The following is a 234,533-nucleotide window of genomic DNA, read 5'->3' on the forward strand; positions in this document are numbered from 1 at the left end:
TCTTTGTTACCAAGAATATGCTACCAATGCTAGATTTAGATCATGTTGCTACTACGGGATCCAAGATTTTAAAAAAAAGTTAACATTAAAAACCAATGCGTATTACTACTGGTAAGGTAGTCCTATACTCGGCACTAAATGGTCTCAATCATTAAAAGCTTAGCTTTAAATGATAAATATACATTCTAGCAATACATATACAAAAGAAAATATATATGTTTACATACTAGTTTGTTTGTTATCACCTCTCAGACGGGTGTACCCCCTTGCGAAAATTATTGACAATTATGAATTTTGCCAGACGTCCGTTTTTCCTAAAAATAATTACCAATTTTGGGAAAATTAGAACTGAACATACAAAATAGAGTATAAATATTTATTTAAGCCATATCCCATCAATAATTTTGCGCAAATTTTGTAAGTAAGTCCGCTTTATGGACCTGATGTATCAAAATAGAATACAAAAAATGCATTGCTAGTACGCATTTGGGATTTTTTACTATTTTATGGATTTAAACTTAAATTCATGGTGTTTATTCTAAAGATTGACATCTTAGAAAAAAAGATTTGGTAAAATAAATTATATGTTGACGGATTACTTCTCACGCTATAAGCTCTAAACAAAGTAGACCCTGACGAAAAAATCCGTAAAAATCACATTTTGCTACGGTTTTCTGCCTAAATTTGTCAACAATGTTAGATATCATTTAAACATTAATTAATTGACGATTGATTAAATTCGAAATAGCTTCTGTCTCTAAATTTAAACTGGTTTTAGTAAAATAAAAAAGAGAAAATCGGGGGGGGGGGGGTCAAAACAAAGAAGATATAAGCATACCTGAGATCCTGGTTAATCAGAAACTTTGTTTTTCATTTTACTTTAACAGAATCGAGTTTCTCAACATTAATCATTTCTATCTCTCATAGAATACATATATTACCGTTCTTATTGCTTATTATTGCCATTGTTTACAACAGCGATGTAAAGCAAAATCAATACCGGGTATCAAAAAGGCTTTGTAAAAGTCGAACCAACATTGTAAAATCCGTGTTATGACGTAGTGCGATACTCGGACTACTTTAAATTGGAATAAATTGAATGATTCAATGATACAGTATTCCACTGTGTTTCAATGTCATTGATCTAACTGTTCTAAAAATAAAATTTTGTAAAATATATATATATATATACACGAGGGATTGTACATGCTTAAAAGTTCCACTAATTAATTTGGAAAAGATTTTTTTCTGATAAATACAAAATAATAGAAATAAATTATGTGAGCATTTTCCTCCAAAACAATCACGTTTAATTTTGAGGCGGTATGAAAATAACATTACAGATACATGAGTGTCACCAATTTACGTCCAATATGTATAAGGATAAAGCGAGATAACTCCTAAATGCACACGAACACAAATCAGTTTTAATGTATGTATCATTTGAGCACATTGTAGTTTTTGAGTGAAGTAATTCGTGTCTATTTTCATAATTATGTAACAATGATATAAGGAATAAGGAATCATTCTTTGAGTATTATGAGGTGATAATTTCGGTCGGGGCGTGGTCAAATCAAATAAAGCCCGAAGGGCTTTATGATAGATTTGACCACGCTCCGACCGAAATTATCACCTCATAATATTCAAAGAATGATTCCTTATTACTTATATTTATATTATTTCTAATGTGCACGATTAAAGATCTAATAATTATAACATTTTTACCGTTGTTTTAATTCGTATAATTATGCAAACCCCACTGGCGCCCCAGGAATACGTCATTTGACACTTGCATCACACGTGTATTGTACATGAAAACTCACAGACATGTATTGAAGAGTCAAATTTGCAAATTTATTAAGTCGATACAACAAAATATCAAATCAAATATCATTTGATTTTTTAAAAAAATGTGTGTAGTTGCAAAATAGTAAATAACTAGAGTGTTTATTTCGTGATAGCGGAAGGTACTTTCCTCCTGCGCGGTAAGGCGGTCGATCTACACCTCTGTCGAGATTGTACTTGATGGTAATGGAACAGTTCTCAAAGCGGGAGTTATTCAAAACTCCAGATTTAATGCTCGAGTCGGACATGGTGGAACAATTAAGTTCATTTTTGACAGGTAAGTTGGAATTTTCAGAATTATAGGGAACGATTTGAAGATTCTGTGATTGTTGGCCGGAAATTACACATGAATCTTCAGATGGATCATTTATTTTGACACTTGCGGTGGTTATTGTAGATAAAGTTGCACTCGCACTTTTTTGGGGGGTAGAAGACAGTTCACGATTATAGCTACGTATGGAAGCTTCGTTGCGATGCCCGGAGAAGTACATGATGTGTCTTGCTTCAAATCCAGCGTCGTTCATGGCCTGAAATGCTGTCGCTCTTAGACAGTGAGCTGTGTAACGTTTGCACCCGGCGGCCTTGCAAATATCCGGAAGGAAATTAACATATGATCGCTTTTTCATGGGATCGGCTGTGTACCATATGTTGCAATCTTTCGAGTAAGAAATGGCATCTTTAACGCATTTATTGAAAAGATGAGACGCATTTCGGTCCGTTTTAGACAAGAAGAACTTCAACATCTTCACAGGACAAGTTTCGTTTCCAGTTTCATACATTCTTTTGTCGTTCAGTGCTTCAAGTTTGTGAATGCCACCTTGATAGTTTTTTTGTTTTGTTTCATGCTTCAAACAAGCATATATGGAGCCTTCTTCGTCAACTTTGAAATCGAAGGAATCTACCCGAAGCTGATGATGGAATTCAAGACCACGAGACACAAAATGTATCGCGATGATGTACCACATTGCAAGTCGCAGATTGACTGGAGAAGAATATGCACTCTCCAGGTAAGCAGAAATTTTCTGTAAATCTGATTTGTGAATGATCTCCTTATGAGTTGTAGGGCGAGAAGTTCCAGTGACCATTCTATGCTTCATGAGACCGGTCAAACTTTTATTTGCAGTTTTGAATGCTTTATCGTTTACAATGTCTATATTTCGACCGATGTCGGATAAATGCCTGTTTATGGCGGCTCTGATTGCTTTCATGGTATTTTTATGATATTCGGAGGTATGCTCCTTTTTCGGGTTTTGGGGTTTTGCTTCACAGTAAAAGCGACTGAGTTTTTTCGCCAGATCCTCCTCGCAAATCTCAGCCAGATCTAGAGGGACTCCAAACGTTTCAATATGCCAATCTGTAATAGAAAACGCACAATGATATCCATGTTTTGACAGTTATTTGAGAAAAAACTGTAACTGCATAATATGGGCTGTTTTTGTTTGCGTTTAATTGCTGCTTACTAATATTCACTTTTTAAAAAAAAAGAAGCGTACCTGTAAGAATCTTTAAACCCCATTTGGTGCTTTGTTTTGTAGCCTTTGATTGTGTGAGTTCCTGAAATCCTTTAATTTCGTCGTCGGAAAGCTTGGCAAAACGAGTACTTGTTGGCGTTTCTGGGGCTGGCAACCCGGGATCATCGGATTTTTTCAAATCGGCAAATGCCTGTTCGGTTAATGTTATATCGAAGTCCGAAACGACCATTTCGGATAGAAAATTGTCAAAATCAGAATCAAAACCTTCTAATTTTAATTCTGGCAGGAGGGCTTCATAATTATCCCCACAAAATACTTCAAAATCGCCATATTTTACCGCATCTGATATATCGTCGTTGATGGTGGCTGCATTCGATCGAAATAAAAAATGAAGTGATCAGCAGACGATCATTATAAGAAATCTATTCATCAGCAGACGAGCCGTTTATATAAAATATTTAAATTGCATATTAAGATATTTTTCTATAAATTTTATTTTAAATGGTAACCTTTACATGCTCATTTTAATTTTCATTCATTTTGTGTGCGAAAAGAAAACATTTCAAAACCAGTACTTTTTTTATTTAGCACATGCAATGTATTACTACGCGCGCCGTGCAGCCAATACCGTTTTTCGGTTTTGCTATAAGACACGCCCATTTTGTGTCACTCATATTTTTTGATGTTATTCGGTTTTAGGGTTCAAAATTGATTTGTAATGTTATCACAGACAAAGACAGTTGAAAATGTAAATATATATATTTAAGGTCAAGATCTTAGACCACACTGTAAAAATCGTGTTTAGATGATGAACACTTTTCTTAACACATTTGTTAAACAGTTTTTTACGTGTTCTAATCTTAACATGTTGTCTCCTTCAACATGTTATTAAAAGTGTTTAGAGCCTAAACATGTCAAAAGTCCACGTGTTTTAGGACTTTAACACTTAAACCCTTTTTTCGTGGTACAGTTTTAAACATGTTTAGATTCTAAACTCGAAACAGGTAAGCTTGAATCTCGAAATATTTACTTATGCCTCAAATATTTGTCCAAGAAGATCTTGAGAATTTCAGTAAATATCACCCATGTTCATCATTACGTATATATGTCATAATGGTAGTATTAGAAACACATAAGAAATCAATAATAATAATATTGTCATTAATCTAATTTATTAATCAAATGAATCTACAAATATGCACAGATTTACCTTCTAAAAAATATAGTGTTATTCTAATACTAAAGAAGTACCTCAATATTAACATCATGTCTTTGATAAGAAAATTATGCTAAAATTCCCCGTTTCACCATTCACAATTTAAAAAATATATAAAATTTAAAAATATTGTCAAGTGTCTTTATATTAAGACAATCACTATAATGCTATAAGAAGCCGAAAAGTTGGTATTTCTTGAGATCTGATAAATCCCATGCCTAGTACAATTAATTAATCGTAACAGCCCATCTCTGAGTATTCCCACATTTGTATCCCTCTTTTGGCCTGCTCTAACAATATACATATGCTGAGTGGTTGAGAACTGCAACTAATCTTGGAGGTCTTTATCCTTTGTTTTTTAAAATTTAACCTTTTAACTCTCTTGCCTATAAAAAAAGGGGTTGCGTCAAATCATTTAAATCAAACATTTAAAAATTAAAAAACAGAAAAATGATCAGTTCTGTCATCTAAAAATTATTTGTTTACTACCGATTCTGGCTCTATTTTATACTTTGCATTATGAAATCAAGGGTAGTTGCTTGGTACCATTCTTCTACCAAACATTCTTGTTTGTCGATCTCCTCCGACGAAATGCCGTCCATTTCTATCTTTCTAGGCCAGTACCACCGTGTTACCTCCATATATCAAGCTTTTAGTTGGAACGTAATTCAAAAGAAACAGCTCAATATCACTTTTTATTGTCATATAAGTCCATAATAAGCTAGATAGAAAAATACCTTTTTTTATATGAATTCCTTAATTTGTTTATTCTCAAATGCAACTTTAAATGTAAGTAACTGATCAATATTTATTATCTTATTGAAAATGGACAGTGTATCGGTAAGATAGAATATTTTTGTCATAAAGATGACCGAGTTTGTTTACATAAATACAATAACATGGCTTAAAACATATACATTTTATATTAAGGAGGAATACTGCTCTGATTTGCTTCATGTTGATGCTGCACATTCATTTTCTTTACAACTTATATCTGTAAACAGGATTTAATTAATGAGAGAGTACCGCTCTTATATAGAGAGTCTGTTAACAATATTGTCCTCCATAATCTCCGTATGATCAAAATATAAATTGTACATTATTAAATTATCCTGAAGAAATAAAGTTTCCCCTTGCATTTCATTTTATATATACAAAATAAAACAAAACAAGAATTACATTTCAAAAAAGAAATAAAAATTACCAAGAGAAAATTCCTTGTTCATGTTTCCAACATGGCTGGTCACTCACTGACCAATTCCTTTGTTTTCAGAAAGTGGCGCGAATTACGTAAACAGTTGATAACTGAGTGAAAGCGTTTAAATTACATATTAAACATGTTTAGCACAGAAACTCAAGTTTCTTTGTTACCTCCATACTAACCCATCTCAACATGTTTACATCTTAAGGACGTTGGATCCTGTGATCAAAAGTCTCCAAGTTTTTTTCTAAAGTATTTTTTAAATATCTACACACATATTTAAACCAAAATTCAAAACAAAATGTTGGGGTCTATATGCTCCTTTCGGTGCTACGGTGTATTTAATATGACCTTTCTGCACCGAGAATGCAAATTGCACATAAATCGCTTTTCCCTCTATAATTTTTATTGAAATGCACCATGGTATCAATTACAAATTTACATTATTTAGAATTAATAAAATTAAAATTATCATAATGAAAAAGTTTGCAATCTTTTCACCTTATTGATATTTTGACCTTTTTGCACTGAAAAAATACTATTTTTATTCATAAACGATTCAACATGCAATTAAATAATTTAAAAGTCTCAAACTTTTTCTCAAATTATGACAGACTTGTCAAAAGAAACTTAAATGTTCAGAAATTTAAAAAAAAAGTATGGGTCTATGATGTAAATTTTGAGATATGGCATGAAATAAGCTAATTTTAGGGGGAATTGGGGTTGATTCTGTCTTTACTTTTATTAAATATCACTTAAACATGCCAATATATGTCGATAGAAATATTGAAATATTGTTGAAATATGTTCTTTGAAACAAAACGAAGATATCCCAATGCATAAACTATCTGAAAATTTGGTCTGCACGGAAAATAAGAAAGCTAAAATTACGGTACTCTAAAACAACTGAGTTATGAAAAATGTTCATTTTCTTCTTAAAAACCTTCCGCCACAAAATATAGTCCCTTTCTACACTCTCTAAATATGGAATTTTTTCTTCACTATTTTATTCAATAGAGTTTTTTTTGGCATTGTAAAAAAGGAATTTACAAGTAGAATTCATATATGACACAGAATTTCCAGACTAGAGGTGACACAAAATGGCTATCCAAAATCAGAGGATCGAACCTCTTTAAACATATAACGTTAAGACTCGTTTTGTTTCATTAGCGTTCAGCATGTAAACGATTTCTTGAACATGTTTAACCTAAACTATATAATGTGGTTTTTATTAAAATCTATACATCATTTTTACAGTGTAGTAAATGATTCCAGGGTGTCTTTTTGGTGCTAGAACCATTATGACGTCATAATTGATTTGAAGAATCTTTTTCCCGTACTTTACGGCCTTAAACAGGTTGGGCACACTTACCGCATTGAGGAATGATTACGCTAAACGGGAACTATTCCCCGTTTCAGTAATAAAAAAAACTCTCGCAAATGCGAGAATTTTTCGATGTATGCCAAATAAATAAAAAATCCCACTTATGTAAAAATAAGCGCAAGAGAAATGCAATGTGGTGCAAAAGTACTTTATACAACTGACCTTCGTGGCCTAAAACTTTAGTCCTTTACAGCTGCAAATAAATAAAAGACGATTTTGAACTCGTGAAACTCGTGAGTATTCTTGCATTGATTGTACATTTTCCATTGATAGTTTGCTTTTACTGCCTAAAATCCCCAAAATTTCAGAGTTTTGTGTTCAAATGGGTTGACAAAACTTGACCATGCAAGAAAAACTTTAAAATGAATGCAGAAATTGTTGTTTATTTTGGATTAAATATTTTGACCATGAAAACTACGGAAGCTTGTACCAGCAATGCTTTTAACACATATCGTAAACAACAATTTAAAAGAAAATGATATACATGTAAATCTATGTTTATTTAGAAGAAACTTTAACCCAAAACCAAGCAATGATCAAAAGAAATTATTGTTCCATATTTTCTTAAAAAATGAAAAAAAAACATTGAACGAATAATTCTATGTACGACTTAACATGTGTACAGAATAACCACATTATTATCCAAAGAGGCTACCGTAAGAAATTTGCTGAATAGATTGTGTTTATTACTGGATTTCACTGAAACGCAGCTGTGAATTTGAAAATTTGAAGCATACACATAGTAAGGGGGTCCTTGTTGAAAATAAAATGTAAAAATATTCTTGCACTTATTGATCAGTTTAAAGAAAACAAGACATGATTGAAAAAAGTTTTTTTATTACTGAAACGGGGGATACATGTAGTTCCCGTTTAGTGTAATCATTCCTCAGTAGGGTAACTGTGCCAAACCTGCTAAAGGATAAACAAATGATTGACATGCTATGTTAAATCATTGGAAAAGTCTACTAATATTCAATTTGACATCATTTTAAAGACTAGGTCAAGAGCTTGTTTAAGGATGACATTTACTCAGAATGAAAAAAAACCTACTGATGATAATGAAAAACCATCTATTGTATGTTATAGACCTTTGATTGTATTGTTATTTTTCACTTTCAAAAAAGTAGGTCAATGACCTACTTTTTGAGTTAATGGCCATTTAGTATTTTTTGAAAAATCAAGAAAAAAAAACCCATAAAAATTTACACTACGATTGAGATTTTCTTAATTGTAATAATATTACTTATAATAAAACACTTTAAAAAATAAAATGCAGTTTATAAATGGTAGTGACACTAAATGGGTACAAACCATTAAGATTTCAGCGACAATTTTCAAAAATATTTCAATCCGAATTTCCTCTATTTGTTTTTAATTTTCTACCCATTTTGATCCAATTTTTAAAAAAATTGAATGATGATAATATAAAAACATTTATAGAATTGAACTACTTATATTAACCTTATTCTGTTGGCATAGCATTTATATGAGGTCAATGATCAAAATTTTGAGAATTGGTGTCTTTTATCATTTTAAGCATTTTTCAATTTGTTTTAGAAAGCGTGTTACAACCATAATTAAATTATTTAAAAATGATTTAATTCTGGTTGTAATGCGCTTTCTTATTGGCTAAACAAATATTCTATATCGTATAAATAATGTTGCCTACGTCATAGTAAGACTAACGTCAAAAACATATCAATACGCCTGACGTACGTTACGTTTGAATTCTGTACAATTTTACGTCAGTTGAAGGTCAAATGACCGTTTTAATCTACATGCAATGAAGAGTAAAAAAAATAAAATATAAGCTATGAATTCAATATTTATAAGTTTTATACGATATAAAATGGTTTGAAACAGTTTACGCTTTTTTATAAACCGCTCTGCGGTTTATTAAGCGTAAACTGACCTAAATAAATATTGAATGCATTCCTTAAACAAACAAAAGGCGGGTTTTTTTTAATTTAAGGGTATTTAGGGGAAAAAATTAAAAACGTCAGAAAAATATTAAAAGAGTTAAGAAAAATTATCTAACTGTAGATAAATGACTGTCCATTGCAAGATGAAGACACCTTCATATGACTTGGCAGCATTATAACATCATGTCTTTGCCATCGTAAAACAGTTTTGACGTTCTCATATATGACCACAACAACTAAGGTCATGATGTTCAATAGTAATGTAAAATCAGTAATCAATAAAGGAAGCCCCGGGAAAACCGCACAAGAGTGTTCATAAATCGATGCTTGTGGTCCATATTTAAGATTAGATAGCCAAATGTAGTATCTCACAAAATAACCCAGAGAGATGGCACCCTGGAAGTCATATCTGTGGAAGTTGATATAATGGAGATGGATCTGCCATGTGTTTGGAAAAGACAAGCACGACATTACCAGAGAAAGCATCCTCTGGACGGCCGATAGCAAAAGAAAAAGAGACTTGGCAAAACAACATTGAGAAAAACAGCAGATAGTGAGCGCAACATTAAAGATAAATGTATCGTGAAAGACAGTGTTGGCAGAAGCTAAAGTTAGGGATGAATAGTAGGATTATGTGGGTACCTTATGTGCCATCTGGCATGTGTAAATAAATTGTTTGTTTTTTTATATTTCTTTACATTTTTACTGGATTTTCTATTTTCAGTATAATTCGTTATCATGCACATTTAATATACCAAACAGAAACAAAACATAAAATTAGACTGATCTGGAGACATGGCATATTTGCTGTTTAAAAAAAATATGTTTACACTAATTATGATAATATATGTCAGAAATACTAAATAAAGCATTAATTGAAACTTAAAATCTTACTGGAACAAAAAATGCTGGCGACATTAATTGCAATTTGTGTGTAATAATGTATTATCTTGGAACATGTTAGCAAAACAGTGAGCCTTTGAGAAACTCCACTTTGTTAAGAAATATTCAATTAACAAAGTGTTTTGCTGTAACCTAGACCTTTGTTTACGTTCAGTCACTTAAAAATCCTGCCAGATGAATGTAGTGACTTGAAATGTGTGCATTCTACGTATCTTTCAAAACGTATATCATCGTTTGCACTTTTTCTCATAATTTAAATTTTGTAAACATTGTCGGGTGGCTTGAACCTGCCTTACTCAATCACATCATGTCGGCTGGATGCGCGTGACCCCTTTTAGAATTTGCTGATCATGTCATTTTTAAAAACAAGAGTTCTATAAAAAGAGATATGAGATGTTTGAATTTTTAAGCAAACAATTTAGGGGTTTTTCTATGGAATATACGAGGGATTTTCTACAAATGGCGTGAATTGATGGAAATACATGTACTTAAATTCTATTCACTTAACTTTGGTCAGACAATTATGATTTGATCATTGATACTTTGTCAATCAGTTGTCTGGCCACAGTAAAGAGAGTAAAAGAAGAAAAAGGTACAGTTTCTATCAATATTTGCGTGAAAATATACATCTTGAACACGTGTATATATTTAGTACCAGGTTATACACTTTTATCCTGTTATAAAAATGAATAATGACTCCAATATTTTGTCACATTTCTTTAATGTAGTCAAAATGATAAAAAAAAAATGGCACATTTTCTCATTTTTTTCAAGAAGAAAATGTTTCCGCAGCCGTACGCGTCGCCCACAACGATATTAATGTATAAAGTCATAATGTAAATTTCATCGTGAGCGACGGCTACGGATATATTTTTCTGTTCAAAAAGCTACTGCATGAAGATTTGGTGTCTTTTGCTCCGTTTTGAGAAAATTACGGGAAAAAGCACTGTTTATGACGTCACAATTACCCTTGTAAAAGTTTAATCAGGTTACGATTTAAAGATTCTTAGTTTTTAGGTATTTTTGTGCAAAGAAATGTAACATTTCATTTTCTTATGAAGATTTTAAAAATCAGTCGATAACAGGGCAAAATATGACTGAAGTGTACCTAATCCCAACGCGTGTTAAATATATTTAATACAGAGAGAATTGAAGGACATTCGAGATATTTTTAAAAACAACGAAAAGAGAAATAAAATGTTTAAAGTGATGGTGAGTGGGGGTTGTAGACAAGGATTCAGATTAAGTTGATCAGACAAAGACACAATGTTTTGGCTAAATAATCACTTAGTGATTTCGTACTTCCCTTTGCTTTTATATCACGGCGAACAATTTGTTTTTATATATCACGACACACAACGATTTTCTCTGATTTTAGCATCCAGGGACCATGTAAGTAGCAGTGGAGTATGTGATGGTTTGGTTAAATATGGTAATACTCGATCATTGATTTGCTAGTCAAAATCTATTGAGAAGTACACAATATTTTATTCATGCAACTGTACAGACTGTATAAGAATGACATAATGTTGCTGCTACAGAATCTCTGCATAAGGTCCTTCACCATTATTGTTCTTTATACTGATGAACACACAATTTGATTCTGTTTAAAATATATCACACAACATAAACACTAACACAGTTTTCAATAAATAGTTGTATATTGTTAAAAAAGGGCTCAAACAGTTGGCAAATGAGTAGCCAAATTTGGAAATGTTTCTGACAAGTTGTTCACTGCAATGCAAGACTTTCAGATACAGGAAAGTTTTATCTGTTGTTAAGCTAACGAAGGTAAAGTTGTCAGAGCCAAAAATTATGTGCATGTATACTGTAGGAAGTCAGACAGACTGAATATACTGAGGTTGTGGTGTGAAAGTCCTTGACTACAAAGATGAGACATGCTGTTCATCAAAACAGTGCTCCTCTTGTAAACAAAACAAGCAAACTTTATAGTATATTCCACTCTTCATATGCATAGGCGTCGGAACCGGGGGGGGGGGGGGGGATAGGGGGGAATTAGCCCCCCACTTTTTTTGACAAAGTTAGACCTAACCATTAGGCAAATAGCATCATAGAGGGTTCAGCCCCCCCCCCCCCCCCCCATTTTTTCTCGCAGCAAAGATAATTGTCCTAAATTTACCTTGAAAGAATGAGAAGTTGGAGTCATATGCATGCTAGCCCCCCTCCCCCCCCCCCCAACCGATTAGGAATTCGATGATTTCGGGGGGGGGGGGGGAATTTGGTGGATAATAATTTTTGTTTGGAAGTATAGGTATACCCCCCCCCCCCCCCCACGGATTTGGATTTTTATGATTTTGGGAGGTTTTTTTCTCAATATTTCTGAGGATTAGTCTAGCCCCCCCCCCCCCACTTTCAATTTGCTTCCGACGCCAGTGATATGTAATATATGTTAGAGTTTTTGTGCTCTAATGAGAGCCAAGAGGCTTTAGACACGCTACGGGTTCCTTTTTGTCTTTTTGTTATTTCAGGGTAAAAAGAAGAAATTGCAAAAACCCACCATGCTGTCATCAAATAGGTTTAAGGTATCATCATAGATTAAAGAAGTATCAGCATTAAATAAATATTGCATAATAAGCCAGTTGAAGTGTTCTTTGAAGTGATCTACATACTTTTATTTGTACCTGTATAAATTCTCTTTTAAAGCCACTTGATCATAATATCTACTCGTGTTTTTTCAAATGCTATAAATAGCACACAAAAATCCCCAGCAATGGACGACTCTAACAGGACAGAACAAAAGTAAGTTAAACTTTGTTACAGAATACTTATGAGAATTAAAATTATAGTGTTTTACTACGATAATAATACATGTATAAAATCGTTAAAAAATACATTTTATTTTCGTAGAATGACAATTCAAAATATGTCTGAGTCAGTGTACGTGGGGATGTGTCTCAAGATTGGAACCCCACATCAGGTGGCCTCCAGGAGAGATATAATGGACATTACGGATATGTTTGATAACAACAAAACGTTTATCGCTTTTAAATTACCCATAGCGATGCTGAGTGGGAGTCAAAGAGAAGGATTTAGATTGAGTGGATCAGACAGAGATATGATGTATTGGCCTAATGACCACCGAGTGATCTGGGACTTCTCTCAAATACAGTTTTACAACACACAAGAAAACGCATTGATACTCTGCGACAGTTCTGAGAGTCCACCAGGATTTACTTTACTTTGGTTACCATTAGAAACAGCTGAGCGTATAGTGATGTCAGCGTGTGTAAGGATAAATGGAATGCTCTACATATCAAGTTCTAAATACAGGGATGCCATGTTTTCTTTCAGTAAACCTGGTTCAACAATACGTGGACCATGTAGCAGAGGAACAATTGATGTTGCATTTGAATACGATATTGCCCATTGCTTTGTCAGTGATTTCTGGCCTCCTTCTGCCTCCTCATGGAAAGACAGATGCCACTCATGGCCCCCACCTCATGCTGTCAACGATATCGTCAGAAATGGGTGTCACTTTGTAGCGATAGGACACAAACTAGGAAATCACACAGACAACGAATGGAGAATATCTTTCTCTCGAGCAGAATACAAACTTGTATGTTCAATGAATCACACACAATTCTTAACATATGGATTACTGAAATTGTTCTTAAAGGAAATCATTAACAATGGATTGAGAGATGAAGATACACTACTGTGCTCGTATTACATGAAAACGGCTGTTTTCTGGGCGATTCAACAAAATACACTATCTCGCTGGTGTCCACAAAATCTCCTGACAGGTTTCTGGGTCTGCTTTAAACTTCTTCTTAAATGGATTTACAAGGGAGTGTGTCCTAATTTTTTTATTCCAGACAACAACATGTTTCTCAACAAAATCTATGGAGAAGCACAAAAAACATTATTTACACGGATGTATAGGTTGTATGAGAAGGGCCTAGCACTGCTGTTACACAGTCCCACCATCAGGTCCTCCATCATTAATGTTCTGTGTAATCCCAGACTCACAATTTGTACTGATGAAAACCTTCTTATTTCTGAGGTTAAATTTTATAAAACTGTTTATATTGAGATGTGTAAGAGTAATCCAATGGCCACACCTAACCTCCAGATATGCAAAATATATCTACAGACGATAGAACTGTTAATAAGTTTACCGCTGACACAGTATAACATTATCACCTTACAGACACATACAGTCACCATCTTCAAGCTTACTGCATTTATATTACACAATATGTACACTAAAGCAGGGTTTAACAAACAGTTGTATATTACAAACAAAATATCCTGTCACATGCTGAATTTAGCTGCTAAGTTTGGATTCGTTTCTGACATGTTATACATTACAATGTATTATTACAAGACATTCCGGTACAGTGATGCTTTATCTGTTATAGATATAACAAAAGTCAAGTTTGCGCAGCAATGTCTGATTAATGGAAGTTATGTAAACCGAGAGAGGTATACCGTAGCTGTAGGGGGACAGTCCTTGTCTAAAAAGATGAAAAAGGCTGTGGCAGGGGATATCACACTTGACAATGAAATCGTTTATATCAATGAATTAATGCCAGAACAACAGTATAGTAAACAAAACAATAAGCCTTCCTTGTATATTCAGCCACTCCTAATGATGTTTATGCTAGAGTGTTTGTGCTCTAGACATGTCGACACAATGAGAGCACAGAGAGCTCTTAATGATCTACAGGTTCTAGTCCACCATGATCAGGGACAGTTAATACAAATACCCGTATGTCTTAGAGATATCTCGTGGGAGATCCTGGGGATCTGTCAACAGATCACAGGGAACCTCCAGGCTGCCCTGCACTCATACAAACAGTCACTCAGACAATATCCTTTTCACAAAATACAAACTGCTACAAGACAGAGAATACATGGTCTAAACTTACCAAACTAAGTAATTCATGAAACTCCATGCAGTATGGCAAAGGAATTTACAGTTCATTATATTTGGTTTAAGTTTCAAGCTGAAGTATAATTAATATATGTAAACTATAATCTAAGCTATAATCAGTTTGAGCATGTATATCCGTGATCATCAGTCCATCGGACAATGTCAATCAAATATATAAACCGCTTCTACACAGAGAATACAGGATCTGCATTTACCAATTTTATATATAGTAATTCATAAAAAGGTATAGCCATTGTTATTATATACATGTATTCTATTTATTTATTTGATGTGTTTAAGTTGTTTATAATATTAATTATGTGAAATTTTGCAATAATTGTAGAATTATATGTTCATGCTGATTATTAAATATTTTATTTCAACACAACACCCCTTTTGTTCCTTATTTCTCACATTCCTTTTATGAATCTTGTATACATTTGTACACGTTTACTTGATATGTTACACTCGTTTCAAAAATAATTTTTTACATAATGATTGATACTGATAAATTCAATTTTCATTTACGAATATGATATCCACTTAATGTTAGAAAATTGTAATTTGGTCCACATACAGATCCCATAGCTTTATTTTGGCCCTTGATAATATGATTTAAAATCTTAAAGCTAGTAGTTGTTGAGTCAATTCAGTATAAAGCTCTGGGAAATAATTTACTTTGACAATTTATATATCTGTATGTGGACCAAATTACTTCTCCTTAACCCAGAAATCTACAACGGGCGTTAGATGATAAGGTGATTGCAGGTCTAACGTGCAGTGTACCCTGCCATGAGTGTTCAGTTTCTTTTCATCCAAACGATCTTTGAACATGATTATTCTTTTCTTTTTACTAGGACAATTACTTACTTGACTTAAGCCTTTCTCACTCCCTTGTGGAGCATAGGCCACAGACAATTCTTCTCCACTTCTCTCTGTCCTTTGCTAGTTGGTGGATGGTGTTCCAGTTGTGTCCTTTCTCGGCCCTTTCTTTTTCAAGGACTCTTCTCCACGTTAGTCTTGGCCTTCCCCTTTTCCTCTTCCCTTGTGGTGTCCATTGGAGGGCTTGACAGGTGATATTAGATCTGCCTTTCCTTAGGACAATTACATGTAGATCCAAATAAACTGTACCCTGCATTCACATTGTTACCTCTCTCTCTCGGAGGTTGTGGCGCAATTCAGCTCAGTTAAATTAAAACTTCGATCTTTATAAATATATCCACTTAAATATTTATATAAGTTTCAAATTGTTGCACCTTTACCTCCAAAGATTCCATCCGTACATGTATGTTACTTTCGAAATTAAGACCCCTTCCCTTGTCCAATAGAGGTCCCTCCCTGGCAGTACCAGGAGTTAATGTAACCACAGCATAATCTAACGCACCGACAGGTTTACGAGATCGATCGTCAGGCCACATATATATTTTCAAGGAAGCTTTTGCCGGTACATGGTCTCGCACAAGGAAACTTATTAAAATATGTTGATGATATAGGGAGTTGTTACTTTAGAAAAGAAAAATTTCAGAACGTGCTGTTTAATTTGACTTTTTCTGATATTACTACCTATTAAAGTGATAAATCCATAGCTTTATACTTGCCAAAAAAAATCTCTATCTGAAAAGACAAGAATAAAGAAGAAACATAGTGCTTAAGAAATACATGTGTTTAAGAACAGGAACGAACCCGCACCCCCCCCCCCCACACTCCCTCCCCCCCCCCCCCCCACACACACACACACGCGTGCGCGCGCGCGCGCGCGGTAAAGACCCCCTGCCAAACTAAAGATAAAGATTGTTTGGAATGCCAAAAAAAGATTTTTGCCAAAAATGAAGAACCTCTTTGTTTGATGTTTTTTCTTTTCTTTTTTTTTATTGCGTCGTACAATGTTTACGTGTATGTTAGTTCGTTCGATTTTTTTTTCCAAAAAAGGAAATAAACATTTCCTCTTTTTATTGAGATTTTTTATCAGTAGACTCTAATTGATTAAAGAAAGTGGACTTCTAAAAAAAAAAAATTCCCCTGCCTTCTCTCTTGGGTCTGAAAACCCCAAGGCGCCCATTTCAAGCAAACAATTTTCTTAGGTATTGCCCCAGGTCCTTTTTTTATATATCACCATTTATACCAAAAATTAGAACAAATATCTATACTACTATATTAAATAATAGACTCAAATTTTTTTTAGCTTTAATACCGAGAAATCGGAAGAGTACTGTTTTTTGTTTAATGTATTTTAAACATTATTGGTACTTGAAGATTACTAATTTGTTTTTATTTTTTCTCAATCAAGCTTCGTTAATTAATAATCAACGAAAATTCCTCAAAAAATTCCTGAAATCATATGAATTTTTTGGATTTTACAATCTTGCGCATGAGCATTAGGTCTCACAACACTATATTTCAAAACATGGCTGAGGCAAAATAATTTTCGAATTCCCCTTCGTTTTTAGGGGTTTTCCGCCAGCGACAGGGGCTGTACTAAATCAACGTGTAAAAAGCCTGATTTTCCCACCTTTGTAAAAATACGAGGTCACTTGAATTGTTTCGGCAGGGGGGTGAAAGGGCTCGGACATGATTTTCAAGCACATGTGTATAACTTTGATGTAAACAAACTCTCGTGCCTTTGTGGAGGGCTGTGTGTTTTTTGCAACTAGATTGGTTAGGAACAATTGTTTTAAAAGTTGTAAAAAGGGATTTTCCCAGAAGTTTGTTTTAAACTCGCTACCCGTGTCTAAAATTGCGTAATTTTGGTAAGAATATATTGTAAAAAATTAATAGCGGTGTGCAACCTTACATTCTTCTTCTTCCGGTATAGTTCAGACCACCATCTGGTGTAATTTCACGCTAAATCACGGGAGGCTCTTTATTTTATGTTTCCACAATATCACATTTGCATGGATAAACTTGGAAACGATAAAACAAATGCGTGTTAATTTTCATTACAAAAAATTTTGTTCATCCAGGAAAATACGGGAGATAACTCTAACACAGTGCATTTACTATAAAAAAAAAATCCCGAGAGTTTCGAATGTCAACATAGTGTTTAAAAAAAACGTTGTTGAAATATGTTGAATTCTGCAATTACATAATAAACTTCTCGAAGAAAGGTATTTACAGCTTCAAAATGGTATGTTGTGAACAATTTGACTGTTTTTTCAATGCAACTTTATTAATTTTCTCCAAAATCGTTTTGGAGTGATTCTGCAATTTTCTGCTTCATTGCGGGTATATTGGTATGGAACGCCAAATTAACATATATTCAAATATTTGTACCTAGCTTCAAATAATTGTACCTATCTTCAATTAATTGTACCTATCTTCAAATCATTTGAAGATAGGTACAATTGAATTAAAGATAGGTACAATTGAATTGAAGATAGGTGTAAATAATTACTACCTATCTCTAAATAATTATACCTATCTCTAAATAATTATACCTAGGTACAAATGAATTATACCTAGGTACAAATGAATTATACCTAGGTACAAATGAATTATACCTATCTTCAATTCAATTAAAGATAGGTTCAATTGAATTATACCTATCTCTAATTCATTTGAAGATAGGTAAAATTCATTTAAAGATAGGTACAATTGATTTGAAGATAGGTTCAATTCAGACATATCTACAAAGGATTTGAAGATAGGTACAATTCAATTATACCTAGGTTCAATTCGTGTTGTGTGTTGTTGAAAATAATGAACGCTCCCTTGAAGACATTTCAACATGGAGGGAAACGAGGGAAGCACCAACAACGAAGAAGAAAGAAGAAATATATATATGTGTGTGCAATATATTTGCAAAAGGCATCATTTACTTATCAAAATATACATGTATATCAATAAGAAAGCCAAAAACATGTATACCCGAATACCCAAAAAGTGACGGAGTTAGGGTAGTGACGTAGTTAGGGTTCTTTACATATACCTAAATAAAAAACTGGCTTTATTTTTTTCCATAATTTTATCAAAGAATGTATAATTCAGTTGATAATCACTCTATTTATTAAAGCGGTAACAATTATTATGAGTTTTTGTTTGTTTTAAGGCTCAATCTTTCGAAAAGTTGACAAAATCATATATATTGCCTATTTTATCATCCCGATCCCGATCTTATTTCTAAGTCACCTTTCTTCAATCTTTTTTTTTTTTTATTTTTATTATTTATATATATATAAAGGTGTTAAGGAGTAATGTCACCTCTGATTTTTCTTTTATAGATCTTTAGGACATCCATTTTTTATTACTATCTCGTGTATCGAATAAACTTTATTCATAAGTTGTGACGTAACGGAAATGACGTACTGTACAGTATTCATTATTGCCAATAATTTAGTAATTGAAGATAGGTTCAATTCAAATGTACCTATCTTTAATTCAATTGTACCTATCTTCAATTCATTGCATTTGTACCTATCTTCAAATCAATTGTACCTATCTTCAAATGAATTAAAGATAGGTATAATTGAATTGTACCTATCTCTAATTCAATTTGAAGATAGGTACAATTGAATTGAAGATAGGTACAATTGAATTGAAGATAGGTACAATTGAATTGAAGATAGGTACAATTGAATTGAAGATAGGTACAATTATTTGAAAATAGGTACAAATATTTGAATATATGTTAATTTGGCGTTCCATATATTGGGGCATTTTAACAGTGGTGAAAGCCTTTCCCGAGACACGGTTAGATTATTCCAACTCAGCAGAGTGTAGTGAAATTAATAGCATTATTGTAGGCTTGAAGTTTGGTTATGCAAATGTCCACAATATACGGTGTTTCGATGTATCTAATTTGTAAATGCCCGATATCATATGCAATGTCAACTCGTGCACGGTATGGAGATAATGATGTTTCATATGATGAAAATGTTAAATTGTTCAAGCTTGTACATGAATACATTAAAAAATCCAGAAGATTTGTGTAAAGAAAATAATGTAATTAACACATATACTGAAAATGTAAACAAAATTATGCATATACCTATATTTATATATATATGCTGTAACCTTATTGACAAAACTTGATAATTCTGTTCTACTTTTGTTATAACCGGTTTTGTCAATTTTATCTTTTTTTTCCCCTCTTTTTTTCTTTTGTTCACTTTGCTACACAAAAAAATCATGTATTCTTAATTGTATCATTTAACTCCACAATTCTTGTATTTTATACATATGACTACCTTGTACCTAGTGGAGAAGGCTTAAATAGGCTTTGCCTGCTGCCCAATCCTATTATGTAAATATTATTTTGCATAATAAAATATGTTCAAATCAAAAAAAACTCGTGCACGCACGGGTTAAAGTATAGTTTTATTAAAAATCAAGCACTCACATGTTTTATATTTGGGTACATGTATGACTTTTATAAAAAAAAAAAAAAATTGTTTTCAGTAATTTTCGGTCCTGACACTGCATGGAGTCTTCGGCTTCGGCAAATTAAAAAAAGTCATACAACATAACATACATGTATAACAATTACTTAACTTTTGTCTAAATAAAAAAAGAGATCCGAACATCCCCTTGGCTACTGTGTGTTTCTGTTTTTCTTTTTGATAATACCATATTACATACGGTATAGACAGAGACAAAAAATATTATTTATGTGATGTCTCTGGTATAGATGAACAATATTTCTCTAGTCTATATTCTTTAAATATGTTAAATTGAATTAATACATGATTTACTCGAATGATTCTCAACGTACTAAAAATATTCATCACCTTGATTCATTCACAAATGTAGGCAGTGGTTGAACCAGGGACGTATTTACTAACGTTAGTATATACATGTACGTCACTGGTTAAAGGTTAAACATAAGCATGGATTGATTGTACTACCCGGAATCAAACTCGTGAGACGGGTTTTAAATTTACACAGCATAAATTGTTTCCTGTTTAATCGAAACCGGTTTTGAAATTTGACCATGTTGTTTTCAAGTTGTGTCTAGGCTTATTGTGATACTTGTGCAGAAAAAATACCTGTAAGTATTCTCATATGTGTATACTTAATAAAACAACGTCTGTTTATTTTCTTGACAGTCGCGACATTGACTTTAAATTGTTAAAGTCGAAGGGTCAAGTTTTGACAAGTTTTCAGTAAATAAGTAGTGTTAACTTGATCACAGGTCTGGCTGCACTCTGGCATAATTTTTCTCTTGTAATGGACCATTTATCGAAGGCAAGGGAAATAATTGCTGTTGATGGGGGCAATAATTCAATGTTGTTATTGTTTAAATAGTCAGTAAACAATGGTAAACATGGTAAATAAGTATTAATTTAACAAGACACAGTGATCAGACTTTGAATTTTTAATGTTGCGACTTGAATAACACTAGGTGTGTTCTAAGATCAAAGACGAGGTAAATAGAATGCTGCCAGTGAATAAATGTCAATGACTATTCACCATGCAGTGGCAAATAGCACATAAACTTTTTTATGGTTGGCTAAAATTTAATTTTAACTTGTTGTTATTCTACTAGAAAAAATACGCAGACTGAGGTAAACACACGATTTTCATATACATAGTCATATAATTATATATATATATATATATACGTACTAAAATGACATACCCCTGGTCATGTTTTTTTTAATATCAATTCTAACAATTTTGAATACGGGAAGTTTGAATTTTTAAAAAAGAAGGGGATGGAAGAGAGAGTTAAATGACATTGAATATATCCAAAATAAGTTCATAGGTTATAGTTATTTTTTTTTTTAATTTACATTGTTTTCATGTTCAATATCTCATGTTCAATCTTAAATTTTGTTTTTTAAGTAGATAATTAAAATCCAGTGATGTAATTTTAAAAAAAAGTCTTGCCTGCATATTTCCCTGGGGAAATCGGAACCACCTGCCTACAACAATGGAGACCCGCTCAATATACTCTGCCATCATTGTGGTGACTGTGGCAGTTTGCTACTACAAGGCCCTTGATTGTGGCTTTGTTTTTGATGACATGTCAGCCATTGTCGAAAACAAAGACCTTCGACCCAGGACTCCAGTGGCGAATCTGTTCTGGAATGATTTCTGGGGAACTCCTATGAAAATGGTTTGTTCCAAAGATCTTTTGATTTTTTGTGTTTCATGTTTACATAGAAAGTGATTCTGTATAGTCCAACTCGAGGCTCTTAGGGATACCTTTGGGGAAACTTAATTCAAACTAATATGTAGCTTAATTCTTTAGGAATGCCTATTAACTTAATTTGTTGGATTTTGATCCTTGAGTTTTAAGGATATATACCAGTAATTAAAGTTTACATCTAAGCTAAACCTGTATAGTTTACAAAATATCTTTGTTTACTTTACCCTGTTGTGTCATATTTTTTATGTGTTCTGAGCAGGTCATTACATAGGGGCTCCCTATCTAAGTTAGTACATGTATATAATATAGTTTTGTAAACTTTGCTTGAACAGGAGAAGAGTCACAAGTCATACCGCCCTCTCTGTGTTCTGACGTTCCGCATGAACTACGCAATCAGTGAACTGGAACCGATGTCCTACCATCTGGTGAATGTTGTTCTACATGCCATCGTCTGTCTGTTGTTCATGAAGTAAGTTTTCTTGACAACGATTTCAACGCCAAGTCATATGTTTTGGTAACTTCCTAAATTAAAGCTTGCCTTTATTTATGCATTTTCACCCATGTTCATTAATTTTAAAGAAATGAATGCTAACAAGTTCAGACTGTCTATTGAAAGAATTATGTGTACTGTTTTATGCTTACTTTTACTATTTTTCTTTTTTTATTTGCAAAATTAAAATAGTATTATGTTGAGATCTTGAAATTTGAAATGATTTAGATTACATGTATATACATATATACCATGGCAATAGCTACACATGATACAGTCATGTAGTGAAAAATTGTGGTGATTTAAAGTACCATATTGCTTTACCATGTTTACCATGATGGTGTTTTGTCTATTCTCAAATTATAGAAATCAATGATGTAGAAATATCTGATGCCCTGCTGTTTGTTTTACAGAGTATGTAATATGTTTCTGAAGGAGTTGACCAGTTTTTTAGCAGCATTACTATTTGCCGTCCATCCTATACACACCGAAGCCGTGAGTTTTTATATTTTCAATCGTTTTATTGAATCAGTCTGAAATATTTTTAATTTCTTTGTCAAGTCTTTAGAGAAAAAAAATGATATTGTAAACTTTTCAAGTATAATGTTCACAGTTGTTAAAATACCGGTAATATGATTTTTTAAATATTTTAAGTTTCTGCATCAATGTCTATCGCCATGTAATTCCAATGTAAAGAAAACTGTCAAAAAATGTCTTCATACTTCAATAGACATTCAAATTTATCATGTTAATGTATGCACAGTAGATGTATTTGTCAGAATATTTTAAGAAATGACAACAATTACATCTATGAAATCACAATTTGTCACTGAGAACAGGAAAGTCATGAATTGTAATTTTTCGTACTGTATGTCTTAATCGATTGTAATTAAACTTTGTATGCAGGTAACAGGTGTGGTTGGGAGAGCGGAGGCCTTGTCTTCCATTTTCTTTTTGGCAGCACTGATCACTTACTCCAAGTGCACCTCATACCATGGCAAAATCCGTAAGTTAACATGTTTAGTTGCCCAACCAGTCAATAAGATATGATCTATGATTATTCGTGAAGGATAATCATTATCATATTTGTATTAGCATATGCCACATAATTTATAATCAGGTCCTTTAAAAACAAGACTACTGAAAGGGGTATCCTGATATTTTTTTATATCAAGATATACAAGTATCGAAAGGTCGCGTGTCAAATGCATGTAAAGTGTTATGTTTCTTAGGGTCTCACTAGCGAGAATTCAAAGGTGAAGGTGACATTTAGCAAAAAATTCCAACTACTGTACACATATTTATTTTTCCTGAATTTTGGTGTCCTGCAGTGATTTAATCATGTTAATGAATGGGGTCTGAAATAAATGGTACATGTACATTTTGCACATCACCAGTACATGTCACATGCATGCACCCTTCATATGACTTAAAGGATTTTAGTTTTATGCATTTTTTCTGTCAACATGGTCAATTCAAGCATTATATTTAGTTCTGAATCATATCATGTACAAGTTAAAGACACTAATCAAATTTTGGGGTTTTTTTTAGCAGTAACTTCGAATACTTCTTTATTTTGACAGAGTGGCCTCCATTGATAGGAACTGTTGTTATGGTTACCATAGCAATGCTGTGTAAAGAGCAAGGAATAACAGTGATAGGAGTGTGCTGTGTGTATGAGGTCTTTATTGCTCAAAGGGTGAGTATATGATGACAGTCACTGTGCATTGAACATGTTTTTTCCAAGATAGGGGTCGATGGATGGTTTTTGTTGCCAAGGGAGGGAAGGGAGGAGTGGGTTAAGGCATATTGTTTGGTTCATTTCTATGTTTAACTTAATAGTAAACCTGACCTAGCCCCTTCCTCACCATTGTGCATGAGCTATAAGATGACTTTATCATGTTGATTATTGTTATGTATTAAGCAGTGTCTACAAGTTAGTGCATTTATTAAGTATTTTTCTTGCATATTATCAGGAGATAAAGCAAATTGTTATACTTTCATGTTAAATACTGAAATATGATTGGTTTAGACGCAGTTCATAATTTGTTCTATTACCCTCAGCGTTAGCAACGCACTTAGCAACGGGTAACATTACGAATTGTTACATGCACGAAAATCATGCGTGTACGGTTTGCCTGAGAATTCACGTTATTCCTATCTAAAAGCAGTGATGTTGTCTTTAAAATTAAGACATTCAGTATAACAAAATAGATAGTGCCTGTTTTGGAGGATAACAGTTGAAATTGACACCCCTTCGCGTCGGTTGACAATGGTTTTCTCGGGGTGTCAATTTCAACTGTTACCCTCCCAAACAGGCACTATTTATATACTATTATGTGTCATTCTAGGCATCATTCTTAAAAAGATTGCGTACAAGAAAGTGTACCTTGCCATCTGATTGAATAATCCACTTTAGATCTGCACATTTACTATTAATTGGTGACTACAATAGCATTATTAAAGGCCTCTCGTATTAGAGTATATAGTCTCTTTGTCATTTCAGGCATCATTCCAAGAGCTCTTGTCCATCCTGCTGAGTTTTTTAAGAGGGAAGCCACACATACCGCCCTGGTTGAAGAACTCCATTGTACGTGCCATATTTCTAGTGGGAACCACTGTCTTCTTGTTGATGGCCAGAATAAAAGTGATGGGGGCCCAACTTCCTGTGTTCACAAGGTGTGTGATTCATATAGAAGGTCATTTACTGTAAACCAATTTTTATTCTCTGCGATTTCATTTTTCTGAAATACCAGTTACTTCTTCAAGACAACTCCTTTTTTGTGTTCAAAATATAGATTTTGTGGAAAAAAAATACAAGCTTAAGTTAAAAAACATTTGATGACTGGACTGTGCCAAGAAATATTGATCACGAGAAAGCTCTTGCAAAAAATTTTGCATGCCAATAAAAGTTGGTTTACAGTAAATATATTAATCAAAGTACTGAAAGTACTTGAATTCACTACTCATTTAAACTGACCATGTTGATTTTTTTTTTTTAGAAAAAACTTGATCTAGAAGATTTGAAGAAAACAAAATATGTACATTAGGTGTTATTTCAAGAAATAATAAAATTGCTTTCATTCTTTAATTTATTAATGAAATAAATTCTAGATATTAAATACAGATTTCTTGTCATTTCATTGGATGATTTCAATCAAATATTAAAATTATTTTAAAATTACTTTTTCATTTGTTACATGTACTTCCATTACGCATGTTATATACACGAATGTGAGAGATTTTTTTCTTTATATAGATATGATAACCCTGCTTCTATGGAAAACACACCTGCCAGGCAGCTGACCTACAATTATCTGCTGCCAATCAATGCTTGGCTCCTCCTCTTTCCCTCAGGGCTGTGTTGTGATTGGACAATGGGAACAATCCCAGTCATCAGCTCAGTACTGGATCCAAGGAATCTTATTACCGTTGGATTCTATGCCGTTTTAGGAAAATTCATTCATTTCATGCTGCAACAACAAGATAAAAGAAACAGGGTTATAATCATGGTAATTATATGATATTTAATAAATTCATTTATTATGTCCTATTGATTTTGTGTGAAATTGATCATGATTTGCTTGATTTTTAGCTCACCTGAGCTGAAGGCTCAAGTGAGCTTTTCTGATCACCTTTTGTCCGTCGTCCATCTGTCCGTCTGTCTATAAACTTTTCACATTTTAAACTTTTTCTCAAAAACTACTTGGCCAATTTCAACCAAATTTGGCACAAAGCATCCCTATAGAAAGATGATTATAAAGTGCAGAAATGATAGACCGATCTTTATGTAAAACGTACGGAGAAAACCTCGAACCTGTTGAAAAAGAGGGGTGCATTTTAAAAAATCTTCTCAAGAACTACTGAGTCAAATTCAAAGTAATCTAACATAAATAATCTTTATGGAAAGGAAAAAAAAAATTGCAATAATTCTGATACATATTGTTTATTCAGAGCCCTTCTCTGCCTTTGTCGGATCTTTAACTTTCATTTTCTGTGTGAATTTTCTCCACATGGTATGTTTTTCTATACAGAGCCTGTCTCTGATGATCCTGCCCTTTGTCCCAGCCTCTAACCTGTTCTTCCCCGTCGGGTTTGTGGTGGCTGAGAGGATCCTGTACACCCCTAGCATGGGTTTCTCCATGTTGGTGGCCCTGGGATTCCAGATCTTACTGGACAACAAGCAGTAAGTGTACAGTGCTGAGTGGCATTATTAGATTACATTAGATTATTAACATATTCAAAATGTTCAAGGTTTTATATGCTGGAGAGCCTTGTATGACTACTGTATACAGGGTTATTTTTGCCCCGGGCAATATTTGCCCTTCTACCATTGTGAATAGTTTCGCTACATCTTGAATTCGCTCAGACGCAGTTGTATTTATAGAGAGATAATTTGGGACATTGAACTTTTCCAAGTCTTAAATTTGCCCACTGGCAACGAGGGCAAAAGGGGCGAAAATAAAATGGGGACAAATATTTCCCTTTATGTATACAGTATTTTCATTAAAAGAAAGAGGAGGTGGCATATTTTTTTATGCGACTTTTGATTACCCAATTGCAGTTGACATAAGATTTGTCGTTTAGAGTTTACTGCTGATGCATTAACAATGTTCTGTGTAGAATATAAAAAAGTTTAAACATGAAGCAACAGATGATGCATCATAACTCAGCTGTACAATATATTTTATGTGTTAAAGCAGCCAAGCATAGGATAGAGCTATGCAGACATGGATTGAGACATTGGGTTGCTCAAGACCATTAATGAAATTGACCATGGGTTAGGATCAACATAATAATCTCATGGCTCTCTAGCCAATGGTTAAAATTATGTAGGAGAGTGTAGAGGGTGAAAGTTTAGTACATAAATAAGGCCAAAGTTTAGTACATAAATAAGGCCAAAGTTTAGTACATAAATAAGGCCAAAGTTTAGTACATAAATAAGGCCAAAGTTTAGTACATAAATAAGGCCAACAGTTCTGTGTGGATGACAACAAATCATTCTGGCAGATTATTTATTCAATAATTAAATCTGTCAGTGTTGACAGTTACTGGTTCTTTTTTCTAAAATACATATAATTATGTACTTGCTTTTTAGCTTTTATTTGCTATAGTCTGTGCCAGATTACTCTTAGAACAAGGAAATCGATGACTGTTTCCTTGCATTCATTTTACAGTCTGAAGAAAAACACCACACAGTAAAAAAAATTTGGTTTGTGAAACACCTTTGATAATATATGCTTATTATATAGTCTATTAAAGTCCATGTCTTTCATTATTTTCTGAATTTACTTGAATTTGAAAATGGTCTCTTCTTTTTATATAAACATTATTTTATTATGTAAAAACATATTAGGATTGAGTAACAGGCAATCTGCCTATTCAAGCTCTTTCCCAAGAAGATACAAGATAACATATAATGGAAACATAGAACAATTAATTATGAAAAACACATAATTTTGAGTACCAATTTTAAGGAGACAGATTGAGGATTACTTACAATGATAAGAACATACTTAGTCTACATTATATACATAATCATGGGCTCTTAAATTATGCTTACTTCCTGTTGCTAAGGTTTTCTTTTTTGAGATATGACTTTTTGAAACCCAATGTAGACTTCGCAGAACATTAATGAATTTCATGTTCATAAGGAAAGGAAAAACCAATTGTTCCATTTAGTTTATAATTGTATGGAGCCTTCAATGTTTCCTGTCAAACTCAGCAACCAAAAATAACTGTCCAATCATGCTTATATTGTAAACAGGGTTTTTTTTCCACCCATGTTATTTTTGCAAACAACTTCCCCCTGTTTTGAATTTGCCCTAACAAAGTTGTGTTCAAGAGAGATTATTTGAGACATTAGAAATCGCCCAGTCTTAAATTTGCCCGCTGACAGTGAGGGCAAAAACGGCAAATAAATATTACCCTATATACAGTAACCACTGGATGAGATACCTCTTCGGACCACAGCTGCAGTTTATAGAAGAATTTACAACAAAGTCATGAATATTTTCAGTCTCATGAAAAATATCTTTTAATTAATGAATAAAATTTAAACAAAACCAGTATTTTCATCTTTAATTTTGATCTCTATAATAATATTATACTTTTTCAGTCATAGAATTTAAATATTGTCAATGATAAGCACTAGCTGTGTGATTTATTAATTTGGTTGTTCACTCACTTACACCTAATCACCATTTATTCTAACTTGTCTCATTCACAATAAAAATCAAAAAAATTGTATGTGTTCTCCTTGACTCTTTTGTATTGAAGGAATCTCACCAATCGCATGAACACTCTCGAGAATCTTTACAAATTTTAAAGTTCTTTTGAAAAAAATGCAGCCCTGCTGTATAACTTTGGTCAATAGTTAACCACTGATTAATAGACAAGTAATCATGCAGTCTGTTTTCTTGAAACAAGCGACAAACAGACCATACACAGTGTCAAAGAAAAATGCAAAGTAGATTTATAAATATATCTAAAGTAGCAAAACAATTAAATCAATCATTTTTTTTTTCATTTAAAAGGATATATATAACTAAATTGCATGAATTTATATTTATATATAAATATTATGTTTCAGCCCTTTAACTGCTATACAATTTTACCAAAAATATAATGTGTATGTTTTCTTTTGGTCTGATATTTTTTCTGCAAAAAGTGTTCTGCAAAAAATAGAGAATAGGCAATTTAAAAAGATAAATTTGTATGGAAATTGGCATTTGTATATAGTTTTGATGACATTGCGGAATTCGATTGTCTACCAACCTTTATTTTCCGATCCTTTTACTCTAAATCGAGGCCATGACCTTTGAGCCCTCTTAACAACTGGATAAGGGATTTACCCACGGTTAATGGTTGTATGCAGTGTTTTGAGCAACCCAGTTAAGATAAATTAGATTGAGTTTCACAGGAAACAGAAATGAGGAATTTTTACTTTCATACTGCTACTAAACTGAAAATGAAATGAAATTTTCTTCATTACAGGAACTTGAAGCCGTTACTATGGGGCATGCTGAGCCTACTTCTTCTTACTCATAGTGTCAAAACTTTTGTCCGCAATGGCAACTGGTAAGGGTATAAAGCACTTCAAAGTCATTCCAGTGATCAAATATTGTAGAGTTGTTTTTTTTAAAATTTATTTGCTATTATTGATAAAAACAAATATAAACATGTAAAAACTATGTTTTAGTATGCATTGCTATGTTTGGTTTTAATTAATATATGGTTTAAATGCTCAAATAATTTAAAAACTGGCAAATTTTGTTATTGTTTTCAAAAACCTTGGTTGTATTTATCATTAAAGGATATGGAAAATTTCAATTTTTCAAAAAAAGACACTTGTAAATATATTTCACAAATAATGCATGTCTCTCCTGCAGGTCTCTCTGATAGTCTTGTTTTACATTTTTTGCCGTCTTTTTCAGGGAATCAGAGTACAGCATTTTCAGATCAGCATTAAAAGTAAATACCAAAAATGCCAAACTGTTCAACAACGTCGGCCACGCGCTGGAGAAGTACGAAAAGTATGCAGAGGCCTTGGAATACTTCGAGAAAGCTGTCAGGTTAGTGTACTTGTAATCACAGGCAAACATTGTTAAGATCTATCAACACAGTAAAACACCCGGATATAGCGAACAGGCTTGTAATGAATTGATGCTCACAGCAAAGTGATTTTAATTCCCTGTGACTTTATTTTGTGTTGTAAACTTTATGGATATAACGAATTACGCTTACACCGAAGCAGAATCGCTCATCCGTGGCATTTTGTTAGAAGCATGTTTTATTGTACCCCATATATCAATACTGACAATCATGATAATAAATGTATCGACATTTTATATATTCATTTGGTTAAGAAATAAAATCCATTAACAAACACTCATCAAGAATTTAAAATTTCAGTAATATTTTGATCCTTTTAAAATCTGTATGATTCTTATAAAGAAAAATGTATTGAATGAATTATTCATTTTAAATGAATAACTTTGCAGTGTACAGCATGATGACATAGGGGCCCACATCAATGTCGGCCGGACATACAACAACCTAAACATGTCAAAGGAGGCGGAGGCAGCCTACAGGAGAGCCCTCAGTTACTTCCCTCAAGTCCAGCCAGGTAATGAGTGTAAACAAGCCCTTGGTTACTTCCCTCAAGTCAAGCCAGGTAATGTTTGTACAGAACCTCAGTTACTTCCCTCAAGTCCAGCCAGGTAATGTGTGTACAAAACCTTTGTTACTTACCTCAAGTCAAGACAGGTAATTTGTGTTAAAGAAGACGGCATTTCCTCAATTAATGTGTTTTTACCCCCTTCCTAAGGCTTGGGAATTGAAGATGCTCAAGTCATTGGATAAATATCATAAACTTATAGTAACCATTACAAATAATGAAAGGTCCCTCAATTGGGAGTTTGTTCGATTTTCTTAGTATTTTGACCTTCATATTGTTTTCAGGCAAGAGCTACCAGGCCCGTATAGCTCCGAATCACCTGAACGTTTACCTGAACCTGGCGTCACTGGTCAGCAAGGACCCCAGTCGACTGATGGAGGCAGATAAAGTAGGTCACCACTCTATTGATTAAGAGATAATCCTAGTAATTTACCTACATAGTTATTTAATGACTAATCTAAAATTTTATTTTTTTCTTCAGGGTTCTTTGTTGCTTAATTTTTAGGTGTCATCTAGTAAACAATAATTCAATCATAAAAAAAAATATTGAATATAAATTTCATTGTCAAATAAAAAAAATAGCAAAACTCACAAAAATGTACCTATTTTGGATTAAAATGCTAGCATTTGTAGAGAAAAACAAGTTATATGGATGTAACAGTTTATATTAACAAACAAAAACAACAAAAAAACTGTGGGTTTCTTCTCCTTGTAAGAGTAATGTTTTAGAGTTTTACCTTGAAAATGATCCCTTAAAAAAAGGACCTTTGATCTTGATTATATTGATTATAATTATTCTCACAAAGTGGTGTATACATGGATTCATTTGAACTGTTGGAGATATTAATGTTGCAAAATATTTTCTTTGCTCCATATTTTTGTTCAAACATTATTAATTTGGATCACTAGCATTGTTCACTCATTTTAATTCTTATTCTGATTTTAGTACCTAAAGACAGCTGTCAGCATGAGGCCAGACTATGTACAGGGCTACATCAACAGAGGAGACATACTGGTCAAACAAGGACAGTAAGTGTCTAATCAAACAGGGGCAGTAAGTGTCTAATCAAACAGGGGCAGAAAGTGTCTAATCAAACAGGGGCAGTAAGTGTCTAATCAAACAAGGGTGGTGTCTAAATATAAGTGTCTATAGTCAACTTAAGTAGTGAGTGTATATAGTCAACAGGAACAATATATATCTGTAGTCAAGTTTGGGCAGTAAGTGTCTTGAGTAAAATACAGAATTTAAGTCAATCAGGGAAAATAAGAGTCTAGAGTGAAACAGGGATAGTAAATATATGAAGTTAAGGAAAAGTGAGCCTCTGAAGTCACAGAGACAGCTTGTGTCTATACCGGTATATCCTCAAAATCAGTGTCTGAAGAAATTATGATATCCCTAATAATAACAATAACTTTTCAAGAGAGTGCTTTAATTTTTACAGGAAAGAAGAAGCATTAAAAGTCTATAAGACGGCTCTACAGTACGAACCAGATAATGCTGATGTCCTGTACAATGTAAGTAGGATTGAATGAACCAGATAATGCTGATGTCCTGTACAATGTAAGTAGGATTGAATGAACCAGATAATGCTGATGTCCTGTACAATGTAAGTAGAATTGAATGAACCAGATAATGCTGATGTCCTGTACAATGTAAGTAGAATTGAATGAACCAGATAATGCTGATGTCCTGTACAATGTAAGTAGGATTGAATGAACCAGATAATGCTGATGTCCTGTACAATGTAAGTAGAATTGAATGAACCAGATAATGCTGATGTCCTGTACAATGTAAGTAGGATTGAATGAACCAGGTAATGCTGATGTCCTGTACAATGTAAGTAGGATTGAATGAACCAGATAATGCTGATGTCCTGTACAATGTAAGTAGAATTGAATGCACCAGATTATACTTATATTTGGTGTAATGTCTATTGAATTGGATTTTTCTCTAAATGATACATGTGTAGATGAGACATCCATGATTTCTAAAGATTGAGATTTATGATTTCTAAAGATTGAGATTCATGTCAATGAAAACAATCTGATCATTAATTATTTAAATCAAACATCAATGATTGCAGCTGGTTTTTCAGTCTGTCACTTCTTTTATCAGATAGGGGTAGTGTTGTTAGAACTAGGGAGACCAGAGGAGGCCAGGAAAAGCTTTGAAGCAGCTCTGAATAGTGAACCTGACCATTCAGTAAGGCCAACAAAAATTAATTTTTAGTTTCCAGACAAAATAATTTTAAATGCAGTGCAAAATATAGATATATTATTTTTGTTTTCTTGGGAAGATTTGCCAAGGGGAATAACCCAATTTTCATATCTGAACTGAAATTTTCAAAAAGTGAACTACATGTATTACTCTTTTTAGTTTGACAATAAAATGAATCAGTGAGGCAGCATTTGACCTTGTGCAGCAGTGCCTAAAAAACCAAAATTAATTTTATTTAATTTATTTTTTTGGAGGGGGGACACAAAGCCTCACTAAAAATTGAATACAAAAATTTAAACTTTGCATTGTTTATGAAAAAAATCACACTTTTATACAAATTTGAAAATTGTAAGATTCAAAGTACAATGTCATTTATTTGAATAATTGAGCTCTGTTTATGATTAAGAGTTGACCATTTTCTTGTTTTCCAGCAATCCCTGTACAATTCAGCCATTATGATTCAAGAGTCAGGGGAACAGAAGATGTGGCCAGAGGGTATAAGGAGGTAAGGGGGATCCCAGGAACAATGAGTCCTCAAACCAGTGTTGATAACAACAAATATTGAAAATAAATCATTATGTATGGTTATAGCATAGACCAGGTTGATGGACAATGTATGCAGAAATTTCATTTGTAAATTCAAGTGAAGATGCATCATGGAACTAATGTTTAGAACATGAATTTAACTGCATTTAAATTCCATAACTGAAGAAAATAGTCCCTTTGGAATTTGCATGTTCTCCTTCTAACAGAAAGTGAGAGAAGAGGTTTTGTAAAACTGTTGATATTCGCCAAGTACCGTATATCCAGATTTTTTCACTTGTCAAAACATTTGTGAAAATATTACAGGATATAATTTTTGTGTATTCAATAATTTAGAGATCATGGAAAAAGCGATAGATCATCACAATTTGTACAACAATGAAGGTGAGGCAGATACTTTCAAATGTTATGTTTTTGTTTTCAGACTGAAGAAGCTGATCAAGCGGGAGCCAGGAGATGCCAAGTATTACTTCACCCTGGGGATGTTACATATGGACATGCAGGACTATAAGGAGGCTGAGAAGGACTTCAAAAACTGTATCAAGGTCAGTGACCTCTAAAGTGGGTCAAGTTTAATGACCCCAAAACTGGGTCAAGTTCAGTGCTTTTATGAACTTTGTCGTGGTCAGTTTTCACAAAAATTGAATCAAAGTCAAATATTAAAAAAAGAGTTTGATTATGGTCTTTGACCTCAAAATCTGGGTCAAGCTCATTGACCTCAAAATTTGTAGGAAGGTTATTAATCTCAATAGCTAATATGAAGGTTAATATCTTCGCTAACTAGTATCACATTTGTATGTATATTGATAACCACAGTGACTGTAGAAGCAGAAATATTTGTTTAGGATTTAAGTAATATGTTATTTTCGTTGGCAGTATGAATCACAGAAATTAAATCCATGACAGATTTTTAACCCACTGGAAGTATAAATGAATACAAAAAGATTACGATTTAACAAAATTAAATGCAAACTAAATTTTATTTGGTTTAAAAACAATGAAATTTTGACCTTCTACAGTAGTTCAGCAAACTTGGAAAAAAAAGATTGAAAACTGAACAGAGGCTGATAAAACTGATATATTTGGTAAATTCCACCTCTCTGACTGAATCACATGCTGTGGAATCATTTTTATTTGTGGGGGTCAAATTTCATAGCAAAAATTCTCCTGCTTCATGGGGACGTGATCTCGTTGGTAGGAATTTTTTTTTTGTAAATAAATGTTAAACATGCTTGCATATGCGTTGAATTTCGGGTTATACCCACAAAAGCCACAAACATTGTTCTCCCACGAACAATCAATGATGATTCCACAGTAAATGAACTACCAACTACTTGAAGATCATATTGATAAGATGGGCTCACTTGTAATTTTTACAGAGTGGCAACATGCATGCTATATGTGTGTATTCCAACAGTTTTCTTGAATTAGATTTGAGGATTGCATCTACTAAATATACTTAATATCATTGTGACAGTCTTTAATGTTCCATAGCTTTAAGATGAAGAAAATGTATATAATATGTAAACATGGAACTTTTTTTTAAAAAAATTTCATTTAACTTCTTTCCTTCCAGTTTGATCCTCTGTTTAGAAGTGCCCTCTTTAACCTTGCCCTGATGTTGAACAACAACCTGAACAGACCCATGGACGCCCTTCCCTATCTGGAAACTCTCATCCAGGTAATCATTGATTTTTTATTTATGAATCATTATACATGAAATGCACCACTTGAAGAATACATGAAACATCAGACTTTTGCTTGTGTTAGCTTTTAGATAGTGCAGACACGCCTAATTCAGCATTTGCTAGAAAAGATTCAAATCTTAGTACTAAATAATCTAGAATGAGGAAATTAAGTTTAGTTTTAATTGGTTTTTTATGCTTTCCCTTTTCTTAGGCATTTTATTTTTAATGATATGTTTTTCTGTATTCATTCAACCAATTTTTTCTCTAAAACATATAGTAAATATTGACAAAGTTTAACAGTAATACTTCTTTATACATTAAATTTTGCTAATGTAATTGATGCAATCAAAAACAGTCTATTTTTCTGTTATTTTTATGTAGAAAAAGTACTTCAAGGTATTCATCATGTAATTTTCAATGTATAGTACCATGCAATCAGACCCAACCTAACAGAAAGTAAACTCCAACTAAACCCAGGGTTTACTTTCGTGGTTTCCTCCGTGTTTACTAGAATGGACCCAGAGTAAACACACAGAGAGTAAATGCCGATCATAAGTAGACCCCTGAAAGCAGATTTTGAATATACAAGGGGTGGGAATGACGGGCAGTAATATGGTAAGATGAAAGACGGGTCTGCTTTACACTTATTAAGTGTTAAAAGTGGACCCCAAAAGCAAACCCATAGTAAACCCAAAGTAAACCCTGAATGGACACAAAGTTTTTTAAATAGCAGACCCCAAGTAAACCCTGAAAGTAAGCCCGGGGTTCAGTCGGGGTCTGCTCTGGTGTTAGGTTGAGTCTAATTGGTACTGTACATGTATATAGACTTGAGAGTTTATGAAGTAACAAGATATTCTGCTCATGTTAATAATGCTGTAAGACTGGTATCTCACAAACACAGTGAAACCTGATACAGCTGTGATAGTGTCAGGCAAGTCAGAAAACTAAATTACATTGCTTATGGATGGATGATCCTTAAATATTTGAAGTCCTGCAGAGTCACTTTGTTGGTACTCATAAAGCTCATTAATAAGAACTTTCCCAATACCAAAAGACATTTCTGATATTTTTACGGAAGAAGCCATTTCATAATTTTATGTTAAAAAAGACACAAATGTTATTAAATACATGCATTGCCTGAAATGTTGATTCTCATGAAAAGCTTTATGGTTCAAACAAAATGCTTATAAACAGTTTGCAGAAAATATTTTTCCTGAAACATATAAATACAGGTTTCACTGTTATTTTAAACCAATCAGTGGCTTAGAATTGACTTCTCTTTTTAGTTCCTCTTTATTGCAGACTTAATCATGTTGGATAATATAGCTTTTAAACAAAACATCATCATTCAGTGATGCAGTGTAGTGTGTGCTTGTATTGAGTGCCTAGACTTCTGAACTGTAATGTTATGAAAATAGCTGACTTTGCTGTTATTGTACTGTATATTGCTTTTGCTTTCTAATCATGGATTCATTCTACTTTATTATCATACTTTATCTTAAGTTAATGTCATTAACAGAAGTTTTCTTTTATGAGTAAGAAAACAAAATGAAAATATATTAAATACAGGGGAACCACTTCAGTTCAGATTTCTGTTTTCTAAGAAATATTCTTTTTTTTATCTATGGAAGTCCAATGCTTAAAGTTAAAATATGATATTTTTTTTTTATATAACAGATAAAGATTAAGTAATTCATAATCAGAGAACATTACTATCTTAATTTTTCTTTGTAGAACTATCCTGAGCACACGAAGGCTCTACTCCTAATGGGGGACATAAACGTGAACGTCCTGAAAAAGCTCGACGACGCGGAAAAGAACTTTGCTCGCGTGGTGGAGCTGGAACCAGACAACGTGCAGGCACACCACAATCTGTGCGTGGTTCATGTGGAGCGCGGTGACCTGATCCGTGCAGAGAAATGTCTCACCAAGGTCGGTGATAGTCCACAGTGTCCAAATTTTGACTAAAAATGTCAGTAATATTTTAACAGTTCAAAATACACAGGCCTGTTTTTAACAATATAGATTTTATCATTGTAGGTCCACCAGATGGCCCCCACAGAAAAGTACATCATTAACCATCTGAACATCGTCAGAACCAAGCTCAACCAGCTGATTAAGAAGAGACAGGAGGAGATGAAGATTCAGAAAGAGGGTCAACCACCAAAAGGCAGATAATCCAAGAAGAAATCTTCAAATATGCTCTGAAAAGCATAAAAAAGAAAGATGAATGCTTAGAGATTAGGTGAGAAGGAGGACCAAGGGCAGATAAGCCATTATTAAAAAATCATCATTTTTTAAAATCTTCTTAGAGACAGGCTTAATGAACTGATTAAGGAGTTATGAAGTGAAAGCAAGAATGAGGTCAACAAGGGGCAGATAAGCCATAGAGAAAGTACATGGCTGAGAAGTCTAGAGAATGTAGTGAAAGAAATACATAGAGATGGCTTGTAGAGACTGGTGATTGTTTCATGGCATTTGGTGAATAATGCTTCCAATTTAATTAGGAATATTTTGTTTTCAAGATAGAGGCTTACAGCTGAACATTATTTGATGCCAAGATGCAAAAAAAGTTCGTTATTAAACTTTTCAATATCCAATCAAAATGTATTAGGTGCTGAGGAAAAGATGTTTTGTTGACATTTTTGAAGATTAGCATTAGTACAACTTGTACATCCATGAATATTGATTATTATTTCGTTTTTTATTTTGTTTATACATGTCCCAAATGATGGCTGGTTTGTGCTCGAGTACATTTGCATAGGAAAGTATATTTCATGTTTTGAAATAACAATTTTTTTTCAAATTCAAGAAAATGAGTTTAATTTATATCATAATAGTTCATGTTTATGTATATACAGGAAGATATACAATTTTTGTTTTTGAGTCTTTGCAGAGAGATTAGATAGTTTATTTTATTATTATACATTATACATGTATTCTTTTTTTTTCTTCTTTTTTTTTCATTCAGAGTCGGTGATGCAGAGTGCTAAAAGTTTAATTTCTCTTTTATGGGTGAAAGAGGTTTGGTATTATTTTAAGGGGTTCCATCATAGCTACTCTTGTGTTTTTCATTGATGTAAATTGATGCATTTTAGAAGAGGTTAAAAATTTCAAGGATGATAAATACATGTAAATGGCACTCAAATTGACAGTTTTTTCAGAAGTAAACTAAGTTGTGTCCCTTTGATGAAAGTCATTCTATAAGTAAAAAAAAAAAGTTCAAAAGGGGAAAAAAATGAAAATCTGCTTCTTGATTTTATAAAGCATTTGGGTAATGTTGAGAAAAATTGAAGTGCAGAACATTACCTAAACAAAAAAAAAATAAAAAAATCTTATGATTCTTTTTTCTCTCAAAAGATTTTGGTAAAAAGGACATTACATTTAGAAAATTTAGATTATTCTCATTGATAATGTTAGCATGAAGATTATAATTAGAAAAAATGTTGATTAAGCATCTAGTGTATAGATTAGCATAGCAAGAATGCTTCAAAGCTGGTTGCGTTGGATGCTTGTAGATTATTTATAGATTTTCAGGCAGGTATATAGACATGATATTTCTAGTTAATGCTCAGAAAACCTTTTTGTTTCCTCATCTTTACATTAATCTAATTTCATATCATAATAATCATGAATAGTGTTTTGTTTCCAGTACTCATTTGAATGGTTGTGAGAGAATTTGAGATTTGTTTAGTGCTTCTTTGTTTTGGGTTATTTTTTGTTTATTTATTTTTGGGGCTTAAAGTTTTATTACTATATTATGTAACCCTTTAAGGCAATTTTTTTTTATCTAATTTCATTTATATATATTTTCAAAAATGTTACAGAATGTTGGGAGAGGTTTAATGGGACGTTATGTGCTAAATCTTTTAGATATATATTATATTGAAGAATGATTACAGGTTACTTGCCTGTGAAGTAGTCTTGGAGAGAGAGAGAGAGAGAGAGAGAGAGAGAGAGAGAGAGAGAGAGAGAGAGAGAGAAAGAGATGTTTTGAATGATATGATTAGTGTACATGTAACAATTTTGTAAGTGTATTTAAAAGATGATTAAAAATTTGTAAGTAATACCTCCCAAAAATGATCAGAAGAATGATTCAAGGAGAAAATGCCAGCCATTAATATTATGTATTCATGAACTGATGTTCTAGTTTCAATTTATATCCATTTCGTATTTATCTAGAATTGAAATGATCATTATTTTGGCCCTGTTTTATGAGTTTTGACCATTCAGTCAGGTACATGTATTTACAATTGATTTTTATGACATGTAATTACATTTGTACATGCACATCATAAGATTTTCATTTTTTACAAAATGTTAATGTTAATGAAGTGAGCAGTTATTTTTCTTTTATTACATGTGCATGTGCATGTTATACAATTTCAACTATGTGTTATTACACATACACAGGTTGTATGCTTTTACTTTTGTTGAAGGTTGTGAACCATAGCTTTCATTACTGAATAATTCTGTAGAAATTTACAGAATGAAGCTGCTCAATTTATTTTAGAGAAAAAGATATTGCATCTATTAGACTACACGTGTATTAGGATCATTGCATATTATGTAAATGTAACATCATTTTTTTTGTATTAATGATGGAAGTTTTATCAAGACCATGTGCATGTAAAATTTACACCTTACTGGGATAAATATAGGTATGCAGTGATTGTTGGATAGTGAAAGCTAGATTATAATAAAAATTATTTTGTTGACAGCCTGTTTTGTTATTTGTTTCATCTACAATATGTTAGTTTGGGTAGGCTATACACACCAAAAATTACTTAATAATATAATTGATATTTAAACAATAAACAGATTTGTTGGCGATTCATACGGGATATGAAGGTAGTGACATTGCAGAAAAATACATAAACTGCCTTAGCGGGTTTTATATTTTTAATTTAATTATCTGCAGGGATTGCTTTCGTCATAATCATCAAAGCAAGCATTTTATTGCATCAGTACCTTAGATAAATAGTCATTAATAACCAAGTCGTCTTGTATGGGAATTTGAGTCTGACGTCATCGATATCTTGATAATTTCGTGCAGGCCGTGATTTTTGTTAGGTTGCCGAAGGTTTCAACCAATCGATAAATTGGTAAGAACTGGATCGTGTAGATTTCTCCCCTGTCAGTATCTAGTCTTTAGCGCTGTGAATTACATTCGGAAATACTAGTAGTTTTCTAAGAGGTGTCGACAATGCCTTTGAATTAACACACGCAGAATCCAAACTTTTTTTTCAATTATACATAATTTAGATTTGATATAAGAATATATTTATGGTAATATATATTAACCGTAATGAAGCGCAGATTTTTAAATGAATTTATAGAGCTATTCAAATGATTGAGTATGGTGGTAAAACGAAGTACCACGGATGATTAATTCATTTTGATTTGTTATTAAGGTGTTTTGTTATGTTTAATAAGTTATAATGTGTTTTACATGTTAGATAAGGGAAAAAATAAGTGACGCCGCTATAACCATGAATCCGTTGATTTGTAAGCGCATTTTCTTTTAAACAGTGTTTCATAGTAGCTCATCAAAATGTTTCACTTGTTCTGTAGGTTTTGCCTAATGAAATACAGGTATAGTAAGATTAAATGGTTAAGATTAAACGCCATTATTCTTAACCCCACCCCCACCCCCCCTTTCTTAAGATATATTCACACACGTTCAAGTATCTGTGACGTATCGACAACAAGTGTTTCATGAAATATGAGTTTTTTCCCTTTTTAAATAAAGTTCTCTCTCTCTCTCTCTCTCTCTCTCTCTCTCTCTCACACACACACACACACACACACACAGATTTCTCGACCTTGAACGTCTCGCATGTCATCTGACGGAAAGGCAATATTTGATAAAAGGTGCGGATAGTGAATTATAACCTGTATAAAGACATCTTTTGAAAATTAGAAAAATGAAGAGGTCTTATCAGCAAGGCCGGACATCACTATTTATGTCTAAACTTTGTATCGGTTTTCGTGTATCCTTTATCACAATAAACGGAAGCCACCTGCAAATCTTGGGAGATAATAACAGTAGACAAAAAGCTAGTGGTCAGACCATTTTTGCAATGTACAGTCTTCAAGAAAACTTTATACGAACATGAGGAGGCCCGCATTTCTTACATTGTATTCGATTTTCGCTCTCGGATATTGCCAGTTCGACTTTTCGAACCCCTACTCGGCAGAGCAATGTGCGTCGAAACTCGCTTGTTCGATGAATTACAGTAAAGTGTTTGACGCCAAGATAAGTGAACTGACATATCACCATAATCTCGATTTGTATAAACTTCGCAGCTTCTTCGTCGAAAAAATCACGCCCCTTGAACGCGAAACAGAAATACTGAGGACGAATACGTCCACCATGTTGCAAGGATTTGGGCGGGAAATTTCGAACGTTTACGCGACCCTGAGTCACGACAGAGAATTCATCAACAATCTGACGCGTGAAATGTATGATCTCGGTAAGTCTCATCACAGCGAGATTGCAATCCGGATGGACGACGTTCATCGTCTGGTGGATGAGCTCCGAGGAGTTCAAAATAACTTGGCTCTTTTGCAATTCCAAGTTAACGAACTTAAAGGAGTCAACGTTACAGGGACGACTCCTCAAATAACTAAACCTGGACAGAGTTGCGCAAGTAAGATAAATTCGTTCTATGGTAAAAAATGTAAATGGATTTTATACATTGTATATAGAGAGAAAAGCTCAATTATGTTGTTTTGTTTGTTTGCGGAATGATTTATGATATGATCCTCCAAATAACATTAACCATTATAGTCCCAAAGTTAAGAAATGGAACACGCTTTTAACTGTAATGCATTTGTAATTTCCCCTTAAACAATGCTGAAAAAAAGAACAACAAAACAAATGGCGCAAAATATTTTAAAATTTTAGCTGACAATGCCACTCTGGAAGAGTTGAGCGAGCTAAAAAAGAACAACACATTCTTGGAGAGGGTGTACAGTTTTGCCGCCAATTCCGTGAAGCGGCTGACGTCAGACGTGGCTGAGCGGGACAGACAGATTTTGGCTCTACAACAAAAGATCAGGAATCTTCAGAATCAGCCCGGGGTGCCTCTGGCCTCAAGGTGATTTTACTGCATTTTCATTTTTATTGCAGATGATACACGTGTTACCAAATTAATGTTTTTGTTTGAATTTACTGGTTGGCGGTAAGTACAGAATTTATGACAACATGAAAACTTCGTCATATTCTAACTTTTCTATTTATGCTCTCCCCGGTAATTTCAAATACACTGTAATAAAAAAAAATGACAACGCTATGTTAAATGTTCGGAGAACGGTAAAGGCTAAACTCTTCCGAAATTTAAAGAAGGAGCATATTTCCTATTTTTCGTAGTGTATGATTCGACAAGGACTCGAACTTCACCAATTATAAATCGTCATAGCGGTCTACAAATATGATATTTTTTTTTTTACTTTTATCGACGTTTTCCTTCAATTAGCAGCACCTGTGATTTACCTCTCGGACTCGGAAACTCCAGCGTGATTCCCGACTCGGCTATTTCTGCTAGCGAGACGCACGTGAATTACGTTCCCGCCGGCGCGCGCATCAACAGCCAAGCTGGATGGTACACTAATGACAAATCTAGGTCACAGGACTGGATTCAGGTAGACCTAGGTGGGAAGAAACACGTCACTAAGGTGGCGACTCAGGTAAGAATCGTCCATGGCGGTAAGTTGCGTCTAAACGCCACAGAGAGTTTCATGAAGTACATAATATACATGTTGATTATTCGTATGGTACTTTTTATAAGGAATAAGGAATCATTCTTTGAGTATTATGAGATGATAATTTTGGTCGGGGCGTGATCAAATCCAATAAAGCCCGAAGGGCTTTATGATAGATTTGATCACGCCCCGACCGAAATTATCACCTCATAATATTCAAAGAATGATTCCTTATTACTTATATTTATATAATTTTTAGCCATCGTACGATTAAATACTTAAATAAAAAATAAGCAAACCCCGCTGGCGCCTCATTTTGGCGTCATTTGTATTATGGGTTATATAGTACAAAATCGATACGTAGTGTTATCACAGGCAAAGACGCTGGAAAATGTAAATATAAGTGTTTATTGTATCTTGATTAAAGAGTCTATTGTGAGAACAATTTTTTTCGAAAATGACTTTGTATAAATAAAATTGTTTTATTGAAAAGGGGGCACCGTGTTGTGACGTATGGGTGACTAACTATACCATACAGTTTTCTCAGGACGGCGTACAGTGGACGGACTATCAAGAGCAATGTCAGAAAAAGGTAAAACTGGGAAGGATTTGTTATTATGAGGCACTGACAATGTAACAATCAAGCTCACTATAAGAACGAATTGAGTCAATATGCTTTCATTTCAAAAAAATTATATTTCTTCTCTTCAGTATTTCAGCGGCAACACTGACCAAAACACTATTAAACTGCAAATTCTTCAACCACCCATCGTTGCTCGATTCGTTAGAATAAACGTGGTTGACTTCAACCGGAAGTCCAGTAACGCTAACAACTACGTGGGCATGCGCTTTGAACTTTATGGATGTTCTGTCAGGTTTTAATGTTTTCGTCAATAAAATTGTTCAAACAAATACAATAACAAATTTTTTAGTATTTAATTGGTTTATATATAATTATTAGATGTAATTTGTTACGAATGAAAAACGTTTAGAAATGGCAAACCATAAACACCGTATCCCATATGTTTTGCCATTTTTGCAAGTCCTTCAGTTTCTATGTGTCTTTGGAACAATTTTTCCGGGAAATAAAGACCGTTTCGGTGACATTCTGCTTTTATCATTAAACTACATCCTCCCACGCCATCAATCGAAACTACTCGTTTCCCCTCTCCTTGTAAATGCGGTAAATATACCCTCAGCGAGGCTCCATAGCCCTCTACAACCAGTTGTTGCTGAGGAAGTTTCCGTTGTCTTTGCAAAGAATCCGCCGTTTCCCGCCAAGAATTTTTATCGTAAATTCGCAGACGACCACTGTTTTCTCTAAACAGACACGAGGCCGTTACAACGTCCTTGTTTACATATATCATCTGTTGTATCAAGTCTGGAGGAACGCTGCGTAAATCGGAATCCATCCACAGGACGTAATCCTCGTCTCCCAAGGCAGACTCGAGCAACAAATTTCGGGCTCTTGCTAAATGGCTCCTTCTTTGAAATTGATTGGCGTAAGAATGTTCTTTCATCCAGCTGTTTGTTTCTAGTCCTCCGGTGAAGTTAAAATGGAGGACGTCCGCCCTGCGCAGACCAATGGATTTAAATACATCTACTGCATTCTGTGCTTTTAAAAACGTCCCATCGTTGCTACCATCCTCCCCCAATACAACCGAGAGTCTATTTTTAGGATAATTCAACGTTCTGATAAGATTCACGTAGTTTTCTATATCTCTCTCGCTGTTGTGTATGGGTGTCAGAATTAACACCGAGAAGTCCTCACAAAATGTCTTGTTAAGTCTCGTGAAGAATTCAGCAATCTCAGGAGACACTGGTTCGGTTGTGTCATTTTTCAGGGAATGTTTTGGCACGGGAGATAACTTATATTTTGAAGCATTGAAAACTGTCCCTGTTTCATTATATTGACACATCATCGTTAATTTGCTTCCAATCACATCAGTACTTTGATTCCCTTGGCGTTTTATCATGGTCCAGTAAATTTTGATAATAGAAAATAGAAATATGAGGAACACTACTGACTTCAAGAGTCGTTTGTGGCTAACCATCGTAAAACAATCTACAAAAAGTCCATTTAAAATAAAGTTCGATAAGCGTACCGTATTTATGTTTTTATATTTAAATTAATTGAATAAAGTGAGGAGAGTGTCTGCTTCTCTCTCTCTCTCTCTCTCTCTCATAAAAATGAACAACTTATAATATATATAAAACAACAGGGTTCAACGATATATACTTACCTTTGTTATCCTTAATATTCGTGCATCTTATCACGCCATCTCGTATTCCAGGGTAAACAATATAGCTGATAAATTTAACATTTATTCAATGGCATGTATATGTACCGTGGTATATATATTGATCGTTCGAATTTACGAATGAGCACCCATGTGTCAAAAGCGATTTAATAATAATGAAGTTTTTAAGATCTGTTGAATTTTAAATCAAGTTTTATTGAAAGGAGTAAAATACCGGTATGTTATGGTGCATCAGTGTGGAATGAAAAATCAATGTGTTTGAATTAGACAGACAAGCCTACAGCAAGATCAAGCAGGGCGTGAATAAAAGATAAATTTGGTTTACGTCAGCATTTAATGAATTACACCAATAACATTGTCGTTATTGAGATAAGATACGACTCCCATCCGACTAAAATTCTTTTCCCCAATTTACTAGTTAAAATTGTTATTTTCTCTTAGTTACCAATGAGTTTTGCCGGTTTAACCCCATGTCACACCGGGCTGCGTCCCAAAAGTAATACCGCTGCGTCCATAAAAAATGCAGAATGCCGATGTGCGCCTGTTAGAAACCCCTACAGCGGCCGCGCAACAACACAGCGGCATCTTCATTTATCACGGAAGGGTCATTAGAACGCCATTTGACTCCGCGTACTTTGAGGATGTTACATTTAGCATGCAATAGAAATGAATTCGAAGTGGGGTCACCATGACAGGACGGGAAGATCTCTAGCAGCACCACAAGAACTCTGTCGGCGCTCTTGAGAAACGCACGTGCACATAATCGCACTAAATGAAGACGCGGTGATAAGTCGAGTGCGCTTACATGGAAAACTTTCGGAGTATTTTGGGATATCACTGCGATAAACCCCTGTCACACCGGGACTGCATCCTCAAGGCGATGCTGCTGCGTCCTTAAAATGTTAAATGCTTAGGTAAACGTAGCAGAGTTTCCTACAGCACCGCAACAACGCAGCAGCATCTTTTAAAATTTGTCGCGATGGAATCGCTTAGAACGCCATGCGAGGGCGCTCACTTTGAGCATGTACGTGGTTGCTCAAACAAACACGCTGTTAGATTGCGGCGACAGCGCCGTAGATCTCCAACAGCGCCACTGATGCTCTGTTGGGATGCTCAAGTAACGCACATTATCGCAGTATGGACGCAGTGATCGGTGGATTGCACTTGCACATGCAGAGACCTTTCGAGGTCAGTGATATCACTGTATCGCTTTTACTGCCCATCCACAGCATTTGAACGTGTTGTTTTCTTTTTTTTTTTTTTTTTTGTTTCGCTGCATTCACGATTATTGCACTCTTTTGCGTTTCCTCTAGTTTCATTAGCATCTATAAAGGGCCTACGCGGATTAGGATTTTGAAGATTTTGGAAAGTTGTCTTTTTTTTAGTGCGTTGTCAGCCAGACCGCAAAATTTTTAACAACGACTGTTGTACAATAGCAAATTATATAGTAATTATTCTCAAACCATATATAAAAAGAAGTAGTTTATATTATTCCAGGACCTATTCCAGGACGAACATTTAATTCATGTCATTGTTTTGTAATGTTACTAGCCCTTTTCTTAACCTAATAATGATTATTTTCTGTAGACCCGTTTACTAAGATTTTTGTTTGTCACAAAGTATTTCCAAAACAATAAATTACCTTATTTCTTATACCAACTTTTAAGTTGAGGTTTTTAAAGGGGCATGATCACGATTATTATTTGTCCAATTTTAATGTTTACAATGCTTCAGTAAAGCATTTTTAATATGCTTCCAAAAGGGCACGAGCCTTGTTTACATGTCAAAGAGTTGTGTCCGAGCAAGTCGTGTTTGTTTTAAAAAAAATTTACAGATATATGTGTATGTCATATTTCTCAGTTCTATATAAAATATTTCAAATCATCTTCATATGAATGAGGTTCCGCCATTCACATATTTGCTGACTCCGCATTTGGCTGCGGATACACAGGTTTCCATGCATGGCCATAGGATTTTCAAAATATTTGTTTCTTATTTATGGTTTTTCCTGGGCGGCGGAGGAGGTTTAGATCTTGTTATACTTTAGTATTATGGATGGACATTCTGTAATTTTATGTTACTTAATATAAGTCCTTTGTCAAATGGCTTGTTTGTGTGTTTAAAAGAAATAAACCTGGCGTCAGCCTACTCGGTCCGCTTCAGTGCAATGAAAGGGTGTTGCTATTATGAGTAAATGTATGAAATGAAGTGTGGACCATGATTTAAAACTCTTAGCGAATCATTAGAGCTTTGCTGATACTCGGAAGAGCGCAGTCAGAAGTAGAACTCTGTGGAAACGCAGTATATAATATGCCGTCGGAGCTCCGTTGATTAAAATGCATCGGTCGCGTCAGGACGCTAGCTTTGACATTTTCACTTAAATGCAAATTTTGTATTATATATATATATATATATATATATATATATATATATATATATATATATATATATATATATATAAAATATATATATATATATATATATATATATATATATATATATATATATATATATATATATATATATATATATATATATATAGTGCACGCAGTCAATGCACTGAACACGCAGTGAACGCATGGTTCAAAACTACGTCATGGGCACTCAGCGAGAGCGCATGCAATCAATTGCCAAGTACACGTACATGGTGAATTCCACGAGAACGCAGTTGCATGGCGGGAGCTCTGTAAAAAGCTTCGACCGCCGTGAGGACTCTGTGACATATTTTCTTTGCGAATACTTCGTATCAAAAATTTTACAATTTAATTCTAAAGAAATTTTCACATAACCTCATTGCAATTCGAGAAATTTTAAAACGTCGTAACATCTTTGTGGGCATGCAAACTGGTGTGACAGGGCGGTTGTTTTCTTAATCAAAGTTATCATCATGATGGTTAATGTGCATGAAACAGTTATAAGAATTACATCCCTTAAAATGCCAATTTTTCAGGTTTCTGCACAATATGAGTTCATTACCTGTGCGGATCTTAAAAGTGGGGGAGGATGATGTCACCGTATAATTAAAGGTCTGCCCCGTAAAATGGTCCGAGTGGACCTTTAATTTTAAACATTTAAGGTCCGATTAATCAATTGGCTCAAAAAGGATCCGGCCCGTATAAGTATAGGTCCTCCTGACATGAGAGGTCCGGGTATATACTTCATTTCTGTCTTTTTAATTTCGAGTACAAGTATTTTGTTACAAAATAAATAATAATCTTATTTTTATTCGATTAAAAGAGTACCTACCCGAAGTGAGTTCCTAAATATTCGCATAGTGTGTACACGAAATACAGTCAGAATATATATTCTTCAACGATTCAGTTATAACGATACCTGTAAGCATAATCATTGCTATGTTCAATAGTTCACCTTAAGGCATATGTGTAAGTCAGCTAGATCTTTTCGATAAAGTTATAATATCAGTATCATTGTATGGATATGAAGTATGGAGTTATGAAAATGTAGACATTGCAGAACTTTTTAATGTAAAAATGTTGAAACACATAATTTTTCTTAAACAACATTTAAATATATTATTATAAAAACGTTATAGGTGGAGAAACCTTAAACACATATCTGAAGTATAATATAAAGGAAAAAAGTAAGGAGGTTCACACACACTGCTTTTCCACATTACTTGATATTGCTATGCACACATAATGAATGGCAGAGTACGCATTGAGTAAAGTACGAAAGCCGAGAAGGATCATTCGAAATACGAGATTCGAGATTCGAAATTCGAGATTCAATATCTAAATTAACCAATCAAATCATGGATCTGAAACCTGTATCCTAGCAACATCAAACTGTTCTAAATAAAGATCATTCGTACATGCTCTTTCCTACAAATAAATGTCTTAATAGCTCTTATATAGTGGTTATAAAATGGTTAAATTAACATTGATGAATTAACCCCACACAGTATAAACAATTAAATTAGAAATAACACTGTTGGCTTTGCGAATCTAAGTGGTTTTGTTTGCCCTGTATGTATTTCCCCCCGAACAATTTTAACCCGAGGTGTATTCGTACGGAAGCTCATTGAGGCCAGCTAAGCAGAAAGAATAATTTCTTTTGCGTTAAAACGCAATAATTATTGCGTTTAATCGCAATCTTTTGCGTTAAATCGCAATATGTTTTGCGTTTAAACGCAAAAGATTGCGATTAAACGCAATAGCTATTGCGTATAAACGCAAAGAATATTGCGTTTTAACGCAAAGATTTGCGTTTAAACGCAAAAGTATTGCGTTATAACGCAAAAAATTATTGCGTTTAAACGCAAAGGTAATATTGCGTTTAAACGCAATAATTTTTTGCAAATAAACGCAAACGTTTTTGCGATTAAACGCAATGATTTTGCGATTAAATGCAATAATCGTTGCGTTTAATCGAAAAAGGTATTGGGTTTTAACGCAATAGTTACTGCGTTTTATTGCAAAACTGTTTTTTAATCTGTTAATTAAACCTAATGTTAGACATTTCTCGCTTTTTTCGTCGTGCTCTCTCCTCTATTTCTAATTTGTTTTTCATATTGTTTCTCATAAATCGAATCTTAATTATTCAATAAAATCAAATAGTCCACATCTACACTGTATAATTGCCATCCATAATGCTTTATTATATCATTGTTAAATGAAAATGATAATGTTTATTCAATATGACGGACTGATTTGGCATTTATTGTAATTGTTATATCACTGATTTGAATTAGTGATATCACATATTCAAAAAGTGATAGCATTTATTAGAATAGGTATTATCACCCATCAATCACCTATTTATCTTGTGATTTGAACAAGGGATATCACATATTTGAAAAAAGGTACATGTATCACTCTTGAGTTTGAATAGATGGAATCACCTATTCAGATAGATGATTTTACTTTTTGGAAAGGTTTTATCACCTATTCAATTTGGTTATATCTTGGAGACAATAAATTTTTATAGTATAGCCATCAACGCAACTGTTTGTGCAAGTTCCATTGTTTTAATTTGTGACACGAATTGACATGCCTCTATTAATAAGGCCCCTTGGCATTATGCTCTTTGCGAAGGAGTCTTTTCCGTTTTTTCAATTCAACTGTTTCTCACAGTCTAGATACCAAGTATCCGGCAAGCAAACATCACTGGTGCATCCATCAATTGCCATTTCGCATGTCATCTCTAAGGAAGAATTTGGAAACAAATATAAGCAAAGACTTATTCTCTCTCTTGTATTTATTTATAGCGCGATCCTTTTTTTGCTTAGAAGTGCCTGATGCTTTAACTTACTATTTCATTATAAGTTAATCCAAGTGAAAACCAGAAACTGAGTCTTTGTGATGTGTCAAGTGTTGTCATCAAATTACGCACTTGGTACATATACTGAAGTGTATAAATAAGCAAATGAATAAACTGCGATTAAACGCGAAAATCATTGCGTTTAATCGCAAAAACTTTTGCGTTTATTCGCAAAATATATTGCGTTTAAACGCAATAATAGCTTTGCGTTTAAACGCAATATTTGTTTTGCGTTTAAATGCAATACTTTTGCGATTAAACGCAACACATTGCGTTTAAACGCAAAACTTTGCGTTTAAACGCAATCCACTTTGCGTTTAATCGCAATACTTTTTGCGTTTTATCGCAATCTTTTGCGTTTAAACGCAAAATACATTGCGAATAAACGCAAAAGATTGCATTTAAACGCAATATCTATTGGGATTTAACGCAATATAAATTAATTTATTTACTGAACTGGCCTCAATTAGCTTCCGTATATTCGCCCCAGCTGTGTAAAAATCGGCTCGCGAAGAAAGATCTGTTTAATCTAAATGTTTTAGCTATGAAACGAAACTCAAAAAAATAATCGACATGTCAAAATATAGGTTATGATAAAGTTTTAAACCATAGAAGATATAATGATTTACAACCTCAAAGACAAAAATCCAGATAAGAATAGTGTATTGTAGGGTATGGCAATGCCATTGTCGATATGAGAGAGAGAGAGAGAGAGAGAGAGAGAGAGAGAGACAGACAGACAGACAGACAGACAGACAGAGAGAGAGTTTTGTAGTGTCAAATTCAGTTTGATTTAGAATTTGAAATTGATTTGATTTGTTACAAGCATATATAGACAATAATTAAGCCTCTAAAACGAGAAAAGAGAGGAGGTAGCTATATAGCTAGGGTAGGGCAGACCAACTAGCAAGCTTTAATTTTAACGGTGTTAGCGCACCTGTGATTTACATCGACTCTCTCTCTCTCTCTCTCTCTCTCTCTCTCTCTCTCTCTCTCTCTCTCTCTCTCTCTCTCTCTCATCACCTAGCATTTCCTTTTCCGTGAGGGGGCTTGGGGTATTTGTGATGTCTTACATTAGCTAGCAAAAATGATTAAAAAAAACATGAAATTTTCTTTAAATTGAATGTGTGCGGATGTTGTACGCCAATAATCTGTTTTCAGTATATACATTTCAAGAGGGGGGGGGGGGGGGCTATATAGTCCTAATTAATTTGTCAGTTATTCTGTCCCCACATTGTTTTCTCTTTGTTTTCCAGGTTTTATTTATTTGGCTCGGCAAATTAATATAAAACTTTCTGTGTAGCTCCATAACGATGCACTGTAGATAAATTATGAGTAGTTTTACTTTTGATAAACAGGTACATATCCGTCCTTGATTTTTAATTTGACTCTTATAATCGGATTTAATATTCCAATAATTATAGGGTAGGAAAGAGTAGACGGGACTTTTTTGCGCATATTCTACTGTACCATTCATTCAACACAGGTATTAGCACTCATCGAGTTCGACTTGCTTTCCTTTTCTTTCATCCACTGGATTTAAAGCTATTAATTTTTGAAAATATTTTGAATTTATGGCCTGATTATATATAAATTAGAGCTGCGTTGGTGCATATATTTACCCAAATGGACCAAAATATAACCAAATGAATCTAAAAATTTTGACAAAATTAGTTTTAAACGTACGACTCTTTTTTTCAATTCTAATCGGGTATGTCCTTTAGAAAAATCTTGAACCACACACATTTTAGCAAATAAAACGACAATTGTTTCATTTTTTATGGGGAGGGAGGTGGTGCCGGTAAAGGACATGTATTGCTTGTGGCAGTTGTGCTACACTCTCATTTGTTATAATAGGTAATACTACATATTGATATAAAATGAAAGTTTCCAATTACACTGTACATAGCTTCTATCACGCATTTTGACCCGTGCGATAGTTTAAAACAATTTTCAAAGCATTTAATGTAATTCAACCGATCATTTTTGAAATTTAATTTTCTGGATCCCCGCCTGATACGTCCGCCTTCTTGTATATTAGAATTACATGTACGTTGACCATATGTACACATTAACTTAATCGGCTATGTTATGGGACGATAACATTTTTTATCAATGTTTTTGCAGGATATGTAACAAATAACAGCCTATTTGTGGGTTTTTGCACTGATTATTTGAGATAATTTGCCGCCATCTTTTATGCATTTCACACACCCCTCACAGTTTCTTTATTTGGTGTTCTGTATGTATGGCGACAAATTGGTAAATTTGCACCACTCACCCCTTGTAGCTTCATCCTGATTACATTTTATCTGGCTAAGTGTAATGTAGTAGTATATTAAATACACACATCTTTGTTTGCAGTGCTTATTTACATCTTTAGAGATTTACTTACAAAAAAGTAAACATTTGTATGACTTATATGTAATTATTGTCAATTTTGGTGCGGGGGGGGGGGGGGGGGTAGGAAACTACAGAGAAACTTAACTTGGCTGTGAAACATATGCTTTTATTCTTTCTTGTTGATATATCAATGAATGAATTATAACAAAATACATGTACAACAATTAATTTTGAAATATTCATGCACAATCAAATAAAGGGTTTTACTGTTCTCTGCACAAGAAATCGGCAATGTGAACAAATTGGCACCCTATCATCCCTACCTTTAATTGTAGAGAGTAGGTATCCTTCTATATTGAAAACAATTCCAAAAGTAAGACTCATAATAAGTTGTTTACTGAGGAAAAGGAAAAAAAATTGTATTTATTAATAATTCCGTATGATGTGATAATATCTCAATGATTTGTTTATAATCATAGTACTAGTGTATCACTGTATGCATACATAAAAACGATAAGTAATGCTTATATTTATTAGTGAAACAGGACAGATTATTTATATTTAGATTATTTAGATACATGTAATAATCTTCATGCGGGGATCTAGAAAGGAGGGGGTCAGGGGATCTGGACCCCCTCCTCGGGAAAATTGGAGCTTATTAAATTTACATAGTAAATTTTTTTAAAATTGGCCTAGGACCCCCTACAGAAAAAATTAGCTACGCTTGTGAAGTTTTCTACCATAACAACATTTTTACACAAAAGGGGTGAATAAACCCGGGTTTTAAACTATTACTGGTGGTGAAATACCTTAGGGTTTAAACGCATCAGGTGGAAATGCACCAGGGCAAACAAAATCACTTAGATCCGCGAAGCACACTGCATTATTACTAGTCTACTTAGATATTCTGTGTAACAGTAAATACAAATAATTATTTAGTTAGGTAGGGAGAAGTGAACATAGCATTTATTTGTATATAAGAGCATGTACGTATGATTTTTATTTAGAACAGTTTGATGTCGCTAGGATACATATTTTCAGATCCTTGATTTGATTGGTTAATTTAGATATTGAATCTCGAATTTCGAATCTCGAATCTCGTATTTCGAATCTCGTATTTCGAATCTCGAATCTCGAATGATCCTTCTCGGCTTTCGTAGTAAAGGGCATAACTCGCCCACAATCGCCACACCAACACTCAAGTAAATTATTAAAATAATAGACTATCAGTGGCGTAGCGCCCTTTACGCAAAAACGCAAATGAATACACAAAATTTTGCAAAGCATAGGTCTTATGATTTGAGTTTCCTATTGTTTGCACGTAAACAAATCGTATTGAGACTCCACTGAATTATAATCTGCATATATAGTATTCAGTTCTCATCGTAAACCACGCAATTACTACGATTCCGGAAAATACCGTCATTCCATACTTTACATTAATTCATACTTTTTATGCATCCAGTTTTGAGTTTACTACGTAAGAAATCTAAATATAAAAACTAAAAAGTATGTCAGTACAAAGCAATTTAAAATCGTATTTAAAAGCACAACAGTTAAAAATGAAGGCAAAGACGATCACGACACGGTCACCACAAAAGAAAGTGACATCAGTCCTTCATGCTGCACTAAGGATTAATACCTACAGGTAATTTAAAGTCGGCGGTCGGGTGATTAAAATTTTGACAAAGTCACAATACATTGTGATAAACCTGATCAAAAATTTGTCATTTAATTAGGTAAGTATGTTACGGTTTGAATAATAGACCTGTTTCAAAACGCCTATTATCTTTAGTCATATGCAGTTGGTTTCCGCTGGGGTATCAGTGTTTCATATATAATTACACATTCTTTTAAAATTCAACATTTCCCTTACATATACAGTATGTAAAATTGTAACATTTTGAGACAATATCTCATCATCAAAAGCCTGTAAATCTAAAAGCTAAAACCTAAAATCCAAGAGCATCGGGGGTCTTGAAATTTTAAAGAAAATATTCGAATAGTGCCAGGTAAATAATGTTTGTCTCGGAATTCAGCAACTTTTGTTCATATTTATTGGAATCATAATACTTAAAAAATGTAATAACTTTAAGGCTGTTTTGTCATTCAAATAACAATATTTACATTCTACTGTGTTTTTCCATTAAATTCCGTAATGTTTAAATGCCTCTAAATGCAACACCTATTCACTGCGTATGAATTTACGAGTAATTTACATAAGTAGTTCTCAAACAGTGATTCCTATGTTATCTGTTAAAAATGCATTGCATGAATTTTGTCAAAACACCATGTTTTATAATTATTCAACAAAAAAGTTGACTTTATTGTTAAAAACAACATTTCAAGAGTTATTTATCATGGATTATATTTTCATGCTCGTCGATCACATCTCAACAGTCTATGTGAAAACCAGTTTGAACCGGTTTTGCAAAACAGCTGTTCTTGCTGTTACTTACTCACTCCCTCCGTGATCTGCACTTTATATCAATTTATTTAAGTAAACAATTGATTTCTTCAGTAAGGGAATGTAAATATAAGCATTAAATGATTTATTTTTGACGTCGTCGTGTCAATAACTGCCGTCAGGTGAGCAAACAAATTATCATAACGCGCTAACGCGCGTTATTCAATTTGTCTGCTCACCTGACAGCAGTTATTGACACAACGACATCAAAAATAAATCATTCAATGCTATATAAAATCCAGGAGCTTCCGGGGGCTTCGCCCCCCGGGCCCCCACCAGGGACCCACACCCCTGGACCCTGGCCCTGGACCCACACCCCCTACCTTTTTTTGAATACAGTAAATTAAAAGGTAGCTACGCCACTGACTATATAATTTTTGGGCTTTAATACCGAGAAATTGGAAGAGTACTGTCTTTTGTTTATATATTTTAAATATCATTGGCACTTGAAGATTACCAATTTGTTTTTATTTTTTTCCAATCAAGCTTCACTAATTGATAATCAATGAAAATTCCTTTAAAAAATCCGGAAATCATCATTACATTCACACAAAATCACAGGGGGCTCTTTAGTATATATGTTTCCACAATTTCACATTTTCATCGATAAACTCAGAAACGATAATACAAAATATGTGTACATTTTCATTAAATGTGTAAATTTGAAGCGAGTAAAAACGTTCGTGAAAAGTGTTGAATTCTTTATAAATATGAATTAAATTTTTAGATGAAAGGTATTTACAGCCTCAAAATGGTTTGTTATGAATAATTTGACTGTTATTTTCAATGCAGCTTGATTAATGTCGGAGCGATTCTGCAGTTTTTTGCTACATTACGGGAAAACGGGAGGCATTTTAACTGTAGTGAAGACCTGTCCCAAGACACAGTTAGATTATTCTAACTAAGGCCTATAAAAAAAGTTGTGTATTTAGGGTAACACTGATGAAAAAATTAGGTTAGGTAGGTAGGGATTTTTTTTAATTTTATCATATTTTTTTCTGCATAAATCCTAAGAATGTTTGTTTGTGTCATATTTAAAAACAGATTTTTTAATAGAAATAATATAAAATTCACAATCGGATAAAAACAGACATCTAAAAATGGTAGGATCGAAGCATTTTTCTAGGTTAGGTCGGGTTACCCTAAACAAACAACTTTTTTTTAGGCCTAAGCAGTGTGTAGTGAATTGAAGCTTTAAAGCCTGGTTATGTAAATGTCAACAATACGGTGAGTCGATGTACATGTATCTATTTGGTAAATGTTCAATATCAAAAACATGCAATGCAGAGGCGGATCCAGCAGTTTGGAAAAGGGGGGGGGGGGGGGTTGGTTCCATTCGATGATAATCAATATGTGCAAAATTCATCATTTGTCAATAAACAACGTTTTCCGTGCGTATACAACTGTATTTAATAAACATTTATCTCATTATTATCTATTTCACATCTATTTCAAAATCAGAGTGCACTCCATTATTGAGCGTTTTGCCGTTTTGGTTAAGGTCAGGAAGATTTGCATGATATCTAGCTTAAGAAAGAAAGAAGTTTCCAGCAATGAGAAAGTGTGTCAATGCTCGATAGAAAAGAAACACTAAGAAACAAAAAACAACTCAGACTTGTTACGACAAACCATTAAAAAAAGGATATTTTATAAAAAAAAAATTATGTCTTTGATGTTTTTAAATTCTGAACTATTTATCGATTTTGATTTTCATGTTTTTTTCTTTGTATTTTTCGTATGAAACGATGTAAAACTCATCTGTTATAATTTAAGTTAATTAACTACATAATACATTTGAAAGCGGCTTTTTAAAGTAAAACGAATGCGTGCACTCGAACTTGAACTTCGTTTTACTCGATGGCTTGTCAGTTCAAAACTGTATGAACTATGATCGATTTTTTTAAAGAAATAGAGTAGAAAATACTTTGTAGATGTATTATAAATCTGTGATACTGCTTAATTTTATGTATTTTTTCATTTATTTTCCACATGTTTACTCAGTGTAGGAAACACCGGATGCTGAAGGGGAGTACAATGTACTTTATTTCGATAAAATTCGACAGGGTTTTTTCATATAAGAACAAAATTATTGGACGCAGTACGAAATTCTTTAAATAAGCAATTTAAAAGCATTTGTTTGAGACAATTACAGTATTTCTATCATAAATGGGGAAAAATTTAAATACGCATTAACGTTTTCAAAAAAAATTGTATGATATGTCCCAGAGAAAAGGGGGGGGGTCCGACCCCCGGACCCCCCCCCCCCCCCCCCTCTGGATCCGCCAATGCAATGTCAACCCGTGTTCTAGACTTGTCTTAAACAACAACAATGTCTAAGTTTACAAGGGCCAAAATTACATGAAAAAATCGTAAATTTGTGGTTATATACACGTCTGCACGTTTTTTTTTAAAGAATACATGTATCTACAGAGTGCTATGAAATTCCGTGCAGCGTGTAAAAAGAACTGTGCTGCACACTTATGCAAACTAATGCAATAAATGGACTTTTTTCATGCTAGTACATTGTAGTTTTGACATAAATGTTTCAATGAAAAAATTATCCAACTGTAATGATAATTACAATGATAAAGCTTCACATGATTTTGTATATATTTTTAACATATTTACATAGTGATTACATGTACATTTTGTAGACATTTAAATTATCAATGACGTTTGTTTACATGCATGTAGTATTGAATTTTCTTCTCTTTGCCAGGAGGTCACCAGAGGAGGTACTACAGACATACCAAGGTCTCCAACCCCGTAGACTGATCACTGTCTGTATCTGTGTATTCTTCACTATGTGCACAGTTCTATCAGTGTAATCAGTATAAACTAGTTCACCACTCTGTGTCACTGCTATGTCCCGTGGCCTGTTCCCTGACTTGGTTTGGATTGACGTCACTAGTTTACCGTGTAGGTTGTAGAGTCTCATCATGTTGTCCAGACCACGCGTCCACACCTCATCATCACTCAGACAGGACACACACCATAATTCATTAGGTTCTCCATACTCTGTGTTTATATCTGTGATGATCCGTGGTACATCAATGAGTGGTTTGTCCGGAGGAGAGGACTCTGCACGTGGAGAATCCACTGTGTAGCCATTTTCTTCTGTTTTAATAGATAAAGCTGACAATGAACCAATCTGCTGATAAATCTGGTCTCTGTTAATTTTCTGAGGAGTGAATATTGGTAAGGAAACTGTGGGTTTAGGTGGCAATCTTCTGAATTCAGCATTTCTGGATTGGTAAGTAGAGACAAAGCTGACATCATTGGAGTTCAGTAATTTATTCAGATCAGCAATACTCTGAGTGATTTCAGTAAAAATGCGTTTGAATTCATTTTCCTGTTTATTTAGGGCAACCTGGTGTTTGGATTCCGTTTCATCCACGTCAGATTTCAGTTTATTGATAGCAGTGTCTATTTCTCTGTGCAAAATGTCTCGATGTTTGTCAATAGCTGATGTCAATTTCTTTGAGTTTTCCTTTATATCAGCTTTTAGAACTGGGAAATTAGATTCAATTTCTTGGTATTTAGGATATATTAATTTCTCTAATTCTTGTAAATCTTTCTGTAATACTTCTTTCTTTGCTTCCAGACCTTTCAAGAGTTCAACTTGTTTGTGTCCTAAATGTTCACCGGTAGTAACAGACTCTAAACAGGTTGAAATGTTACAATGTTCACAATAAAGTTCACATAATTTTTTGGAATGTTTTAAACATTCAGGAGCAAATCCCCGCTTTTTAAAGGGCACTACTCTGTGGTCTTTGGATTCATCAGTGAGATGTTCCCCCACACAAGCTTTACACATAAATATAAATGACAAATGTCACAGTACATAGGGGGCCCGTGGTCTCACAGAGATGACATCGTAACACATCCTGGGCCCAAGTACGGGGGTACATGGTCACACACCTTGATAGATTTGTTCAGAGAATGCTGAAAAACATCTTACAAATCTAATCAGTTAATAATTATCTACATTGTTATTAGATGTTCATTTTGTTGACACGTAACATCATGATCACAGTTTGTTTACAAGTAATATTGGATTTTCTTCACTTTACCAGTTTTATATTCAGCCACAAGGAGGTTGTCTTTGGTGTGCACACATAAACCACTGGGACTCTGTAAATAACAGTTGTCAATGTAGCGGAGGAAATGTCCGTCCTGATCCAGGATGTGGATACAGTGGTTTTTGCAGTCTGCTATCAGGATCCGACTCTGGCTGTCTGTAGTGATGCCGATTGGAATAAATGGTCCCTTGGTAGTAGAGGGAAGACCAGTGTATGTAAACCGGAGTTTCCCGGCTTGATTGACCACCACTACTGCACTAGCTATATAGTCAGCTACACATATATCTAAATTCTTGTTCTGACTGATGTATTTAGGGTAAACAGTCTCAGATGAATAGAGAGGCTGTCCTTTGTCATTGTATTGAATTGTTTGTTTCTTTGTGGAGCCAAAGTAGCGCACAACTTTTGCTTGTTTCTTATTTTCACTGACCATGACAACCAGGAGGTCACCAGAGGAGGTACTACAGACATGGAGAGGATACCACCCCCTTAGCCTGATCACTGTCTGTATCTGTGTATTCTTCACTATGTTAACAGTTCTATCATTGGGATCAGTATAAACTAGTTCACCACTCTGTGTCACTGCTAAGTCCTCTGGTATGTTCCCCGACTTGGTTTGGATTGACTTCACTAGTTTACTGTGGAGGTTGTAGAGTCTCATCATGTTGTCCTGACCACACGTCCACACTTCATCATCGCTCAGACAAGACAAATTGCATAATCTATTAGAGTCTCCATACTCTGTGTTTATATCTGTGATGATCTGTGGGACAACAATGCCCATGGGAGAGGACTCAGCACCAGGAGAATCCATTGTGTAGCCATGTTTTCCTGTTTTAAAAGATAACGCTGACAAAGAACCAATCTGCTGATAAATTTGCTCTTTGTTAATCTTCTGAGGGGTGAATCTTGGTAAGGAAACTGTGAGTTTAGGAGGCAATCTTCTGAATTCAACATTCCTGGAGTTGTAGGCAGAGACAAGGTTGACATCATTGGAGTTCAGTAATTTCTTCAGATCAGCAATGCACTTTGTGATTTCAGAAATGGTGTGTTCGATTTCATTTTCCTGCTTATCAAGGACAACCAGGTGTTTGGATTCCATTTCAGCCACGTCAGATTTCAGTTTATTGATAGCAGTGTCTATTTCTCTGTGCAAGTCTTCTCCATGCTTAACAAGAGCTGTTGTTAATTTCTTGGAGTTTTGATGCAGATCAGCTTTTTGAACTGGGATATTAGATACAATTTCTTGGTATTTAGGATAAACCATTGTCTCTAATTCTTGTAAATCTCTCTGTAATTCTTCTTTCTTGGTTTCAAGACTTTTTAAAATTTCAACTGCTTTGTGTCCTTGATGTTCACCAGAGGAGATACACTGTAAACAAATAGGAGTGTCACATTGTTCACAATAAAGTTCACACAATTTTTTGAAATGTTTTGGACATTCTGGTGCAAATCCCCGTTTTGTGAATGTTACCACTTTGTGATCTTTGGATTCATCAGAGAGATGTTCCCCCACACAGGCTTTACATAGATGTATGTGACAAATGTCACAGTACATAGGGGGGCCCGGGGTCTCACAGAGATGACACCGTAACACATCCTGGGCCCAAGTACGGGGGTACATGGTCAGACACCTTGATGGGTGATTAATGGAAATCTGGAAATAAAATTTACCGATTATTCATTTTGTCAAAAATGTACCCATTTTTAACAGACGTACATGAACAGCGATCCAGTTCTTGAACTCGTCAGTCGTAGAAGAAAAACCCTGGTGAACTTGTTCAAGTACAGTCCTAAACCAGTTCAATGAGCATGTCCAATTAAAAAATACAGTTTCTCTTATAGAATTTAGACATATTTGTTTACATAATTAAGATTAATCATAAGTTTCTGATTCGTAAACAAACTACACACCTTTACAAATTAACATGGCGATTCATGTATTTTTACTTCCTGGTCTGGTCTGTATGGCAGTGTGACGCGGTCGCCAGCTTATGAGTATCACGTGATAAAAATGCAGTGGTGGATATTGGTAGGAGCACCCCCTCCCCTTGGGTGAAAATTCAATTACGACGACTGTTTGTCTGATATAACAATAAACGATTTATCAATCTTATAGTTATTTCATGCTCAGATCTTGATACCCCCTCCTTCGGGCAAACTCAAATAACCGTCGTACAACTCCCAACCCCTCAACCCCCCACACCCTTGGAAAAATTGTCTGGATCCGCGCATGTATTTTTTTTCCTATATTTTGAAACATATCTTACTAGTGTCTACGCGTTGTAGTTCAGTCCTTTTAAACATTTGTGTCCTTACAAAACAAAACAAAGAAATACGGATGATTATCTACAGAACAAAATTGTTTTGTTCATGCGTTGTTTACAGTATCTCCAACAAAACATTTAATTTCCGTTGACATTCAAACAACACTTTCTTTTTTTCAACTGGCATCTGTAAAATGAAGCATTTAATTGATAATAACTTCTTCACTATCCTAAATATTTAATAAACAAGTTACATATGTAGCATAGACTAATGTATGATTCCACAATTATAATCTACTAATACATGTTATCACGAACGATAACGAAAGAGTACATCTCTAAAGTAAAAGTGTAGTTTACTGACTACATAATACAGTTTTAACTATGTACTTAAACCATGCAGAAATGACATACATGTATTAGATATCCTCTCGTGATATGGACACAAGTCTGGGTTTAAAGGAACCTGATGTTTATCTATTGTACAATTGCCTAATATGTTAATACATCATATTCATTTATACTTATTTAGGCATTCATAAGAACTTTTCGTATTGTCAGGTAAACACATTGATTTATTTTGCATTGCTGATGTCTTTAATGATTAGCAGATTTTGCTACATTGTTGATTTGCAAAAAAAAAAAATCCAATGGCATCAGGGACGTATATACTAACTTCACCCCACTAAAGTATTGGATACATGTACCCATAGACTAATAATAACTTACATATGTAGAAATGTGCATGCTTTAAACCAAAATTTCATTCAACTCATAATCCATCATGAAACAGTTGTCATTCCTTGGCATCACTAACAAAAGTATCAACAACATGTTCAAAAACCACTTTTATTTACCAACAATAACTCAATAAATAGCCATAGTTAAACAAAGAGTTTTGTCTGTACATTTCTTGTCAATTCTTTTTGAAATGCATTCACAGGATAACATAACATAGACACAAAAATAAAAGACTCAGAGTACATGTACAGCATCAATTCAAATTCAGAGTGTAGAGCACAGGTTATTTGTAAGTAGTTCATATCAAGCACAATAGCAATGAAACAAGATATAGTCATACTAACATTCTTATGATTAACAATATCATGTTACATATCAAAATGTATCATTATAACAATTATGCATCTAACTTTACATCATATTAAACAAAAATAACTGCATTCATTATGATCATTCATAACAAACTCATACTGTCTAATTATTCTTGTTTAAAACATACTATAACAATATTTTCTTCTGGCCACTTCCTTCCAAATATTCTACAGTATATTTTCAATGTGAATAAATCTGTAACATGCATATATATTAAAATGTTGCATATAAATATATTTGTTATAGTGTGAAATTGCAGAAATTAAAATCTTTTTTTAAAAATCTCATTTTATTCTGGTGACAAATAACTGAATAAGCACCCAGAAAAAAATTCAGTTCTTATATAGATGAACACAGACATCTATGTTTGAATTAATTACATGTTTATAAACAATTTTTGATACAGTGACTTCATACATCTATATTACATTTTGCTTATAAGTTTATCTCTCCGAAGTGACTTGCAGTGGTGTTCTCTTAATCTCAAATAATCACTACAGTTTGACCGTTTTTACTTGCCACTGTCAATGAACTCTGCATTGCTTGAAATGGCTTCTCTAATTCTCTCAAAGAATTTTACTTTAGGTCACAAACTTTCTTGACTTCACAAAAAATTCCTCATTGTTTCACTGATTCCAGGGACAATCAACCTTCAGTGACATTTCACATCAAGTTAATTCAGTCCTAGAGTTGGTAGGCTCCTCGAACGCGTTACGTGAGTACGTAATCTGCTGGCTTGCCTGAAACATAATTTAATCTGAAAACTTTTTCTACTGGGCATTATCCAATAATAATACTTTATTATCTTATATTAATACAGTGTCTTTAATATCATACATTAATTTAGACGATTACAGCGAATACGCTTATAACAAGAACACACTCATATGGAACTTTCAAGGCAATTCTTTCCTCCTAATTTTAATATCTGATAAAACAAAGGTACTTTTATAATGAATCAACATAAATTGTCCTAGCACTTCGCTATATATCAATGATCATGATTTCCTGTACTTATTAGTTTAATACAGAATATAGTGATTCTTTAAGTGCTTTAATCTAAACTTGTTTTATTATTCATTACATATCTAAAATATCGGTTCCATGATCAGTACAAACTTTGGACAAGTAAATGGTTGTATAAAGAAGTCTAAGAATCAAGCGTATGAATATCTTTTTAAAAATATGACAGTTTTGCGAAACAATAAATTTGAGATCTTATGAAACATTTTGATCTTGAACCAAAAATGATACCTTGTGAAAAAAAACTCTTCGAATAAATATTACTTATGATGAGTCATTAGAGTTATATCTCTTAGAATACCTAATTTTGTCAGGTTTCTGCATATATATGAAATATGAGTTCATTATTTACATGTTCGGATCCTAAGAGTTGGGCAGACCCTTAATGTTACCATTCAAGGCCCGCCTTTGCTCCAAAAGGGTCCGGCCCGTATTAGAAAAGGTCCGCCTAACATGAAAATTTTGGGATATATATTTCATTTCTATCATTTTAATTTCGAGTACTAGTACATGTAATTTTGTTACAAAATTAGTGATATTTTCTTTTTCGATTAAAGGAGTACTTACCCGAAGTGAGTTCTTAATTATCCGAATAGAATGTACACGAAATACAGTCAGAATATTCATTAACAATTCAATTATAACAATACCTGTTAGCATAATCATTTCTATGTTCAATGGTTCACCTTAAGGCACATGTGTAAGTCAGTTAGATCATTTTGATAAAGTTGTAATGTCAGTATTATTATATGGATGTGAAGAATGGAGTTGTGGGAATGTAGACATTGCAGAAGTTTTAATTTGAAATTTTAAAAACAAATAATTATTCTTCAAGAACAATTAAATAGATTATTGTAATAACGTTATAGGTGGAGAAATCTTCAACAAATATCTGAAGTAATAAAGAAAAAAAGTAACTGAAGGAAGGTCACACACCCTGCGTTCCCACATGACTTGATATTGTTATGTACCCATAATAAATGGCAGAGTACGCACCAAATACATGAAGTAGTTGAATAAAGGGGCATAACTCACCCACAATCACCACTCAAACACCTCCAGTCAATTCGAGAGTCTACATTTTGTCTTGAACAACAACAATGTCTACGTTCACAAAGGCCAACATTACATGAAACAATTTCGGAATCGTAAATTCGTGGTTTTATACACGTCTACACGTTTTCCCGAGGTATACATGTATCTACAGAGTGCTATGAAATTCTGTGCAGCTTGTAAGAAAAGTTGTGCTGCGAACTAATTCAGACCAATGCGACAAAAGGACTTTTTTTCATGCTAGTGAATGAATTTACATTGTAGCTTTGACATTTCGATGAATGCTTTATCCTATCTTAATGATAATTACGATGATAAAGCTTCACAGCATTTCAATGTTTTAGGTTTTTTTCTCGGTTGTGATACTACTGGCTTACTTCCTCTTAAGCAGTAATTATTTTTTTCATTTATAATAAGCATAAGCTAGCTTATCGATAATTAATAACTATTGATCTACGTTTTAAATCAATCAAATAAATAGTGCCTCGTAATAGTATAGACAATAGCACTGACAGTATTGTCCTTTTTAACATCTATAATTTTTTCAAATATTATCTGCAATGCAGATATTATTTGAAAGTATACAGCACTTTATGTCTGTATTCTCCATTTTGTTTAGACTTCAAAACCATAGATTCTTTATGAATCAGTTGCAAGTTTAATATACATAATATACATGTATCATACTGATATCCTGTTAACTAGCTGCCTCCATGGTCAGTACAGACTTTGGCCAATTAATTAAATACTAGTAACTCGTTGTATAAAAAAGTCTAACAATCGTAAGAATATCTTTTTTAAAAATTTGACAGTTTTGTAACACAACTACATGTACTAGTAATTTGACATCTCATGAAACATTTTGGTTTTATAAACATATTAAATGTCACGTGAAATCCTTGTGGAAAAAACCGCATAAACATGTCATGCGATGTTGAAGAATCTTACTTTAGTAAAGAACGTATTATTAAGGATGTAACAATATAAGTCTTGACTTTGTAAATAAATTTACTTAGGTTTATAACAGTGAAGTTTAATAATTGATAATACAGAAAAGAAATACTAGGAAAACTGCAATCTTTTCTGGCTGATTTGTAAAATAATCTGCAAATATCCCATTTAAAAATGCAAGATAAGCGGATATATTTAGGTATCTACATAATTATAGAGTAGTGAGGTCTCTCTCTCTTTCTCTCTTTCTCTCTCTCTCCTCTCTCTCTCTCACTCTCTCTCTTACTCTCTCTCTCTCTCTCTCTCTCTGTAATTTAATTCCATGTACTAGAATTAAAGCACTCAAAGCAAACACAGTTTATAGAAAATTTAAGATTTTAACGATTTATACTTACCTTTGCTTTCATGCCTCGTGTTCCTGTGTAAACAAATACATATACATGTACATATAGCTGATATCGAATGAGCACTCTTGTCAAAAGCGATCTAATTTATATTTAATTTATACTTAAAAATAAAGTTTTAAAATCTGCTAAATTTTAAATCAAGGTATAATGGAAAAACAACAGAATGCATCTAATAAGTATTTTCTCATCTTTTTCTCATACCAATTTGATTCATGCGCGAATCTAGACATTTTTACCGGGGGCGGGGCGGAGGGGGGTAGTTCCGAGGGATATCTAACTTTTCCGAAGGGGGACCCCAAAACCTATTTTTGATAACTTTAATATGCATATTTAGATTCAGTTCTACCTAACTTACTGATTGGTCGAAAACTTGAGCAACCAAAAAACACAAAAAATCACAGATTGTACGGAAAATCATGTTAACGTCAAACTCAATCTCTAAAATATTATAAGTTTAATTTTTTTTCCAACTTTTGAGAGTTAATATACACGTATATGTTATATTTTCTGCAATGTTAAACTCGCATAAACCCCCCACCCAAATGATATTTTATTGTTAAAATACCATAGTTGTATCCTTCATTGTGTCAGCTTTACAAAGAAATAAACTTGCATTCTTCAGGACGGGAAAATGTGATTACGCATTACGCATCTCTCTTTCTAAACATGTACTTTTAAAAATAACATTAAAACGTGAAATGCATTTTCATATATATATATATATATATATATATATATATATATATATATATATATATATATATATATATATATATATATATATATATTTGAACGGTAGTCTTTCACACCTGCATCCCAATTTCAAAGCAGAAGTGCAACTTCTTTCTCCTGAGCGTATTTTTCATTTTTGTTCTATTTTCGGGAAGGTATAAGGTGTCTGTGCCCTGTTTTCACCTTTTGGGGTCTGAATCTTTAATGAATTCATATAATTTGGATTCTTTCTTCTCCATTTTTGATTTCTTTGCTAGGAAGACACCAATCTAATTAAAATTAGATCTTTGATCCGCTCATAATAGATCGCTACACAAAACTTTGTGTAGCGATCTATGAGGAGCGGATCAAAGATCTAATTTTTATTAGATTGGTGTCTACCTAACAAAGACATGTGGGTAGACACTTGCGACGTTTCCGTTGAATTTTACTTATGAAGTTAATACAAAATTAACTTCATTGTTAGACTATCTGCATGCATGTTCTAAACCTAGGGAAAAATGACCGTATGTTATACCTAACTCTAGACTAAATATCAAATTGTTATGTGAGTACCCGTACATACATTTTTCATTCCTGGTGAAATAAAGCGTCAGACCTTGGACATATACACAATAATGATGAATATCTAAACATACTGAAATGTTTAACTTTCACAAAAACAGTATGTTGAAATATTCATCATTATTGTGTGAACGATTCTTTAATGCATTTGATTAAAAGATCAATTCTAATTAGATTTAATATAATAAACAAATAAAACGTATTTATATTTATAGACATGTAACGGCCAGTAAAGCTCAATATGATAATTGTTGAAAGATAAAAAAAGATTTTGTATATATTATTGTACATATTTACATAATGATTACATATACATTTTGTAGACATATAAATTAATCATTGTCGTTTGTTTACATGCAATATTGAATTTTCTTTACTTTGCCTGTGATCTTCTCAGGCACAAAGAGGTTGTCTCTGGTGTCCACACATAAACCCCATGGATACTGTAAATGACAGTTGTCAATATAGCGGAGGAACTGTCCGTCCCGATCCAGGATGTGGATACGGTTATTGTTTGATTCTGCTGTCAGGATCCGACCCTGGCTGTCTGTAGTGATGCCGACTGGATGAAATGGTACCTTGGTAGTAGAGGGAGGACCAGTGTATATAAACCGGAGTTTCCCGTACTGATTGACCACAACTACTGCACCGGCTCTAGAGTCAGCTACACAGATATCTAGGTTCTTGTTCTCAGTAATATATGTAGAGTAAGGATCAGATGAATAAAGAGGTTGTCCTTTGTCATTGTATTGAATTGTTTGTTTCTCTGTGAAGCCAGAATAACGTACAACTTTTGTTCGTTTCTTATCATTGATCATGACAACAAGAATGTCCCCAGAGAAAGTTATACACACAAAACCAGGTTTCCACCCCCGTAGTCTGATCACTGTCTGTATCTGTGTATTCTTCACTATGTTCACAGTTCTATCATTGGGATCAGTATAAACTAGTTCACCACTCTGTGTCACTGCCATGTGCCCTGGCTTGTATCGTGACTTGGTTTTGATTGACCTCACTAGTTTACCGTGGATGTTGTAGAGTCGCATCATGTTGTCCTCACCACACGTCCATACCTCATCATCACTCAGACAGGACACACTGCTGAATCTATTAGATTCTCCATACTCAGTGTTTATATCTGTGATGATCTGTGGTACATCAGTGAGTGGTCTGTCCGGGGGAGAGGACTCAGCACCTGGAGAATCCATTGTATACACATGTTCTTCTGTTTTGATGGATAACGCTGACAGAGAACCAATTTGTTGATAAATCTGTTCTTTGTTAATTTTCTGAGGGGTGAATCTTGGTAAGGAAACTGTGAGTTTAGGAGGCAATCTTTTGAATTCAGCATTTCTGGAGTTGTAAGCATAGACAAGGCTGACATCATTGGAGTTCAGTAATTTCTTCACATAAGCAATGATCTGTGTGATTTCAGAAAGACTGTGCTTAATTTCTTTTTCCTGCTTATTTATGGCAACCAGGTGTTTGGATTCCATTTCATCCACGTCGGATTTCAGTTTATTGATAGCAGTGTCTATTTCACGGTGCAAAATGTCTCCATGTTTATCAATAGATGTTCTCAATTTCTTTGAGTTTTCCTTCAAATCAGCTTTTAGAACTGGGAAATTTGATTCAATTTCTTGGTATTTGGGAAAAAATAAATTCTCCAATTCTTGTAAATCATTCTGTAATACTTCTTTCTTTGCCTCAAGACTTTTTAAGAGTTCAACCTGTTTGTGTCCTAGATGTTCACCAGTAGAAACACACTCTAAACAAATAGAGATGTTACAATGCTCACAATAAAGTTCACATATTTTTTTGGAATGTTTTAAACATTCAGGAGCAAATTTCCACTTTTTAAATGACACTACTCTGTGGTCTTTGGATTCATCAGAGAGATGTTCTCCCACACAGGCTTTACACAGATGTATGTGACAAATGTCACAGTACATAGGGGGGCCCGGGGTCTCACAGAGATGACACCGTAAAACATCCTGGGCCCAAGTACGGTCCATGGTCAGACACCTTGATGGGTGATTAATAGAAGTCTGGAAATAAAATTTACCGATTATTCATTTTGTCAATAATTAATCCATTTTTAACAGACGTACATGCACAACGATCTAATCCTTGAACTTGTAGAGAAAAAAAATCTAGTGAAATCGTTCATTGTCAGTAAACCAGTTTTTCTTACAGAATTTACATATTTTTGTTTACATGATTAACATAACTCATAAGTTTCTGATTCGTAAACAAACTACACACCTTTACAAATTAACATGGCGAATCGGGTATTTTCACTTTCTGGTCTGGTCTCTATGGCGGTGTGACGCGGTCTCCAGCTTATGAGTATCACGTGATAAAAATACAGTGGTGGATATTAGTAGGTGTACCCCCCCCCCCTTTCTGTCGGTGAAAATTCAATTTTATGACGACTGATATAACAATAAACGATTAATTAATCTTAGTTATTTCATGCTTGAATCTAGAGGGGGTCAGTACCACCGTGCAAAATTCAAATTTCTCAAAATGTCATTATAAAATCACCAAAAAATATGTCTCTGACCCCCCCCCCCCCCCCGGCCAAACTCTAATGAAACATTGTCTGGGTCTGCGCATGCTTTTTTATGTTTTTGAAACATATTTTACTGGTGTCTACGCTTAGGAGTCCACATTAGATTCAGCTTTTATTAAATATCAGTCTCATTGAACGCTAGCGACTCTCCTTCTAAAACAAAAGAAATACGGAGGAGTATTTACAGAATAAAATTGTTTTGTTCATGTATTGTTTAAATTATCTTCAACACAACATTTTATTTCCGTTGACATTCAAACAACACTCCCTTTTTTGATCGGCATGTGTAAAAACCCTTTAATTGTTAAAAACCTCTTTAATGTCCTAAATATTCAATAGACAATATAGCAAACACTATTGTAAAAACTTATGACAAATATAAGATATCCATTTGATGGTAATTTGGTTTTAAGTCTGCTTATCATGATTTCACAATTACAATCTATTAGTAAATATTTATTCACCAATCAACGGCCATCAGGGGACATGCACGTTAAAAAAAATAATATCATGATTATAACAAATACTAAATGAAATAGTAGCCTAGAATGTCCAGGTTCATATTACAGGCAACAATATGCAAAATAATTCATCAACACAATGAATCATGTGTATGGGATTTACGCATTAAACTGTGTGAGGTAATCTGTTAACACAACAGCTATACAGAAACAAAGTGGCCTGAAAACGGAGAGTACCAAGGGACGGTGCCTGCGCAGTCAATTAGACTGGTCTACTTGTAACTTAAGTGTTCAAGCCAGTATGCTTTTACATAAAATAACACACCCTCTTTAAAAGTGAATACATTGCATATTATATATGTATATATAACTAAAACCATTATATTACACCTATAAGAATCATTTTACTGGGTTGTACAAGTACTTGTAAATCTTCATTTGTCATAAGCCAGTATAATTTTTGGTCATTGTCCATGTATTGAAAATTTTCACAAGAGTCACAAGAGCTAGATTGTACAGAGTATTTCTTAATGCCTTATTATGATCACATGGAAATAAAAACAAGTTTTTCATCATCCACTGATTTGACATTAAATCAGTTACAGTATCTTTCTTGCCGAGGAAAGCCTTGATATCGTCCTCTTTCAATATTAAGTCTATGAGCGGAAATGCGAAAACGAGTAAAACTTCTCCTCTGCTTAAAAATTTTAAGTAATCTAAGGTAGTTTTCTTGGCCAAAATACTGCTTAAAAGTGCTGTAGAAACTTTAGTTTTTGTCAGCGTGTTCAGTGAATTTAGAATTCCATTCTTTAATAAATTGTTTAAATAGACAATCTCTAAGTGCCCTTTTGAATTTTGTATTGTTACTGACAGTAAATTGTTTGTGCCATCAATGCTGTTAGTTAAAAGTTGAATTGAGCCATACCAGGAGGGTGTATTCTGTTTAAATAACTGTTTCGACTCGCAATAAACATTATAAAAAAGTGGAAAGGGTTGACTTTCATTCTCAAGTCTGTACCAATAACTTAACATAGATCTTACGATATCAAAATGTAAGGGAAAGCTTCCCAGTTCAGATAGAACAGCTAAGTTTGTTGCATATTTTTGCACACCAAGTATTAATTTCCAAAACTTAAAATGCAATTGTCACAAAGTGTGTTGGAATAAATTTTGTCCATTACACAACCAGATTCTGGTCCAGATATCTGAATTTTTTTTCCAAATGGATTAAGATACCCCCAACTTTCAGCTCTGTACAATAAAATAGGTTTAATAGTATAATCAAAAATGTACAATGTGGTTTTGATGTTCGGGGGGTGTTTCCATTTTTGTATGAGAAAAATTAAATAACTAGGGTTATTTTGGCTGATAAAAAATCATCGGAACAAGGGACCCCCCTCTCACTTTTCTCGCAGCAAACATCGTTTTTCTAAATTCAAATAAATTAAAGGTTATACAAACAAAATGAAGAATTACGAATATGCCCCCCCCACTGTTTTGGGAGTATGCAAGGAAATAAGAGTAATATTAAAGATTGAAGTTACAGGTATACTACGCTACACTCCACACCTACCTATCACCCCCTCCCCCTCCCGATTTACAACTTCATTATTTTGTAATTGTTATTTCTTGTTTTTGTTTTTGTTTTTTTTGGGTTTTTTTTTTTTGTTTTTTTTTTTTGCTTCTAAAGATTTGTTAGGTCTAGCCCCCTCACTTTCTATTTCCTTCCGACGCCACTTAAAATGTTTCCTTTTTCTAAGTAACAAAATCTGAAACAACAGTTTTCTACGCTTACACACACAATTCACCAAACTTATTCCTCTTAAAAGACAAAGCCTTGACTTCCAAAAATAAATCTGGATAACAATTGTAATGAGACCTGACATGACCTAACAGAATAAAATAGTTTGTTTCTGCATTGCTCACAAAATTTGAAATACAAAATTCAACAGTGGTCTTCATTTTTCTTTCTAACACCTCCTTCCCTCAATCGGCATGCATCTGCGTGTAAAATGAATCCTTCTTTTATTAAATTAATTCTAACCCCTTCATTATCATAAACATTCCATAAACAAACTATTGGTGTACGTTAAAAGTAACAATAACTGCAGAGAGCATGTCCAAACAAATGATATTTGATGTAGCACAGTACATGTACATTGGCTACAGAGTATATTGCATGTAACTAACTGTATGTGCACTCATCTAATTACATCATGTATAAATGATATACACTCCTCCTTTGATACGGAAAAATATGCTCTATCTCATTCTCTCTCTGTCTCTCATCCATATTAATCAACCTTCTTTTTAGTCCGCTCTTATTTTAGAAAATAAATTACATGTACAAGGCAGATATCATCAAGAGGAAATGGGCATCACCATAAGCAGATGCTGAAGGAGATGGAAAAGGCAAGTGATCCAAAAAGATCTCTAGTCCCCTAAAAAAAACAGCACTACCCGCATGGACCCCAGAAGGCAAGAGAAAGAGAGAGAGGGCATGGACATCATGAATAAGAACGTGGAGAATGAGATAAAAATCATGTAGCAGACCTTACTCTGAACCATATGAACTAAGCTGGACAAGGGTGGGCGGGGGTGTAGAAAGTATGTTGCTGTCCTACTCACCACCGGGTGTAAAGAATGTTAGCTTATATCTACTCCTGCGTCGATATAATCAAGATCAAGCTCTGTATCTAAAGATCTATTTACCTCTATTTACACATCCATACAAGTGCAGTGTAGTTATATTTAATTTAACTGTTTTACTCTGAGTATAGCTAGGTATGAACAGTATAATTACTTCTTTTTATAACCATGAAGCTCAAAGAGTAAAACAATTTGAGTTGGTCTTAAATCTTAAACCTGTCCAATGCGTTGAACTCAGTGCATGATATACATGCAGATTGCATTTTCAGTGTAAGGAATGAAAAATGACAATAACAATCTGTCAAGTATCTACAGCATTCCATAAAACGACATTAGACATTATATTTTAACCATCATGACTCAGTTGTCTTTCCTTGGTATCACATGCAAACGTATCAACACCATGTCAAAAAGCATTTTTTATTTATTTACGAGAGCGCAAAGAGTTTTGTCTGTACATTGTATTCAATATGCATTACATACACAAGATAACATAACACGGAAAATAATTAGTGGCGTCAGAGGCAAATTATAAGTGAAAGGGGGAGGGGGGGGGGGCGCTAGTCTTATCAGAAAAAACAAGAGGCCCATGGGGCCACATCGCTCACCTGAGCAACAATGGTTTTATATGGGTGTTCAAAGAATATTGTGCCAAATGGCCCCTCGGTAGAAAAACAAAAAAAGAATACCATAAAATAAACTGTATCCAAATTTTACACTTATTTTCCTACACTTAATCTATGACATTATACCCCTATGAAATACCATTATTACCAAAAATAAGATCCTATGCAAGATAGAAAACAAAATTTTGGTAGGGGTACACTCTTAACTTCCAATTTTCTTTATTTTAGTTCTGCCCCCTCACTTTATCAAACGATCAAATTATATATAAGAATAGGCATATAAGTACATATTCATCTTCAACTACATTGTACTAGCTAGTTATTGTATTTTGTACCCCAAGGTGCTCAAATCAAAAACATTCAAATATTTAATTGGTCTTCCACATTATAAACGATTGTTGTTTACCAGGCGTGAACTCGTGTTACGTTTTATAACCTTTCTCACTTAATCGATGAATACAGTCGAATGAAAAATGCTGTCATGTATTATGTTAAAGAGCTATTACATGTATAACCAATATATAAGCGTCGGAACTGGGTGGAGCCCCCCCCCCCCCCCCACTTTTTTTTTGCAAAGTTAGACATAGCCATATACTCAAAATCCTTTTTTTGCTTGTCAATCTACCCCCCCCCCCCCGATGAGCCTCAGATTGCAATGTATTGACAGGCATATCGCTCTATTTAACGAAGGTCCACACTTTATTTTTATCTATATTCAAAATCAACGTTAAAAAATGGCTACAAATTAAGATGATTTTCCGCTGTAATTTTTTCTTCAAAATAGCGATAATAGATTTATCCCCGTAACAGTAATGTTTAAACTGTTTTAAAGAGGTCGTTTTAATTTAATTGTGTCTGAAAAAACCCATCAAAGTTGGTGTAAATTCATCGTATAAGGAGGGGCCCCAAAAAGTTGTTATAGCATATCATCCTTTTATTTTTTCTGTACAAGTATTTAACGTTTATTGAGACATTTCTTGTGATAAATCAAAATTTCAGCTTCAGTCGTAGAATTAAAAGCAAGATTTTGCCTGGTTTGGGTCAATTTTTTGTTCACAAGAGTTCATAACATTCAACTTAATATTTTTAAACTTGGAATTTCCTATTCAGAATGACCAACAGCATGGCCTCAGTTCTGGGAGCAAAGCTCTGTATCTTGCTTATAATTCGAAACATGACTCAGCTGAAAATGATTAGTGAAGAGAAAATTGTGAATAAACAATAAAAACAGAAGAAACATGCACTTAAACAAAGAAAGAGCACAATTCATTTTTCAGAATAAACATATATATGTACCTATATATTTCTAGAAGCAAAAACCATCTCTGTTTAGACTGAAAATACAGAGCATCTTAACAAAACACGTTGCATTATAATCCACCATAACGTAGAGATCGTACCGAATTACCAGTAAAATGTATAGTATTTATAATATGATATGCAGTTAGTGCATCAGATTATGCTAATTTTGCGCAGGTAAAATAATAACTGTCTGATTTCCCGAAGTCTATATTTGCTTCGATACGTAAAAATCCCAAAATACAGGCAATATTTCCTCTCAAGTTAAAAAGCATAATTAAACGAAATTTAAAACAACGTAAAACCACGGTCATGAGTGAAAAGGTCAACGCGTCGAAAGATTGAATCCCAATTGACTTCACGAAATTGGCACAAATATATTTAGCATGTTTCAAGTATCCCTTCGCATGTAAACTGTTGCACAACAAGCAAAATCATCTTTGTCAGTTTGACCCATTTGCCATGCGTCAACATTCAAACTTGGCTGCCTTACAGGTCACATACCACTATTTTTACCCCGTGCTTATTGACCACGCAAGTAGCTCCATTCTAAAAATGTATGTATTATTTCAAAAATTCCTAGGGGGTACTAAATGGTCGAATTTGGTTCCTTTTATGGCATGGATGGAAAGAAAAAGGTTTGAAAAAAAAATACAGACAGGAAAAAATTTAGAAAAATTATCTTTACAGGCGCAATAGAAAGGGTGTAAAGAGGCCAATGTTTACACAAATTCCAAAGTGAAAGTGAATTTTTCATGGTAGGGGTTATTTTAGGGGCCATATCTCAGTCCCCTCTCGATTGATTTTCCTGTAGTTTGGATATGTTGTAGGACTAGTGTCATTCTATGGGTATGCTGTATTTGAACTCATTTGAGCCGGTGGAATTTTTTATATGATTTATTTTTGTATAAAGGAATAAGAGGGAAAATTAATTGTGGTCTGTGTCCTATCAGGTCAAAGGTCAAAATCCACGTTTATCAACTTAAGTCTAATTTTTCGTTATTTTTCAAACAATTAGGATGAATAATGACATTTTGTGGGGTTCTTTTTCAATTTTGGCAGATAATATGAAAAAATAACGGTGAAATTGTGTGAAATGGATTTGAACGGGGTGTGAACAGCATGGTGTCATCAATGAGTCAAACAGGGGACGTAAGTACTTGCAAAATGTCTAAAAACACTTTCTAATGTTAACTTTACTTATCACCCAAATCATAAAAGAATTAGTCGATTTGTCATTAAGTTATAAAGCCTTAAATATACTCCTCTCTCTCTCTCTCTCTCTCTCTCTCTCTCTCTTTCTCTCTCTCTCTCTCATATCAATCATAGTACATGTAAAAGTATATATATATATATTTCCTTTAATATTATTTTGATTAAATTATAAGAAGGAAAGTAGGGCTTATGTTACTTTATGATTCCTATGAATGATGACATATTTCACTGCCTAGCAGATTGCATGACACGGCATACAAGCTGGTAAAGGGGCACCTGCTGCCCCCCCCCCCTTTCAGTTAACATCATTTTGACAGAGAAATAATGAAGAAAACAACAAATGGTAAGTTGATTTTATTCATTTATTCATATTTTTCTTACAATTTAACACTTGAAATCTGATGGTGAGTAGGCATCACAACATTTTCCTCAGTACTTTAGAATATGTAAACCTTCATGTATAGATATTTATATGAGACATATACATTTTACTGGTTAGAAATAGTCATTTTAGCATCTAAATTATCTATGCCTTGCAAACTTTTATTTAAATTACTGCTTTAAAGTCTTATTATGTCAGTTTTTTCCCCTCTTTGTGTCCTAGAAATGTAACTACCAACAAATGTAGCATGTGTATGAGTTTGGTTGCTGGCATTGAACAGTGATTGCCCAAGATATATGAGGTCTGCTAGAAGCTTTACTATTTGTAATACTGTAGTAATATCTTTTTGGCACTCTCATCATTAATTTGAGTCTTGGTCTTCATTGTTCATGGTAACATACCAGACATTTTCACCTCTAAATGCACAATGTATGTAGAAACCCATGACTTTGAATGGTGAATCCTCGCTACAAAAGGTATGATCTCCTCAAGATTTATCACACCAGATAATGCTGAAAGAATGTGATGGACTTGTAATTTCTAATATAGTTTCTCGTTAATGTTTGTAAAAAATCCCTACTTTGGATTTTAATGTGTAGAGTTATCTCCCTTTGTTTTAAGAGTACAGTTTTCATGGACCAAGGCTCCTTATGAATTAGGGTACATTTAAGTAATTTATTCAGTGTATATGTAATGAATGGACAAATAGAATTCATTCTAAATTCTTCTAAATTGTTAGTTTTGTTTCAAAAAGCATTTTATGCCTATCCATATCAGCCCTGTGTACTCTGAGTTAATCTACTTTGGTCAGCAAGTGCCATTTCCTGAAAATGTGTGAATGGTTCTATGTGATTATCTGCTTAATGTAAACGGATTAGCCACTGTATATTTATCAAAATACCTGATTTCTATAGCAAACTTATTGCAGAAGTTTTTAAATATTTTTTCAAGCGCATAGCATGTGATTAAATGTTTCATTTTTGGCATTTTCTGAAAAATTTAGCCATATTTGGGGTATTTTTTTCAAAAATTTCCAAAAAATAGTTCCAGGTGTAAAAGAATTAAATCATCATTAGCATCGTCATGTAGACATGTTAGGTTAATGAATGTAATAGATTAATGAAACTTTTGACAAGTAATTAATGTTAAATGTAGCTCTTGAAATTTGAATATTGTGTGTAACGTGCTAGATTTTGCATGTTAATTCAGCCTTCCTGGACCATATTTCAAAGGCCTATAACTCTGATGCACAATACACAATTCCCGCCAAATTTCACAGGGAGGTGTATTATGGGTATAAGTGTCTACCTACCAAGTTTCATCAAAATCAAAGAAGAATTGTGTAATTATTAGGTCACATACCACTATTTTTACCCCGTGCTCATTGACCACGCAAGTAGTTCCATTCTAAAAATGTATGTATTATTTCAAAAATTCCTAGGGGGTACTAAATGGTCGAATTTGGTTCCTTTTATGGCATGGATGGAAAGAAGAAGGTTTGAAAAAAAATACAGACAGGAAAAAATTTAGAAAAATTATCTTTACAGGCGCAATAGAAAGGGTGTAAAGAGGCCAATGTTTACACAAATTCCAAAGTGAAAGTGAATTTTTCATGGTAGGGGTTATTTTAGGGGCCATATCTCAGTCCCCTCTCGATTGATTTTCCTGTAGTTTGGATATGTTGTAGGACTAGTGTCATTCTATGGGTATGCTGTATTTGAACTCATTTGAGCCGGTGGAATTTTTTATATGATTTATTTTTGTATAAAGGAATAAGAGGGAAAATTAATTGTGGTCTGTGTCCTACACACACAATGAACTTTCGTTTTCGATATGGAATACCGAACCCGAAGTTATAAACTGATTGACAGCGATTATCTCTTTATTTTTATTTTCGTTAATTACTCAAAATTGAAACAGAGTTCGCCAATGATGTTTGCAATCTATGTTTTCCTTTCCTTAAGGATTATTTTTGCAAAATTACGTTGAATTTGACTCAACAGTTCTTGAGAAGAAGATTTTTTAAAATGCATCCCCCATTTTCTACAGTTTTGAGGTTTACTCCGTTTTAAATAAAGATTGGTCTTTCATTTCTGCAATTTATAACCACCTTTCTATTGCGATGCTTTGTGCCAAATTTGGTTGAAATTGGCGAAGTGATTTTAGAGAAGTTTAAAATGTGAAATGTTTACGGACGGACGGACAGACGGACGACGGACAAAAGGTGATCAGGAAAGCTCACTTGAGCTTTCAGCTCAGGTGAGCTAAAAAGGGCTTATCTTCCATTCTTAATCAGTGCATGACAAACCGCAAATATATACACCCACATAAACCAAAATAAAACCCATTAAATGTGTACATGCAGTTGAACACAGAACGTTGTGTTTGAATTCATTACAAACATGTACATAATTATTCATAAACATAGGTTATGCGTGTTACTTTACCTCTATCACATGATGTTTTAAGGGGTTTCAATGCTTAATGCTAAAGAAAGGATCCTGTGCTTAAAGTGCATCCTTGTCCGCAATATTTATTTTTACACCGATGTACACTACATTACACCCAGTTAAGCCAAATCAAGCCACCCAAATGATACATTATTTGATGAAAGTGAAAGTTGATTGCCAATTCTAAGTAAGGGAGATAATTTTGGTGAGACTTATATTCACTATATTCTCCACATCCAAACACTGGAACAGAATGAGATCTTTGGGGGGACCCTCAGGAAGATGTTACTGGAGTCGGGCACCCCTCCCAGGAAGAAGTAGACTTGGGTGGAGGTGATGGGAGACGTCAGGCTATCCTTCATCCTCAGCTGTTCCACCGCAATAAAACTACAGAGGAAGAAAAGATACCCACAGATACACTGAATTGTATAGTTTATTTAAATATTTCCAAATTCATAATCAAATTATGACTAGGCATGTGAGGTAGCTTGTAAAGTAGAATAACAGTATTATTCACTGTATACATGTACTCGTGTAAGATAGTGAAATACCACCGAGGAGACAAGCTTTACCAGTATGGTCGATCGTAAACCTTAGCCTCGAGGTAAAATTTCACTATCCCACACGAGTATAGCTCGCTATAAACTGTTTTCGGAAGAGCAATATTTTCGATGTGATTCGGCAATTTGCAGGGCAAAGTAATAAAACTATTTCATTTGTGACATAAAGAAAAAAATTATTCAAAAATGTTAATATGTTAGAACGTCATTTTTCCTTCATATTTTGCCTTTAGACGTATAGAGCGCATGTATGCTCGAGTACGAATTTAACATAATATAATTTCGTTCATATAATTATACACATCATAGTTAAAATGGTACTTGATTAAGCATGCGTTCGATGATTCCCAAGTCAGCAGAAGTTTGCATTAAAACATAATATTATACTGGCAATGAATAAATATCAAATGATTACGTAAAGAGTGAATATATTTACTGGAAACTTACTTCGAGTATACATTGAATTTAAGATCAATTTGACAAATGTTGAATAGATAAAATAAAGCAACTCATTTCTTGAATGCGCGCGCAATTTTATTTAAATGGATAGATCTCATTTGCTTGCAAAGCACAACATCCTGACCACTAATGCACCATTATATCATAAGTGGACAGTGTATCATTAGAGGTTGCCACAGAGCACGTTCTTTTGAACATACATATATTTGTAGTTCTAAAAAATCGCTAGAACTATTAATACTCAAAGAAATGAACACATGCATTTACTGCGGAATCATTAGATTTCGTGGTGGCTCAATTTTCGTGGAATTCGTGGGTACCTCTTATCCGCGAATTAACATCCTCCACGAATTAATAAATTAAAGTAATAAAGTCATGTTCTTTTTGTAGATATAAGATAATACACGAAATTACGTCCCAACGAACCTGTAAAATTCTAGCAATTGCCTGCATCAAAAGGAAACCTGCAGAAGATAGATAAATTGCTATAGGATACTTTCATAGTATTATCACAAATTGTAGCATGTGATCCTTTGGAAGAAGGTTTTAAAAAAACTAATCCTATTCTTTTCGTTCTTAAACTTTGTACCTTTCTTGGGGCCCCATTATCGGCGCTGGTGTCCGGTTTTAACAATTTAGAATCTACACTATCTTTAAATGCTTGCACAGTAGATAGGTGAAACAAATTAACAGTAATTAATTAGACAAAGATTTGATCAGATAAATTCCAATCCCCTTTATTACATGTAACCAAAATAAGCTGCATCACATTCTGTTCATAAAATACATGCATCCAAAATCTACTCGTTATTGGCTGCACGTACTACATTGATATAGCGAGGGGGATTTATGTTGCATCTGAATGATCTGATACAAAGTGTACACTAATGTTTCATCCACCAACACATATCAAGACAGGAAATACCTAGGAGAGTTCACTACTGAATGTGTCCTAGTCATGTGACATTTTATTTCCTAACCACTACTCACTGGCTGGTTATGCACAACAATCATCTGACGTAAGGGAAGTGTTACACATCAGGCTAAATAGCTAAATCCCACTGGAGTCGAAATATGACATCCAATACTGAGGTAAGGTACCTGTTTTTCTATGTATTCATTGGCGTCGTGTTATTTCGGCATAATCTTACACGTACATGCAAGCGCGGAGCCAGAAATCCATTTTTTGGGGGGAGGGGGTATATGGTACGAGGGATATTTATGTTTGCTAGGGGAGGTCGGGGTGGGGTGGAGGTGGAAGGCCTTTTACTACATGAACTATAATAAATATTCGATGGGGGGGGGGGGTCCGCCTTCTTTGTGCATGATAAATCTTTCATTTATGTCAGATATATCACGGACCTTTCAATTGTTTCTGCGAGTCCCACTCGTATATTTAGAAAATTGCCCAAGAAGATTCTGTAGTAGTCATTTTTATAAAGATCGTTTGATTTTTCGCGAGAGAAAACTGCATAGTGTTTCTTTTCTTGTTTTTCCTCGGAAAGAGGTATAGCGCCTTTTCCTATTATAATAATTTCTAAGGAGGTCAACTTTTGTTTTCATTGCGCATGTTTTTGCGCATTCTTGTAAAATACAGTGTACATATATTTAGATATATATCTTTTATGAATTTTGTTTTTTATAACATTTATTAGATTGGACACAAATAACAAAATACAGATATAAATATATACATTTGTTTGGGAAAGTTTTGTTTTTTAAACGATTTTTTAATTGTACTGTAGGTGAGCTTTGCTATTGTACTTTTATGACGTTTGTAGAAGTACGTAATAAGAAATAACATAACAGAAAACATTAATAACCGTACGCCTTTTAAATTTTATACACTTAATACTATTTTTCATAATTTTTAAATGAACCTATTGCAATCTACATTTGTAATACTCAAAATACATGTATATAACTAAATTTGGTGCATTTTAATATTTTTTAGATGGCCCCATTAAAAACTAGACAGTAAAATTTAGTATTTTTACATATAAGCTAAAAAATGATATAACTCATCACATATTTTTTAAAATGTGAGGAAAATCGCTATTGTAGTGTATTTCTTTAAAACTGCTGCGAAGTGCAAAAAATGAGAATTTCTCCTATATTCCTGTAATAAAATGTGCCTGTATTTCGAGATGGTCCCTAAAAAGAAGCAGACGGCAGACTTCGCAAATGAACTAGAGTTGGTGTAAATATAAGGTTAAAAGACAACGAGTTTTGGTTTTGTAGTTTTCCGCAAAAAAACAATTCGGCCTCCTTAATTCATATTTTTTACATGGTTCGCTGATGTCTTCTTTATACTTTGATGTTATTTACGTAGATTACCGATATATTTTAATCTATCGAAACTATAGCTACAATTAGAACACAAACTTCACGAGCTCCACGGACTTGTGCAAAGACTGACCTCAGATTTCCAAGTAGATTGCTGTTACCATTGCAAAGTTCATGTGTATGGAAAATTGGCTGTTCTTGTTATAAAACATTTTAATCGTCAATTATAATAATTAATTAACGTACCTTTGTTTAACTCTTAAAATTATTTAAATGAATAAAATCTGTATATATGTAAATAATTACAATTATTACATATATTGCTTTTTTGTGGTAACATTCTGGTTCTGATCGAAGGTAGGTAGCATCGCAGAAAAAAAGTATACATTATATTACTAATGCGAGTTATTTGATAAATAAACAACAATATAAAAAGTTCACTGGGATATGAACTTGGTTGGTACGTGATCAAATCTTCTGAGAAGCCCTTCGGGCTAAGTAATAAACTATGGGAAAAGTTGATTTTTTTCCTAAGATATAATTAAGTCCAACGTATGCTTTGTGAAACAAGCCCTTGGGTCTTAGAGCTTGGTTCTCTCGCCGGCGATGTGATTTCTCTATATAAATGAAATTAGACTCTTGTTCTTCAGATACCTACACACAGTCGCCTTGTGCAGTCGATTGAAGATTTTTTCCGATGTGCAGAGCATATCGCCCATTTCGCCATAAAGAGGCCATTGGGGTATTTTCATCACTACATCGTAATAGGTTGGAATGATGTTAAGAAGAAAATCATTGAATATTATGTTTGCTTTTCAAACATGATAAAAGGGCAAGGCGAGGTTGTTCAAAGAAACATATCCACCACGGAAGTGGAGGAAGCAATAAGGTCAAAGAGTCTTTTTGTCATTGAAGCACCAGATTATCCACAGTCAGAATCCGAAAAGAAAAAAGCACTTAGTCGATTTTGGGAAAGATTTGGAGAAAAGGCGTATTCTTTGGCATATAATAATTGCGAGCATCTAGTTTCATACATCTTAACGGGGAATCCATTTTCAGAGCAGATAAAAAAGGCTGGTCCTTTAGGAAAACTTTTTGTTGATTCTTTTGATAACTGCATCAGCCATGGTAAAAGAAACATGCTGAAAATATCAGGATGTCTTTTAGCAGCAGTTCCTGTTTCTTTTTTCTGCAAAGCTGCTGTAACCACAGTGGTGAATGAGGTTGGCAATTCAATTTCACGGTCCAGCTCCTCACTTCCAGAACAGGCTGTAGACTGTGCTACAAAAAACGTATGCAGAAATGCAAGCAAGCAACTCGGTTGTAAATCTTCTCAAATCCTAAAAATAAAAAGATGTACAAATGTTGCTCGAAAGGCTAGCAAAACGGCTTTGAAAAAATCTGCTGCAACTACTTTTCTTATTACTGGCGCAGTTGAGGGAGCCTTTGCTGCATATGAAATATATAAATTAAGAAAACAAAGGAAACGTAATCATATCAATAAGATTGACTTTAAACGAGAGGTCACGAAAAGAGTGTCCGGTGCAGCAGGAGCTACTGTTGGGTCTGTTGGAGCAGGACTCGTCGGACAGGCCATCTGTCCTATACCAGTCGTAGGCTTTGCTGTAGGGTCAGCTTTAGGAAATTACGTCGGGCGTTTGGCAGCTTCAACCCTTTCTGGCCAAATAGTTGACGGACTAAACTGATTTGTCTCAATAACATGCTTCTGTAAATACTAAGTAAACTGTTTTTATGCATGAAAATCCATGCAAAAACTTTTTTCCATTTCTATTAAATGTAGCGATATATATATATATTAATATTCAAAATTTTGACAAAAGAGTCCACATTTTCTTTAAAAGAAAGTTGTAAAAATTGTCAACTGGTTTGCAATATTGATTTGCTATTTCCAGTTTTTTATGTTGCTGTACATAGCTCAGCATTAGATTATCATTAGTAATATTTCATATTACTAGTACTTATTTCATACTTAAATTAATGACACTATTACTGTTCATGTATTTAAAATATAATGGCTTCAAATGTTTAAAGACCTGTAATATAAAACGAGTTATATTATATCTAACATTATTTTGGATACGATTATCATTAAATAATTCTAATTAAAATTAAGGCTTGCTTGTTTCTCCATTGGGGTTATTAACTATTGCCAATAAAACCATATTAAGGTCTTTTCATTGTCGTATGATGTCATCAGGAGCATTCCGTGATATTTTACTGTCACTGACTTTAATATTAGTGTAATGTGATTCATGGTTTTGGCAACGTTTCTAATTTCAAAAGTGTGTCTTAAGACATTTTAAGTTAAATATGTAATCTGAAATGGAGGTTATAGCTTCAATTGTTTAAAAATACATAAAAAAGGGAATGATCATCATTGTGATTAATTCTGTAAGGTGGAAATCAGTAAGGAATTAATGTGTTTAAATGCTCTGAGAGTGTACATGTGTTGACACCTACATGTACTGCATGAAAAAAATATTTGCAACATATCAATATTTTAGTTCATTTTGATTGTTTACATAACTGATCTTCAAATTTTAACAACAATTATATAATTATATCATTATAAAAACGTGTTCCTAAATTACTTGATATTGCTACACATAATGAATGGCAGGGTACACTCCAAATACATACATTAGTTTAATAAAGGGGCATAACTCATTCCAAAATCACCCGCCAAAACTTCCAACAAATATGCACGTCTATATTTTGTCTTAAACAACAACAAAGTTCTACGTTTAAAAGGGCCAAAATTCAATGAAACAATTTTGGAATCGTTATTTCATGATTATATACACGTCTACACTTGATTCTAAGTATACATGTATCTTCAAAGTGCTACAAAATTACGTGCAGCGTTTAAGAGTAGTGTGCTGCGAACTAATGCAAACTAATGCGATAAATGGACTTTTTTCATGAATTTACGTTGTAGTTTAAATGAATATTGAAGAGTGAATCCAATCTTAATGATATGAAGCTTCATAGCATGTCAATGTTAGAGGTTTTTTTTCTCGGTCATAATATTACTGGATTATTACGTCATTTAAAGAAGTTAATAAAATTGTTTCATTTATAATAACCTGGTCGATAATTAATAACTATTGATCTACTATTTAAAGTAACCAAGTTAATAGTGCATCATAATACTATATGTACACACTTAAACAGTATACAGCACTTTATGTTCATTTTCTTCATATTGTTTATCTTCCAAAGTATTGATTCTTCGTTAATTAATTGCAATCTTTAATATACATATGCATCTTTCATTATGATATCAAGTATGCCGCCTCCATGGTTTAAATAGACTTTGGACAAGTAACTGGTTGTATTAAGAAGTCTAATATTTAAAAAATACGACATTTTTGTGAAACAACTAATTTGACATCTTATGAAACATTTGGTCTTATAAACAAATCTGTCACGTTAAATCCTTGTGAAAAGGCTTCCCGCATAAATATGACTTATGATGATGACAAACCTTACTATAGAAGAGACCTTGTTGTCAGGGATGTAACAATATAAGTTTTGACCTTGTGTAAAAGTCTACATAAGTTTATAATCGGGAAGTTTAATGTTTGATAATACAGAAAAGAAATATGAGGAAAACTGCAATTTTTGTGCCTAACCATCGTAAAATAATCTGCAAATATATTTAGGCCATTTAAAAATGCAAGAAAAACGTATTTAAATGTATACATAAAAAGAGGTGAGGGACAGTATCTCTCTCTCTCACTCTTTCCTCTCTTTCTCTCTCTCTCTCTATTTCTCTCTCTCTCCATCTCTCTCTCTCTCTGCCTGTAATAAATTTAAAAGACTTTAGGCAACCAGTTTATAGAAAACTTAAGTTTTAATGATGTATTCTTATCTCTCCTTTCTTACAATATATAATAAATATGTTGGCATGCTACTAAGCTGCCTCGTGCTCCTGAGTAAACATAAAGCTGATATTTGTTTTAATTTTATTCATACACTGTGGAATATACATTCCGATAATTTTTAGTTTACGAATGAGCACTCGTGTCAAAAGCGATCTAATTAATTTAATTCAGATGAATAAAAATGTTTTAGAATCTGCTGAATTTTAAATCAAAATATAATGGAGAAACAGCAGAAAGTATTTTCTCCTCGTTTTCTTCAGCAAACCAATTGTGATCCATGCACAGTTCCAGACATTTTTTTCCAAGGATGGAGGGGAGGGTGGCGAGGGGTATTAATGTTTTCGGGGGGGGGGGGGGGGCTCCGAGACCTATTTTCGATAATTCGAATACATTGTATGCGTACGTAAATTTAAGAAATTTGTATTTTCCAGGGGCGGGGTGGGGGGTCACGATCCCTTCCACAACCCCCTCTAGATCCGTGCATGTGATTCATAGCTCTATTTAATGGCATATATACATGTAGCTCTGTTATTACCCATCTCCCTTCCAAAATGTGCTTTTAAAAATTAACATGAAAACGTGACATGCGTTTTCATATATTTTTTTTTCCCGGACGGTTCTCTTACACACTGACGAACCAAGTTATAAACTAAAATGTAACTCCACTCTCTTGGGCATATTTTACAAAAAATGTTCTTATTTCTGGAAGGCATAAGTTGTGTGTGCCCCATTTTCCCGCTTTGGGGTCTGAATCATCAATAAAAACACATAATCTTGCTTATTCGTTGCCGTTTTCTTTTTCTTGGTCAGGTAATTATTCTGTTAATTCTTTTATAAAGTTTATATCAAATCAGGTCAGACGACACGTTCCTCGAGCATCTTTTTTGTATCTCCTCGTAATAAAGAGTTCCAAATAAAAATTATCATTTTATCTGTTTATAATGATTTTTAAAATGATTAAAATTTACGTGTACATGGATATATGCCTAGATGGCCGAGTGGTTAGAGCAGTGGCCGCTTTCTGCCAGGTTCTAGAGGTTGTGGGTTCAAAGCCCGGCCCAATATATATGTAGTGAATTTCGCTGTGCTTTATCATTAATTCGTTTTTATATCAGCAATTCAATTGTATTTTCAAGAAGATTATATAGGTAATGGCATTATCTAGTATTTTGTAGAAATGCCTGGTAAGGTATCCTAATTTTTTGCAAGAAAGCTTGTCAGAGTAGTAGTAAACCATTAACAAATTCCTGGAAAATGTTATATTAAATTGAGGAACGTGTCGTCTGACCTTAATTAAGTTAATGTTTAATAAACCACGAAGTACCGGTATAATACGGGTGTGGATCTGACAGGAACATTTCAGCTAATGACATTTTTTAATAGGCGCGTATGCTAAAATTTATTACATTGGCCTTTACGCTTGCCCAGAAGTACACGTATATCTGCATGCGCAAAAATTTCTCGTTTTACAGAATCCTCTTTGATTTCTTTTACTCTAGACTAATAATCAAAAACATACATTTTTCATTCCTGGTAAGATAATGCGTCAGACCTTGGATATCACATAACATTATCAATGTGTTGACATGTTCATCATTGTGTGATGGATTCGTACATGCAATTTATAAAAAGATTGATTCTATTTAGATTTAATATAGAATATGAATTAAACAATTATATACATGAATAAAACGGTAAACCTCAATATGACAAAAAAATTGTATAATCATTATGTATGTTAAATTCATCAATTTACATTACATAGTGATTTCATATACATTTTGTAGACATATAAATTTATCATTGCCGTTTGTTTACATGTAATATTGGATTTTCTTCACTTTGCCCGTGTCTCTTTCAACCATAAACAGGTTGTCTCTGGTGCCCACACACAAACCCCATGGATACTGTAAATGACAGTTGTCAATGTAGCGGAGAAACTGTCCGTCCTGATCAAGGATGTGGATACGGTGGTTTTTAATGTCTGCTGTCAGGATCCGACTCTGGCTGTCTGTAGTGATGCCGATCGGTAAAAATGGTTCCTTGGTAGTAGAAGGAGGACCGGTGTATGTAAACCGGAGTTTGCCAGCCTGATTCACTACCACTATAGCACCGGCTTCACTGTCAGCTACACAGATATCTAGGTTCTTGTTCTCACTAATGTATTTAGGGTAAGAATGAGAGAAATAGAGAGGGTGTCCTTTGTCATTGTATTGAATTGTTTGTTTCTCTGTAGAGCCCGAGTAACGCATAACTTTTGCTTGTTTCTCGTCATCAGTGACCATGACAATCAGGTAACCAGAGGAGGTAACACAGACATGGAGAGGTTTCCATCCCTGTAGTCTGATCACTGTCTGTATCTGTGTATTCTTCACTATGTTCACAGTTCTATCACTGGGATCAGTATAAACTAGTTCACCACTCTGTGTCACTGCTATGTCTATTGGTCTGTTCCCTGACTTGGTTTGGATTGACTTCACTAGTTTACTGTGGAGGTTGTAGAGTTTCATCATGTTGTCATCACCAGCCGTCCACACTTCATCATCACTCAGACAGGACACATTGCGTAATCTATTATAATTAAATTCTCCATACTCTGTGGTTATTTCTGTGATGATCTGTGGTACATCAAAGAGTGGTTTGTCCGGAGGAGAGGACTCTGCACCGGGAGATTCCATTGTGTAGCCATGTTTCTCTGTTTTAATAGATAACGACGACAATGAACCAATCTGCTGATAAATCTGTTCTCTGTTAATATCCTGAGGAGTGAATATTGGTAAGGAAACTGTGAGTTTAGGTGGCAATCTTCTGAATTCAGCATTTCTGGATTGGTAAGAAGAGACAAAGCTGACATCATTGGAGTTCAATAACTTCTTCAGATTACCAATAATCTGAGTAATTTCAGTACAAATGCATTTGATTTCATTTTCGTGCTTATTTAGGGCAACCAGGTGTTTGGATTCCATTTCGCCCACGTCAGATTTCAGTTTATTGATAGCAGTGTCTATTTCTCTGTGCAAAATGGATCCATGTTTGCCAATAGCTGTAGTCAATTTCTTTGAGTTTTCCTTTACATCAGCTTTTAGATCTGGGAAATTAGATTCAATTTCTTGGTATTTAGGATAAATCAATTTCTCTAATTCTTGTAAATCTTTCTGTAATACTTCTTTCTTTGCTTCAAGGCTTTTTAAGAGTTCAACTTGTTTGTGTCCTAGATGTTCACCAGTAGAAACACACTCTAAACAAATAGAAATGTTACAATGTTCACAATAAAGTTCACATATTTTTTTGGAATGTTTTAAACATTCAGGAGCAAATCCCCGCTTTTTAAAGGGCACTACTCTGTGGTCTTTGGATTCATCAGAGAGATGTTCCCCCACACAGGCTTTACACAAGATATCTATGTTTGAATTCATTACAAGTTAATGTATACACAATTACAAATGTACTCATGTAATGACCTTATTCATCCAGAGACATAAATAACAGAGACCTCTGGTATTTACATGTACTATGTCTCTGATTCATCTATATTACATTTTGTTTATCAGTTTATCTCTCCAAAATGACTTTAAGTGATGTTCTCGTTTTACAGAATCCTCTTTGATTTCTTTTACTCTAGACTAATAATCAAAAACATACATTTTTCATTCCTGGTAAGATAATGCGTCAGACCTTGGATATCACATAACATTATCAATGTGTTGACATGTTCATCATTGTGTGATGGATTCGTACATGCAATTTATAAAAAGATTGATTCTATTTAGATTTAATATAGAATATGAATTAAACAATTATATACATGAATAAAACGGTAAACCTCAATATGACAAAAAAATTGTATAATCATTATGTATGTTAAATTCATCAATTTACATTACATAGTGATTTCATATACATTTTGTAGACATATAAATTTATCATTGCCGTTTGTTTACATGTAATATTGGATTTTCTTCACTTTGCCCGTGTCTCTTTCAACCATAAACAGGTTGTCTCTGGTGCCCACACACAAACCCCATGGATACTGTAAATGACAGTTGTCAATGTAGCGGAGAAACTGTCCGTCCTGATCAAGGATGTGGATACGGTGGTTTTTAATGTCTGCTGTCAGGATCCGACTCTGGCTGTCTGTAGTGATGCCGATCGGTAAAAATGGTTCCTTGGTAGTAGAAGGAGGACCGGTGTATGTAAACCGGAGTTTGCCAGCCTGATTCACTACCACTATAGCACCGGCTTCACTGTCAGCTACACAGATATCTAGGTTCTTGTTCTCACTAATGTATTTAGGGTAAGAATGAGAGAAATAGAGAGGGTGTCCTTTGTCATTGTATTGAATTGTTTGTTTCTCTGTAGAGCCCGAGTAACGCATAACTTTTGCTTGTTTCTCGTCATCAGTGACCATGACAATCAGGTAACCAGAGGAGGTAACACAGACATGGAGAGGTTTCCATCCCTGTAGTCTGATCACTGTCTGTATCTGTGTATTCTTCACTATGTTCACAGTTCTATCACTGGGATCAGTATAAACTAGTTCACCACTCTGTGTCACTGCTATGTCTATTGGTCTGTTCCCTGACTTGGTTTGGATTGACTTCACTAGTTTACTGTGGAGGTTGTAGAGTTTCATCATGTTGTCATCACCAGCCGTCCACACTTCATCATCACTCAGACAGGACACATTGCGTAATCTATTATAATTAAATTCTCCATACTCTGTGGTTATTTCTGTGATGATCTGTGGTACATCAAAGAGTGGTTTGTCCGGAGGAGAGGACTCTGCACCGGGAGATTCCATTGTGTAGCCATGTTTCTCTGTTTTAATAGATAACGACGACAATGAACCAATCTGCTGATAAATCTGTTCTCTGTTAATATCCTGAGGAGTGAATATTGGTAAGGAAACTGTGAGTTTAGGTGGCAATCTTCTGAATTCAGCATTTCTGGATTGGTAAGAAGAGACAAAGCTGACATCATTGGAGTTCAATAACTTCTTCAGATTACCAATAATCTGAGTAATTTCAGTACAAATGCATTTGATTTCATTTTCGTGCTTATTTAGGGCAACCAGGTGTTTGGATTCCATTTCGCCCACGTCAGATTTCAGTTTATTGATAGCAGTGTCTATTTCTCTGTGCAAAATGGATCCATGTTTGCCAATAGCTGTAGTCAATTTCTTTGAGTTTTCCTTTACATCAGCTTTTAGATCTGGGAAATTAGATTCAATTTCTTGGTATTTAGGATAAATCAATTTCTCTAATTCTTGTAAATCTTTCTGTAATACTTCTTTCTTTGCTTCAAGGCTTTTTAAGAGTTCAACTTGTTTGTGTCCTAGATGTTCACCAGTAGAAACACACTCTAAACAAATAGAAATGTTACAATGTTCACAATAAAGTTCACATATTTTTTTGGAATGTTTTAAACATTCAGGAGCAAATCCCCGCTTTTTAAAGGGCACTACTCTGTGGTCTTTGGATTCATCAGAGAGATGTTCCCCCACACAGGCTTTACACAAATGTATGTGACATATGTCACAGTACATAGGGGGGCCCGGGGTCTCACGGAGACGACACCGTAACACATCCTGGGCCCAAGTACGGCGGTCCATGCTCAGACACCTTGATGGGCGATTAATAGAAATCTGGAAATAAAATTTACCGATTATTCATTTTTGTAAAATATTTATCCATTTTTATTAGACATACAAATACAGCGATCTAATTCTTGAACTCGTAAAATCGTTCATTGTCACTAAACCAGTTCAATGAGCATGTACAATTAAAAATTACAATTTTTCTTATAGAATCTAGATATATTTGTTTACATAATTAACATAACCATATTAATCATAAGTTTCTAATTCGTAAACAAACCTTTACAAATTAACATGGCGAATCGGGCATTTTCACTTCCTAGTCTGGTCTCTGTGACGCGGTTTCCACGTCATGAGTATCACGTGATGAAAATGCAGTGGTGGATATATTAGTAGCTGCACCCCCCCCCCCCCCATTCGGTGAAAATTCAATTACGACCACTGTTTGACTGATATAACAATAAACGATTATATAGTTAATAGTTACATGATTTTCATTCGCGGATCTAGAGGGGGTCCAGACTCCCCTTCAAAATTCAAATTTCTCTAAATTACATTATAAAATTACCAAAAATATGCCTCGGAAACCTCCCCCCCACCCCCCCACACGGCAAACATTCAAATAACCGTCGGACCCCCACCCCCCTTTCTGGAGAAAAATTCTGGATCCGCACATGTATTTTTTAAAATATTTTTTTGACTGAACATATTTTAATGGTGTCTACGCTTACGAGTCCACACCAGATTCATCTGTCATTAAATATAATTCCTCTTGTACGTCTCTCCTTCCAAAACAAAACAAAGATTAAATACGGATGATTATTTACAGAACAAAATTGTTTTGTTCATGCATTATTCAAAATATCTAAGACACAGCATTTCATTTCCTCTGACATTCAATCAACACTTCTTTTTTCAATTGGCATCTGTAAAATAAAGCCTTTCATTGATAATAACCTCTTCACTATCCTAAATATTCAATAAACAAAATAGCATACACTATTGTATAACCTTAACATGACAAATGTAAGACGTCTATTTTATGGTAATTCGGTTTAAGTCTGTTTATTATAATCTATTACCGTAGTACGTGTTAAAAAAAAATGGTGTGTAGTTTTCTGACTATATATTGCACTTTTAACTACTTAACTAACTTAATGTACATGTATGTTCTTACATCATGCATAAATGGCACTTTAATATATTCTCTTGTCCCGGGTTTTTTTTTTCTCACTCGTTAATTTTAATAAACCACTTATTTTAGCATGCAATTATTTTCTATTTATTTACTATTATCTCCAACAGAGTAGACTGTCACGTACCATCGGGGGTTGAGGCGCCACACTTTTTCTCGCTGCAAACATTTTTTTTAAAATTAACATATGAAAAAGTAAATTAACATGAGGTTGCCCCCCCCCAACTTTTTTAGGAGCATGTAAAAATGAAAATGAAAGAGAGAAAATTAACAGTGAAATTGATGTTATATGAAGTTATATGTACGCTATGCTCTGCCCCCCCCTTCCAGGATTTTTATGATTTTGAGAAGTTGTCTATTTTTTTGGTTGTTGCTCGTCACCCCCCCCCCCCCCCCCACAAAAAAAAACTCTCAAAACGGAGATGGTACGTGCCTGATATATGTCATCAAGAAGAAATGGTCACAACCATTAACAGACAGCAATGGAGGAGATGGATAGCGGAGATGCTCAGAAAAGACATCCAGTCAACAACAAAAACAACACTGCCATGAAACCCAGAAAGATAAGGAGACAGACAGGGAGGTCAGGAACATCATGGAAAAGAACGGTGGAGATATTCAACAAACCCAACAGATAGTCAGCGGTGTAGAAAGTTTGTTGTAGTCCTACACACCACCAGGTTTAAAAGAACGTGATGATTATTGAATGTTGCCCATGTGAACAAATTATATTCATTCATTCATTTATGTATTCATAAGTCTTAGACATTTTGCATTATTTTATACATTTAGGTAAACATATTCGAATTTTTTTGTATTGCTGGTGTTTTCCATGATCTGCAGATTTTGCTACATTGTTGGTTTGTAAACAATCCATGCAGTACTTCACCACACTAAAGTATTGGATACATGTACACATATGAGACTAATAATAACTTACGTATGTAGAAATGTGCATGCTTTAAAACAAAATTTCATTCAACTCATAAACCATCACAGCACATGTACAGTTGTCTTTCCTTGGCATCACTAACAAAAGTATAAACAACATGTTCAAAAAGCATTTTTATTTATCAACAAGAGCAAAAAAACAGCCATAGTTAAACAAAGAGTTTTGTCTGTACATTTCTTGTCATGTCATTATGTAATGCATACACAGGATAACATAACACAGACAAAAATAAAAGACTCGCAGTACATGTACATGCAGTACATCATCAATTGATTCAGAGTGTAGAAATGCAAATAAAACGCAGAAAGGTAGAAAAAGCACAGGTTATTTGTAAGTTGTTCATATCAAATACAATATCAATGAAACAAAATATATTTATACAATCATTCCTATAATTAACAATATCATGATACATATTACAATGGATCATTATAACAATAATGCATCTAACTATACATCATATCAAACATAATTAACTACATTCATAACGTTCATTCATAACAAACTCATACTGTCTCATATATTCTTGTTTGAAACATACAGTATAACAACATTTTATTCTGGTGCCTTCCTCCCAAATATTGTACAGTATATTTTCAATGTGAATTAATCTGTAACATGCATATATATTGCTGCATATACCTAAAACATACGTTATAGTGTGAAATTGCAGAAATTAAAATCTTGAAAACAAAAATCAAATATAATTCTGGGTGACCAATTGCTAAAATATGCGCCCAAGGAAAAATCAGTTATATAGAACAACAGAGATATCTATGTTTGAATTCATTACAAGTTAATGTATACACAATTACAAATGTACTCATGTAATGACCTTATTCATCCAGAGACATAAATAACAGAGACCTCTGGTATTTACATGTACTATGTCTCTGATTCATCTATATTACATTTTGTTTATCAGTTTATCTCTCCAAAATGACTTTAAGTGATGTTCTCGTAATCTCAAATAATCACTACAGTTTGACTGTTTTTACTTGCCATTGACAATGAACTCTGCATTGCTTTAAATGGCTTCTCTAATTCTTACAACATAATTCTACTCTAGGTCACAAACTTTCTTGACTTCACAAAAAATTCCTCATTGTTTCACCGATCCCAGGGACAATCAACCTTCAGTGAGATTACACATCAAGTTAATTCAATCAGAGTGATGGTAGACTCATATTTCACTGTGAGCGAGATCATGACTCACTGACTCACTAAGTCGAGTCCTCGATCTCGGATGTGGTCAGCGTGTGTTGTTGCTCCTCGTACAAGTTACGGGCGTAGGTAATCTGCTGGCTCACCTGAAACATATTGAAGTAAAGCTGAACATTTTTTCTACTGGGCGTTATCCAAAAATTATAATCCTTTATAATGGTAGATTGTCTTTATTATAATACACTTAATACACAGATGTTTACAGCGAATACACTTTTACCAATTCCCACTAATAGGGGAGTCAATTCTTTACCTCCTCATTTTAATATCTAATATATATAGGATAAGACAACATATATAAGCATGATTTACGGTACTAAGAGTTAAAAGTTTTTGTACATCTACATAATAAGTTTGAATACAATGAAATTAAACTGCAACAAAACAATTTCACATTGAAAATCAACAAAATATTCGTTCCAATAACATTTTTTTTTGGTTTCAGTGTAGTATATTACTAATATTCTTTCAACAGCAGGTAAATATTTAAACTTAAAATTTTTTTCTCTGACCCCACTTTAATGCAATAAATAAAGAAGTAACAAAGATGAATTTGCTCTATGAAGCCCTTTTACAATAAATAATGCTGTTTCCCATGGATACTTGTTATAGTATATACTGACCCTCTCAGCCACTGCCAGCTTGTCACACCTGATCTGGGGGACCCTCTGGGGGTCAGAGCCCGGGGTCTGTACCCTGATCACTTCCAGGTAGTATATGCCATCTGTCAATCATAGTCAGTACAATCATGTACAAAATATCATACTTAAAGTGTAAAAATATACAGCTTCAAACAAATAAAACAGCATCAAAACAAATGACAATGCTTGACAGTTTAATATATATTATACTCCGGTATTAATGGTACATTTCTATATTGTTTTAATAAATAAAGTATGTCTAGTTTTAATCAAAGCTAAAATAAGTGGAAAATAAGAACAGGGCAACAAACTATGAACAAAGAACTTTGCCTCAAAAGTTCTTTGCAGCATCAAAACTTTAAGTTATTTGCTGAAATTGAAAGTGAAAGTTGATGGACAATTCTGAGTAAGGGAGATTACTGTGGGAGACTTACTATTCTCCACCACCAGACACTGGAACAGGTCTTTGTGAGGGACCCTCAGGATGATGTTACTGGAGTCGGGCATCCCTCCCAGGAGGAAGTAGACCTGGGTGGAGGTGATGAGAGACGTCAGGTTGTCCTCCCTCCTCAGCTGTTCCACCGCAATAAAGCTACAGGTCAAAGGAAATTTTAAAGCTTCTCTATCACACCAATTAACATTGATGAAAATTTTAAAATTACTCTTAAATCAATAACTTTTACGGGAAATTATACCATAATTGGGATGACACTGAAATTCCCAAAACATAAATTATTGATATATATATGTATTTGCCATGGATAAATAAGTATTGTTTTCATGTATAAACTGTTTGCATGGTGATAATCTTTGGGAATCTTGCAAAAGCTCCCAACACAAGCAACATAACCAGTGGCACATATACAAAACATCAGAATTTATGTGCTGTGTATGTAAATCAAATTGTTAAACAAGAGGCCCATGGGGCCACATCGCTCACCTGAGCAACAATGGGCGTTCAAAACATATTATGCCGTATGGTCCCTCGGTAAAATAACAAAAAATAAATATTGTAAAGTATTCGAATTTTACACTTATTTTTGCATACACGTAATCTTTGACATTGTACCTTCATGAAATACTATTTTTACCAGAATAAGAAATCCTACGCAAGATATAAAATTAAACATTTGGTAGGAGTACACTGTTTAGTTGTTAACTTCCAATTCCCTATATTTTCGTTCGCCCCCCCCCCCCCCCCACTTTGTAAAGCGATCAAAATATATGAAAGCATATACGTACATTTTTTTCATCAACTACTTACTAGTTATTGTATTTTTAAAAAATATATAATAGTTATTGTTTTTTATTTTAAAAATCCTACATGTATAGATGTGAAGAAGAAAATTGTACCTCAATGTGCTAAATTTCTCAAATTAAAAACATTCAAAAATTTTATTTGTCTTCTCCATTATAATTAAATGACTGTTATTTACTTCGCGTACAAACCAGGATAATTTTCCGCTGTGATATTTTCTTAGGAATAGCGATAATTACTTTATCCCTGCAACAGAAATGTGTCAGAACTATGAAAACTGTTTTAAAGATGTCGTTTTTATTTACCCGTGTCTGAAAAACTTTCAAAATTGATGTAGATTTCACATTATTTATTGTATAAAGAGGGGGCCCCAGAGAGTAGGTATATACAGAATATCATTCTTTATTTTGTTTGTACAAGTATTTAACATAGGTACTCTAATTCATATAGAATTTCTATTGTTCAACCAAAATTTCAGCGTCAATCGTAGAATTATAAGCAAGATACAGAGCTCACAGTTCGCCTAGGTTTGAGTCATATTTTGTTCACATGAGTTTATTACATTCAGCTTAAGATTTTTAACTTGGTATTTCCTACCAGTTCACAAACAGTCAATGATCACATGTACAGTAGGAGTAATAATGACGAAAAAAGGTTAAGTTTACAATACAATAAGTTGTTAAAGTTGGTTTCTGGAAGAACAGACTTTGAAAATTTTCTTAATAAATATTGACAATTTTTTTTACTTTTTTAATCTTCAGTTTTTAAGATCTGTGTACAAACATAGAATTGTGAGCAAATCTCTGTATCTTGCTTATAATTCGAAGCTTAACACTCAAATATGGTTAGTAAATAGAAATTGTACACAATTAAACACAAGAAACATGCACTATAACAAATAAAGAACACAATTTATCTTTTTGAAATGAATCATATATATACTTGTATATACCTACATATTTTCGACAGCAATATCGAACTCAAACTGAATAAACTCGAGAAAATGCAGAGCATCTCAACAAAACCTATTGCATTAATCTACCATTACGCAAAAGATAATGCCGAATATTACCGATAGAATGAATTGTATTTCAGTACGTTTTTGTTATATCAGATTTTGCTTAATTTGCGCAGGTAAACAGTTTACTGTTTGATTTACCGAAGTCTCTGTTTGATTTGATACGTACAAATCACGAAATACAGACGATAGTTCCCAGGTTACAAAGCATAAATAATGAAAACGAAACGAAAATCAGAACAAGCTAACATCAACGTCATGTGTGAAAATTGTCAACGCATTTAAATATTTAGCCTCAAGTTACTTCACAAAATCGGCACCAATATATTTTGCACGTTTCAAAAATTTCCCTTCATTTGCGAACTGTTGCACAACAAGCAAATTCATCATAGTCAGATCGACCCTTTTTCGTATAATGGCATGGCTGCTTTAAACAAAGAACCTCGTTTTAGAAGTATGGAATACGAGTCTTGGTAAAATGGGTATGCAAACCCGGACCGTGGCGAAATAAAAGCCGGGGCAGATCGGCAATCGTCAATTCCAAATACGAATTATTTTGCAGCAATACTTACAGCAAATACAAATATACTGGTCCATCAAATATCCTGAAATTTTAATGAGATTGGCAGATTAATAACTGCCAATCTTTTGTTTTGCTCAGGCCAAGTCTTGTCTACCCATTTTACCGGATGCCGAGCCCGATTGAAACACGGCTTTCCTTTATTATTATTTTCGTAATAACTCAGATTTGAAACAGAATTAGACCTTAATTTTTGCAATTTATATTTTCCTTCCCATAAGGATAATTTATGCTAAACTACGTTGAATTGGAATCAGTAGTTCTTGAGAAGAAGATTTTTAAAAATGCACCCACCTTTTTCTACAGTTTCAAGGTTTTCTCCGCTTTGAATATAGATTGGACTTTTATTTCTGCAATTTATATTCGCCCTCCCATAAGGATGCTTTGTGCCAAATTTGGTTGAAATTGGATAAGCGGTTTTAGAGAAGAAGTTCAAAATGTAAAAAGTTTACAGACGGACGAACAGACGGACTGACGGACAGACGGACGACGGACAAAAGGTGATCAGAAAAGCTCACTTGAGCTTTCAGCTCAGGTGAGCTAAAAACTAATTACAATTCATCCAGGTTTTTCTTGTTGAGGTCGTGCAGCAGTTTCTGTGACTTGGCCTGATTCTTGGAGTAGGCGGGCAGTAACATTTCCGCCCCGTGACAGCAGCGGGGGAGGCGGACGGGAGGGGGGCTGATCCGAGAACTACTGCTGCTGGTGTCTTTAATGGCGTTGGCCGCCCCGGAGGCCAGATCCAGCACCCCCACAACAGGCTTGGTGACCGTACCGATCACACCCTTACCCAGTCCTGTCACAAAGCCCTGTAATGTGAACAGACGAAGCATATCATCAGGTAAAACAATATCACAGCAGAATCACTTCTTATTATTGTTATCAATAGGTTAAAAATTCATGACATAAAAATTTCTTAATTATAATCATGTTAATAGGTCTAACAATATCACTTCTCAGGCTAACCAAAGGAAAAGACAATATCATAATGAAATCAGTTCTAATGCTTATTAATATTACTATGAACTTTTAATGGGTTTCAAACTGGGAAAGGGCATCTTCTTCTATTAAAGTGTTTTTTAAAATTATTTACTTAAATCCCATTTCCTTATATATACAGTCAGTACTAACTCGGCTTCTAACTGTATCTAAAGATCTTCTTCTAGGTCAACATTTTTTCTATGCGTGATCTTTCCAGTAGATTTTGAAACTATGAAGGTATTCTTATACATGTAAATTGTTTATGGTATACAAATTGTACATGTACCTCAATCCCATCTTCTTTGAAGCCATCATAAGGCTGTGTAAACATACTGGTCATGGCACCAAACAGGCCATTGCCGAAGCCCTTGACTCCGGCCAGGAGGTGACCCTTGCTGGACTGGGCGCTGGTCTTAAGCTGCTCCCGCCTGTCCTGATAGTTGCGGTCCATGTTCAGCGTCCCCAGGCCGTCGGACAGTGACCCTACCACCTGATAGGAAGAAATAAAGATTTAATAAATATTTTTTTTCTTTTAAAAAGGAACAAAATTTGTAATTAAAAATAAATGATCTTGGAGAGGATCTTTCTGTCAATGAATGAAATTTCATTTAAAGTATAAAGTAAAAGCTTGCACTTAAAAATATTTTTATATGAAGAAATATCACCTTTTTCAAATGAACAGCAAATCAAATTTTTGTTTAATTTACATACATCAATGTTATTTTGTTTGGGAAAAACTTAAATGTTTGTAAGTATACTTAAATTACAAATGAAAATTGTCTTTGCTTGTGAGCTATAATGCTTATTTACAATTTAATGTTTCCTCACATATTAATCTATTTTATTGTATAAACACAATTTACAGCTAGAATTTCAAGTCTGACAAAACCTGAGTCACCATACCTTGGCGGCAGAATTTGACACGCCATGAGTGACGTTCTTCAGTAGTCCTCCGACATTGCCATCATTGATCAGACCGGAGATTCCCTCTGTGACATCATTGAACAAGCCCAGGGGATTTCTCAGAAAGTCCACAGATCCCAGGATCTTGGCCGCTTGACTCTTCAACTCCTGGAGGTAGAATAAAACACATCAGATCAAGAGCTAAATTATACATTTGTCTGACAATGTGCTTGAGTATTAAATAGTCATTATAAATAATTAACATACATCTATCTTCATTTTGTTATGTCACAGTGTTTATCAATAGCACATTTTTTAAAAAGATTTTTGAAATATTTTTCTTTGATCAAAAAAATATTGATGCCTACTTTCACAGCCCCCTCCTCTCTCCAAACTGATTGCATTTAGGTATTATAAGTATTAATAAATAATCAGCAGAAATTCCAACCACTTATTAGCTGTTAAGTGAAAGTCAAGATGTTCAACATTATTGAACAAGACATGTACTAGGAAATCTCTGCTGATAGAACTATGTAACTATATGACAACTTTATATACATGTACCTCTGTGTAATGGATTCCTATTTCCTTCTGAAGGAAGGCCATGGTCTCAAACAAATTGCTCTTGACAAAAGGGTCTATAAATAAACAAAATCTCAATCAGTAAATTTCAGATTCTGAAATGTTGACGCTTTAAAGTAAAATTTACTGAAATTCAAACCTTACCCAGATCAACTTTTGCATCCTCAAACTTGACCAGTGGTAAAGACATGTCACGCTTCAGTGCCTTGAGGTCTGGTGACAGTTTGGAGGCAGTGAGCATGCTCAGGTTGATTTGATTGGACTGGATCTTTAGTTGTCCAAAGTAATATCTCTTTGTCTTCACTGATGTGGCAGCTGCTAGCGCCCTAACCAAAATAAAATCTTGTGTTCAATCTACATGTATTATACTATGTTTTTGTGTCCCATTTTACCGAACCAGAAAAAATGTAATCACAAGACAAATGACCTAAGCTAGCTGCTCTTAAGACTCTTTGCGAACTTGATATCTTTTTGCTTTTTATTTGACTGTGCGATATGGAATCCAAAATAAAAAATACATAACAATGATACAAGGCAACAAAAGATTAAATAATATTTAAACATTTTTACACAACAGTTCTGATGCTGTTAGAAACAATATGGCTTTTTATCAGTCTTTTATTGAAACAGAGAGTTTGAAATTAATAAATAAATGAAACAGAGTACATGTAGCAGAGTACTTATTGCAAATTGCAGTAAATTGAGGCTTGAGCTGTTCAAGTTGTGTACCAGTACCAGTACTTACGATCTGGGATCTTCTTCCTCCGTAACCTTCTCATCCATGTGGTCCTTTGACCCAAATCCAAAGAACTGTAGCAGTTTCCATAGCAACTGCTCCTCAATCTGAATGCTTAGTTTCTTCATATTGACTATCAGGTGCTGAAAACATTTTTGCAAGGTAAACCCATTATGTTATTCAAATGTTCTTTTCACTAATTGCTAGACCCATTTCATATCAGATGTTAATTGTAAGTTGTAAAATTATTATGTTTAACAATATCAATTATCATCTGGTTAATCATTTCAATTTTTATCAATAACTGTTTACCATAGACTTCAAAGAAGCATTTCACACAGTCAATGTCATGATAAATGAGAACCATAAAATGTCTTAGTATGAAAATGTACTAACTTTGTAGATTTCTGCGTTCCACTTGGAGTTGGGGATCTTCTGAGCCACTACGTGCAGGGCGGACCTATTATCTGGTCCGTCCCTCTGGGTGGAGAATGTGGGAGTGACATATAACAATACTGGTCTGGTAGCTGTAAACAGCTGATTGTCCACCTAGTATACACAAAAAGGGAGACACAAATAAGTACACACAGTCATTCATTTTAAAAAAACAAATTACAAAATCAATGTCGTATTAAAAATGGTTTTATCAAAACTATCAAGACTGAGGCTTTTTCTCTTTTTATACTACTAGCGGTAACAATAAGAATTAAAACAGAAAATTTAAAGTCTGTCTCAAAAAAAACTTTCAAATCGACAACAGTAACTTCATAAATTAACAACAAAACTCTAAGAAGTCAATACATAAATGTAGAGAGTAATTTACAAGTAGGATCAATTACTTGTTAATGACTTGATGAATGAAGATTTTAAAAATTGATATGCAACTCATAAGAAAGATGATTCATAACGGAATGTGAGATAAGTACATGAGTGTGTTACCGGGTACTAAAGTTTACACAATCATGATTTGATGAATCATTTATGTATATTTACCTGTAGACTGGCTACCGAGATGTCTGCGGTGGTGGATTTGGGGTTGGACAGGTATTCCAGGGAGATGTTCTGTAGGGAGATGTAGCCCAACTCCTCGGGGGTGTGGTTCACCAGGGACACACCCAGACCCCCCTTCAGGCTCATACAGATCTACAATACACACAAAAATATTGATGTAATATGGATGTATATGTAGCATGTATTTATCATCTCCTGTGAGACTTTGAGTGTGAAATCATCGTGAATATTTCGTGCAGTCCGTGATTTTTCTTATGTCAATCTGTTTATATACATGTATCTATATACATGTAACCTTTAATATAGTCAGTACAGTTTTAGTTTACTTTTAAGAAAAACATTCAAAACCACTCCAGTTTCATTTGGAATTTTATGACAAATATTTTGGGATGCAATTCATATACCGTATATAAAACCCAAATTGACAAAATTGCAAACATCCAAGGACTTTTTTGACAGCCCTCGTAAGTAAACATGACATGTATTTATGTTAAACTTCATTGTACCAGAACATGTTATACACCTAGTACATGTAAACTTGAGGGTAAACAAGATTAAATCTTGAGATTCATGTCTCTTTCATAATAATTGCTTCTTAAAATTAATAAAATTATTATTTTTCATTGGTAACTACAAAAAGAGGATAAATGGTATCATTTAAATGAAAAAAAAATTAAAAGTGAAATAATATAACTAACATACATGTAAATCACTTTTAATTAAAACAGAGTGTGTGAACAGTTCACCTCTAGGTAGGACTTGTTGTTGTCCTGTTTGGGCTCGGTCTCCGCCCCCTGATCCTCACACACAACCCAGCCCTGGTAGTTCCTGGTCGCCTCGGCCACTGACTGTAAACAAGGGACAGTTACATGTAATGTAATACTAACAATAAATAAAAGAATCTACACCTCAGCTACTGACTTCAAACAGACAATGAACAGCTAATATAAAATACTATAATTAAAAGTGAGAGTATACATCTCAGCTAATGACTGCAAACAGAGAAAAACAGCTCTAAGCAACCTAAAGACAGAGTCATCACCTCAGTCAATGATTATAAAGATAGTTACACAGATCTAAAAGAACTTTAAACAAATAGAGTCTAAAGTCACATGTTTCAGCTACAGGTATGCCATGGGTTACATCATTGTAAAACTTTACATTCAATTCAATATCAAGATATGATTCTTGAGATTTCCGAGTCTCTTTTGAACACTTGGCCGACCCTGACTAACCCCTTGGGAGACGTCGGTGATTTGCAGGACTCTGATTGGTCCATCCATCACCGTCCGGACGGCCAGACAGCCTGACCCCGGGAGCAGCCTCTCTCTGTCAATTCTCATGTGGGTGGGGATAGAGCGCCCTGTGGGGGGACCGAGACCGACCACTGCTACAGCTGTGTCCCTCAGGCACTCCGCCCCACCCAGGGTCTGCACGCACATAGCACCATCAGCACACCACAGTCTGCCATCCTACAGAAGGGAAATAATTAGCACAACAGCATTCACAAAATCATCAGTAATGATTGATTTAAAAATCCATGACTATATAATTATACAAAGTACATGTATCTAGTCCCCATGCAAGGCAAATTAATCATGAAATCATGTTAAATATCTCACTTTTTATCATAATTATTCTGCATTTAAAACATATTCTGCTCTTAAGACAAAACTTATTGATTTACTTTAAACCATAAAATCAATATATTCACTTGTTTTCTGTCAATCAATCAACATTTAACTAAATAATTTCAAGCCTTAGGATGAATTCTTACTTTCCTTCTAAAACAAGATCAAAAATGAAGCAGCTGCTATGAAATTATATCAACTGAAGACAACTTAATTTTTAAAGAAACCTATAAATAATTATGCTTCTTCTCATTGCAACTGAATATAATTAAGATATATGTATATAATATATAAACAGCATTAGAACCTCTGAGAACTTCCATGTATGTGTGGCCTTCCTTCTCTCATCCCGTTTCATGAGGATGAGGGGGACAATTCTCCCGGGGCGAGGGGCAATGTCATCGATGTCCAGCACCATGCTCTTCCCCGTGGGGTGTGAGGACCGGACATGGGGTCCCGGGGGGAGATGGAGCCCTCGTGTTCCAACATCCCCCCACTGGTCATCCTCCACAGCTGATTACGATAACCTATTTCCTACAATCAAATAAAACATTGTTCAAATTCTCCAGATCTCAAAAACATGTAAAAGCAGTTTCATCTTCACCTACAATCCAATGCATACATTTATCATAAACTATTGATTACTCGGTATGAATTTTATTTTTATTTAAAAATTAAGTTTAACAAATCTTGCTTTTTTCTTCTGTTGTTTTGGGTCGCAAGGAGGTTATGGTATACAGTAATAAATGGTTATAGTGAACACACTCATAATAAGTTTTAGATTTACAGTGAAGTCAACTGCATCATTTAAAATGTATCAGTTAATTTAAAAAAGTTTCACTACAAAATACTTCATCCTTGACCCATGTAGCTATAATTAAGCTTGTTTTAGTGCATCTCATAACAGTAACTCCATAAACTATATGTATATGCCATTGAGTATACTAAAGGTTTTTTTTTATATCAAGTTAACAGAGCCTGACCTTTTTACACAACTTGATGTACTGGTCCTGTACCACCTCCATAACCAGCTCCCGGTGGTCACTGCCTTCTGAAGAGGGACTCCTACACACAGAAACACACAATAACACAAATCAGTAGACGTCCCAATAAGACAAAGTCCAGTGGGTAAATTAACTAGCCTAAAGGAAACCCTACCCTGCATGCTATAGCTTCAAAGCACACACATGTACAAGTTGCAGTACTAGTCTATAGCGTCTTTCTTCTGACCATAATTAATGTTGTGACCTAAAAGGTCATGAGTCATGCATAATTATATCATCTTTTGTCATAAGACAACCATTTTAAATGTGATTCAAATCTGTTCCTTGTATACATACAACATTTTAAATTAAAACAAACTGCAGTAGTACAAATTTTATCAGCTGGCTATGATGCAAGAAAAGACTGATGACTAATTTAACACCAACACCTTATAACCCCCTCCCCAAAAACAACTGGCACCAACCTTCCAAATGTTGCTGAAGCTCTAAGGTAGATAAAGTTGGGGTAACAGAGTTGCTTCCCCTCCTCCAGTTTGTCCATTGTGTAGGTGGCGCTGGTTCCTCCTTTCACTCTCAGGGTTATGAAGGGACCCAACATCGGTTCATCCCAGGCGTACGGCACTGTGTCAAGTCAAAAAGATTACATGTTCAATGACGTGTAAATAAGAAATTGTTTGCTTGAATACAAGTATCAGGTTGTACTGAAAACAAGAATGACTGGATTATGTGGGAGCATTAATAAAATAATGGTGACTGAACAGTTTCCTTACTGATTTTATAAATCAAAACCCGAAATCAAATTGTGTGTATTTATTTTTACATTAATTGCACCAACAGATCGCTTAAATTTGTATTTTTTTTTCATAAAACAAACATTTTACATTTTTAAAAGAATTATCATTTTTCAGTAAATAAGATATCTAAAATTATTTCACAAGATTAACACTGAATGTGAGGCTGGGCAAAGGCTTTCAGTTTCTATTCATTTGTCCCACTCTGGAAGAACTCCACAGGAACCTTGCAAAAACAAAAAAACGAAGACTTTTAATTTATATCTCATGATTTGATATGATTTGTACAAATGACAAGGTACAGTAAGAATCAGTTATGGCCCCATTTAACTGTCTCAGGTGTTAGATTGTTCTTTTTAAAAAAAAAAAATTAAAAATTAACATGAAAACGTGACATGCATGTTTTTTTTTCCGGACGGTTCTGTTACACACTGGCGAACCAAGTTCTAACTTAAAATTCTAACTAATTTTACAATTTTTTCTTCTTTTGGGATGGCATAAGTTGTGTGCCCCGTTTTCCCGCTTTGGGTTCTGAATCAGTAATAAATACACATAATTTTGCTTTTTCGTTGCCGGTTTCTTTTTCTTGGTCAGGTAACGTTTCTGTTAATTCTTTTATAAAGTTCATATCAAATCAACTTCCATTGTGAGACCACCATTCTAAACCTAGGAAAAAATGACCATATATTTGCATGTTCATGTTTACGCGAGTTATTGAAATCACATGCTTAATAAATCACGAAATACCGGTATAATACGGGTGTGGATCTGACAGGAACATTTCAACTAAAGACATTTATTAAAAGGCACGTACGCTATAATTTATTACATTGGCCTTTACGCTTGCCCAAAAGTACACGTATATCTGCATGCGCAAAAATTTCTCGTTTTACAGAATCCTTTTTGATTTCTGTTTTTTCTATAGACTAATAATCAAATACATACATTTTTCATTCCTGGTAAAATAATCCGTCAGATCCTGGATATCACAAAAACATTAACAATGTGTTGACATATTCATCATTGTGTGAAGGATTCTTACACGCAATTGATAAAAAGATTGATTGATTTAGTTTTAATATAATAAATAAACTAAACATGTTTATAATTATAATAAATTAATCTGACGGTAAACCTCAATATGATAACTCGAGATCTTGACATATAAAAAAATTGTATAATCATTATGTATGTTTAATTTATTAATTTATACATTACATAGTGATTACATGTACATTTTGTAGACATAAGTTATCAATGCCTTTGTTTACATGTAATATTGGATTTTCTTCACTTTGCTTGTGTCCTTTTTAACTACAAACAGGTTGTCTCTGGTGTCAACACATAAACCCCATGGATTCTGTAAATGACAGTTGTCAATGTGGCGGAGGAACTGTCCGTCCTGATCCAGAATGTGGATACATTGGTTGTTAATGTCTGATGTAAGGATGCGGCTCTGGCTGTCTGTTGTGATGCCGACTGGATGAAATAATCCCTTGGTAGTAGAGGGAGGACCGGTGTAGGTAAACCGGAGTTTACCGGCCTGATTCACTACCACTATTGCACGGGCGTTAAAATATGCTACACAGATATCTAGGTTCTTGTTCTCACTGATGTGTCTACAGAAAAGATAAGATGAATAGAGAGGTTGTCCCTTGTCATCGTATTGAATCGTTTGTTTCACTGTAGAGCCAGAGCAACACACAACTTTTGTTTGTTTATCATCATCACTGAGCATGACAACCAGGAGGTCACCAGAGGAGGTACAACAGACACCGAGAGGTCCCCAATCCTGTAGTCTGATCACTGTCTGTATCTGTGTATTCTTCACTATGTTCGCAGTTCCGTCCTTGGAATCAGTATAAACTAGTTCTCCACTCTGTGTCACTGCTATGTTCCGTGGCCTGTTCCCTGTCTTGGTTTGGATTGACGTCACCAGTTTACCGTGGAGGTTGTAGAGTCTCATCATGTTGTCATGACCACTCGTCCACACCTCATCATCACTCAGACAGGAAACATTGTATAAGCTATTAGATTCTCCATACTCTGTGTTTATATCTGTGATGATCCGTGGTACATCAATAAGTGGTCTGTCTAGGGGAGATGACTCAGCACCGGGAGAATCCATTGTGTAGCCATGTTCTTCTGTGTTAATAGATAACGCCGACAATGAACCAATCTGCTGATAAATCTGTTCTCTGTTAATTTTCTGAGGATTGAATATTGGTAAGGAAACTGTGAGTTTAGGTGGCAATCTTCTGAATTCGGCATTTCTGGATTGGTAAGTAGAGACAAAGCTGACATCATTGGAGTTCAATAACTTCTTCAGATTAGCAATACTCTGAATAATTTCAGGACAAATGCATTTGATTTCATTTTCGTGCTTATTTAGGGCAACCAAGTGTTTATATTCCATTTCGTCCACGTCAGAATTTAGTTTATTGATAGCAGTGTCTATTTCTCTGTGCAAAATGCCTCCATGTTTGCCAATAGCTGCTGTTAATTTTTTTGAGTTTTCCTTTACATCAGCTTTTAGAACTGGGAAATTTGATTCAATTTCTTGGTATTTAGGATAAATCAATTTCTCCATTTCTTGTAAATCTTTCTGTAATACATGTACTTCTTTCTTTGCTTCAAGGCTTTTCAAGAGTTCAACTTGTTTGTGTCCTAGATGTTCACCAGTAGAAACACACTCTAAACAAATAGGAATGTTACAATGTTCACAATAAAGTTCACATAATTTTTTGGAATGTTTTAAACATTCAGGAGCAAATCCCCGCTTTTTAAAGGACGCTACTCTGTGGTCTTTGGATTCATCAGAGAGATGTTCCCCAACACAGGCTTTACACAGATGTATGTGACAAATGTCACAGTACATAGAGGGGCCCGGGGTCTCACAGAGATGACATCGTAACACATCCTGGGCCCAAGTCCGGTTCATGGTCAGACACTTTGATGGGTGATTAATAGAAATCTGGAAATGAAATTTACCGATTATTCATTTTGTCAAAAATATATCCATTTTTAACAGACGTACATGTACAGCGATCTAATTCTTGAACTCGTCAGTCGTAGAAGAATAAAACACTGGTGAAATCGTTCATTGTCAGTAAACCAGTTCAATGAGCATGTGAAATTTAAAAAAAAGTTTTTCTTATAGAATCTAGATATATTTGTTTACATAATTAACACGAATCATAACTTTCTGATTTGTAAACAAACTACACACCTTTACACTCCAACATGGCGATTCAGGTATTTTTACTTCCTGGTCTGGTCTCTGTGAGGTGGTTCCCACGCGTCACGAGTATCACGTGATAAAAATGCAGCAGTGGATATATTAGTAGGTGCACCCCCCCTTCGGTAAAAATTCAATGACGACCACTGTTTGACCACAGGCGCCTGAATTTTTACCAATCAGTCGCTAAATAAGTCATATATTGATATTTACTACCCCTACTATTATTTATATATAGTAGGGGTAGAGTTTTTTGATATATGACTTATTAAGCGACTGACTGATAAAAATTGAGGCGCCTGTAGTTTGACTGATATAACAATAAACGATTATATAATTAAAAATTACATGAATTTTGTGCGCGGATCAAGAGTGGGTCAGACCCCCCTGCAAAATTCAATTTTCTCTAAATTACATTATAAAATTACCAAAAATATACGTCGGACCATCACCCCCCCCCCCCCCCCCCCCCGTCGGACCCCCACCCCCCTCCACGGCAAACACTCAAATAACCGTCGGACCCCCATCCCCCTTTCTGGAAAAAATTCTGGATCCGCACATGTATTTTTTTAAAATATAATTTTGAAACATATTTTAATAGTGTCTACGCTTATGAGTCCACATCAGATTCATCTGTCGTTAAATATCAATCCTCTTGTACGCTTGCGTCTCTCCTTCCAAAACAAAAGAAAGATTAAATACGGATGATTATTTACAGAACAAAATTGTTTTGTTCATGCATTATTTGAAATATCTACAACACATAATTTCATTTCCTCTGACATTCAATCAACACTCCTTTTTTCAACTGGCATCTGTAAAATAAAGCCTTTCATTGATAAAAACCTCTTCACTATTCTAAATATTCAATGAACAAAATAACATACACTACCGTATAACCTTAATATGACAAATGTAAGATATCCATTTGATGGTTATTTGGTTTTAAGCCTGTTTATCATGATTCCACACTTATAATCTATTACCGTAGTTTATATTAACAACAACGACATAGTACATTTCTCAAAAAAAAAATGGTGTGTAGTTTTCTGACTATATATTGGAGTTTTACCTACTAGTCTTAACTAACTCAATGTGCATACGTGTTCTTAAATAATGCATAAATAACACTTTAATATCTTCTCTTGATGTAGAGATTTGTTCCGGGTTTTTTTCTCACTCATTAATTTTCATACACCATTTATTCTAGTATGCAATTATTTTGTATTTATTTACCTCCAATAAAGACCAGCTGAGTTAAAGAGTAGACTGTCACGTAGCATCGGAGGTGGGGGCGCCACACTTTTTCTCGCTGCAAACATTGTTTTTTAAATTTACATATGAAAAAGTAAATTAAATGAGATTGCCCCCCTCCCCAACTTTTTTAGGAGCATGTAAAAATGGTAATGAAAGAGAGAAAATTAACAGTAAAATTGATGTTATATGAAGTTATATGTACGCTATGCTCTGCCCCCTCCCCCCTCCCTCTTTGATTTTTATGATTTTGAGAAGTTTTTTTTTTCTCTTTTATTAAAACAAATATTATAATAAAGAAACATGTACATCATATATTCAATATATTCATTCACAAATAGTTTCCTAAGTTAGTAAACATATTATTATTATTAGATCTAAATTTCTTCGCATATTTAAAAATATCATTTTGTAAACAAAGATTATATTTTAGTTTTTGTATAAGGTTTCTTTCTGACATAATTTCATTATCAAATCTACATTTCATTTTATATTATTGTAAAACATACAAAAGATATAAGATTGTTCAACATAACTGTATGAATATTATTTTCTTTATAAAAACCTAGGACTATAGTTTTCCATGTTATTGTGAGATGCAAAAAAGTCCCTACTCGTTCCCATATTTTGTTTACCATTTCGCAACTAAAAAACAAATGTTGTGCATCTTCGACTAATTTACATACATCACATAGTGGAGATACATGTTCATTCCACTTGCTTACTGCCAAATTATTGTTTACAATACAATGCAGTAACTTATAGTTAAATTCTGCAATATTATTTTCATACATTTGTTTAATTTTAGAAAAATAAATATTTTCCCAGTTGAAATCTGTTGTTTCAAGATCAAAAAGCTTTTCCCACATAGATTCATACAATGGGTACAGAAATTTTGAATTTACTAGTATAGAATAACAAAAACTGCTTTTCAAAGAATGAATTGACAATTGTACATTGTTTTTAAGCAAAAAATAATAATTACAATATTTTTTACATGTTTTGCATTTGAAAAGTTAAATAGTTTTATACATTCCTTCATTGCCTGCTTAAGCATTACATATTCACAAAGAATGTTATTTCTCTTTCTCAATAAATTCATTAAATAAGAAATATCATAGATCTCTCCATTCTTATCAAAAATGTCCTTAACATAAAAAATACCATGATTTTGAGAAGTTGTCTTGTTTTGTTGCTGTTGCTTATCAAGACCCTCCCCCTCCCCCCTCAAGAAAAAAAACTCTCAAAAACGAGATGCTACGTGCCTGATAGTTGTCATCAGGAAGAAGTGGGTACCACCATTAACAGACAGCAATGGAGGAGATGAATAGCGCAGATGCTCGGAAAAGACATCCAGTCAACAACAAGAACAACACTGCCAAGAAACCCAGCAAGAGATAAGGAGACAGAGAGGGAGGTCAGGAACATCATGGAAAAGAACGGTGGAGACACAAACCCAACAGATAGTCAGCGGTGTAGGAAGTTTGTTGTAGTCCTAACCACCATCGCGTTTGAAGGAAAGTGATGAATATTTCTTGAATGTTGCCCATGTGAACAAATCATATTCATTTATTTATTTATGCATTCATAAGTCTTAGACCTTTTGCATTGTTTATACACGTAGGTAAACACAATCGATTTTTTTTGCATTGCTGATTTCTTCAATGATTACCAGATTTTGCTACATTGTTGATTTGTAAACAATCCATGCATTACTTCACCACACTAAAGTATTGGATACATGTACACATAGACTAATGATAACTTACGTATGTAGAAATGTGCATGCTTTAAAACTAAATTTCATTCAACTTATAAACCATCATGAAACAGTTGTCTTTCCTTGGCATCACTAACAAAAGTATCAACAACATGTTCAAAAAACATTTTTATTTATCAGCAAGCTCAATAAACAGCCATAGTTAAACAAAGAGTTTTTCTGTACATTTCTTGTCAAGTCATTATGTAATGCATACACAGCATCACATAACATGGAAAAACAATAAAGACTCGGAGTACATGTACATCATCAAATTCAAATTAAGAGTGTAGAAATGCAAATAAAACACAGAAAGGTAGAAAAAAAAGCACACGTTATTTGTAAGTTGTTCATATCAAACACAATAGCAATGAAAGAAAATATATTTATACAATCATTCCTATAATTAACAATATCATGATACATATTAAAATGGATCATTATAACAATAATGCATCTCACTATACATCATATCAAACATAATTAATTAAAATTCATAACGTTCATTCATAACAAATTAATACTGTCTCATATATTCTTGTTTGAAACATACAGTATAAGAATATTTTCTTCTGGTGCCTTCCTCCCAAATATTTTACAGTATGTTTTAAATGTGAATTAATCTGTAACATGCATTTATATTGTTGTATATACCTAAATAGATAAGCTATAGTGTGAAATTGCAGAAATTAAAATTTAAAAAAAATCATATACAATTCTGGGTGACAAATTGCTAAAATATGCACCCAAGAAAAAAATTATTATTAATTAGATCAACAGATATATCTATGTTTGAATTTATTACAAGTTTATAAACAATTACTCGTGCAATGACTTTATTCATTTATTGATCCAAAGACATAAATAACAGAGATCTCTGGTATTTACATGCATGTTTCTGATTCACCTTTATTAGATTTTCTTTACCAGTTCATCTCTCCAAAATGACTTTGAGTGGTGCTCTCTTAATCTCAAATAACCACTACAGTGCAACTGTCTTGACTAGCCACTGTCAATGAACTCTGCATTAAATTGCTTTAAATGGCTTCTCTAATTCTTACAACAGAAATCTACTCTAGGTCATTAACTTTCTGGACTTCTCAAAAATGTCTTCATTGTTTCACTGATCCCAGGGAGAATCAAACCTTCAATAAGATTTCACATCATTTTATTTAACTCAGTCCGAGAGTTGTTAGACTCATATTTCACTACTAACGAGATCATGACTCACTGACCCACTTTGTCGAGTCTTCGGTCTCGGATGTGGTGAATGAGTGTTGCTGCTCCTCGTACAAGTAATACTATTTCTGATGTTTTGAATTGTTATCATATTACCTAATTATCATCGTTTTTAAAAGAGTCTTTGACATATCCTCAGAGCAGCCCCAAAGCTAGAAGCAAGCTAGTAAACTTTTGATATATGTTTATGATATTTAAATACCCCAACCCTGTTTGATCACCTCATAATACTCAAGGAATAATTCATTATTCTTTGATTTAAATATATGAAGGTCAACACTACTTCTAAAGTGACAGTCTAAATCATGCAACCTAATTGAAATATAATTTTCTTATTTATTTATCAAAACTGCTTACATGCAAAATTTTATTTTCTTTACTTTGCAAGTGACGGTTTCAGCCACAAAGAGGTTGTTTCTGGTGTCAACACATAAACCCCATGGATGCTGTAAACTACATTTGTCAATGAAGCAGAGGAATTGTCCGTCCTGATCAAATATGTGGATACAGTTGTTGTTATAGTCTGCAATTAAGATACGACTCTGGCTGTCTGTAGTGATGCCGGCTGGATCAAATGATTTCTTGGTAGAAGAGGAAGGTCGACCAAAGTATCTAAATCGGAGTTTCCCAGCCTCATTGACCACAACTACTACTTGAGCTTTACTGTCAGCTACACAAATATCTAGGTTCTTGTTTTCGGTGACGTATTTGGTGAAAGTATTATATGAATAGAGAGGTCGTCCTCTGTCATCGTATTGAATCGTTAGCTTTTCTAAGGAGCCAAAATAACAGACAACTTTTGTTTGTTTCTGATAAATACTATCCATGACAACTAGAAGGTTACCAGAGGAGGTACTACAGACATAGGTATCCACCCCTGTAGTTTGATCACTGTCTTTATCTGTGTATTTTTCACTATGTTCACAGTTCTGTCCTTAAGATCAGTATAAACTAGTTCACCACTCTGTGTCATTGCTATGTCCTGTGGCCTCTCCCCTGACTTGGTTTGGATTGACTTCACTATTTTACCATTGAGGTTGTAGAGTCTGATTATGTTGTCATTACCACTCGTCCACACTTCATCATCACTCAGACAGGACACATTGCGTAATTTATTAATTTTGTCATACTCTGTGTCAATATCTGTGATGATATGTGGTACTTCAATGATCGGTTTGTCAAGGAAAGACGACTCAGCACCAGGAGAATCCATTGTGTATCCATTTTCTTCTGTTTTGATGGATAATGCTGTCAGAGATCCAATCTGCTCATAAATCTGTTCTTTTCTGAGGAGTGAATCTTGGTAATGAAACTGTGAGTTTAGGTGGCATTCTGCTAAATTCAGCATTTCTGGATTTATAGGTAGAAAAACGCTAACATCATTGGATTTCAATAATTTCTCCAGATCAACAATTCTCTGTGTGATTTCAGACAGAGTGTGCTTAATTTCATTTTCCTGCTTTTTTATGGCATCCAGGTGTTTGGATTCCATTTCGTCCACGTCAGATTTCGGTTTATTAATAGCAGCGTCTATTTCTCTGTGCAAAATGTTTCCATGTATTTCGATAGCTGCTGTCAATTTCTTTGAGTTTTTGTTCAGTTCAGCTTTTTGAACTGGAATGTTAATTGCAATTTCCTGGTATTTTGAAAAAATTGATGTTTGTAATTCTTGTAAATCTGTCTGTAATATTTCTTTCTTTGCTTCTAGACTTTTCAAGAGTTCAACCTGTTTGTGTCCTAGATGTTCACCAGAGGAAACACACTCTAAACATATAGGGATGTTACAAAGTTCACAATAAAGTTCACATAATTTTGGGGAATGTTTCAAACATTCAGGAGCAAAGCCCCGCTTTTTAAATGGCACTACTCTGTGATCTTTGGATTCATCGGATAGATGTTCACCCACACATGCTTTACACAGATGTATGTGACAAATGTCACAGTACATAGGGGGGCCGGGGGTATCACAGAGATGACACCGTAACACATCCTGGGCCCAAGTACGGCGGTCCATGCTCAGACACCTTGATGTGTGTTTAATCGAGGTCTGGAAATAGAATTTACCGATTATTCATTTTGTTATCAATTTGTAACAATTGTACAGCGATCTACTTCTTGAACTCGCAGAAAAAAAACTTGCATGTGCACGTAAACCAGTTTACTTAGTGTTTACAACTAAAAAAGACGATTTCTCTGATAAAATCTATAGATATATCTGTTCACACAATTATCTTAAATCATATTTTTCTGATACGTAAACAAACTATTCAAACCTTCCCTCTCTAACAAGGCGATTCACTGGTATTTTACTTTCTCAGGCTGAACAATATTGCAGTGTGACGCGGTCTCCAGGTTATGTATATCACGAGATTATAATGCAGTGATGGATACTACCTAGTAGGTGCATGCCCCCCTCCCCCTTCGGTCAAAATTCAATTACGACGTTCGACTGTTTATCTGATAAAGGTCCAAACAAGAAATGTTTAATCGGAGTTATTATCATGCGCGGATCAAGGGGGAGGGGGGTTCACACACCCCTGCAAAACAAATTTTTTTTAAAATGATTTTAAAAATTGACAAAATTATATGCCTCAGGACCCCCCCCCCCCCGGCAAAATCAAATAACCGTCGGACCCCCTCACCCCCGCCGCCCGCTTTCTGGGAAAAAAAATTCTGGATCTGCACATGTATTTTTTAAAATATAGATATTTTTGAAACATAATTCACTTGTGTTTACGCCTAGGAGTCAACATCAGATTCATCTGTCATTAAAAATCAGTCCTCTTGAACGTTAGCGTCACTCCTTCCATAACAAAACAAAGAATGATTATTATTTACGGAACAAAATTGTTTTATTCATGCTTTGTTTAAAATATCTTACAACACAAAAACACATTTCCCTTGACATTCAATCAACACTGCCTTTTTTCAATTAGCATCTGTAAAATAAGGCCTTTAATTAATAATAATAACCTCTTCACTATCCTAAATATTCAATAAACAATATAGCATACACTATTGTGTAAACTTATGAAAAATATAAACATCCATTTGGTCGTAATTTGGTCAAATTCTGCTTATCATACTTATCGTGATTCCACAATTATATTAATCTACTAGATTTTGACCCGTGCGTGCACGGGTTGACATACCATATGATATCGGATATTTACGAAATAGATACATCGCCACACCGTATATATTGTTGACATTTGCATAACCAACCTTTAAGCCTAAAATATTGCTATTAATTTCACTACAATGCTGAGTTGAAATAATGTAAGTCTAAGTGGGGAAAAGCCTTCACCACAGTTAAAATGCCTCCCATTTACCCATAATGTAGCAGATATTTGCAGAATCGCTCCAAAACGATTTTGGAAAAAAATAATAAGTTGCATTAAAAATAACAGTCAAATTGTTCATAACAAACCATTTTGAAGTTGTAAATACCTTTCTTCGAAAAGTTTAATTCTATATAATTACAGAATTCAACATTTCATCAACAACGTTTTTTACACACCATGTTGACATTCGAAACTCTCGGGATTTTTTTTATAGTAAATGCACTGTGTTAGAGTTATCTCCCGTATTTTCTTTGATGAACAGAAAAAAAATTCCAATTAAAATTTACACGCATATGTGTTATCGTCTCTGAGTTTATCCTTGCAAATGTGATATTGTGGAAACATAAAATAAAGAGCTTCTCGTTATTTAGCGTGAATGTAATGCACATGCGCAAGATTGTAAAATAAAAAAAAATAAATGATATTCGGAATTTTTGGAGGAATTTTCGTTGATTATTAATAAGCAAAGCTTGATTGAGAAAAAATATCAACAGCCAAGCTGGATGGTACACTAATGACAAATCTAGGTCACAGGACTAGATTCGGGTAGACCTTAGTGAGAAGAAACACGTCACTAAGATGGCGACTCAGGTAAGAATCGTCCATGGCGTTAAGTTGCCGCTAAACGACACAGAGAGTTTCATGAAGTACATAATATACTTGTTGATTACTCGTATGGTACTTTTAAATTTATTGTGTTTTGATTAAAATGTCTATTGTGAAAACAATTTTTTTGTTCGAAGATTACTTTCTTTAAATAAAACTGTTTTATTGAAAAGGGTGCACCGTGTTGTGACGTACGGGTGACAAACTATACCGTACAGTTTTCTCAGGACGATGTACAGTGGACGGACTATCAAGAGCAATGTCAGAAAAAGGTAAAACGGGGAAGGATTAGTTATTATGATCGAGGCACTGACAATGTAACAATCAAGCTCACTATAAGAACCAACTGAGTCAATATGTTTTCATTTCAAATTAATTATATTTCTTCTTTTCAGTATTTCAGCGGCAACACTGACTAAAACACTATTAAACTGCAAACCCTTGATCCTCCCATCGTTGCTCGATTCGTTAGAATAAACGTGGTCGACTTCAACCGAAAGTCCAGTAACGCTAACAACTACGTGGGCATGCGCTTTGAACTTTACGGATGTTCTGTCAGGTTTTAACGTTTTTGTTGATAAAATTGTTCAAACAAATACAATATCATTTTTTTAGTACTTAATTGGTTTATATATAATTATTAGATGTAATTTGTTACGAATGAAAAACGTTTAGAAATGGCAAACCATAAACACCGTATCCCATATGTTTTGCCAATTTTGCAAGTCCTTCAGTTTCTACGTGTCTTTGGAACAATTTTTCCGGGAAATAAAGACCTTTTCGGTGACATTCTGCTTTTATCATTAAACTACATCCTCCCACGCCATCAATTGAAACTACTCGTTTCCCCTCTCCCTGTAAATGCGGTAAATAAACCCTCAGCGAAGCTCCATAGCCCTCTACAACGAGTTGTTGCTGGGGAAGTTTCCGTTGTCTTTGCAAAGACTCCTCCGTTTCCCGCCGAGAATTTTTATCGTAAATTCGCAGACGACCACTGTTTTCTCTGAACAGACACGAGGCCGTCACAACGTCCTTGTTTACATATACATGTATCATCTGTTGTATCAAGTCTGGAGGAACGCTGCGTAAATCGGAATCCATCCACAGGACGTAATCCTCGTCTCCCAAAGCAGCCATGAGTAACAGATTTCGGGCTCTTGCTAAATGGCTCCTTCTTTGAAATTGATTGACGTAAGAATGTTCTTTCATCCAGCTGTTTGTTTCTAGTCCTCCGGTGAAGTTAAAATGGAGGACGTCCGCCCTGCGCAGACCAATGGATTTAAATATATCTACAGCATTCTGTGCTTTCAAAAACGTCCTATCGTTGCTACCATCCTCCCCCAATACAACCGAGAGTCTACTTTTAGGATAATTCAACGTTCTGATAAGATTCACGTAGTTTTCTATATCTCTCTCGCTGTTGTGTATGGGTGTCAGAATTAACACCGAGAAGTCCTCACAAAATGTCTTGTTAAGTCTCGTTAAGAATTCAGCAATCTCAGGAGACACTGGTTCGGTTGTTTCATTTTTCAGGGAATGTTTTGGCACGGGAGATAATTTTGAAGCATTGAAATCTGTCCCTGTTTCATTATATTGACACATCATCGTTAATTTGCTTCTTATCACATCAGTACTTTGATTGCCTTGGCGTATCATCATGGTCCAGTAAATTTTGGTAATGGAAAATAGAAATATGAGGAATACTACTGACTTCAAGAGTCGTTTGTGGCTAACCATCGTAAAACAATCTACAAAAAGTCCATTTAAAATAAAGTTTGATAAGCGTATTTATGTTTTTATATTCAAATTAATTGAATAAAGTGATAAGAGTGTCTGCTTCTCTCTCTCTCTCTCTCTCTCTCTCTCTCTCTCTCTCTCTCTCTCTCTCTCTCTCATAAAAATGAACAACTTACAATATACATGTACATAAAACAACAGGGTTTAACGATATATACTTACCTTAAAAGTTTGTTATCATTAATATTCGTACATCTTATCACGCCATCTCGTATTCCAGGGTAAACAATATAGCTGATAAATTTAACATTCATTCAATGACATGTACATTTACCGTGGTATATATATTGATCGTCCGAATTTACGAATGAGCACCCATGTGTCAAAATCGATTTATTATAATGAAGTTTTAAAGATCTGTTGAATTTTAAATCAAGTTTTTATGCAAAGGAGTAAAATACCGGTATGTTATATAATGCATCAATGTGGAAAGCAAAATCAATGTGTTTAAATCAGACAGACAAGCCTACAGCAAGATCAAGCTGGGTGTGAAATAAAAGATATATTTGGTTTACGTCAGCATTTCATGAATTATATCAATAACATTGTCGTCATTGAGATAAGATACGACTCCCATCCAACTAAAATTCTTGTTTCCAAATTTACTAGTTAAAATTGTTATTTTTTGCTCGGGAGTTACCGATGAATTTAGCTGGTTTAACCCCTGCCACACCGGGCTGCGTCTTAAAGGTAATCCTGCTGACTCCATAAAAAATTCAGAATGCAGATGTGCGACCAGTAGAAACCCCTACAGCGGCGCAACAACGCAGCGGAATCTTAATTTATCACGGAAGGGTCATTAGAACGCCATTTGACTCCGCGTACTTTGAGGATGTTCTGATTAGCATGCAATAGAAACGAATTCGAAGTCGAATTCGAAGTGGAGTCACCATGACAGAACGGGAAGATCTCTAGCAGCACCGCACCGTCGGCGCACGTGAGAAACGCACGTGCACATAATCGCACTATATGAAGACGCGGTGATAAGTCGAGTGCGCTTACATGGAAAACTTTCGGAGTATTTTGGGATATCACAGCGATAAACCCCTGTCACACCGGGACTGCATCCTCAAGGCGATCCTGCTGCGTCCTTAAAATGTAAAGCGTTAAGGTAAACGCAGTAGAGTTTCCTACGGCACAGCAACAACGCAGCAGCATCTTTTAAAATATGTCGCAATGGAATCGCTTAGAACGCCATGCGATGGCGCTCACTTTGAGCATGCACGCCGTGGCTCAAATAAACACGCAAAATAAACGAAGTTGAATTGCAGCGACATCGCCGTAGGTCTCCAACAGCGCCACAGGAGCTCCGTTGGCGTGCTCAAGTAACGCACATTATCGCAGTATAGAAGCAGTGATCAGTGGATTGCACTTGCACAGAGTCCTTCGTTTACGCTGCATTCACGATTATTGCACTTTTTTGCGTTTCCTCTAGTTTCATCAACGTCTAACAGGGCCTAGGCGATGTTTCTAATTCGTTGTCAGCCAGACTACAAAATCTTTAACAATCATTATGGCTGTTGTACAATAGCAAGAAATATAGTAAATATTACCAAACGATATAAAAAGAAGCATTTTCGATTATTTCATGACCTATTCAAGGACGTACATTTGATTCATGCCATTGTACTTAAATGTTACGAGGCCTTCTGGGTTTTTTAAAAACTAAGATGGGCCATTTTTTGTAGACCCGTTCACTACGATTTTTGATTTGTTATAAATTATTTCCAAAACTATATATCAATTACATTTTAATTTAGTTATATTATTGAAACAACTAATTTTCAGTCGATGTTTTTAATAATTATTCAATTACACTAACAAAATAAAGTTGAAAATTTTTGTTTTGCTTACAATTGTACATATCAAAATGTATATACCCATACCTGAAGAATATCTGAAGTGCACCAAGCACGCCGTGAACGTGATTTGAAAATTCATAGCACATCATGAGTGCTTGGCGGATCATCGGCGAGAGCGCAGTCAGTCACCAAGTAGAACTTTGTGAAAACGCAGTATATGCCGCTCTGTTGAAATGCATCGGTCGTCTTCATTTACACTGACATTTTCAAGTGTAAGTTATTCATTTATATTAAAAAAAATTATATATTTTTTAAATTGTATTATTATTCCATCGGAGATTCCAGGAATGTTTTCGTGCACGCAGTCGGTGCACTGAACACGCAGTAAATGCGAGGTACGTCATGGACACTCAGCGATACCGCATGCAATCAATCCCAAAGTACAAGTTGAATTACTTGAGAACGCGGTTCCACGACGGGAGCTCTGTAGAAACGCCTCGATCGCCGAGAGGGCTCCGTGACATATTTTTCTTGTAAAAACTTCGTATAAATTTGTAACTTTGTACAATTTTTAAAGAAATTTCCTTACACCCACATTGCGATTCCATGAATTTTAAAACTTCCTAATTTCTCTGTGGGAATGCATGTTGGTGTGACAGGGTCTTTACAAGCTATAAATGATATTATTGTAAAAATTCTTTGTACAAGTAAACAGTATATGAAAAAATAACCCAAATTGAATGAAATCATTGTTCTTAAGACAATCCTGTATATCATCCAAATAAGACACTATTTATATAATTGTGAGCAATCTTTCACCATAGCTCTTTTTGTTCTTTATGGTACAATTTATTACACAGAGAGAGAGAGAGAGAGAGAGAGAGAGAGAGAGAGAGAGAGAGAGAGAGCGTGCGTGCATGCCTGTTTGTGTGTGTGTGTGTGCCCTCACTTCTTTGTATGTTTATACCTAAGATGTCAAATTAGTTGTTTCACAAAGCTGTCAAATCTTTAAAGAAGATACTGATACGATTGTGAGACTTCTTAATAGTCTGTACTGACAATAGAGGCAGCGAGTAAACAGGATATCAATATGATACATGTATATTAAGAAGTGCAATATTGATTCATAAAGAATATATCTTTTGGAAGTATAAAAGATATGGAGAATATTAACAGTCTGTATACTCTCTCTGTAATAAATTTAGAGCACTTCAGGCAACCACAGTTTATAGTAAACTTAAGTTTTAACGATGTATAGTTACCTTTGCTTTCTTACAATGTATAATAATTATATGGGCATGTTATCACGCTGTTTCGTGCTCCTGGGTAAACATATAGCTGATATATGTTTTTAATTTTTTTCCTACATGTACTGTGGAATATACATATCGAAAGTTTGAGTTACTGAATTAGCAATCATGTGTCAAACGCAATCTAATCCGAGGGATATCTATGTTTTTCCGGGGGGGGGGGTGTCCTATTTTCGATAATTTTCCTATACATATGTAAATTTTAGAAATTTGTAATTTCCAAAGGCGGAAGGGAGGGGGGGGGGTGTTCTGATTCCTCCATCCTCATTCAGATCTGCGCACGAGAGTCATACATGTAGCTCTAGAGAAACTGATGGCTATTTGATATAGTTCTACCTTATTTACCGATCGGTCAAAAACTTCAGCAACCTAAAATGAATCAAGAATTGTTTAAAGTGATCATGTTAATGTCAAAGGTGTTTGGGTCATGTGAGAGTTCTTATGATGTCAATATATGTCATTTCGGTAAGTTCTTTTACCGCAGTTGCCTGAGTTATCTGAGTTATCTGAAATAATTAATTATTTAAAACATTATTATGTTAATAATATTCAAACATCTTAAAATATATTTAATGCGTGAATCTAAGTTGTGTGAGTGTGTATTTTATTGTATTAATTTCTGTGATAATTATTGTTACAGATCACCATCAATTCTATGAATTGAAAAAATATAAATACAAGAACCCAACAGCTGAGTTGTTCATTTTATCAACAACAATGATTTGCGTTAACATTAAAGAGCAGCTGTGACAATTGTATTGATAAATATTATATCTTAAAATACCGTATGAAATGAACATATGATTGTCATACAATTTTTTAACAGATGATATATGATATTGTATCGAAACAGTATCAATGAATATCCAAGATAAAAAAGTATGGTTTTCATAATTATATTATGATAAAGGTGGTCTCATAAAGGTGATGTCTCATAAAGGTGATGCCTCGTCTCAGTGAGCTTTGTAATCTGTGAACACCTATGTTTTTAGGACGGTACTATTACACAATGGCAAACCAAGTTCTAAACTAAAAATGCAACTCCATTTTCATTGGTGTATTTTCCATTTTTGTTTCTAATTTCGGGAAGGTATAAGTTATTGGTGGCCAGTTTTTCCGCTCTGGGATCTGAATCCTTAATAAATTCACTAAAGTTTATATAAAACCAACTTGCACTTTGAGACCTGCATGCATGTTAAAATCCCGACAAAAATGACCAAATGTTTACCTGTATATGCGAGGTATTTAAATTGCATGCTTGAGTGAACATAAATTATAACACGGGTGTGGATCTGACAGGAACATTTCAACTACTGATTTTTTTTCAAAAGGTGCGTGTGTTAAAATTTATCATATTGGCTGTTACGATTGCCAAAATATATGCATGCACCAAGGGTTTTACAGGATCCTCTCCGATTTCTTTTACTCTAGACTAATTAACAAATACTGTAATGTGATACCCGTACATACATTTTTCATTCCTAGTACCATAATGCGTCAGACCTTGGATATATACTCGATAATGATGAATATGTCACCACACAATAATGATGAATATGTCAACATACTGAAAATGTTTACAGTATCTTTATGTTGACATATTCATTATTATCATGGTTATTGTGTGACGGATTCTTTCAGCAATTGATAAAAGGATTGATTCTATTTAGATTTAATATATTAATAGATTAATTAAATATATTTATATTTTTATGCATGCATGTATATAGTGTTAAACTTAATATAATTACTCTTGAAATGTAAACAGATTTTGTATATATTTACAACATACAAAAATACAGAAATTTATCAATACTGTTTGTTTACATGCAATACTGGATTTTCTTTATTTTGCCAGTGTTTCTCTCAGACACAAAGAGGTTGTCTCTAGTGTCCACACATAAACCTAATGGACCCTGTAAATGACAGTTGTCTATGTAGCGGAGGAAATGTCCGTCCTGATCCAGGATGTGGATACAGTCGTTGTTTTCGTCTATTGTCAGGATCCGACTTTGGCTATCTGTCGTGATGCCAGCTGGAATGAATGGTTGCCTGGTGGCAAAGGACGGACCAGTGTAGGTAAATCGGAGTTTCCCAGCCTGATTGACCACTATGACTGCATTGGCTCCATAGTCAGCTACACAGATGTCTAGATTTTTGTTCTCACTGATGTGTTTAATGAGACGATTAGATGAATAGAGAGGTTGTCCTTTGCCATCATATTGAATTGTTTGTTTCTCTATTGGGCCAGAGTAACGCACCACTTTTGTTTCTTTTTCACCAAGACTGATCACGACAACCAGAAGGTCACCAATGGAGGTGCTACAGACAAAGCCAGGTATCCAACCCTCTAGTTTGATCACTGTCTGTATCTGTGTATTCTTCACCTTTTTCACAGTTCTATGATAGGGATCAGTATAAACTAGTTCACCACTCTGTGTCACTGCTATGTCATTTGGTACCTGCCATGACTTCGTTTGGATTGACTTCACTAGTTTACCATGGAGGTTGTAGAGTCTCATCATGTTGTCCCGACCATGCGTCCACACCTCCTCATCACTCAGACAGGACACACCGCCTAGTTTATTAAATTCTCCATACTCTGTGTCTATATCTGTGATTATTCGTGGTACATTTATAATTGGTCTATCATGAGAATCCATTTTGTGGACATGTTCTTCTGTTTTTATGGATAACACTGACAGAGAACCAATCTGCTGATAAATTTGTTCTTTGTTAATTTTCTGAGGGGTGAATATTGGTAAGGAAATAAAGAGTTTAGGAGGCATTCTTCTGAATTCAGCATTTCTGGATTGGTAGGTAGTAAGAAGGCTAACATCTTTAGAGTTCAGTAATTTCTTCAGATCAGCAATTATTTGTGTGATTTCTGCAATACCGCACTTAATTTCATCTTCTTGCTTATTTAGGGAAATCCAGTGTTTGGATTCCATTTCGTCCACATCAGATTTCAGTTTATTGATGGTATTGTCTATTTCTCTGTGCAAAATGTTTCCATGTTTGGTTAGAGCTGTTGTCAATTTCTTTGAGTTTTTATTCAGTCCAGCTTTTTGAACTGGGATGTTATTTGCAATTTCTTGGTATTTGGGAAAAATTGATTTCTCTAATTCTTGTAAATCTTTCTTTAATATATCTTTCTTCGCTTCTAGGGTTTTCAAGAGTTCAACCTGTTTGTGCCCTAGATGTTTACCAGTAGAAACACACTCTAAACAAATAGGAATGTTACAATGTTTACAATAAAGTTCACATAGTTTGTTGGAATGTTTTAAATCCCCGCTTTTTAAACAACACTACTTTGTGGTCTTTAGATTCATCGGATAGATGTTCACCTACACATGATTTACACAGTTGTATGTGACAAATGTCACAATACATAGTAGGGCCCGGGGTCTCACAGAGATGGCACCGTAACACATCCTGGGCCCAAGTACGGCGGTCCATGGTCAGACACCTGTTTTTAAAAGCATTGTGGAAAAAAAATTCGCCGACTATTCATTTTGTAATAAATGTATCTATTTGTAACTGATGTACAGCGATCTAATTCTTGTACTCGCAAAAACAAAAAACCTCAGATGAAATCGTGCAAGTGTACGTAATCCTCTGTGTCTAATAAAATCTGGATACATTTGTTGACACAGTTATCCCGGATCATAAGCTTATGATTCACAAACAAACTACAAACATCCACTTGCCAACATGGCGACTTAGGTATTTTTTCTTCCTGGTCTGGTCAGGTTGTGACTATCACGTGTTTAAAATGCAGTGGTGGATAAAAGGGGGTGTTTCCAATTTTTTGACTGAAAATTAAATAACATGCGACATTTTGGCTGATACAATAGCCTCAGATTGTCACTGAACATTAGATCCTCGGGTAAAACTGCATCGTTATTCGAATTTGCCATTTTTATACATAACCTCCCTACACTACACCATTTACGTGTACTTAATTTACAATGCAAAAATTTACACCCGTCCGGTGTACACTGGTGTACATCTATTCAAGCTTAATCGAGCACTGGTTGTCCTCTCTCCCCAGCTCTTTCATCACAATAAAGCTATCGCAGAAGAAACGTTACTCCATCAAACAAAAATACTTTGTTGTAAATCTAGTTTTTAAATTTACCTTCACATTAATTTATAGTTTTTGGGGCAAAAAAAATCCCATTATAACTTAAAATATCACTGGAACTTCCTAACATACACCATTATCTCTAACATAAACCAAAGATTTGTATATCTTAACTCATTTGAAATGTATTCACCTATACTACTATATTAAAATAATAGACTCGAATTTTTTGTCTTTAATACCGAGAAATCGGAAGAATACTGTCTTTTGTTTTATTCATTTTAAACATCATTGGAACTTGAAGATTACCAATTTGTTTTTATTTTTTCTAAGTTACGCTTCGCTAATTAATAATCAACAAAAATTCCTCAAAAAATCCCGGAAATCACCTGGATTTTTTGGATTTTACAATCTTGCGCTCGCGCAATACATTTACGCTAACGGGGTCTTTAGTTTATGTTTCCACAATATCACATCTGCATGAATAAACTCAGAAATGATAATACAAATACGGGTAAATTTTCATTGGACTTTTGCTATATATTCTGTTCATAATTATAGATCAATCATTTCTTATGAAAGAAAGTATAAAATAACAAATATACATTTCAACTAAGTACTTACTTTTGTCTTCGTGATTACGAAAAATATTTGATTTCATGCAAAAAAGTTAGTTTATATTTGTTAGGAGAGTGAAGATAGAATATGTTTTATCGTAAAAATGAATAATGTCCTACGGACACAGTTTTACAACGAAAATACGTGTACGTTGGTGAAAAGGTTTTGAATTCTTCCATTCTATGGACTAAAATTTTTAGCTGAAAGGTATTTGCAGTCTCAAAAAGGTTCTTTGTGATGAATTGACTGTTATTTCAAGGCAACTTCATTAACTTTCTCCAAAATCGTTCCGGAGCGATTCTGCAATTTTCTGCTACATTACGGATACATACATGTAAGGGAGGCATTCTAACTGTGGTGAGGGCCTTTCCCGAGACACAGTTAGATTATTAAAAGGCCCTCACCACAGTTAGATTTTTCAAACTAAGGAAAGTGTAGTGAAATTAATAGCATTATTGAAGGCTTATAACTTTGTATATGTAAATGTCAATAATAAGGTGTGTCGATGTAACTATTTCGTAAATGTCCGATATGTAATGTCAACCCGTGCACGCACGGGTCAAAGTCTAGTCTTTATTTAACAAAATACATCAAATCAAAAGAATGTTCTTTAGAATTATACAAATTTTACTTTGTATATTGCATGTACGTGTATTCATGTAAAGCTGTTCATCGTTCATCGTCTGTTGGATGAGATCCGAGGAGTTCAGCAAAACCTGGCTCTTTTGCAGTCCCAAGTGAACAAACTTAAAGGTGTCAACGTTTCAGGGAAGATTCTTCAAATAATTCAACATGGAAAGAGTTGCACAAGTAAGATACATGTATATTTACTATATGGTAGAAAATATAAATGTATTTTACATTATACATTGACAAAAGCTCACTGATATTGTTAATTTGTTTGCCGAATGGTTCATGATATGATCTTACAAATAACATTAACGAATATGGTCCTAAAACTTAACTAATTAAAAATTAAAAACTTAAGACAACTTTTTACTGCTATACACGTGCATTTTTTTTCTTAAATAGTGCTGACAAAATAAATCAAGAAAAAAAAACCATGGCGTTTATATTTTACACTGTTTTAGCTAATAATGCAGCTCTTGAGATGTTAAGCGAGCTAAAATAGAACAATACATTCTTGGAGAGGGTGTACAGTTTTACCGCCAATTCTTTGCCATAGCGGGACAGATCCTGGCTCCACAACAGACGATCTTTGCTCTTCAGAATCAGCCCAGGGAACCTCTGATCTGGTCTTAAGGTAATTTTACTGTCACATGCCGTTCAATTTTTATTACAGCTGATGCAGATATTACCAATATATGGTTTTTGATTGAATTTAGTTGGTGGCAGTGAGTAGACAACATAGTCTTCGTTATATTGTAACTTTTTATGTATGCCCCGACGGTAAATTCAAATAAAAAAATGACAAAGCTATTTGAAATGTTTAAAGAATAATAAAGCATAACTTTTCCTTATTATAAAGAAGGAACATATATTTCCTATTTTTAAGTGTGCTTGATTCGACCAGTACTCTATCCTCGCCAATTTAATCATCATGGCAGTCTACAAATATACGAATTCTTACTTTTATTGAAGTGTACCTTTAATTAGCAGCACCAGTGATTTACCTCTCGGACTCGAAAACTCCAGCGTGATTCCCGATTCGGCTATTTCTGCTAGCGAGACGCTAAGCAGAAGCTGGATGGTACACTAATTATGACAAATCTTAGTCACAGGACTGGATTCAGGTAGACCTAGGTGAGAATAAACACGTCAGTAAAGTGGCGCCTCAGGTAAGAATCGTTTATTGTAGGGTATACCGCTGTCATATTGTAAGACGACAGGTGAAAAAGACCTGCATCTATATATTTACGGTAAGCGATAAAAGTGAATTTAAAAAAAATTAATCTCAAGTGTGCTTCGGTATATGAACACATTGTTTTCTGTTATATAAACAAAGATACATTAATACTGATTTTACTTTTTGTTTAATGTGTTAGAAATTCATGTAGTAAATTGAAAAAGTATTTTTTAATAGGAGTCACGTGAACAACCTCATGTGTAAATTTATCAGCGATACGTCATATGCACAACAAGTGATGACGTATCGCTGATGATGTTCTCTGCTTGTTCATTCCTCGAGCAAGGACGCCATTTTCAATGGGAGAGGAAAATCTCACATTTGCGGACCTTTCGGAAGTTATTTCGAAAGAATTTAAAGTGTTGGAAGACAAACTCGATTGCAAACTAGAGAGTTATCGCAAAGAATTACACGAGCTCGCTCGGGAGCCGATTACATGTGATAGTTTGGACGATCGTGATCCGCCACGTGGCAGTGCCCCGATCACTGGCTGCACTGAACAACCCAGTCCCACTTTTGTATGTGCCGCTGGGATAGGCCCGGATACCCAGGGTGAGTTTCAGACATTAAAAGATACTTTGAATAGAGTAAAGCTTCCATCCGAACTTAAGCTAAATGAATCACGTCAAGGGATCCAACGCGCGGATCAAGCGGTGTACCACGTTTTGACAAAATGTGCTAGATATGCAGAAACTTCCTTAAAACTACTTTCTACAATAGAGCCAGGGACAAAAATTTCCTCGGAAACACTCGAACAATTCTTTTTGATAAACCAAGCTCAGATTCAGTATCTACAGGATGAATACGCATCCATCTTAGTCAACAGCCAGTTCGACTCGACGACATCAAAACTCTTTCGCGCACTGCAAAAGAACACTTCCGGACTTAACGCCAGTTCTTTGGAGACGTTACGGTCGGCGGCTTCCTTATCAGCGGCGGCCAAACCACCACCAACCAGACAGTATAGTGGATTTAGCAATCGTGGATACTATAGGGGTGGATCTCGTGGAGGTTATAGGACCGGACCGGACACGTTCGATCGTTTTTCGCGCCGACAGTTCCGTACCAAAAGAAGACCGGACGACGGTTCGTCGGACAGGGACGTTCTTGACATCCAATCTACTTCTTAATGTGTAGGGCAACTTTAAGGAAGAGTATCTCACACTGGAATAAGATTGGTACATCGGATGTTGTTAAACAGTGGATATTGGAGGGTGTGAGGTTGCCTTTCCACGAAGTGCCGGATAACTTTGAACTACAAAATCATACATTGTCCAATGCACAACAATTGTTTATACAATCTGAAATTCACAGACTCATTGAATGTGATTACATAGAGGTATGTGAGAGAAAACCTAACTGTGTGAGTCCTTTGGGTTGTGTGCCAAAACGAAATGGTAAATATAGGTTGATTACTGACTTGAGAAATTTAAACTCATTTTGCTCACCTCCTAGATATGAGAATGAGGATGTGAGAGATCTTGCATCAATCTTAAAACCTCATGACAAATTCATTTCTTTAGATATTAAAGATGGGTTTTACCATATTCCTGTCCATCCATTAGATAGAGAGTATTTAGGATTTTGTTGGTCAGGTGTTTATTACAGGTGGAAAGTACTACCTTTTGGCTTGAATTCTTCGCCTTACTTTTTTGCAAAAACAGTCAGACCAGTGTTAGAGTATCTTAGAAGCATTGGTCTTAGAGTTACAGTTTACGTCGACGATTTCTTGCTGGGTGCATCCGACAAGTATATTGTAGATGCTAAAGACCAATTGTTACATACATTAGAAGATTTAGGTTTTTTAATAAATTTTGAAAAGTCCCAATTAATCCCATCAACAAAAATTAACTATATTGGGTACACTATTTCTAATGCACAGAATAAGCTGATCGTAAAAGTTCAGTCTTGTCGCATTTCAAAACTGAAACGGGCCATACGTCGCGCATTAAAGGAACGATACATTAAGGCGCGTTCGCTCGCTAAGATTGCCGGTCAGTGTGTATCAACTGCGTGGGCAGTCACGCCGGGAAAATTATTGCTGAGAAATATATACCGTTTATTAAGTGAACGAGATTCTTGGGATTCCAAGCTCGCGATCGGCGCGGAGGTCGTTAATGAGCTAACGTGGTGGCTAACTGCCGCGAGTCACTGGAATTCGCGAGAATTATGTACTCGTCCAGTAGAAATTCAAGTTCTTACGGATGCCTCCCACCTTGGATGGGGCGCTGTTTGCAACGGCAAAGTAGCTTCAGGGGACTGGAACACGCGCGTGTCTTGCGCATCATCAAACTACCGCGAAATGATGGCAATTTTATTGGCGATCATATCATTTCGGGCGATACTGAAAAACAAGAGCGTTCAAATACTGTCGGACAACATTACGTCGATCGCATACATAAACCACAAGGGTGGGCCGTGTCCAAAACTTTCACAAATAGCCACGTCAATCTGGACAGAAGCGTTCGACAATGGAATGTCCATTCAATGCGCGCATATTGCAGGTCGCAAAAATTTTGCAGCCGACTACTGGTCGCGAACACCAGACAAGCACAACTGGATGCTTCACCCCAAACTCTTTTCATACATAAACCGGATGTGGCGCCCACACACAATAGACAGATTTGCAAACTGTCTCAACACACAACTCCCGCGGTTCAACAGTCGTTACTACGAACCACTCTCGGAGGGTATCGATGCGCTCAGCCAAGACAACTGGCAGCAAGAGAACAATTACGTAAATGCCCCATTTTGTCTCATACCACGGGTGCTAGATGTAGTAGAATCCCAGAGGGCGGTAGCCACAGTTATAGCCCCAAAGTGTCCAGCCCAACCATGGTATCAGAGATTAGTCAAACTGTCGATTGCACGACCCCTGAAATTACCCCAAAAGTCAAAAATCTATCGGTCCATGGGCGTAGTTCCGGAGCCTTGCCGAAATACGAAATGGCAAATCTATGCCTGGAGGATATTTGGCGTTCGCGCTTAACGCGGTTGGGCTGGTCACCTAGAGCAATAGACAGGTTCGAGCTGTCTTGGGCTCGCGGTACGTTGCGCTCGTACAACAACGTTCTTTTACAGTTGTATGATTATTGCCATGAAAATGATATTAATTTTCCACCAATGAAATCGGCTGCACTTGCTAATTTTTTCTGTGTCATATCAAGTAAGTCTCACCGTCCCCAGTCAATATTGCGCACTGCATCCGCCGCCATTGGCCACCTTTACAAGGCTAAAGGCTTAGAGAACATTGTACAAGATGATTCATTACAGCGACTTATAACAGCTCTCATCAAAAGTGGTACAGAATGTCCAATGAAAAGGTCAAAAGTTATGCCGGTGGAAAATTTTAATGAACTTTTTACTACGTGGCCGGAAAACGATACGCTTAGTGTGAAAGATTTAAGGCTGAAAGCGATCACACTTTTAGCACTAACTCTAATGCTAAGACCTTCGGATATTGCCCCAAATAATATACTTTTCGACGATATCTCGGGTCATACCCTCAAACAAAATTTTACCATGAAAAACATTGTATTTGAAAAAGATTGTATGAAAGTGACATTTTTTGGTATAAAAAATGACGCTTTGCGAAAGGGCTTTGAAGTACTATTGCCAAAAAGCAAGTCTGTTAAAATTGACCCTGTGCAAACGCTGTATGATTACATAGAAAGGACGCGGGGACACAGGGGTCAGGAAGGCCCTGTGTTCATTTCGTTAAAATCCCCTTACAATGCAATTGATTCCTCAACAGTATCTAGGATACTCGAAGAGGCTACAGTTTTGGCAGGGCTATCTACTAAAGAGTTCACGGCAAAATCTTTCCGCCCCACAGGGGCAACAACTGCTATTGCACAAAATATGAATCCTGAGATTGTCAGGAAGGTTGGTAGATGGAAGAACCAAGAGGTGTTTTTGAACACTACGTGCATAGTCAAACACCTAGTGAATATACTGAATCTGTTCTTTGTGCGAAATAGATTCGCTTTCAAACTTTCAGTCATTTTTTTTCCCTCAGTAATTAGGCAACAATTGTAATTATGTTTTATTTGTTCAAATAAACTTGTATATATATAATATGTGGTTGTTCACTGTGACGTATGTTTCCATAAATAGGAGTCACGTGAACAACCTCATGTGTAAATTTATCAGCGATACGTCATATGCACAACAAGTGATGACGTATCGCTGATGATGTTCTCTGCTTGTTCATTGGTTAAGCTGTATTAGAGGTGTGTGCGAGGGGAATGAATGACAGTGGGGAGCTAGGCAACAATTGTAATTATGTTTTATTTGTTCAAATAAACTTGTATATATATAATATGTGGTTGTTCACTGTGACGTATGTTTCCATAAATGTCTTTTAAAGTGTCTATTATGAAAACACATTTTTCGAAAATTGTAAATCAAAAAGATAAAATTGTTTTAATTGAAGCGGGGGCACGGTGTTGTGAAGTACGGGTGACAAACCTTATCATACAGTTTTCTCAGGACGATGTACAGTGGACGGACTATCAAGAGCAATGTCAGAAAAAAAGTAGCTCGCAGCGCCATGTGTAACCGAGCAGTAAGGAATTCCAAAAGACAACCGATTTGTTTTACAGATTTATTCAACGTTTTAAAGCATTCACCTATAAACAAAGAAAAATACATTAGACAAAATATAATTTTACATGTACATTCAATATGTTTTAGTTTCGATAATTTGTTGTTAAAAAACAACCGCTACTTCAGTATTCATTTATATGGTAAAACATGTTTTGTAACAATTTAATATTAGAACTTACAAACAAGTTTCAGAAATAACAATGGCAAGGTTAACTGCAAACATACGATAAAGTATAAACCTTGCAATTAAAATAATATGCCCTAATCGCTATCATAGTAGTAAAGAAATATATAATTAAATATAATATTAACCTACTACAAGATGCAGCTGATATACACTGGATTGTCCGACGTCGTTTAAAATGAAATACTGCCCAATTTGATTTAGTTTGAAGGGTTACTTATACTAATAGAGAATCAAATTTATTGGATAATAACATGAACCAATGAAATTAAAGAACCATACGCGCGCAATAAAACTTTAGATGAATAATATTTAAGAATATACTGCACAAAACGAAAATAGAAAATCCAAAAACGAATAAATACATATGAAATAGATAATAAGTAATCTGTTCTACCACACAGGGAAGGATTTGTTATGAGGCACTGAAAATGTAACAATCAAGCTCACTATAATAACCAATTGAGTCAATATGGTTTCATTTCAAAATAAGTATATTTCTTCTCTTCAGTATATCAGCGACAACACTGACCAAAACACAAAAAAACTGCAAACCCTTGAACCACCTATCGTTGCTTGATTCGTTAGAATACACGTGGTCGACTTCAACCGGAAGTCCAGTAACGCTAACAACTACGTGGGCATGCGCTTGGAACTTTACGGATGCTCTGTCAGGTTTTAACGTTTTTGTCAATAAAATTGTTCAAACAAATACAATATCGATTTTTTAGTATTTAATTGGTTTATATATAATTATTAGACGTAATTTGTTACGAATGAAAAACGTTTAGAAATGGCAAACCATAAACACCGTATCCCAAATGTTTTGCCATTTTTGCAAGTCCTTCAGTTTCTATGTGTCTTTGACAATTTTTCCGGGAAACAAGGACCTTTTCGGTGACATTCTGCTTTTATCATTAAACTACATCCTCCTACGCCATCTATCGAAACTACTCGTTTCCCCTCTCCCTGTAAATGCGGTAAATATACCCTCAGCGAGGCTCCATAGCCCTCTACAACGAGTTGTTGCTGAGGAAGTTTCCGTTGCTTTGCAAAGACTCCGCCGTTTCCCGCCAAGAAATTTTATCGTAAATTCGCAGACGACCACTGTTTTCTCTGAACAGACACGAGGCCGTCACAACGTCCTTGTTTACATATATCATCTGTTGTATCAAGTCTGGAGGAACGGTGCGTAAATCGGAATCCATCCACAGGACGTAATCCTCGTCTCCCAAGGCAGACATGAGTAACAGATTTCGGGCTCTTGCTAAATGGCTCCTTCTTTGATATTGATTGACATACGAATGCTCTTTCATCCAGCTGTTTGTTTCTAGTCCTCCAGTGATGTTAAAATGGAGGACGTCTGCCCTGCGCAGACCGATTGATCTAAATACTTGTACTGCATTCTGTGCTTTTAAAAACGTCCCATCGTTGCTACCATCCTCCCCCAAAACAACCGAGAGTCTATTTTTAGGATAATTCAACTTTCTGATAAGATTCACGTAGTTTTCTATATCTCTCTCACTGTTGTGTATAGGTGTCAGAATTAACACTGAAAAGTCCCCACAAAGTGTCCTGTTAAGTCTAGTATAGAATTCAGCAATCTCAGGAGACACTGGTTCGGTTGTGTCACTTTTCAGGGAATGTTTTGGCACGGGAGATAACTTAAATTTTGAAGCATTGAAAACTGTCCCTGTCATTATATTGACACATCATCGTTAATTTGCTTCCTGTCATATCAGTACTTTGATTCCCTTGGCGTATCATCAGGGTCCAGTAAATTTTGATAATAGAAAATAGAAATATGAGGAATACTACTGACTTCAAGAGTCGTTTGTGGCTAACCATCGTAAAACAATCTACAAAAAGTCCATTTAAAATAAAGTTTGATAAGCATATTTATGTTTTTTTTATTCAAATTAATTGTATAAAGTGAGGAGAGTCTCTCTCTCTCTCTCTCTCTCTCTCTCTCTCTCTCTCTATCTCTCTCTCTCTCTCTCTCTCTCTCTCTTTAATAAAAATGAACAACTTACAGTATATATAAAACAACAGGGTTTAACGATATATACTTACCTTTGTTATCATTAATATTCGTGCATCTAATCAAGCCATCTCGTATTCCAGGGTAAACAAAATAGCTGATAAATTTAACATTTATTCAATGACATGTACATGTACCGTGGTATATATATTGATCGTTCAAATTTACGAATGAGCACCCATGTGTCAAAAGCGATTTAATAATAGTGAAGTTTTTAAGATCTGTTGAATTTTAAATCAAGTTTTATGCAAAGGAGTAAAATACCGGTATGTTATATAATGCATCAGTGTGGAAAGCAAAATCAATGTATTTAAATCAGACAAGCCTACAACAAGATCAAACAGGGTGTGAAATAAAAGATATATATATATATATATATATATATATATATATATATATATATATATATATATATATATATATATATATATATATATATGTGTGTGTGTGTGTGTGTGTGGTTTACGTCAGCATTTCATGAATTATACTAATAACATTGTCGTCATTGAGATAAGATACGACTCCCATCCGACTAAAAATCTTTTCCCCATTTTACTACAGTAGTTAAAATTGTTATTCTCTCTCCAGAGTTACCAATGAGTTAATCCCCTGTCGCACCGGGCTGCGTCCAAAAGGTAATCTTGCTGCGTCCATAAAAAATGCAGAATGCCGATGTGCGCCCAGTAGAAACCCCTACAGCGGCCGCGTAACAACGCAGCGGCATCTTCATTTATCACGGATGCGCCGCTTCTGGATTGCAGCGACAGCGCCGTAGGTCTCCAACAGAGCCACTGGAGCTCTGTTGGCATACTCAAGTAACGCACATTATCGCAGTATAGACGCAGTGATCAGTGGATAGCACTTAATTGCACAGTGACCTTTCGGGGTCCTTTGTATTATCACTGTATTACTATCGCTCCTACTGCCCATCCACAGCGTTTGAACGTGCTGTGATTTATCGTTTTGCGTTTCCTCTGGTTTCAGTAGCGTCAGTAGCGTCTATAAAGGACCTACGCGGATTAGGATTTTGAAATTCGTGGTGATATACACGTCGACACGGTTTTTCTAAGTAAACATGTATTGTATTTACAGAGTGCTATGAATTTCTGTGCAGTGTACTAATGCAGACTAATGCGATAAATGGACTTTTTTCATGCTACATTGTGGTAAATGAATTTATATTGCAGTTTTGAGATCAATGTTTCAATGAATACATTATCCAATCTTAATGATAATTACAATGATAAAGCTACACAGCATGTCAATGTTTTAGATTTTTTTTGTCGGTTTGATATTGCTAGCTTAAGTTTTTACTTCCCCTTAAGCAGTATTTTTTTTTCATTTATAATAAGCCAGCTAGCTGATCGATAATCAATAACTATTGATCTACGTTTTAAATCAAATAAATTAAACTTGCATTCTTCAGGACGGGAAAATGTTTTTATGCATTACGCATCTCTCTTCCCAAAAATGTACTTTTAAAAATAACATGAAAACGTGAAATGTATTTTCATATATATTTTTTTGTTTTTGGACGGTATTCTTGCACACTGGCGGCCCAATTTCAAAACTAAAATGCAACTTCATTCTCCTGAGCGTATTTTCTAAAAATTTTCTAATTTCGGGAAGGTATAAGTTGTTTGTGCCCCGTTTTCATCCTTTGGGGTCTGAATATTTAATGAATTCACATAATTTGGCTTCTTTCTTTTCCATTTTCGATTTCTTGGTTAGGTAGACACTTACAACGTTTCTGTTGAATTTTTTTCTGAAGTTTATATAAAATTAACTACATTGTCAGACTAGCTGCATGCATGCTTTAAACCTAGCATAAAATGACTATGTTTACTTTACTCTTGACTAATAATTAAATACTGTAATGTGAGTACTCTTGCAAACATTTTTCATTCCTGGTAAAATAATGCGCCAGACCTTGGACATATACACAATAATGATGAATATGTAAACATACTGAAAATGTTTTTAAAAGTGATAGATCACAAAAACTTTATCAGCATGTTGACTTATTCATTATATTATTGTGTGAAGGATTCTTTCATGCAATTGATAAAAACATTCTTTGGATATAAATTTGTAATGAATAAATTAAACATATTAATTTTATATTTTTATACATTTATATAACAGTAACCCTCAATATGATAACTCTTGAAATCAGAAAAAAAATGGTGTACATACATGTATTTACTCTACATAGTGATTACATTTTGTAGACATTTAAATTAATAAACATAGTTTGTTTACATGTAATATTGGATTTTCTTCACTTTGCCAGTAAACTTCTCAGCCACAAAGAGGTTGTCTCTGGTGTCCACACATAAATTCCGTGGACGCTGTAAATGACAGTTGTCAATGTAGCGGAGGAACTGTCCGTCCTGATCCAGGATGTGGATACAATTGTTGTTAACATCTGATGTAAGAATGCGACCCTGGCTGTCTGTAGTGATGCCGACTGGATAAAATGGTTTCTTGGTAGTAGAGGGAGGACCGGTGTAGGTAAACCTGAGTTTCGCGGCCTGACTGACCACCACTACTGCACGGGCTGCATTGTCAGCTACACAGATATCAAGATTCTTGTTCTCACTGATGTATTTAGGTTTAAGTTCAATTGAATACAGAGGTTGTCCTTTGTCATTGTATTGAATCGTTTGTTTCTCTGTGGAGCCAGAATAACGTACAACTTTTGCTTGTTTTTTATCATCAGTGATCATGACAACCAGGTGGTCACCAGAGGAAGTACTACAGACATTGATAGGATACCACCCCTGTAGTCTGATCACTGTCTGTATCTGTGTATTCTTCACTATGTCCACAGTTCTATCACTGTAATCAGTATAAACTAGTTCACCACTCTGTGTCACTTTTATGTCATATGGTGTGTTCCCTGACTTGGTTTGGATTGAATTCAGTAGTTTACCGTGGAGGTTGTAGAGTCTCATCATGTTGTCCCGACCACTCGTCCACAGTTCATCATCACTCAGACAGGACACACTGATTAATTCATTAGTTTCTCCATACTCGGTGTTTATATATGTGATGATCCGTGGTACATTAATGAGTGGTTTGTCCGGAGGAGAGGACTCTGCACCGGGAGAATCCATTGTGTAGCCATGTTCTTCTGTTTTAATAGATAACGCCGACAATGAACCAATCTGCTGATAAATCTGTTCTTTGCTAATTTCCTGAGGAGTGAATATTGGTACGGAAACTGTGAGTTTAGGTGGCAATCTTCTGAATTCAGCATTTCTGGATTGGTAAGTAGAGACAAAGCTGACATCATTTGAGTTCAGTAATTTCTTCAGATCGGCAATACTCTGAGTGATTTCAGTAAAAATGCGTTTGAATTCATTTTCGTGTTTATTTAGGGCAACCAGGTGTTTGGATTCCGTTTCATCCACCTCAAATTTCAGTTTATTGATAGCAGTGTCTATTTCTCTGTGCAAAATGTCTCCATGTTTGCCAATAGCTGCTGTCAATTTCTTTGAGTTTTCCTTTAAATCAGCTTTTAGAACTGGGAAATTAGATTCAATTTCTTGGTATTTAGGATAAATCAATTTCTCTAATTCTTGTAAATCTTTCTGTAATACTTCCTTCTTTGCTTCAAGGCTTTTCAAGAGTTCAACTTGTTTGTGTCCTAGATGTTCACCAGTAGAAACACACTCTAAACAAATAGAAATGTTACAATGTTCACAATATAGTTCACATAATTTTTTGGAATGTTTTAAACATTCAGGAGCAAATCCCCGCTTTTTAAAGGGCACTACTCTGTGGTCTTTGGATTCATCAGTGAGATGTTCCCCCACACAGGCTTTACACAGATGTATGTGACAAATGTCACAGTACATAGGGGGGGCCGGGGTCTCACAGAGATGACACCGTAACACATCCTGGGCCCAAGTACGACGGTCCATTGTCAGACACCTTGATGGGCGATTAATAGAAGTCTGAAAATAAAATTTGCCAATTATTCATTTTGTCAAAAATTAATCCATTTTTAACAGACGTACACGAACAGCGATCTAATTTTTGAACCCGTCAGTCATCGAAGAAAAAACCCTGGTGAACTTGTTCACAAGTACAGTAAACCAGTTCAATGAGCATGTACAATTTAAAAATACAGCTTCTCTTATAGAATCTAGACATATTTGTTTACATGATTAACATAAATAATAGGTTTCTTATTCGTAAACAAACTACACACCTTTACACTCCAACATGGCGATTCAGGTATTTTTACTTCCTGGTATGGTCTCTGTGACGTGGTCTCCATGTTATGAGTATCACGTGATGAAAATGCAGTGGTGGATATATTAGTAGGTGCACCCATCCCCCTTCGGTGAAAATTCAATTACGACCACTATTTGACTGATATAACAATAAAGGATTATGTAATTAATCGTTACATGAATTTCATGCGCGGATTTAGAGGGGGTCCAGATCCCCCTTCAAAATTCAAATTTCTCTTAATTACATTATAAAGTTACCAAAAATATGCCTTGGACACCACCCCCCTTACGGCAAACACTCAAATAACCGTCGGACCCCACCCCCACGCCCTCTCTGGAAAAAAATTCTGGATCCGCAGATGTATGTTTTTGAAATATAATTCTGAAACATTCTTTAATGGTGTCTACGCTTATGAGTCCACATCATATTCATCTGTCATTAATTATCAATCCTCTAGATCTTGTACGCTTACGTCTCTCCTACCAAAACAAAAGAAAGATTAAATACGGATGGTTATTTACAGAATAAAATTGTTTTGTTCATGCATTATTTAAAATATCTACAACACAAAATTTCATTTCCTCTAACATTCAACCAACACTCCATTTTTCAATTGGCATCTGTAAGATAAAGCCTTTCATTGATAATAACCTCTTCACTATCCTAAATATTCAATAAGCATACACTATTGTATAAACTTGATATGAAAAATGTAAGATATCCAGCCCCTGTGGTTATAACTATGCTTATCATGATTCCACAATTACAATCTAGTAAAAGTAAATTAACATGAGGTTGCCCCCCCCCCCCCCACTTTTTTAGGAGCATGTAAAAATGGAAATGAAGGAGAGAAAATTAACAGTGAAATTGATGCCATATGAAGTTATATGTACGCTATGCTCTGCCCCCCCCCCTTCCAGGATTTTTATGATTTTGAGAAATTGTCTTATTTTTTTGTTGTTGCTTATGAAGAGCCTACCCCCCCCCCCCCCACAAAAAAACAACAATAAACAAAACAAAAAATCCCAAAAACGAGATGCCTGATAGATTAGCTACGTAGCATCGTTTTTGTTTGATAACGACAGAGTACATATCTAAAGTAAATGTGTAGTTTACTGACTACATAATGCAGTTTTAACTATGTACTTACACCATGCATAAATAACATTATTACATGTACTAAATATCCTCTCTTGATATGGACAATGGAACCTGATGTTTATTTATTGAACAATTGCCTAATATGTGAATACATCATATCATTTACTTATTTAGGCATTCATAAGAACTTTTCGCATTGTTAGGTAAACACATCGATTTATTTTGCATTGCTGATGTCTTCAATGATTAGCAGATTTTGCTACATTGTTGATTTGTAAAAAAAAAGATCCAATGGCATCAGGGACGTATATACTAACTTCATCCTACTAAAGTATTGGAGACATGTATCCATAGACAAATAATAACTTACGTATATAGAAATGTGCATGCTTTGAAACAAAATTTTCATTCAACCCATAAACCGTCATGACACAGTTGTCTTTCCTGGCATCACTAGCAAAAATATAAACAACATGTTCTAAAAGCATTTTTATTTATTAACAAGAGCTCAACAAACAGCCTTAATTAAACAGCGTTTTGTCTGTACATTTCTTGTCAATTCATTATGTAATGCATACACATGATAACATAACATAGAAAAAAATAAAAGACTCAGAGTACATGTACATCATCAAATTCAAATTAAGAGTGTAGAAATGCAAATAAAACACAGAAAGGTAGAAAAAGCACACGTTGTTTGTAAGTTGTTCATATCAAAGACAATAGCAATGAAACAAAATATATTTATACAATCATTCCTATAATTAACAATATCATGATACATATTAAAATGGATCATTATAACGATTATGCATCTAACTATACATTATATCGAACATAATTAACTACATTCCTAACGTTCATTCATAACAAACTCATACTGTCTCATATATTCTTGTTTGAAATATACAGTATAACAAATGAATATTTTCTTCTGGTGCCTCTCCTCCCAAATATTCTACAGTATATTTTAAATGTGAATTAATCTGTAACATGCATATATATTGTTGCATTTACCTAATACATAAGTTATAGTGTGAAATTGCAGAAATTAAAATCTTGAAAAAAACAAAACAAAAATCAATTACAATTCTGGGTGACCAATTGCTAAAATATGCGCCAAAGGAAAAATCAGTTATAAATGTGTATAGATCAACAGAGATATCTATGTTTGAATTCATTACAAGTTAATGTATACAAAATTACTCATTTTATAAACAATTACAATTACTCAATGATTTAATTAATTCATCCAGAGACATAAATAACAGAGATCTCTGTTATTTATGTCTCTGATTCATCTATATTACATTTTGTTTATCAGTTTACCTCTCCAAAATGACTTGAAGTTGTGTTCTCTTAATCTCAAATAATCACTACAGTGCAACTGTCTTGACTAGCCATCTGTCAATGAACTCTGCATTGCTTTAAATGGCTTCTCGGATTCTCACAACAGAATTCTACTCTAGGTTATTAACTTTCTTGACTTCACAAAAAATTCCTCATTGTTTCACCGATCCAAGGGACAATTAACCTTCATTAAGATTTCACATCAAGTTAATTCAATCAGAGTGATGGTAGACTCATATTTCACTGTGAGCGAGATCATGACTCACTGACTCACTAAGTCGAGTCCTCGGTCTCGGCTGTGGTCAGCGTGTGTTGTTGCTCCTCGTACAAGTTACGGGCGTAGGTAATCTGCTGGCTCACCTGAAACATATTAAATAAATTTGAAATTTTTTTCTACTGGGTGTTATCCAAAATTTATAATTCTTTTTCACTGTATATTATGAATTAGGAGATGTTTTAAAAATACATTGAATATGCTTATACCAAATTCATAATTAGAGAAAATAAATTCATTGAATTTTAATATATTATGATATAACAAAAGTAATTTTATAATGAATAAACTTTTATCATCCCAGCACTTCATTATAAGCATGTTTAACTGTATTAATACGGTAAGTTTTATACAGAATAAGGTGATTTTTTATAGTGCTTTTTCTTCATTTTAAACTTTTTGCATTATTTATTACAAATCTATAGTATAGATAATATGGATACAATGAAATTGAACTGCAATGAAACTATTTTGTATTAAAAAGCAACAAAAATTTTAATACCATAAATTTTTGTTTCTGTGTAGAATATTAATTTTCTATCGAAAGCAGGTAAATATTTAAATTTGAAAAACTCTTTTTGACCCCACTCCTTTTTAATAGATAAAGAAGTAACAAACGTAAATATACAGTATGAACCATCTCTACAATAAATATTGCTCCTCTACAATAAATAATGCAGTATCCCACGGATACTAGTTACTGACCCTCTCAGCTACCGCCAGCTTGTCACACCTGATCTGGGGGACCCTCTGGGGGTCAGCGCCCGGGGTCTGTATCCTAATCACCTCCAGGTAGTATCTGCCATCTGTCAATCAAAGTCAATACAAACTATCATGACACTAGCAGTATATAAATAGTGCCTGTTTGGGAGGGTAACAGTTGAAATTGACACCCCGAGCAAAACCATTGTCAACCGACGCGAAGCGGAGGTTGACAATGGTTTTCGAGGGGTGTCAATTTCAACTGTTACCCTCCCAAACAGGCACTATTTATTTTGTTATACTTAATGTCTTAATTTTTAAGAAAATTTTACTGCTTTTATAAAGGAATAACGTAAATTCTACAGCGAACCGTACGCGCATAATTTTCGCGCATGTAACAATTTTTAATGTCACCCGTTGCTAAGTGCGTTGCTAACGCTGAGGGTAATAGAAAGGATTATGAACTGCGTCTTAACCAATCAGATTTCAGTATTTAACATGAAAGTATAACAATGTAAAATAAAACTGCATCAAAACAAATTACCAAGTTTGACAATTTAAATAATGTATACTGGAATTTGCCAAGTTTTAAATTCGCCATTTGACAACGAGAACAAAAGAGGCAAAGATAGAGTAAGGGGAAAATTAGAACAGGGCAACAGACCATGACCAAACAACTTTTTCTCAAAATTTGTTTGCAGTAACTGAGTTTCAAAACATTTTGAACCTTTTACATGTAGCTATTTGCTGAAATTGAAAGTAAAAGTTGATGGACAATTCTGAGTAAGGGGGATAACTGTGGGGGACTTACAATTCTCCACCACCAGACACTGGAACAGGTCTTTGTGAGGGACCCTCAGGATGATGTTACTAGAGTCGGGCACCCCTCCCAGGAGGAAGTAGACCTGGGTGGAGGTAATGAGAGACGTCAGGTTGTCCTCCCTCCTCAGCTGTTCCACCGCAATAAAGCTACAGAGGAAGAAAAGTTACTCTATCACACCAATTAACATTGATGAAAAATTTTAAATTATTCTTAAATCAACAACTTTTTAGGGAAATAATACCATAATTGGCATGACACTGAATATCCCAGAACATGAACTATTGGTATATACATGTATTTGCCATGGATAAATATGTATTGTTTTCATGTTTAAACTGTTTGCATGGTGATAATCTTTGAGAAATTTGCAAAAGCTCCCAACACAAGCAACATAACCACATATAGACAAAATCAAAATTTATGTGCTGTGTATCTCAATCGAATTATTAAAAAAAAAACCAATTACAATTCGTCTAGGTTCTTTTTATTGAGGTCGTGCAGCAGTTTCTGTGATTTGGCTTGATTCTTGGAGTAGGCGGGCAGTAACATCCCCGCCCCGTGACAGCAGCGTGGGAGACGGACGGGAGGGGGGCTGATCCGAGAACTACTGCTGCTGGTGTCCTTGATGGCGTTGGCCGCCCCCGAGGCCAGATCCAGCACCCCCACCACAGGCTTGGTGACCGTACCGATCACACCCTTACCCAGTCCTGTCACAAAGCCCTGTAATGTGAACAGACGAAGCATATCATCAGGTAAAACAATATCACAGCAAAATCACTTCTTATTATTGTTATCAATAGGTTAAAAATTCATAACATAAAAATTTCTTAATTATAATCATGTTAATAGGTCTAACAATATCACTTCTCAGGCTAACCAAAGGAAAAGACAAAATCATAATGAAATCAGTTCTTATGCTAATTAATATTAATCAATATTTTTGTTTCATTGTGTCTAAATATGCTTACTATGAACTTTTAATGGGTTTCAAACTGGGAAAGGGCATCTTCTTCTATTAAAGTGTTTTTAAAAATTATTTACTTAAATCCCATTTCCTTATATATACAGTCAGTACTAACTCGGCTTCTAACTGTATCTAAAGATCTTCTTCTAGGTCAACATTTTTTCTATGCGTGATCTTTCCAGTAGATTTTGAAACTATGAAGGTATTCTTATACATGTAAATTGTTTATGGTATACAAATTGTACATGTACCTCAATCCCATCTTCTTTGAAGCCATCATAAGGCTGTGTAAACATACTGGTCATGGCACCAAACAGGCCATTGCCGAAGCCCTTGACTCCGGCCAGGAGGTGACCCTTGCTGGACTGGGCGCTGGTCTTAAGCTGCTCCCGCCTGTCCTGATAGTTGCGGTCCATGTTCAGCGTCCCCAGGCCGTCGGACAGTGACCCTACCACCTGATAGGAAGAAATAAAGATTTAATAAATATTTTTTTTCTTTTAAAAAGGAACAAAATTTGTAATGAAAAATAAATGATCTTGGAGAGGATCTTTCTGTCAATGAATGAAATTTCATTTAAAGTATAAAGTAAAAGCTTGCACTTAAAATATTTTTATATGAAGAAATATCACCTTTTTCAAATGAACAGCAAATCAAATTTTTGTTTAATTTACATACATCAATGTTATTTTGTTTGGGAAAAACTTAAATGTTTGTAAGTATACTTAAATTACAATTGAAAATTGTCTTTGCTTGTGAGCTATAATGCTTATTTACAATTTAATGTTTCCTCACATATTAATCTATTTTATTGTATAAACACAATTTACAGCTAGAATTTCAAGTCTGACAAAACCTGAGTCACCATACCTTGGCGGCAGAATTTGACACGCCATGAGTGACGTTCTTCAGTAGTCCTCCGACATTGCCATCATTGATCAGACCGGAGATTCCCTCTGTGACATCATTGAACAAGCCCAGGGGATTTCCCAGAAAGTCCACAGATCCCAGGATCTTGGCCGCTTGACTCTTCAACTCCTGGAGGTAGAATAAAACACATCAGATCAAGAGCTAAATTATACATTTGTCTGACAATGTGCTTGAGTATTAAATAGTCATTATTATAAATAATTAACATACATCTATCTTCATTTTGTTATGTCACAGTGTTTATCAATAGCACATTTTTTAAAAAGATTTTTGAAATATTTTTCTTTGATCACAAAAATATTGATGCCTGCTTTCACAGCCCCCTCCTCTCTCCAAACTGATTGCATTTAGGTATTATAAGTATTAATAAATAATCAGCAGAAATTCCAACCACTTATTAGCTGTTAAGTGAAAGTCAAGATGTTCAACATTATTGAACAAGACATGTACTAGGAAATCTCTGCTGATAGAACTATGTACCGGTAACTATATGACAACTTTATATACATGTACCTCTGTGTAATGGATTCCTATTTCCTTCTGAAGGAAGGCCATGGTCTCGAACAAATTGCTCTTGACAAAAGGGTCTATAAATAAACAAAATCTCAATCAGTAACTTTCAGATTCTGAAATGTTGACGCTTTAAAGTAAAATTTACTGAAATTCAAACCTTACCCAGATCAACTTTTGCATCCTCAAACTTGACCAGTGGTAAAGACATGTTACGCTTCAGTGCCTTGAGGTCCGGTGACAGTTTGGAGGCAGTGAGCATGCTCAGGTTGATTTGGTTGGACTGGATCTTTAGTTGTCCAAAGTAATATCTCTTTGTCTTCACTGATGTGGCAGCTGCTAGCGCCCTAACCAAAATAAAATCTTGTGTTCAATGTACATGAATTATACTATGTTTTTGTGTCCCATTTTACCGAAACAGAAAAAATGTAATCACAAGACAAATGACCTAAGCTAGCTGCTCTTAAGACTCTTTGTGAACTTGATATCTTTTTGCTTTTTATTTGACTGTGCGATATGGAATCCAAAATAAAAAATACATAAAAATGATACAAGGCAACAAAAGATTAAATAAATAATATTTAAACATTTTTACACAACAGTTCTGATGCTGTTAGAAACAATATGGCTTTTTATCAGTCTTTTATCGAAACAGAGAGTTTGAAATTAATAAATAAATGAAACAGAGTACATGTAGCAGGGTACTTATTGCAAATTGCAGTAAATTGAGGCTTGAGCTGTCCAAGTTGTGTACCAGTACCAGTACTTACGATCTGGGATCTTCTTCCTCCGTAACCTTCTCATCCATGTGGTCCTTTGACCCAAATCCAAAGAACTGTAGCAGTTTCCATAGCAACTGCTCCTCAATCTGAATGCTTAGTTTCTTCATATTGACTATCAAGTGCTGAAAAAAATTTTGCAAGGTAAACTCATAATGCTATTCAAATGTTCTTTTCACTAACTGCTAGACCCATTTCATATCAGAGGTTAATTGTAAGTTGTAAAATTATTATGTTTAACAATATTAATTATCATCTTGTTAATCATTTCAATCTTTATCAATAACTGTTTACCATAGACTTCAAAGAAGCATTTCACACAGTCAATGACATGATAAATGAGAACCATAAAATGTCTTAGTATGAAAATGTACTAACTTTGTAGATTTCTGCGTTCCACTTGGAGTTGGGGATTTTCTGAGCCACTACATGCAGGGCGGACCTATTATCTGGTCCGTCCCTTTGGGTGGAGGATGTGGGAGTGACATATAACAATACTGGTCTGGTAGCTGTAAACAGCTGATTGTCCACCTAGTAGTATACACAAAAAGGAGACCAAAATTAGTTCACAGTCATTCAAAAATTTTTAAAAAAAAATTACAAAATTAATGTGGTATTAAAAAGGGTTTATTAAAACTATCAAGACTGAGGCTTTTTCTCTTTTAATACTACTAGCGGTAACAATAAGAATTAAATCAGAAAGTTTAAAGTCTCAAAAAAAACTTTCAAATTGACAACAGTTACTTCATAAATTAACTACAAAACTCCAAGAAGTCAATACATAAATGTAGAGAGTAATTTACAAGTAGGAACAATTACTTGTTAATGACTTGATGAATGAAGATTTAAAAATTGATATGCAACTCATAAGAAAGATGATTCATAACGGAATGTGAGATAAGTACATGAGTGTATTACCAGGTACTTAAGTTTACACAATCATGATTGGATTAATCATTAATTTTAAATTAAATTAATATGATTCATAAAAAGTATATTTACCTGTACGCTGGCTACCGAGATGTCTGCGGTGGTGGAGTTGGGGTTGGACAGGTACTCCAGGGAGATGTTCTGTAGGGAGATGTAGACCAACTCCTCGGGGGTGTGGTTCACCAGGGACACACCCAGACCTCCCTTCAGGCTCATACAGATCTACAATACACACAAAAATATTGATGTAATATGGATGTATATGTAGCATGTATTTATCAACTCCTGTGAGACTTTGAGTGTGAAATCATCATGAATATTTCGTGCAGTCCGTGATTTTTCTTAGGTCGATCTGTTTATATACATGTATCTATATACATGTAGCCTTTAATACAGTCAGTAAAGTTTTAGTTTACTTTTAAGAAAAACATTCAAAACCACTCAAGTTTAATTTGGAATTTTATGACAAATACATGTATTTTGGGATGCAATACATATACCGTATATAAAACCCAAATTGACAAAATTGCAAATGTCCAAGGACTTTTTGACAGCCCTCGTAAGTGAACATGACATGTATTTATGTTAAGCTTCATTGTACCAGAACATGTTATACACCTAGTACATGTAAACTTGAGGGTAAACAAGATTAAATCTTGAGATTCATGTCTCTTTCATAATAATTGCTTCTTAAAATTAATAAAATTATTATTTTTCATTCATTTGGTAACTACAAAAAGAGGATAAATGATATCATTTAAATGAAAAAAAAAATTAAAAGTGAAATAATATAACTAGCATAAATCACTTTTAATTAAAACAGAGTGTGTGAACAGTTCACCTCTAGGTAGGACTTGTTGTCGACCTGTTTGGGCTCGGTCCCCGCTCCCTGATCCTCACACACCACCCAGCCCTGGTAGTTCCTGGTCGCCTCCGCCACTGACTGTAAACAAGGGACAGTTACATGTAATGTAATACTAACAATAAATAAAAGAATCTACACCTCAGATACTGACTTCAAACAGACAAAGAACAGCTAATATAAAATACTATAATTAAAAGTGAGAGTATACATCTCAGCTAATGACTGCAAACAGAGAAAAACAGCTCTAAGCAACCTAAAGACAGAGTCATCACCTCAGTCAATGATTATAAAGATAGTTACACAGATCTAAAAGAACTTTAAACAAATAGAGTCTTAAGTCACATGTTTCAGTTACAGGCATAGGCGTCGGAAGCAAATTGAAAGTGGGGGGGCTAGACTACTCCTCAGAAATATTGAGAAAAAGGTAATTCCCAAAATCATGGAAATCCTAATCCGTGAGGGGGGGGGGAGTATGCATATACTTCCAAAAAAAAAAATTACTTACCCAAATTTTTTCTCTCCAAAATCATGAAATTCCTAATCCGTGGGGGGGGGGGCTACTATGCTTCTGAATCTAACCTCTCAATCTTTCAAGGTAAATTTAGGAACAATAATCTTTCTTGCGAGAAAAAGTGGGGGGGCTGAACCCTCTATCATGCTATGTTTCTAATGGTTAGGTATAACTTTGCAAAAAAAGTGGGGGGGCTAAGCCCCCCCCCTAGCCCCCCCCGGTTCCGACGCCTATGACAGGTATGCCATGGGTTACATCATTGTAAAACTTTACATTCAATTCAATATCGAGATATGATTCTTGAGATTTCCGAGTCCCTTTTAAACACTTGGCCGACCCTGACTCACCCCTTGGGAGACGTCGGTGATTTGCAGGACTCTGATTGGTCCATCCATCACCGTCCGAACAGCCAGCCAGCCTGACCCCGGGAGCAGCCTCTCTCTGTCAATCCTCATGTGGGCGGGGACAGAGCGCCCTACAGGTGGACCGGGACCGACCACTGCTACAGCTGTGTCCCTCAGGCACTCCGCCCCACCCAGGGTCTGCACGCACATAGCACCATCAGCACAGCACAGTCTGCCATCCTACAGAATGAAAGTAATTAGCACAACAGCATGAACAAAATCCTCAGTAATGATTGATTTAAAAATCATCAGTAATCATTATGATCGATTTAAAAATCATCAGTAATGATTGATTTAAAAATCATCAGTAATCATTATGATTGATTTAAAAATCCATGACTATATACAGTCTGCCATCCTGTGGAAGTGAAAAGATTCAATAATAGCACAAAAGTGTGCACTAAATCTTCAGTGATGATTGATGTAAAAATTTATGACTGTATGTACAAAGTATATGTATCTAGTCCCTATGAAAGGCAGATTTAATTACGAAATCATGGTAAAACTGCTAAACAACTGTGGTTAAATATCTCAATTTTTATCATTATGATTCTGCTTTTGAACATATTCTGCTTTTAAGACAAACATTGTAGATATACGTTTATTAAACCTTAAGTTTAAAGAATCACTGAATATATATTAATCATTTGTTTTTCTGTCAATCAGTCAATTAACACTTAACTAAAATTTTATGATTTCAAGGATGAATTCTTACTTTTCTTCTAAAAGAAGATCAAAATGTAGCAGCTGCTATGAGATTATATCAAGAAAACTAAGTTTCTAAAGAAACCTATAAATAATTATGCTTCTTCTCATTGCAACTAAATATAATCAAGATATAATATATCAAACAGAATAAGAACCTCTGAGAACTTCCACGTCTGTGTGGCCTTCCTTCTCTCATCCCTTTTCCTGAGGGCAAGGGGGACAATTCTCCCAGGGCGAGGGGCAATGTCATCAATGTCCAGCACCATGCTCTTCCCCGTGGTGTTGGAGGACCGGACGTGGGGGTCCCGGGGGGAGATGGAGCCCTCGTGTTCTAACATCCCCCCACTGGTCATCCTCCACAGCTGATTACGATTACCTATCTCCTACAATCAAATAAACATTGTTCAAATTCTCCAGATCTCAAAAATATGTAAAAGCAGTTTTCTTCACCTTCAATCTTTACCATTATCAACAAAATAACTTTTAATTTCTATATTTGAATTTCATTCAAACAGTTTAACTTTGACAAATATTAATAGCGTTCTTCATTTGTTTTGAGTCACTAAAAGGATGTTGCAAACGGCATTACAGTGTTACAATGAGCACATAATGAGTTCTAGCTTACAGCAAAGTTTCATTATCCCTTTAAAATTTTCTTTATGAAAACCTATCAAATAAAATTAATCATGTTTCTTATAAATAAATAAACTTCATGAAACCACATATTTCATTATCTAAGCTTGTTATAAATAAATGCATATTATTACTTTATATATACTAAATACTGAAGAAATTTTTATATGCATCATGTTAACAGAAACCGGGGATAAGCACTGGCCCTATGTGCCTTCATGGCATGGAGAAGGATTTAACTTTTAACTTTAACATGTTAACAGTGGCCGACCTTTTTACAGAACTTGATGTACTGGTCCTGTACCACCTCCATCACCAGCTCCCGGTGGTCACTGCCTTCTGAGGAGGGACTCCTACACAGAAACATGGAATAACACAAATCAGTAGACGTCCCAATGAGACTTAGTCTAGTGGGTAAATTAACTAGCCTAAGGGTAATCCTGCCCTGCATGCTTTAGCTTCAAAGCACACACATGTTCAATTTGCAGTACTAGTCTATAATTATGTTTTTCTTCTGACCTTATAGTTATGACCTAAAAGGTCAGGAGTCAAGCATACATCTTTTGTCATTAGACAACCATTTTAAATGTGATTCAAATCTGTCCCTCGCATACATACAACATTTTATTAAAGTAAAACGAACTGCAGTAGTACAAATTTTATCAGCTGGCTATGATGCAAGACTAGACAGATGGCTTTTTTTTTTACACCAAACACCTAATAACCCCCACTCCCTAGTAAAATAAGCACTGACCTTCCAAATGTTGCTGAAGCTCTAAGGTAGATAAAGTTAGGGTAACAGAGTTGCTTCCCCTCCTCCAGTTTGTCCATGCTGTAGGTGGCGCTGGTACCTCCTTTAACTCTCAGGGTAATGGAGGGACCCAACATTGGCTCATCCCAGGCGTATGGCACTGTATCAAGTCAAAAAGATTACATGTTCAATGATGCGTAAACAAGAAACTGTTTGCTTGAATACAAGTATCAAGTTGTACTGAAAACAAGAATGACTGGATCATGTGGGAGCATTAATTAAATAGTGGGGGCTATAAAGTTTCCTTACTGATAATATAAATCAAAACCAAAAATCAAATTTTGATGTGTATTAATTTTTACAAATCTCCAAACATTTCAATTGCACCAAAAAATTGCTTAATAAATTTGTAATTTGGCTTTTTTTTCATAAAACGAATCTTCAACATTTTCAAATGAATGATCATTTATCAATAAATTAAAAATCAATTATTTCAATAACGAGATTTACACTGAGTGTGAGGCTGGACGAAGGCTTTCAGTTTCTGTTCATTTGTCTCACTCTGGAAGTACTCGACAGGAACCTGGAACAAACACAAAAACATGGAACTTATATCTCATGATTTGATGACTTGTACAAATGACAAGGTACAGTATGAATCAATTATGGCCCCCTAAAAGTGTTTCTGATGTTAGATTGTTTTATCATTTTGTAGATCTGAAGAGAAACTTAGTGGGTATTTGCAACCATTGGCAGTACATGTATAAACATGAATTTCAAAACAGATCTTCAAAAAAAAAAATCATAATACCGGTACCGGTAATTATAATGAGACAACAGTTTATTTTTCTTCCTTGAAATAAAAAGTCCTGTCAGTGATCAGACTTCACAAAATTTATCAATAAGAAAATTAAAAATTTATTTAGATCTTCATTTCAATGGACAACTTTTGACCCCTGTTACATATATAGTACTTTATATAGCCAAAGTGTCAATTCAAGTGCTGGATAAATTTGAATGTTCACTTGATAAAATCTCAGTGACAACAACTGTACACACCTCGGCCAGATTGTCGATGCAGAAGGGAGGGGGGACCTCATCGGCATCTCCAAACACAATAAAGTAGGTCGGTCCCTCCATCACGACCTCCACCTTCAGTAGATGGCTCTCACTCTTGTCGTCCCTACAAACAGATAACGCTATATATATCAGAGACTGTATGTCTAGGTATACTATGTAAAGGTATTGAAATTACTTTATGACCCCAAAAACTCTTATCCTGACAATTTCAATCAATAAAATCAGCCTAAATTGTGGAGAGTCAACTTTCTAAAGGTTGATTAGGAAATATTGCTGTGGTTGTTCACTCTGCATGATGAACAAAGTCTTAAATTGTTTCATAACTCCTCGGTCAGGTGTACCGTACACATGAAATTCCCTAAAATTGAGCCTGAACAAATATATAGATGTCAGAGATAGGATGAACTTTTTATTCAAATACATTCAACCACTTTATTTCATCATGATGATTTTCCCAATTCTTAACTGCTTTGAAGCAGCCAATTTTCACAACTAACCCTTTTCATGAAAGGCCAAGACATAAAAAGACAAGAAATAATCTCATCAATGACATTAAGATTTTCCAAAACCCTTCAGAATTTTATCTCATTCTGTAAAATGATATGAAAAATTAATACAATTTGAATGCATGGTTTTCTGCAAACAACTTTTTCATTGGGAGAAGGATTCATTAACCAATTTGTTTAATAAACCAATTCAATACTTAGATATCTCGAATACCTGATGTTGATGTGGAATGAATCAGTTTTGTCAATTCGGAATCCTCCTGACCAGGAACACTTTTTAACATCCAATAGATTCACACATAACAACTGATCATAGTCAAGTCTTGGCCAATGGAATGGAAGCTTACATTGAGGAGGTGCAATCAAATGAGTGTCGAACTTGATATCCTGCAAAAATATCCTTTGGCATTTCATCAAAAATAAGATCACATGTATGTAATGCTACACAAGATTAAAGCTAACAGTATTATAGCGATGTCTTGATCTCTAACATTAACTTTGTGTCACAGTAAAATATTAAATGTCATTGACTGAGAACCCTGATTCAATTTAACAGCAATCATAGAAGGAAAACAACTTACAGCATACTGAATCTGACTCTTAACAAAAGCATAAAATGGATCATGGTTTATGAAGCATAAAATGAATCATGGTTTATGAAGCATAACATTGATCATTGTTTACGAAGCATAAAAAGGATCAGGATTTAAGAAACATAAAATGGTTCAGGATTTAAGAAGCATAAAATTGGTCATGGTGTATGAAGCATAATTAAAAATTGATCATGGTGTACGAAGCATAAAATGAATCATGATTCATCAGAACAGTGTGTTATTAATGGTGAACAATTGAACCTTTACCTCGGACATTGCTATATGTCTCTGAGCGATGGCCAGTCTGTGACTTGATTGGTTGTCTATCTCATACAGGGGGGCAAAGGTCACAATGTTGGTGTCTGCATACAGGCCCTTTCCTTGATGGACCCCAATACCAATGTTGTACACCCTGTGGTTGTAATCAACATGATCTGACTAATCACAAGGTCAACAAGTTTAACAATAAATTAACCATACAATAAGTTAGACTTAGTCTTGAATCCTTAGATACTTAATTGAATGAACAGCAATTTTATAAAACGATTTATATTAATGTTGCATCATCAAAAGATTATTTGTTTTATAACTAACTTAAAGATGCTTAGATGTCCAGCTAATAATTGTACATGTTCATGCATTTCAATCTAACAGAGTCACAGAAATAAAATTCCATTTTGATAAATTACAAAGAATCTATGCAAGGGGCGAAGAAAAAAGCAAGCCAAATTTACTATCAGCATAATAATCAAATTAAAGGGGAAAATATAACCCCCCCCCCCCCCAAAAAAAAAAAAAAATTAAAAAATAAAAAAAAATTGAAAAAAAACATGAAACAACCATAAGGGAAAGAAAACAAATTTAAAAAAAAGGATCAGAACCATTTTGTATGCATGCCTAATTATATTGTATAATCAAAGAAGCATCCCCTGTTAGGATTCCATTTAGGTCCACCCCAGGAAACAAAGCCAGTGAAGACTTAATGCATCCACTCCTTCACCCAGACAGAGGAAAAAGCCACAATCACCCTCGCTAGGAAACCACCCACCCCCAGAACTTACGTCGCGTGGGGAATAGAAATGGCCAATGACAGCTTAGCCTGACTTTGCAGTTGTACTAACCAGTCGGGCCGGTTCCCAGTCTTAGGAACCACATTCAGCCGCCTCATGCCTGTACCACTCTCCAATGAGAACCGCTTACACCTGTGTAACAGAAAGCATAGACTCAGTCTTACGATTACTAAGTAAACAGTTACTGTATCACGGAAAAAATGGAATCTTACAATTACTAAGTCAACTGTAACTTTAAAAGCTTTTGCTAGATATACTAATAACAATTTAATTTAAAATATTATTTTTTTTTTTTTTTTTTTTTTTTAAATGCTTTAAAAATTTAAATGCAAAAAATTTCTAACACAATTGAAGTTTATGTAAATAATTTATTCAGAAATTTCCGTTCGTCAATTGTTTAATCAAGTTAGCTAATGTTTTGCTCTCCGTGTTTTCTCCATGTGATAATACAATACACAATCTTACCAAACAGGAACAGCGTCCGGTCCTTTTACAGACTTTCCTACCCTCATTGTGCATCTGCAGAGATCAAAGACAGACTTATTAACATTCAAGACATTTGACGTTATTCTTTACCAACACTATATCATTGCTGTCACAGATTTTTTATAGTCAGAAAAGTGTAACCTGTGGACGCTGAAATCTTTGTAAAATGACAAATCTAATATAAATACTGTATACAGGGAAATATTCGGCCCCATTTTTTTTCGCACCTTTCGCCCTCATTGCCAGTGGGCGAATTTAAGACTGGGCGAATTCCAATGTCTCAGATTATCTCTCTTTAACTCATCTTTGTTTGGGCAAATTTAAGACGGGGCAAAACCGTTTGCAAGTGTAGAACGACAAAAATAACACGGGGCAAAAGTAACCCAGGATACAGTATTCAATGAATAAAATGACAAGATTGATGAATCTGACAACCTATAATTCAAAACAGATTTCTGATCGATATCAAGGATATCTACAATCTGACACTCCCATCAAAACTGATTTCTGTTATATATTAAGGATTTTTTTTCCCAACATACCGATCAAAACAGCTAGATTTCTGACAGATATCGATTCAGAAGATATTTACGGTCTGACTCTATGAACAAAGTGATATCTGACAGATATTTAAGATATTGACTATTTTAATATCATACTCACAGGTCAGGGAGGTCTTTCTCAGCATAAGAGAAGAGTAGTGGGGTGACAGATCGTGCAAGTTCGTGCTCCTCGAACTGACCGGCGGCATCCTGCTGACAGTAGTCCTGTCTGAACACCAGGGGGAGCCCTGACGTGTTCACCAGCCAGTATGGGGCTGTCACGTGGATCTGGACATACAGGGCAAAGAATGTATGCATCATGATGATGAATGTTTAAGAAATTAACCTCACACACTTCCCTCCACCCCAAATAATTTTTTATATACAATCATGTACAGTCATGTACTGTGACAGTGGATCTTCAAAAAGATAGCACACAATGTACATGTACCTTCAAGAAGAAGAAATCTTAACATCAAACTTAAACTAATTTGGTCTACTGCAAACAATTTTCTCTAACAAATGACTAGTTGTAGTTATTGTAATAAAATGCTTTACACTGAAATAAATATATAGTCTATGTTTAACAAATCAAGGCTGGTTCCTAAGAACTTATACTAGTTACTGTTGCAAAATTGTCTTTCATGTGAATAAAGTTGCTTTAAGTCTCAGAAAAGTTCTGCATTACAATGACTGTCCCACACAAAAACCCAAGTTTAAATATTATCTACTTTCAGTTTTGAATCTGAAACTAACCGACACGGATCCCCCCTTCCTGGAGATGATCTTGATGAGTAGCTCCAGCAGCCTGCCCTTGGTGTCGTACAGCCGGATCTTGACCTTGTGGTACTGTGGCCCGGTGGTGACCGGGGGAACCACCAGCTCCTTACAGGTGGGGAAGTTCTCCAGGTTCAGACCCAGCTCCAGGGGCTGCTGGGGGTCGGCCTGTAACACACAGAAACAAAGAAAGTCAGAGGGACCCTATGTCGTTGTCATGGTATTGCCCAATGGATACTGGAAATTCTTGCACAAAACACACTCAATGTTTGTATTACCCGGTAAAAGGGATAATATTTGAGAAAATAAAATTCAGCACTCTTACATAGGCTTATATAGAGAAATAAGCTTCAAGAAAATGCAAAATCAAGTTGAATTTTTTGAACACTTATTAGACTTAGTCTAGGAGAAAGCATCAATAAGTCATCTTTAAGACTAAAAAAAATTTCATACTAATTTGCTGAAACTAGTCACCACTGCTACATGTAAATCCTGATCAGAGGCTTCAAATACAATTAAACCCCTAACATCCTCATAATGATAAACTCAAAAAAAATAACTCAACATTTTAATACAAGGAAAATAAGCATGAACAGACAGGATATACTGACAGCGTGTAGGTAAGCCTTGTCCTTGGCCTTCACGGTCCCACTGATGGCAGTATCCTTGATGTAGTACCTCAGCTCTACGGGCAAAAGGTTACGGATAATCACCGGGGGTCGTATCGACAGCGTGTGACCCGGCAGGATCAGACTCGAGTCCTCGGTCAAAAGCTGTTCTGGATAGTTCTCCCGCTTGACCGACACACAGAACCTTTAAAGAGAAAATGCATCAACATATACTAAGCTGCTTTTGCTAAAATTTATAAATACTAGTCTAAGATTGATTTCTAAATTAAACACAACACTAATTTTATTTTTTTGACAAATGTGACTTAAAGAAAAATTGACAGAATTTTTGTGCTCACATTTTTTTCTCAGAATTTGATGCAAGACCACAGAATCATGGAATTAAATAGGAGAAAAAAAAAGTCAATTTTCATTGGTGAATTAATGAACAAGAGAATCTGTGGGAAAAGAAACCTCAATGCTTTCTGCTTGCCTACCTGTAACTTCCAGACCCATCTGGTGAATCACACTTCATTATTTTCTCTCTTACTTCTCCAGCCAACCCTACATTCTGCCAGTGTATTGTTTCATTACAGTACTTAACAGGCCAATCAGAGGGCCTGATATAAAGCATGGAAGACACATATGGAAGTGGGAGAGGCAGGCTTTCATTGGCTGGAATTTCCATAATGTTGAATTTTCCTTAAAAAAAATCATAATAAGTTTATCACTATGGCTACCATGATTGCATCAAAAGCAAATCATCATAGGGAAAGAATACTTTTGAAATATAAATTTGGAAGAAAATTGTTAATTCCTGCAGTACTTATTATCAATTGAAAATTCTTTTACCCTCCAAGCCCAAGTCGGTGGCCATCTTGAGATCGATGCCCGAGTCGAGCTCATTGCGGACAATGAGGGCAGACCGGACCGTGATAAGCTTGCGAGCCTTGCCCTCCTGCTTCACGTCAAACACCACCCGGGCTGGCTTCTGCAGGGAAGGGTCATGTTTAGAGCTGTAGGTCAGCTGGAAAATCAAAGGAATTGATACCAGAATTTGAAGCAAAAATGTTAGCCTGTAAGATGCATGGTTAAGATGAACAAGGTTTGAAGTTTCATTTCAAAACCACATGATATTTGATTGATTTCATAGTTAAGTTACTACATCTTATATGGACCAAATCAGTACATTTTCCCATTAAACCTTCAGACTGTACTATGTTTGGTTCAGTACTTACCCCTATGAGACCTTTGGTCTGTGTGACGTCCAGTTCAGTGCGATGTCTGGTTCAGTACTTACCCCCATGAGATCTTTGGCCTGTGTGACTTTTGGTTCAGTGTGATGCTTCAATACTTATCCCCACAAAACCTTTAGCCTGTGTGACGTTCGGTTCAGTGTGATGTCTGGTTCAATACTTACCCCCATAAGACCTTTGGTCTGTGTAACGTCCAGTTCAGTGTGATGTCTGGTTTAGTACTAGCCCCCATGAGATCTATTGTCTGTGCGACTTCTGGTTCAGTATGATGTCTGGTTCCGTACTTACCCTAATGAGACCTTTGGCCTGTGTGACGTTCAGTTAAGTGTGATGTCTGGTTCAATACTTACCCCCATGAGACCTTTAGCCTGTGTGATGTCCGGTTGGGCATGCCTGAAGTACACTCCAACACGATCCACCGTCACATTGCTCAGCTTCATCCACCCATCCACCTTCACCACCAACTGATTAGTGCTCAGTTCATGGGTTTTCTGCAAGCATGTAAAATATGATTGTAATGACTAAGTTACTGCAATACACAGTTACTATAACTACCGGTATAATTATGTAACACAAGACTGAAAGTTTTTTTCCTGCAAAAATCTGAAATTGTTTTACGACATGTCATTTCTCAAATTTATATCTTTTTGTGACAGTCATATTCATGTCTTTTTTTAACAAAAGAAATCATTTTACGTTGTGCAGTTTTTACAAAAGGAATAGTTTTACATTGTGTTGTTTTTTACATTCAATTTAGAAATTCTTTACCTCATGCCGGTTTTTTTCCTTGTTGTGGAAGAAGAACGGCATCTTCTCGCCCGACTCCACCTTCTTCCACTCTGCTGCCTGGATGTAATGATCATCCTTCTGAGTCTTCCTTCTCCCAGATCTGTAAAGAAAAATTCTGAGTGAAAAAGTAACATTTTGTATACTATATTACTATAGAAATGTCCTCATTAAAGTTTGCTACTTGAGAGAAATGCAAATCTTAATCAAATTGCATCTAGTTTTTCTTCTTCATCTTCATTAAAATTCAGAAAAATATGTGTTTGATATAAATTATGCTAGATAACTGTAAATTCATACTGGGCATGTCTTAACCAAGTACTATTATAAAGGAAATCTCACTAAATGTACATATCAACTACGAAATTATTAAAACTTCTTGTAACCAGCCATCTGATTGGTTGCTTTGACTTACCTTGGTGTGGTGGTTACCGTGGTGAACCACAAAGTACAGCCCGTTTCATTGGACAGCACAAAGGGAACAAACGGCACACGTCGTCTCTGACAACTCACAACGGAGCGACTTAATGGGTGGGCCAGATTCTGAGAATTTGCTGGGCTAAGAAAATAAATTTTAGTTTTCTTTTCAGAATCCAAACCTATCTTGCATTAATTTTTCTCCAACAAAAAAAAAGGACAGATGAGGAATATTTACTAATAGAATATTTAGATGTTATGACTTATTAATAGATAACACAGATGACCTTGAATCTGTTCATCACCATTTATCTTTGATTTTTTTTGTGTGTAGCAAACTTGACATTTGGTTACTTGTTAAAGTCAGTCTCAGAAGAAAACCACAAAGCTGAATGCACCCTTATTGAGTGGTCTTATTCCCCCCCCCCCCCTAAAATAACTTATTTTTTTTAACATTAAATATATGCATGTACACAGTCAGGTAAATGATTTGGTTCTTTCAATGACCTACAGAAATAACACTGTGAGGCCAAAAATAAAATAAATGCATTTGAAACATTTTTGAGGCAGGCAGATATTAATCTTTTTTTTAAATTCACAGCAAAATTTGCAAGGGGGAATACCACAAATTTTTAATATCTTAACTGAGTTATTCTCCTTTACTTGCCAGAGAACTAACACATTTACTGAAACAGTTGAACTTCGATATCTCGAACGCTCTTCTCTCAAATACAATGAATATGTCGAAGACCCAACCACTCATTTTTAGGTATTTACCCTCAATATCTCAAATACTTGGGAAATCTCAAAGTTTTTAAACAGTCCAATTTAGTTTGGAGATAACGAAGTTTGTTTGTGTTATTTTTGGCCTACGACGGTTGACTTACACGCCCTGCCTGTAGTAGTCCTCGGACCAGGTCATCTTGGTCTGGTTGTAAAGCTCCAGCAGGGTGCTGGTCAGGTTCAGATTCAGGACATCCTGGGCTGGGGAGACAAAATATCAAGGACAGCACTCAGAAGTTGACCAATAATTTGAAAGTGTTTTTATTATTATAATAGCGATGTTCTTAAAAAATGCCTAATCCCTATTTCCCTATTTTCTTCTATCTTCTAAGTTGAACATATTAAGTAACGACATGACTATGAAAAACAGTGTTACGGTACTTAGTCTAGTTAAAAACTGAAACTTGACTGGGACTTGAACAGAGTCTCTGAGCTTCCAAAACTTAATATGAATACAAGATATAAAGATTTTAACAACTTGAAGTACATGTATACTTTTAATAATAGATAACCATCATTACCACTGATCTGTACGGCTGTCTTCTTCTCCGTGTTCTGGTAGTACTTCTTCCACTCACAGCGACACCTGTAATTGTGGACTCATTTCTTTACAACTTTTCTAGACGTACAAGTACACGCAAGTCATAAAATATCATTCTATATTTCCGAAATAAACTAGAAAATAATATTGTCTAACTAATGAAATCTATATCTAACTACAATGTACTATGTTGTACATCTTTGTAAAAGAATATACTGTACATCTAAATAAAATGCAACTGCTTTTACATGGCGGATGTTAACTGCATTTACATTTTTACTGGTAAATATCTGGTACTGTAAATAATACATGTATTTTTTTATTAACAGTGATTTCTAGGTCTTACTTTTCACTATTCTGTGATTCAAAATGCCCCAAAAATTGTAAGAAAAATCTACTATTATAGTACAGTAGAGTCATTTACATTAATTTGATTTTTTAAAATTCTTGCAAACCTCCTGCATTTTTATGTGGAGCCCTGAAAAAGAATCCAAACAGTGTCTTACTTCCACTGCTCGAGGAAAGGTTCCCAGCCGGAGAGTTTCCTGTTGTAATAGTCGCCGGTCAGAAGGAAGGAAGCGAGTCCCTCCTGGCGAGGCGAGAGCTGCTGAGAGAACTGGATGGAGCTGAACGCGATCTCCGCAAGCGGTACATCAGAGTCGCCACAGTCGTCAATTAGACACACGCACACTGTGGAAGACTTTACCTGAAGAAAAATGAAATAGGAATGAAATATTACACTTCAAGCAGGTGATTTTTTCCAGACCTGATATTAATTAATATTAATAGATTTTAAAATGAGTGCACCTCCAAGATCATAGTATTAACTTTGAAAAATGTAAAATATGATGTTCAATTCCGTTTTCTCCTCCCTGGGCCCCTCTTAGTTGTATCTATCCTTGTAATACCATCTTACATCTATTCCAGACCTATTATACTGGGTCCCCCTCCTTAGACCCCTCACACATCTATCTCTGTAATATTGAGTCCCCCCTCCTTGGACCCCTCACACTTACATCTATCCCTGTGATATTAAGTCCCCCCTCCTCTGGTTTGCTCCTCTCCTCTGGGGTGACATTCTCTGTCAGCCACAAGGCCGCCTCTGTCAGATTCATCTTGTTGAGGTCCAGGGCTTTCTTACAGTCCTCCGTACTGAATCCCATATCATACAGACTGGACAGCTTGTTAGCTGCAGAGTAAAGGCAAAATGTATTACTTACATTAGGTTTCATTACTTATTACAAACACATATTAATATAATGTATGTAATCAATGGTAAAAGAATCTGATGTCTGAAAAATTGCGAATGAATACATTTATTTACAAAAATTTGAATAATGTAACTCTACAAGGTTTACTTATCTAGTTTGGCAAATATACTGGCATTAAAACTGCAGATGCAATGAGCTGGCATAAATCAATGAAATTTTGAATAAAAAATGATTTTATGGAGGGGTGAAGGGTCTTGTAGTTTATTAAAAATTACTTTCTGTTCAAAGAGATGATATCTCTGGACAATGAACAGAGAGTTTCTTACAGTGATTCTATATATCTAATAGCCATGCACTACCTTGGTAGGTTTTATCAGTTGGTTTTTCATGCTGCTGTGCCTTCAGAGCTTGCTGTGGGATGGAATTCAAGATGGCCAAAAACATCTTCATGTCAATGTACGACAGACGAATGTTCATAACATTGAATGTAACCTGAAGCACAAAGGAGAGAACAATAATATTATGTTAAATAAATATAAATCATTCATAGTTGTTGTAAAACTTATGAAAAGTATGTAGACACTAGTGCAATATTTTTATAAACCAAAAGTTCGAAACCAATTCTCGAAAAAGGGAAAAGTGACCAAAACGTTTGTTGACTTGTTGTTGACTGTAATGCAGTACAATGTACCAGAGTCTGCCATTTACCAGTACATTACTTGCATAACACATAAAATTTACAAAAACTGGCACCCCGCCCACAAACTATAATGACTTCACCTTACCTCTAGCACCAGGTTCTTCTGGTGGACCTGTGAGGCCTCCAGCAGCCCCCCGGAGCTGGACAGCTTGTGTTTGGGGAGTGGATTGGCGTTCAGGTCCACATGGATGGTCAGTGGATCAATGATGGACTGAGCTGTCTCCTCCTCGGCTGTCAGAGAGCAGGAAAATACCTCCAAAGACTGGAGAGTGCACGACAGGATCTTGTCCTGGGCCTTGGGACGGAAATTCAGTATGGCTGTGCTCTGTACGTGGAAAACCAAAGAAATTCTAATTTTAGTATTAAGTGAATTTTTTAATTTTTATTTTGAAAACAAGAAAATAAGAGATTAAGCAAAGCAATTAAGGATCAAAATTAATTTTCAACAATATTTTTTTCACAGTTTAAGTTAACATCTCTGTCAGTGTCAGTTGTCATAAAACTGCATGCTGGTTAAATTTCTGTCCGTGATAACTATCAAATTTTTCAACCACCAGATAATATCTTCAAGTTGGTCATCATAAATCATGTCTTATATATGTGAGTGAGGGGCGTACTTTGAGGATGACAGCATTGGTATCCCAGGTGGTGCTATCCTCCACCACAATAAACTGTGTATCTGACACGTTCAGCTTCATCTCAAACGGCACCTCCACCTGGTAAAATAATCACACAATCAGGGGCATGTATATCATACAAAATGTGAATGATTAAAAACTTGTGGATCCTTAGTTTCAGTATTCTCCTGCATACCCTATCTTGTCTGATTTTAGTATCAAATTGAATATTACATTCATTTTATTTAAAATCTGACAGAACATCAAAATATCTTGAATATATACCTAAACTCAGTCCATTACATAATTCATGATCCTTTGATGAAAATAACCATGATTATGAACATAACAATGGCAGATAAAACTATACATAATGATTTCATCTAAACATCACTTGAATTGAAGTGTATCCAACAATAATTTATAAAGATACTTTTTGACAAATATTGACCAGCCAGTTTATTTGAGAATCAGTCTATACAGTAAACACTGTTACAGAGGTGGTTACCTCCTCCACGATTGGCCCACGCTTGGTCATGATTCCACTGGACACCGTCAGTGGACTGGTGGTTTTGGTGGAATCCCGCGATGACTGTCTGCTGACCTCGGGGGAAGCCATCTCCACATCATGGGATGCCACTTCTTTTTCTATATGATATCAAATATTTTTACTTTTAATGAAAATTATTCCAGCCCAATGAAAAACCAGGACACCCACTCTTTTTCCTTCCTTTCCCCCCCAAAATTCAACCAAGTCTTAGAATAGTCTTTCACCATTTCATCTTTACACATATTAAAACAACTTTACATCACCCTCAACTCATGATCAGTTTGCACCTTGATAAACTTGGATTCCTCTTGCGAAAAAAAAACCCACTACAGTAACAGTTATTTTTCAAACTATAATCATTTCTTAATGAATCCACCAAAATGACTTTTTATTCCTATAAATTAAAGCTCTCAAACCTTTTCTATAGTTGGATCTACCCCACAAACTGTTTCAAATTACTGAAAATAGCAAGAAAGTATAATGAAGTCAGACCTTGTTTGAACGGATCATCGGGACTCTCCATGAGGAAGTCCCGGATGGACAGAATCCAGTCAAAGATACACATGACCTTCATGTTGTTGAGGATGACGGAGAACTTGTTGGACTCCTGGGTCGCTCGGTAGTGGAGCTCCAGCTGGAACGTCTTGGACTTCTTACCCCGGGGGCCGGGCTGTAGGATCTTCTCAAACACATTGGGACGGACGTTCACTGGGGCATCTGTGTTTGAAAAAGAAGGCAATTGTAGCTATATTATATAACTTAACTGTTCAAGTCTTCAGTTTTAAAGTTCCAGCATGCATTTAATTTTTACAAGTGGCATAGTTTAATTGCAAATTTTTTTTTATAAGAGCTTCCAGTAAATGCAGACTGAATATGTCATATGAGAAATTAAAGATAAATAATAATTCTTTGCCTTCAAGATTTAATATAATACTAATCTTTTAGCTAAATTGTAAGTTTAACTTAGAGTATTGTGATGCTAACCTCTAAATCTTGTGTCACTGATGACAATTTCATTTGACACCAGATCTATGTCTTTTGATTGGTCAGAATAGCTGTCAAATTTAAGGGTGGAGCAGATGAAATCCAGCTTAGCCAATGACTGCTCAGGACACTCCTGGCCGTCGGCATGAGCCAACAACAGCTCCACAGTCACATTGTTGAGATCAATTGCCATAGCAATGCCCTGCCATACTTTTCCACTTAGCACCGTCTGTAAAAATGGAAGTAATCTTAGGATCTTTCAGAGTTTATATGAATAGCATTTGAAGACAAAATTATTTTAAACATTTACATAATTATGTGTTTTACATACTAAAAGTTCCTGTTATTAAATAATGAGTAAGTTTAGAGTGGTATAAATTCAGTGGAGAAGTTTTCACAAGCTGCCATAATGTAGCCCTCTCCGATTTTTTTTTATCTGACATTTTCTGGAGAGGGCTTCAACCCCCAACCCCCGAAAAAAAAGAAAACGGGGAGAGGACTTTATTGCATTTTAGTTTTCATCTGTCAGAAATCACAATCATTAGTAAACTGATTTACATAGACATTATCTTAAATTCAGAGACAGAGCCACAATTTTTACAAGTAAACTAAAATTCAGCATCAGGACCAAGCAATTTTGGTTGAATATAACTGCAGTTCATTTTATCCGATAAGTTTATAATATTATTATATACAGTTCTAAATTTGAAAAATTAAATTAAATTTTGACATCATTCTTCAATTGTAAACCTGAATTAATTTAAAGTGGTTTTGCTGTTACATAGTACTCAGTAAATACATACATCAATGACTGGGTCCATCAGATGGGCCATCAGTTGCTGCTGGAACTGTGGGAGTTTCTCACCCAGGTTGTGGTCCAGGATCCCCCTGACCAGGCGGTACTGGGCGGGGTCAAGGGAGCAGTGGACCGAGGAGAGGGTGCCACTGACGCGGAAGTCCGGGGCCGAGTGACTGATGTCTCCCTCCAAGTTCCGCTCCACGACCAGTGTCAGCTGGATCTTTTCTTTCAGGGGGCTGCCACCCTGTGATAAAGTCAACCATTAATTGAGAAATATCAATATTAATTTTTTTTATTTTATTCCCAACGAGAATAAGAAGCTAGTTAGTCCACTACTAAACAAGTAGTTACAGTAAAACACGGTTATATTGAACACACTTATAATGAATTGACGCTCACAGCAAAGTGATTTTCATTCCCCATGTTCCCTGGGATTTTATAACATGTTGTAAACTTGAAGGATATAACAAATTGTGCCTATAACAAAGTAAAATTGCCCTGGGACTTCGTTATAAGCGTGAATTACCTGTATTATGAGCATTGTTCTGGAAATTATGTACAAATAAAAGAGCTCTTGAAATTGTGGTGCAGACTTATCCAAAAACTGAATTTTGACCAAAAAAAAACTTTGCTTTTTCTGCAATTTTAGTTAAAAAACAAATCACAGTAATACATAAATTTTATTTAACTGTGTATCAGAAGAACAGCAGCACAAAATTTATTTGATGTCTGTAAATAATTTACATGAGTGAATTCCTACTTATTCTCTCCTGACTTGCCTGTTTTTGCACCATGAAAGATTTGAACTCCAGGTCCTGCCCACTTCCATCATAGCTTTGCTTGTTGACGCGCTCGGCTGAGTACAAGTTCATGTCCTTCAGATGAATATTCATGATGTCCAGCAGACACACATGGTCAGCCTCAGTCCTGGAAGTTATCATCCTAGACCGGTTCAGAGAACTAGTGGAGGGGGTCTTCCTTACCTTCCCCTCCCTCATGCTGTCGTTCATGCGTAAACGATGCTGGGACGTCATGCTTGATGAACTGTAAAACAAGGAACTGGAATCGGGGAAAAACTCTGGATCTACGCTGCTTCCCTCTGGTGACCTCGGCGATTTGGGTCTACTTCCTGTTTCCGTCGGGTCGTAGATTTCAAAGTTTTCCCTTACAACGCTAGTGGGAGACCTTTGATCCTGCTCTAGACTACCATAGATACTCTGCAGCATAGGATTCCCCATGGATGCCATTGGCGGGTTATAGCTGTCAAACAGGCTCTGAGTCATCCCAGTGGCAGCAGAGGAACTGCCCATGGAAAACTCACTGGATTCTGACTTGGCCATGGATGACAGGGATTCTTGGGACCTGGTTCGCTTCATACCATTGTCATCTTGCTCGAATGTCAAAGTCCCGGGTTCTCCGTCGTAGATGAAGCAGTTGTTGACGGTCAGCTTCCCTAGGTCTGCCACTAAAATGTCAGTGGATTTGGAACTGTGGGGTAGCAGTATGATTGGGGAGTCTGCATTGATGTCCAGTTTGATCCTGGCTCCTCTTGTGGCCTTGTCTGTCACCTGTGGCAGAGAAAAAGACTATACTAGTACTACAACTATTGATTTTGAATTTCAAATTAAAATATCATAAATATCTGATGAGCACAATACAAAATATCCAAACTCAATCATAATGAATTGTGAATGAATTCAAATGAATGTATTTAGTGCATACACCGTTAATATACTATTAGTCATTTATATATCTCAAGTAATATCTGAGTGATTTGATCTTTGTTCAAATCTCTTCCCTGTTGATCTAGTGTTTTACATGGGATTGCATTACTTTTACCCTTTTCCCAACTGAAATCCCAAATATCTAGTATTATCCTAGTTTTACCCGTTTGCCTGCGGAGGCTGCACGGTATCTGCCCAGTACATCCTGGAGCTGTAGGAAGTGTTGGAGGAACGCCACAAACTCCATCTGGAACCGGTTTGTGTGGATGTAGCGTACGGAGGCCATCTGTAGCTTCACGCTGATGTCACAGTCCCTCACCAGGTTAGGGTCGGGAGGACCATATCTGCAGAAAAAAGAATTCATTTCAGACACTCAAATGATAGAATGCATTATGAATCAAGGACTGGAAAGATACACGTCTTATGATTTAAAAAAAAATGTTTTATTATTTTTTGCAACAGCTACCACTACTATACTAGATTTTGAATCAAGATTAACTTCATTTAATCTTTAAGTTATTTCTAATGAGTACTTAGTAGTTCACTTCCAAAATGTTTCAAAAAATACTGAGAACAATAATTTTTAATTTTGAATGTTAAACAGTCCTATAATTATGTCATCATGAAAAATGATGATTCTATGTATGAGGAACTATTAATAGGAAATAAGAGGGGTCCAGGGAGGATGATTACTTGAAAATGTCGAACACCAAGGCCTGGTCCCCGACGGTGATGAACCTCTCTCTATACAGACTGCCGTGGGGCGATTTGTCGATCAGCGAGAGATTACCCAGCTGTCCTGAGATTGCCATGTTCTCATCTCGCAGGTTCACGTGAGCTGACAGTAGCTTCACATTGGCTCGAGATAACTCGTAATCAGGTTTGTTCAGAATTAGAGTGAAGCTTTTCACCTTGAGGTTAACTACAGAATTGACCGCCGGTTCATCTGAAACTAAATTCAAATATCACACTATGACTGTCCAGTTAACTGCTTGTACATGTTTTGTTTAAAAACCTTTGTTGGACACATAAATACATTATGTTATTATGTACCCATTTAACATGTATTGAATATGAGGTTTTTTCTCCATAACTGTCATGTGAACAATAGAGGTAAAGATTTTTATTTCAGAATATGTAATCATTAATTTTATTCTGTTTCTGTTACATTCACCATTCTTCCCCATTTCTATAACATTCACCGGCTGACTTAATTCTATAACATTGACACTTACTGGTAAGCGGGAGGCTGACTTAATTCTATAACATCGACACTTACTGGTAAGCGGGAGGCTGACTTAATTCTATAACATCGACACTTACTGGTAAGCGGGAGGCTGACTTAATTCTATAACATTGACACTTACTGGTAAGCGGGAGGCTGACTTAATTCTATAACATCGACACTTACTGGTAAGCGGGAGGCTGACTTAATTCTATAACATTGACACTTACTGGTAAGCGGGAGGCTGACGTCACTCTCCATGCTGGCCTCCAGCTGACTGACGTCCGGGATTTTGGCCCCCATCCCCAGGAAATCCAGCAGCACCACCCACGTCTGTAGATTGACGTTCGCGTCCAGACAGTTAAAGTCAACATCAATGAAGCGGTTAGTCTGCAAGAAAATCAGAGATAAAGTTAACACATTTGGACTGATGTATCATGAGACACATACCCCTCTGTCATATTTCTCTGTGTTTTGACACATACCCTGTCATATTTCTCTGTGTTTTGACACATGCCCTGTCATATTTCTCTGTGTTTTGACACATGCCCTGTCATATTTCTCTGTGTTTTGACACATACCCAGTCATACTTATCTGTGTTTTGACACATACCCTGTCATATTTCTCTGTGTTTTGATACATACCCTGTCATATTTCTCTGTATACTGGGATGAGTTTTTGTCAATCAGCTGTACTTTGATGTGGACCACGTCATCCCTTTCATTAGCTCTGTCAACAGACGGTCGCCGTGAGGTTCTCAGGGATGGGGGAGGGGTCTGGGGACAGGAACCTCTTCTAGAAATAAAATATAACTGTTACATAAGTTTAATTACGTAACATCAAAGATTTTGAAATAATTTTTGGCCTCCATCTGTTTGTTTTTTTAAATTTATTACTTAAAAAGTTTTTAACACTAAAAAAAAATATTCAATTGATGCCAACCAATGCGGTATTCTTATTATTAATAATAATTATATAATACAGTCATGTAGTAGATACATTTTTGTATAATAGAGTTTGATTTGATTTCATGAAAAATTATACCCAAACTTAAAATTTATTGCACATTATAATCTATTTCATATCAAACAAGAGGCCCATGGGCCACATCGCTCACCTGAACAGCAGTTCCTTGTAACATTGCATTCGTAGCATATGCTTTTTCTATTTTAAACATTAAACCCCTTTCTGGGGACCCAGGTATGGTCCGAGGTTTATGGTTGGCTTGAACAACATAAATAGTAACATAGGAATGAAAATGTGTAGCACTGCTGTGGGACCGCACGTACACAACCTGAAAAACTGAACGTAGAAGAGTTCCACTTCAAGAGGAATAACTCTCAGACTGTACAGAACATCAAGAAAGATAACTCTTGGTTCCACTACATTAGAGTTTACACAATTTGAGGATCCTTGCATAGTAATCTCACAAACTGTAGCATTATAGTTCTCGAGAAAAACTTTTAAAATACATTTTCAATATATCTTTCTATGTTAAACTTTGAACCCCTCTTGGGGCCACAGTATTAGTCCAGTGCTAAAGTTTTAATTATTTGGAATCTACATTATTTAAGGATGCTTGCATAGTTATCTCACAAACTGAAGCATTATAGTTCCCTAGAAAAAGATTTTTCAACATTTTCCCTCTATATTTCTATGCTAAACTTTGAACACCTCTTGGGGCCCCAGTATTAGATTGAGGTCACGGCTTTTATAATTTCGAATCTACACTATTTGAGGGTGCTTACGTAGTTATCTGACAAATTGATGCATTGTAGTTTTCAAAAAGAAGATTTTTAAACATTTTCCATATATACCGGTACTTCTACATTTAACTTTAAACCCATCTTGGGTCCCTAGTATTAGTCCAGGGGTCACTATTTTAAAACTGTCGAACCTTCATTATCCAAGGTTGTATGCATGATAGTAATCTCACAAATTGAAGCATTGTAGTTCTCGAGAAGAAGATTTTTTAACATGTTACCTTTATATTTCTATAATAAACTTTGACCCCATCTTGGGGCCCCAGTATTGGTCCGGGGGTCACGATTTTACCAATTAGGAATCTACATAAGCAAAGGATGCATGCTTAGAAATTCCACAAACTAAAACATTGTAGTTCTTGAGAAGAAAATTTTTAAACTTTTCCTTTATGTTTTTTAAAATGTTTAAATTTTGAACCCCTCTTGGTGCCCATCAATATTCCGGGAGTTACAATTTCTTGAATCTACATTATTTAAGGATGTACATGTCTTGTATGCATAGTAATATCCTAAACAGTTGCACTATAGTTCTTGAGAAGAAGATTTTAAAACATTTTCCTACAGATGTTAAAATCTAAACCCCTACTGGGGCCCCACTTTTTGTTCGGGGGTCACAATTTTTACAATCTTCACAATATATACAACCTTTTGTGTATGTATTGGCATTTTTGGTGAAGTGGTTCTTGAGAAGAAATTTTTTAAACATTTTTCATATGTAGTTCTATGTTAAACTTTGAACCCCGCTTGGGGCCCCAGTTTTGGTCTGAGGGTCACGATTTCTACAATTTAGAATCTTCATTATACATACAAGCTTTTGTGTAAATATTGGCATTTCTGGTGCAGTGGCTCTTGAGAAGAAGATTTTTTAAACATTTTCCTATGTATTTCTATGTTAAACTTTGAACCCCGCCTGGGGCCCCAGTTTTGGTCCGAGGGTCACGATTTTTACAATTTAGAATCTTCACTATATATACAAGCTTTTGTGTAAATATTGGCATTTCTGGTGCAGTGGTTCTTGAGAAGAAGATTTTTTAAACATTTTCCATATGTAGTTCTATGTTAAACTTTGAACCCCGCCTGGGGCCCCAGTTTTGGTCCGAGGGTCACGATTTTTACAATTTAGAATCTTCACTATATATACAAGCTTTTGTGTAAATATTGGCATTTCTGGTGCAGTCGTTCTTGAGAAGAAGATTTTTAAAACATTTTCCTATGTATTTCTATGTTAAACTTTGAACCCCGCTTGGGGCCCCAGTTTTGGTCTGAGGGTCACGATTTTTACAATTTAGAATCTTCACTATATATACAAGCTTTTGTGTAAATATTGGCATTTCTGGTGCAGTCGTTCCTGAGAAGAAGATTTTTAAAGACATGCACCCTATACTTATTGTTTTGCAATTATCTCCCTTTTGAAAAGGGCTGTGCCCTTTATTTTAACAATTTATAATCCCCTTTCCATAAGGATGCTTTGTACCAAATTTGGTTAAATTTGGCCCAGTGGTTTTTGAGAAGAAGTTGAAAATGTGAAAAGTTTACAGACGGACGGACAGACAGACAGACAGACAGACGGACGGACAGACGGACGGACGGACGACGGACAACGGGTGATCAGAAAAGCTCACTTGAACCTTCGGTTCAGGTGAGCTAAAAACACACTAATTGGATACAATTCAAATGTATAACAGTTACAGTTACACATGAGTAATTGTACTTAAGACCAAATGAAAGGTAGAATTTAAATTAATTTAATTTCTTAAAATGTCTTCTTCATTTTCAACCATGAGTCAGAAAAGATTTTTTCCTAGGCTCAACTTTTCACCTGCTAATAATCTTGACATGAATTAAGATTATCAAATACACTTAACATACACATCATAATTACTTATACAAGTTCCCTTACCCTGCAGGTTTTCTGTGCCCAGAAGTTGTGGCTGACTGAAAGGCATGCATAGGACCACCTGGGGCCAAAGGTTTAGTCACATGACTCAGGTTGTCATGGAAACTGGAAGGCAAAGAGGAAGGTAGTGTGGCTGTCGGCATCAAGATTGTACTGTCCGGGCAAGAATGCGACAGGAAAAGTCTGGGTTTCAAATGCTCTTTATCATCTGACTTTGGCACCCTTGAAATCAAGAGGTATTTGTGTTCAGATTTTTCATTGGCTAACAAGTCTTGCATTGTTAAAGACTGCAGCTGGATTTCAATAATAGTGCTGTAGGAATTGCTCTTCTCAAATTCCATTGAAAAGTTGTGAAGTTTTAGATCCACAAGTCCCTTTTCACCCTCATCAAAATCCCCCTTCAATATGACATTGAACAGAGGCACTTCAAAGGCAATTTTCGTTATCATCCCAGAATCCTCTTGATTTGGGTCGGATTTCGGAGTTTCTTCCTCTTCAGACTTTACAGAATCTTCTGGAATTTCTGAAAGGGTTTCCTTGCTTTTGTCTTTCTGCACTGACGCAAAACTAGTTGACGATGTTGTCGCAAAGGAAGCACTTTTGGATGCCGATTTCTCATCATACGTCAAGTTATCAACTGTCTGCAATACTTGTTCATAAACAACTTTCGACAGCTCCAGTTTGATTGGGGTTGAGATTTTGGCCATGACCTCCACCACATTTTGTGAGGCCACAGTATTTTGTGGGCTGCTTCTAGCTGTTTCTTCCCAAAGATATACTGTTTCCATTTCTTGCGCCCTTGAAACATTCGTGTGACCAAGATCGATCACGATTTCCACCGTAGTGTCATGCATTATAGGAATGCCACATTCACTCTGACTATACACACTTTTGTTGATTGCACTTTGATCAAGAGAGAAATCTTGTTTAGATTTCGGATTGTCTATATCTACCACATACAAATTCATGTCCTTAGCCTCCACTCTCAACCTCTCATGATATATCACAGCTTGTTCTATTTCCTCTTCCACCTTTGCACCACGAGCATGATTGTCAATGGAGATCTGTCCTAGGTGTGCCACCAGGACTTCAGAACTTGACGAGCTCCTAGGAATAACTATCACAGGGGTCTCCAGTTGTGCATTGAGAATAACTTTTGTTCCAGGTTCTTCACTGAAATTTTCAAACTGACTAGTATCATCCAATGATTGGTTGGAATAAAAGGTACTATCATGTATATTTGAAAGACTTCCGAGCATAAAAGTGTCTGATGCCCTCTTGTTCACTATCTTAGTAGCTACTTCTGAAGCAGCCGACTTGAGAGATGTCGCCACTTTAGTGGCGTAATCTTTAAAGTCAGAAAAGCACTCTGCGATGTCATGGAGCAGTTTAGGTGAATGCACATAACAAATAGACGCCATTGCCAGATTCACATTCATCACTTTCTCATCTTGTCCTGAAATTTTTCGCAACCTGGGGGACTCAAATACATTCATGTCTTGAAGAGTTGTCGTCTGCTGCATGCCCTTCAGAAGACGGAAGCTGAACGCCTCTTTCTGATCCTGCTGGTTGGTGAAGAACATGGACTCCTGAGCAGTTTTGTACATGATGTCATGAAGTGGAAGCTCATGAGAGAGCATCGAGTCCGTTCCCACGCTGAACACGTTCTGGTGTTTTATGTCGTCTGCAGACACGTCCATGATGTGGAAGCCGCCCAGAGAACCCGACACGTCCCAGTCCTTGTCTGTCAGACAGAAATATCATCATACATGTAGTGGTGTAATGTTTTGCAAACAAAGTACCGTACTGTGGAATCTTTTAAATCAATGGGGGCCAAATTATGTGGATTCTGGGTTTTTTGCTTATTTGTGGGGAATGATGTAATTTTGTGGATGCTTCATTTTCAGTTACAGTAAATTAACCAAACTCTTTCAAATTTTGTTTTCAGTGAGAATATATATTTGTGGCGGAGGGCTACCCACTAATACCACGAAATGGAGCCACCATGAATTTTAATGATTCCACAGTATGTACTTATTAAAGCATGACACTTTTGCAAGATACATGAAAATTTCAAAATACATAAAATATTGTATGTAAATTTTTCACCTTATGATTATATAACATGACCATACACTTTTAATTAGAAAAATATGCTTACTTCTAAAATTCAATCTGATTCAACATTATTGTTTTTTCCATAAGATTGTTACCGGTATTTATCTATAAACTCCTTTTATTATCAATAGTCAAGTGAACAGTTGAGTACCTATGGTGGCTTGGACTTTAGCAGAACACATGGTTGCCGTGGCAATCTTATGAGCTTGTTTCATTCCATCCGTTTCTTCAATCTTCATCACAAGAAGGTTTAAACGACTGAAGTCTGCTGTTATTTCAAATTTGTCAGGCTGAAATTAACACATATCAAAATTTTGAAATGTTTACTGCTTAATCATGTTAATGGTCTTTTACATATTAATATGCACTGAAAAAAAAAATTTCTTCAAAAGTCACACCTGTCCAGTGGTTAAGACATTTACTACTGAGCGGGTAAAGGAATGAATTGTGAACTTTCAATACAAATAGATAAAACTGGTCCTCTACCATTGAACTGGTTCCTGTGGCCATATTGCTGACAATAAACGACTTGCTTTGGGCCTCCATGCTTGAACCCGTGACCTTGGATGGGGTAAGACGCTTCACAAAATTCAATAATTCCATCATGGTCTCACAGTTTCCTGGAAAGAAAGGGTAAACAATATATCACATGTTACAGATCTGATACTGATGTCAGTTTGCTATGCATATATCTAGACAAGCTTGTAATACCAATTTAAACATCATCCTTGGCAGAATATATAATTATATTTATTTAGAATATCAAACCAAGAACAGTGCATCATTAACATTATTCTCAACAGAATACATGATACGATATGTCTTGTCAATGATAAAACTATCTATATATGATTATAGCAGCCTGCTATAAATACATGTAGTATAAAGTCTGATACCAGACAATAAAGATGTCAAGAATAATACTGCTAGTTTTAAGACTTTTTAAACTAAATTCTTTCAAATTAGGTACAATCATATTATCAATTTTTCAACATCACATTCTAATCACCTATGACATCCAGACTGTTAAACTGCATGTTCGCAATTTTAAGTGGACATCCGGCCTCATTACTTGGCGAGTCTTCGTCAATGAGCTCCACGTCCAATCGGATCAACGCCTCCGAATCCGGAGTGGGAGACATGTGACTCCGTCCGGACTCGGACTTTTTCCGCTGGTCTGTGGGGGTGTTTCCTGCCGTGGAGGTCCACAGGGAGTGGATGGCAGTGCTGATGGCCTCTTGGACAGACTGCAGGTGCCCGCTGTAGGAGGGAGGGGGAAAGGTCTCTACTGGGGATTGGGGGTAGTTGGGGGAGGTGGCAGACATAGGTGAGGAGGGGTCTGACCCCAGCAGACTTCCACTCTTACTGTCCAATCTGCATATTAAAATTCAATCTTAAAATGTGATTTAAAACTACGGATATGATCAGGAGTACTTCTGCACAAGTTAACATAACTTATTTAGATGTTTTTTATTCAATTTCTAATAACTATTTTTTTCATTATCTAGTAGTAAATCAATATATAAGTTATATATACAGATACAGTGTAATATAAAATAATGAAAATTATCAAAATCTGTCTCGGAGTCCCTCTTGCATTTATTATTGGAAAGCAACACATATTTTTAAAATATCAACATTTGCAATGGCCGTATTTATAGATCTTAATTTAACTTACGTGACGTGTTTGTGTGAGGCCACCAGAAGTTCAAAGTCGGGACCGTAGGTCTGCAGGGCGTCCACTATTAACAGGCTCTGTACCGACACCTGGACGGCAGTGTCAAAAGGTCGCTTGTTGACACTGGCCTTGACATTCGTGACCTGTAACTCGGCTAGAGGTCGTCCACAGCTGTGGATCTCTAGTTTGAGGGAGCTGATGGAGAACTGACCCCAGAGGAGCCGTGAGTCCTCCAACCCCGCCACTGACCGGTGAGGCTCATCCTTCTTGCTCTGGTCAATTCTACAGACAATGATGATGGTAGAACTTTGATTGGGGTACATGTACATGTATCTTATCATTGTTATCAATTTCATAGCTGATGGCTTACTGAAAAATCTAATATCTTTAATTTTGTCAGAGAAGCTGTAAATGTTTCCATGCTTAACAGGAAAAACAACTTGGTTGATTCATATCTAAAGTCGATTTATGTAAAACTCACCAAATTTGACTTTTTTAATTATATGACCGTAGTTAACGTATCTTTATAGCTACCACATATATTTTAAGAATACAAAACGAAAAGAAATTAGCAGCATATAATTTTTTTCATAACCAAATGTTAATCCTAATGCAAGTAATTTCATAATGGTGAGATGTTTTAAAATATTCACAAATCTGATGTAAGCTGACATTTAATGAACAAATGAACAGTGCTTACAGCTTAAATTTTATCAAAATAATACAAACCTGCTGTCTCCATCACTGATGGAGGTGCTGATCTCACTGAGTTCTCCCGAGACTGAATCGGTCATCGACATGACACTCTCTGAGCTTGGTACGACGTATGGATTGACGTATGCCGTGGATGTCATCATGATGTCAATACATCGCCTCATGGCTGTCACCTGAATTCAAGGAAAAAATTCAGATGATATTCAGTTAAGCACGAGTCATTTACTGTATAAAATGTACAGTGACCATTAGTTCATGTACATGGGAAATAATCGCCCCCTGTTTTTATTTTCGCCCCTTTCACCATTGTTGTCATCTGGCGTATTTCAATGCCTACAATTATTTTTCTTTAAACACAACTGTGCCTTGGTGAACTCAATACGGAGTGAAATTGTTTGCAATCGTAGAAGGGCGAAAATTACATGGGGTGAAAATAACCCTGTATAGTGCATAGTTACAGTCGTTAAAAGTGTAACTAACTGATGATAATATATTGACTGGTAAATAAATGAAATTGTAGTTGCTCCCTATCACACACAAAAATATTATAATGATTGTAATATGGTATAAATTGTTTATTTATCTACTAAATGAATGATATCTTCTAGCAATAAACAAATAATTAAAAGGGTCGAAAAATTATCTCAAATCAGCAACATATTCTCCTTTATAACACATGGCTTACTAAAACTAAAGTTGGTTTGAAATCAAAGTGGAAAAAAAAAATCTCTGATAAATAAACAAGTCCTCTAAGATTTTCTCCTTTGAGTACTGCTTTCCTATATGCGTACCTTTTGTTCGTTGACATGGAGGGTGAGGGAGGGTAGGTTTCCTGATACAATCATACTGGGGAACTCGGGGTCTGTGGTGTGTAGCATCCTCCTACAGTGAGAAAACACCGTGTAAAACTCCATCAAAATTTAAATCAAAATTCAATTCCTGTTCTACAGGACAAACATGTAAAGCATATGTACTAGTGTACAATAGATTATCTAAAAAAAAAATCAAATGTGATTTTCAACTACATTATACCAACAATTACAGCAATGCTGAAAGAAAAATCAAAGCCAGATTATAAATTATTATTCATTTTTCCCTGATTACACCCACCATCTTCTCCTGAACGTTTATCAACACTGACTGTAAATCTGAAAATTTCACACTAAGTCTTGTACAAGTTGTCCCCCTTATAACTGTACGTCAGGGAGAGAGAAATGCATGCAAGTTCTAGAGCTTGTACCCAATACCAATGTAATCAAATAAGACAAAATATGTTCAAACTGCACCAAACCGTACAGAGGAGGATCTTCTGCTTAGCAGTAAGAAGGGAGACTACTCAGATTGGTTTGCAATGATCAGTAAAATTCACACTAGTATCAGTTGTCTCCCTTATAAGTGTACAAGGGTGGACCCTCTGCTTACTTTTCAAAGTGGAGGTTGATGGAAAACTTGTCGACCAGGTGGAGGTGGGTGATGCCCCGCCCCTTCACGTGCTTCCAGTTGTCCCTGGGCTTCCCAACCATCACCTGTAGGTCAGACAAGTCCAGGGAGTACCTGCAAAAATACACTTCAGATTGAGGGAGTGCAGACAGATACAGTAGTACATATACTGGACATAAACTTTTATTTTACCTGTTGCAAAATACTTTGCGATAACCTAGACATCACAAATATTATATACCGGTAAATAGTGCCTGTTTGGGAGGGTAACAGTTGAAATTGACATCCCGAGAAAACCATCATCAACCAACGCGAAGCGGAGGTTGACAATGGTTTTCGAGGGGTGTCAATTTCAACTGTTATCCTCCCAAACAGGCACTATTTATTTTGTTATACTGAATGTCTTAATTTTAAAGAAAACATCACTGCTTTTAGATAGGAATAACGTGAATTCTAAGGCGAACCGTACGCGCATGATTTTCGCGCATGTAACAATTCGTAATATTACCCTTTGCTAAGTGCGTTGCTAACGCTGAGGGTAATAGAACAGATTATGAACTGCGTCTAAACCAATCAGATTTCAGTATTTAACATGAAAGTATAACAATTCTCATTATCAACCAGTTCTAAGATCCCAAAATCAAATCCTTGTTCAAGATTGTCCACATGGGATTAGTTGCAAAAATTTTAGTAAACTTCAATGCAAAACATTTTTTGAAGTTAACACATTAAAAAGATGTCACTATGATTGAAAAATTGGCTTTTAGTAAACTCAAATTGCCACTATATTAATATTAATACTTGGGATTTGAACCAGTAACTTTACAGTCACCGACCAAATGCATAGACAACCAAGTCACATACTCAAGCCAAATATTCCTTGAAAACTATTATTCCCAACACTATGTTACTATTATATAATAGTTATGTTTGCTTCATCATGATATATCTATATGTTACCTACCTCTCATACAGCCGGTCGTAGAGCTGGGCCTCTGACAGGGAGAGAGAGGACAGGTCAGCGGCGGTGGTTGTTGTGGCCCCCTTCCCCTCGTCCTCCGCCTCACTGGGTGGGGTGGACATCGGGGTCTGGAAATCATCTCCATTGTCTGCAAAGTCAGAGGGGAATCAATTATTTTAATTACTGTATCATGGAAATTTAAAAAAAAATTAATCAGGCAGAATAAGACAGTAAAAAATTAAGACGCCAAGCAATATTAATGTTGTAATAGTCATCAACTTTGGAACTAATGGCCTTGAACTTAACCAAGCATTTATTGTTGACCTTGACTGAAATTCACATTTTCCTTTTCTTGAAACTTTTAATTCAATAGATTTTTCATCAAATTAATTGCTAATAAAAACCCATTTGATTCAACATCCATAATAAAGCAAGACTTTACAAGTAGCATCCAATTATAACTCACCATCATTATCGTCATCGTCTGTCTGGTTTTTCTCTGGGGCGTCCATTGTCTTGTTGTAGAAGTGGACATGTCCGAGATCCAGGACCATCATGTTGGACGTCTGATCCGAGAAATTCTCAGGTACCATGATCTGAGGGGCCGAGATGTCAAGGTTAACATCCCAACGACTGTGCTTCTGTAAAATTAGAAATTATCTATAAGTTATCATTACATATATTAATTAACAATGAATTCATTCTTTCTTAAATACCCTCTCCCATCCCCCCCCCCCCCCCCCAATTTGCTAAAGGCCTGCAAAAAAAATATGTGACTACGGTATATGTTATGAACTGTTTTCAGCAGTTTGTTGTAAAATAAGAAAATTTTGAAAGTAAAAGAAAAAAGAAATTACATCCTAGAGTATACGTTTGTTTATGAAATCTTCAGGAGTTGGCTTTTACATCAATAAATCAGGAATCATGGTTGGAAAAGAAAAACACACACATTAAGCCCTACGGAAACACTCACCCCGTCCTCACCCTCCAAAAAATCCTCCAGGGCCTGTTTGAGCTCCGCCTTGGACCGCTCCTTCATCTGTTGGATTTGGTGCCTTGCAGTCGCTAAAACAGATTCCACTTTCTTACAGTTTTACTTTTATATCAAAACTCAATGACTTTCAATTTTTCTTCATTGAAATACTCAAGTTTCAAAATATAACCTTAAATATGTCACTTATTTGAATTCTTTTCAGAAATGTTTTGGAAAGCAACTACCTCATGTATTGTTGTATTTTAGATACATACATGTGTATTAAGTTTGAAGTGTGTTGAATAGATGCACTTTTTTCTTTTATCTTTTTTAGAGTTTAAGTTATGTTGTATCAAAATTGTTGAAATATATGCAAAACATTGTTAAATTTTTTTCATTTTAGTGGATCTGTAAGACACAATTAATTATTGACAAGTGTTTTTAGCTATATAAATAATAACTGACAACCTTTGAATTACTAGCATTTGAGCTTCATTCTGCACAAACATTTGAGTTCAAACAGTGAGATAGACAGAATTCTTGAGATGACCTATTTTTACCTGTGAGTTTGAGTTGAGAGAGACGTGAACTGCTGAGCTTTTTGGTGGAGAAGAATTCCCTCACTCTCTTCACAGACATGGGGTTGTATACTACATCTAGTGGCTTAGTCTGAATGTTGAGTCTGCCATCAGAAAGATTTTAATCATGATAATAATAAACCTAACAAATATCATTTAATAATATAGACAAAGTACAGTACTCAGGCAATTGCACCTTACATGAAATTCAAATCAATTTCATGTGAAATTCACATAAAAAATTCCACATGAAAAAATTCAAACAAATTTCACTTCACATGAATTTCACATTAATTTCATATGAATTTCACATTAAGCTTCACGTAAAATTCACATTAAGCTCTTTTCACACGAAATTTATGTGACGCACGATGTGCTATGATATTTATGATTAAAATAAATGAAAGGATGAGAAATCATAAAGTAACATAAAATGCTATAACACAGTCATTTAAACTACTTGTACGTAACTATATAAATAGTTTTCAATACTTTGAGTATTTTTAACACAGGGACAATTACAAAGAGACAGACCTATACTTAGCTGTGCTGTTTACAGGATTCTTCTCATAGAACAGTTCAAATATCTTGTCCCCTGGGGCTCCCGCGCCCTGGGGAGGGGCTGAAGCCTTGCCCTGCTGGGAACAAAAACTGCTGTTGGGGGACTTGGCCAGTGTCAGTATACGCTCCTGTAGTACAATATAATGCATGATCAGTAACAGACAAGTAGCTCTTAATGATGACAATTTATTTTTTTAACTTTGAAGATTCATACATTTACATCAAGTGCATTTTAAACTAGTTTTGCTTGTTAACCAAACAGATCTCATCTTAAAAACCACACACGGTGACAGCAGGAGATTATATATGTTACCTTGGGCTGGGGTGCGATGATGTTGGGGAATATGGAGTTCTCCAGGAACTTGTCCCTGAGGTACAGCCCCCCTACGTCCACCCCAAACTTCATGGCCTTGGAGCGGGGCCGCGACTCGAACAGGATGTTAATGGCCGAGCACTCCAGCTCCAGCATTGTCATCAGTTGACTGGTAGATTCTGAAATCATTTTAAAAACATTTTATAAACAAGTACATGTATAAACATTTTATGGCACACCTGTACATGCACATGTACTAATGGTCACTGTACATTTTAATTCATCCACTGGCAGATAAAAACAGTGAGCAACTAAAATCTGTTGAGGATCAAGTTTACCAGGTATGAATATGTAATTAAGAAGGAGTGTTTTGCTGGCCAGCTGTTGTAAATCTTCAATATGTACATGCACAAGATCTGAGAGTCAATATTTTGCCTTTACCTGTAGGAGATAATGGCTTTTCTTTGAGAAGTTTGAAGACTCCAGACTCCAGCTTGAAGATCATGAAGGCAAACACTGTGTCCTTCTTTAGGAAGGAGGTGTTCTCTGAGGTGTCTTGTACCACATCCATCAACTCCTGCTCAATCACTGAAAGACAAGACCATTAACATCAGCCAATGAGAGCAAAGCAAAAATATAGAGTAGGAGAGTGGTTTGTGCCACATCAATGAACTATCTCTATCACTGAAAGATGAACCAAAGAACACCAGAAAATGAAAGTATTTTTATCACATTTTTAAACTAAATTTACAAATTCATGATTCCCTTTATAAATATCCCTGCAATAAAATATTGCTATAAGGATGACCAGTGCTTTTAGAACTTTGATTTACACAGGTTATTCCCGTACAAGTACCTAAGTCCTCGTTGTTTTTCCGTATTTTGGTGGGTGGTTCCCCCACTTCTAGGGAGGCCGCCTCTGGACTGGTTCTCCTACTGGTGTCAGCCTCACTCTGGGATGACCCATACCACCCGCCCCATCCCGGGAACCACCGCTGCAGGATACCACCCTGTTCTGTAGCAGGAGGGGTAGTCACCTTCTCTGGTTCAGGGACCTACAAAAAGCCATATAATTTATCATCATTTAGTTCAAGTGGGTTTTTTTCAGTACAAAATAATTATGCATACACATGTACATGTATAATCATATTACTCTCTTCATGATGCTGACAATTAATCAAACAGATTTTTTAGTTTCCATCAATGGACAAAATCAAAATACATGTAAAAGGTTTATCTATGATATGAAATATTTCTTCCAAAATTCCTGTTTTCTTTTGAGTATCCAATTGACAGACCTTGTACAGCTTGCCCTGCTGTTTAACATGGTGGTATGCCAACTCTCTCAGAATCTTCAACTCATCAAACTTCAGCTCCGACTCCAGTCTGGTCTTAATCGCCTACAATATACCGTTTTTAAATTTACCTCAGTCAGAATCGAGAAAAATCATGTATAAAATCAATATAAAATTCATTGTTCACTCGCACATGTGTTTTGTGTGATTGTGATTTTGTTCTGGTTTAATATTTCTAAACATTAGTTTTGTATATTGAACAATCATGAACAATAATGTATAAAATCAATATAAAATTCATTGTTTACACAGTCACACATGTCTTTTGTGTGATTATGTTTTTGATCTGGTTAAATATTTCTCAACATTAATAGTTAAATTTGTATATTATTTTAGAAAAATTTGCTTTGAGTATAGGTTAATGCCTCCATCTTATGAGACCATCTGTACATCACAATAGCTTATAGACTGAGATTCCTCATTTTCTATATACTCACAGTATCTGCTGGACTGAGTTGGTGAGTCTCGAGATATCTCGCATAAACTCGGTGATAAGCACATACATCTTTGGCTCTCTGTACCAGGAAGTCTTTCGTGAGTTTCCTGTTTCTTTCACGTATCGTGTGTAAGGTGGCATTGATGGCATATTTCCACCAGATTGAAGACCTGGAATGAGAAAAAAATACTTTAAATTGACAAAATATGATACTTAAAAGTAGCTCTACATATAAAATTTTGCTGATAGGCAAAGGCAGGTCTTCAATCATTGTAAATGTTGAAAAGATTTAACTGGTAAGTTTATATAAAGATGCAAATTACCTAAAAAATTATTTGAACTTACTAGTAAAAATATTTGTTATCATATTTGATGATCATTTCAAAAATTATATCACTATAAATGATTACAAATATTTCATCAAATGACTTGGATATTTAAGAAAGCTGTTGAAATGAGATGCACCACAAAATTGCCTTACCCATTCCTGACTTTGATCGCAGGTCTCCACTTGCGATATTTCCTGCGTCGTTCATATCGCTCCATCTCTTTGAGCCACTCGATGATACACTGATACTGGTCCTCACTCAGACAGAAGGCCACCGTATCCAGACACACATCCATACTGATCCGCGGATTGTTCGGATCTCGAAGCGGGAGGGAGGAGGTGTTCCTCTTCAATTTGACCTTTGCACTGACTGGGGAAAGGATGTAGTCATGTTGCTAGAAAGAAAATCAAAGTCCTAAAAGTACTGAAACTTTTCCACCCAACAAGCAATTAAAATTAAATCAACCAATTTCCGTAGAGCTATTGGGGTGATATTCCCCTCCATTATTCTTACATTACAATTTCACTAAAAATAAAATATATGCCAAATTTGGAATGATTAAAAATGATCATGAAGGGCAAAACACAATGAATCAGATAAAACAACAAACCTTGAATTGTCTGGTTTTGCAGGAGACATAGGTTTCGCTTTGAAGGGAAGCCTTCAAGAAAAAGTTATCATCATCAGGAAGGAAAATCATTTTTATTAATAGATAAATGATTGACCTGATTTTTGAGTTTTATGCTTGGTTTAAATTTTTTACAACAATTTTTACCTCTTTCCGATTTTTACAATTTAAAATTTGTTATACTATCACTGGTATTATCTTCATTACTGAACACAAATTTTTTTTACTGGATTTTTTTGTGAAGCTTACCCAAAAATCTATTTGTTACTGTCATGGTGTTTTTGTAGGTCATTCTTGTCACATATTATTTTAAATAATACATTAGAATTTGTTATAAAAGGTCTTTTTTTTTTACAGAAGATATATTTTATGTGTTTACATAGAGGTCCTCCCTGGGAAGGTCCCCTATCATGCTGGCCTCAGTGTCCAGGTACAGAGAAAAGTTCTGAAGGTCCACCAGTTTAAACTTCATGTCAGACACACTGCTTACATTGGCTCTCTGAAATCATTAATTAACAGTATAACTTTATATTAATGGAATAAGTGCATGCAATATACCACTTGTTAATAATTAAAATAATTTATACCAAAATTTAATGTCCAGAAATACCTTCAATTAAATATTCTAATGGAGAAAGCCATTGATAAACTTTTTTCAGTGACTACATTTAATCAGATTTTCTCCTCTTGCAAGAATTGTTGGAAATAGAACTTTCTGTCAGAGGTCTTTTTCTTTTTTAGAAAGAATAATTACTATTTTTGCAAATTTTTCAACTTTTTTTTTTCAAATTTCAATTCTCTTCAACTCAATTAAATTTTCATTACAACTTCAACAATACCCAGACAAGAACTCACCCACTCTGAGTCTGTGCTCTGAGCACTGAGACTTCTGATGACGATACCAAAGGCAAAGGGGTGGTCTGGAATCAGCTCATCATCCTCGTATCTGATGTGTACATCCTCAATGTTCAACTACAGAGAGCATTAAACAGCATGATTAATCAAGAGCAGCATATGCAGTATAGATAACATAATTATCCAGTCAATGATTAGTGTGTCCTCAATGTTTAGCCACATAGACAACATCATGAAGCATGATTAAACAAGAGCAACATAAAACATAATGAATCTGATGTGTTCATCCTCAATGTTGAACTACAGAGTCAAAATCATAAAACATGAGTGACAAAGATGGTCTCATGAAGCATGATTAAGAACGACAGTATGGAACGCCATAGCTGCCTTAAGGTCAATTTCATATTATATGAACTGGTATTTCATTTATATGCAATAGTAATATCATTATATGCAGTGGTAACATCATTACATGCAGTGGTAACATCATTATATGCACTGATAACATCATTTTATGCAGTGCTAACATCATTAAGGTCTTCCGTTTCCAACGGAAGACCTTATTGTTTTCGTACTGTTTATTATTATTTTTTTTTTCCAAATTTTGTGCACGCGATTTCTCGAAAACTACTCAACCGATCTGAACAATTTTTTCACAGATGATGGGAAATTATCTGAATTTTATATGTTTTTGAATTTTTTGTCGTCGTCACTTCCGGTCCGGATTTACGGTCGATTTTGTAATTTTTTACGACCAATTTTGTGCAGAGTTGATCTCAGAAACTATAAGAGATATGACTTTGAAATTTTCAGGATAGGTAGAGCATGGTTTGAAGTTGTGCACTATTTAGTTGTTTTGCACCAGTGGCGCTATTCCTTGGAGCTCGCTTAGGCACAAAAATGGGGTACAGATTTCGAATCAAAATTTCCATATGTTTTGATCAGTATCTTTTTATCAGTTGATATTTTGACAAGACATATAGAACAAAAGTAGTAGAGAATCAAAAGTTCTATCCAATAAAATCAAGAAAAAGGGGCTGGCCCCTTTAATTAGGGACCAAGAGACTCGTAAATTCTATTACGAATAACTTGAAAACGATAAATATTTTGTTATGCATTATAAAAATCAAAGTATTATCGGTTTGAAAGAGTCATCGTCAGGCCCATGTCTGAGGTAAATAGGGTTTTTATTCTTTATCTTCAATTTTTTTTTTTGGGGGGGGGGGGTAATTTTGAAATTGTATCGATATCTCATGGTATCATTTTATCTAAAAAAAAAAAAAAAAATCGGACGGAAGACCTACTCGTTACTCGTAACGAGGTCGTATCTAGTTATTATTATTTTTTTCCACAAATTTTGTGCACGCGATATCTCGAAAACTATTCGGCCGATTTCAACCATTTTTTCACAGATGATTGCCAGTGGTCATAATTCTAGAAGTTTTTTTAAATTTTGAAATCGGCACTTCCGGTTCCGATTTACGGCCGATTTTGTAAATTTTTACGACCCATTTTGTGCAGACATAAACTCAGAGACTATCAGAGATATGAATATGAAATTTTCAGGATAGGTAGACCATAGATTGTAGTTGTGCACAAAGTAGTTTTTTGGCGCCAGTGGTGCCATTCCTTTGAGCTCGCCTAGGCTCGAAAATTAAGTACGAATTTTGCATTTAATTTTTCATACATTTTGATCTGTATCTTTTTATCAGTTAATATTTTGATAAGACATATATAACAAAAGTAGTATATAATCGGAAGTTATTTCAAACGAAATCATAAAAAAGGGGCTGGCCCCTTTATTTAGGGGCCAAGACACCTGTAAACTCTAATACGAATAACTTAAAAACGATTAAGATTTTGTAATGCTTTATAGAAGCAAAGTTGTTGATCGTCACAATATCTGTCAGGAAAAATTATTGCCACGCCCATTTGTTACGTAATTAGGGATTTTTAGGGGCCAACGTACTTAGACTTTGACGCAATATATCTAGAGAAGTAGATATATTTTGTTAAGCTTTGTAGAAGAGAAAATGCTTGCATTGATGATTCTCATCGATTCCATCAATCAAAATACCAATCCCTGTCCCCATTAGGGATTTAGAGGGCTGGCCCCTAAATCATTCAAACATTTGTATTTCAAAAATGATCAACAATTTAAGATAAGTGTAATAACAAAAAATGTTAGAATTTGTGAGATCTTTCGACTGAATTCAAGAAAAAGGGGCTGAACCCTTAAATTAGGGGCCAAGCCACTCGTAAAGTCTTTTTCACATACCTTAAAAATAATCAAGAATTTGTAATGCATTACAGAAACAAAGTTGTTGATCATAACAATATCAGTTTGTAAAACTTATTGCCACACCCATTGATGACGTAATTATTGATTTGAGGGGACTAAACTCTTAAATCTTTAACATGCAAAATGTGAAAAAGCAAAACACTTTATTATGCATTTTAAAGGATATTGACAATCGTATATATTATCTGAAAGGGAGTGTTTGAGGTGGAAATCAGAATTTTCATTGATATTTTAATCGTATCGTTTAAAAATTGAACGGAAGACCTACTCGTTACTCGTAACGAGATCTTATCTAGTTATATAATATTATTTCACCATTATATTCAGGGGTAAAATCTTTATATGAAGTGGTAACATCATTACGTTATGTCGTAAGATCATTATGTGCAGTAGTTTATTCATTATATGTTATGAATAAAACTTTAAATGCTATGATAAACTCATTTCATACAGAGCTAAACTCATAATGAACTATTGTTCAATCGTTATGTTATATGGTACACTCTTCATGTGCAGTTGCAAAATCTTTTTATGCAGTGCAACTTCTTGACATTAGGTGATAAGTACATTATATGCAGTACTAACATCATGTTATGGTGTATTAAAACCATTATGTATGGTGGTAAAACCTTTATGTATTGTGGTGAAACCTTTACATGCAATTGTAAATCCTTTATATGATGTGACAATTTTATAATATGCCGTTGTTGAGTCATTATATTATGAAGTCAGTTCTTTACATGATGTGATCATTTCATTATATGGAGTGGTAACTTCTTTATATGCAGTCGTAACTCTTTATGATGAGGTTGTAAACTGGTTCTCGCTGAAAAGTTTTAATGGGGAAGAGGTCCAGTTTTATTTATAAAAAGATGCCGCGTTCGTTGTGACGATGCACATTTCCTGGTCAACTTGTCGGGTTTTTTTAAGAGAGAGAGAGAGAGAGAGAGAGTTTATCTGTCTTTTAACATCGATATCATAATATCAATCATTGAACCCATTATGTATGGTGGTAAATCGAATGTATTATTAGTAGAGTATGCTTTTAATTTAAGAGTAAAAGAAATTACAAAAAATGAAGCAAGCGTTTTAAAATCAAAGTCGAAAGACCTTTGTTTCAATGTACCAGGCTCCGGGATCATGAAACTGTCTTAAATTTTAAGTCAGACTTAAGTCAATAAATTTGCACTTAAATTTTAAGATTGTTCTTAAAGTGGATCACAAAAAAATGACTTAGGGTTAAGTCTGAAATATTGTCTTAAATCTTAAGACTGCTATTAGGCAGACTTAAGTTCATAGATTGTTACTAAGTAAGTTCAAAATGGCGACACTCGTTGGATTTTTTAAGAAGAAATGATCAGCAAAGAAGGTTGCTCCCTCGTCCTTGGGTTTTCTATTTATAGTCTATAGTACTCTAGGTTTTTCCCCTTTGTGGACTTGCTATTGAAGTTATTTCCCTTTGTTAAAGTGAAAGTGTGTAAACACGTCTGTATAATGACTGATATGTTATCCAGTAAGAAACTATGCTAATATTTGTGTGAAGCATCTTTTAAATATAATTTTTTAAACTTTGTGATATATGATAATGTTTACGATGCAGCCGATAGGAATCTTCAAACGAAGAAGAGTTCCACTTTTAACAAATTCTGTCGAAAAATCACGCGAGTTACTATGGAGTTTAGCTAAGACAAATCTTAGCTAAGTTTTTTCTTAGATCGTTTTGTGATCCACTTAAGTAAGCAATCTTAACGAAGTCTAAATCTTAGATTTAAGACAAAATTCTAACTTAAATTTAAGACAGTTTCATGATCCCGGAGCCAGGTAGATGCTACTTCTCGCTGATTAATGCCTCCAACACAAAAGGAATAGACAGATTTTTATTCATAGACATAAATAAAAATTATTTTTCATTTTTCTTAAAATTAATTTTATTTTTAAGAAATAATAAAGAAATTGGTTGGTCTTAACCTCTTTTTATGGTTGTTTCATCCACTGTATAAAATTTAAGCTCAACAGGCATGTATTTTTGTATTTTAAATCCTACAAAGAAGGTGTTGCAGTTCCTGTGCTATTTTCCATAAAGCTGTTGCAGATATCTTCATATCATTTTTATAGGACCATTTTATACGCGGATCAATACAAAATTTTCGGGGGGGGGGGGGGTTGCGATGAATACTGAAGTTTGCCGAAGGGTAGGGGGAGGTGGGTCCGAGGCAAATTTTTGGTAATTTCATGGAAATTTTAAGAAATTTTAATTTTTCTGGGGCGGGGTCCTCCCCGCGACCTCCCCCCCCCCCCCCCCCCCCCCCCCCCCGTTCAAGACCCCCATGCATTAAACAAATTGGTAAATGGTTTCACTGAAAAATGTGACTGGTTTCATGGCATATCCGATTTTTGTTTCAAAGAGGCATATTTTTAAAGATTAAACTTCGAAAAAAAAACCTCCGAAGTTAAAAAACGGTGTTTTAAATCTTAACAAACTTCATCATGTCTAGTATAGCCGAGTGGTTACGCAGGATGTCCGAATAATCACTGAGACTAACTACTTGGTATTTTTTAAATTAATTTTTGAAAAGGTAATACTCCTATTCCGATGGTTTTGAAAATAAATGATGTCGGGATAAATAAGTTTTAAAACGCTTGTTATTGTAATATTTTACATGTGTGCTGATTTTTTCAACGTTACCGACTTTGTTCACATTATAAACATTTGTAGCTGCAGATCTGTAGCTCTCTGGTTGAAAAAATTCGGATAGACAAATTGTCTATCCGATTTTTTTTTTAAACCAGAGAGCTACAGATCTGCAGCTAAAACATTTGCTGCTGAACGAGGAAGTAACGCATTAATCGATAATGTTAATGTATTTTTTTTGTAAAATATGTCGTTTTCAAAATATATATACATATTGTTCGACATCGTTAAAAGCAAGCCGTGCAATAATGTATGAATCAGCAAAATACGGATAAGTTTGTTCCAAGCACCACGGTTTATATGGATGCTATTAAAATTATTTTAAATAACAATCAAGAGCAAAGTAACTCCTCAATTTAAACGTTTTTGAAGAGACAGAACTAGATTTATTAATTCAAAAAGCTCCAAAGAATTACATACATATTTAAAACACGATAGCAAGTAGAAATTAAATTGTTCTATGTTAATATCAAGATACATAAAGTGATCTTCCTATCTGTATGCCCGGATCTAGAAGCAGAGGGGGGTATAAAATTTCTACAAAGTACAATCATTTAATTTTTGAAATTTATTTTACTTTTAAAATTAAACGCGTACTCTACTAAAAATTCATTCGATTTATCACACATCGATGTATCAAGAACAGAGAAAATCTCTCTCTCTCTCTCTCTCTCTCTCTCTCTCTCTCTCTCTCTCTCTCTCTCTCTCTCTTCAAAACAAACGACAAGTTGACCAGGAAATGTGCATCGTCACAACGAACGCGGCATCTTTTTTAAAAATAAAACTGGACCTCTTCCCCATTAAAACTTTTCAGCGAGAACCAGTTAACAACCTCATCATAAAGAGTTACGACTGCATATAAAGAAGTTACCACTCCATATAATAAAATGATCACATCATGTAAAGAACTGTCCTCATAATATAATGACTCAACGACGGCATATTATAAAATTGTCACATCATATAAAGGATTTACAATTGCATGTAAAGCTTTCACCACAATACATAAAGGTTTTACCACCATACATAATGGTTTTAATACACCATAACATGATGTCAGTACTACATATAATGAATTTATCACCTAATATCAAGAAGTTGCACTGCATAAAAGGATTTTGCAACTGCACATGAAGAGTGTACCATATAGCATAACGATTGAACAATAGTTCATTATGAGTTTAGCTCTGTATGAAATGAGTTAATCATATAATATAAAGATTTATTCATAGCATATAATGAATAAACTACTGCACATAATGATCTTACGACATAACGTAATAATATTACCACTTCATATAAAGATTTTACCCTTGAATATAATGATGAAATAATAGTATATAATGATGTTAGCACTACATAAAATGATGTTATCACTGCATGTAATGATGTTACCACTGCATATAATGATATTACTATTGCATATAAATGAAATACCAGTTCATATAATATGAAATTGACCTTAAGGCAGCTATGGCATTCCATACGACAGCATAAAATCTTAATGTATCTAATGTATACTTCCTCAAAGCTCAACTACACTGACACCATCACAATACATGATTAGCTAGAGCAGCATATATATATATATATTGTTTTCAGAATCAAATACATATATACCAATTTCCTTATACTGCTAAGTGAATCAATATATGTAATTTAGGCATGATTCAGTGTTACCTGTAAATTTTCCAAAATGTTCGTGGCAATGGAGGTACCATAGGAAAACCAGGAAGATCCATATGTCTCCTTCTCTTCTTTGGAAATCTGCAAAAACCAAAATCAACATTTCATGAATCAATCCATCACTGTTAAAATCACTTTATATTGTAAATTCTTACTTAAACGCGAGGAATTCATATCGGCGTAAAAAATCGTGAGAAGCATCCTTCGCGGATTTTAAAATCTTGCCATTATTTTCTGAGAGTTGAAAACTATAAGAAATAAGGAGAAAAGTTCAACGTTTGCGAATTTATATTTTCGCGATTTGATACAAACCAGAATTAATGCGGAATTAAGTACTCGCATAATATAAGGAATTTACAGTATTGGCCCACAGATTTTCTATTTCTTACCTTCCATTTCTCCTCCAGGGCATCGAGCATCTTCTTTTTCTTGGCTTCTTCATATTCTTTCTCTTTTTCCTCATTAAACTGTGGATTAAGAGAGAAGAGATGTGAAAAATTACATGGCATTATTTTTTTTTTATCTATTAGTTAGATGGAGATGTAAGGCATTTCTTAGTATTTATTATTAGGTAGATGGAGGTATATTACTGTAACAATAATTCAATGAAAATATTTCCACCTTATAACTTAATATATTTTTGACACCAAAGCAAGAATTCTACCATACATAAACAACTACTAGTAGTTGTCATGGTTACCTGGGAGTGTTTGACTGGCCCTGCCACCAAGTACAGCCTCTTCATGGAAATTACCCATGGTTCACTGCTCAGTCGATTCAGGGGAATCTTCAGCTTAATTTTTCCAATGAAACCTATCAAAAGGGTAAAACTATTGCTCAGACTCACCAATGCATGTGATTTCAGACAGATGAAAACACTGGTAAACTAAATATACTGTATGATACAAATTTTGCATTTGCGAATTTATGCATGTATTCTCATAATTTGATGCTAAACAGTTGAATTGCGGAATAAGTTCTCGCGTAAAATAAGGAATTTACAGTATTCTTATCCTGACTTGCAGTCTATGACAGGGAATTCTACCTGATTTGACATGCAGCGGAAGGTCCAGGCTGCTCAAGGCATCCCGCTTCAGGGGCAAGTTCTCTAACTCCACATATCCTATGGAACAATCAAAAATTAAGATATATTTTAAGTCATTTACATTTAAAATAACAAGCTACCTTTTTGAACTATACATTATATATAGCCTTTTGAAAATGAAACTTTTGATTTTAAAGCCAATGAAAAATTACACTTTGTGTAAGATGATATTATAAATCATTATAATAATGCCTGAAAGAAAAGAACTTTTATCCAATCATTAATTATCAAGTTTGACTTTAATCCAATCAGAAACAAGTTTGACTTTTATCCAATCAGCAGCAAGGTTGACTTTTATCCAATCAGCATCAAGGTTACATACCCTGTAGGAGAGCGATTGAGAGCTGTTTTGTGTTGAGATTTTCCACATACTGGCCCACATAGGTGTTCAGGAGGTACGCTGCTAGTCCCTCCAACATGTCTCACCTGAATAAATAAAACAGAAGGCATTTCAAAAGGACAGCACAGTCTTTTTTTTAATTAAAAATGAGATTTTTTCAAATTATCTTTTTCAAAATACAGTCATACATGCATTACATATATGGAAGCAAACTATAATTTAATAGTAAAATATTTAGCTCAAACTAAATGACTGGTTTTTGTCATGAACATGATAAAGGTTACAAAATTTGCATAATAATATGAGCATGAAGTTGACACATGTTATATCACATAACCTCATAAAGGCAATAATTTACCACTTCTGACATTCTGATGCTAAACCAAAATAATGATTTGAAAAAATTTCTTTCTGCAAATTTGAGTTTCACCCAAAAATGGATTTGTGTTCAAACAGAAAAGAAACAATTGGTTCAAAGGTGCAGCAGTCAGCTGCCACTGAAGCAACAAGTGTTGCTGAATCAAGGTTGCACTGCTCACCCACAAAAAGCCACAGATAACCATAAGGAACCACATCTGTTTATAAACAACAGGAAAGGTCACTTGAGATGTTTTTAAGTAAAAGAGTCACATCCTAAATAATAATTTGACAGCAATTCTTGAACCTCTGAGGCAAGCTTTGCTGCACCTGAACATTTCATTCTGTCAAAATTCAGCAGCCATTTTGAAAGCCATGTCTGTTTTAGCAAAATTTTGTCAACAACTATCAATTTCAACAATAACATACACAAAGGTATGAATTCTTGTATGGAAAATGATACTCTGTAAAATAGCACAGGACTATTAACACACACAAAAAGCAAATAATGTTGTATGTAAAAAGCATAATTATAAAAAATTCTGACCTTATTTTGCCTTGATACTTTACTTCCAGTGAAATCATGCAACAATGCAATTTGATCATCCTCTTCCTCTGACAAAGTCATAGTCATGAACCATGTGCGTAAAATTGCCAATTCTCCATCAACATTGTATTTTATCAGTTTCAAATTCATGAAAATCATCATCATTCATGCATTCACTGTATCATATGAAAGCTTTGCATCATTTTTTAATGCTGCAGTCAATTGGCATGCTTTTAACAGCTTAATGATAATCAAAAGTTCAAGGCCTAAGAAGGGTTGAACCCAGTTTGCAAAAAAAAATTTGGTTAAAAATAGTGTGCAGGTTGCAATTGTTCACCATTCATTTTCGTGGTCGAGTTCAAATAAGGTACAAGTACTGTATGTAAGACCATATTCAATACAATGGTCTAATAAATAATTTTCAATGTCTGCAGTAAGGAAGTAGGATTCCAAATCCATGTTTATCAAAATGAGCCCTGCAAGATTTTGTATCAGTGGCTGATTAGTAATGCAACTCATCTGCATGCAGCCAGTGGCATCTCATGATCAAGGATATCTTTGAGCTCTATTGGTCAATCTTAGCAAGATTACCAAATGAATATTACATATCGTAAATTTCAATTTTCTGGTGGATGTATTACAAATATACTTAGTCTAATAACTCAAAATTTCCTGTTTTATTCAGACAGAAAACAATTTTGAATCATAAGAGACAAATTCTTTTATAAACAGCAGTAATTGTGTATGAATGTACACATTGCATAAAACATTTGGAAAGAAAAATAAAACAAAGAAAGATGGACAGGTAAACATAAACTCAACAGAGAAGTCATCAATCAAGAAAGTATATGGATGTCTTATGAGCAATGGTTCATCGGCAAAAAGATTCATCATAGCCTGGCAGCTGTGTAATGACTGAGTCAAATCCAGTCAATGATTATATCATATTACCTATAGCTAGCTCATCTTGACCATTTATTAAAGCTTATCTTTGCAATTGGACATCTGGACAGCAGATGACCGAGACTCAGTATATTCATGCATCCATAGTTAATATTGAATAAAATGTTACGAATGAGAGGCAACACAACAAATGTTGGAATGTTTAACTTATAAATTTTACCAGCCCCCCCCCCCCCCCTCCCCCCCCCCCAAAAAAAAAAATAAAATAAATCATACCTGTAATAATGTGTCTGTCTTTTCATACAACATGTATTGAATGACAATTAAATATGTACTATGCTGTGACAGTAAATGTATTCCAAGATTTTAACACTCTAGCAGGGATACAGAGTTGCAACATACAGTATGAAATCTATATGAAACTGATTAAGCAATTAAATTTACATCATTTATTGATTGTCTACTCACAACCCCCCTCCCTCAAATGTTTACTGGTTTTGGAATTGAATTTGGGAAAGTTATAACTAATGTTCATCTAAAATGGGTGGTAAGTCTCATTGGTATCAAGGCCAACTTTCACTTACATAGTCAAGGTGAACTTTTAACAAACTCAAATTGCAACACGCAGTACATATAGTTACAGGTATAAAGACTATATTGCTGTGCAAACTCTGCAATGATAATACATGTACAACCATCTATAATTATTCCACAAAACTGATCAACATTTCATTTTCCACCCTACATGTGGGAAGCAAAAATGTTACAGGTATTTTTGGGAGCATGTATATGTAATATACAAATAAAAAGGCAAATTTTATTTTTCCTCTATTAAATTAAACAGTGAGATTTCATTCATAAATGTTCTTCCATGATCAGAATTGAAGAAAAAATGCTTGGTTTCTCAATTTCATTATTAGAGACACAAATATAAATAATATATTAAGCTTTTAATTGGATCCACTCACAGATTTACCATTATATTAAAACAGGAGAAGAAAGAAATCTTACTTTTCAATTTGTTTCTATGTCATACAACCTATTTGAAAACAATTATGCAAAAAATGAGTGAATTTTTCTCAATCTACATGTAACTAATACTGTGCAAAATGAGAAATTTCAACAAACTCCGCTTTCTTAAATTTTAAATGTCAAAATTAATTAACATTAACTGTCTACCATTTAGTTACTGAACATCTTGATATTCGTAGCACTAAATGTATGAAACTGTTTATGTCTTTAAAGATAGTCATTGTTCCGATGGCAAGTATTACACAAATGTGTTAAGTCAGACTTAATCAAAGAAATGTCTAATTTTCCTTACAGATTATACAGACGACAAGTGTTGGACACAGTGATGTGAGCAATGCTGTCCAGAGAGTCATTACGAATGGTCGCCACGGCAGACGCCACTTCTCCCAGAAACAAAGGACTGTTCTCCAGGATACCTTGTTCCTCTCCAACCAGCACCACATCTGACTCCAGCAGCAGACGGTCATCTGGAACCGCGCGAAGTCCTTTCATTTGTTGCTCGTCAAAGTCCAAAACTCTTCTGGTAAATCCGAAATAGCAGTTTGGAAAATCTTCCAGCCATTCTCTAACCATGACCTCCCCACCTTTGAAATTGCAAAGATGGATGTGTTGCTCTGGACTACAATGCCGTCTGACAAGGTCGCGTACTCTTGACCCCACATCGAAACTGTAAGGGTCTCCATGGGGACCAGTGACCTTCAAAATCATTGGTTGGGCCGGTGTGCTGAGGGTCAGAAGCTGTCTAAATTTCATTTCTTGTTCCATCCATAGCTCCTTGTCTCCTGATCTATCCAAACCAATGTCGCCGAATGCAGCGTCTGCGCTATTGGTCAGAACACTCACTGCCTCAAACTCTTCCTGCAGAAGGCCAGGGGCAGCCGAAGCATCGACTCCAAAACAATTCCTCCACCCAGGATAGTTGGGAAAACCTCCCAAGGCAAAGGACTTCGGGTTGCTATATACTACAGTGCCACCTATGATGTCAACTGGTACGTTTGGTCGAGCATGAACGGCTAAATTTGACAGCAGTTCAGAGGGATTGATTTCCGAGACATTGAACATCATACACAAACGTCCGAAGTAGAAATGGCTGTCCATTAAAGATATTCTCTGTGGAAGCCGTGGTTCTTTAAAAGGTATGGGCAACACCTGCCTATCAAAGTCTGGAGGAGGTGTTTTTCTACGATACCCCTCCAATTCCTGATGAGACAGGCTGTATTCCTGGTCTCTATATTCAGGGAAATCCCTATCATCATTGAAAGCAGTGTTAAAATTCCTTGTTTCCTCTTCATACCCTTGATTACCATAGTTAAAATCCTCTTCTAAGCTCCTGCTGGTCTGCTGGACATTTTCGGCTTTTTTTCCCACCAAATTCAATCCTTTCTGATGGGGATTTTTCACGTCTTCTAGACTTAGACCATTAATAGTGGCTTTAGCAAATGAGGATTTGAACAGCTTCTGAAAACGGACTGACACATATTTCAAGAGGCCCAGTAGGGCTCTCCAGTGGAGAAGAATAGCTGGACTATTTGGTGGCCAAATGGAAAACTGGTGAGGTATCTGCAGCCCTTGGTGCTGACATAGAGCCCTCATGCTGACCTCCATGGATGGTGTGATTTTAGCCTCCTGAGGCATGATGTTTTTGCTTCTGAAAAACTCCAACAGATCCTCAATATGCGCATCAGGACTAAGTACAAAGGTGGTTAAATTTCGCAGACTTTTCCATCGCATGCTGTGGAGATTAGGATCAGAAATTGGAAGATCCACATCGAATATTTTTGGGAGGTGAAATTTGTAGGCATGGTCTTTTAAATCCGTTGTCTGAAAACAATTCGGCACAGGACAAGTGGTGAGAGCATTAAGTCTCTTAATCTGACGATCGATTCTACGGGCTTCATAATTCTTCTTTATCTTTCTCTGCCCTTTCCTTTCTCTTCTTTTTCTCTTTTTCTGAGCTATTCGTCTCCTTTTTCGCACTTGAGAACTGGACAAACCTCTGTTGCGTAAATTTGAGGCAACACTGTTTTGCTGTTCCTCTTCTTCAGTTTCACTGTGACTACAAGATGAGACATCCTCGTCTAGATCTTTCTTTGAACCAACTGTTTGAAACAAAGGCTCTTGCTCTACTCCTCCACCTGTTCGACGAGTTTGCTCGTAATCAAAAACTCTGATTTGATCAGATCCCATATCTGGATTGATATCATGATATGAATTTGAGCCTCTGCTACTGTGAAAACCTTTAGCCTGATTTTCAAAAGTTTTAAACCTTGACTCTCTGCTCTCTTCAGTTTGAGAGATACTAAATGACTGAGATGGAAAGGGTGCCATAGTCTGCTGCATATTTTGCCCCCTTTGTTGCTGCATATTTTGTTGCCCTTGTTGCTGCATATTTTGTTGCCCTTGTTGCTGCATATTTTGTTGGCCTTGTTGCTGTTGCTTTGTGTTCTTTAATAATTCCCATTCAAATTCCAGCCCCTCTGCATGGAAAAGATTTCGGAATTCCCCTCGCTGAACAGGAGTGATGTACTGCAGCAGACAAGACAGGGCTTTCCAGTGAAGCAGTAATGCTGGACTGTTGACAGTATGAAGAACAAAAACCTCTGGTTCACTGTATCCATAGTGACGGCAAAACGCCCTGAACGACTCGTCCATTTTGTCTGAGATGGGCATGCCCTGAGGAAGGACATTCTGGTTCCTTAAAAATCTACACAGGTCATCAAGATTTGAAGTGTTCCCCAGAATAGACATTGTTAATTCTTTCAAGGCTCGCATGCGCAGTTCATGCAAGGCAGGATTATCCACAGAGAAACTCGTGTTAAAAATTTTTGGGAGGTGACATTTCATCATGTGTTCCTTGTTACTGCCAACTTTCTCATGGCAATCTGACAAAGAGCACTTTTTATAATTCTTATTCAATGTCTTTGAATTATTCATACTTTGTGACCCATTAGACTGTTGTGAACTGTTGCCAATATTAGGTTTTCTTGTGTTTTGGATATTGCTTGACAATGTATTCTTCTGCTGAGAGGCCTGTACATGTTCATGCCTTTTGCCAACATACATCGCTTGACTGGTCCCTGATTGGCCAGTTTGTGACCTTTGACTTGCACAGCTGAACACAGGCTGGTGAGAACTTTGAACAGTTGAAGGCTGCATAGACTGAGATCTTGGTTGGTCTCCTAGATATCCCTGCTGATGACTCTGATAAATGTTGTCTGGCTTCTGTCCCAATAACCCAGTTCTACCTGACGAAATATTTCCTCTTCCTTGCCCCCACTGTGTTTGCTGGAACATCTGACTTCTTTGCCCATGGTTCTGTGGATTAATCCCCAGAATGGCACCACCTTGGCCTTGTAGATTAGCCATCACACCTGCACCACCAACTCTTGGAAACCTTGGTGCCTGCTGGTTTGGTCCTCGGTTCATTGTGTTAAAATCTTGTTGACTTGGCTCTGGCACAGCATGGGATGGTCTAGTGTATGCAGGAATTCCAGGTCTGGGGTTCTCAAATCTGGTACCATATCCATAGGCTGGTTGGGATGATACTGTGTTTGGTCCAGGACCTGCATTCAATGAGTTTTGCTGATGGAATCCCAAACTGCCTTGATGTTGATGATAGGCTTGCAGCGATTGGTTAGAATAGGTCATGTGATGCTGTCCTTGGTTGGGATTAGGAACACTCTGCCTAGAGCTATGATAGGATGGATTCACCACTGAGGCGTTCAGAACACCAACCCTCTTAGAGTTTGGATACTGCTGTCTCACATTGGGAACACTGTGTGTATATTGCATATAGTTTCTATCCATCATTATGTCTTTTGATTATTTCACCAATCACCAGTTCTTATTTGCAGAGGACAGTAAAATGTTTAAGAATGGCATAAATTTACTTATTGCTCAAAACTGCTTGTTATCAGCTTTTGGTTAATTTAACATTCAGTAGGTAAGAATCCTACCTTTATCTGTAAAATGTCCCACCGGCTAGTTGGGAAACTTTACTGCTTCTCTCAAATTGATCACTAAAAATAAAAAGGATGAGAATGAAGTACATGTATCTGATCTATAGTACCATCATTCCAACATAAAAAAAAAACCACACACACAAAGGAGAAACAGATGTTGCTTGCAATCAATGTTAAATATCACCAGTGAAACTTCCATCAAGGGATATTAGGATAAGAGACAAAGCACATAATCAGTTTTATCAGTCAATATCAGCCAGTTAATCGAAATATTTTCTCTTGACATTCAAAGCTAATATAAAAATAAAAATTTCAATAATAAATAAAAATTCAGCTTATTCAAACATATTCTTGTATAAAATATTTTTTGAAATATAATTCTAGTATAGTGATTAAATCATGTACAGGCAATTCATCAATTTTTTGGTGTAAATGACCCATAATTTCAGTCCTAGCTTGAATCAACGAAAAAGAAAATGGTCCTGTAAAACACGGCAACAAATCTAGCCCAGTAAATACACATACCGGCAGAGAGAATATCTTCATTTGAAAGGCACGTACTTGCAACAGAGTTTTCATTTTCATACCTTAAATCTCGTTATTAATAATTTTTTTTTTCTAGTAAATTTTTTAATCGGTAACTCAGTCCCATGTCAAAACGTTATTACACTCTTGTAAAAAAATACTTGGGCTCAGTTTGATAAATAATTTAATATTATACATTAGATGTTAACTTTTATTTCATATGTTCAATAGTTATCATGGTTATATCATGTAACACATCAAATATTAATAACAACAAACTCCATACACCCTATCATAAAAATAATTAAACTTTGCAACTAGATCCTTTACCGCGTATATGGACCCATGCAGGTTCTGCTTTCCATCACTTTAAGGTGAATTAGAAAAAAAAAACTTTTCATTTTAGAAAGACTGAAATCAATGAAAAAAAATATGTCTTCTACAAGGACATGTTATCTGAAGGTATTGACAAAAACGAAAACAATATTCTATAAAACGGATTTACAATGGGAAAACACTCTAGTCTATAACCATTTCAATGAGTTGGATCAAGCAAATTTATATAAAATCACACAATTATAGATGTTCCATTTATCTCATACAGTTTGTTTAATATTATGAAGCTTTTGAGACCGCCCCTTTTTTTGACCCGAATGTATTTGTTTCAAAGATTAAACTATGATGCAACGTTGTGTTATGCGGTTATTGTGACCATGCGCAATACAATATAGTGTGTCATTTCAGAGATAAATATAACTGATTTAATGTAAAGTTTTACTAAACTAAATCTTGAAACAATTTTTTATTTTAAAATATTTTTCTTGAAGTTCAATCACTAAATTAAATGAAAATACTGATCAGAACAAGTTTGAATGTTTCAAAATTTAATCTTACAATTAAGGGTGCAATGATAAACTGTCAGACAGTATATCACGGTAAAAATATGCTATGGTTCAATGTCATGATACAGTAAGCTATACCGCGGTTCAGTATTTCGATCTGGAATATATTTATCCCTCCGATACGGATTGAAAATATTTTTTTTTTTAAATGGCTTCTGGTTTTGAAAAACGTGCTTCGCACTATTTAATTTTGCCCCCTGCTACAGTGCATCTCATAACTCTTCGATATGGTAACATTTTTCGTTTTGTGGGATAAACGAAATTGGTTAATAACAAAGTTCCCAAATTGAGGGTTTCTACATGCAAGTAGTTTAGTACCTTTTTCAGACGATTTTCCTACGCGGGCATGTTAAGGCTTCCCGATGCGACATGTAGAAAGTCACTTGTCTGTACTTCATACGATATGACGTCATAATTAACTTTGACGTCATGATCTGCATTCCTGTCGATAGTTCTCAGGGAATGTATCTTAACGTTAAAAGTGAATTATATCAAACCAGTATAATACCGCATGTTTCCTTTATATAGATGCTGCAGTTAATTCTAGACGTACAGAATTCATTCATATAAAAAACCAGTATCAAATAATCGGCAGTTTTAAAGCTTCGTTTTAAGTAAAAGACTATTTATAAACTAGTGGTTTGGAAACTCTCCCTGCTACGTGTAAACAACTGAATGAAGAAATTTTAATGCATGTAAAACCAGCTTGGCGCAGGTGAAAGATCAACACAATTTTAGAATATTTTACGTAAAATTGGTAGAGAATATAAGTACCAATGTGAATCGTGCTGCGGAAACCTACGGATTTACCCCAATTCTGTGTAAATCGCTTTTGATTAGTAAAAATGTGCATTATTTTGATGATTTTGTGGAATGTTTCAACAATATCTTCTATAAACGAAATATCTATTTCTTTCCCAAGCAAGAACTTCAAAGTTTATGACTTAACAAAGGATTTTTCTTAAAAATATGTATGATTTAATGTCATTAATCACCTGCGCCGATGCGTTTTAACTAGATCATTTGCAATATTAGGATTCGCCTGTCACGTGATTATGAATTACATGTGACGTCACAAAAATGCATCAAATATAATGTTTAACATCGATGTCAATAAATGTAACATAGATTTAAAGAAATACTCCCGGTAAAATTATTTTTGCCATGATTCAAATAATATCGTTTTCCAGCCGTATTTTAGCATCGGGACGCCTTAACAATGCTGCGTACAAACAAACGACATGTGTATTGCACCTCGTATAAAACAGCATTTATCCATACATTTGTCTGTTGTCACAAGAAATTAATGCCACTTTCCTAGATGTGCAAAAAATTAAATTAAAGGTCACCCTAGTCATTAAATATTTTGTCTTCAGAAAATTCATTACATCTATATAAATAAGAGCATAAATAATTTGATTGTTGTCAGTGTTGAAATAACGATATTGATGCCAACATTATATTTTACCTTATGCAGATCATGTTGACATTCTGATATTTATACAGCTGATTAAGAAAAAATATGTGGAAAAAAAATATGTAACTAAAAGCTGGAGATTAAACAATATCAAAATATGCGTAATTTGTTTATTTATTATTTTTAAAAGCACATCAAAATCATCACGATACATATCGTATCATATTGTCTGTATCATGATACATATCGTATCGTGAGGCAAGTGTTTCGTTGCACCCCTACTTACAATAATATATATATCTAAAAACAAACGATGTTTATAACTGTGCTCATGCTCCCTGAAAAGACTTAGTGTGTTATAGGAAATTGAACATCACAGATTTTCCAATGCAAACATAAGAGGAAATGTATACACTGAATGTAAATATTTAATACATAATGTATATTTTGTATATATTTTTTAGGTGGTGAAAAAATGACGAAACCATACCCTGGTGAGAAATAGTCTTACGCCAGTACACTTTTACCATATTATATTTATTTGCCATAAAAATTAAATAACAATATTTTTCATGATTTTGGGAAGCTAAAGAGAAGCACACTAAAAAGTCAATATTATCATGATTACTGAACACGATGAACTATATGAAAGATGGCATTAGCACACACATGTCCAATTTAATGTATAGTTTAAATTGATACATACATTGATTGTTTTTTCCCCAATGACTTTTATGATTTCCCCCCTTTTTCCAAGAGTCCCTTTTTAAAAACTCAGAAAATGCACGAGGCCTACTTGCATTGCACGAGTGAGCACTACGAATAAGGGACTAACAAAGTATCTTTCAACAAAACACAATGCAGCAATTACCACAGTGATATCGCTGATATACACCGGCATCTTATCAACCACAGTCTTTGATAATAACAGATAATTGTAATAAGGGGATAAACTAGAAATCTACATCTCCGTCTTAGCTTTATCTCTACTTCCGAGAATTTAATAGGTCAAACGCGTCACATTACTGAAATGAAAGTGAAATTAACATGTCATAAACAATCACTTTACACTTACTTTTAACGATATGCGCAGTATCAAGCTTTATTCCAACAGATACTTAAACACAAGTACTGTTGTTATTTGACCCTTTCTGCCTTTCGTCATTTTCACATTTCGCACAGAATAGAACAACGATCCCGACTCGTAAAGAAATTCGAGCCCGATTCTATTTAAAACCGATTGGGAATAAGTACAGGATTCGAAGTCGGAGGGGCACCAGTTGTACATGTTGTAGACAGGGGGCCTGGGCCGCCTTTCGTGAGGCCCCAGAGGGTCCAGTGCAAAGTCCAGGTGGGGATCCTGGCTGCAAAGGCCCAGAAAGCTCCTGGATTCTAGAGAATTTGTAGGGTAAAAACGAAGCCGGTCTCCTGCGAAGTTCAACTTTTTATTTCTACTCGTGATTATATAATATAACGTTACAGAAAAAATAAACTTAAAATTTCTTCAACAGCTGTTCAAAGTTTGTAGATTTAAGACATGCAGTAAACCCATTAAAAGCTTCAGCCTTGCAAACATATGAGAAACAAAGAATTTTATCTTTGTCTAAGGGATGACTGTAAATTAATTGTAAATTAATTTTTTTTTTAAGTTTAATGGGGAGATGTAAGTGAAAAGTTAAACCATGAAGTCTGTATTATTACAAACATGGAAGAGTGTTAAATACACTAGCTAACTTATATATTGCTCAAATATGGCTGATTAATGGTATCATTTGAACCCATCGGGAGCGTGATAAAATGGGCTTTCTATACGTTATGTACACCACTGAACCCGACGATTTTCTTCCAAACTTCACCGTTAAAATCTGTTTAACGAGGCTGGGTTTAATTTGTTCTGCCCTAGATTTTTTAATGAAATTTTTGACATAAATTTCTTCTGAAATAATCATTATTTTAAGATGAAAAAACCAGACATTTACCACATCGTTTGTTTATAGAGGGTCATCTCAAAGTTGATTAATTTTTAACATTGGACCCTATGGGATTTTGCTTGAAATGTATATATTTTGAACATAATGGATTCGTCCACCATTATTGAGACTTACATGCATAGAAGCATTAAATTTTCTATTATCTATTTCGATAATTCATTTTTTGAAAATTAAACAATTGGAGTGCGTTTCTATATTCATCAGCAAAAACAACATCGAACTTATATTGGTGATATAAATGTTTATTTCTCTCAAACCATATCAATGGTACATGAGGTATAAAAACAAAAACAATATTTATGTTCAAATGCAAGGTCAAGTTAGGGAGAGTACAGAGTTACTATTATTAATAAATAAATCGAACTAATATTTTTTAAAACAAATATGGACATTTTTTTAATGAATCAATGTCATTGGTAATCATAAGATTCCCAAATTTATAAGTGTTAACATTTGTTATATTTTTCTTCAATTTATTTGTTGTGGAATAAAGAAAATGCCTGGCATTCCGTAACCTAGTGGTATTCCTCACCCAAAGTGTTTTTATTACATATAGTGAACAAATTTTATGACATCTTTCTATGTTATTCCATCTTCCAGTTTCAGTTGGTAATTTATGATTACACAGGTTCAAAATTTTGTAAATATGAATCATTTGGAAGTTTCTTAAGATAAGGTTCCTGTCCAAAGCTTTTCTTTAAAATTCTGTAATTCAAACATTTGGGTGAATTGTCTACATTCCTGAACAATATCTTGTAAAAACTGATTGATGAGCGTCTCTTTAATTTATCAATAGATTTTGATACTAGTAGAAAAATTTTGAATATTCCGGACATAGGAAAGACCACATGAGCTAAGAATATCTCTTAACATATTTCTACCATGGGTGCATAAACATTTATAAAAATAGCGATACATTACAATGCGTAAGTTTACAATTATCCGCCACTAGAAGTTAAGATTCATGCGCGGATCTAGAGGGGGGGTCGGGGGGGGGGGGGGTCCCGACCCCACCTGGAAAATGAAAATTTATTAAATTTACATAGTAAAATTATCGCGAAAATATGCCTCGGACCCCCCCCCCCCCTGGCAAACACAATTATCCTTCGGACCCCCCCCCCCCCCCCTGGAAAAATTTTCTGGATCCGCGCATGATATTGATACAAGAGTATTTTTCAAATACAGTGAATTCCTTTTAGTCGAATGTGGACATCCGGAAGTATTCTTTACCTTTTTATTTTGTTGTATAACTAACAAGACATATTTGTTTTGAAATTATTTTATAACATCAGTGATTAACTTTTCAAATATGTAACTGTAAAAGTTCGAATTTGTTTCTCTACAACAGTAATTTATTTTTGTTACCCTACCATCATTTTTCATTTACTTTCATATCGATGATGTCTGTTATACATGAAAAAGTTGATTTGAATTTATTTTATTTTATTACATACTTAGTTATATATAAATACAGGTTTTTTGCATATGTGAACCAGATGACACTACAAAACTTGTATCGGCCTCCGGGGCTGATACAGGTTATCAGCCCTAGGGCTGATACGGATCCGTATCACACCTTTTGCGGAACTTCTCTGCCTTTTTTTTCATTTCGGTTTTTTTGAAAAAAATAAAACATTTGTTAAAGTCAACATTTTTAATGCTGTTGAAAACTTCAAATGCTAGTAAATGTTTTGGAGCAGTAAATTTTAAAAGCTGATGAAATTTCGGTTCTGTTGCTACATGTTTGGTAAAACAATAAGATCCCATATTTTTATTTTATACATGTACAGACTACATGTACTTTCAAATAATAATTAAAATCAATTTTTTTAAGTTGATGTTTTTTTTTTTAATTTTATTACTAAGTATGTAATAAATATAATTATAGATACCCTTTTTCCATATCACAGCCTGTATCATGCAGCCCTCGACCAATATCATCCCTCAGGCCTTCGGCCCTCGGGCTGATATTGGAGTCTCAGGCTGATACTGACTGTGATATGGAAAAGGGTGTGTATTATTCTCTAGTATGTATATCTACATAATGGGGTTGGGCACAAGTTTTCTACTTACTAACGTTTTAAACATTATACATTTATTTCATGATGGTGAGGGAAATATATATAAAGATTTATTCCCCCAGAAAAAAAATCATATTTCCCTCGGGAAATATGATTTTTTTCAGAAAAAAAATCATATTTCCCTCGGGAAATATGATTTTTTTTCTGGGGGAATAAATCTTATATATAGAGAGAATAATACATACCCTTTTCCATATCACAGCTTGTATCAGCCCGAGACTCCAATATCAGCCCGAGGGCCGAAGGCCCGAGGGTTGATATTGGTCGAGGGCTGATACAAGCTGTGATATGGAAAAGGGTATCTATTATTATATTTATTACATACTTAGTAATAAATTTAAAAAGAAAACCCATCAACATATTGATTATTCATATCATTTGAAAAGAGTATGGGCATGTTCATGTATTTAAAAAAAAAGATATGAGTTCTTGTTTTAACAAACATGAAGCTACAGAACGGAATTTCATCAGTTTTCAACTGCACTTAAAAATGTAACTGAAAATGTTTTATTTTTCGTCTGTAAACATGCAAAAATGCCGAAGCGAAAAAAGGCAGAGGAGTTCCGCAAGGGGTGCGATACGGATCTGTATCAGCCCTGGAGGGCTGATAACCTGTATCAGCCCCGGAGGCCGATACGGATTTTGTGATGTCATCTGTATCACATGTGCAAAAAAACCTGTATTTATTACTAAGTATGTAATAAATCGCGATATCATAGGACGGGCTCATAAATTTGAATATGGAACGCCATAGCTGCGTAAAGGCATAATTGTAGCATAATGTATGTCAGATGTGGTTTCATTGTTTTAGAATGTCAACAATTTAATTATAAAATTATACCCTTCAAACTCCCGTATTTATATGTCGCTTTGGCATATCAAAGACAGGAGCATTATGGATCTAATTCTAATATTAGACTGGAATGTTACATAATACTACATATGTACAATATGCACACTGTAATTTTACTCCTAAATCTTTATGTCCCTACGAGACCTTCGTAATTTAAATGTTGACTGAAAATTCAAACATGGCGAATGAAAAAGAAGGAAACGTAAGATACCAGTGTCATGTTCATGAGAAAGACTTGATGCCATTACTTTGTAGTGACTGTGAATGTCCGGTTTGTTTTGATTGCCTGACCACTAACCATGCTGGACACAAAATGGGTAAATTGTCTGATTACATAGACGATAAAATCGATGAGCTAAATGACGTAGTACAGAAAAATGACTCAACGTGTTTTGATGTGAAGAGGATTGAAGAAAATCTACAGAAAAGACGACAAGAGGGGAAGAAGCAAGTTGAAGAAATGGTGCAGCGAGTCACAGCCACAGAAGAGGAGATAGTGAAAGAAGTAAAAAATGTCTGCCAGCAGACGATTGATCAAATAACAAATCTAGCAGCGGAAATCGAAAACCCAATGGTGAAAGATGAACAACTTTTGAATAGTTTTATGTCTTGTAACCTGTTTCGAAAAGATAGTGATGAAGATTGTATCAAGTGCTTCTTCTTCTACAATAAATTGAAAATGCTCGGCCAAACGTATGGTTCTGGTGGCCAAGAAGGTGTGCCGTTTACTTTGGTAACACGAGGTTTGTCGACTGAAAAGATCTTTGAACTGGCTAGATCTGATCATAAAGTTACGGACGACCAACTATCATCGGATGAATACTTGGAACAAAGCGACACACCGACAAACCCCCATGAATTAAAAACATGTAAAGGTGGTATTGAATGCTATGAATATAAGAAGCCGTTTACAGAGGGAGCAATTGATAGCATTACATTAATTTCAGGTGACAGAAGTATACTTCGTAGCAAAGATGCGTTATATCACCAATCTAGTACTGCCGTAGAAAAATTGCTAGACAATGTGGACCATTTTACGTACGTTTCCGAAACGGACGAAATTCTCGTTATACTGAAAGGACAAAGTAAAATTTATAGAAGACCCCTCTCAACGAAAAACAATAGGCTGTTCTTTTTTATGAGCTTCAGTTACCAAGAAGTTCTTTGCATAGGACATAACGCTACGGCTTATATTGTAGTTGTTTTAAAGGGATTACAATGTTTGGGGAATACAACTTACATTTGTACTTTAGATGATACCGGATGTGAAACAAAACCCACTCAAACATTTAATTCTTTAATGATGAGATTTGATCGCTTTAAACTTCTTAAATCTTCGTTTGTGATCATAGACACTTGCACCGTTTCTGTGACGAAAGGATTAACATTTGAAAGCCTGTTCAGTTACAGGGGGAAAATTGGGATTAACCTGGTATCAACGTTTTCCCCTGCCGATGCATGCACAGATCCAGATGGAAACTACCTTGTAATCGATTCTAATGACAACACAGTCCATATGCTGGATCAAAATGGAAAATTTTTACGGATCGTCATGTCCGCTGAAGATGGACTAAGAGGAATAAGGTCCATTGAGTTAGACATGTATGGGTGGATTTGGATGGGATGTAACGATGGAGCTATGCATTTTGTGAATTATCAGCATTTCAAAAGGACAACCCGGAAAGAAAGATATCTGCAAAGACAGAAGAAAATTAAAGCAACAGACATTTCGAAAACTGAAACAAAGCCAGACACGTTTTATTTACAAGAGACAAACACTTCTCAACCAACTCACAGTGACTGATAAACCAACATTTTGATAGTAAAACACGCACTTTATACACTTCAAACAACATAATAATTGCTTATTGAAAATCAGAACATGTATCTATTGGGTTTCTTATAAGAGTGTTTATTGAAAGATAAATTATAACATGTAAACTGGAACATTTATGAAAAAGCGTTTTTATCTCGTACAGAAAACTGTTTATTAGAAAAATGATTTCAAAAACTTCTCTTAACTGGATTAGGTCAATTCAGGTTTAGTAAATCGTGAAGCAATGACTATATCAACCAAGTTTATATACGACGTAAAAACTGGAATCTAATGAAATAATGGTAAAGATAAATTATTTTTAAGAAAACATCGAGAAATGATTTTTTTCCCGTATGCACTTAGCACTGACTAATCAATGGGTTTTTTTTATTTCGCAATTTATACTTTAGTTTATTTACACCCTCTGGATATGGTGTTAACAAACGTCTGCCTAACAAATATGCTATAATTCAAACTCGTGTGCTAGAACAATTTCAGTATAGTACAATGCATGTAATTAATGTTATTTTTTTAAACACGCAATGCAGACTTGACACACAACTGTGATAAATACCTTAAGTTTACCATAACTGATGTCCATTTAAATTCAGCTGTGTTTAATATTAAATTTGTATTTTTTGTTGTTCGAATGTCTTTAAATGCCACAACCTAAGCAATGTATATGAACTTAGTTTACCTGTAAAAGGGTTTTTTGAAATATCAAATCAACAACTGAGTGAGTGTTAAATTAATTAATTCTACCGTTACAGCTTACTTTAGTGATATTTTACTGCTTTATTTTTTTTAAAGTCATCACCAGATTTCCACCATACTGGTTTTAAGCGTTTGTAGAACGTTCTCTCGTTGTTATTGTTTCGATCGTTCTCTATTTGCAACCCTTTTAATTTAAAAAATAAATTTCATTAAAATTCAATCGAAAATGGATGTAAATATAAGTAATAAAAGATTTGCTTTCGACGTCGTTACATCAATGACTGCGTCAGGTGAGCAGAAAAGTTTCTAGTGTCATCATGCACTTTTTGAATTGACCCAACAACGTCAAAAACAACATGTCAAATATTCAAATGTTGTTAAAAATTAACCGAAGAAATTATGCCAAATCACGATATATATTAATTTATATGTTTACATTCTCCAGTGTATTTGTCGTTGAGAACACTTCGAATTGATTTGTAACGTACAGTTTATCACAGATCATCAACGCCGCAAATAAAGTGCAAGACTAGGCTCGCATAAATATCAAATTGAAAATATTATAAAAATATCGATAATTTAATATTTGATTAAACAATAACTGAAAAATATATAAAATAAGCAATAAATTATCATTCTTTTAGTATTATGAGTGATTAAATACGATCGGGCGTAATCAAATGTAGACCTTTTTGGATTTAATCAACCCCAGCCGTACTGTATTTGACCGCGCCTCATAATACTTATAGAATGTTTTCTTAATTATTCCTTTTAAAATAATCATTTACATTTTCCAGTGTTTTTGTCTATCTTATGATCTTTTTCCATTTTTATTTATTTTTGTCTTTTTGTGAAACTATATTATAGAAAATGACAATTTTTAACCGGGTTTTCCAATGGAAAAATCCGGTTATTAAAATGGTGAAAATGGCGGGCGGGCGACAAAAGGGTACCATCATTGTACGGATAACCCCTCCTACAGTTTTCAAGATAGGAAAGTGTTCTTTTGCAGATCATTTGAACATTTATCAGAGGTGTGAATTTTGCTAAAATTTTGATTTTTGATAATTTATGAAAAAATACCAGCTTTTGAACTTAGTCATCTTTGGCAAAATATTGCATATAGGGTACTCCATTTCTCTGGATTTGGTAGAATGTGTTTATCAATTTAGGGTTGACATGGATTATGGATACAGTTCACATAAAAGAAAAACCGGTTTGCTGTCACAGTGACAGCTTTTCACTTGTTAGAAGAATAATTTCAAATTTTGAAGAATGTCAGACACGCGGTTACATTCATCAAAAGTAGTGAAATGGCAAGGATTGATTTATTTTCATTTATTATTTAACTAGTCTTTTCTTTAGAGGATTTTGCCCTTTACAGTGGGGTTTGACTTTATCAAAATATAAAAAAGGTAAAACTTTCCTTTTAATTCTATGTAAATCCTTTCGGATTAACTACCCACCCTTTTCCTCTCTTTAGCAATGCAGAGGAAAAGATCGTTGATAGAGGTTTTGAGTGCACTTTAATTTCCCATTTACTTGTATTCAGCAAGAACAAAATCAAATCGAACATACCTATGACACATGTATACATACATTTAGTTCATTTTTTACGATGTTTTTGTCGACTGTGTGCACTAAAAAATGATGTGTTTTCTTATAAAAACACACTTTTATTTTTTTATTCATAATCTATCTTTTAAAGCATGTATGTAAAAGTTCAAAGATTTTTTCTCTCCAACAATAATATACTCTACATTAATTTTTCATAGTCAGTCATAGCGATGCTGTCTGTTATATACAAACGTTATATACCAAAGATCAAAACACAATCTATTATGGAACGCTACAGCTGCGTAAAGACAATGTGCATAGTGCTACAGGTACATGATGTGGTTCTTTGATGCCGTTTTCATTAGAATGTTATACATGGTACTTTCCCTGTGTTAGGTTAATATATGAAACCTTTTGGTCACTGTTATGTCCAAATGATGGTTTTGTATATAAGCCAGTGGGTTTGCTATATACAAAATCTAAAATGATCATTACGTTTATGCGGTAAACTGAACAGTAAATTCTACAGTAACATCAGTTAGTTCAATTTCAACTTTAAACTTAGTACTGTGGAATCATTAGAATTCGTGGTGGCTCAATTTTCGTTGTATTCGTGGGTAGCCCTTCCCCACGAATTTACATTCTCGACGAAAACAGATTTTGAAAGAGTTTGTTAATCTTATTGAAACTGAAAACCTACGCATCCACGAAATAACATCCCCATAAATAAGCAAAAAACTCACAATCCACTAAAATTGGCCTCAATGAATTTTAATGATTCCGCAGTATTTATCTTCTGTCATTTACAACATACATTCAACATTTTAAACTGTTGAACATTGTTTTTCCTTTTGTATTTATATTTTACAGTTAAAACATTTTGGAGCAAACCGCTTATAAATATCATAACTTTAATTTTTTTCAAACAATCAATTGGCAGCTCTATGTGATTATATAAAGCATACAATCCATGGGTCACGACTCAGGCACAACATATTTCAGCCCATTCAACAATTTTGATAACGAACAGATCACGAATCGAGTCATCGTCGGTGACCCACGTGTGATTCACATCGATTCTCTCCATCATCACTGAGGAAACTTGTGGACTCAAAACCGTGGTTTGCGACGATGCATGAGCACTAGACATGGTATACATAGGACGATTAAACAAATGTCAATCATTTTCTATAATCCAATCTGGGGCCTCGATCAATTCAGTTGATTGACAGGGTTACACTGACCAGGTAAATTTGAAGGTGGTGCTTATTTTCTTTGTCTTTAGACTGAAACAGAAAACCTCATGCGCAGACTTAGAGGGGAGGGGGGCGACCCCCAACCCCTGGAAAATAAAAATTTATTTAATTAATACAGCAAAATTGTCGCAAATATGCCTCAGACCACCACACCCCCTACCCGGCTAACACAGTATTATCCTTCGGACATCCCCCCCCCTGGAAAAATTTCTGAATTCGCGCATATAACCTGAAGCCTGAATAAAAACTGTTAAATATGTTACATGTACATAATGTTAGTGTGTGCAATTTTTTTGTTTTCCTTATTTGTAAGTAATATAATTGAACTTACTTTGACATCAAAGTCTTTCTCATGGTAAGTCTTTGTTTGCGTAGAGGCATCATTTGTGCTAGATTGATCCAAACGTTTGATCCACGGCTCTTTTTCATGCGGTAAAATAGACCGCTCTGCAGGAGGTTTATCAATTGGTGCAGCCCTAACCTCAGGGGAATTGAATGGCAACAATCGTCTGATCTTTGGCTTCCGTGGTGTTGGTGTGTTCTTTTGCCTTTCTCGTTTGTTGCTAACAGGTGTACGTAAATGCGCTTTACTAATAACAGTTTCCTTTATTTCTGAAAATAGTTCGTTTCTCTTCTCGTACAGTTTTGTCAATCTTGTTTTGATATCGTCGTCGATCCTCACGAGTCTATTAAGTTTATTTACACAAAATTTGCAAACATAATTTTTAACATTTAAACTGAGTTCTTTGAATATTCTTGAGAAATCTTCATGTGTTGACACTAATCTATACGATTTTTTATCTTTAATTGTATTTCTACATAAGCCGCATATTTTCTCGGGGTAACAAGTGAACTCGGCACCTGGTGAATTTGGCACCTGCGTAAATAGTGAAGTCGGCACCTGGTAAACTCGGCACCTGGTAAACTCGGCATCAGGAATCTGGTGAACTCGGCACCTCGATATTTTTTTTTATCATAACTATAAATAAAACATAGAAGAAATACAAAACCTCGTTATTTTTTTTATTATCATAACTCAGATATAAAAAAAAAACATCGAAGAAACACAAAACCATGATGCAATTGAGACAAATAAAAATTTCACGTATTCCGTGAATAAAAGCAGTTAAAAACAACTAACTACAAAGAGGATACTTATGATTAATATAATAATTAAATATAAAAACGAAGAAATAAGGTAGATTTGTGAACATATTAATATAATTACGTATACATAACATCAGAGGTACTGTACTTAATCATGTGTTATCCAGTGTGTACCTTGTTTAAATTGCTAAAACAACAAGATGACAGCGGGGTATTCCTAGTATACATGGAAGGGGCTACCAGGTGCTATTAGACGGTGTATTACCCGTACACATAGAAGGGGTGAGGTACTAATTATGAGGAGGTTAATGTAAATGAAGAGACCCTGTCAACACATGGGCTTCCAATTCAATTCTTTATTCACTCAAGACCAGTTCACTGGTATTTGAGGTTCAAAATCAGTATATACAAATGTACACGAATACAGTCAAGGATCACATGTACAGTAGAAGTAATAATGACAAAAAAGGTTAAAATCACAATACAATAATCACTAAATTAGGCAAGGATTTGGAAACAAGTAAACACTTATATTAATCCGTTTCCTTAAATATAATTTACAAATTATAAATCACTGAGGTGCCCAGGTTGGAATGTCTTTGTAATCACGTTTACGAAAAATTTACGTCTAAACAAACAATGTGTATGAAAAAAATATGTTATGGGAAAAAAATAAGATGCAGGGTGAGTAAGATAATAGAAAAGATGTAGGATGTGTGAGAAATGTTTATGTTTGAAAACGTTTTGATGCTGAAATAAATTTGTGAACTGCTTTGAAAATTGTTTCATTATTTGCTGAAGAAAGATTTGTATCCCCATATAGTAATATGTCGACTTCGGTATGGAAAGGTATAGTATCCAGGTGCAACATTCTTGCATTGGTATATATAGGGGGCATTCAAGAAGAAAGTGTTAGTTAGTTTCGGGTTTACCGCATGTGCAGAGTGGGTTGTTAACTATATTGCGACAGAAAAGGTGATGTTTTAAAGTGCTGCATTTTAGTCTAAGCCTGGTATGAAGAATCTGATCTCTTTGCTTTGCTAATATCACAAAATACAACTCTGATTTCTTTTCCGGAGTCAAGAGCTTTGCCTATGTCATTGGTGATATCTATTAATTGATTAACTGTGGAATCACCAGGTCTGAAGCCTGATTGATTTTCACAAATGATATTGAATTTCTGAAAATATTCGTAAATGAAAAATTTTTGAACGATGTAAATTTTAATTGTAGTCACATCGTTCGAAAATTTTGCCAGTAATAGAGAGATTTCCATGTTCGGATATTTTCCCTGAAAGAAAAACTGGCAGTTCATATCATAAGTATTGTTTTATATAATTTTTGTGTGTCTTTCTTAAAAACAAGTGTACAAATGCTTCTTTCTTTCTAAATAATATATAATAATCGTTGTTGTTCTTGAAAGGATTTTAATGAATTAAATTAGACAAAACTGCAAAATGAGTTAATTGAATATACAACTACAAGCAATATTATAGTTCACACAGAATCAATAATTTCAGTGGCAAGTGAAAAAGTTGCTCTTTAATGGTAAAAAAAAATGTAGTAAACATACTACAATGCAAGAAATTAAGGACATGATAAGAAAATGATTTAAAAACCACAAAATAATCATTTCTGATATTCAATCTGTCTCCTTTAATTATTTCTGCCTATAGTAATTATTGTATGTATTTTTACTACATTTAGCAATAATGTGGTTATATGGATTAATTGTCTCAATTCATCTTTTAACTGGACCTATTTTCTCCGTAATTAGCTTGGGAGCGCCTCTGATATGCTCATTGATGAATGTGAATAATATGCGCCAAGATGAAACTAAACTGGTCATATAACAACCAAATGTGCAAATGTTCATAAAATTTTCATATTTAGAAAGATAAATTCTTACAAAAATTATATCAATTCAAAATATATGTTAAGCCAGTAGCTAGTGAATTATTTCGTATCAGTTGATAAATGTGGTCGTAAGTAATAAGTTACATTGAAAAACCCACCTTTCTTACATGATAAAGATGCAGTCGTATACATTGTGTAATCAATTTTTTTTTTCAAAAATGTGTGTCTAGAAACAAAGAGATAAATGAATACTATGCAAATGCCGAATTCACCAGATGCCGAGTTTACCAGGTGCCAAGTTTACCAGGTGCCGAGTTTACCGGATGCCGAGTTCACTATTCTCGGTGCCGAGTTCACCAGGTGCCGGGTTTACCAGGTGCCGGGTTCACCAGCATTCTTTTCTCGGTACCTTTTTCCGCCATTGACCTCCCATGTGTATCGACTAACGTATCTCCCAATACAGAAGAGCATCGATAAATGTAAAGGGAGATTTCATTGGATAAGATAAAGGTCAAAGAGTTTTTGCATATATAATTAAAAGCACACTGTTTTTTCTTGGTGACCCACGGGTGATGATGGAGAGAATCGATGTGAATCACACGTGGGTCACCGACGATGGTGCTCATGACAATCATGCAATTAACTTATGTCTTTTGATGCTTAATGTGACGCCATGTCTTTTAGCACTATGACAAGAAAAAACTAGTGTTTGACAGAGACTAATTTTTCTGCTATTGAAAATAGTAATTAAAAATTTACTTGTACTTGGTTATGTACAATACCAAACGCGCTGATTACCAGCAGTCTGTCAAATTCACATGACGCCGATCATCCATGAAAACGTCCTTTTATTAATAAAGATCTTGAGAATATAGAGAACATAGAATTAAATTGAATCAAATATTGCGTCCACGATTTATAACCTTAGTTATCATATTTCTTTGAAAATATCATCACGAGCCGAAACCAGAAAGGGAACAAGTACAGACAACTCTGGTACATGCGTAGCTTGTGCACTTTAGCAGCTGATCCCCAAAGTAATACAAACATACGCTTATCACTATTGAGTTGTAAAAGTCAAAAAGGTTAATATAAAAAGATTTGGCCTCCATTTGCTGATTTGACTCCCATTTGGTGGTCAATCGCCCATGTGATACATGTACTTCTAATATGAATTTATCTACCTAATGGTGGTTTAACTTTTTTTCATCTCAAATTACATATTTTTGGGCATTATGTCAAATAATAGGACAAGTAATTTGGCAAGTTAATTTTAAAATATTACATTAAATATTCTCTTTTTAACAAATTATTTGTGTGGGTTTATTGAACATGCATTTAAAAATATGATCACATGACATGGATTGCATGCAGGAGGTCGTTATAAATCAATGTGTCTGTGTTTGTTCATACGACTGATTTTTTTCGGAATAGGACATAATCTCAGTTATTTTGACTTCTACTTTCAATTTCATCATATGGAAATTTTCGAAAAATGAAATACATAGAAGAAAAAATACAAAACAAAGATCTTCACAGACAGACATACCAAATGGGGGTTGAGTGGGCCGGGGGTCAAACCTGATAAATGGATTTTTCGAAAACTTGGGAAAATGGTTAAGGATGTCAAATAGAAAGATTACAATTTAAGTAACACATTTGTCTTTAATTTTTAAAGCGCTAAGCATAGCTCAGCGCTTTATTGTCGTTAGACTTCTACTTCCGGTGCAAGGAATAACCGCCCCCTATGAACAGAAGTTTACATCATTTAAACTGGTTAGGGAACCAGTTTCAGGAGCTGCACGGGCTAGTACGGGCTACTGTGAATTTGATGTACAGGGCTTACATACATCATTGCAGGGGCTGCCACGCAGTGATGAGGAAATATATCGCGTATACAGAAACTAAAATGTTATATACATACATGAATATCTTTTACAAACAGAAGCTGGGTTAGCGCTTTTCAGTACTATGAGTACTTTGTTTTAATTATTCTTAGTAACTTGTTATTTTGAATTTTAATTGTTGATTTAAAAGTTTAAAATTTTTAAATAGGTGTATTTTAAAAGTGAGAGCACATGGCTTAGTGGTCATGGGCGTTAGGCCAGTAACCGAAAGGTCGCTGGTTCAAACCCCGCTGTGGTCAATTGATGTTGTGTGTTGTGCACTTAGACAAGGCACTTTATATACATTGCCACCCAGCTGAAATTGGGTACCAGCTTACGCTGGGGGTTAACCTGCGATTGACTGGTGTCCCATTCAGGGGGAGTCCAATGACTCTCATCCGCTTAGCACCACGGAAACCTGGGATAAGCACCGGCCTTATGTGCCTTCATGGCACGGAGAAGGATTTAATTAACTAACTTATTTTAAAAGTGAACAATTTTTTTTAAGTACATGTTTATTGATATATTTGGCCAAATTAATAAAATATCCATGTTCCTCACTTTTACTAATTTGGGGTTGGCTGCCATTCAATCCGCTTGCGGTGTACCTATATTCTGTCTAAAACTATAGTTTTTCGATGAACCTTTCAGTTATTGAATCTTTGAATTTTTGGTGCTACACAAAACAATGAAGCCCATGTGTGATATCTCCATTCTGTGGAGTGGTTACATATAAAGTAAATTTGACTATTTTTTTTTCAGATCATGGCAAAGTATGGAAGTAGTCATAGATCATCAATAATTTCTGATCCCACCCAGCAAGCAATATGTAAAGCTATGCTTAATGGTAGGACGAGTTTTGTACACCATATGATGAAGTCAGACCAGTACAAACAAGCTGTGTTGCAAGAAGTGTTTAAGCACATACACAAAGAAATATGTGAAATTTGCAGAAAAGAAGAAAATCAACTTCACTATCATACAGAAATTGCAGACTGGGAGAGTCTTTTGCATTATTTAAAGGGAAAAGCCCCTGTCACTGTTAGGCTCTTACAAAGTGTTTTATTGAAAGATGCATCAGAACAAGAAGTGAAAGGTCATAAGGTTATAAGCCTTTGCACAGGATTTTCAGTCTTTTTGTATAGCAGAAACCACACTCTATCAAGACTGCAATACACAATTGGACTGCTGTTGGATCAATGTGGAGCCACAAAAGAGGTAGGTTGATTATTTGGATAGTTTTATTTTTCATCTTACAATTGAAGGAAAACAAAATATTAATTTCTATCTCTTTAATTACTGTTGTTTCAGTGTTTGATATTGTACATAGATTGAATTTTTATTTTTTATATAGGCTATATCTATATTGCATGACCTAGGATTCTCGGTTTCACCAAGTGCATTGCATAGGAAAAAAAGAGACATAGTTCTGAAACAAGAGGAGAGAATTGATAATACAGTTGCAAGATATGTGTCCGAGAGGCGAGATATTATGACTTGTGAGAAAATCATAAAGGACTATGAAGACACAACCTATCAGCTGACTGAAAAAGTGGAAGGTCCAATTCAAAGTCCTAGAATACCAGTATGCAACATGCACTGTACTTTGTTATCAAATGGGTGTGGTGCACAACTGAATGCTTTTACAACTTTAGAGCTTTGGGATTGCTCAAGAACAGCTTTTTCAAGTACAAAGCTTTCAAGTGAAGTTACTTTTTCAATGAATTACAGAAACATGCACACTACTAGTGCCATGCAAAAACCAGAGACTGTAGTTTTTGATACAAGAGTGAACAAGGTGTCCAACACAGAGACACTTAACTCATCAGGAAATCAAGAAAACCTTGTGGCATATTTAAAGAAGAAGATGTTAAGAAGAAAAGACAATCCATGCATACCCATTGAAATTCTGGGGGACAATGTCGACATTCTCATTACTCCTGCAAATATGACTTCAGACAGACAAAGGAAATCATGGCATTGGTTTCTCCTTCTGGCAACCCAGAAGAGAATAATTGATCAGGAGCTCCCTACAAATAAGCCTGTAGCCGACATAGAAACAATCAGTAGTTGTGTGTTTTTTCCATCTAAAGTGGAAATTCTTGATTTTCAAAGAAATATTCAATTTCATGTTGCTAGAATCTTATCAAATTTTATTGGAGAACTCAAATCATTCGAAAAACTTCTTCCAAACTATATACCACACCCACAAATTGAAAAAACGTCCCAGAAATCTGTGTTTATAAACTGTGACTTAATTGACGAGAGTGAAAATTCTTCCGATGGAATGATTAGAATAATGCAGAGAGTTCACTCTCTAGCTGTGCCATTCATTGACGGAACCGTTGAAAAAGTAGTTCTAGGAGGTGATGTTTTGACAAACGAACGTGCTATGAGTGCACAACAAGCGATGAGAAACAATGAGTCAAGCTATGAAAAGCTTCTTGGTGTAATACATAGACCTGAGGGACTGCACAGACAGATGAATTTTCTGATGGTATCATGGGTTGTAGTTGGTTATCTTTGTGAGTTTTGTTTTGTTCTTTCATCAGTTTGTATAAAGTTTTGCATGTTAAGAGAAATTTCAATTTCAAATCTTATCATACATCATGATTTCATAAATTTTAATTTGCTTTGCAAAAATTTTCATGCAAGACTTTATTAAATGTTTCATATTTTTTAGTTCTTTATTCTAGCTTGCAAGTTGGTTCAAATCATTGTATCTCAAAATTTTTCTTTCCAAAAAAAGGTTGGATAAACAAATATATTAAAGATAAATTCTAATTATAACTCACCAGAACATAAATAATATCAAATATCTGGCATTTTGAATAAGCTCTTCAATTTAGGTATTGCTTGTTTTTAAAAATCTTATGGGCATACTCATTTAAGATTTTATTTTTCATAGAATGATAATTTAAAAGAGAAAATTTTTTTGGAGGGGAGAGGTATGAGATCAACAACTAGATTTGGCCAAAGTACATGAATTAACTATGGTATTTGTTATTGTCATTGTTTGTGTTTACACATTTTTATTCCATTGTGTTTAGAGATGTTTCACCATTGAAGTTTGAAGGTTACAGTTTTTGGTTTACTAATTTCTTGGGTAAGTCAATTTGTTTTGGCAAACATCAGGTATCAAAATGTTTATGTAAAAAACATGTTGATTAATTTATTTATTTTTTGGAAACATAGAACTAGGTAACGATTAAGTTAAAATTTTTGTATCAATCATATATTACAAATATTATACTTGAGTAAGCAATTTAACAGTATAGTGTTGAAAATCAATATGTGTCAGCATGTCAGGTTTAGATATTTTCAATTTACTTCAGAGTGTATATCAAGAGTTTTACAAAGAAGAAAGCAGCAGCGATGGGGGCAGTCTCTATCAACTTAGAAACCTAATCAACAGGAGAAATGTATCTGGAGCAGAGCAGGTCACTAAAGATTTCAGGTAATAGATATGTTTGTATTATCTTTATGTTTAAAAACATAATTTTTCCATTTTACGTTTGCTTAGATACTTTTATGTTGGCCAAACAAGATTATGTGCAATTTGTCCAGCTATAAGCAAGATACAAAGCTCAAAGGATTTTCTTTATTACCTATTTAGGTCACACATGAACTTTGTGGTGGATGCAATGAGTGGATATGTGGTTGCAGCATTTATGAGCCTACACAGCATGAATGATATGGATGACAAACCTGGCAGCTTTCCATTATTCTCCCTCATGAATGAAAATCAGAAAACAGACTGGTTATATGATCAAGCCGATTTAGTAATGGATGTTCTAGGAGTTAAAGATACAACATATATAGATGAGCTAAACGAAAACATCAAGCAGTTAGATATAGACTGTAATAAACTTTGTGAAATGAAGAGTGCAACTGGTTTTCAGTGTGCATTGTGTGACAAACACTATGTAACAGAGGGCCACTTCAGGAATCATCTTAAAAAGAAGCATCAATGGCAGTTCCATGAGAGTACTTTGACAAAAAGATCCGACAGTGTTGTATCAAGTTTTATAAGGATGGCTCTATTGCTAGTCGACACTTGTGATGCCTACAGGATGGGAGACGGTGAACGTTGTCTTCGGAATGCTAAATTTGAATGGATGTATGCAGGTGCGCTTGGACATACAAAATATAAGTTGTGGCTGTGGAGATATATTGCCTACATTGTTGCGATACTCAGCCCAAAAGAAAGTTTCGAATATAAATGGAACATATGCCAGAATTTGATGGGAGGAGTGGACCAAAATATACCGAATGATAACTGTGTGGAACTACAGATCAAAAAGATAAAATCTCAGCTGAACACACAGGGTTCAAACAAGTCTTTCAATTCTGCCAAGGTAGTTACAATGTCCACACAAGTTATTGATAATATGAAACAAAAACTTATGCAAGTAAACAATACAGTGAGAGCTGGGAGGAAAAGACCACAGGTGGACAAATCTGTGGATATCGGTCGAATTGCAGAATGTGTACTCAAAAATGGACACGGTGTTGTAAAGGATTGGCCATCGTTCAGTAAATTTAAAGACCCACTATCCAAGCTTGATCCTAAATCCTTGCATCAGTGGATGGACAAGCAGAAGAAAATTGCTTCTAAATCACTGCAGTGAAATGTTAACATTGGTCCTTTTTCACCTAGACTCTCTTGTATGTTTTGACTGAATATACATGTCCATATGTTATGTGTTAACACACAATATCAATATTACAAAACTTATTGCATTGCAGTATCTTATTATCAATTATGTGATATGAATCAGAACTATTTCATTGATACACATATCTGACTGTATGAATATGTTGCAGTGATTTTCAAATTAACTTATAATTTATAAGGATTAAAATCTCTAATCCTTGGTAATCGTAAAGTTGCAATGTTTACTTTGACCAATAAGTATGACCTTGTCCTTTATGCTAAAGAAAATAAACCAATTCAATTTTATGTTGTTGCTTTGAATGGGTCAATGCATTTGCAATTCCTCTTGGGTAATTTCTATACCATGTACCAGGTAATGAAATACATGTACTAGAAACTCTTCCAACAAAAGATATTTCAGTTGGAAAAAATCTGGTAATCCCTATTTAATTTTGAAAAAAAAATGCATGCAAGTGTATTAAAATATTTTACTACATGTACTTTTATTAGGACGAAAAGATATCGCACAAAAAAAAATTAATTTGAAATTTCATCGCTCCCAGTTATTTTTTTCCATCTGGAATAGCCTTTAGCCTCTTGAGTAATTTTCAATGTCAAACAAGTTGCATTGGATAAAGTAAAGAAATAAATCTGTCTAATACAGGAAAAAATGTATGGAAGGGTTAGAAGGCACTTTTTATATGTTTTTTTTTTAAGGTAGGGGAGGGGAAATATTTAAATGTGAAGGTGGGGTAAAATGGAAAGTGCCTGTCCCTTTACATTTATTCTTGGAATAGCCACATTTATTCTTGAAATAGTCAAGAAGAAAAACTAGAAACATTGTTTCATTCAGCTAAATCCTTCCATGATTTCTAGTTCATCTGTTATAAGTTGAAACAGGAATAGACATTAACAGTTACTAAATGCAAGTGTTTAGAATTATTAAAGCACGAGTATACTGTGTAGCAAAAAATATATTTAAAAAATCCAGTTCACCCCTATCCATAAAAAAGTAAGGGTTTTTCTTTCAGAGGAATGTGCCCCCCCCCCATATCCTTCCTCTAAAATTTTTTAGCAACTTAATTTTTGAAAAGCCATTTAGAATTAATGTCTATCCCACTAAAAACAAGTTGTGAAATCAATGTTCAAGTGATAAAGAACAAAGTTTAATTCATAGATTTAAATGGTTTATATTACATGTACATTGTTTTAAATTTTATAACAGTGAAACATTGGAAAAAAGCTTTCTTACTCCAACTCTGGATATGTATCATCTATATCAAGTACATCATCACTTTCTAAGTCTGTGCTATCTGACATGCAAGAGTTGTCATCACTAGAAACATCATCACTTTGAAATAAAAAATATGGATGTTGATACAGTTCACAACAGTCACCACTGCAATTACAATTTTGGGAACATATATCACAACATAAATGTTTTACAAGTTCTACATTAGGAAGCGAATCATATGATTCCAATATTTGAAGTCTACGACACTTATCTTTATTTTCAATATATGTCTTCATGTCAGCTTCAAGTTTATGAGTATGTCTACTATTATAAAGAAGGAGATGTAAGGACTGACTACCATCACGGCCAGCACGACCAAGCTGCTGAACAAAGCTATCCATATCTTTAGGAGGACTATAATGTACAACATTGTTTACTCCTTTGTAATTCACTCCCATACCTGCAGCACTAGTAGCAATTAAAACTCTAATATTTCCATTATCATCATTCATGTCCTCTCTAATTGTTTCCTTAACATTTTCAGATGTACATGAATGAAACATATTAACAAATTCCATTACAGAGTTGTCTAACACCATTAAAAATGCAGTGTATATGTCTGCACAAATTTTTATGCTTGAACAAAAAATAAGTGTTCTTGGACAGTCTTTCTTTCTCGTAGATAAATCATGTGTCAACCAGCAAAATGTTTCATCGATGGGCACAGTGTTTTTTAACTTTTGAACAAATAACTTTATGTTCTCTCTATCAGGACTGTCAATAATGTCCACACAGTTGTTTAAAGCCAGTCGCTTCTTAATCACTTTTCTTGCCTCCTTGCTAGCAGTGGCTGTAATCACTAGGGCTGGACAACTTATCAATGACCTGATCTCACCTGTCCGTGAAAACCATTCCCTGAAAGCTTGTCCATGTTTTGTATTTTCACCCCTAAAAATAAATTAATAAAAAAAAGTAAATACCTCTTAAGTTAAAAGTATGGTACATGTACCAGTAATACAAATCCTACACACATTCAATTTTTTATCTTTAATTTTTGAAACTTGGGCCAAAATAATGAAGCACTCTGAGACCACTGCATGAGCAGTATATATTCCCTACCGGAATCCCCCATTCCTCCCATTTCTTACTATTTATTAGTCCCCTACAGGTTTCACCGTAGCCTTCCACGCTTTTTTCCTCTAAGCGTTTAAGGAATAAATTAAACTTCCTATGTAGGTTCAAGTTGTCAAACTACAGAACAACTTTTGTTTCGTTAGATCGACAGATGATATCCGAGAAAAATAATTATTTACATACCATATTATGGGGATCAAAATATAAGAAACAATAAGATATCCACCTTCAAGTTATTGCCACAGATTTCCTTGGCAAAATAATACTGTTTGCATTCATATAATTTAATAAGTAATTAGTATAAATTAATTTGGCCGAGGTGTCAACATCTTGGTGTTGCCAAGGTGGCAACACTCATTGGCCGAAGTGTCTGTCTGCCAATCAATATCCCCCTTCAAAAAACACCTCTCCCTCTTTTGAATTTGTTATGCCATTGCCCTTTCAACATAACTTGTAATAACTACTGTTTAATATTTTTATATACTTACCAATGAACAAGAGTGTGGGCTTCATCCACAACGAATAATCTAAAGGATTTGGATCCTGACAACATATCCCGCCATTTATCGTTCTGCAGTATAGCTTCTGGTGACGAAAAGACAAATTGGTATTTACCGTCGAGTATCGAGACATCCTCAGACTTGTCTTTGCCAATGAATGTGGCGGAAAACCCCTTTGATGCTAAAAGATCCGTCTGTTCCTTCATAATGGACAAGAGGGGACTGATAATAAGAACTTGTGGTTGCACATCCAATGAATTGCTATATTCATAAAAAATAGGGAAGGCCATGTAGCACAAAGACTTCCCACCACCTGTCCTAAGAGAGAGGAACACATCCTTCTTTGCCAAAAGACTGTCGATAGCTTTTTCTTGTTCTGCGCTTAATTTCTCTACTTCAAATATTTCCTGCAATGTTGTTATGCTGGGCGCCGCCATTGTTACTGTACTTCCAAATATCGTCAGTAAGGCGTTCAGTGATTGGTTTGATATTTTCAGACTCTCCGAGTAAAAACTTGCTCGGGTGCAATTTGATTGGTTTATTAGGTTCATGCATAATTCATGAGAATCACGCGAACTAACTTCGAGACAACCACGGGTTTGAGGAAACTTGTGGACTCAAAACCGTGGTTTGCGACGATGGAATCGAGTGAATAATTCATGAAGTGTGTTTTTCATATCTTAAAAATGAACTTTTAGCATAAGTAGTCCGTCAATTTTATTTTAGTTGTTAGAGCGCTCAGTGGAACCAATACATTAATAAAGCAATATTTAGACAGGCCAAAATGTAATTTTGTTTTTACAATGTACCCAAAAAGGATACATATTCTAAATTCTGATATTTTTTTCATTTCATCCTATCTATGCAATTTTGTGATGTATCATAGTTCTGATAATGTTGGATGTACCATACAATTGAATTTCATTTTTGTAGATTTATGTTCTCATGGCTATACGAACTAGGAAAAAAACGTTAGTAATAAGCGTCGTAGCACAAAAAATATAAGCGCTTGACAGATAAAAAAGATACAGCAAAAATGAAAGTTCTTGCTATTTAGTATATAAAATCATAAATTTGATCTTGTTGGCATAACCGTAATAGAAATGAAAAAACCCAGAGACGAAAACAAAGTTGCTGGTCAGAAAAGACAATTAAATTAATCAAGTGATATTAAAATTAGGGGAACCCATGCCAGTTATCTACTTATCTTTTATAACTAAGCATATTCAGTACATGTATGCATACTGTAATAATTTCTTAATCATTATATCCTTACCAGACTTCCGTAGTTATATCAAAAACATTGACAAATTGAAAGTTAAAAACATGGCGACTGAAAAAGAAGTCGGCCTTGCTGAAATTGTACGATACCAGTGTGATGTTCATGAGAAAGACTTGGTACCATTACTTTGTATAGACTGTGAATGTCCGGTTTGTTTTGAATGTCTGACAACTGGCCATGTTGGACACAAACTGGGTAAACTGTCTGAGTGCATAGACGATAAAATCAATCAGCTGAACGACACAGTGCAAAAGAATGACTCCACATGTTTTGATTTAAAGAAAATTGAGGAAAATCTACAGAAAAGACGACAACAAGTGAAGAAGCAAGTTGAAGCGATGGTGCAGCGAGTCACAGTCAGAGAGGAGGAAATAGTGAAAGAAGTTAAAAATGTCTGCCAGCAGACGATTGATCAAATAACAAACCTAGCAACGGAAATCGAAAATCCAATGGCAAGTGAAGAAACTATTCTGAACTGTCTAAAAACTTGTATCTTATTTCGAAAGGATAGCGATGAAGATTGTATCAAGTGCTTCTATTTCTACAATAAATTGAAAATGCTTGGCCAAAAATATGGTTCTGAAGATCAAGAGGGTTTGTCATTTACAATGGTTACACGTGAGTTTTCGACTGATAAAATTTTTGAGCTTGCCGGTGTCATTGGGACTGATGAACAATCGTCATCTGATGAAAACCTGGAACAGAAATGCGACGTACCAACAAATCCTCACGAAGCGAACAGCATTTGTAAAGATGACATTAAAGCCATTCAATACAAGAAAAAGCTTACAGAAGGATCAATTGATAGCATTATATTACTTTCAGGTGATAGAAGTATACTTCGTAGCAAAGATGCGATGTTTCATCAATCAAATACAGATATAGAAAAATTGGTTGATAAAATTGAACATTTTACGTATGTACCCGAAACAGATGAAATTCTTGTAATTCTGAGAGGTCAGTTAAAAATCTATAGAAGAACAATGTCAACAAAAGGACGACTCATTTTTTTAATGAGCTTTGACTGTTATTCAGTTTCTTGCATGGGACATGATGCTTCTGCATATCTTGTAGTTGTTTTGAAACAATTTGTTACTGCGAATGACAAAAGGATAGGATTCTCCGTTACAGTATTTGTACCATAGACGACACTGGCTGTTATTTAAAGCCACCTCTATTATCTAATTCTTCAAATATTACGGGAGGTCGAATGAAAGTTCACAAATCCTCATTTTTGATAACGGATACTAATAAAGTTTTTGTGACGAAAGGATTGACTTTTGATAGTTTGTTTTCATACAACGGAAGTATTGGAAATAAACCAGCATCGACGTTTTCCCCTGCCGATGTATGCACAGACCTGGATGGTAACTTCCTTGTCCTTGATTCTCATGACGACACTGTGCATCTTCTGGATCCAAAGGGAAAGTTTCTACGGATCATCATGTCTGCCGAAGATGGATTGAGTGGTATTAAATGCATCACTATGGATGCGTTTGGGTGGTTACAGATAGGATGTAAAGATGGCATGCTGTATTTTGTGAATTATCAACATTTTAAAAGTACAACTCGAAAAGAACGATGTTTACAGAGACAGAAGGCAATGGAAGCAACAGACAGTTTGGAAACTGAAGAGAAACCGGACACGTTTAAATTATTAGAGACAAACTGATAAACCAACAGTTTGATAGTAAAACACGCACTTTGTACATGTACACTTCAATAGACATAATAATTGCTTATTGAAAATTAGCTCATGTGCTGGCATTTATTGGTCTTATGACAATAGTGTTTACATGAAGATAAATACATATAAAATGGAACGTTTTAAAATAAGAAATAATATTGATCACACACCGAAAGTTGTTCAATAAGGGAATGAATTCAGTAGAATCAGTAGAAGCTTTACACATTTTTACGAATATAAATCGGATGGGACAGTTGAGTCTTAATAAAACGCAAGGCACTAACCGTGTCAACCCAGTTTAATCTATTTGTAAAAATTGATAAGCTATTCAGGATGAACATTGATTATTTTTTAAGTATTGATCTAGAAATGATTTGTTTCTGTATGCGCTTCAATAGCACTGACATACAAGTTATTTAAATGTTTGAAGAAAAGTTTTTCAATATACAATTTAATATTTGCAGATTAAATATACTTTTTAAAGATCTTGTTAACAAAAGGTCAGCTTAACAAATATACAACTGAAACTCATGGGCTAGAATAATGAGTTAAAGGAACTTTATGCTGTTGGAATAACTTTAAATGCCACATCCTAAGTAATATGTATGAATTGAAATTTTGTGGAAAAGAATTTTTTTCAAATGTTGTTTGAAATACTGAATCAATAGTTAAAAACATTAAAATGCTTAGATATTACATGCAACTCTGCCGTTAGAACTTAATTTATTATATTTAAGATTTACACTGAACCATATTTTTCAAAGATTTCATCTGGTTGTATGGCATTTTATTAAGTATAGTAAGTTTAATCAGAAATCAAAATGACTGTTACTAGTACATGTATTACAACGCTATATTCTATTCATATTTATTCAAATGTCATTATACGATCATTTGATAAGATAAGATAAATTATTTCATAAATTACAATCTGTATTATACATGTATGGAAAAATTTATATCCCACGTAAATTGTTTGAACAGCTCTTTTTAGATAAGCACTATTTAGATTCAAAGACAATGTTACACAGTCTTCCCATATTAACTGATTTATAAGATTTATAAGATCATTTGAAGAAAGTATGTCATATAATGATAAGTATTATACACATAGATACATGACTTGATCAAGTACATGTGTCCAATTTCTTTCAAAATGATCGTTATAACTTCATAGCCCAATGAAATGAGAAATGCGCATACATCAGATTAACATACTAGTATCCTGTAAAAGCCTGTCAAATTGAGCAAGGAAAATAGGTATAAATTATAACTAATACACTAGCAAATAGAACATTTTATTGAAGGAAGAACCTAGAAGTATGTCGTTAGTCCATGTAGATCACTGTCTCACGCTCTTACAACTTGCTGCAGAGGTAACAAAACATCGCTTACTGTGTGCATATGGATGTGCGAGGTTTTTTGTGTATAAGGGTGTAATCTTTGTATACAACATGTGGTGGACACGAATTAAAAAAAAATATTTAGTACCCTCATTATTTTTGCTTTTTTTGCAATTATAAGTAGTCTCCCTTTGAGTAGCGCACATCCGAAATGTCAGTAGTTACCAAAAAGGTTAAACTTGTTGATACAATTACAAGCATGTTGTAAATAACATTAACCTAATTAATATATAGCATTCATAGATGTATACTGAATGCAGGGAAATATTCGTCCTAGTTTAATTTTCGCCCCTGCCGCCCTCGTTCTCAGCATGTGAATATGAGACTAAGCGAATTCAAAACATTTTTAGAATAACTTTTAAGTTAATAAACATTATCTCTCTTAGCCGTGTCTTGGAAATTAAAACTGAGCGACACCGTTTTGCAAGAGTAAAAGGGTGAACAAAAAGCATACATATGGAGCCAAAAAACCCACAGTGTATAGAGTTTATTAACGATTTAAACAAAAAAATGTCAAGTATAAGCTCAGCTCTTATTGTTATTATTTGGATTGTAATTTCAGTTACAGAGTACAGCATCTTTTAAAAAGTTAACAGAGGAAAGCTTTTATCATAATGTAATTCATAAAATGCGTACATAGTTATTTACCAATGGAATCCCTGCAATAAAGGGAATTATGTGTGCTTTGTTGATGTTGTTGTTGTATGTTACTTATTTGAAAATGAAAGGATCATTTTCACAGTTTTGGCAAAGTCTTTTTGAATATTGGATGAACTTAAGGTTCTAATAATACAATCATGAAAAAAAATACCAGTGGTACAGTTTAAGATTTTGCATTTTTGCATATACCTCTTCATAAAATTTGTATCATTAATAGCTCAGCCCCCCCCCCCCCCCCCCACACACACACACTTTTTGAAAAGTTAGACGTAACCTCACCACCCCCGCACGGATTAGGAATTTCATGATTTTGGAAAAAAAAAATTTGGTAGGACAGATTTTTTCGGAGTTATAGGTATATGAGCCCCCCCCCCCCCCCCCCCCCCCCATGGATTAGGATTTTCATGATTTTGGGAATAAGCCTTTTCTTTTGTTGCGTGTCAAAATTTCTGATGACCAGTCTAGCCCCCCCCCCCCTTCCATTTGCTTCCGACGACACTGTGTTTGAGAAGATCATCTACTTGAAATAATGCATTAATTATATAAATATATACATGTATTATCATTGGTCAAGGGTGTACTTTTTAATTGTTTATTTTAAAGAAAATATTCTTTTTTATACCCTTCTTCACTAACTCAGAAAAAAGTGTCATGCAAAAAGCATGACCTGTTCAAAAACTAGGAAGACAATCCACTATGCCTAATGCAACAATATATAAATAGTGCCTGTTTGGGAGGGTAACAGTTGAAATTGACACCCCGAGAAAACCATTGTCAACCGACGCGAAGCGGAGGTTGACAATGGTTTTCGAGGGGTGTCAATTTCAACTGTTATCCTCCCAAACAGGCACTATTTATTTTTTTATACTGAATGTCTTTTTTAAAACTTTTAAGAAAATTTTACTGCTTTTATATAGGAATAACGTGAATTCTACAGCGAACCGTACGCGCATAATTTTCGCGCATGTAATATTTTTTAATGTTACCCGTTGCCAAGTGCGTTGCTAACGCTGAGGGTAATAGTAAGTATTATTAACTGCGTCTTAACCAATCAGATTTCAGTATTTAACATGAAAGTATAACAATAAGATTTATTATTATTGGCCAAAGATGTACTAATTTTTATTTGTCTTTTTTGTTGGTAATCTATTTAATATACTCTTCGTAGGCAACACAAAAGTAAACAAAAGGCTTTAAGGTAGTCCATCCATAACTAAGGCATATTTAACAATTTTGATGGATCTATACTACATCAAATACGTATTTTAAAGTTATTATGAGACTGACATAAACCAATTAAACTCGGGAGTATGTATGTGTTCAATAGAATGAACTTTTGCACTCAAAACTTTTTAAAGAGTTGCCCGCCCTTTAGATACATTTAATGGTAAAACATGAATTATTTTAGCATTTTCGAAAAAAAGGGAAACCTTTGCAACTTTTAACCAAGAGAAATGTGAGAAAATTACTTGTACTTAAATTATAATTTAAACTGCATTTTTTTTCCATTGATTTCAATGTTAACTTCAACATTTAGTAATTTTTTTAATATTCAATTTTTTTTAATTTCAAAGGTAAATCTTTATTTTCTAATAAACCCCCTAAAATCTAACTAAGATTTTAAGATTCAAACTTGCAATTTATTAGATATGAAATATGATAGTTATGGATGGACTACCTTAATCCTGACCTCTAATGATATAATTGTATTTTAAACGGTATAGGGCACGAAGTGCTCTGGACTTAATAATTCGTATCTGCCATTCCCATTTATACAATGAGTTAGAGTTACCTATTTCTTTTTCCAATTTGGAGTTATCTCCCGTAGCACGAACTCCTTTTACAAGTTAAGGTAAAAACAGTGTTTTTGAGGTAAACAAAAGACGTCGAAGCGATGAAGCAATATTGTTCTGCGTCGGCAGGCAGGTTCAGAAAAGCCGAAAACATTTTTTTTAGGCAAACAATGTTAGGAAGATTTTAAATCACCATTTGTATTTCTTAAAACGTTACTATTGACCGTGATCAAAAAGATTAATGGAAGAGAGGGGGGAGACCTACCTAAAACCTACCCTTACATAATCATCATATCTACAAGCAAAAAAAAAAATGAAAGAAAATAATAACTTCGATAATTTCAAATAGGCAAAAGAAATACAGTAGTTTGCCAAACGTTTTATTCATTAATTTTTATATCTGTTGTAAGATATTGTGTACAATACACATAATTAAATGCATTATAGATATTAAGAGCCTTGTAGACAATAATTATTCATTTCAAATTGAACTGCCACTATTACCAAAGTTTTAATGGTGTGAAAGGCAACAAAACCAAGGAAGGTAACTTTATAATAGAGAAGATAATTTTTGAGATTCAGACTCTCTATACATTATAAGCCGTAAGTTTCATTTTCAGTTTGATATCATACTAAATCAATTTACAATTATGATCATATAATTTACAATCACATATCTCATTAATGAATAAAAAATGCTTACTTTAGACATTAATTTTTTGCGACTTATTACTTATCTTTCTATTGATATCAATGTAAAACTGAAAATGTATATTTTTGGAATTATTGTTTTACATGTGATAAGGATAGAGAGATGAATCTGTTGTGCTTGTAATTGCATATGATATATTATATTCACATAAAAATGCAATGTAAAATCTACAAGAAATTTGTACTGAAACTATGAACGCCAATGTCCTTAACAAACTACTTAGATATCA

The 234,533-nt window shown here is 34.8% G+C and overlaps 17 protein-coding genes across 24 annotated transcripts; 5 read left to right on the forward strand and 12 right to left on the reverse strand.

Annotated features, from left to right (window-relative positions):
* Positions 1 to 1,883: 1,883 nt before the first annotated feature.
* Positions 1,884 to 3,625, reverse strand: LOC117688246 (uncharacterized). The gene is made up of 2 exons (XM_034466102.2): positions 3,339 to 3,625; positions 1,884 to 3,199 (listed from the first exon to the last, which is right to left on the reverse strand). Exons 1-2 carry the CDS (start codon positions 3,544 to 3,546, stop codon positions 1,884 to 1,886), a joined length of 1,524 nt encoding a protein of 507 aa, XP_034321993.2. The 5' UTR covers positions 3,547 to 3,625.
* Positions 3,626 to 12,672: 9,047 nt separating this feature from the next.
* LOC105319340 (uncharacterized) lies at positions 12,673 to 15,193 on the forward strand. Its single transcript, XM_066071595.1, has 2 exons — positions 12,673 to 12,703; positions 12,812 to 15,193. Exons 1-2 carry the CDS (start codon positions 12,675 to 12,677, stop codon positions 14,841 to 14,843), a joined length of 2,061 nt encoding a protein of 686 aa, XP_065927667.1. The 5' UTR covers positions 12,673 to 12,674; the 3' UTR covers positions 14,844 to 15,193.
* Positions 15,194 to 20,711: 5,518 nt separating this feature from the next.
* Positions 20,712 to 37,297, forward strand: LOC117690775 (protein O-mannosyl-transferase TMTC3). 3 transcript variants are annotated; one of them, XM_066071193.1, is made up of 22 exons: positions 20,712 to 20,823; positions 21,621 to 21,894; positions 22,260 to 22,396; positions 22,831 to 22,912; positions 23,324 to 23,423; positions 24,001 to 24,116; positions 24,924 to 25,096; positions 25,677 to 25,929; positions 26,452 to 26,603; positions 29,414 to 29,497; positions 29,854 to 29,991; positions 30,421 to 30,545; positions 30,881 to 30,984; positions 31,543 to 31,625; positions 32,039 to 32,111; positions 32,713 to 32,799; positions 33,246 to 33,319; positions 33,782 to 33,902; positions 34,934 to 35,038; positions 35,427 to 35,441; positions 36,780 to 36,977; positions 37,086 to 37,297. In XM_066071193.1, the coding sequence occupies exons 2-22, from the start codon at positions 21,709 to 21,711 to the stop codon at positions 37,221 to 37,223; spliced, it is 2,544 nt and encodes an 847-aa protein (XP_065927265.1). In that variant the 5' UTR covers positions 20,712 to 20,823; positions 21,621 to 21,708; the 3' UTR covers positions 37,224 to 37,297. The 3 variants fall into 3 exon arrangements, with proteins under 3 accessions (XP_065927265.1, XP_065927267.1, XP_065927266.1); XM_066071194.1 differs by having other exon boundaries at positions 20,728 to 20,823; positions 21,624 to 21,894; XM_066071195.1 differs by lacking the exon at positions 35,427 to 35,441.
* A 3,704-nt stretch (positions 37,298 to 41,001) lies between these two features.
* LOC105320144 (uncharacterized) lies at positions 41,002 to 118,241 on the forward strand. 3 transcript variants are annotated; one of them, XM_066070712.1, is made up of 5 exons: positions 41,002 to 41,698; positions 41,956 to 42,148; positions 42,527 to 42,737; positions 117,882 to 117,980; positions 118,104 to 118,241. In XM_066070712.1, exons 1-5 carry the CDS (start codon positions 41,161 to 41,163, stop codon positions 118,125 to 118,127), a joined length of 1,065 nt encoding a protein of 354 aa, XP_065926784.1. In that variant the 5' UTR covers positions 41,002 to 41,160; the 3' UTR covers positions 118,128 to 118,241. The 3 variants fall into 3 exon arrangements, with proteins under 3 accessions (XP_065926784.1, XP_065926782.1, XP_065926783.1); XM_066070710.1 differs by lacking the exons at positions 117,882 to 117,980; positions 118,104 to 118,241 and adding exons at positions 43,246 to 43,344; positions 43,464 to 43,668 and having other exon boundaries at positions 41,009 to 41,698; XM_066070711.1 differs by lacking the exons at positions 117,882 to 117,980; positions 118,104 to 118,241 and adding exons at positions 43,246 to 43,344; positions 43,464 to 43,668 and having other exon boundaries at positions 41,009 to 41,698; positions 42,530 to 42,737.
* On the reverse strand, positions 43,675 to 45,270 carry LOC105320143 (uncharacterized). Its single transcript, XM_011417949.4, has 2 exons — positions 44,996 to 45,270; positions 43,675 to 44,817 (listed from the first exon to the last, which is right to left on the reverse strand). The coding sequence occupies exon 2, from the start codon at positions 44,804 to 44,806 to the stop codon at positions 43,724 to 43,726; it is 1,083 nt and encodes a 360-aa protein (XP_011416251.3). The 5' UTR covers positions 44,807 to 44,817; positions 44,996 to 45,270; the 3' UTR covers positions 43,675 to 43,723.
* LOC105339745 (tripartite motif-containing protein 2) lies at positions 57,414 to 61,190 on the reverse strand. The gene is made up of 2 exons (XM_066070709.1): positions 61,100 to 61,190; positions 57,414 to 60,842 (listed from the first exon to the last, which is right to left on the reverse strand). Exon 2 carries the CDS (start codon positions 60,807 to 60,809, stop codon positions 59,145 to 59,147), a length of 1,665 nt encoding a protein of 554 aa, XP_065926781.1. The 5' UTR covers positions 60,810 to 60,842; positions 61,100 to 61,190; the 3' UTR covers positions 57,414 to 59,144.
* LOC117685396 (B-box type zinc finger protein ncl-1) lies at positions 67,530 to 69,722 on the reverse strand. The gene is made up of 2 exons (XM_066072233.1): positions 69,561 to 69,722; positions 67,530 to 69,343 (listed from the first exon to the last, which is right to left on the reverse strand). Exon 2 carries the CDS (start codon positions 69,308 to 69,310, stop codon positions 67,646 to 67,648), a length of 1,665 nt encoding a protein of 554 aa, XP_065928305.1. The 5' UTR covers positions 69,311 to 69,343; positions 69,561 to 69,722; the 3' UTR covers positions 67,530 to 67,645.
* Positions 80,937 to 84,379, forward strand: LOC136271212 (uncharacterized). The gene is made up of 2 exons (XM_066070713.1): positions 80,937 to 81,063; positions 82,908 to 84,379. Exons 1-2 carry the CDS (start codon positions 81,046 to 81,048, stop codon positions 83,961 to 83,963), a joined length of 1,074 nt encoding a protein of 357 aa, XP_065926785.1. The 5' UTR covers positions 80,937 to 81,045; the 3' UTR covers positions 83,964 to 84,379.
* Positions 90,007 to 109,544, reverse strand: LOC117691291 (tripartite motif-containing protein 3-like). Its single transcript, XM_066070708.1, has 2 exons — positions 109,498 to 109,544; positions 90,007 to 91,809 (listed from the first exon to the last, which is right to left on the reverse strand). Exon 2 carries the CDS (start codon positions 91,774 to 91,776, stop codon positions 90,103 to 90,105), a length of 1,674 nt encoding a protein of 557 aa, XP_065926780.1. The 5' UTR covers positions 91,777 to 91,809; positions 109,498 to 109,544; the 3' UTR covers positions 90,007 to 90,102.
* LOC136271390 (intermembrane lipid transfer protein VPS13D-like) lies at positions 94,187 to 109,209 on the reverse strand. Its single transcript, XM_066071321.1, has 17 exons — positions 107,619 to 109,209; positions 105,942 to 106,098; positions 105,465 to 105,538; positions 104,781 to 104,986; positions 104,078 to 104,314; positions 103,589 to 103,690; positions 102,825 to 102,974; positions 102,228 to 102,380; positions 101,841 to 101,974; positions 101,240 to 101,421; positions 101,078 to 101,151; positions 100,514 to 100,681; positions 99,897 to 100,100; positions 99,185 to 99,438; positions 96,208 to 96,365; positions 95,756 to 95,856; positions 94,187 to 95,218 (listed from the first exon to the last, which is right to left on the reverse strand). The coding sequence occupies exons 1-17, from the start codon at positions 109,207 to 109,209 to the stop codon at positions 95,132 to 95,134; spliced, it is 4,032 nt and encodes a 1,343-aa protein (XP_065927393.1). The 3' UTR covers positions 94,187 to 95,131.
* LOC117685394 (E3 ubiquitin-protein ligase TRIM9-like) lies at positions 112,599 to 116,321 on the reverse strand. Its single transcript, XM_034459766.2, has 2 exons — positions 116,032 to 116,321; positions 112,599 to 115,805 (listed from the first exon to the last, which is right to left on the reverse strand). The coding sequence occupies exon 2, from the start codon at positions 115,770 to 115,772 to the stop codon at positions 114,591 to 114,593; it is 1,182 nt and encodes a 393-aa protein (XP_034315657.2). The 5' UTR covers positions 115,773 to 115,805; positions 116,032 to 116,321; the 3' UTR covers positions 112,599 to 114,590.
* Positions 118,242 to 118,275: 34 nt separating the features above from the next.
* LOC117685401 (uncharacterized) lies at positions 118,276 to 120,063 on the reverse strand. The gene is made up of 2 exons (XM_034459779.2): positions 119,668 to 120,063; positions 118,276 to 119,456 (listed from the first exon to the last, which is right to left on the reverse strand). Exon 2 carries the CDS (start codon positions 119,443 to 119,445, stop codon positions 118,363 to 118,365), a length of 1,083 nt encoding a protein of 360 aa, XP_034315670.2. The 5' UTR covers positions 119,446 to 119,456; positions 119,668 to 120,063; the 3' UTR covers positions 118,276 to 118,362.
* Positions 120,064 to 134,751: 14,688 nt separating this feature from the next.
* Positions 134,752 to 135,559, reverse strand: LOC117685398 (uncharacterized). The gene is given in 3 exon segments (XM_066072455.1): positions 134,752 to 134,848; positions 134,850 to 135,030; positions 135,033 to 135,559. Coding segments are annotated over 3 exon segments (543 nt in total). The 5' UTR covers positions 135,298 to 135,559.
* A 2,635-nt stretch (positions 135,560 to 138,194) lies between these two features.
* On the reverse strand, positions 138,195 to 140,325 carry LOC105348219 (E3 ubiquitin-protein ligase TRIM71-like). The gene is made up of 2 exons (XM_034459772.2): positions 140,242 to 140,325; positions 138,195 to 139,984 (listed from the first exon to the last, which is right to left on the reverse strand). The coding sequence occupies exons 1-2, from the start codon at positions 140,308 to 140,310 to the stop codon at positions 138,281 to 138,283; spliced, it is 1,773 nt and encodes a 590-aa protein (XP_034315663.2). The 5' UTR covers positions 140,311 to 140,325; the 3' UTR covers positions 138,195 to 138,280.
* A 2,287-nt stretch (positions 140,326 to 142,612) lies between these two features.
* On the reverse strand, positions 142,613 to 205,336 carry LOC105346589 (intermembrane lipid transfer protein VPS13D). 3 transcript variants are annotated; one of them, XM_066070705.1, is made up of 75 exons: positions 205,200 to 205,336; positions 201,275 to 201,337; positions 194,462 to 194,565; positions 194,080 to 194,157; positions 193,735 to 193,847; positions 193,424 to 193,501; positions 193,029 to 193,115; positions 186,355 to 186,471; positions 185,879 to 185,998; positions 185,482 to 185,532; positions 185,024 to 185,265; positions 184,544 to 184,712; positions 184,050 to 184,151; positions 183,608 to 183,806; positions 183,193 to 183,339; positions 182,752 to 182,930; positions 182,412 to 182,566; positions 181,860 to 181,981; positions 181,300 to 181,391; positions 180,793 to 180,967; positions 180,330 to 180,474; positions 179,348 to 179,479; positions 178,717 to 178,807; positions 177,941 to 178,098; positions 177,212 to 177,493; positions 176,543 to 176,907; positions 176,020 to 176,153; positions 175,685 to 175,823; positions 173,419 to 175,159; positions 170,400 to 170,550; positions 169,985 to 170,144; positions 169,223 to 169,481; positions 168,693 to 168,873; positions 167,585 to 168,373; positions 166,810 to 167,049; positions 166,007 to 166,235; positions 165,515 to 165,739; positions 164,981 to 165,120; positions 164,473 to 164,571; positions 163,941 to 164,180; positions 163,515 to 163,647; positions 162,961 to 163,133; positions 162,451 to 162,650; positions 161,925 to 161,989; positions 161,508 to 161,604; positions 160,619 to 160,762; positions 160,186 to 160,306; positions 159,768 to 159,908; positions 159,014 to 159,188; positions 158,659 to 158,863; positions 158,165 to 158,366; positions 157,533 to 157,721; positions 156,898 to 157,064; positions 156,214 to 156,267; positions 155,800 to 155,880; positions 154,946 to 155,090; positions 154,300 to 154,472; positions 153,559 to 153,682; positions 153,010 to 153,082; positions 152,503 to 152,659; positions 152,020 to 152,101; positions 151,271 to 151,498; positions 150,351 to 150,587; positions 149,469 to 149,570; positions 148,700 to 148,849; positions 148,076 to 148,228; positions 147,689 to 147,822; positions 147,084 to 147,265; positions 146,922 to 146,995; positions 146,349 to 146,516; positions 145,733 to 145,936; positions 144,984 to 145,237; positions 144,506 to 144,663; positions 143,698 to 143,798; positions 142,614 to 143,078 (listed from the first exon to the last, which is right to left on the reverse strand). In XM_066070705.1, exons 3-75 carry the CDS (start codon positions 194,556 to 194,558, stop codon positions 142,992 to 142,994), a joined length of 13,356 nt encoding a protein of 4,451 aa, XP_065926777.1. In that variant the 5' UTR covers positions 194,559 to 194,565; positions 201,275 to 201,337; positions 205,200 to 205,336; the 3' UTR covers positions 142,614 to 142,991. The 3 variants fall into 3 exon arrangements, with proteins under 3 accessions (XP_065926779.1, XP_065926777.1, XP_065926778.1); XM_066070707.1 differs by lacking the exon at positions 149,469 to 149,570 and having other exon boundaries at positions 142,613 to 143,078; XM_066070706.1 differs by lacking the exon at positions 201,275 to 201,337 and having other exon boundaries at positions 205,200 to 205,282.
* Positions 205,337 to 219,404: 14,068 nt separating this feature from the next.
* Positions 219,405 to 224,187, forward strand: LOC105328186 (uncharacterized). Of its 2 annotated transcripts, none has more exons than XR_010709576.1 (5): positions 219,405 to 220,460; positions 220,597 to 221,767; positions 222,293 to 222,348; positions 222,578 to 222,699; positions 222,859 to 224,187. XR_010709576.1 is itself a non-coding variant. In XM_066072013.1 (5 exons), exon 5 carries the CDS (start codon positions 222,866 to 222,868, stop codon positions 223,871 to 223,873), a length of 1,008 nt encoding a protein of 335 aa, XP_065928085.1. In that variant the 5' UTR covers positions 219,417 to 220,460; positions 220,597 to 221,767; positions 222,293 to 222,348; positions 222,578 to 222,699; positions 222,859 to 222,865; the 3' UTR covers positions 223,874 to 224,187. The 2 variants fall into 2 exon arrangements, 1 of the variants encoding a protein (XP_065928085.1); XM_066072013.1 differs by having other exon boundaries at positions 219,417 to 220,460.
* Positions 224,188 to 225,043: 856 nt separating this feature from the next.
* On the reverse strand, positions 225,044 to 227,403 carry LOC117690753 (ATP-dependent helicase wrn-1-like). The gene is made up of 2 exons (XM_034475413.2): positions 226,756 to 227,403; positions 225,044 to 226,081 (listed from the first exon to the last, which is right to left on the reverse strand). Exons 1-2 carry the CDS (start codon positions 227,316 to 227,318, stop codon positions 225,148 to 225,150), a joined length of 1,497 nt encoding a protein of 498 aa, XP_034331304.2. The 5' UTR covers positions 227,319 to 227,403; the 3' UTR covers positions 225,044 to 225,147.
* Between the last annotated feature and the right edge of the window lie 7,130 nt (positions 227,404 to 234,533).

This window comes from Magallana gigas, chromosome 9 (genome assembly GCF_963853765.1).
Source record: "Magallana gigas chromosome 9, xbMagGiga1.1, whole genome shotgun sequence".
In the NCBI taxonomy this organism is placed as follows: domain Eukaryota; kingdom Metazoa; phylum Mollusca; class Bivalvia; order Ostreida; family Ostreidae; genus Magallana; species Magallana gigas.

Excerpts from the sequence above, each read along its gene's own strand:
- LOC117688246 (XM_034466102.2), bottom strand. The coding sequence starts at position 3,546 with ATGGTCGTTTCGGACTTCGATATAACATTAACCGAACAGGCATTTGCC. Across the intron at positions 3,200-3,338 it reads GGGTTTAAAGATTCTTACAG|ATTGGCATATTGAAACGTTT; the intron begins GTACGCTTCTTT and ends TTTCTATTACAG.
- LOC105328186 (XM_066072013.1), top strand. The coding sequence starts at position 222,866 with ATGAACTTTGTGGTGGATGCAATGAGTGGATATGTGGTTGCAGCATTT.
- LOC117690753 (XM_034475413.2), bottom strand. The coding sequence starts at position 227,318 with ATGAACCTAATAAACCAATCAAATTGCACCCGAGCAAGTTTTTACTCG. Across the intron at positions 226,082-226,755 it reads GCCCACACTCTTGTTCATTG|GGGTGAAAATACAAAACATG; the intron begins GTAAGTATATAA and ends ATTTATTTTTAG.
- LOC117685394 (XM_034459766.2), bottom strand. The coding sequence starts at position 115,772 with ATGGACCGCCGTACTTGGGCCCAGGATGTGTTACGGTGTCATCTCTGT.
- LOC105348219 (XM_034459772.2), bottom strand. The coding sequence starts at position 140,310 with ATGGAGACCACGTCACAGAGACCATACCAGGAAGTAAAAATACCTGAA. Across the intron at positions 139,985-140,241 it reads CGCCATGTTGGAGTGTAAAG|ACTTCTATTAATCGCCCATC; the intron begins GTGTGTAGTTTG and ends TTTTATTTTCAG.
- LOC117685396 (XM_066072233.1), bottom strand. The coding sequence starts at position 69,310 with ATGGACCGTACTTGGGCCCAGGATGTTTTACGGTGTCATCTCTGTGAG.
- LOC105346589 (XM_066070705.1), bottom strand. The coding sequence starts at position 194,558 with ATGTTGGAGGGACTAGCAGCGTACCTCCTGAACACCTATGTGGGCCAG. Across the intron at positions 175,160-175,684 it reads TAAAGTCCAAGCCACCATAG|ACAAGGACTGGGACGTGTCG; the intron begins GTACTCAACTGT and ends TCTGTCTGACAG. Across the intron at positions 169,482-169,984 it reads CGTCAGCCTCCCGCTTACCA|TTTCAGATGAACCGGCGGTC; the intron begins GTAAGTGTCAAT and ends ATTTGAATTTAG.
- LOC105319340 (XM_066071595.1), top strand. The coding sequence starts at position 12,675 with ATGGACGACTCTAACAGGACAGAACAAAA. Across the intron at positions 12,704-12,811 it reads TCTAACAGGACAGAACAAAA|AATGACAATTCAAAATATGT; the intron begins GTAAGTTAAACT and ends TTATTTTCGTAG.
- LOC136271390 (XM_066071321.1), bottom strand. The coding sequence starts at position 109,209 with ATGAACCGGACTTGGGCCCAGGATGTGTTACGATGTCATCTCTGTGAG. Across the intron at positions 104,987-105,464 it reads GGACCAGTACATCAAGTTGT|CTGTGGAGGATGACCAGTGG; the intron begins GTAAAAAGGTCA and ends TATCGTAATCAG. Across the intron at positions 102,975-103,588 it reads ACAACAAGTCCTACCTAGAG|ATCTGTATGAGCCTGAAGGG; the intron begins GTGAACTGTTCA and ends TGTGTATTGTAG.
- LOC105320143 (XM_011417949.4), bottom strand. The coding sequence starts at position 44,806 with ATGGTTAGCCACAAACGACTCTTGAAGTCAGTAGTGTTCCTCATATTT.
- LOC117685401 (XM_034459779.2), bottom strand. The coding sequence starts at position 119,445 with ATGGTTAGCCACAAACGACTCTTGAAGTCAGTAGTATTCCTCATATTT.
- LOC117690775 (XM_066071193.1), top strand. The coding sequence starts at position 21,709 with ATGGAGACCCGCTCAATATACTCTGCCATCATTGTGGTGACTGTGGCA. Across the intron at positions 22,397-22,830 it reads GTCTGTCTGTTGTTCATGAA|AGTATGTAATATGTTTCTGA; the intron begins GTAAGTTTTCTT and ends TTTGTTTTACAG. Across the intron at positions 33,903-34,933 it reads ACTTCAAAAACTGTATCAAG|TTTGATCCTCTGTTTAGAAG; the intron begins GTCAGTGACCTC and ends CTTTCCTTCCAG.
- LOC105339745 (XM_066070709.1), bottom strand. The coding sequence starts at position 60,809 with ATGTACCCCCGTACTTGGGCCCAGGATGTGTTACGGTGTCATCTCTGT.
- LOC117691291 (XM_066070708.1), bottom strand. The coding sequence starts at position 91,776 with ATGGACCGCCGTACTTGGGCCCAGGATGTGTTACGGTGTCGTCTCCGT.
- LOC105320144 (XM_066070710.1), top strand. The coding sequence starts at position 41,161 with ATGAGGAGGCCCGCATTTCTTACATTGTATTCGATTTTCGCTCTCGGA. Across the intron at positions 42,149-42,526 it reads GGGGTGCCTCTGGCCTCAAG|CAGCACCTGTGATTTACCTC; the intron begins GTGATTTTACTG and ends TCCTTCAATTAG. Across the intron at positions 43,345-43,463 it reads AAGAGCAATGTCAGAAAAAG|TATTTCAGCGGCAACACTGA; the intron begins GTAAAACTGGGA and ends TCTTCTCTTCAG.